This window comes from Callithrix jacchus, chromosome 7 (assembly GCF_049354715.1).
Source record: "Callithrix jacchus isolate 240 chromosome 7, calJac240_pri, whole genome shotgun sequence".
Taxonomy (NCBI): domain Eukaryota; kingdom Metazoa; phylum Chordata; class Mammalia; order Primates; family Cebidae; genus Callithrix; species Callithrix jacchus.
In genome coordinates, this window is record NC_133508.1 from 129,954,025 (window position 1) to 130,197,817 (window position 243,793).

At 39.2% G+C, this 243,793-nt stretch overlaps 2 protein-coding genes, 3 long non-coding RNA genes, 1 other non-coding gene and 1 pseudogene across 16 annotated transcripts; 1 reads left to right on the forward strand and 6 right to left on the reverse strand.

Moving 5' to 3' along the window:
• Positions 1-2,465: 2,465 nt before the first annotated feature.
• On the reverse strand, positions 2,466-74,790 carry GLMN (glomulin, FKBP associated protein). 4 transcript variants are annotated; one of them, XM_078332432.1, is made up of 20 exons: positions 74,708-74,790; positions 73,789-73,857; positions 73,245-73,370; positions 65,665-66,092; positions 64,820-64,942; positions 63,246-63,354; positions 61,992-62,229; positions 59,606-59,708; positions 45,802-45,989; positions 43,843-43,896; positions 42,090-42,120; positions 41,898-41,987; positions 40,993-41,034; positions 38,481-38,554; positions 37,036-37,120; positions 35,825-35,934; positions 34,750-34,813; positions 4,242-4,353; positions 3,407-3,489; positions 2,466-2,698 (listed from the first exon to the last, which is right to left on the reverse strand). In XM_078332432.1, the coding sequence occupies exons 5-20, from the start codon at positions 64,925-64,927 to the stop codon at positions 2,582-2,584; spliced, it is 1,608 nt and encodes a 535-aa protein (XP_078188558.1). In that variant the 5' UTR covers positions 64,928-64,942; positions 65,665-66,092; positions 73,245-73,370; positions 73,789-73,857; positions 74,708-74,790; the 3' UTR covers positions 2,466-2,581. The 4 variants fall into 4 exon arrangements, with proteins under 4 accessions (XP_078188558.1, XP_002751127.1, XP_008999944.1 ...); XM_002751081.6 differs by lacking the exon at positions 65,665-66,092; XM_009001696.5 differs by lacking the exon at positions 65,665-66,092 and having other exon boundaries at positions 74,339-74,790.
• A 48-nt stretch (positions 74,791-74,838) lies between these two features.
• Positions 74,839-227,632, forward strand: RPAP2 (RNA polymerase II associated protein 2). Of its 7 annotated transcripts, none has more exons than XR_013520264.1 (14): positions 74,839-74,948; positions 76,004-76,049; positions 77,923-78,037; positions 80,660-80,758; positions 80,968-81,033; positions 84,181-84,269; positions 95,920-95,955; positions 98,616-99,540; positions 106,367-106,443; positions 108,281-108,363; positions 111,222-111,302; positions 121,495-121,563; positions 160,907-161,056; positions 164,706-167,003. XR_013520264.1 is itself a non-coding variant. In XM_002751083.7 (13 exons), coding segments are annotated over exons 1-13 (1,833 nt in total). In that variant the 5' UTR covers positions 74,839-74,875; the 3' UTR covers positions 164,707-167,003. The 7 variants fall into 7 exon arrangements, 4 of the variants coding, with proteins under 4 accessions (XP_002751129.1, XP_008999943.1, XP_078188557.1 ...); XR_013520263.1 differs by lacking the exon at positions 106,367-106,443 and adding an exon at positions 144,569-144,821; XR_013520265.1 differs by lacking the exon at positions 164,706-167,003 and adding an exon at positions 144,569-144,821.
• LOC118143028 (uncharacterized) lies at positions 110,043-119,489 on the reverse strand. The gene is made up of 3 exons (XR_004727071.3): positions 119,352-119,489; positions 117,520-117,611; positions 110,043-110,148 (listed from the first exon to the last, which is right to left on the reverse strand). It is a non-coding gene; the product is annotated as an uncharacterized LOC118143028 (long non-coding RNA).
• Positions 121,786-121,907, reverse strand: LOC118143454 (small nucleolar RNA SNORA72). The gene has a single exon (XR_004727666.1). It is a non-coding gene; the product is annotated as a small nucleolar RNA SNORA72 (small nucleolar RNA).
• On the reverse strand, positions 132,321-199,131 carry LOC144577048 (uncharacterized). Its single transcript, XR_013520267.1, has 3 exons — positions 199,016-199,131; positions 181,193-181,265; positions 132,321-132,447 (listed from the first exon to the last, which is right to left on the reverse strand). It is a non-coding gene; the product is annotated as an uncharacterized LOC144577048 (long non-coding RNA).
• On the reverse strand, positions 193,529-198,716 carry LOC100386759 (protein arginine N-methyltransferase 5 pseudogene; annotated as a pseudogene). Its single transcript, XR_013520266.1, has one exon. The product of XR_013520266.1 is annotated as a protein arginine N-methyltransferase 5 pseudogene (transcript).
• LOC118143029 (uncharacterized) lies at positions 226,226-231,192 on the reverse strand. Its single transcript, XR_004727072.3, has 3 exons — positions 231,087-231,192; positions 227,629-227,676; positions 226,226-226,332 (listed from the first exon to the last, which is right to left on the reverse strand). It is a non-coding gene; the product is annotated as an uncharacterized LOC118143029 (long non-coding RNA).
• Between the last annotated feature and the right edge of the window lie 12,601 nt (positions 231,193-243,793).

Genomic DNA, 243,793 nt, shown 5'->3' on the forward strand with positions numbered 1-243,793 from the left:
TTATTTCTGAGGACTTTGTTCTGTTCCATTGGTCTATATCTCTGTTTTGGTACCAGTACCATGCTATTTTGGTGACTGTAGCATTGTAGTATGGTTTGAAGTCAGCATGATGCCTCCAGCTTTTTTTTTTTTTTTTTTTGGCTTGGCTAAGCAGGTTCTTTTTTGGTTCCATATTAAGTTTAAGATGGGGTTTTCCAGTTCTGCGAAGAAAGTCAATGGTAGCTTGATGGGGATAGAATTGAATCTATAAATTACTTTGGGCAGTATAGATTTGTGTATGTTGAACCAGCCTTGCATCCTGGGGATGAAGCTGACTTGATCATGATGGATAGGCTTTTTGATGTGCTGTTGTATTCAGTCTGCCAGTATTTTCTTGAGGATTTTCACATCAATGTTCATCATGCATATTGGCTTGAAATTTTCTTTTTTAGTTGTGTCTCTGCCAGGTTTTGGTATCAGGATGATAGTCTCATAAAATGAGTTAGGGAGGATTCCCTCTTTTTCTATTGTTTAGAATAGTTTCAGAAGGAATGGTACCAGCTCCTCTTTGTACCTCTGGTAGAATTTGGCTGTGAACCCATCTGGTCCTGGACTTTTTTTGGTTGGTAGACTATTAATTGCTGTCTCAATTTCAGATCTTGTTATTGGTCTATTTAGGGATTTGACTTCTTCCTGCTTTAGCCTTGGGAGGGTGTAAGTGTTCAGGAATTTATCCATATCTTTTAGATTTACTGGTTTATTTGCATAGAGTTGTTTATAGTATTCTCTGATGGTAGTTTGTTTTTCTGTGGGATTCCCTTTATCATTTTTTATTGCATCTATATGATTCTTCTTTTTTTTTATTAGTCTGGCTAGCAGTCTATTTTGGTTATCTTTTCAAAAAACCAGCTCCTGGATTCATTGATTTTTTTTTTTTGAAGGGGTTTTCTTTGTCCCTATCTCCTTCAGTTCTGCTCTGATGTTATTTCTTGCTTCTAGTAGCTTTTGAATTTGTTTGTTCTTGCTCCTCTAGTTTTTAATTGTGATATTGGGGTGTTTTAGATCTTTCCTCACTTCTCCTGTGGGCACTTAGTGCTATAAATTTCCATCTACACACTGCTTTAAATGTGTCCAAGAGATTCTGGTATGTTGTGTCTTCGATCTCACTGGTTTCAAATAAAATCTTTATTTCTGCCTTCATTTCATTATTTATCCAGTAGGTATTCAGGAGCAGGTTGTTCAATTTCCATGTAGTTGTCCGGTTTTGGGTGAGTTTCTTAATGCTGAGTTATAATTTTATTGCACTGTAGTCTGAGACACTGCTTGTTATGACTTTTATTCTTTTGCATTTGCTGAGGAATGTTTTCCTTCCAATTATATGGTCAATTTTAGAATAACTGCAATGTGGTGCTGAGAATATATATTCTGTTGATTTGGAGTGGAAGTTCTGTAGATGTCCATTAGGTTCACTTGGTCCAGAGCCGAGTTCGAGTCCTGAATATCTTTGTTAATTTTCTGTCTTGTTAATCTAATATTGGCAGTGGGGTGTTATAGTCTCCCACTATTGCTGTGTGGGAGTCTAAGTCTCTTTGTATGTCATTAAGAACTTGCTTTATGTATTTCGGTGCTCCTGTATTGGGTGCATATGTATTTATGTTAGCTCTTGTTGCATAGATCCCTTTACCATCATATAATGCCCTTGTATCTTTTGATCTTTGTTGGTTTAAAGTCTATTTTATCAGAGACTAGGATTACAAACCGCCCCCCCCACACACTTTTTTTTTTTTTTTGCCCTCCATTGGCTTGGTAAATCTTCCTCCATCCCTTTAATTTGAGCCTATGTGTGTCTTAGGACATGAGATGGGTCTCCTGAATACAGCACAGCAATGGGTCTTGACTATCGAATTTGCCAGTCTAACACTGTTTAGCAAAGGATTGGTATGTACATGTATCATAAACCAAGGTGTAGCTTCTTATTGAGTTGGACACATCTTAATTTCCTAATCAGCTTCTTAAAGTCATATATATATTTTTTAGGTTTCTCTATAAGGTAGCAAGTATTTCTAAAATTCATCTTTGTAAATGTTTTCCTATTATAACTTCTGCTGGAGAGGCGGTGATGGGACTCTGCTCCCAAAGACTCCACCTGAGCCAGGAAAAGAGAGAGAAGCTAAGAAGTCAACTTGACTGAATTCTAAACTTCTTTCTACTCATTTACACTTGTGTGATATCCAGGCTGACATTAAGAATTCCAATATGTTACACGGCCTATAAAGGCAGCAAAAAAGTGTATCAGTACTTTTAAGGCTCATTAAAACTGTAGTAATGAATATAGACAATTCAACTATATTTTATGAAGGTATAAAGTTAGTTTATATTGGATTTTCAAAAGTAGTATTTAGGACATATGTGGATATTATTTACCATTAAATGACTTTAAAACCAAAAAATACTATTATTCTATAATGTATCATTATAGAAATTGATAAATGAGAAAAACTGCATTTATTTTTTGAGCAGTAAATTTTTACAAAAAAAAATTTTTTAAAGGTATTAAATCATAATGGAAAATTATGTTATTTTTATTTAGGAAGTAGAACTTTCACTTTATGTCAATATTTTCTTCAGAGGTAGACTTTGTTTTCATTTCAATGAGTTCTTCCACTCGAGCTAGAACACTTTCAATCAAATCAAATGTGAAAAGAGCTGAATGTAGGACCTGCAAAGCCAAGAAAAAATGTTATTAATGCTACTTGCAAAACAAAACATAGAAAATATTACAGCTGGAAGTAGCTTAGGAATACTTAAAGCTAGGTGCAGCGATTCACACCTGTAATTCCTATGCTTTGGGAGGCCAAGGTGGGAGGATTACTAGAGGCCACGAGTTTGAGATCAGCCTTAGCAACACAGTGAGACCCTATCTCTACTAAAAATTAGCCAGGTGGCCAGGCACGGTGGCTCATGCCTGTAATCCCAGCACTTTGGGAGGCCAAGGTGGACGGATCACAAAGTCAAGAAATCGAGACCATCCTGGCCAAAATGGTAAAACCCTGTCTCTACCAAAAATACAAAAATTAGCCAGGACTAGTGGCATATGCCTGTAGTCCCAGCTACTCAGGAGGCTGAGGCAGAAGGATCACTTGAACCCAGGAGGCGGAGGTTGCAGTGAGCTGAGACTGCGCTACTGCGCTCCAGCCTGGCAACAGAGCAAGACTTGGTCTCAAAAAAAAAAAAAAAAAAAAGCCAGGCATGGTGGTGTGCACCTGTAGTCCTGGCTAATTGGGAGTCTGAAGTGGGAGAATCACTTGAGCCCAGAGAATTGAGGCTGCAGTGAGCCACAATCATGCCACTGCACTCCAGCTTGGGCAAGACAGCAAGATCCCGTCTCTAAAGAATAAAAAGGAAAGGAAAGAAAATTTCAGATCACCTTAAGCTGCATTTCAGGAGGCATATTAGGGATCTCTTCTCCACCTACAGCTATAGAACAAAGATCTTTAGATTTCTGGGCCTCTGTAAGACAAAAAAAAAAATCATGTGTTACACTTAAAAACAACTCTCAGATTTCAATAACAAATATATAAGCTATTTTCATCACTCACTAACTTAAAATGTGTCAGTTATTTTGTGTAAATTATTCAGTCCATTGTTTAACAGCTCAGGGTATATTGAGGCTGTAAGCAAATAGAATGAAATATCAAAATTCTGCAACATGTAAATTAATGCCTCTTTAGATAAATAGCATTATTTTGGCATGTATAGGATTCATGAAACTATTTTCTTCGGTATATAATCAGGATTATAGCCATTATACTAAAAGAATTTCTGGTAATGCCTATAAAAGCAATACCACAGATATATGGAAGAGATCATATGATTATTATGGAATTGTTGACTTAAATAATTCTGGATCTAAGATTCTTTTCATAATTTGTATGGATTTACTTGAGAGTGAGATGGAGAGTGGACCCAGCAATACCAAAGGAATGGTACCCAAACAGAAATAGCTGTAATACAGATTCTTAATCAGAACTTGAAGCTTTAAAATGGAATATGCTTCAATTTGGTTTCAGTCTTCAGTAACCCAATTTTAGGTAAATTAGCTTATAGATTTGCTAAGAATTTTAACTATAAATAAAACGGCTTAGCTTTTATGATCTCTAACCAAATATAAGATTTTTTAAAAGGTTTAAATTTGAATATGACAGTTCTGAAATTGGACTACTTTTTAGACCTAACTGAAAACAAAATTGCACATTACCAACCTTGGCTATTTTTAATTTCTGCTTCATAATGTGCTTTTGACATATTAAGTCCTATATGGAGTGGCTTTAAGAAATTATTTTCAATATTTCCAAGTTCTGTCCATAATCCAGTCTGTTAAGAATAAAAGAATGTATTTAGTTCAAAACTGATTGATTGCCTACTGCTACTAAATGTGTTAAAAGCTGGAAAAACAAAATGAATGAAACATGGCACTTGCTTTTCACAATGGACTTTACTATTAATATATTTATTACTAAATTTAGGTTATGTGAATACCAATTAAAAGAAAAATGTACTTGGGGCACTATGCTTATTACTGCACCATTTGGATAGCTCTTGGTTTTGAGATCTGTTAACTTGTTAAGTTTTATTTACGAGAAAATCATCTGAGGATAAATCCACAGTCAGACATCTCTTCCTCTATAAGCCATCCCCACAATGAATCTACCTTATTTATGCCTTCATCCCATGAATGACCTTTCAATTGACACCCTTGCCATGGATCTAGTTCTAGAGGATGCTTTCCTTTTCCTACACCCATTTAATTTGAATCTCCTTGGTGACCAATGTAGATGATGATTTTATCTGTTAAGGACAGCTTAGGGTTATTTTTGTCATGTATTCTAGAGGTTTTTATTCCAAGAGCATTTTCTCCTACCATACTAAAGGAGAGAAATAATGAAATCTTAGCTTTATTTTTAAAAAGAGAGAAAAGAAAATCCATTGGTACTACTAAATTTCCAGGTACTCTTTACAAAGGAAAATGTCTTAGGTAAAAAGGGAAACTTAGGGACCCAAGTATCCTTAACTAGAATAATGAACTACTTGATAACCTATTTTGTAATGAGCTTATTTTGACCCAAGTAGTATATAATGTGTTACTTGTAGCCCTCCAAATACAATCTATACATATCTATGTTGAATAATTGATAATATTAATGTCTCACCCATACCCTTTTCATTTCAGTCATCTTTTCTCATTTCTCCTATACTAATAGGAAAAACAAAATTCTACGGAGGATCTAAAACCTTAAAAAATATGCATACCTTTTCACTTGAACTTATCGGGGAAATAAAGATGTATGTTATAATGATTCTATGGCAGATGTTTAAAAAAATATCTAAGTAGTGAAACAGAATTAAAATAATTGACAACAGGAGATTGATATTAAATTGTGACACATTAACATAATGGAAAAACTATACAGCCATTAAAATACTGTTTTTCAGTACATTGATGAATGGGGAGAAAAGGTTACAAAACAGTTTGACTCTTTTAGTATGATCTCATTTTCTTTTTAAAAAAGAAAAGTACAGATATATTCGCACAGAAGCTAGGAGGAAATATAGTATATCAACAATGGTGTAATTTTAATTATTATACTTTTCCTTCTTTATCCTGATTTTTAAATAATGGATGTTTCAGCTATGTAATTTTTATGTGAAAAGTTTTCTTAACCTCTCATGGTAAATTTGGGTTATATGCAGCAGGAATTTCCTTAACCAGTATAGTCACACAGAATAACAAGCATATTACTCTTTTGTGCACTGATGTCTCTATTTCACCTCTCTCTATCCAGCCTTTTTTTCTTTTACTGATACATGACATTTTACATATTTATGGGGTACATGTGAGTATTTGTTACATGCATAAAATGTATAATAATCAAGTCAGAGTATTTAGGGTATCCATTACCTTGAGTGTTCATCATTTCTATGGGTTGGTAACATTTCATATCCTCTCTTCTAGCTACATTGAAATATACAATATATTGCTGCTAATTATAGTTACTCTGTACTATAAAGCAATACAGCTTGTCTTTTATCTAACTCTATGCTTGTGCCCATTTACCAGCTTCTCTATATTTCCCCCTCCCATGCTCACAAGCCTCTGGTATCAGTCCTTCTATGTTCTGTCTTCATGAGATCAAGTTTGTCAGCTCACACCTGTTAAGTGACAATATATGATACGGTCTTTCTGGGCCTGGCATATTTCAACATAATGACATATAGGTCCATCTATTTTGGTGTAAATAACAGGCTTTCATTCCTTTTTAACATCCAGCCTTTTCTTTACCATTCTTTATTTCTTACCCCCCAACTTTTTTTATTTTTTACTTTTTCCTTTGCATTCACCTCTGGCTTTATAGGCAGAACCCACTACAACTGATGGCTTTCAGGAGTAGGTTATGGATGAATCTCTTTTACCCACTAAAATACATTCAAACAAAGAGTACAGAGAAAACACCTAGCTTTAACAAAAGATTTTATCATATTTACTTAAAAAAAATATAAAGTACTAGAGATGGCTGAAATCCACTTTATTCAAGAGGCAGCCATTATCTAAAACTGCAATGTTTTGCATTCCTAATGTATCACATAAACAATATAATTTTTCGAAGATAGCCGATTAGGAGCAGCTCAGGATTGCAGCTCCCAGTGAACGCATGATGGGTGAGTGGACGCCACATTTCCAGACGGATTTTTATTACCCACAAACCAGGAGATTCCCAGGCGGAGGAGCCCCATCGGTCACCAGCGCGGCGTGGCTATTTTGCCAGCACCCCAGTGTGGGGGTTCTCCGTACAAAATACATGGGTCTGGGTGCCATTTTAGCTGGCAATTGGAGCTCTGGTAAGGCAGATGATTAAATAGGGGACTGAAACAGGGAGACAGGCCAGGAGATTCCCAGGCAAAAAAGCACCAAGAATCTCAGCGCCGCTGTTTCAGCCAGCACAGTGGGTCACCGCACAGGAACTCACACAGATCTGGGCACCTTTTCAACAGGCGACTGGAAACCTGGGAGACAGTCGACCTTTCAAGTAAAAAAAAAAAAAAAGGCTCTGAGGCAGGGAGCTAGGTGATCAGGCTTGGCTGGTCCCATCCCCACAAAAAAATAGCAATCAGAAATGCTCTGGATTGAGTTTCAGAGCAAGCACAGCTGAACCCAGGATGGTGCAGCTCTGTGGGAGAGGGGCGTCCACCATTACCGAGGCAGTCCACCACTACGGAGGTAGTCTGCCATTGCTGAGGCACCCTGCCATTGCCGAGACAGCTCGCCATTAAAAAGAGTCCGCCATTATAAAGGTGGGCCACCATTATGGAGGCAGTTCTAACTACACCCGTATAAACAGGACTGCAGCAAAGTTCACGTGGCAGCTGGGCGGAGCCCACACTACCTCAGTAAAGCCTCTGCAGGCAGACAGTAACTATGCTGCCTCCTCGCAGGGCAGGGCAGCCCTGAAAAAATGCAGCAGCACAACAGAAACTCATAAATAAAGCTCTCACTCCCCAGGACACAGCACCTGGTAAAAAAAAAAAAAGGGGGGGGTGGTTTATGAGTTCTGCTGCAGCAAAATTAAATGTACCTGCCCAGCAGCTCTGAATGAACAACGAGCTCACAGCTCAGCACTTGAGCTCCTATTAAAGGACAGACTGTCTCCTCAAGCAGCTCCCTGACACCCATATATGCAAAGAGTCACCTCAGAAAGGAGAGCTCAGACTGACATCTGGCGGGTATCCTTCTGGAACAAAGACAGCAGAAGAAGAAACTGGCAGCAACCCTTACTGTTCTGCAGCCGCTGCAGGTGATCCCCAGTCAAGCAGGGCCTGGAATGGACCTCAGCAGTCCTAGAGCAGAAGGGCCCGACTGTTAGAAGGAAAACTAAGAAACAACAGAAATAACTTCATAATCAACAAACTGGATGTCCACTCAGAGACCCAATCTGAAAGTCAATAACTGCAGAGACGACAAGTAGATAAATCCACAAATATGGGAAGAAACTAGTGCAAAAAGGATGAAGACAACCAAAACCAGAATGCTTCTCCTCCGACAAGGGATCACAACTCCTAACCAGCAAGGGAACAAGGCTGGATGGGGTATGAGTGTGATGAAGTGACAGAATCAGGCTTCAGAAGGTGGGCAATTAGAAACTTCTCGGAGCTAAAAGAACATGTACTAACCCAATGCGAAGAAACTAAGAACCTTGAAAAAAGATTTGACAAAATACTAACAAGAATAGACAACTTAGAGAGGAATATAAGTGAATTGATAGAGCCGAAAAACACAACATAAGAACTTCGTGAACCATACACAAGTTTCAACAGCTGAATTGACCAAGCAGAAGAAAGGATATCAGAGGTTGAAGATCAACTCAATGAAATAAAACAAGAAGGCAAGATTAGAGAAAAAAGGGTAAAAAGGAATGAACAAAGTCTCCAAGAAATATGTGACTATGTGAAAAGACCGAATCTACGTTTGATAGGTGTACCTGAATGTGATGAAGAGAATGAATCCAAGCTGGAAAACACTCTTCAGGATATTATCCAGGAAAACTTCCCTAACCTGTCAAGGCAGGCCAATATTCAAGTCCAGGAAATACAGAGAACACCACAAAGATATTCCTCAAGAAGAGCAACCCCAAGGCACATAATTGTCAGACTCACCAGCGTTGAAATGAAGGAAAAAATGCTAAGGGCAGCGAGAGAGAAAGGTCAGGTTACCCACAAAGGGAAGTCCATCAGACTCACAGCAGATCTCTCAGCAGAAACCCTACAAGCCAGAAGAGAGTGGAGGCCAGTATTCAACATCCTTAAAAGAAAAGAACTTTCAACCCAGAATTCCATATCCAGCCAAACTGAGCTTCATAAATGAAGGAAAAAATAAAATCCTTTGTGAACAAGCAAGTCCTCAGAGATTTCATCACCACCAGGCCTGCTTTACAAGAGCTCCTGAAAGAGGCACTAAACAGAGAAAGGAACAACCAGTACCAGCCACTCGAAAAACATACCAAATAGTAAAGAGCATCAACACAATGAAGAAAGTACATCAACTAACGGGCAAAACAGCCAGCTAACATCAAAATGGCAGTATCAAATTCACACATAACAATATTAACCCTAAATGTAACTGGACTAAATGCCCCAATCAAAAAACACAGACAGGCAAATTGGATAAAAAGCCAAAACCATCGGTGCGCTGTATCCAGGAAACCCATCTCACATGCAAGGATAAACAAAGGCTCAAAGGGATGGAGGAAGATTTACCAAACAAATGGACAGCAAAAAAAAGCAGGAGTTGCAATTCTAGTCTCTGATAAAATAGACTTTAAACCAACAAAGATCAAAAGAGACAAAGAAGGACATTACATAATGGTAAAAGGATCAATGCAACAAGAAGAGCTAATGATCCTAAATATATACGCACCCAATACAGGAACACCCAGATACATAAAGCAAGTTCTTAATGACTTACAAAGATTTACACTTTAACATCCCATTGTCAATATTAGACAGATCAACAAGACAGAAAATTAACAAGGATATCCAGGACTTGAACTCAGACCTGGAACAAGAAAACCTAATAAACATTTACAGAACCCTCTACCCCAAATCCAAAGAATATACATTCTTCTCAGCACCACATCGCACCTACTCTAAAATTGACCACATAATTGGAAGTAAATCACTCCTCAGAAAATGCAAAAGAACAGAAATCATAACAGTCTCTCAGACCACAGTGCAATCAAGTTAGATCTCAGAATTCAGAAACTAACTCAGAACTGCACAGCTTCATGGAAACTGAACAACTGGCACTTGAATGTTGACTTGATAAACAATGAAATGAAGGCAGAAATAAAGAAGTTCTTCAAAACCAGCGAGAATGAAGACACAACATAGCAGAATCTCTGGGATGCATTTAAAGCAGTCTCTAGAGGAAAATATATAACAATAAATGCCCACATGAGAAGCAAGGAGAGATCTAAAATTGACTCCCTATGGTCAAAATTGAAAGAGCTAAAGGAGCAAGGTAAAAAAAACTCAAAACCTAGCAGAAGACAAGAAATAACTAAGATCAGAGCAGAACTGAAGGAGATAGAGACACAAAAAATCAATAAATCCAAGAGCTGGTTTTTTGAAAAGATCAACAAAATAGACCAGTAGCCAGATTAATAAAAAAGAAGAGAGAGAATAATCAAATAAGTGCAAAAAAAAAATGATAAAGGGGATATCACCACAGATTCTACAGAAATTCAAACCATCATCAGAAATTATTACAAACAACTCTAGGCAAATAACCTAGTAAACCCGGAAGAAATGGATAAGTTCCTGGAAAATTGCATCCTCCCAAGCCTAAACCAGGAAGAAGTCAAAACCCTGAATAAACCAATAACAAGGTCTGAAGTTGAGGCAGCAATTAAGAGCCTACCACCCAAAAAAAGCCCAGGTCCAGATGGGTTCACAGCTGAATTGTACCAGACATACAAAGAGGAGCTGGTACCATTCCTTCTGAAACTATTCCAAACAATACAAAAAGAGGGAATCCTTCCCAAATCATTTTATGAGACCAACATCATCCTGATACCAAAACCCGGCAGAGACTCAACAAGAAAAGAAAACTTCAGGCCAGTATCCATGATGAACATAGATGCAAAAATCTTCAATAAAATACAGGCAAACCCACTGCAACAGCACATCAAAAAGCTTATCCACCATGATCAAGTAGGATTCATCCCGGGGATGCAAGGCTGGTTCAACATACACAAGTCTATAAACATAATTCACCACATAAACAGAACCAAAGACAAAAACCACATGATTATCCCAATTGATTCAGAAAAGGCCTTTGACAAAATTCAACAGCCCTTTATGCTAAAATCCCTCAATAAACTAGGTATTGAAAGAACGTATCTCAAAAGAATAAAAACTATTTACAACAAACCAAGAGCCAATATCATACTGAATGGGCAAAAACTGGAAGCATTCCCTTTGAAATCTGGCACTAGAAGAGTATGCCCTCTCTCACCACTCCTATTCAGTATAGTATTGGAAGTTCTAGCCAGAGCAATCAGGCAAGAAAAAGAAATAAAGGGTATTCAAATAGAAAATGAGGAAGTCAAATTGTCTCTATTTGCAGACAACAGGATTTTATACCTAGAGGACCCCATCATCTCAGCCCAAAATCTCCTGAAACTGATAAGCAACTTCAGCAAGTCTCAGGATACAAAATCAATGCACAAAAATCACAAGGATTCCTATACACCAATAACAGACTTAAAGAGAGCCAAATCAAGAACGAACTGCCATTCACAATTGCTACAAAGAGAATAAAATACCCAGGAATACAACGAACGAGGAACATAAAGGACCTCTTCAAGGAGAACTAGAAACCACTGCCCAAGGAAGTAAGAGAGGACACAAACAGATGGAGAAACATTCCATGTTCATGGTTAGGAAGAATCAATATCGTGAAAATGGTCATACTGCCCAAAGTAATTTACAGATTGAATGCTATCCCCATCAAGCTACCAATGACCTTCTTCACAAAACTGGAAAAACCCACCTTAAACTTCATATGGAACCAAAAGAGAACCCGCATAGCCAAGTCAATTCTAAGCAAAAAGAACAAACCGGGAGGCATCACACTACTGGACTTGAAACTATACTACAAGCCTACAGTAATCAAAACAGCATGGTACTGGTATCAAAACAGAGACATAGACCAACACATCTACAACCATCTGACCTTTGAGAAACCTGACAAAAACAAGCAATGGGGAAAAGATTCCCTGTTTAATAAACAGTGTTGGGAAAACTGACTATCCATGTGCAGAAAGCAGAAGCTGGACCCCTTCCTGACACCTTACACTAAAATTAACTCCAGATGGATTAAAGACTTAAACATAAGACCTAACACTATAAAAACCCTAGAAGAAAATCTAGGCAAGACCATTCAGGACATAGGAGTAGGCAAGGACTTCATGACCAAAACACCAAAAGCATTGGCAACAAAAGCCAAAATAGACAAATGGGACCTAATCAAACTCCATGACTTCTGCACAGCAAAATAATCAGTCATTAGAGTGAACCGGCAACCAACAGAATGGGAAAAATTTTTGCAGTCTACCCATCTGAGAAAGGGCTGATATCTAGCATCTACAAAGAACTAAAACAGATTTACAAGAAAAAAACAGATAAGCCCATTCAAAAGTGGGCGAAGGATATGAACAGACACTTTACAAAAGAAGACATACATGAGGCCAACAAACATGAAAAAATGCTCATCATCACTGGTCATTGGAGAAATGCAAATCAAAACTACATTGAGATACCATCTCATGCCAGTTAGAATGGTGATCATTAAAAAATCTGGAGACAACAGGTGCTGGAGAGGATGTGGAGAAATAGGAACACTTTTACACTGTTGGTGGGAGTGTAAATCAGTTCAACCATTGTGGAAAACAGTGTGGCGATTCCTCAAGGACCTAGAAACAGAAATTCCATTTGACCCAGCAATCCCATTACTGGGTATGTATCCAAAGGATTATAAATCATTCTACTATAAAAACACATGCACACGAATGTTCACTGCAGCACTGTTTACAATAGCAAAGACCTGGAACCAACCCAAATGCCCATCAATGATAGACTTGTCAGGGAAAATGTGGCACATATACACCATGGAGTATTATGCAGCAATCAAAAACGATGAAGTCATGTCCTTTATAGGGACATGGATGAACCTGGAAACCATCATTTTCAGCAAACTGACACAGAAACAAAATCAAACTGAGCATGTTCTCAGTCATAGGCGGGTGTTGAACAATGAGAACACATGGACACGGCGGGGGGAGCATCACACACTGGGGTCTGTCAAGGGGAAATAGGGGAGAGACAGCAGGGGTGGGGAGTTGGGGAGAAATAGCATGGGGAGAAATGCCAGATATAGGTGATGGGGAGGAAGGCAGCAAATCACACTGCCGTGTGTGTACTTATGCAACAATCTTGCATGTTCTTCACATGCACCCCAAAACCTAAAATGCAATAAAAAATATAATTTTTCATAATTTAAAGCACATAAATGGTATCATACTATATATAACCTTCTTCAGCCTCCTTTTTATCAATCTTATGTGGAATTTATCCTCCTAGTAAGTTTTTAGTACTTCAAAAGAATGCAGCATTTACATTGCTGTAAGTTTTCCTATTTACACACGTTTCCTTGGATACTGTTTTTCAAATTATTTTTGTCATGACTCTCAGTAAAAACTACATTTTACATCAGAACTCAACACACATTTATACAGTTGAAATAAAAGTCGTCCCTCAAATCCTTTCCACATAACACATTTAATCTTATTAATACTTAAATAAAATGTAGAAAAATGGAGAATAAGCAATTCAAAAATAAACATTAGAAAGAATTTTTATATAATAAATGAGTGTGCTTTCTATTCATGAGATAATTCCAGTCTAATTTACTATTGAGCCTAGTCCTTTACTTTTTGTTATTTTTTGAAGTCAGGTTTATTGAGGTTTTGTTTACATACAGTAAAATATAACCTAGCTATACAGTTCTGAGTTTTGACAGATATATAATGATATAAAGTCATGCAACCACTGCCACCGTGAAGATATTACCATGACCCAGAAGCTTCTTTGTGTCCCTTTGCAGTCACTTTCCTCCCACCTCCAGCAACCAGCAATCTGATTTTTGTTCATGTAATTTTTGCCTTTTCCAGAATGCTATATGTGGAATTAAAACCCTTTGTGGTAGAAACTGACAAAATTGTAAAATTTGTATGGAAAAGGATTTTAAAATAGCCAACACAATTTTAAAGAAGAACAAAGTTGGTAGACTCACATTACTTGAGTTACTTTGTATAAAGGAATAAAACAACAATTTCTTCCTACAAAGGAATCAAGACAGTGTAGTATTGGTAAAAGAAAAGATATAGGTCAATGTAACAGAGTCCAAAAATAGATCCATACTTATGATTATTGACAAAGTTGCCAAGATAATTCAGTAAATTAAAGATAACCTTTTCTACAAATAGTATTGAGGTCAAATAACACTCTCAACCCATATCTCACATCACATAAAGAGTTTACTTGAGGGAGAAGTGACAAGATGTCCGAACAGAGACAACTCCAGTGTACAACACGCAGTGAGAAGAGACAGAAAGCGAGAGATCTCCTAGCTCCAACCGAGGTACCAGGCTCATTTCAACAGGTCTGGTTGGACAGTGAGCAAAGCCCAGGCAGGGCAGACTGAGGCAGAGAGGGGTGCTGCTTCACCCAGAACGTGCATCTGACCAAATCGGGGGCTCCCCTCCGGCACCCTGGTCCAGATATGGTGCTTCCCCCAAAGCCTCAGCAATCCACAGAACAGAGGATCTTCACCAGTCAAGCACCAGCAATTACAAGTGCAGAGTTGAATAATAATCCAGGCCAGTGCCGTGGATTGTTGCACAGATTTAAGCAAACACATAAGCCTGCCAGGAAAGCCTGTGGACTGAGCTATCATCCCCTCCCCAACAACTCAAGAGAGGGAGATGAAAGCCAGGAGACAGATGGTGCAGCTGGGTGGGTCCCTCCCCTCCCCCACAAACCATGGCAGGCTGAAGCACTAACACTAGTGGGTTTTGCAGCCAGTGCCTCAGTCTGAGCTGAACCCTGAATGATCTAGCTCCATGGAGGAAAGGGGCAACCTGCCATTAAAGAGGTGGGCCTAGTCTTCATGTTTTAACAGAAAACACAGGACGCCTACATAGAATGATGGTGTCCTTGACAACCCAGCAGAACCTCCAGGTCAGCAGAAGGAGGGGCACCCACCAGACGCAGGCCTAACTTCCCAGTGCAAACAAAGAGACACAGGAAGCCTACATAGCAACCTGAAGAGTCCCTGGAAACCCAGCAGCACCTAGACAGGCAGACAAGTGATCTCATGAAGCAGCTCCCCGAGATCAAAGCTAGATAAATTCACGAAGATGGGTAGAAACCAGCACAAAAAGGATGAAACCATCAAAGACCAGAACACCTCTTTTCCGTCAAGGGATTAAAACTCCTCACCAGCATGGGAACAAAACACAAGGAGAATGAGCTTGACAAATTGACAGAAACAGGCTTCAGAAGGTGGGTAATAACAAACTTCTCTGAGCTAAAGGAACACCTAAAGGAATTCAATGCAAAGAAACTAAAAATGTTGAAAAAAAGACGAAATGCTAACTAGAATAACCAGCTTGGAGAAGAACATAAATGACTTGATGGAGCTGAAAAACAGCATGAGAACTAAGCAAAGCAAACAGAAGTTTCAATAGCCAAATCGATCAAGCAGAAGAAAGGGTATCAGAGATTGAAAATCAACTCAATGAAATAAAAAGAAAAGGCAAGACAAGAGAAAAAAGCGTGAAAAGAAATGAACAAAGCCTCCAAGAAATATGGGATTGTGTGAAAAGACCTAATCTCCACTTCATCAGTGTACCTGAATGTGACAGGGAGAATGAATCCAAGCTGGAAAACACTCTCCAGGATATTATCCAGGAGAATTTCCCCAGACTAGAAAAGCAGGCCAACATTCAAATCCAAGAAATACACAGAACTCCACAGAAATATTCCTCAAGAAGAGCAACCCCAAGGGACATACTCGTCAGATTCACCAGGGTTGAAATGAAGGAAAAAACGCTAAGGGCAGCCAGAGAGAAAGGTCGGGTCACCCACAAAGGGAAGCCCATCAGACTCACAGCAGATCTCTCAGCAGAAACCCTACAAGCCAGAAGAGAATGGGGGCCAATATTTAACATCCTTAAAGAAAAGAACTTTCAACCCAGAATCTCATATCCCACCAAACTAAGCTTCATAAGTGAAGGAGAAATAAAATTCTTTATGGACAACAATTACTGAGAGATCTGTCACCACCAGAGCTGCCTTACAAGAGCTCCTGAAAGAAACACTAAACACGGAAAGGAACAAGTACCAGCCACTGAAAAAGCATACCAAATGGTCAAGACCAATAACTCAAGGAAGAAACTGAGTCAACTAACGGGCAAAAAACCAGCCAGTAACAAAATGGAGGGATCAGATTCACACATTAACAATATTAACGTTGAAAGTAAATGGCCTAAATGCCCCAATCAAAAGATACAGACTGGCAAACTGGATAAGAAAACAAGACCCACCAGTGTGCTGAATTCAGGAAACCCATCTCACACGCACTCATAGAGTCAAAGGGATGGAAGAAGATTTACCAACCAAATGGAGAACAAAAAAAGCAGGGGTTGCAATCCTAGTCTCTGATAAAGCGGACTTCAAACCAACAAAGATCAAAAGAGACAAAGAAGGGCATTACATAATAGTAAAAGGATCAATCCAACAAGAATAACTAACTATCCTAAATATATATGCACCCAACACAGGAGCACCCAGATATATAAAGTAAGTTCTTAACGTCCTAAAAGGAGATTTCGACTCCCACACAATAATAGTGGGAGGCTTCAACACTCCACTGTTAATATTAGACAGATCAACAAGACAGAAAATTGACAAGGACATCCAGGACTTGAACGCAGAGGTGGACCAAGCAGACCTAATAGACATCTACAGAACACTCCACCCAAAATCCACAGAATATACATTCTTCTTAGCACACGTTGCACTTACTTTAAAATTGACCACATAATTGCAAGCAAATCACTCCAGAGCAAATGAAAAAGAATGAAAATCATAACGAACAGCCTATCAGACCACAGTGCAATCAAATTAGAGCTCAGGATTAAGAAACTCACTCAAATCCGCACAACTATTTGGAAACCGAACAACTTGCTTCTGAGTGTCGACTGGATAAACAATAAAATGAAAGCAGAAAAGAAGATCTTCAAAACCAACAGGAAAGAAGACACAATGTACCAGAATCTTCTGGGACACATTTAAAGCAGTGTCTAGAGGGAAATTTATAGCAATAAATGTCCACATGAGAAAGAAGGAAAGATCTAAAATCAACACCCTATTGTCAAAATTGAAAGAGCTAGAGGAGCAAGATCAAAAAAACTCAAAAGCTAGCAGAAGACAAGAAATAACTAAGATCAGAGCAGAACTGAAGGAGACAGACACAAAAAAACCCTTCAAAAAAAAATCAATAAATCCAGGAGCTGGTTTTTTTGAAAAGATCAACAAAATAGACCACTAGCCAGACTAATAAAGAAAAGAAAGAAGAATCAAATAGATGCAATAGAAATTGATAAAGGGGATATCATTAACGATTCCACAGAAATATAAACTACCATCAGAGATTACTACAAACAACTCTATGTATACAAACCAGTAAATCTGGAGGAAATGGATGCCTTCCTGGATATTTGCACTTTCCCAAGACTAAACCAGGAAGAATTTGAAACCCTGAATAGACCAATAACAAGGGTGAAAGTTGAGGCAGCAATCAATAGCCTACCAACCAAAAAAAGTCCAGGTCCAGATGGATTTACAGCTGAATTCTACGACATACAAAGAGGAGCTGGTTCCATTCCTTCTGAAACTATTCCAAATAATACAAAAAGAGGGAATCTTCCCTAACTCATTTTATGAGAACAACATCATGTTCATACCAAAACCTTGCAGAGACTCAACTAAAAAAGAAAACTTCAGGCCAATATCCATGATGAACATCAATGTGAAAATCTTAAATAAAACAATGGCAAACCAACTGCAACAGCACATCAAAAAGCTTATCCGCCATGATCAAGTAGGATTCATCCTGGGGATGCAAGGCTGGTTCAACATATGCAAGTCCATAAACATAATCCATCACATAAACAGAACCAAAGACAAAAACCACATGATTATCTCAACAGATGCAGAGAAGGCCTTCGACAAAATTCAACAGACTTTCATGCTAAAAACTCTCAATAAACTAGGTATTGATGGACTTGATGGAACATATCACAAAATAATAAAAGCTATTTATGACAAACCCACAGCCAATATCATACTAAATGGGCAAAAGCTGGAAGTACTCCCTTTGAAATCAGGCACTAGACAAAGATGCCCTCTGTCACTATTCCTATTCAATATAGTATTGGAAGTTCTAGCCAGAGCAATCAGGCAAGAAAAAGAAATAAAGAGTATTCAAATAGGAAAAGAGGAAGTCAAATTGTCTCTATTTGCAGATGACATGATTGTATATTCAGAAGACTCCATCGTTTCAGCCCAGAATCTCCTGAAACTGATTAGCAACTTCAGCAAAGTCTCAGGATACAAAATCAATGGGCAAAAATCACAAGCATTCCTATATACCAAAAACAGAGAGCCAAATCAAGAATGAACTCCCATTCACAATTGCTACAAAGAGAATAAAATACCTAGGAATACAACTTACAAGGGATGTGAAGGACTTCTTCAAGGAGAACTACAAGCTATTGCTCAACGAAATAAGAGAGGACACAAACAGATCAATAAACATTCCATGCTGATGGTTAGGAAAGATCAATATCATGAAAATGGCCATACCGCCCAAAGTAATTTATAGATTCAACACTATCCCCATCAAGCTACCAATGACCTTCTTCACAGAACTGGAAAAAAACCACTTTAAACTTAATGTGGAACCAAAAGAGAGACCACATAGCCAAGACAATCCTAAGCAAAAAGAACAAAGCTCGAGGCATGATGGTGCCTGACTTCAAACTATACTACAAGGCTATAGTAATCAAAACAGCATGGTATTGGTACCAAAACAGAGACACAGACCAATGGAAGAGAACAGAGGCCTCGGAAGCAACACCACACATCTACAACCATCTGATCTTTGACAAACCTGTCAAAAACAAGCAATGGGGAAAGGATTCCCTATTTAATAAATGGTGTTGGGAAAACTGGCTAGCCATGTGCAGAGAGCAGAAGCTGGACCCCTTCCTGTCACCTTACACTAAAATTAACTCCAGATGGATAAAATATTTAAACATAAGACCTAACACCATAAAAACCCTAGAAGAAAACCTAGGCAAAACCATCCAGGACATAGGCATAGGCAAGGACTTCATGACTGAAACACCGAAAGCAATGGCAACAAAAGCCAAGATAGACAAATGGGATCTAATTAAACTTAAGAGTTTCTGTAGAGCAAAAGAAACAACGATTAGCATGAACAGGCAACCAACAGAATGGGGAAAAAAATTTTGCAATCTACCCATCTGACAAAGGGCTAATATCCAGAATCTACAAAGAACTAAAACAGATAAACAAGAAAAAAACAAACCCATTCAAAAGTGGGTAAAGGATATGAACAGACACTTTTCAAAAGACATATATGAGGCCAACAAACATAAGAAAAAAAAATGCTTATCATCACTGGTCATCAGAGAAATGCAAATCAAAACCACATTGAGATACCATCTCATGCCAGTTAGAATGAAAATCATTAAAAAATCAGGAGACAACAGATGCTGGAGAGGATGTGGAGAAATAGGAACACTTTTACACTGTTGGTGGGAGTGTAAATTAGTTCAACCATTGTGGAAGACAGTGTGGCAATTCCTCAAGGATATAGAAACAGAAATTCCATTTGACCCAGCAATCCCATTACTATAATCCTTTGGGTATATACCACCAGACCTGCCAAAGGATTATAAGTCACTATACCCAAAGGATTGTAAATCATTCTATTATAAAGACACATGCACATGTATGTTCATCACAGCACTGTGTATAATAGCAAAGATCTGGAACCAACCCAAATGACAGACTGGGCAAAGAAAATGTGGCACATATACACCATGGACTATGCAGCCATAAAAAATGATGAGTTCATGTCCTTTGTAGGGACTTGGATGAATCTGGAAACCATCATTCTCAGCAAAGTGACAGAACAGAAAACCAAACACCACATGTTCTCACTCATAGGCAAGTGTTGAACAATGAGACCATGTGGATACAGGGAGAGGAGCATCACATACTGGGGTCAGTTTGCGGGGGGCTAGAAGAGGGACAGTGGGGGGTGGGGAGGGATAACATGGGAAGAAATGCCAGTATAGATGAAGGGGGAATGGAGGCAGCAAAATACCTTGTTATGTATGTTCCTATCCAATAACCCTGCATGATCTGCACATGTACCCAGAACCTAAAGTACAATTAAAAAGTAGAAAAAAAGTTTTCTTGAAATGAATCATTGACCTAACTGTAAAACTGAAAACTATACAATTTGTACAAGAAAATCTAGGCGATTATCTTTGTGATCTGATTTCTTAGAACACATAAAGCATGAATCATAAGATAATAAAATTGATAAGTTGGACTCCATAAATATTAAAATTTCTACAAAGGATTTGTATCCATGAAAAACTTTCCTTTCATAAAAGTTGTTCTAAGTTGAAAATTTTTTCTTTCGCCCTTTCAGTTTTACTTAGCAATGGAAATTCTTTTAAATCTGATTCTAAAAATGATTTTTTTTTTAGATGGTATCTTGCTTGTTTGCCCAGGCTGGAGTGCAGTGGCATGATCTCTGCTCACTGCAACCTCTGCCTCCTGGGTTGAAGCAATTCTCTTGCCTCAGCCTCCCAAGTAGCCTGGCCCACTGGCTTATGGCAATGATCAAGCAGATCTGCAAGTTATTATGTCACTGCTGGACCAAGCCACCCAATTGCATCAATTTTTCCACCAAAATTGGAGAAACTTAACAATTTCAACCTATCTAAAAACTAGCCAAACAAATCATTCTTCAGTGTCCAGATTGTGAGCTCACTCACTAGCACATCCCCTCCTTCTAGAGGTGTTAACCCTAGAGGACCAGAATCTAATCAGTTATGGCAAACAGATGTTACACACATCACTGAATTTTGAAAACTAAGGTATGTCCATGTATCTATTGATACCAACACTCATCTAATTACTGCATATGCTCTTCCTGGAGAGTCCATTCAATATGTCATTAAACATCTTCTTTTAACTTTTGTGTTTATGGGGCAGCACACACACACACACACACACACACACACACAGACAAGCCATAATGGTCTGGCTTATGCCAGCTCAAAATTTCAACCATTTTGTCACATATGGAACATCCAACATTCCACAGGCATCCCATATAACCTCCAAGGACAGGCCACAGTAGAACATACCCATTCCACCCTTAAAAATATGCTCAGACAACAAAAATGGGAATATGAGTAAAGACCCTGGAACACTACTAGCACAAGCCTTATTTACTGTTAATTTCTTAAATTTAGATGATAAATTTCAATCAATCAGCTATAGAAAAGCACTTCACTAAAGTCTCTCGAAACATAAAACCTGTAGTTTTATGGAAAGATGTAAATAGTAATGAATGGTGTGGTCCAAATGATGTGCTAACATGGGGAAAAGGATATGCTTATGTTCACACCCCCTTAGGTCCTACTTGTATTCCAGCATGATGCATCAAACCATACCATGTAGTGATGTGGCTAAAACCCAACCTGGTACCAGAAATAAACCTACAGAACCCACAGCCCAGAACAATGCAGCTTCCTCGGACAACACAGGCACCAAACAGAATGCTGAAGACAACTCAGAAGGCTGAGTGAATCCTGCTCCAAACACAAACACCATTTGCTTCACATAATTTGTTCTTTTTTATGCTCTCACATTGCCTACAACCTGTACCTGCTACACTCTATTGAGCCCATTTTCTAAACCTGCTTTTTTTCCCATCTGTTACTTACGCAGACACTCCCTTCCCAGTCTCTAACAATGCGATTGCTTGGCTAGGAGGAATTAACATACCCCTGGTAGGATCCCTAAGTAATGTCATACATTGGACTGAGGTGCCAACTAACACTACAATTCACTTCTTGATTGGAAAATAATGCTACTGATTATACTCATGTTTGTCTTATGTTATTTAATAATACTAGGATGGAAAGTCGGAGCATGCCTTCTAACTTCTGTGCCTGACAAAACTGCTGCTGCACACATCTGTACTCTCTTCAATCAAAAAAAACCTGATGCAAAAAACAGAAAAGGGGAGATGTAGGAGATCAATCAGGGTGGTGGAAAAATTATAGAAAGACACAAACCTTCTTGGAAGGCCTGAAGGTTTTGCAAAAACCTTGGGAAACGGTTTATGGCTGAAGGCAGCCTAATTCTCTTACTCTGAGCCAACAGCATAGAGCACATAACAGGAGAATGTAGAGGGGTTTATCTAAATAGCTTGTTTACTCACATGGTCCTAAGACCAACCGTAGATCATCCACGCATGCAAACTGCTCTCTACTTGTGAGGCTAGCAATGTTAATTATCCTCTAATAGTATTTACTTGAGACCTTTGTCATTTAATCTGTACTAAATAAATGCAAACATCACTGGTTTTTTGGGGCTGCTGCTGACTCTGGCAGAGGTTCCCTGGCCATGCTGACTGGCAAACCTGTGTCAGTGTATGTTTTTCATCCATCGTTCGGTAAAGTATGCCAGTCAGACTCTACAATAAGAGATGTTGGTTAGCAACACAGTAAATATTATTCCTAGCCAATGTCATAACTCCTCCAGTTTTTCTCATATCATTCTTTGTACTTGGCCACAGAATTTGCTGAGGCAAATTAAGAATCTGAAAAAATTGTTGGTCTGACCCACTAAATTGATTTCATGACTCACTAATAGATTTCATTATGACCAGTAGCTTGAAGAATGATCCTGTGATGTACATTCCAAGGGGAGGAGTTGTTGAGCCAGAGAGTACTTGTATCTTTAACTTTACTAGATAATGCCATATTGCTCTCCAAAAGTAATTATACCCATCTGTTTCATTACAGTTCCACATTCTCATATACACTACCCAACTTTTTAAACATCTGCCATTCTGAAGGGTGCAAAATGGTATGTCACTGCAGTTTTAAGTTACATTTCTGCAAACTCTAGTGAGATTGGGAATCTTTTGTTGCAGTTATTGGCCATTTGGGTTTCTTCTGTAAGCTGCCTATAGATGTCCTTTGCCTATTTTTCTGATTTGTAGTCTTTTTTTTCTTGCTTTGTGGTTACTTAATTTCGGTTAATTATTAGATGAATATATTTTATATATATACTTTTTTCTCTTTGTGGCTAGTTTTTTCAGTTTGTAAATTTTTTCTTTGCTTGAATAGGTTATAAAGTCAGTAGGCTTATCAATCTTTTTTTTTTTTTTGTGGTTAGTGCTTTTATACTTAAGAAACCCTTCCCTGCCCTTAACTCAGTGAGAATTCTCCTATAATGTGTTCTAAAAATTTCTAAATTTCCTTTTCCATTTTAAGTCTTTTAATCTGTTTGGAATTTTGCTTAGTGTAGTATGTGAGATAGGTATCTACTCCTCACCCCCATATATATGACAAATTACTCAGCATCATTTATTAAACACTGCCATCTTTCCCTTCTAATTTGTGATGGCACTTCCATTTCAGAGAGGGAGTATATGCAATGATGCAGTTAAGACTGTGCGCTCTGGTGACTGCCCAAGTTCAATAACTGGATGCTCAACTAAGTAACTATGACTTTGTGTGAATTATACTTACCGTCACGATTCCTCTATTCCCTTACCTGTAAAATTAGGACAATAATACCTACCTTGTAGTAAGGTTAAATGAGTTAATACATACTTAAAGCACAGCATGGCAGATGGCTGTCAACAAGTATAAGCTACCATTAGCAGCAACATCATCATCATCATTATATATTAAATTTCTACATAATCTGCTTTTAGGCCCTATTGTATTCTATTGGCCAATCTATCCAAACCTCGGGTAATACTACACTAAATTACTGTGGATTTATAATTAATTACACTATCTAACAAGGCAAATTCTCCCTGCCAGTCACCTTGTTCCTCAAAACTCATGGTTATATTTGGCCATTAACTGCTCCACAAGAAACTTATAACCAACCCATCAAATTCCATTTTAAGAAACTTAACTGGTGCTTTGATTTGAATTACACTTAATTCACAGACTAATTTGGGAAGAACTAACAATTTAAGATATCGAGTCTTACTATTTATAAAAATGTTAAGCAGTTCTCCAATTATTTTTCTTCTTTTATATCTTTTCTATAAAGTGTTATAATTTTCTCTGTAACGTTTTACACATCTTTTGATACATGTATTCCTAGTTTCTTATATTTCTGTTGCAACTGTAAATAGTAAATTATACTTTCTAGTTTGCTAAGAATTTTTCTCATTATTATGTGTTGAATGTGTCAAATGTTTTTTTCTGTAGCTATTTACATAAACAAATACTGTCTCTACTCTCTGAATTACAATAAGCTTGCATTACTGGAATAAACCCCACTTGATCTTATGGCTTAACTTTTTTGTTGTTATTTTTAGCTTGGTAATATTAGTATCTATATTCATAAGAAAAATTAACATACAACTTTCCTCTTGCATATTATTCTTGTCTGTTTTGGTATTACAGCCTTATCTTGCTAAACAGAGCCACAGGATTAGTTATAAATACTCTTTCTACTCTTTTTTTTTTTTTTTTTGCCAATCAGTTTGAGCTTATATGGTTGCTCAGGTTAGCCTTGAACTCATGACCTCGCCTTCGCAAGCGCCACGACCTCCGGCCGGAGCCCTTTTGGACCCCTCTTTCTACTCTTTACTACATCTTATTTAAGATTTATCTGTTTCTTGAAACTATGGTAAAATTATCTGACCATGGGTTTTCTCTGATTGTTTGTGACAGTTATGTTAAGCTATATTTTCTAAGAAATTCCATTTTATTAAAGTTTTCAGATTCATTGATATTTTCAAGTAATTTTACTATTTTTCTGCATTTGTACTCATGCTCCTTTTTTATTTTTAAAGACATGCTTTTGTTCATGTTGCCCAAGCTGGAGTGCAATGGCGCAATCTCACTCACTGAACCTCCGCCTCCCAGGTTCAAGCAATATTCCTGCCTCAGCCTCCCGAGTAGCTGGGATTACAGGTGCATGCCACCATGCCTGGCTAATTTTTTGTATGTTTAGTAGAAATGGGGTTTCACCACATCAACCAGCTGGTCTTGAACTCCTGACCTCAGGTGATCCCCTTGCCTTGGCCTCCCAAGGTGCTGGGATTACAGGTGTGAACCACCATGCCTGGCCTAATACTCCTTTTAAAATTAACATATTGTGTCTTCATTCATTAAGTCAATCTTGCCAGAAATTCACTCAGTAATTTCCAATCTCGTAATAGAAGAATTTAAAGTTACTTAAAGAATCTAAGTACCAGTGTAGGTGTATCCCTCAAGTTTTAATGTATACCATTCAATTTTTCAGTTTTAAATAGCTAACTGATATTATTCTTTATCATAGAAAATGATACTTCATAAAATAGATTTTACTCAGAATTCACGATATATGAAGGTTCTCAAACTTCTTTGTTAGTTAAAAATATAGATTTCCATGCTTTACTCAGAGGTTTCGATTGAGTAAATCTGGAGCTGAACCCAGTAATTTGCATTTATTTAAAACAAAAAATGTTCCGGTGATTTTGATTAGAAGCATAGTTTGAGAAACAATGACCTACAACAGCACTGTCCAATGCCACTGAGGAACTGAATTTGTTATTAAAAATTACAGGCTAGGAGCAGTGGCTCATGCCTGTAATCCTAACACTTTGGGAAGCTGAGGTGGGAGAATCACTTGAGCCCAGGAGTTTGAGGCTGCAGTGAGCCATGACTGCATGATGGCATTGCAGCCTGGGGAAGAGTGAAATCCTGTCTCTACAAAAAACAAAAAACTAGCCAGGCATGGTGGCTTGCATGTGTAGTCCCAGCTACTAGGGAGGCTAAAGTGGGAGGATCACCTGAACACAGGAGGTTGATATTGCAGTGTGCTGTGATTGTACCACTGCACTCTAGCCTGGGCTATAGAGTAAGACCCAGTCTCAAAAGGAAAAAAAAAAAAAAAAGATTAATCAGCATAAATTGAACTAAACACAAGTATCTACTGTCTACTGTATTGGACAATGTAAATCTAGATCTTTAAATATTAAAACCTTAGCTGTTTTCAATGGCAATAGCCCATAATCATAAAACTTCAGGTAATAAAAACACATGCCAAAACTAGGCTAAAGAAATTTTTACTATTCTGTTCTGCATAATTCCAGAAATTTTTCATATGATAAACTGTAATATTTTTAGAAGCACGTAGGAGTGAAGAAACTGTGAGAATATTTTTTCTCTCTCTCTCATTAATGTTAGATCTTTTTTAAAGAAGTAAATACTAAAAAGAAAATCACATTTTAAGATTTCTTAGACTTTCTCAATGTCTAGAAAAAGGAAATTAAGATTTTAAATATAGTTCTAATAATTAAAAATTTGAAATGTTCAAAAATACGTGCTTTTAATTTCATACCCAAGGACACACTGATGTTAACAGTTCTGAAATCTTTCCTGTTCTAAGGCTTAAAACTACACATTTCAAAATTCACTGCAGCATATCTCACAAAAGGAAGACTAGGCAGTTCTACACTACAATGAAATTTACTGCCAGAACAGACAGGAACCCTGCAAAGAACACAGTCAATCATAGTAATGAAGAAAGAAAAAGAAAGACATGAACAAGACCCAGGTTTCCCCTTTCTCAGAATTTGTATAGAAGTCATCCAGCTCTGCAAATATTTCATGGATATGTTTTATCTTAGAGAAAGAAACAACATGCAGTATGCCCTTGTAACATACCTGCACATATACCCCCTAAATCTTAAACAGAAAGGGAAATTTAAAAAAACAACTTAACTCCTCTCTGGGCAGGGAATCTCTGAAAGAAAGACAGCAGCCCCAGTCAGGGCCTTATAGGTAAAACTCACATCTCACTGGGATAGAGCACGTGGGGGAAGAGGCGGCTGTGGGCGCAGCTTAAGCAGACTTAAATGTTCCTGCCTGCCGGCTCTGAAGAGAGAAGTGGTTCTCCCAGCACAGCATTTGAGCTCTGATAAGGAACAGACTGCCTCCTCAAGTGGGTCCTTGACCCCTGTGCCTCCTGAAGGGGAGACACCTCCCAGCAGGGGTCGACAGATACCTCACACAGGAGAGCTCTAGCTGGCATCTGGCAGGTCCCTCTCTGGGACAAAGCTTCCAGAGGAAAAAGCAGGCAACAATCTTTGCTGTTCTGCAGCCTCCGCTGGTGATACCCAGGCAAAAAGGGTCTGGAGTGGACCTCCAGCAAACTTCAGCAGACCTGCAGCAGAGGGGCCTGACTGCTAGAAGGAAAACTAACAAACAGAAAGGAATAGCATCAACATCAACAAAAAGGACGTCCACTCAGAAATCCTATCCAAAAGTCACCAATATCAAAGACCAAAGGTAGACAAATCCATGAAGATGGGGAGAAATCAGTGAAAAAAGGCTGAGAATTCCAAAAACCAGGATGCCTCTCCTCCAAAGGATCACAACTCCTTGTCAGCAAGGAAACAAAACTGGGAGGAGAATGAGTTTGATGAACTGACAGAAGTAGGCTTCAGAGGTGGGTAATAGCAAACTCCTTGGAGCTAAAGGAGCACATTCTAACCCAATACAAGGAAGCTAAGAACCTTGAAAAAAGGTTAGAGAAATTGCTGTCTAGAATAACCAGTGTAGAGAAGAACATAAATGACGTGACGGATCTGAAAAACACAACATGAGAACTTCATGAAGTGTATATAAGTACCAATAGCCAAATTGATCAAGCAGAAGAAAGGATATCAGAGATGGAAGATCAACTTACTGAAATAAAGCATGAAGAGAAGATTAGAGAAAAAACAATGAAAAGAAATCAACGCAGCCTCCAAGAAATACAGGACTATGTGAAAAGACCAAACCTATATTTGATTGGTGTAGCTGAAGGTGACAGGGAGAATGGAACCAAGTTGGAAAACACTCTGCGGCATATTATCCAGGAGAACTCCCCCAATCTAGAGAGATAGGCCAACATTCAAATTCAGGAAATACAGAGAACACCACAAAGATACTCCTCAAGAAGAGCAACCCCAAGACACATAATCATCAGATTAATCAAGGTTGAAGTGAAGGAAAAATTGTTAAGGGCAGCCAGAGGGAAAGGTCGGTTTACCCATAAAGGGAAGGCAATCAGACTAACAATGGAGATCTCTGCAGAAATCCTACAAACCAGAAGAGAGTGGGGACCAATATTCAACATCCTTAAAGAAAAGAATTTTCAACCCAGGATTTCATATCCAGCTAGGCTTCATAAGCAAAGGAGAAATAAAATCCTTTACAGACAAGCAAATACTGAGAGATTTTGTCACCACCAGGCCTGCCTTACAAGAGCTCTTGAATGAAGGACTAAATATGGGAAGGAAAAACCGGTATCAGCCACAGCAAAAACATACCAAATTGTAAAGACCATCAACACTATGAAGAAACTGCATCAACTAACAGGCAAAATAAGCAGCTAACATCATGACAAGATCAAATTCACACATAACAATATTAACCTTAAATATAAATGGACTAAATACCCCAATGAAAAGACACAGACTGGCAAATTGGATAGAGTCAAGATCCATCAGTGTGCTGTATTCAGGAGACCCATCTCACATGCAAAGATACTAAAAGGCTCAAAGTAAAGGGATGGAGAAATATTTACCAAGCAAATGGAAAGCAAAAAAAAATAATAAGAAAATTAAAAAGCAGTGGTTGCAATCCTAGTCTCAGATAAAACAGACTTTAAACCAATAAAGATCAAAAGAGACAAAAAACGGCATTACATAATGGTGAAGGGGTCCGTGCAACGAGAAGAGCTAACTCTCCTAAATATGTATGCACCCAACACTGGAGCACCCAGATTCATAAACCAAGTTCTCAGAGACCTACAAAGAGACATAGACTCCTATACAATAATAGTAGGAGACTTTAACATCCCACTATCAATATTAGATAAACAAGGCAGAAAATTAACAAGGATATTTGGGACTTGAACTCAGCTCAGGACCAAGTAGACATGAGACATCTACAGAACACTCTACCCCAAATCAACAGAATATACATTCTTCTCAGTGCCACATTTCACTTATTCTAAAATTGACCATATAATTGGAAGTTAACACTCCTCAGCAAATGCAAAAGAACAGAAATCCTAACAGTCTCTCAGACCACAGTGCAATCAAATTAGAACTCAAGATTAAGAGACTCACTCAACACTGCACAACTACACGGAAACTGAACAACCTGCTCCCCGGCTAAATAACAAAATGAAGGCTAAAATAAATAAATAATTTGAAATCAATAAGAACAAAGACACAATGTATCAGAATCTCCAGGATTCTGGAGCTAAAGAAAAATGTATAGCCCTAAAATGCCCACAGGAGAAAGCAGGAAAGATCTAAAATTGACACCCTAATGTAACAAAAGAACTAGAGAAGCAAGTGCAAACAAATTCAAAAGCTAGCAGAAGACAAGAAATAACTAAGATCAGAGCAGAACTCAAGGAGATAGAGACACAAAAAAAACCCTTCAAAAAAATAAATCAATGAATCCAGGAGCTGGTTTTTTGAAAAGATTAACAGAATAGACTGTTAGCCAGACTAATAAAGAAGAAAGCAGAAGAATCAAATAGACACAATAAAAACTGATAATGGGGATATCACCACTGATCCCACAGAAACACAAACTACAATCAGAGAATACTATAAACAGCTCTACGCAGATAAACTAGAAAATCTAGAAGAAATGGGTAAATTCCTGGACACATACACCCTCCCAAGACTAAACCAAGAAGAAGTCAAATTCCTGTGACTAATAGCAAGTTCTGAAATTGAGGCAGTAATTAATAGCCTATCAACCAAAAAAGCCCAGGACCAGATGGATTCACAGCCGAATTCTACCAGAGGTACAAAGAGGAGCTAGTACCATTCCTTGTGAAACAATTCCAAATAATAGAAAAGAGGGACTCCCACCAACTCATTTTATGAGGCCAGCATCATCCTGATACCAAAACCTGGCAGAGACACAACTAAAAAAGAAAATCTCAGTCCAATATCCCTAATGAACATCAATGTGAAAATCCTCAATAAAATACTGGCAAACTGAATCCAGCAGCACACCCAAAAGCTTATCCACCATGATCAAGTTGGCTTCACCCCTGGGATGCAAGGCTGGTTAAACATATGGAAATCAATAAACATAATCCACCACATAAACAGAACCAATGACAAAAACCACATAATTATCTCAACAGATGCAGAAGAGGCCTTTGACAAAATTCAGCAGTCCTTCATGTTAAAAACTCTCAATAAACTAGTTGTTAATGGAACATGGAACGTATCTCAAAATAATAAGAGCTGTTTATGACAAACCTACAGCCAATATCACACTGAATAGGCAAAAATGAAGCATTCCCTTTGAAAACCAGCACAAGACAAGGATGCCCTCCCTCACTGCTCCTATTCAACATAGTATTGGAAGTTCTGGCCAGGGCAATCAGGCAAGAAAAAGAAATAAAGGGTATTCAAATAGGAAGAGAGGAATTCATATTGTCTCTATTTGCAGAAGACATGATTGTATATTTAGAAAACCCATCAACTCAGTCCAAAATCTCCTTAAGCTGATAAGCAACTTCAGAAAAGTCTCAGGATACAAAATCAATGGGCAAAAATCCAAAAATCACAAGCATTCCTATACACCAATAACAGACAAACAGACAAATCATGAGTGAACTCCCATTCACAATTGCTACAAAGAGAATAAAAGACCTAGGAATACAACTTACAAGAGATGTGAAGGACCTCTTCAACAAGAACTACAAACCACTGCTCAAGGAAATAAGAGAGGATACAAACAAATGGAAAAACATTTCATGATCATAGATAAGAATAATCAATATTGTGAAAATGGCTATAGTGCCCAAAGTAATTTATAGATTCAATGCTATCCCTATCAAGCTACCATTTACTTTCTTCACAGAATTAGAAAAAACTACTTTAAGTTTCATATAAAACCAAAAAAGAGCCCATATAGCCACAAAATCCTAAGCTAAAAAGAACAAAGCTGGAGGCATTATGCTACCTGACTTCAAACTATACTACAAGGCTACAGTCACCAAAATGGCATGGTACTAGCACCAAAACAGATACAGACCAATGGAACAGAACAAAGGCCTCAGAAATAACTCCACACATCTACAACCATCTGATCTTTCACAAATCTGACAAAAACAAGCCATGAGGAAAGGATTCCTATTTAATAAATGGTGTTGGGAAAACTGGCTAGCCATATGCAGAAAACTGAAACTGGACCCCTTCCTTACACCTCATACAAAAATTATCTCCAATGGATTAAAGACTTAAATGTAAAACCATAAAAACTCTAAAAGAAAACCTAGTCAATACCATTCAGCACACAGGCATGTGCAAAGACGAAAACACCAAAAGCAATGACAACAAAAGCCAAAATCGACAAATGGGATCTAATTAAACTAAAGAGCTTCTGTGCAGTAAAAGAAATTATCATCAGAGTGAACAGGCAACCTACAGAATGGGAGAAAATTTTTGTAATCTATCCATCAGACAAAGGGCTAATATCCAGAATCTACAAATAAATTTACAGTAAAAAAATCCCATCAAAAAATGGGCAAAGGATATGAACAGACACTTCTCAAAAGAAGACATTTATGTGGCCAATAAACATATGCAAAAAAGCTCATCATCACTGACCATTAGAGAAAAGCAAGTCAAAACCACACACCTGTAGGGTGAGGAAGGATGGCTTATGAAAGAATACATCAGTTGATTAACCCAAAGTAGCAAAAAAAAGCAATGGATTATTCGATCATGAATCACTTTGTTGTCTTTGTATTTGAATATGATTCTGTTCTTATTTAATCTTCCTGTTCACATTTCTGACTGTGTTTCAGCTTTTCATCTGACTAATTACCTTCTTAGCACACTTAAGTGCTCAAAAATAGGTAGTGGTAGGAGTCCTTTTGAATAAAATGTCCCATATTTCAGCATCACCAGAGCATCATTTTGTTTTTTCTTTAACCAAAACTTCCAAAAACTCAAACTATAATTCATTTTTGATTAACCACAGTGGTCATATTAGCCTCTCAGTTATACACAAGACCTATTGTCATTGCACTTACAAGAAATGTTTCCAAGATGGACAGGCTCTCAAGCATCTAAAAGAGGTCAGGTTGCCAGCTTGGACTGAGTTTTTGCTAATTTCCCTGGTATAATTCTTATGGTAACTTATAAAGCAATAATTTGGAATATTTGACCCCTTAGAAAAATTGTTAAAAATCATTATATAAGAAATGCCTGTCGGCTGGGCACAGTAGCTAACATCTGTAATCCCAGCACTTTGGGAGGCTGAGGCGGGAGGATCACTTGATGTCAGAAGTTTAAGACCAGCTGGGCAATATGATGAAAACCCATCTCTACTAAAAATATAAAAATTAGCTGGTGTGGTAGTGCCTGCCTGTAGTCCTAGCTACTCAGGAGGCTGAGGTAGGAGAATTGCTTGAAGCCAGGAAGTGAACACTGCAGTGACCTGAGATCGTGCCATTGCACTCCAGACAGAGTGAGACTCTGTCTCAAAAAAAAAAAAAAAAAAAAAATGCCTGTAATCGCAGCCCTTTGGGAGGCTGACATGGTAGGATTATTTGAACTGGGGAGTTTGAGGCTGCAGTGAGCTATGACTGTGTCACTGCACTCCAGCTTGGGTGATACAGTGAGAAACTGTTTCTTTGGGGAAAAAAAAAAAAAAAAAGTCCTATGGATTGGTTGTATCCTTTTTTTCACCATAAAATGTACATGCCAAACAAAAGTGAAAAATTATCTGTGGATAGTATAGCGGACACTACACAATGCTAAACTGCTCTTAAGTCTTCCCTCTCTAGGCAGAGACCAATCTGCTGCATTTGTATTACTCTATGCTCCATAACTAACATATCTATCAATCCCAATCAACAAGATTCCTTTTCTTTTTGTCAGGCAAGTCAGATAATCTCTCAAGTAGGTATAGCCTTTCTTGATTTCTAAAAAAGTAAAAACTCATACCCTATCCTAAGGCTACCTTCCTGAAGTCTCAGGGCCTCAACTGCTGAATTTTATATTACAGCTTTTTTATTTTTATCACAACATCCTTCAGGAATCGGGATTTAGTTTGTGATTTAGAAACTTCTGGCCACTGCGGGGTCATAGCTATTTCTACCACTTTCTAGATGTTTGCCCTTGTGCAAGTTAATGATCTTTTTTTCACTTACATTATCTAAGAAAAGTGAAAAATAAGGAGTCCTTTTCTTGGCTGGCCATGGTGGCTCGTGCCTGGAAGTTACCCCAGCACTTTAGGAGTGTGAAGTAGGAGGATCTCTTGAGCCCAGGAGGTCAAGTCTGCAGTAAGCCATGACCATACCACTTTAATCCAGCCTGGGCAAGAGAACGAGATTCTCTCTGATATACAGCACTTGGGCAGAACAGTGGTTGTCCCTAGCAGGGGTGAGTGGAGCAATGAGGTCAGAATTAACTGGGAAGGGGCACGAGGAATGACTTGTGATGATGGAAATGTTCTATATTCCTATGGGTTTAGATAATATAGATCTATGAATTAGTCAAAATTCAGTGAATACACACTTAAAATCTCAACATTTCATTATGTAAAGTTTACCTCAGAAAAACTACAGACAAATATTTAATCAATTAAATGAAATACATGCTGAAATATTTAGGAGAAAGTATGCTGATGTCTACAGTTTACTTTGAAATACATTTAAAAAAAAAGACTGGAAAAAGTGATGGACAGAGGGCGGAGTAGCAGATACATGATGAAGTAAGTACGGCAGAATCATAGACTCTAGGTGGTAGGTAAACTATGATCACTATAAAATTCTTTCAACTTTGCTGTACATTTGAAAATTTTCACAAGAATGTGTTAAAAAAAATAGTACCTGATATAGAGTAAGCACTAGTCAATGATGTCAAATTAATTATTTTCAGCTGAAGAGGGATGAACAGGGGGGTTAAATCACTGAATCTACTATGGATCTGTCAGGAAGAAAAGAAACTGCTACTTTTCCCATAAACTTTCATCCCAAATCATGATTTACCTAATTAAAAAAATTTCTTTGGCATCTTTATATAAAAATCAATCACTTTTACTACCGTCTTAAAAAAAAAACCCAATTAACAACATGATTCAGGTAGTTCTAGCTAATAGAGGTGATATATATAGGGAATGCAATTATCAGAAAAGGGTTGAAAAAGAAGATAAAAAGCAAATATAACTTTACTGTATGACAAATCTCTAGTTTTCTATTTATAAAATACTTCTAATAATGTTATTTCTAAAAATATCTAACTTTCTAAACATTATTTAAAAGGTGCTATTAACAAATTGTTTTAGTACTGAAAATGTTTCAATTTGTCATGTCTGATGAGGCAATATTAAAATATCAGATGATTTTATATAGCTCATGAGCTACAGGTGGAGGAAACTGAACAAGACACTCATATGTACGGTGAGCTCCACAAGGTTAGTTGACCTAGAACCTGTGACTTACCTACCCAACAGTACTAAGTGGTTTTGGCAAGGAAGCAGAGGTACAATAGGAAATGGAAAGGGAAAGGAAAGCTGGATGTGGGGTGGTAAATGTACCTGGGAATTAACTTCAGGTTTCAGAATAATTGTTGGCAACTCTTCCCAGCCTTTATAGCTAGGTAAGATTAAATATTGGCTTTAGGTACTGATCAAGAATATCTGGAACATTCTTTATGCCTTTTGAATATACTCACAGTTTCTTTTCAAATACTTCACTTACTTGATTGTCATTTTCATTATCTTTGATAACCAAATACCTCAATAAATTTAATGAAGCCATAATCCTGTTAATTAAAAATATATGTTACTTTACAGTATGGTTTTACATAGTCAACAGCAATCTCAATTAATAAGCTAAAACTTTGGGCATATTTTTATAATTAGTTGCCATTAGAAACTATTTCCAGGTGGCTCACGCCTATAATCCCAGCACTTTGGGAGGCTGAAGCGGGTGGATCACGAGGTCAAGAGATCAAGACCATCCTGGTCAACATGGTGAAACCCCGTCTCTACTAAAAATACAAAAATTAGCTGGGCCTGGTGGCGCACACCTGTAGTCCCAGCTACTTGGAAGGCTGAGGCAGGAGAATTGCTTGAACCCAGGAGGCAGAGGTTGCGGTGAGCCGAGATTATGCCATTGCACTCCAGCCTGGGTAACAAGAGCAAAACTCCGTCTCAAAAAAAAAAAAAAAAAAAAGAAACTATTTCCATTAATATATCTTTTTATATAGTAATAACTTATCACTCTTGTTTTCTATTTAAGTTCACAGCATACAATTGTGAAAATTATTATCCTTGTTTAAAGAAACCCTTGTTATTGTTCATATTTGAGAGCATGGTATCACCTCTTGCTTTCTGAATTTTAAGATTCCTTTTTACATGATTATAACCATTTCTCAATATCCATTCCAATATACTGAAACTGAAATTATATGTTCTATATTTTTAAAATGACCTGGAAAACAATAAAACAACAAAACCTAAACACATAAATTATATACACAGATTTTTAGTTTTAAGCACAAATGCTGTTTTTGCAGATTTCTATGGAATGCTGGGTACATAAAAACTATCAAATGATAGTGTTGGTCATTCATCTAGAAAGAGGAGCTTTTAATTTTGTTTCTACATATTAACAAATCACTTAAATTAAAAAAATCTTTATGTAATATAATGAATTAGCCATGGATCAAAAAATCACAGGAAAAAACATTTTATTACTTTAGGTTCCCTAAGCAGATGTTTCACATTTTATTCTGAATTGACTACATGGATTTTAGTAATGGTCACCTCACCTATCTGAGTTTTGCAGTAAATCTGTTTCTGCACCCTCTGGGAGAAAGAGTACCAGATCAAGAAGGGAAATCAACTGTGGTCCTGTAAACCATTTTTTGTTATGTGTTCTCTGAAAAGCAAATGAAAAATTGAGAAAGGCTTTAAATAACAGCTTGATAATTCATGTGCTTTTCTAATACCATGACACTACAAAATTAAACAATTACACATTTAAATATATATATATATTCTTTTTTGAGATGGAGTTTTGCTCTTGTCGCCCAGGCTGGAGTGCAATGGCGCGATCTTGACTCACTGCAACCTCTGCCTCCTGGGTTCAAGAGATTCTTCTGCCTCAACAGCTGGGATTACAGGCAAGGCACCCGCCACCACGCCCAACTATTTTTGTATTTTTAATAGAGACAGGTTTTGACATGTAGGCCAGGCTGGTCTCAAACTCCTGACCTCGTGATCCGCCTGCCTCAGCCTCTCAAAGTATTGGGATTATAGGTGAGAACCACCATGCCCGGCCACGTTTTTAAACTCTAATTTCCATACTTTCATTCACTTTCTAGATACCAGGAACAAACCCTACCCGTTTGAGAACACTGGTGCACTGTTTTCCATTTAGAATTACTGAGCACTCACAAACAGAAGAGACTTAAGTTTTCATTCATTTTTCAGCAGCATATAACAAAACAAAAAGAAACTATAATATCAGCTCAAAGAGGCCCAGTGTGGTGACTCTCACCTATAATCCCAGCATTTTGGGAGGCCAAGGTGGATAGATCACTTGAGATCAGGAGTTCGTGACAAGCCAGGCAACATGGTGAAACCCCATCTCTACAAAAACAAAATGTAGCTGGACGCAGTGGTGGGTGCTTGTAGTCCCAGCTACTTGGGAGGCTGAGGTGGGAGGATAGCTTGAGCCCAGGAGGTGGAGGCTACAGTCAGCCAAGATTGTGACACTGCACTCCAACCTGGGTAACAGGAATAAAACTTCGTCTCAAAAAAAAGAAAGATCAAAGAATACAATTTAAACTTATAGTTAACAAAATTTCCAAATTCAGAATTTTTAAAACACAGTAGAAATAGGGAAAAAAAAGTCTTATTAGTATTAAAGTAATAATAATACTAGAGATAGAGCAAAAACTCACATTAACGTATTCTACATGAATAAAATATACACTATGAAATAAAATAATAATTGACACTTTGGCTATGTTCTTACCTTTAATGACATGTCAATTTGATTTTTGATGTTTTGAATAATAAAAGCCTCCACACCTGAGTGACGACTTGTATTCAATAAGCACCTTGAAAGTAAATTTACAATAGATGTGAAATTATCCTGGACAGCATTAGAATTAAATGGTGATAAAAGTCTTACAAATTCAAATACCTGTAATAGTTTCTACTCTCACTACCTGGTAAATTCTTATTTATAACTGGATCTTCCAAGAAGCCATGTCTATCAAACCAAATTTGAATATTTTTATGCACATAGTTATAATAATTAAACATGGCAAGAAAGAGCACTAATATAATAGTCTTAAAAATCCCCAAATTATTTCCTGTGAAGTAGTCTAGTGCTAGAGTAGCTCAATTTCAAAAAACTAAATATGACTAGCTTAAGAAAAAAAGGGGATTTATTGGTAGATACTGACAGAACAGAATAGGAAAGCTGTTATAATACCTAAGAATGGAGATTTCATAAACTTGCTCTTACTAGCAATAGAAAAGAAGAAAAGATAGGATCAAGAGTGTTGGCTGGGCATGGTGGCTCATGCATGTCATCTCAACACTTTGGGAGGCTGAGATGCGTGAATCGTTTGAGCCCAGGAGTGTGAGACCAGCCTGGGCAACATGACACAACCCCTTCTCCACAAAAAAAGTAGCTGGGCATGATGGCATGCACTTGGGAAGCTGAGGTGGGAGGATCAACTGAACCTGGGAGGTCAAGGGTCAAGGCTGCAGTGAGCCATGATCACACTGCTGCACCCCACCAAAAAAGAAGAGTGCTAATATTGGCCAATCCCAAATGAGACGTTTTAGCAAATCCAGCCTGCTGCCCAATTTTATCAATAAAGTCTTATTGGCACACACCCATCCCCAATAGAAAGACAAAGTTGAGCAGCTGCAACAAAGACTGTATAGCCCATAAACCCTATATTTACTATTTGGCTCTTCATAGAAACTTAGAAAGTTTACCAATTTTTAACTTAGAGAATTGCTAGAATCTTTTCAACCTCAAAGAGCACTATTAGTAAGCGCTATTATTAACACGGTGCATAGCCTATCACAGTTGTAATTCCAGAGCCATCAATTTCAACTATGAGTAATGGAGATTAGTGACATATGTGAAGTTCTACTAGGAGCATTATCATTATCAATCTTAGTTTAATTATTGTTAAGTCTATTTCAAATTTAGAGTATTCCAATTAAACTGAAATATATACTATTATTCATATAAAATATAAACATATACATGTATATATCTGAAATATCTGATTAACCCTTTTTCTAGCCATCACTAAGAATGTATAATATGGCTTCCAATCAGAGTTGAATTACATGTAAAACATACCAACATACTACACCCTAGAACAATTATATAGCATGAACTTGATTTTTAATCTCCTACACACTTAGCAATTAACCATGCTTGATACATACCTAAATAATGTATATTTGCCTTGTGAATCCAACTTGCTAATATATAGCTGAAGCATAGCTAAACTCTTTTTCCTCTAAAATGGAACAAACAATATCATTATGTAAAATGAATAAAGAATGCCCAGATTTCATCACTATCCATTTTATGCATGTAAAAAATCCATACTTGTGCCTCCTAAATATATAAAAATTTTACAAATTACTGGCACAATACAAGGATGCCCTCTCTCACCACTCCTATTCAACACAGTATTGGAAGTTCTGGCCAGGGCAATCTGGCAAGAAAAAGAGATAAAGGGTATTCAATTAGGAAAGGAGGAAGTCAAATTGTCTCTATTTGCAGATAACGTGATTGTATATTTAGAAGACCCCATCGTCTCAGCCGAAAGTCTCCTTAAGCTGATAAGCAACTTCAGCAAAGTCTCAGGATACAAAATCAATGTGCAAAAAATCACAAGCATTCCTACACACCAATGACAGACAGACAGAGAGCCAAATCATGAGTGAACTCCCATTCACAATTGCTACAAAGAGAATAAAAGACCTAGGAATACAACTAACAAGGGATGTGAGGGACCTCTTCGAGAAGAACTACAGATTACTGCTCAAGGAAATAACAGAGGACACAAACAGATGAAAAAACATTCCATGCTCATGGTTAGGAAGAATCAATATCATGAAAATGGCCTTAGTGCCCAAAGTAATTTATAGAGTCAGTGCTATCCCCATCAAGCTACCATTGACTTTCTTCACAGAATTGAGGAAAAAAACCACCTTAAACTTCATATGGAACCAAAAGAGAGCCCACATAGCCAAGAAATCCTAAGCAAAAAAAAACAAAGCTGGAGGCATCATGCTACCTGACTTCAAACTATACTACAAGGCCACGGTCATCAAAAGAGCATGGTAGTGGTACCAAAACAGAGATATGGAACAATGGAACAAAACAGAGGCCTCAGAAGTAATGCCACATATCTACAACCATCTGATCTTTCACAAACCTGACAAAACAAGCCATGGGAAAAGGATTCCCTATTTAATAAATGGTGTTGGGAAAACTGGCTAGCCATAAGCAGAAAGCTGAAACTGGATCCCTTCTTAACACTTAATACAAAAATTAACTCCAGATGGATTAAAGATTTAAACATAAGACCTAATACCATAAAAACCCTAGAAGAAAACTTAGACAATACCATCAGGACATAGGCATGGGCAAGTACTTCATGACTAACACACCAAAAGCATTGACAACAAAAGCCAAACTTGACAAATGGGATCCAAGTATAGTAAAGAGCTTCTGCACAGCAAAAGAAACTATCATTAGAGTAAAATGGCAACCAACAGAATGGGAAAAAAATTTGCAGTCTACCCATCTGACAAAGGGCTAATATCCAGAATCTACAAAGAACTTAAACAAATTTACAAGAAAAAACAACCCACCCCATCAAAAAGTGGGCAAAGGATATGAAGAGAGACTTTTCAAAAGAAGACATTTATGCAGCCAACAAACACATGAAAAAAAGCTCATCATCACTGGTCATTAGAGAAATGCAAATCAAAACCACACTGAGATACCATCTCATGCCAGTTGGAACGGCGATTATTAAAAAATCAGGAGACAACAGATGCTGGAGAGGATGTGGAGAAATAGGAACCCTTTTACATTGTTGGTGGGAGCACATATACAACGTGGAATAGTATGCAGCCATAAAAAAGGATGAATTCTCATTCTCAGCAAACTGACACAAGAACAGAAAACCAAGCACCACATGTTCTCACTCATAGGTGGGTGTTGAACAATGAGAACACATGGGCACAGGGAGGGCAAAATCACACACTAGGGTCTGTTGCGGGGTGTGGAACTAGGGAAAGGATAGTGGGGTGTGGGGAGGCTGGGGAGGGATAACACTGGGAGAAATGCCTGATGTAGGTGACAGGGGGATGAAGGCAGCAAACCACCATGGCATGTGTGTACCTATGCAACAATCTTGCAAGATCTGCACATGTACTTCAGAACTTAAAGTAGAATTAAAAAAACAAAAAAGGATGAGTTCATGTCCTTTGCAGGGACATGGATGAAGCTGGAAACCATTCTCAGTGGACAGACAGAGGAACAGAAAACCAAACACCACATGTTCTCACGCACAAGTGGGTGTTGAACAATGAGATTACATGGACACAGGGAGGGGAACATCACACACTGGGGCCTGTCATGGGGTTGGGTGGCCTAGGAGAGAGACAGCAGAGGATGAGGGGTTTGGGGAGGGATAACATTAGGAAAAATAACCTAATGCAGATGACAGGGTGATGGATGCAGCAAACCACCAAGGCATGTGTGTACCTATGTAACCTGCATTGTTCTGCACATGTACCCCAAAACTTAAAGTATAATTAATAAATAAATAAAAGGGAAAAAAATTCACAAATAAAAATTTTTTAAAAGAAGATTAAATTATTTGTCAAATTTTCTCACTGTAACTCATTACTCGTTAGTCACCAAACATTTACATACCAGTGTCTCAATCGGGCAAAGTGTCATTACTTTCACTAAACCCTGGAAATAAAAAAATATAAAATTCAGATGTAAACAGATTATACTGACTGCAAATAAACAACTATGACATATCAATAGGATACTAAAAATTCAGAGAAGTGAGGGTAGGAGATTTAAAAGTGAAGTAAATTAATTTTTCCCTAAGCCTTCCATTCCAGAAAGTTAACTACAACTGATTTTTTAAATGATAGTGAATAGGAGTGTCACAAAGTGTACTTTTGAAAGCGAATGGTAATTTTCAATTACATCTATAGTAGCAAGAAAATGAAATTAAATGTGCAGGAACATTTATTAATTAAAAACAATCAAACAATATATTAACAAAAACCATGTTTTTCTATTTAAATATTAGGAAAACCAGTTCTCACATTGAAATCTAAGGATTTCCTTGCGTATCATAACTAACAAAGAGTACTAGGCAAAATAAACCATAGAAGGGGAAAACAAAATGTATATTAGTCTTTCTGGTAACGAGTCAGTGAATGCCTTAGATGGAGTCCTGAGAACTTGAGTTATGAGAAACATAAAGGAACTTCATTCCCTACAGAAATAAAGTATTAAAAGAAAGTTATGCTTTTCTACTGGATGCTGTGTTATCAATAATGGGGGCCTCTAATAGCTACTTATGTTTAAATAAATTAAAAGTTAAATGTAAAACTTAGTTCCTTAGTCACATTAGCCACATTTCAAGTGTTCAGTTTGGCTAGTGGCTTTCATACTGTCAAAGTTCTACTGGACAGCATTACACCAGAGTTTTCAAAGGTTGCAGAGAAGAGAGTGGGAAAGGAATCAAAAAAGACCTTATTTTAAGTTCAGAACAGGCAAAGGGCTATTTTCAATATTAGAATACATATTTTATTTACCTGAGGTACAGTAAGAAAACTCTTGATTTCTAAGTACTGGTAAAGTAGACTGTTGTCTTCTATTCTCAATAAACTATTTTCCAGCAGCTCCTACAGATTAAAATACATGCAGACACACATACAGTGATGTCAATAGCTGTTATTTGTTGACCTAACTATGTATTTAAGTTATAATGGGAACAAACATCTTACCAATCCTTTGGAGATAACAGATTCTTCTGTTCTGAAAAATGTATTAAAATTTATCATGAATTTGTAAACTATTTTAGAATGATACTTCATCTTAGGAAAAATATAGCAAAAATTGAAATTTTAACATTTGAAAAATGCGTTATCATTAAGGAGAAATTCTGTTGAAGAACTTGACCAAAAGTTCTTTGATCTGTCTTTTGGTTTGGCTAAGACTTCTAAATCTGACTAAAATAAACCCACTCAGGGATTATTTCCTGACTTTAGAACAACAGCTCTTCAACAGCAAGTGCTAACAAATTAACTACACCTGATATAACCAATGCTATGTATTCCAGTTGATTGTTCCATAATATCTTTCCAATTATTTTTATTCAAAAAGGAATTATATGCTCTCTACTTGTGATTATACTTTTTTTAAAAAAAGGATTATAATCACTTAATTAACATGTAATCACTATTAACTAAATACTTAAGATCTGTGGCAAAAAAATATCTCGGGCTCTAGGGAATTATTCTAACCATGCAAGGAGTTTAAAACTATTGTCTTTGGCTCAATGACTATGCAATTTGGAAATATCAAAAATATAAAACTTAGATTCAAAACAATACATATTATCACTCTATGAATAACAAACTAAATGTAATGAATATAAAATCATTAAAACATACATAATACAGCAAATTCACAGAGTTAGTAACTACTTGTGCCAGGAGACCCTTGGAAATGCCTGCCTTGTATGCTGAGGCTTTGGACATTGCCATGTTACAAATATTCCTTCGCCTGGGAAGAGATGGGATTTATAAGCTGTCACTAGTGTTCCTAGAGGGTAACTGCAAAGTCCTAACAGATCTCAGGGGATAATTTAAACATGTTATAGTGTAAGAAAACAAAGCATAAAGAGTTTTGCAAAATTCTTTAACTTCTGTCTAGAAATTATACTTGTTACTCTGTAATTTCTGTTTTTGTTTTCTGGGTTTTTTGGTTTTTTTTTTTGAGATGGTTTTACTCTGCTGTCCAGGTTGGACTGCAGTGGTTCAATCTCTGCTCACTGCAGCCTAAACTTCCCACGGCCAGGTGATTCCTTCACCTCAGCCTTCCAAGTAGCTGGGACAATGGGCATGCACCACCATGCCTGGCTGATATTTTTTGTAGAGAAAGAGACTGGTCTCAAACTCCTGGGCTCAAGCAATCCTCTCACCTTGGTCTCCCAAAGTACTAGGATTACAGGTGTGAGCCACCGCCCCCTATTTTTTTTTTTTAAATAAAGTCCTGCTGCTTAGCACCTCAAATGAGAAAAGTTGGAACGATATCACTGTCAATAATCTAAAATATAAAGGTGGGAGTCAAGACAACTCCTTTCTTTTGATGCAATTCACAGATTGTGTCCACAAAGGAAAAATATGGATGTACTTCTTTTATTGACTGCCCTTCCTTAAGCTGAAGGAGGATACAGTGGGGTACAGGTGTTTTAACTTACCAACTTTTAGAATAAGGGAAGAAACCTTAGAAATAGATGACTGGAAAAGGCCTTAAGACAAACCTTTAATTTTGTCTTAGGTTTAAAATAAAAGAGTCTTTGATGTAAAACCTCTTTGACTCATTTCTGTCTCTCTTGTGAATGATTTGCCTCAATGTTTTATAAAATAACCAATTAATTAATTAGGGCCTAGCAAAGAGAAGGCAGTCTCCTCTGATCTTAAGACTATTTTAACACTACTATTTCATTTTGAGATACCATCTAAATGATCTTACCTTTGCAAAAATACTTCAATATGCCCCATATTAAGCTGCAAAAGGTACAGTGGGCTAAAATAGAAACAAAACAAACATTATGTTATATACACATACAGAGATACATGTACACCCACACATACTGTTATGGGTTTAATTGTATCTCCTCCAAAAAAGATATGTTAGAATCCTAACCTCTAACACCTCAGAATATGACCTTATTTGGAGACAGGGGTTTTTATAGAGATAATCAATTTAAAGTGAGATCGTTAGGGTGGGCTCTAATCCAATATGACTGGTGTCCTTATATAAGGAAATTTGGAGACAGACACAAGCACACAGGGAGAACAGCATATGAACATGAAGGCAGAGAACAGGTAATGCATCTACAAGCCAAAGACCATCGAAGATTGCAAGCAAATCAAGAGAAGCCAGGGGAGAGGCATGAAAAAGATTCTCCTTCATAACCCTCAGAAGAAGGCTTCAGAACTATGAGACAATCTATTTCTGTTATTTTAACCATCCAGTTTGCAGCACGTTTTACAGAAGCCCTAGCAAACTAATACACATATGCTGTGTAAGTTATTTTGGTGATAGAATCTGATGCTTAGGAGTATAGGCTCTGAGGTCAGACAGCTGTCTGAATTCCATCTATGCCACAAAGTAGCTAGATCTACAGAGGTATGTTAACTTGTCTAAGTTTGTTATTTTCATCTGTAAAACGAGAGAATGCTCTATTTCACAAGCTTACGATAAGGATGAGATAATGCATATAAAGTTATTAGCATAATGTTTCACACATGGCGAACATGCAAATAGTAGCCATTATTGCAACATTTACATATAACTACACTCCTAGGTATATTAACATATTTATAAAATATACTCATTTACATAATATATGAATATATAAATATATAATATATTCCTAGGTATATTAATATATAAAAACATGTACATACAAATATACTCCTAAGTATATTAATAAATAAATATATAATATAGTTGTATATTCATATATTGGTTGTATATTAACAAATATATATTTAGTTGTATATTAATATATATTAATATACAAACTCATACAAAGACACAAATACCCAATGCCTATAAGACAAATATACAATCCTTGTTATCACAGAACTCAAGTCCAGAAGGTACTACATTATAAAATTATATATTTTAAAATAATTTTAATAAATATTTTGTGCAAAAAGAAGACAAGGTCAAGGTAATTATAATGGAAGGATTCAATCTAAATTGGGTGGTGAGTGAAGGCTTTCTTCAGAAAGTGACATTTAAGGATAATTTTAAGCATATACAAAGGCCGAATAGCAGGAAAATTCATAACATATTTAAAGAAGAACATATTTAAAGAAGCAAAAGAAGCTCTGTGTTACTGGAGCATGGTAAACAAGAGGAAAGCAGGTAGGAGATGAATCAGGTCAATCAAGCAGGGACCAGACCAGGTATAAGTGTGTCTCAGAAATTATGTAAAGGCATTAAGACTTTATTCTTAGAGCAATAAAAAGCCACTGGAGGGTTTTCAGTAAGGGACTTCTTTTAAGGTTTCACTTTCTGGTGTGTTCAGAATGTGTTAAATTAAAAGGGAATAAAAGTAGACACATAAATATCCACTCAGGATTTTACAGCAGTAATCCAGTGAAAAGATGATGATATCTCTGGGTACCTGGCTAGTTCCAGGGTGGGCTCAAAGGCTTCAAAACTAAGCCCAGTTTATCATCTTCCAATTCTTGTCCCCACCACTCCCTCACACCTATGTCAACACCCCCCATTTTCATTACTTGTCTACTGCTATCTTTAACAGATTACAGCTGGGATCATTCTTAATAAAAATAGCCTTTATTATTTATTTAAAATATATTAGTTTGTTAATATGCATATACTGGACATTAGATAAGTGAGAATTGTCTGAAATTACTTTCAGAATACATGAATAAACCAAACACTAACTCTTACCTTAAGACCATTGGAAGCTGATCAATACAGATGCCCTGTACAAATATTAGATATGCCAGAGAAGCCATTGAATCTGCTAATTGTTTATCTTCTTCTTCTTCAAATTCAAGGTAATTCCAAGTTCTCTTTTTCCTTCCATGATTAAAAATCATTTTGGGGAAAGGGTGTTCAATTGCTGATAAAAAACCCTATGAAACAGACATAAAAGGAAACTATAGCACACAGACTCTAAGATGCCCCTAACTGCATGTTCAGACCCCACATTCTCACCAAGGGGAGTGTCATCACTCCCTCTGAGTGTGACTGGGACCTATGAGACTTGCTTTTAACCAACAGAATATGCCAAGATGTCTCTCCCATGATAAGATTATATGACAAAAGTGAAGGGGTTTCTGCAGATATAATTAAGGTCTGCCTAGAGAAAGTGGGCTGCAGAAATGCTGGGCAGGGCAGCAGGGCCTGAGGGAACACTGCTGATCTCTCAGGTCGTCTGGGTTCTCATGTCATAGGAGAAAGAGAAGCATCCTTGCATAAGTGGGTGGGACCACAGGGCTAAACAAAGCTTTATGCTCAGGAAACAGGATCACCCCTGTAGCTTTTACACTGGTACTAATCCTAGCATACCAGAAAGCATCTGGCCTTCAGAATCCACTGGAATTGATTTTGAGTTTTGGCTCTACCACTTACTAGCTGTGTGACACTGGGTGAGCTACAAAATGGTATTAATACCTATGTCAAATATTTACTGAGCAGCTCCACAAAAAAAGCATAAGAAAGTTAAGGTCACAACAAACTACCATATAGGAGTTAAAAAGGAATGAATGACAAAAATAGCTAAATCAGAACAAACACTGACCTTCCACATAAATCACTCTTTTATTCAATAAGCACTTAAGTGCAAGGCACTGGGCCTGACGTTGTGGGGAATTATAAAGCCAAGTAAATCTTTTCCAGGCTTCAGGGAGTTAAAATCTGCTGATCCCAGATGGTTCCATTAGTCATTTCAGAATACAAAAAGGAACCATGGAAAATCATCCTCAGTCACAAGAAGCTGCTATTCAGCTACCAGACACTAAATATATACTGCTGCAGTGATTTTCAAGGCCATGCATTCTTGTTATAGCTACAAGACAAAAAGTGTATTGCACTCTGATTGCAAATGTTCTTAATCATGAAGCTCCATTTTGTTATTGAGCCAATGCTACATGTGTTTTTCCAGAGTAAGGTAGCCCTGTTTTTTGTTGTTGTTGTTGTTTTTGAGATGGGGTCTCGCTCTGTCACTCAGGCTGGAGTGCAGTGGCATGATCATGGCTCACTGCAGCCTTGACTTCCCCAGGCTCAAGCAATCCACCCACTTCAATCTCCTGAGTAGCTGGGACTGACTACAGGCCCATGCCACCAGGTATTTTTTTATTATTTTTTATTTTTTATAGAGATAGGGTTTCACCATGTAGCCCAGGCTGGTCTCAAACTCCTGGGCTTAAGAATTTGGGCAGCTCCTCTGGCCACCTTGACCTCCCAAAGGCCTGGGCCTACAAGTGTAAGCTACCACATCCATCCTAAGATAGTCTTTTTGAAACATCATTACATGCAACTAGATTCTACAGTGCTGCTCTGGGTATCTGAGGTCCAATCTGTTCCCAAATCTGGTCCTTCACTACCTAACCACACACCATCCAGCAGTCTTGTTCAGACCCAGGCTGTACTGCCACCATACCATTTCATAATTCAAGGCAGCCTCGGTCCTTTCAGGAATGTTCCTATTCCACAACCTTTGGGACATTCTAGTAGTTCTGTACCAAAATAAAGATGGCTAAGGCCAGTGAATCCCAACCACACCATACTTACCAGTACTTCTCCAGCATAGAAGACATCTCCTCACTTCATCTCCTAGCTGATCTCACCTCTACTTCTAGACTGCTATGTGCATCCTTACTGCTGGCTCTTTCTACTTGTAATGTTCCTTCTACTGAGATCTTAGGACCAGTTGTCTATCCTCAGTCCCTTCATAGGATGCTTGTTCTACCTCACTACTTTAACTAAACCTGTCTGATTTCTGGTGGGAGATGCTCATTCTCACACCTTTTACACCCCAGGGCCTGGAAGGCAGCTGTTGGGTAGGCCAGTTACAGGCAGGGGCTAAGCATAGTATTATAGTATTGGCTCTTTCTGTACTTTTAACAAAAGCACATTTTCCTTTGATGCAGGTAACATACTGTCCTTTTCTCTGTCATATGCTGATGTCCTGGTAACTTCCTGACATTCACTGAAGACTCTGGCACCTGCTCACAATCTTTTTCTCTACCCAACTCCTGCTATGATCTTGGAAAAGTTGAATGTTCATGCAGATAACCCCTATAACAGGATAGTCTCATGGTCCTTTATTATTATTATTTGTTTTTTAATCAAGCAGCAAGTCACTGCATCCACTCTCATGGTTCTCAATTTCTAAATTCTAGTGACCTTTAGTTCTAATCCATTTCAGTACCTGATCCCATGCCAGATCTCTGAACATCTGGAACTATTCTGTATTTAATACTTATACTCCAATATCCCGTTTTCTGACCAAAATCTCTCATCCTCTCTCACCTAGCAATTTGCTTTTCTACTTCTGACTTCTCCAGGCCTGTGATTCCTTCATTTACACCTATGTAGGCATTCCTTCCTAACCCCTATTCTTTCCCTATCCAACCTGAATCATGGAGTATTGACCAGGTGAACTACCTGCACCCTGTATTTCCTTCAGCAGCCTCTACCCAGTTTAAAATGCCAGCCTTGAAAAAATAACTACAATCCACCTTCTCTACTTCTACACACAGGGAGCTGAGTACAGCTGAAGAAAAAAATATAGACTGTTACCACTACAGTTGCGGTCTCCAACCACAGCTGAGCGCCCAGGACTACTGACTAATGTTGCCATGGTCTTCCACCATCTCTTTCCATTTCCCTCAGTACTCCAAACCTTTACCAGTTTCCTTAAGCCCTTTTACTCAATGCCCATTTCTACCTCCTCATTATTAAGGGATAATCTCTCCTTCACCTAGAATTCTAAGGCCAGTGGGTTTGATTCCCCTCAATTGTAATATCTCATTCCTGCTACAAATTTCTAAACATGTATTCTTACCTTGATATCCATTATTTCCTCCTTTCTAGGACCCTCCTTATGTCTTTGATCCCATGTCAATCTATCTGCTCATAAGCCACATTGTTCCCTCAACAGTTTGTACCCTAACAGTTATAAACATGCTCAAGCCTTCCTATCTCCATTACCTTCCTACCCTTACCTCATGTCTTCTAGCTATTACCTCTCCTTCCTTACTCATCTAAATTCTTTTAAAGCATAGCTTACACTAGTCCTCTCCTTTTTCACATTGGTCATTCATTCTTTAATCTACTCCACTCTGATTAATCTCCAGCACTATACTTAAACTGCTTTTGCTAAGATTACCAATGTCATCTTACTTCCTAAATCCAATGGACGCTTTCCAATGTACTTCTATGTTGTGTTTAAGAGTCCGGATCACCTCTATCCTTCTGAAACCCTACTACACCAGTTTCTATGTATTTCTACCACTTCTGACTTCTTTCTTGGGCTCCTTTTAAGTGCTAGTATTCTCTAGAGTTCACTCCTGAGCACTTTTCTCTTCTCACCTCTTTAGGTAATCTCATCCACTCTTATTCAAAAATATCCCTGGTCAGGTACAGTGGCTCACACCTGTAATTCCAGCACCTTGAGAAGCCAAGGTGGGAGTATCCCTGGAGACGAAGAGTTCAAGACCAGCCTGTACAACATAGTGAGACTTCACCTCTACAAAAGTAAAAAATTTAATTAGCTACGCATGCTTGGGCATGCCTGTAAGTCCAGCTACTCAGGAGGCTGTGGTGGAAGGATCACTTGAGCCTAAGAGGCTGAGGCTGCAGCAAGCCATGATTGTGCCATTGCACTCCAGCCTGGGCCGCAGAATGAGACCCTGTCTCAAAATATATATATATACATTTACATATAATTATATGTTAAATATACATATATTTTACATATTAAAATATATTTTAAATTCCTTAAAAACCTGCTTTCTCTCTGGTTATTAGATATATATTAAAAAATTTTTATTAATCTTGTTAGGTGTTAGGCCAGGAATGGTGGCTCCTGCCTGTAATCCCAGTGCTTTGGGAGGCTAAGGCAGCCAGATTGCTTGAGCCTAGGAGTTTGAGACCGGCCTGGGTAACATGAAACCCCGTCTCTACCAAAAATACAAAAATTGACTAGGTGGGGCGATGTGTGCCTACAGCCCCAGCTGCTTGGGAGGCTGAGGCAGGAGAACTGCTTAAGGCTGGGAGGCAGAGGTTTCAGTGAGCCAAGACCACGCCACTGTACTCCAGCTTGGGCAATGCGAGTTAAACCCTGTCTCAAAAACATTTTTAAAAAAGATAATAAAATCTTGTTAGGTGTCATAACAGCATTGTGGTTATTTGTTTCTTAAGAAAAGCCCTTATTATTAGGGAAGCATCCTTAAAGATTTACAGATGAATTATGTGTAGGACTTGCTATAACATACTACAGCAAGAAAAGGAGGAGGATAGATAAAACAAAATCGGCAAAATGTTGCTAATTACTGAAGCACAGTGATGGGTACATAGGCATGTGCTATATAGTTTTTAGTACTTTTTGGAACGTTTTAAAATTTCTATGTTTTTTTAAAAGCACAAGACCCCTCCCCCCCCCGCCAAATCATTGCTCTATATTCTCTATCTCAAGTATCTACGGCACCTTCATCTGCCCAGTTATCTAAGCAAAAACCTAGTTATCTAAACAAAAATCCATGTTTTATTCTAAATCCAAGCAATGACCAAATTTTGCCAAGTTTACCTACTATAAAGTTCTCAAATCTGCCCTTTCTTCATCTTTAAAACTATATCCCTCCCACCAGAATGTGCCGCAAATTCAGTAAATAAAAGGAAACAAACAAACAAAAACTATATCCATACATCTATACTTACTGTCCCATCATTTCTCACTTAACTCCCAAGGCTTCCCTACTTCCAATTTTATCCCAGTTAGTCATCTTCCTTTTAAGTGACGAATCCTAAACTCAGTTTGATTACATCACTGCTAGGTTTAACATCTGTGATACTGTGAAATATGTATTTGCTCATTGTTCCCACTTCCTGGGATACAACTCCTAAAATCCTTGGAATCTCCAAGGTGATGCATCTTTATGCTATTGAGTTACTGATGGCTGGATCTCCTGGACAGTCTCAGGATGGGAGCTGGTTGCCAAGGGAACCAACCCTGTGATGAGAGGGTTGGACCTCTCAGTCCTACAACTCTACCCCCATCTGACCCCAGTAAGGCAGAGGGGCTGAAGATTAAGTTGATTACCAATGGTCAATGATGTAATCAGTCATTCCTATGTAATGAAGCCTCCATAAAAACCCAGTATGATTGGATTCAGAAAGCTTCTGGAAGCTGAACACACAAAGGTTCCAGGAGGGTGGTGCACCCAGGCAGGGTATGGAAACTCAGTGCCCCTTCCCCTATACCTAGCCCTATGCATCTCTTCATCTGTATCCTTTGTAATATTCTTTATAGTAAACCACTAAATATAAGTAAGCAGTTCCCTGAGTTCTGGAAGCCAATCTAGCAAATTAATTAAACCCAAGGAGGGGATCCTGGGAACCCTGATTCAGAGCACAGGTAAAACATCCTGGGGCTTGAGACGGGCACTGGAAATGGGGGCAGTCTTGAGGGATTCAGCCCTCAACCTGTGAGATCTGACAATATCTCCAGGTAGGTCATGTTGGAATTGAATTAGAGGACACCCAATTGGTGTCCACTGTAGAACTCTTTGCTTGCTTGCTTGCTTGCTATGAAGGTCAGGGGGCAGGGTAGGGAACTCCATACCTCTGGTGTCAGAAGCTTCTTATGACTATAGTAGGAGAAACTGAGTTTGGTTTTTCCTAGATCACCAGATTTCCTTTAATAGTTTCCAACTTTCATAGTCATCTTCTCAAAATACATATCATATGTGATGGTGCTTATACTATATCCAGGAGATGATACAGTACTCTAACACTGGCAACGATGAAGAGGCTCCAGACTTTTCTGTGCTCCAGAGAAAAACTTTCACCTCCCCTTCTTCATCCCTCACAACCTCTTCACTATTATCGTGGCCATCAGCATTAACCTTATTAAATTATGGATTCCTAATTGTATCAGTCACCAAGTCATCTCTCATCTTCAGAATTTATTCCCATAAACTTATAGCATCCCTTCATCTGACCCCTTTTTCCATCTCTCCTACATGGAAACTGGCTCTCACCTGAAAATAACTGCTTTCTTTGCTACTTTCTCAAAAGACTGCTATATTATTCATCTATACCCATTGTGCCACTGAGTGTGGGAGTACACCTGTTCTCCTTGCTGCTTCTACACCATTCTCTTCCCATCCTCTTTAAAAATCCCTCAACTCCGAAACACTTTTTTTTAATGACTTCACCATTTCTACCCCTCCTTGTTGCAGTTAGTAGACCCCAAGGTCATCCCATCACATGGCTTTCCAACATTATAATTCTGTGTGATTTAAATGTACAACCAAAGATCTTCTAATACTCTGTAATCTCATGTACTTCATTTTCTCTAGTCCAATGATCTTGGCCTCCACCCTCTCCTTTAGAACACCCTCTTGTGTTCATACCCCAAACATTGTTACTAGCAACTATAATCTTTCCATAGTACTATTTTCAAGCACCTTATTCTTTACACCTCCTATTTTTTCAGCTCACCACTCTTAGTAACCTAACTCCAAAAATTCGTCATCCACACCAGGTCCTACAACTTAACAATCCAATCACCTTTTCACTGTCTCTTGCATTTGTTATGTCCTAACTTCACTCCTTACCCAGCTTAAATTCTGTCCATCATTAGTTACTTTGTACATTAAAATCATCTTGTGGCCAGGCGTGGTGGCTCACTCCTATAACTCCAACACTTTGGGAGGCTGAGGCAGGTGGATCACCTGAGGTCAGGAGATCGAGACCAGCCTGGTCAATATGGCAAAAACCCATTTTTACTAAAAATACAAAAAATTAGCCAGGCGTGGGGGCAGTGCCTGTAATCCCAGCTATTTGGGAGGATGAGGCAGAAGAACTGCTTGAACCCAGCAGGCAAAGGTAGTGAGCTGAGATCACACCACTGCACTCCAGCCCGAGAGACAGAGCAAGACTCTGTCTCAAAAACAAAGAAATCATCTTGCATACATGCTCAATCCCTTGCCCCTCTCTTGGTCTCTCAACTTACCCAGTTCTCAAAATCCCAACCCAATTAAACCAAATTTTACTCCTATGCTGCATCTGCACTCATGCAGCTGAACATGGCTACATGTTCACGCAGACTGCTCTCTTTTGAAATTCATAAACATCAACTTCAAATACATTTTTTAATATTTCAGATTAGTTCTCTGATAAAGAATCTGAGCACATTTAAAAATACTATTGATGTATAAAGTCAAATTGCTTTTAAAATAAAATTTACTTATTTATGGAGCCATTTTGAAACTATTTATTATAGGGCATGGAACTTCCACTCTAGGAGTTTTAAGGAAATAATTTGAAAAACATGCGAAGATTTAGTTACAAGGTTACTTATCGTAAACTTAACAGTTAAAAAGTAAAGTTGGTTATTTCCACCAAGATGACCAAATAGGAACAGCTCGGGTGTGCAGCTCCCAGCAAGAGTGACGCAGAAGGCGGGTGATCTCCGCATTTCCAACTGAGGTACCTGGTTCATCTCACTGGGACTGGTTAGACAGTGAGTGCAGCCCAAGGAGGGCGAGCCAAAGCAGAGTGGGGTGTTGCCTCACCAGTGAAGCACAAGGGGCCGGCAAATTCTCTTTCCTAGCCAAGGGAAGCCATTAGGGACTTTTCCCAGCACTCTGGCACTTTGGCTCAGATACACTTTTCCCATGGTCTTCACAACCCTCAGATCGGGAGATTCCCTCCAGTACCTACAACACTAGCAACCTGGGCTTCCAGCACAAAACTGGGCAGCCATTTAAAAAGACACTGAGCTAGCTGCAGCTGTTTTTGTTTTTGTTTTCGTACTCCAGTGGCACCTGGAATGCCAGTGAAACAGAACCGCTCATTCCCCTGAAAAAGGGGGCTGAAGCCAGGGAGCCAAGTGTGGCTCGCGGGTCCCATTCCCACAAAGACCAGCAAGATAAGATCCACTGACTTAAAATTCTGGCAGCCTGCCCAGCAGTCTGAGCTCGACCTGGGACATTTGAGCTCAGCACGGGGAGAGACATCTGCCATTGCAGAGGTTCGGATAGGTGGTTTTAACTTCTCCTGTGTAAACAAAGTTGCTGGGAAGTTTACAAAGTGACTGTCACTAGACTCCTTTCTTGCTGGGCAGAGTATCTCTGAAAAAAGGCAGCAGCCCAACAGGGACTTATAAACAAAGTTCTCAACTTCATGGGACAGAGCACCAGGGAAAAGGGGCAATTGTGGGTACATCATCAGCAGAATAAAACATCCCTGCCCCGCAGCTTTGAAGGGAGCAATGGATCTCCCAGCACAGCACTTGAGCTCTGATAAGGGACAGACTGCCCCTTCAAGTGGCTCCTTGACCTCCATGTATCCTGACTGAGAGACATCTCCCAGCAGGAGCTGACAGACACCTTGTACAGGAGAGCTCTGGCTGTCATCTGGTAGGTACCCTTCTGGGACGAAGCTACCAGAGGAAGAAACAGGCAGCAATCTTTGCTGTTCTATAGCCCCGGCTGGTGATTCACAGGCAAGCAAGGTCTGGAGTGAACTTCTAGCAAACTCCAGCACACCTGAAGCAAAGGCACCTGACTGTTAGAAGTTAAACTAACAAATAAATAGTTTCAACATCAACAGAAAGGACATCCACTCAGAGACCCCATCCAAAGGTCACCAGCTTCAAAGATCAAAGGTAGATAAATCCATGAAGGGAAGAAACCAGGACAAAAAGGTTGAAATCTCCAAAAATCAGAACATCTCTTCTCCTCCAAGGGATCACAGCTCCTCTCTGGCAAGGGAACAAAACTGGATGGAGAATGAGTTTGATGAATTGACAGAAGCAGAATTCAGAAAGTGGGTAATAACAATAACAATAACAATAACAGACTTCAGAAGGTGGGTAACAACTTCTCCAAGCTAAAGGAGGATGCAAGGAAGCTAAGAACCTTGAAAAAAGATTAGAGGAATTACTGTCTAGAATAACCAGGGACTGCGATCCTAGTCTCTGATAAAACAGACTTTAACCCAACAAAGATCAAAAGAGACAAGGGCATTAATATAATGGTAAAGGGATCAATGAAACAATAAGAGCTAACTATCCTAAATATAAATGCACCCAATACAGGAGCATCCAGATTCATAAAGCAAGTTCTTAAGGACATACAAAGAGACTTAGACTCCCACACAATAATAGTGGGAGACTGTAACACCCCACTGTCGATATTAGACGGATCAATGAGACAGAAAATTAACAAAGATATTAAGGACTTGAACTCAGATCTGGACCAACCAGACCTAATAGACATCTACAGAACTCTCTACCCAAAATCCACAGAATATACATTCTTCTCAGTATCACAATGCACTTATTCTAAAATTGACCAAATAATTGGAAGTAAAACACTCCTCAGCAAATGCAAAAGAATGGAAGTCATAACATACAGTCTCTCAGACCACAGTGCAATAATATTAGAACTCGGAAATAAAGAAACTCACTCAAAACTGCACAACTACATGGAAATTGAACAACCTGCTCCTCAATGACTACTGGATAAATAATGAAATGAAGGCAGAAATAAAGATGTTATTTGAAACCAATGAGAACGAAGACATAATGTACCAGAATCTCTTGGACACATTTAAAGCAGTGTGTAGATGGAAATGTATAGCACTAAGTGCCCACAAGAGAAATGAGGAAAGATCTAAAATCAAAACCCCAACATCATGATTAAAAGGACTAAGGGAGCAAAAACAAACAAATTCAAAAGTTATTGGAAGACAAGAAATAACTAAGATCAGAGCAGAACTGAAGGAGACAGGGACAAAGAAAAACCCTTAAAAAAAAAAAAAATCAATGAATCCAGGAGCTGGTTTTTTAAAAAGATCAACAAAATAGATAGACCACTAGCCAGATTAATAAAGAAAAAAAAAAGAGAAGAATCAAATAGACGCAATAAAAAATGATAAAAGGGATCAATGAAACAAGAAGAGCTAACTATCCTAAATATAAATGCACCTAATACAGGAGCATCCAGATTCATGATATACCACCAGTCCCTCAGAAATACAAACTACCATCAGAGAATACTATCAACACCTCTATGCAAATAAACCAGTAAATCTAGAAGAAATGGATAAATTCCTGAACACTTACACCTTTCCAAGACTAAACCAGGAAGAAGTCAAATCCCTAAATAGACCAATAACAAGGTCTGAAATTGAGGCAGCAATCAATAGCCTACCAACCAAAAAAGTCCAGGACCAGATGGGTTTATAGCTGAATTCTACCAGAGTTACAAAGAGGAGCTGGTACCATTCCTTCTGAAACTATTCCAAACAATAGAAAAAGCGGGAATCCTCCCTAATTCATGAGATCAACATCATCCTGATACTAAAACCTGGCAGAGACACTATTAAAAAGAAAAATTTAAGGCCAATGTCCATGATGAACATTGATGCAAAAATCCTTAATAAAATACTGGCAAACCGAATCCAATAGCACATGAAAAAGTTTATCCATCATGATCAACTTGGCTTCATCCCCAGGATGCAAGGCTGGTTCAGCATACAAAAATCTATAAATGTAATCCATCAGATAAACAGAACCAAAGACAAAAACCACATGATTATCTCAATAGATGCAGAGAAGGCCTTTGACAAAATTCAACAGCCTTTATGCTAAAAACTCTCAATAAACTAGGCATTGATGGAATGTATCTCAAAACAATAAGAGCTATTTATGATAAACCCACAACCAATATCATACTGAATAGGGAAAAACTGGAAGCACTCCCTTTGAAAACTGGCATAAGACAAGGATGCCCTCTCTCACCTCTCGTATTCAACATAATATTGGAAGTTCTGGCCAGGGCAATCAGGCAAGAAAAAGAAACAAAGTGTATTCAATTAGGAAAGGAGGAAATCAAATTGTTTCTGTTGGCAGATTACATGATTGTATATTTAGAAGAACCCATCGTCTCAGTCCCAAATCTCCTTAAGCTGATGAGCAACTTCAGCAAAGTCTCAGGATACAAAATCAATGTGCAAAAATCACAAGCATTCCTATACACCAATAACAGACTTAAAGAGAACCAAATGATGAATGAACTCCCATTCAAAACTGCTGCTAAAAAAATTAAATCCCCCGCCAGGCATGGTGGCTCACGCCTGTAATCCAAGCCCTTTGAAGGCCAAGGCAGGTGGATCACCTGAGGTTGGGAGTTCGAGACCAGCCTGACCAACATGGTGAAACCCCATCTTTATTTAAAAATATATATATATTTTATTAAAAAAAAAAGAAAGAAAGAAAATAAAATCCCCAGGAATCCAACTAACAAGGGATGTGAGGGACCTCTTCAAGGAGAACTACAAACCACTGCTCAACGAAATAAGGACACAAACAGATGGAAAAACATTCCATGCTCATGGTTAGGAAGAATCAATATCGTGAAAATGGCCACAGTGCCCAAAGTAATTTATAGAGTCAGTGCTATCCCCATCAAGCTACCATTGACTTTCTTCACAGAATTGGAAAAAAACCACCTTAAACTTCATATGGAACCAAAAGAGAGCCTGCATAGTGAAGACAATTCTAAGCAAAAAAAAAAATAAAAATTTAAAAATTTTAAGAAGCTGCAGGCATCACACTACCTGACTTCAAACTATACTACAAAGCATCAAAACAGCATGGTACTGGTACCGAAACAGAGATATAGACCAATGAACAAAACAGAGGCCTCAGAAGTAATGCCACATATCTAAAACCATCTGATCTTTCACAAACCTGACAAAAACAAGTCATGGGAAAAGGATTCCCTATTTAATAAACGGTGTTGTAAAAACTGGCTAGCCATAAGCAGAAAGTTGAAACTGGATCCCTTCCTTACACCTTATACAAAAATTAACTCCAGATAGATTAAAGATTTAAACATAAGACCTAACACCATAAAAATCCTAGAAGAAAACCTAGGCAACACCATTCAGGACATAGGAATAGGCAAGGACTTCATGAGTAAAACACCAAAAGCAATGGCAACGAAAGCCAAAATAAGATAAATGGGACCTAATTAAACTAAAGAACTTCTGCACAGCAAATAAACTATCATCAGAGTGAACCAGCAACCAACAGAATGGGAAAAAATTTTTGCAACCTACCCAACCTAACAAAGGACTAATATCCAGAATCTACAAAGAACTTAAACAAAATTTACAAGAAAAAAAGAAACAACCCCATCAAAAAGTGGCAAAGGATATGAAAAGACACTTTTCAAAAGAAGACATTTATGCAGTTAACAAACATATGAAAAGAAGCTCATCATCACTGATGATTAGAGAAATGCAAACTAAAACCACATTGAGATACCATCGCATGCCAGTTATAATGGCTATTATTAAAAAATCAGGAGACAACAGATGCTGGAGAGGATGTGGAAAAATAGGAACACTTTTACACTGTTGGTGGGAGAGTAAATTAGTTCAACCACTGTGGAACACTGTGTGGCAATTCCTCAAGGATCTAATACCAGAAATATTATTTGATCCTGCAATCCATTATTTGGTACATACCCAAAAGATTATAAATCATTCTACTATAAAGACACATGCACACATATGTTTTCTGCAGCACTGTTCACAACAGCAAAGACTTGGAACCAACCCAAATGCCCATCAATGATAGACTGGATAAAGAAAATGTGGCACATATACACCATACTATGCAGCCATAAAAAAGGATGAGTTCATGTCCTTTGCAGGCACATGGATAAAGCTGGAAACCATCACTCTTGGCAAACTGACACAAGAACAGAAAACCAAACACTGCATGTTCTCACTCATAAGTGGGTGTTGAGCAATGAGAACACATGGACACAGGGAGGGGAACATCACACACTGGGGGCTGTTGGGGGGTCAGAGGGCTAGGGGAGGAATAGAAGCGGGTGGGGAGATAGGGGAGGGATAGCATTAGGAGAAATACCTAATGTAAATGACAGGGTGATGGATGCAGGAAACCACCACAGCACATGTATACCTATGTAACAAACCTGCACGTTCTGCACATGTACCCCAGAACTTAAAAGTATAATTAAAATAAAAGAAAGTTGGAGTTGTCCAATAATAATGAAAAGTTGTTGACAATCTAAATGTTGAACTATATGGCACGGTTAAATACATTATACTAAGTCCACACCATGGAACACTATTAAGCCCATGGAAAAATATTCATAATATACTGTTGAAGAGAAAAAAGGTAGATTACAAGAGTGTATATATATATATATATATATATATATATATATATATATATAAAGTCTTTAAAAAATTTATATGGATGTATTCTTGTAAGTATATATGAAAAAAGCATGAAGGATGTTAATATTTATCTTTGGATAATTATTGCTGTTTTATTTTCCATCTTTTGTTTATGGGTGCTCTATAAGAAAATACATGTTTATTTATTAATGAATATATCAATTTACATGGGCAGTACTGAGAATATAGTGGGATAACATTTGCGATAACAGCAGATTAAATTAGCTGTACTTACTATTATTTCTGATGCAAAATATCTGAAAGGATCATTTCCATCTTCTTCAGACTGTTCAAGGAATTGTGCTGTCAGCAAAGGGCATTTCAAGCTTTTGAAACAACTAAGGCATAAGAAATAGGTAACTATGAAATCAACATTTCCAAGTATAAAATCCCTAGTTCTTCACATCTAATTTAATTTTACTTGAAAAAAATAACATAAGCATGGTTATGGTTTGAATGTTCTCCAAAAGTCATGTTGAAATTTAACTGCCATAAAGAGGTAGGAATTAGCTCACGGGGGCTCCACTCTCATTTATAATGCTGTTATAAAAGGGCAAATTCAGCCCACTTTTGCCTTTTGCCCTGTTACCTTCAGCCACATTATGACACATCTAGAAAGTCCTTGCCAGATGCCAGCACCTTAATTGTAGACTTCCCAGCCTCCAGAACTGTGAACCATAAATTTCTGTTCATTATAAATCACCCAGTCTTAGGTATTCTGTTATATCAGCACAAATGGACTAAGACAAGCAACAATAACTCAATGGTCTATAAAACTTGGTGATGTAACATCCTTCCTATGAGTAATGGGGAGAACATGAAAACACTTACTAAACTCAGGATGGTAAGACTGACTTCTACATCTGAACTATTCCATTGAATTCTGAATGTCTGAGGGCCAGATGTAGTTTTCATTAGTTCAAGGAAAAAAAATCATATGAAATATGGTCATTTTTTCATAAAGCTCTGTAGGTTTTATTTAGAAAATCAAACTTTATTCTGTGATTAAGTCTTTCCTATTTCTTTAGCTAAAATACCTTTTCTTTTACAAAATAATGGGTCTTATCAATGGTAAAAATCTCTTTTGAGAGAGTGTCCCTGTTACCCAGGCTAGTATGCAATGGCACAAAAACAGCACACTGTAACCTCAAACTCCTCGGCTCAAGGGATCCTCCTCCCTCAGCCTCCCAAGTAGCTGGGACTATAGGCACACACCACTGTGCTCAGCTAATTTGTTTTTTGTAGAGACAGGGTCTCCTTATGTTGCCCAGACTGGTCTCAAACTCCTGAGCTCAAGCACTCCTCCTACCTTGGCCTCCCAAAGTGTTAGGATTACAGGCATGAGATACCATGTATGGCTGTAAATTTTTTCTAAATGTCCTAACCTCACAAGTAGAAAGCTAAAAACAATTTTGGTCTCCAAAATTAAAAAATTATTTTATATTTTATTTTTCAAGGTTTTGCTATGTTGCCCAGGCTGTTCTTGAACTCCTGGCCTCAAATGACCCTCCTGCGTCAGCCTCCCAAGTAGCCAAAATTTAAAAATTACTGGTCCATGTAATTCAATAATCTAGTCCAGCACTGTCCAATAGAAATACAACATTAGCCCCATGTATAATTTAAGATTTTTTAGTGGACACATGAAAAAAGTAGTAAGAATGGGAGAGATTATTTTAATAATTTATCTTAACCCAATGTATCTGAAATACTGTCATTTCAACATATTATCAATATAAAAATTATTGAGGTTTTTTTTTGTTTTTTTAAATAACAAGTCTCCAAAATCCAGGGGACATTTTATACTTAAAGTACATCTGAATTTGGACCAGCCGTATGTCAAGTGCTACAGCCATATCAAACAGTACATGTTTAGTCTATAGTACCCATGGAGGAAATGCTGTTGGGTGGATATGTTATTACTATTTTTGTGGTCAAGTTGGATGTTCTGTCTGGTGGTCCTTCTGCTGCTTTCTTTGAAAGTGTACAAAACACCTTCTCCACAGAGCTACATATATGTATTTCCCACACTTACCCTAAGCTATATGTATCTATTTCCTTTGCTTTCATTATTCACTTACTATAATGAATAAAGGCAATACATAGAAGAATATCAAGTAAATGAATGGATTTTGGTTTTATAACTATTGTATTAATTAATTAATGTTTTAGAGACAGGATCTTACTCTGCTGCTCAGGCTGGAGTGCAGTGGCACGATCATCATTCATTGCAGCCTCATCTCCTGGACTCAACCCATCCTCTAGCCTCAGCTTCCCAAGTAGTAGGACTACAGGCATATGCCGCTACATCTAGCTAATTTAGAGATGGGGGTTTCACTATGCTGCCAAGGCTGGTCTCAAATTCCTGGTCCCAAGCAATCCTCTCACCTCAGTCTCCCATATTGATGGAATTACATGTGTGAGCCACTATACCTGGCCTATACTTTTTTTAAATATAAATGTCTCAAGTTACCATGCTGTATCAGTTGAACCCCATATGCTTCTAAAATTCAAAATCTGAAACTAGATTTCTATTTATATGTCAAACAAGGTGAAGAAACATAAAACAACTGAACTATCAATTATTTAAGTCCATTATGAGATGTTCTTAAAAATATACTTACAATTTCAGTAATTCATCCTTTAACTTTTCATTTTCCAGTGAGTTTTCTTTGTTATCAATGACTTCTTCCACAAAAGGCTTAATAAACTCTATTAAGGCCTTGCAACACTGACAAAGGCCATAGTCATCCATTTGTATTTGTTCTTTTGAGTATGGAACAGGAAGAAGAGATAGCTGATTCCAAAGGGTAGACAATGCTAATCCAATTGAATATGCTTTGTTATGAAGTTTCTGAATCACTAAAACAGAGATCAAGTTGTCACTCTTCAAGTATGCTAAACATGAGACAAGAAATTCAGCAAATGTGGAATTATAAGACACTTCCTCCTCCCACGTTTGAACAAGTCTTGAAATCAAGATGGCACATCACAGTTTAACTGGCAGTGTTTTTTCTTCTCCGTTGTGCATAAAATAATAGAGCACCTTGCCATGAAATGTTTAGGTTATAACAGACTATTTACTTAAGACAGAAACATGTTCTTACCATGTTTTTTGGTTGCTGTAAACACAAGATATGAGTGTACTGTAAACTACAGAGCACTACACAAATAGGAGGTGGTGTTATTCAATTTTTTTTTTTCTAGTAGACTGAATATTACAGGTGGTATGAAGCTGGTAGGCATTCATATTTAAAGCAAATTTAATTTCTGATTCACAATCTGATAGGTCCCTCTAACAGATTGTGAGATTCACATATTTCCTGAAAAATAACCTCTTCCCATGGATACTCTCTGTCTTGGTTGCCAAGACCTATTACTTACCAATATTATTACTATACTCAGCCATGGAGTCTTCTCCTACATCTTCTAATTTCATTCTTCAGCATTACCTTTGCTATGTCCAATCCAACCTCCCAATGCAGAGGCTGAGCAATGCCCTGCCTGATACTCTTCTGGACTACCATAATGCTATCAGATTTAGTACTGTAGACACCACAGAGGTATCCTTTAAATATGTTTAAAGGGAAAATTCTAGATTTAAGCAGCAGATAGGAAGGTTAGGCAAAAAGGTGTAGGTTTCAATGTAGCACACAAAAAATACAATGACATTCAACAGAGTATTTATAGGGTACTCACTCCGGCCAGATACTGTAATTTTTCTATGAGCAGCAGGATTCACATTGGCCTTGCTAATGTGAATTAGCAAGAGTACTAATTAGCTGTAAACTTTACTTTGGTGTAGTATTGATATTTTCGTGTAACCATCAAGGCACTTAGAGATACAAGAAGTACTCTGATATCAAAATTCTCATTACCTGTCTGTAATGGCTGAAGCAAAAGAAGAATACTTTGGGATATCTGCTTTCCAGAGGGCTCTTCAATCAGTTCAAGCAAACCCAACAATAATTCCTTTGGACTGCATAACTATAAAAATATTCACAATTGAACCTGTTTAATACAAGTTGTATTTAAAGCCACATTATTACTATTTTTAAGAAGGCACATATTGGCAAAATGTTATACAATTATTTTTTTGCTTAACAGTAAAATTATTTATACAATTGTTTAAAAATATGCACTAGCAAAACACAGAATCTATGATGGTCAAAACTATAAAAGTAAAAAGAAATAAGAAGTCAACGGATCTTTAAGCTCCTGTTTCCTTTGAGCTTCACCTGTCTACTCTGGAAGTTGCCTTAATAGAGTCCCAGGGACTCCACCAGGTGGTACCTTTCAATCCCATGCTGTAAGTCCTTTGAGCTTCACCTGTCTACTCTGGAAGTTGCCTTAATAGAGTCCCAGGGACTCCACCACGTGGTACCTTTCAATCCCATGCTGTAAGTCCTTTGAGCTTCACCTATCTACTCTGGAGGTTGCCTTAATAGATTCCCAGGGACTCCACCAGGTGGTACCTTTCAAACCCATGCTGTAAGTCCTTGGAGTTTCACCTGTCTACTCTGGAGGTTGCCTTAATTGATTCCCAGGGACTCCACCAGGTGGTACCTTTCAATCCCATGCTGTAAGTCCTTTGAGTTTCACCTGTATACTCTGGAAGTTGCCTTAATAGATTCCCAGGGACTCCACCAGGCGGGACCTCCCAAACCCATGCTGTAAGCACAGACTAGTCCAGAATCTCTTTTGTATTTCTTGAACAGGTAAAACTCTGCATTGCTTTCTAACTGGCCATATCTTAACATCTCATTTACCTGGTTTTTTAAAAGCTCCCAGCTCCCGCAGTCAATAATTCATACAGATGGAGCTCTTTCCAAATATATATTTGGGTATATTTGCACTGATCACTAAGCAGTTTCTTATAATATCCTTTTTCTCAGAATTAATCTTTCTTAGCCATCGATATTGACTTTAAACTCTACTAGACTTTTACCAAGGGTCTCTAAGGTTGTTAGTCACAACTGCTCTGTGTACTACCCCCTATTCCTACTTCCATTTTAATCATTTGCATTTTAGGCTTTCCATTTTCTTTTAGGGAACATACCACAAAGGCAAGAGGACTGAGATTTTATTCTAGATCCAATGTTGCCGAAAGATAAATGTAGCCTTGAACTACCTCTAAACCTTGTGTTCCACATCTATACAATAAGGCTACTTGTTAAAATACAGCTTCCCAGGTCTCTCCCTGGAGATGCTGAATCAATGGGTCTGATATGAGGTTAATATGAGGTTAGACAATTTTTATATCCAGAAAATTTGGGAAATCTTGAAATGGAATTGCCTATCCAATCAATAAGACAGAGTCTTTTCTCCAATGAGTTCCTTTCTGCATGTACTTCCATAAACCAAAAGCTTTTTACCAAACAATAAACATTAAAGGGAATTATACAACATTGCTGTGTGTTATGACAAAGAGAACCTGGTTTTGTTAACCTACCTTTACCAATATATCAAGGATCAAAAAATAAACTTTTCTTTTATCATCATCCTCTCTTTCTTTCCACAAAAGGCATCGAACGACAGGCCCAACAAGATTCCAGCCCATATTCTTGATGATGACCTGTAAAAACATTTTCAAAATAGAGCAAACACTGCCATCTATAGGACTCTAACAGTGTGCTTTCCTATCTTGGAAGAGCTCAGAATAGTCTCTTAAATAGGAAGATGAGACAAGTGAAGCCTATGACATTTCACAGACTTTCCAGGGTTGACTGCTAACAGATATCAACATTTTAAAATAGTGTTTAATATGTTCACTGAAGAAAGGCAAAAGGGTCTTTACTTTTTATCAGGCAAGTTAGTGTTTCCCAAAATTTAAATAGTTCCTCTATTTCCAATAAGAGAGTTAATCTGCTTAAGGCAAATACTTAACATCCACATAGAATTCTGCTCCCCTTATTCATAAAGAAATCCAGCCAATGCTCGTATACCTTTTAAAGTTCCTTGGAGTCTCTAATCAATGTAATTTATATAAAAAGAAGGGATGAAACTTCATTAATTTTCTCTCCTCCATACAAGTGGCTTCTACGTTCAAAGATATTTCAGAATGCCTACTACACAAGTAAAAGTTTATCTTTATAATTAATAATTTATATTCATTATCAAAATCACTGATTTTCAAAAGTATCAACAATGTATTCCACTTCTCTGGGCTGCTTTGTACTTTTACTCATCAGTATTTACCAAGCAAACAATATCATTTTCTAGGTGTTAGAAAAAAAAGTGAGGAACGCACTGGATAAGATCACTATCTTCCTAGAATTTACAGTCTAAAGAAAAAACCTTTGAAAGAGAGAGATCCAAGATGGCCGATCACTAGCAGCTCAGGCTTGTAGCTCCCAGTGAAAGCACAGAGAACGGGAGGATGCCACACTTTCAGATGAATTTTTGTTGCTCACGGACCAGGAGATTCCCAGTGGAGGAGCCCCACGGGTCACCAGTGCGACTCTTGTGGCCGGCGCGGCGGTTCTCAGTGCAGAGTAAACAGGACTGAGTCCCCTTTTGGTCGACGTTTGGGGCTCTGGGAAGGCAGAGTTGCCCATTCAGCTGATTAAAGAAGGGATTCTGGAGGGAAGCCAGACTGGAGACTCACGGGCAGAAAAGCACCAAGAATCTTGATGCCGCTGTTTTAGCTGGCACAGTGGGTTGCTCAGATTTCAGCGCTGGGAATTAACAAGTTGGACGTCCACTCAGAAACCTAATTTGAAAGTCTGTAATTACAAAGACGACAGGTGGATAAATTTACGACAGGAAGAAACCAGCATAAAAAGGTTGAGAATACTCAAAATCAGAATGCCTCTTCCTCTACAGAGGATCACAGTTCCTCATCAACAAGGGAACAAGGCCTGATGGAGAATGAGTGCATTCCAATAACAGAATGAGGCTTCAGAAGGTGGATAATAAGAAACTTCTGTAAGTTAAAAGAACATGTTCTAGCCCAATGTAAAGAAACTAAGAACCTTGAAAAAAGGTTTGACGAAATCTTAACAAGAATAGACAATTTAGAGAGGAATATAAGTGAATTAATGGAACTGAGGAATACAACACAAGAACTACGCGAAGTATGCACAGGTTTTAACATTCTAATTGATCAAGCAGAAGAAAGGATATCAGAGGTCGAAGACCAACTTAATGAAATGAAACGAGAAGACAAGATTAGAGAAGAAAAAGTAAAAAGGAATGAGCAAAGTCTCCAAGAAATATGGGACTATGTGAAAAGACCTAATTTACGTTTGATAGGTGTACCTGAATGTGAGGAAGAGAATGAATCCAGGTTGGAAAATGTTCTTCAGGATATTGTTCGGGAGGACTTTCCTAGCCTAGTGAGGTGGGACAGTGCTTGGCTCAGGGTGGTGCAGAGACCACCACAGGGATGTTCCTCGGGTGGAGCAACCCCAGGACACACGGTTGTTGGATTCGCCAGGGTTGAAATGAGGGAGAGTGTTCTGGGGGCGGCTGGTGAGGGGGGTCAGGTTGCCCATAAAGGGAAGCCTATCAGACTTACAGCAGATCTCTCAGCAGAAACTCTACAAACTAGAAGAGAGTGGGGGTCAATATTCAATATCCTCAAAGAAAAGAATTTTCAACCCAGAATCTCATATCCAGTCAAACTAAGCTTTATAAATGAAGGAAAAATAAAATTTTTCAAGAACAAGCAAGCACTCAGAGATTTCATCACCACCAGGCCTGCTTTACAAGAGCTTCTGAAAGAAGCACTACACACAGAAAGGAACAACCAGTATCAATCATCCCAAAAACTTACCAAAAGGTAAACAGTATCTCCATAATGAAGAATCTATGTCAACTAATGGACAAAATAGCCAGCTAGCATTAAATGACAATTATTAAACTCACAAATATCAAAATTAATCCTAAATTTAAATGGATTAAACGCCCCAATCAAGACACAGACCCGCAAACTGAATAAAAAGTCAAAACACATCAGCACTCTGTATCCAGATCCATCTCATAAGCAAGGACACACAAAGACTCAAAACAAAATGTTGGAGGAAGACTCACCAATCAAATGGAGAGAAAAAAAAATAACAGGATTTGTAACTTTCATTGCTGACAAAATAGACTTTAATGGTAACAAAGACTAAAAGAAACAAAGAAGGACATTACATAATGGTAAAAGGATCAATGCAACAATAGGAGTCAATGATCATAAATATATATGCACCCAATATAGGAGCACCCAGATACATAAGACAACTTTTCAATGACTTATAAAGAGACTTGGACTCCTGCACAATAATAGCGGGAGATTTTGACACCACATTGTTAATATTCGACGGATCAACGAGATAGGAAATTAACAGGGACATTTATGATTTGAACTCACACCTGGAACAAGTAAACTCAGTGAATATTTATAGAATTCTTCACCCCAGGTCCACAGAACATACATTTTTTTTAGTATCACATTACACCTATTTTGAAAGTGACCACATAAATGGAAGCAAATCACTCTTCAGCATTTGCATAGCATTTCACAGATTTAAATGAAATATTGGTTGGCTGTTTGTTATTTTCTTTCCTTATTCCTTCCTGTCTCCGCTGTTAAAAAAAAAAAAAAGAAAAGAAAAAAAGAATTTACATTCTAAAGTCCTTCTCTAAAAGCACGGTGGCTGGCTGGGCAAAGTGGCTCACGCCTCTAATCCTGGTAATTTGGGAAGCTGAGGCAGGAGGATCACTGGAGCCCATGAATTCGAGACCAGCCTGGGCAACCCAGTGAGACCCTATCTCTATTTTTTAAAGTTAAATAAAATGTTTTTAAGCATGGTGGCTCATTCCTGTAATCCTAACACTTTGGGAGGCTGAGGTGGGTGGATCACTTGACCTCAGGAGTTTGAGACCAGCCTGGACATGGCCAAACCCTATGTCTACAAAATACAAAAATCAGCGGAGTGTGGTGGCACATGCTTGTAGTCCGTGCTACTTGTAGGGCTAACTGGGAGGATGGCTTGAGCCTGGGAAGCAGAGGTGGCAGTTAGTCATGATCACACTGCTGCAAACCAGCCTAGGTGACAGAGACAGACCCTATCTCAAAAAAATATATAAATAAAGAAAAAGCAGATCTAACCCATCTGACAAGGAAATAATAACCAGAATAAAAAAGAAGCTCAAACAAGACTAAAGAAAAAAAATAATCTGATCAAAAAATTGGCAAAAGATTTGAATAGGTATTTCCCAAAAGAAGACATACAAATGGCAAACAAGCTTATGAAAAGGTGTGCATCACTGACCATCAGAGGAATGCAATTCAAAACTGCAATGAGGGTTGGGTGTGGTGGCTCACGTCTGTAATCCCAGGACTTTGGAAGGCCACGGCGGGTGGATGATGAGGTCAGAAGTTCAAGACCAGCCTGCCCAACATGGTGAAACCCCGTCTCTATTAAAAATACAAAAATTAGCCAGGCATGATGGCACGTGCCTGTAATCCCAGCTACTCAGGAGGCTAAGATAGGAGAACCACTTGAACCCGGGAGGTAGAAGTTGCCATGAGCCAAGATCACACCACCGAACTCCAGCCTGGGCCACAGAGTGAGACTCTGTCTCAAAACAAACAAAACAAAACAAAAACAAAAACTACAATGGGATATTATTTCACCCCAGTTAAAATGGCTTATATCCAAACGACAGGCAATAACAAATGCTGGCAAGGATGTGGAGAAAAGGAAACCCTCATACATTGTTGGTGGGAATGTAAATAAGTATAACCATTATAGAGAGTTTAGCAGTTCCTCAAAAAAACAAAAATAGAGCTACCGTATGACCCAGCAATCCCACTGCTGGGATACACTCAAAAGAAAGGAAATTAGTATATTGAAGAGATATCTGCACTCCCATGTTCATTGCAGCACTGTCCACAATACCTCAGATTTGGAAGCAACCTAAGTGTCCATCAACAGATGAATGGATAAAGAAAATGTGGTACATATAAACAGTGGAGTACTATTTGACCATAAAAAAAGAATGACATCCTGTCATTTGCAATAACATGAATGAAACTATAGACCATGATGTTAAGTGAAATAAGTCAGGCACAGAAAAACATTGAATGCTCTCACTTATTTGTGGGATCTGAAAATCAGAACAACTGAACTCATGGACATGGAGAGTAGAAGGATGGTTACCAGAGGCTGGGAATAGTGGTGGGAGGCAGAGGAGATGGCTAATGGGTACCAAAAAAAAAATAGTTACAAGTAATGAATAAGATCTACTATTTGATAGTACAACAGGGTGACTATAGTCAATAACTAATTGTACATTTAAAAATAACTAAGTATAATTGGATTGTTTGTAACACAAAGGATTAATGCTTGAGGGGATAGATATCCCATTCTCCATGATATTATTATTACACATCGCATGTCTATATCAAAACATCTCACGTACCCATCAATATAAATGCCTATGATGTACTCATTAGAATTTTTTTTTTAAGCTAATCTAGCAAGAAGACAAAATGATACCTATAATACCGCATCTTGACTCCAGTCTTTTTTTTATTTTTTTTGAGACGGAGTTTCACTCTTGTTATCCAGACTGGAGTGCAATGGCGTGATCTCAGCTCACCGCAACCTCCGCCTCCTGGGATCAGGCAATTCTCCTGCCTCAGCCTCCTGAGTAGCTGGGATTACAGGCACGCACCACCATGCCCAGCTAATTTTTGTATTTTTAGTAGAGACGGGGTTTCACCTTGTTGACCAGGATGGTCTCGATCTCTTGACCTCGTGATCCACCTGCCTTGGCCTCCCAAAGCGCTGGGATTATAGGCATGAGCCACCGCGTCCGGCGACTCCAGTCTTATAAGACAATAGTGTATAGGATATTGTAGTCTCCCCACTTATCTGTAGGGGGTACATTCCAAGACCCCCAGTGGATGCCTGAAACCATGAATACTACCAAATGCTATATATAAATACTATACATGCATATCTGTGACAAAGTTTGACTTATAAATTAAGAGATTAACAGTAACTACAACAATTATAATAATATACTGTAACAAAAGGTATGTGAATGGTCTCTTGCAAAGCAGTTAATAGTAAATCTTTTTATCACTTTTCTTTAATTCACTTTTACAGTTGATGATAATAGTAAATCTTGATCATCTTGATAGTGTCATCTGGCAAAAAAATTAAATTGTAGTCAGCTTTTTGTTGTCGTTGTTATTGAGCTGAGGTCTCACTCTGTCTCCCAGGCTGGAGTGCAGTGTTGCGATCTTGGCTAACTGCAGCCTCTGCCTCCCAGGTTCAAGCAATTCTCCCATCTCATCTCCTGAGTAGCTGGGGTTACAGGGATGTGCCATCACGCCCAGCTAACTGTTGCATTTTTTGGTAGAGACGGGATTTCACCATGTTGGCTAAGCTGGTATAGAACTCCTGACCTCAGGTGATCCACCCTCCTTGGTCTCCCAAAGTGCTGGGATTATAGGTGTGAACCGCTGTGCCTGACCTGTAGTTAGTTTTGAACATTGTCCTATCAATATCTAAACCTCTGCATTTAGCTGACCAGACATTAAAGAAGTGATTCTCAAATTAAGACTAAGCCTCACATTATTTAAATCTATCCTGTTAGCTATTCAAAAGCATGCTAAAGATAAAACACTGAGGCATGCAATGTCTGAAAAATAATTTGTTTATACTTCCCTTTTCCTTCTGCCTCACTGACGTGGTGCTGATCCTCATCTTCTTGCCAGGCCTCTTCTCTCTACCTCTTTCTTAAATTTCTCAAGGTGGGATCTTGGGGCTCTTCTCTTATGCCCCTTTTCTGTGAACTCAGGTAAATTCTTGTTTTCTTCCCCCTCAATTACCTAATCTTTAGGTAATTAAAGTCTCAGAGATACGTGTCTCAGAGATCTACGTCTTAATTCCTGTATCTCTGCTGAGCTCAAAAACCTTATTTTCCAATTGCCTGCTGTATTTAAACTGAAAATTTCTAAAAGTCAACTACTTGTGTTCCTTCAGGAAACTTCTCCCTCTACTTAGGTTGGCTTTTTCTATTCACATTATCATATATTATCCTTTCAGAGGTTAGAAACCCAGTCATTTTTGACCCCTTACGCTCTCAATCAACGAATTTCCTGTATTCTACCCTCAAACCATATGCTGTACAGCACTAACCAGAGGTAGAGCAGAGTGGTTAGGAGCTCCAAAACCATGCTACACAGGTCTGAATCTTGGATGTCACATAAAAGCTGACTTACTTTTGGGAAAGTCATTTAACCTTTCAGTCAAAATGAACACCTACCTTCTGAGATTTTGGAGAGACTAAGTTAATAAATGTAAAGGGCTAAAGACAGCATCTGGTACATGTAAATACTCAATAAATATTAGTAGTTATTAATTTTTTTATAAGCTAAAAGCTAATTACTTTCAAAGGTTATCCTCTAAGAATGAAATCAGAAAAAAATCAAGAAGAGTTTAAAAAACATAAAATTTATTATATGAGGGGGTTACAAAGTTATCATAAACATATATCAAAAACAAAATTAAATAGAATGTCCTAGTTATTTTAATAAAAAATAAACAGGGGAGAAGCCATTTGAACTACTAAGAGATTATATAACAATGTACGATTAACAAGTTTTAGGAATCCCCCATATCCAATCAAGATTCCCTGGACAGAAACACAGGTCAACATGACTACACCGTGATAGTAAGAAAGAAAACTTTCAATAAATAAATAGCACTGCAAATGAAGAAAGAGAATGTATCTAGAACGAAGATGGTCTTTATATTGGTCTGCTCTCATGCTGCTATGTAGAAATACCCAAGACTGGGTAATTTTTAAAGAAAAGAGGTTTAACTGACATGCAGTTCCACATGCCTAGGGAGGCCTCAGGAAGGAAACTTAGAATCACGGTGGAAGGCACCTCTTCACAGGGCAGCAGGACAGACTGAGTGTCGGCAGGGGAAATGCCAGATGCTTCAGATCTTGTGAGAACTCACTCACTATTATGAGATGCATGGGGGAAATCACCCCCATGATTCAATTACCTCCACCTGGTCCTACCTTTGACACATAAGGATTACTACAATTCAAGGTGAGATTTAGGTGAGGACACAGAGTCAAACAATAGCAGTCTTCCTTATAATGTGTCCAAAGACACAAAATTTGGCAGGGTATTGCCAACATAGTGTCCCAGGAAAAAGTTACTCCTGATCCACAAACAAGATCCTTTTCTACAGTGGAGAATGATTTCTCAAACTATTGTACCTGGATGATACTGGCTAGTATGACATACAGTTCTTCTCCTGTTCCAATTCTATGCACACAAAATACTGTTTTAATTAAAATTTGGTTTTCCATACACTTTTGGCTGGAGGAGAATGGGCTGATCACCCAAAATGAATATTTAGCCTGCTTGATATGTATATTTCTCAATGTAAATTAATGACTCAAACACCAGTTTTGGACTCCCTAAACCAGAAGTAATTCTATTCCTTCTAAAATCTCTTTACTTCAACTATAGCACTTATTTATTTTGCCTCATTATTGTTAGTTGTTTACACATTTATCTGTTTGACCAGACTGTAAGCACCTTCAAGTATATGAATATTTCTTCTTTTTTTTTTTTTCCCCCTGAAACAGGTCTTACTCTGTTGTCCAAGCTGGTCTCAAACTCCTGGGTTCAAGTGATCTGCCTGCCTTGGCCTCCCACAGTGCTGGGATTACAACCGTGAGCCACCGTGCCCAGCATAAATATTTCTAATTCTTTTTTTGTTTTCAGTTCCCTATTGTGAAAATATAAGCAGATTCTTAAATGTTTGATGAATAAATGACTGGATGAATAGCATCATGTAATTATTCTCTTCCCAAGACTGAAAAGTAAACACCAAGATTGTACGTACCTTATTCTTTTCATTTTGAATAATTTCTAATAGCTGGTCTATGTGCCCTTCTTCTATACATTTTTGCCCAGCTAACTGAAATAGGCCAAAATCCTCTTCTTTAAAGTCTTGCTCTTCTAGGATTTGCTGGCAAAAACAAAATAAACAAACAAAAAAATGTGTATGCAAGTAAAAATTAAACACAGTAACTTCTTGATTTATCTATTAAAAAAGAACTGTTTAAATTCTAGATAAATGTAACATAAATAACACATTATCAAAATTAGGATTACCCAAATAAATACTTTAATAAATAACCTTGAAATCTACTGTACCAATGAAATCTATGGATCAGGATTAAAATGTAAAAGGTTATTTAAATAAGTATGTCACCTGGAGAAATAATCCAATCTGCCTCCCCCACTCATGCTCTTTACAGGTCAAAAAAAGCAAGGATTAAAGAAGATAAACAATTTGAGTGACCACAAATATAATTAAAAACAATGTGTGCCCTTCCCATATTTTGAAAGGTATTTAATTTTACAAAAATAAAAAACATACTTACACATCTCTTTATTATGGACTGAAGTTCCTCTACAGCCATTACTATTTTTCCTAGTTTCGATGCTAAAATCTACAAATACAAAACACAGCTATCTGTGATATTACAGTAAAGTATTCAAAAGTTATGTTTCAGTGTGATAAATTATTACTAAATCCAATAAAGAAAATTATAGAGTTTTTGTTGTTCTGTGTTTTTGGTCCGATAGCATGGTAGGAGAAAATGTAAAGTTTTAAAGTTGAAATGTTATTACCGAATCTTTGTATCTTAGCCTAAGAAAATAAAGTGTTTTTTTCAGAAGCCTTTATTGCATCTTTCAAGTTTTCTAGGAGCTTAGTTTTGAAAGCTACTTGGAAGGGAAAAAAAAACCCTCTCAAGCACTCCCAAGAGACGAGGCAAATAACGGACTAAAGGGCTTTTAAAAGGCAAAGTATTTATTTTCTGAAAAAAAAATTTTCCAAAAGGACCTGAAATCAAATTCTAATCATTAAGGGATTTTTTATTGTTTAATGTCTCACCTTACAAAAATTGGGGTCCAACACAAGTTACTCACAGGGGGTAAAGGTTCAGATGCCCTCCATCCCGTTTCTCTCTAGAAATTGCAGTCCCCAAAGTAATCAATCCATCTAGTGAAATCACTATATCTGTCACACGGAGACAAGGTAATCAGCGGCCTTCAGGAAGAGACCATCGCTTCTCCCGGCAGAAAAAGCCGTCATTAAGGGCGCAGGTCAGCGTGGTCCTCAGGGCAACGCGCTTGCGGGCGGCATCAGAGGAAGCCATGTCTTCCGATTCCTGCTTGCCTAGGCGGGCAGGCTCCACCACCTCACGTGGCCTAGTCGGCCCGCGGCACCAAGTCCGCCGCAGTTCACGGCCAACCGCGAGCCCTGGCCACCCTGAAACCCTCCAAGACTCCACTTACCGGCCAGGTACCTGACCTCTCCCAGCCGCCGCCACTTCCTCCGGCCGCAAGAGCTGCTCTTCAGGCCCCGCCCCACGCCAGCCGGGTCCGCCCCGCGCTTTGCGTAGGGAGGCGGAGCCTCAGGGCGAGACGCCGGATCTGATCCCCGTCCCGCAGGCTATCTCACGCATGGCGGACTGCCCAGGGTCGGGCTCCGCCGGCCGCAAGGCCGGGACTCGCCGCCGCTCTCGAAACGCCGCAGGTAGGAGCAAGGATCTCTTCCCACTTTTGGACCCTGAAAGCTCGGTCCTGGTCGAGTTTCAAACCAGCGCGCCGGAGTTTCTGAAAGGCTGCTTCAGGGGAGGGGTTCTCCCAGGCAGAGAAGGCCGAAAGCTTCCCACCGCCGTGCTTGTACCTCCTGGAAAAGATCTCCCGGCCGGCCCTCACTCCTTTACACCAGTGTTCTAAGATTTCCCTTGCGAGGGCTGTGGCCCCAGCCTCTGAGAGAAAGGACAGTGGAGGTGCCGGGAACCCAGGCCTGGGGTCCCCGGGGTTCTGGGCAAGTGACTAGGGCAGCATTGACAGCTGGCCTTGAATCTAGGACCGGTCCTCCTTTCCAGTCTGCTTGGTGCCCAGTTCTTTGAGGTGTCGGACTCTCCTTTTACCCGAGAGAGGATGTTTGGCGGACAGAGAGAAGTTCCCCCTTAACAGTACCCAGATCTCAGATTTTTCAGGAGTGGTTAATGAAGCAGCTATGATAGAGGAGAAAATTAAATCCCCAAATAGAAACATTTTAACCAAGAAAAATTAGACAGTAATCAATTTGCAAAAACAGATTGCATTCCATCCTATTTCATTTTGATTTAAACACGATTGGACATAAAATATGTGGAAAAGAAAAAAAGTTTGTCTACGGTTTGTTATTTAGGTAGGAATCTATCTTGCACCTTATGTGTTTGTGTACACTTGACCTACTGCCTCCATGTGTGGCTTAACTGCGGGAATGCATTTTAAGAAATGCGTTGTTAGGTGATTTCATCCCTGTGTGACCATCATAGAGTGCACTTACACAAACCTGGATGGTATGGCCTACTACACACTAGGTTATGTGGTACAGCCTATTGCTCCCAGGCTACAAACCTGCACAGGATGTTACTATACTAAGTACTGTAAGCAATTGTAACACAATAGTATTTGTATATCTAAACATAGAAAAGATACAGTAAAAATACAGTATTAGCTTAGACCGCCGTCTGCATGCAGTCCATCATTTATGGCAATGTCATTATGTGGCATTTGACTGTATTTTCATTGTAGGTACTAAACAGACAAGTACTTTGAAACAAGAAGATGCTTCTAAAAGGTATGGCAGCCACGTGGACAACTACATTGACATATCTAATTATCTCATATTACTTGAACCAGTTTTAAAACAATAATGGTTACTTTTTTTAGAGAGAGAAAATTATGGGAAGGAAGAGAAAGATCTGGAAAGGCCTATAAATTCTCACATAGACTGTTACATACATCTACTCTAGGCTTTAAGAAAACCAGACTGAGGCTGGGCGTAGTGGCTCAAGCCTATAATCCCAGCACTTTGGGGGGCCGAGGCGGGTGGATCACGAGGTCAAGAGATCGAGACTATTCTGGTCAACATGGTGAAACCCCGTCTCTACTAAAAATACGAAAAATTAGCTGGGCATAGTGGCACGTGCCTGTAATCCCAGCTACTCAGGAGGCCGAGGCAGGAGAACTGCCTGAACCCAGGAGGCGGAGGTTGCGGTGAGCCGAGATCGAGCCATCGCACTCCAGCCTGGGTAACAAGAGCGAAACTCCGTCTCAAAAAAAAAAGAAAGAAAAAGAAAACCAGACTGAGCACTCAGACTGCTAGTGAAGGCATGAGTGCCTGCAGAAGGTGTCTGTGACTGGGCACTGTGGCTCACACCTGTAATCCTAGCACTTTGGGAGGCTGAGGCGGGCGGATTGCCTGAGCTCACGATTTCTAGACAGCCTGGGTAACACCCCCTCTACTAATCTACAAAAGAAATTAGCCGGGTGTGTCAGCGTGTGCCTGTAGTCCCAGCCACTTGGGAGACTGAGGCAGGAGAATTGCTTGAACCCCGAAGAGGCAGGAGAATTGCTTCAACCCCGAAAGGGGAGGTTGCAGTGAGCCAAGATTGCACTACTGCACTCCACCTTGGGCAACAGAGCAAGACTCCGTCTCTGAAAAAAAAAAAGAAGGTGTTTGTTTGTTTTTCACCTCTTCAGGTATACTCTCCTTTTATTGCTTTATATGCCAGCGACTCACTCTACAAGTTTCTCTATCACTCCAAGAAACATTTTCTGTTCTTTGTTAGATCAAGTCCAGATTTTCATCAAAAAGTTGTTGTGTACTAGTTCTGGTTCTAAAAAGGCAAGATATTACCACTTAACACACAAAAGTTTTCCGGAAGAGGAGTAGAAGAATCTGAAGGGGATTAGTATATAGCTATGATTTTCATTTTGTGAAGACTCACTAATTTTATATTGGCTTTTGTCTAATTTACTCATTATTTCAAAAATTATTTACTAAGTACAAGATATGCCAGAACTGTATTAGGCCCTGAAGATATGGTGAACAGAATAGACACAGTTCTAATCTAGTGGAACAGAGGAATAAATAGGAATAAATTAATTAGTTAATTAACATAAACAAATACATAATTACAAATTGTGATAAGAACTATGAAGGAAAAGACTGTGATGTTATGAGAAGGAACAACAAAAGTCTAATTTAGATGGAGGTGGGTGGCAGGGAGGTTGGCTGTGAGTTTTCAGGGAAAGCCTTAAGCTGAGATCTGCATGCCAAGTAGACATTAAACAGACAACCAGTAGTGAGGCGAGACCTCCAGCCAGAGGTGACCCTGTGTATGAAGACTTCTGTATGTGCAGTGCAAAAAGTAACTTGTTTCCTTTTTGAAAAAATATTGGATCAAAAGTAACAGCATTAAAAACTAGAAAATTGGCTGGATATGGTGGCTCATGCCTGTAATCCCAGTGCTTTGGGAGGCTGAGGTGGGAGTATCACTTGATATTTTTATTCGAAAAATAAATATTTTTTGAATATTTTTATTCAAAAAAATTTTTTTAATATATATAAATTTAAGTGGCAAAATAGGTTAGTGTTGTATTTTAAAACATGGAATATTGGACATGATGAAGCTTATAAGTAGGTTAACTTCGTTTTCAAATTTTAGGAGAGCAGAACTAGAAGCAGCTGTGAGAAAGAAGATTGAATTTGAGAGAAAAGCTCTACATATCGTTGAACAGCTTTTAGAAGAGAATATTACAGAAGAATTCCTAATGGAGTGTGTATGTGTTAAGTTGACAAATTATTAGTTTGGTAGTATAACAACTTTAAATCTGTGCAACATAAAACTTCTTTGCATTATTAAAATCTTTGAATTTGTTCTTAGTCATTAGATGCAGATAACAATCTATATAATTCATGCATTTTAAAATAAACAGCTATCATGCATTCCTTATATAATGACTTTAAAATACACTAATGAAAAGTAATTGGCCGGGCACGGTAGCTCAAGCCTGTAATCCCAACACTTTGGGAGGCCGAGGCGGTGGAACACAAGGTCAAGAGATCGAGACCGTCCTGGTCAACACGGTGAAACCCCGTCTCTACTAAAAATACAAAAAACTAGCTGGGCATGGTGGCGTGTGCCTGTAATCCCAGCTACTCAGGAGGCTGAGGCAGGAGAATTGCCTGATCCCAGGAGGCAGAGGTTGCGGTGAGCTGAGATCGCGCCATTGCACTCCAGCCTGGGTAAGAAGAGTGAAACTCTGTCTCAAAAAGAAAAGTAACAAGTACGTAATAAGGTGATGATAGGTAATGTATATTTCAGAATTAATAAGTGGATTTTAAATGTTCTCACCACAAAGTAATGATAAAGATGTGAGGTGATGGATATGTTAATTAGCCTGATATGCTCAAGATATACATGTGTTAAAACATCACATATTACCCTACAAATATAAAGAATTAAATATAAATACAATTAAAAAGAAGAGGTCGGGCACAATGGCTCATGTCTGTAACTTTGGGAGGCCAAGATGGATGGATCACTTGAGGTCAGGAGTTTGAGACCAGCCTGGCCAACATATTGAGACCCCCCCCCCATCTTTACTAAAAATACAAAATTAACCAGGTGTAGTGGCTCACACCTATAATCCCAGCTATTCAGGAGGCTAGGTATGAGAATTGCTTGAACTCAGGAGGCAAGAGGTGCAATGAGCTGAGATCACACTACTGCACTCCAGCCTGGGCAACAAGAGTGAGACTCTAATAAAGAGAAAAAAAGAAAAATGAGGATGGGGAGGAAAAAAAAAAGAAAAAGCAAGTATATTTTACTCTTAGTTGTAGTTCATTTAACCAGTCTACTAATATCACTTGATTTTCTTCAGTTCTGTGATTGCAATGCCAGTTTTCTATATTCTGTGTTGTGCTATTTTAAGTAACACAAGAATATTATTCTTGTCAATATAATTTCATCAATTTTGATATTTTAAAAACCTGAAATATACATTATTTATGATTTAACATAAAATAGGAGAATTATAATCTGCATTAAATTCTTTTATGCTGGGCATAGTGGCTCATGCCTATAATCCCAGCACTGTGGGAAGCCAAGGTGATAGGATTGCTTGAGCGCAGGAGTTTGAGACCAGCCTGGACAACATAGCAAGACCTTGTCTAAAACTTTGAGAATAAAAAAAATTTTAAACAGCTTTACTACATTAAAATTTTGAATGGAAAATTTCTTTTATATTCTCTTAATCCTTAAGAGGACAAATAAAAACTCAGAGCTTCTATTTCAAAAACACTTCTAGTATGGTTCATAGATCTTTTTCTAAATAGAAATATGAACATGACAATTCTTTTTTTTTTTTTTTTTGAGATGGAATCTCCCTCTGTTGCCAGGCTGGAGTGCAGTGGTGCAATCTTGGCTCACTGCAAATCTCCAACTCCCTGGTTTAAGAGATTCTCCTGCCTCAGCCTCCTGAGTAGATGGGATTACCGGCACATACCACCACACCCAGCCAATTTTTATATTTTTAGTAGAGATGGTTTCACCATGTTGGCCAGGCTGGTCTTAATCTCCTGACCTCGTGATTCACCTGCCTCGGCCTCCCAAAGTGCTGGGATTACAGGCATGAGCTACCACGCTTGGCCGACAATTCTTATTTTAATCGACACAGCTAACTGCATCAGAATCTATGATGACACCAAAAAAGACGAAGGCAAATATGCTTCATTTGAAACATAAAAGTTATATCACTCTCAAAAAGTATTTTAGTCCCTGTGAAAACATAAAAACTTGTTAAAAGATCTCAAAGTTATGAAACAAGAATTGAGATTATTTGATCATGAAGATGTAAAAGGAAAGTATTTGCTGTTAGCTTAAAACCATCTCCTCACCACTCTGTACAGATTTTTCAGAAGTAGGAAGATTTTGCACAAAATGTGTTCAGGAGTCACAATGCCACCTTTGAAATACTTTCTTTTTAAAGATTATGCTTTTAAAAATAGGTAACATATTTTATTACTTTGTGATTTAGTAAAAAATTTTTTAATTTTTTAAAAATAAAAGATAACTGTTGTCATTTAGCTTTGGTATAGCTATAGCACCATTTCTTCCTCCTGCCTCAGAATTATTTCATTTAACTATATAACCTACAACGATGCAGAGACTACCATGGCAGAAATTTTTTAAATAATAACATTTTTTAAATGCTTACTGTATGTTGAGCACTTCTCTAAGTGATTTTGCTTTATTTTCTCTTCTAATTCTAACCTCTAACTTATGAGGAGGGTACTATTGTGATTCCTGTATTTTCAGATAAGATGGCTGAGGCTTAGAGAGCTGATAAATGAACTTTTCTATTAATCCAGGAAGAAATAACCCTCTCATTTCATTATAGGGGAAGTTCATTACACCTGCTCACTACAGTGATGTCGTGGATGAACGTTCTATTGTCAAACTCTGTGGTTATCCTTTATGTCAGAAGAAGCTGGGAACTGTAAGTAACTCATTTTCTTTTTAAATATAGGCTTTTATTATTTCCATTTAGCAAAGTACTTTGTTGTAAGAACAAGAAATGCAACCTAAAGTCATGAACTAATGGCATGGATTAGCCAATGATACGATATGTAGATGACTTAATCTTGTAACATAAGGTTCATGTGTATTATTTGGATTCTTGCGTAAGTTGTACTTTCTTTTCTTTAGGTACCAAAACAGAAATATAAAATTTCTACCAAAACCAATAAAGTCTATGATATTACTGAAAGAAAGGTGAGTTTAAAGGGTTTCATTATGGCAAGTCATATTTTTCTTTACTAACCACTACCCTAACAAGGAATGGCAATTAATTTTTAATGAAACTAAACAGGATTCTAAAAGTAATTGTTTAAAATCTTACTGGTTAGAAAATCATGATGTTAAAAGTTTGGTTTTATTTGTAAAAATCTCAGTCAAGGTATTAAAAAATTCATTCTCAGCAAACTGACACAAGAACAGAAAATGAAATATCGCATATTCTCACTCATAGGTGGGTGATGAACAATGAGAACACATGGACACAGGGAGGGGAGCACTACACACTGGGGTCTAGTGGGGGAAATAGGGGAGGGACAGCGTGGGGGGGAGCTGGGGAGGGATAGCATGGGGAGAAATGCCAGATGTGGGTGAAGGGGAGGAAGACAGCAAATCACACTGCCACGTGTGTACCTATGCAACTGTCCTGCATGTTCTGCACATGTACCCCAAAACCTAAAATGCAATAAAAAAAATAATAATTAAAAAAAAAATTTTTTTTGCTTAAGTTTTCGATAAGACTTGAACATTTAAAAGTTAAAAGTGCCTATTGGTTCAAATCTAAGCAAATAAATCATGGAACAGAATAGAGAGTCAGTAACAGACTAAACACATATGTAGACAGCTGATATTTGTCAGTGGGAGTACTGGAGATCAGTAAAGAAAGGATGGATTTTTCAATAAATTATACTGGCACAATTAGTTATACAAATGGAAAAAATGAAAATTGATGCCTATCCTAGGCTGTATGCACAGATCATTTTTAGGTAGATTAAAGACATAAATGTAAAAGGAGATTCTTTTTGAAGATAGTATGGGAGAGGCTGAATGCAGTGGCTCATCCCTGTAATCCTAGCATTTGGAAGGCCAAGGTGGGCAGATTACCTGACCTCAAGGAGTTCGAGGCCAGCCTAGGCAATGGCGAAACCCTGTTTCTACAAAAAGTACAAAAGCCAGATGTGGTGATATGCACCTGTAGTCCCAGCTCAGGAGGCTGAGGCACGTGAATCACTTGAATCTGGGTGGCAGAAGTTGCAGTGAGCCAAAATCCTGCCACTGCATGTCATCTGCAGCCTGGGCCTCAGAGTGGGACATTGTCTCCAGAAAAAAAAATATGGGAGATATAAACTTGTAGTACAGAGACTCTATAAAATAAGAGGGAAAATTATTGACCAAAGAGGAGAAACTGATAAATATTTCTGTATTAAAATATAAAACTTTTGTTCATCAGAAGTTTCAAAAAAAAGGATGAAAAGAGAAGCCACAAATCAGAATGTTATTATTTCCCACGTATAACTGACCATAGAATCATATCTAGAATATATAATCTATAAGAAAAAGACCAACAAACTAATAGAAAAATTTACACAAGGAACTTGAATGGGTAATAAACATATGAAAAGATGCTCAATCTTATCAGTAATCAGAGAAATAGCAGCAACACATTGAGTTATGTTTTCACAGCCCCCACAAGATTGCAAATATTAGGAAATCTTTTTGCAACTAGTGGGAATGAAAATTGGTACAGCCTTTTTGAGAAATGGTTTGCATTTGTCTGGCAAAGTCAACTTTGCACATTCTCTATAATTAAAACTTTCTATTCCTTGGTATATACCCTAAAGAAATTCTTACACATGTATACCAGTATATATGTATAAAAATGTTCAGAGCTGGATAAACAATGTGATATATACACACAATGGAATATTTGCCTTAAAAAAGGAAGGAAATTCTTACACATGCTAACAGGTGGATGAACCTTGAAGATAATATGCTAAGTGAAATAAGCCAGCACAAAAGGACAAATACTGTATACTTTCACTTACATGAGGTACCTACAGATGTCAAATTAATAGAGACAGAAAGTAGAATGATCATCAGCAAAAGTGGGAATGGGAAGTTAATGTATAGGGTTTCAGTTTTGTAAGATAAAAAGAGTTCTAGGCCAGGTGCGGTGGCTCACACCTGTGATCCCAGCACTTTGAGAGGCCGAGGCAGGTGGATCATGAGGTCAAGAGGTCGAGACCATCCTGGCCAACATGGTGAAACACCATCTCTACTAAAAATACAAAAATTAGCTGGGCGTGGTGGCACACGTCTGTAGTCCCACCTACTCGGGAGGCTAAGGCAAGAGAATTGCTTGAACCCGGGAGGCAGAGGTTGCAGTGAGCCAAGATCACACCACTGCACTCCAGCCTGGCGCCTGGCAACACTGTGCTATACCCTTAAAAATGGTTACGATGATAATTTTCATATTATTTATATTTTACCACTATTTAAGACGTTTTAATTGTAAAAACAGTTTATAGTAACATTGTAGTGATAGCAAAAAAATTAGAAACAACTCAGTTTTAAATGGTAAAGTGTAATATACTAACACAATGGAATGTAATACACAGTGAAAATGAATAAGATATATCTACCTGAATGAATCTTAAAAACAATTTTAAACAAAAGAAGTGGCTGGGTATGGTGGCTCACACCTATTAATTCCTACACTTTGGAAGGCCAGAGGGAAGATCACTTGAGGCCAGGAATTCAAGACCAGCCTGGACAACAAATCGAGACCCCATCTCTACAAAAAAATAAAATAGCCAGGTGTGGTGGCATGCCTATAGTCTCAGCTACTCAGGAAGCTGAGGCCAGAGGATTGCTTGAGCCCAGGAGATAGAGGCTACAGTGAGCTATGATTGTGTCACTGCACTGAAGCCTGGACAACAGAGTGAGACCCTGTCTCTAAAACAATAAAATTTAATAAATGAACAAAGGAAGATAAAAATGTATAACAATATTATTCCATTAAAAAAGTTTAAAAATAGGCAAAACTGAATATTTTTTAATAGGGATATGTACACAGGTGCTAAAACTGAAGGGAAATAAGAGAATGATTAATACCAAATGTATGATAGTGGTTACTTCTGGGGAATGTGGAGTGTGGTGCAGTTGGGAAGGGGCACATAGAAGCCTTCAAAGGTTCTGTCTGTCCCTTATTTCTTACCTCGGGTGGTAGACTTGTAGGTTTCCATTTTATTCTTTGAACTATACGTTTGTGTTTTATACTGTGAACTGTATGTAGGTAATGTTTCACAATAAGAAAAAAAACGAGATTTATAATGTTCTTTTCAGTCTTTTTGCAGCAATTTTTGTTATCAAGCATCTAAGTTTTTTGAAGCACAAATTCCCAAAACTCCAGTGTGGGTTCGAGAAGAAGAGAGGTAATTTAAGTCATTGCCTATACACATTTGTTCATATATTCTATTCTAATAATTTGTTTCTGCTTTTTGAGATTAACTGAGAGTAGCTCCAGTTTTCTGTAAAAAGTTACCCTTTTGTACACTTTAATTATGGGGAAATGTTATATTTTAAGCTAGCTATTTAAATATTTTATACTTAAAATTAGAAAATGCATAAATACAAACGTTGTTTGTTGTTTTAGCTTTAATTACAAAATCAGAACTTTAATTCCAGTGCCCTGCGATGCTAGTAATGTCTGTGAAGCCTGATAATAAAAAATCCTGGAGGAAGAATATTAAATTTTTTCAGAAGTTACTGGGTCTCAGGATCTAAGTGAACTCTGCTGTGAGGAAGGTTAGAAAGTTCAGGTTCCTAATTCATTTAATCTTTATAAAAATCAATACAGTATTTTATCAATTTAAAGACAGACAAAAATTAATTTTTTTCTTTTTGTAAAAAGTTTATGGGCAATGCTGGAGTTTAGCCTCTTGGGAAATGATTTAAATACTTGCAGTGATTTACTAGATGCTAAAGTCAACAAACTTTTATTATTGAGGGTGAAATAGCTTAATAATAGAAAGATAACAAAAATTATTGTTATGGTAATTAAACTGCATTGCCTAGAAATTCCAATAAAAGGCTTAATGAGATAATTCCCAAAATAAATTCATGTTTGAAAGAATAGATTATAACAACACAAGGCGGTATTAACTTGTGGTAAGATAGGAACTATGCTAAATAAACTAATGACCTAAACATAATGAGATGCAAGGTAACTAAAAAGCTCTGCCTCAAAAAAAAAAAAAAAAAGCCAAAAACCTTCAAGTCTTTCCTGATGCATGAGGCAATATGATACCACTCTCAATTCAAATAACACCAATAAGACTGACAGCAACACCTGTTATGGCAGACGCCTCTGCCTGCCAATCCAATCCTGTGTGGTTTAGGATATTGAAAACATAACACTGTGTGGCCTTTGATAATTGTGTTAAACGTAACAAAGACTAAATTGTTCATTTCACCACCAGCCTGTCAGCATTCTTGTCGGGAAAATAAAAGACTATGGCATTGTTCTAAGAGTACTTTTCGACTTACTCTCCTTCTCTTTTCTTAACATTTCTGTCATTAGAGCTGCCCATTACTTTACCAGTCCTCTGAGAGAAACATTTTATTCCCCACTGAAGCCAGTGTTTCCTCAAGTTATCCTTAACTTTGCTTCAAAAGATATATTCTCTACATTTTTAATTTAACCCTCTGTGCCATCCTCATATCTACCTCAACTGCTTCAAAACTATTTACCAAACCACCTTTCCTGCCATCTCTGTTTTCTTCAAGCGTAGGTATTGGTACTTCCTTCAGCTAATTTAAAACAAGTTTTCCAGTCTGGTGCAATGGCTAATGCCATTAATCCCCACACTTTGGGAGGCCAAGGTGGGTGGATCACTTGATCTTACGAGTTTGAGACCAGCCTGGCCAATATGGTGTTACCCTGTCTCTACTAAAAATATAAAAATTAGTTGGGTGTGGTAGCGGGCACCTGTACTCCAGCTATTCAGGAGGCTGAGGCAGGAGAATCACTTGAATCTGGGAGACAGAGGTTGCAGTGAGCCAAGATCGTGCTGCTGAACTCCAGCCTGGGCCACAGAGTGAGACTCTGTCTCAAAAATGAAATAAATAAATAAAACAAAGTAAAACAGGTCTTCCTCGTTTTCCTAAAATCTTACCATCCTGTATTCAGAACACTCACTTTTTCCCAAAACTTGAGCCCTTTTACTTTATACTTGCAGTTCTTGAAATTCTACCTTAGCTGTATACCCTTCCCTACCTCACTTAAAAAAAATAATGAAAATGGCCTTTGTGCCAGGCACAGTGGCTCACTCACACCTGTAATCCCAGTACTTTGGGAGGCTAAGGTGGGCAGATCACAAGGTCCAGAAATCGAGAACATCCTGGCCAACATGGTGAAACCCTGTCTCCATTAAAAACACAACAATTAGCTGGGCGTGGTGGCACCCACCTCTAGTCCCAGCTACTTGGGAGGCTGAGGAGGACAATTGCTTGAACCTGGGAGTCAGAGGTGGCAGTGAGCCAAGGTCGAGGTCCTGTCACTACACTCTAGCCTAGTGACACAGCAAGACTCCATCTCAAAATAAAAAAGGGTCTTTATTTCCCTAATCTAAATAAATCAACTTAATTTACATTCAAATATGCTGTAAGTGCTTAGTACGTGGCAGGCTACACACATACACATATGCAAATATAAAATCCAACATGTGAATTTAACAGTCACTGGATGGTAGAGCATGAATTAAACACATTTGCTTTGATTTTAATAGGGATCTGTCCTATAAATTAGCAAGGTTAGGATATTGCATAATGAGAAACTGTGAGCAAAAGTGAGAAAATAATCTTGTTGGAATGGGTTGGGATATTGAACCTTGGCCTACTTGAAATAAGGGTATATTCTGGGAAACAATATAAGATAACAATAGGTAAATAACAAAGGGCCAGGCTGACTGGTAAACCCTCAAGTCCTGGGGAGCCATCAAATGTTTTTGAGCAGAATTTGATATTGGCATACAAAATGAATTAAAGAAGAAAGGATTATAATTAAAAGGTAAAAGGGTCCTTAGATTTAATCCAACCCCTTCATTAAATGTATTTCTTAAACTAGTGAGAATCCTAGATCTGTATGAGACTAGGATTCTATTCATTATATTCCACTTGATTAGAAGAAACCAGTGAATATATATATATGCATTTGCCTCATTGTATAGCTTAACCATAGCCTTTAATTATATATAACACTTGTCAGTTTATAACCATATCAGTATCTTATATCTGGATGCATTTGTGTTACCTTAATTTCCAAATTCTTAGGGGCAGGGATTATGTCCGTACTACTTAATGAATCCACTAGAGGTCACTGTTTTTTCAGAGACATCTTTTTACCTGTGCTCAGGATCAGAATTCTAGAATTTGATATTTTAAAAAGCTTGTCTAGCTATTGCATATTTAAATGCTACAGAAATGTGATAGTTTAAAGAAAGTCTGTTCACATATGATATGGGATACAATGTCCTGAGCCAGTCTTCTTTTAGGTAGGAAAAAATTGCTTCTTCTAGATAGTGGCATGTAGTATTTAATGCAGAGATATTTTATTAGCTTACAATGAGTCATGATAAATAAATTGTATCATAATAGTCATTTTAATTATCATAATTTTAAAATAAGAATACATTTTTATGGCCAGGCATGGTGGCTCACACCTGTAATCCCAGCACTTCAGGAGGCCAAGACTGGTGGATCACCTGAGGTCAGGAGTTCAAGATCAGCCTAGCCAACATGCCAAAACCTCATCTCTACTAAAAATACAAAAATTAGCCAGGCAAGGTGGTACACACCTTTAACCCCAACTACTCCAGAGGCTGATTCAGAAGAATCACTTGAACCCGGGAAGCGGAGGTTGCAGTGAGCTGAGATCACACCACTGCACTCCAGCCTGGGCAAGAGAGTGAGACTAAGAATAAATTGCTAAATCTACTCAAAATATTAGATATTTTATTGCAATGACTTCCAAACTTTTGACCACTATAATAATTGCATTTTACATTATGAGCTCATATATGCATATAACTAAAAAGTTCTACAAGAAATGCCTCTGATATTTTCTACTCTGTTGCTTTTTTAAAATGCTGATAGCAACCTACCTAATTGATTGGTCCTGATCTGCAGTTTGAAGAGAACTGTTTTGTTGGATAATTTAGCTCAGGTTTTTGGTTGTTTTACTGTAGGAAAGCCACTACTCAACACTAAGTCTCAGTTTCCTCATTTGTAAAAGGAAAAAGTTGCATTTAACTTCTGAGTTCCCTTTGGTTCTAATGACATGCAGTTCTAAGCCAATTGTGTCTTTAGTCATTGCTACCATAGAGAAAATTTTCTACACAAGGAAATATTTATTAAAATGATGAAAATTAAAGTTACCAGCTTAAGACTAGAAAAATTTATACTACCTGTAGAAAGGTCTGTTTTAAGAATTTTGAATAAATTTCCTAACTTTAATAATTTGATTTCTTTAGTCTGTAAAAATGAAGGCTGATAAAGGATAGACAAAGCTTTTAAATTGTGAAGAAAAACCAGGGATGTTTTAGAGCATGTCCAGAACAATTTGAATGTAGCATCATTGAGGGTACCATGACCTTACACATGATTTGGAAACAGAATATTGAATTTTACCTAATTTGGTCTTTCTTACATTATTGTGAAAGCCAGTAAGTACAGGCATATCTTGGAGATATTGCAGGTTTGGTTCCAGATCACCACTATACTAAAGCAATCATGGATTTTTTTGTTTGTTTCCCAGTATGTACAAAAGCTTTGTTTCCACTATACTGTAGTCTTTTAAATGTGCAGTTGCATTATATCTTTAAAAAATAATGTACATACCTTAATTTTAAAATATTTTATTGCTTAAAAATGCTACTGATCGTCTGAGCCGTCAGCCAGAATTTATCTTTTTGCTGGTGAAAAGGTTGCGTTTTGATGTGGATGGCTGCTAACTTATCGGGGTCGGGGTGTCCTAAGGTTGGGGTGGCTGTGGCAATTTACTGAAATAAGACAACAATGAAATTTGCTGCACTGATCGACTTCCTTTCACTAAAGATTTCTCTGTAGCATTAGATGCTATTTGATAGCATTTTACCCACAGTAGAACATCTTTCAAAATTGGAGTCAGGCCAAGAGCAGTGACTCATACCTGTAATCCCAACATTGTTGGTGGGGGCGAGGCAGGAGGATTACTTGAAGCAAGACATATGAGAACAGCCTGGGCAATATAGCAAGACCCATCTCTACAAAAATTTAAAAAGTAGAAAATTAGCCGGGTGTGGTGGCACACAACTATAGTCCTTGTAGCTACTTGGGATGCTGAGACCAGGAGATAACTCCAGCATAGGAGTTCATGGTTGCAGTGAGTTAGATCACATGACTGCACCCCAGCCTTGGCAACAGAGCAAGACCCTGTCTCAAAAAAAAAAAAATTGAAGTCAGTCTTCTTAACTAAGTTGATGGAATATTCTGAATCTTGTATTACCATTTCAATGATGTTGACAGCATCTTCATCAGGAGTAGATTCCATCTTAAGAAACCACTTTCTTTGCCTATCCATAAGAAGCAACTTCATATCCATTCAAGTTGGATTATGAGATTAACGCAATTCAGTTACATCTTCAGGCTCCACCTCTAATTCTTATCTTGCTATTTCCACCATATCCATAGTGACTGCCTCTACTGAAGTCTTGAACCCCTCAAAGTCATCCATTAGAGTTAGAATCAACTTCTTCAGTATTCTGCTAATGTTGATATTTTGACCTCCTCCCATGAATCCCAAATGCTCTTTTTATTTTTTATTTTTTCAGAGTCTCACTCTGTCACCCAGGCTGGAGTACAGTGGCTCATCTCGGCTCACTGCACCCTCCACCTCCCCAGTTCAGTGGCTCGATCTCAACTCACTGCAGCCTCTGCCTCCCAGGTTCAAGCGATTCTTGTGTCTCAGCCTTCCGAGTAGCTGGGACCACAGGCACGCACAACCACACCCAGCTAATTTTTGTATTTTTAGTAGAGATGGGGTTTCACCATGTTGGCCAGGCTGGTCTCGAACTCCTGACCTCAAGTAATCTGCCAACCTCAGCCTCCCAAAGTTGAGCTTATGGGATTACCAGCATAAGCTCTGCGCCTGGCTGTGATCTAATATTCTTATGAGATCCATTTCAGTTGCACAGATGTTAAAAATGTATGAAACATAGAATAAATGCATTACTAAATGCAGAAAACAAAAACAGCAACAAAAAAACCCTTACAATGGCCTCTGAGTGTTCAAGTAAAAGGAAGAGTCACACATCTCTCACTTTAAATCAAAAGCTAGAAATTATTAAGCTCAGTGAGGAAGCCTTGTCAAAAGCTGAGAGTCACCAAAAGCTAGGCGTATTTTGCCAGTTAGCAAGTTGTGAATGCAAAAGAAAAGTTCTTAAAGGAAATTTAAAATGCTAATCCAGTGAACATAAAAAAAGCAAAACAGCCTTGTTGCTGGTATAGAGAAAGTTTTAGTGGTCTGGATAGGTTAAATTAGCTATTACATTCCCTTAAGCAAAAGCATAATCCAGAGCAAGGTCCTAACTCTTGGCACATGCCTGTAATCCCAACTACTTGGGAGGCTGAGGCAGGAGAATCACTTGAACTCAGGAGGCGGAAGTTGCAGTGAGCCAAGATGAGGCCACTGCACTCCAGTCTGGACAACAGAGTGAGACTTCATCTCAATAAATTTAAAAAAAAAGGGGGCCAGGTGCAGTGGCTTACACCTATAATCCCAGCATTTTGGGAGGCCAAGGTGTGTGGATCATCTGAGGTCAGGAGTTTGAGACCAGCTTGGCCAACATGGTAAAACCCCATCTCTACTAAAAATAAAAAAATTAGCCAGGTGTGATTGTTAACGCCTGTAATCCCAGCTACTTGGAAGGCTGGGGTGTGAGAATTGCTTGAACCTGGGAGGCGAAGGTTGCAGTGAATCGAGATGCCACTGCACTCCAGCCTGAGTGACACAGCGAGACTCTATCTCAAAAAAAAAAAAAAATTAGCTTTTCAGAAAGATAGAGGTCTTGTCATGTTGCACTCTCAAAAAAAAATAATAATCTTAAAGGAAAAGCACTATTCAATGTCAGTGAGTCTTCCATTGTAAAGTTACTAATTGGCCTAATTTCAATAGTGTTGTGCCTTGAGGAATAGGGAGTCCTAGAAGAGGGAGAGAGGTGGGTGAACAGCTGGTTGGTGTATCAGTCAGAACACACACATTTATCAATTAAGTTTTACATCTTATGTGGGCTTGGTTAATGATATCCCAAAACAATTACACCAGTAACATCAAAAATTACCACATACTACTATAACAGATAATGAAGAAATTTGAAATATAAGAATTACCAAACTGTGACACAGAGAACACATTTTGTTGGAAAAATCATGCTGACAGACTGGCAGACACAGTTACTACAAACATTCAGTTTGTAAAAAAAATGTAATATCTGCAAAGCACAATACAGGAAAGCACAGTTAAAGAAGGTATGCTTATATAAATTTATTTACCAGATTTTATAATACCAAAACCTAGTAGTACCCTTAAAATTTATAAGAGTAATATCTTTATCACAGTAAGCTCACTACCTCATTGGTACAGATGTTTCAATAAATTTAAGATTTAGAAAAATTCATAAATTCCACCTCCATACTTTTATCAAGGTTTTGGAGTCAGAAAGGGCCTTGGAGGTTTTCTACCTCCTGATGTTTAAGGTATGAAAAAACATCTGGAGTATATCTGTAATGTCATGGAGGGTAACAGTCGTTCTCACGAAATGTCTCCTGACACCTTGTTTGAGACAAAACATTGACCTAGAATGGTCTGGGTCATGATGCACTATGATGCTTCTCATCTTGTGAGTTTAAATTTTTCACCCACTTCGTGGCCAGAAACAGACCACATAGAGTTTTGATGCTCTGAGACAGTGTGGCCATATAGGTAATTGTATAGTTGCAGTTATAAATCCTGTTTGGCTAAATGTAGGCTCTGACAAATCTTTGAAGGTGGGAAGTCTCATGAATTGTAACCTAAAATCTTTAAGAAAGAGGGACAAATGTTGATAATCAAATTATTATTTTAAAAATAAAATTGGGGTGAATGGTTAATGCTGACAGAGCTAAAAGCGCCATCATCTGGTCCAGAGTAGGGGATTTCACACATTGCTTCTTGGCAGTAAACAGTAGAATCTCAGATGTGCGGAAGCCAAAAACCTCTGCAGAACAACTATAACCTCTTCCTGAACAGCCACCTCTGTTGCTTGGTATACAGAATAAAAGCTTTTTGAAATAGGGTTTAACATGTCTCAAATTATATTTGAAAATTTCTCGCCATAGGGGAATTGTAGCCTGCTGCTTCAGTTGGTTTATATATAACATATATATTCCAAGTGATATATATGCACATATATATAAATATGTACACATATCCACTAAGTTCTTTGGCATAAGTTATTTCTAGTTTTAGATTTATTTTGCTAAAATGAAAACCAGCCATCTAATTTATACCTTAGTGAAAATAAAATATTTATGAAGAAACAGCTTAAAAGCATTCTTTAACTAGGATGGTTACATATCTTTGTTTTTTAATTGAGCTTTCAGAACTATCTCTAGGACAACAAAAATTGTGGGAAGAGAATAGAAAATACTTAGCTGGAAGAGAAATGGCACTTTTCAAACAAAAAGAATTCGAATTTCATCTAAGAAAGGATAGAAAAGAAAGAACAATGTAACTTGGTGCTTCATGCTTTCTAAAACAGCACAAAGCAAAAACAAACTGGAATTTCATATTGAATTTTTCATCTAGTGCCTCAGTAAACTCCAGACTAGTTTATTTCAGTGTCATGTGCTGTTCTTTATATATTGGGGATCAGGGAAGGTATTTAATGTTTCTTTAAAATAGTTAACATTGGGAAGGTGGGTGGATCAGGAGGTCAGGAATTCAAGACCAGCCTGACTAACATGGTGAAACCCCATCTTTATTAAAATTACAAAAATTATCTGGGCGTGGTGGTGCATGCCTAAAATCCCAGCTACTCGGGAGGCTGAGGCAGGGGAATTGCTTGAACCTGGGAGTCTCAGGTTGTAGTGAGCCAGGATCGTATCACTGCATTCCAGCCTGGGTGACACAGCAAGACTCCATCTCAAAAAAAACAGATAGTTAACATCTAGAAACAATGTTGAGTCTAGTTCTCAGAAAAATTACACCAAGGAGAGGAAAATTGTTTGTAAAGTAATTGAGTTCCTGTGAAAAGGATTAAGCAAAGGTGGTGTCCTTACAACATTTTTGGGTCTTTTTCTAACACTAATTAGAGGCAACAGGATATGGAAACAGCTTGGCCTAATTTGAATCCTAGATTTACTACTTGTTAACTATGTGATTTTAGGAAGTCATTTAACCTCTCAAAACTTCGGTTTCCTCATCTGTAAAAATAGAGTTGTAAATTGTATGAGGATTAAATGAAAAAAAGTGTAGAACCAAAACCACCTAGCAGACAGCTTGGGAAGATGAAAAAGTGCTGGAGATGCATGGTGGTGATAGTTGCACAACAGTGTAAATGTACTTCATGCTACCGAACTACATACCTAAAAATGTATTAAATGGTAAATTTTATGTGGTGTATATTTTACCACAATTTTAACAATCCACCTAGCATATGGTAGTTAATGCTGATTTTTCCCTTGCTTTTTTGAAAGATAGATTTTTCTTTTAATTCTCAAAAAATAAGTTGCATAGCAGGAGAAGTTTCATAAAGCTGTTTTAAATTGCATTCATAGTTCACAGTAATGTTTATATATTTTGATTACTATTTGATTCAGCCACACTTGGACCTCATTCTTGTTTGGAACTATTCTGCCTCCAAGATCTTGAAGTAAGAGCTTCCCGTCTCTGACCACAACCTCTATCTCAGTCTGCAGCTGTCACTCCTGAATCTGCTTTGTGACCTCATTTTGACCTCCTATCTCTAGCCTAGCTTTATTCTTCTGAGTTGGCAAACCCTGTTACATTTGCTTTCTTGAGCTCTACAGTCAGCGATTACAGTGTCGTATTAAACCATTGTAGATTCTTTCTCCTTTAACCTTCTGCCATGTTCACCTTCCCAAGCTCCAGTCATACTTTTTTCCTGTGTTTAGCTTGCTGAACGTTTTGGAGAAAGTTCTCAAATAAGACCATTAGCACTTTAGATAAGCTATCTCATTTAATTCTGTCCTCATAGCATCTCTGGGGAAATACTATGTTACTCACTTTATGGATGATGGAACTGAGGCTCGGAGTGGTATAGTGACTCACCCATGGACACTTAGTTTTATATATAGTTTTGGATTTGAACCCAGGTCTGTCTGATATCCAAGTCTACATTCTTTGTATTCTTTTGGCCCCATTCTCTACTATGTTTTTCCCACCTTTTTTTTTTTTTTTAGTAACTATAGGATAGACCTTTTCTACTCTCAGACTTTAAACCAACCACCAATCATAGTAGATAGCTTAACCCACTTTACTGAAACAATTGAGGGCATCCAGCAAAATCTCCTTCAACATTATTTTCTTCATATGGGCTCTCATTTCTCTGCCTCATTGCTGATCAAGTATCTTCCTTTGTCTTACTGATTCCACTTTCTCTCCTGGACCTTGCTTTATGATTTATTTGTATTCTGCCTCCTTTGAGATATCCTTTCGTGTTGATTATTTTCCCTCTACCTTAAAAAAGAACTGAAAAATATCTATTAACAGTCTTATAATAATTGGTGATCTCAGTGAGAGCCATTTCAGAGGAGTAATGAGTACAGATTCCAGAAGACAGAGAGTTGATAAATGAATAGGAGATAGGGAAGTTGAAAATGATGAGGGCAGACTTCTTTAATGAAGGCTTATGATGAAATGAGGAGGGGCTGTATGATCAAAGGACTGTTTCGGTTTTTTTTTCCTAAGAAATTGAGTAGATTTAAACATGATTACATACTTTAAAAAAAGAAAGGAAAAAAAAAGGGAGAGGTTTGTAGAGTAACACCCCAGACTGAGATTCATGGGATTAGCCTCAAATGCCGCTATATACAGACTATATCCATCTTTATAAGCCCAGCTGAAATGACACCTCTGCAACTCTTTTTTATTGGTTCAGGAGGAAGTTTTTCTTCTCTGATTTTCTGTAGCAGCTTATACATCTCTCATGGCATTTAACACATACTGTCTTGAATGACAGTGTAGTTATTATGAGCTTTACTGTCTGGGTGGGATTCCTGGCTCCACCACTTATCAGCTGTGCGATTTTGGGCAAATTGCTTATTCTCTCTGTACTCAGTTTCCTTATCTATAACATAGGGATAATATTAGTAACTACATCATTGTTATGAAGATCAATACCTGTAAAGCTCTTAGAACATACATTTTTCTTCTACTAAATTGTAAGGGTTGGCTTGGCACGGTGGTAATCCCAGCACTGTAGGAGGCTGAGGTGGAGGCAGTGGGGAGCAGGGGGTTGCTACTACTCCAATGTAATTGCTTTCTCAGAAATTAAGGCAAAAAATCTTAATGACCATATAAAGGAAATCCAACAGAATTATAAACAATCTCTGCCTTTAAGAAGCTTATAGTCTAGTTAAGGAACCAGACTAAAACATGAAAAGTTAAACATTTAGTTAATGGTTCTAGTAGTAGGCCATAAAGGAGTACATGATTAAATATGTTACATTGTTCAGACAACTTAGAGAAGGGATTTACTTTAGTCCACATTAGTCAAGGAAGCCTTTATAGGGCTGGTGGAATTTGAACTTAGCCCTGAAAAGTGAGTGAAGTTCAAATAAGAGTGAGACTAATCCAGATTTCTTGTTGATGAGTTTCACAGTACTTTGTCATCCTTTAACTTTTTTCTTAAAGAAAAAAAAAATTTAATGAACTACTTCCTTTTAATTACATTTTCTACTATACATATTGAAGTTTAATAAAAACTTGAAAATATTTGACATGTCACTTGCCTTCAGTTTTCTATTTCTGTATTCTTGTTACAGCCATCCCGATTTTCAACTGCTAAAGGAAGGACAAAGGTATGGTTGAATCAGTATCATTTACCATCTATTTATTTATGTTAATAGAAACATTAGGAGTGAACCAGGTGGTATGAGCTCTTGGACTTCCTGTGCTGATGCATTATGTAAGTGTCCCATTCTAGCCCACAGAAAGAAATATTTGACCTGTTCAGCTTTTTCTTTTGTGATGGTAAAATGATGTGTTTGACCCGTATGATTTATTGTACAGCTGTTCCTACCGAGGAAATCTAATTTAACCTGTTGAAATATGACACAAATACAGCCTCCATCTCAGATACTGTGCTTCTTTGTCAACTAGATTGTGCCTATTACATTTGTTGAAAGGTTTTTATAGTCATATAGGATTTCAAAACCAGTAATGTATCAGTTACTTAATAATTTAAAGAGTGTCTAAAGCATTAATATAAATTCCACGTTGTGATTTTTTTTCTTAACTTTCCTCATGGTATTGTTTGTCTGACCATGGCCATCTCTCAAAACACATCCCTTAACTCTCAGAATAAATGTTCCTAGTTAGTAGTCACTACCTTAGTCAGAGGGCATTGGGCACAAATAAGAGATTGCTATTTATTGATGTATATCTTTAATTTATACCTTCAGATTAGTATAAAAACATAATTGCCTTATTCCAAGAGGAAGTATGAAATACATGAAAGTTAAATTGTTCTAATTTTGTTGAAGTTACACCTGTTTTTACTTTTCTTCTGATGCAAGAGATAGCACCATGGCTATATAGGCTAGATTCTGACTAAAAGATGGTATCTAATTCTGAACTAAGTTTTCATCTTTTTTCTTCATTCCCATCCATGACCTTGCTTTCACCTTTTTTTAAATATATTTTTTTCCTTTACATTTCCCCACAGCATACTTCTTGACCTAGAGTCTTTTTCATCCCAATCTTTTAAAGTTTTGCTATATGTCTATGCTTGAGGACATCCTTGTTTGTTTCAAGTTTGTATTGATGAAGCTACTCTTGCCTTCATTCTTTCATAATTCTTCATCTTATTCAAACTAAATCTGAAAATTGAAGAACATAGTCGGAGACAACTTTTGTTTTTTTATTGTTAGCATGCTGTTGTAATTCTGGATTTTCAAATTTAAATATCTTTTATTGAAAATTGTTGATTTGCTAACTTTTTCTGCTATCAGTTTCCTGTGATTTTCATTCTATAGAATTTTCTGTATGACAACCAGAATTAGAGAATTTACCCATTTATTTTTATCTCTTTATCTTTTCAAACCTAAACACAATTCCTGTAATTTTTTTATTTAAGAAACCAGTAATAAACTTTTCTTTTTTTTTTTTTTCTTTTTTTGAGATGGAGTCTCACTGCATCACCCAGGCTGGAATACAGTGGTGCAATCTCGGCTCACTGCAGCCTCCGCCTCCTGGGTTCAAGTGATTCTCCTACCTCAGCCTCCCGAATAGCTGGGACTACAGGCATACATGAGTCACTATACCCAGCCACAATTTTCAAAAGAAAAGCTTTTTTTAAAAAGGTCAGCTGGTAATCCCAGGACTTTGGGAGGCCAAGACAGTGAGTCACTTGAGGTCAGGAGTTCAAGACCAGCCTGGCCAACATGGTGAAATCCCATCTCTATTAAAATACAAAAACTAGCTGGGCATGGTGGTGCATGCCTGTAATCCCAGCTACCTGGAAGGCTGAGGCAGGAGAATCACTTGAACCTGGAAGGTGGAGGTTGCAGTGAGCCAAGATGGCACCACTGCACTCCAGCCTGGGCAACACAGCAAGACTCCATCTCGAATAAATTTTTAAAAAGTAAAATACAAAAATAAAAAATAAAAAGGTCAGTCAAGCACAGTGGCTCATGCCTATAATCTCAGCACTTTTGGGAGGCCAAGGTGGATGGATCACTTGAGGTCAGGAGTTCAAGACCAGCCTGCCCAACATGGCAAAACCCCATCTCTGCTAAAAAAAAAAATACAAAAACTAGCCAGGCATGTTGTCACCCACCTGTAATCCCAGCTACTTGGGAGGCTGAGGTGAGGGAATCGCTTGAACCCAAGAGGCAGAGGTTGCAGTGAGCTGAGATTGCACTACCGCAATCCAGCCTGGACAACATACTGAGACTCTATCTCGAAAATATGTATATTTTTATATTATTTTTCATACTATATTATATATATATTTTAAATACATATATTATATAAAATAAGCATATATTAGATATAAATTTACATATTATATATACATATTCTATTATATATTTATATGAATATAAATATAAATATATGTATATATTATAAATATAAATATATATATATACTTCATATATATTGATATATATATTTTTGCAACAACAGGCAAATCCAACTACTGCAGTAGGATAGCATTATCAAGTTTTTAAAAAAATTTTTGTTGTACTCTTGTAACAATTTTTAAATAATTGGGGGAAAAAGATGAACGAAGAAGAACTATATCAAAAAATATATTATTAATAGATATAGTGAAATTATAGGCTTTTTCTGAAATTTGTATATCAGAAGCTTATAAACAAGGTTTTACCAAGGGAATTAAAATTTTTACCTTGAAAGTTACAATGTATAAATACTATGGGGTACTTTACTTTCCTATTGTTTTGGTTTTTATTTGCCATTTATTATTTAATTATTTTATTTCTCTTTCATTTTACAGTGGCCATTCTGGAGTAGAAGTAGAGTTATGCAGTAAAGCCATTAAAACATCAGATATAGACAATACTAGCCACTTTGAAAAGCAATATGAATCTAGTTCTTCCAGCACTCATAGTGATAGTAGCAGTGATAATGAGCAAGACTTTGTTTCCTCCATTCTACCAGGAAACAGACCAAATTCAACAAGTATTAGACCACAGCTGCACCAGAAAAGCATAATGAAAAAGAAGGCTGGTCACAAAGCTAACTCCATACACAAAGAACAGACAGTAGTAGATGTCACTGAGCAGTTAGGCAATTGCAAATTAGATAGTCAGGAGAAAGCTGCTACAGGTGAACTTCCCTTACAGAAAGTAAATACTGAGAATTCTCCAAATAGTACTTTGCCTGAAAGATTAAAAGCTTCAGAAAATTCTGAAAGTAAATACAGTAGGTCAGAAATAACTCTAGTAGGCATAAGTAAGAAAAGTGTGGAGCATTTTAAGAGAAAATTTGCCAAATCAAACCAAGTGTCTAGGTCAGTATCTGGTTCAGTGCAGGTGTGTCCTGAAGTTGGAAAGAGAAACTTACTTAAAATTTTGAAGGAGACTTTGATTGAGTGGAAGACAGAAGAAACTTTGAGGTTTTTGTATGGCCAGAATTATGCTTCTGTGTGTCTGAAACCCGAAGCCTCTCTGGTTAAAGAAGAACTTGATGAAGATGACATAATCTCAGATCCACATAGTCATTCGCTTGCCTGGAGGGAATCTCAGAACAGCTTGGATGAGTCTTTACCTTTTATGGGCTCAGATACAGCCATTAAACCACTGCCAAGTTACGAGAACTTGAAAAAAGAAACTGAAAAGTTAAATCTGAGGATCAGGGAGTTTTATAGAGGACGGTATGTTTTGGATGAAGAAACCACCAAATCACAAGACTCAGAAGAGGTATGTCTTACAGGCATTGAGTTTTTCCAGGTCATTAACATTTGGAAAACTCACCACAGCAAATCCTGGATAAGGAGGGATATTGAAGAGATAATTGTTAAATTTTCAAATAGTTTCTTTAGTCATTCTGCCTTTTGGTTTACAGTGCCATCTCCATTGTTGGCATTACTATTTTATAGATAATGTGCAATTTTTTTCTAATGTAAAAATATCCTAAAATGGTGGGACAAAGTTTTCCCTAATTCTACAAATAAGAAATGAAGCCTCTGAAGAGGCTTGTTTTTTCTTCTTCGGTATGTATTCTTTCAGATTTATACATGGGTGTGTGTGTGTATGTTTAATGGAAGTATATGCTATGGAATAGACTTGCTAGTTACATTGGAAAATATTTAGCAAGCATGCCCATTTAAAATATTATAGATGAAAATAATTTGTAAAAGAGACTTATTGGGAAAGAATGGACAAAGAGAATGGAAAGCACATTCAGATAGACCTAGATTTGAACATCTGTTTTGTCATTTACTAGCTGTTGAAAAATTAGTTTCTTGCTTTGTTTGCTCATCTGTAAATGGGACTATTAATAGCTTCTCTTGCTCAATTGTTATTCATTTTAAAGATAATGTTTGTAAAGCGTTTATCATAGTACATGACATATAACTGACACTCAATAAATAGTACCCATATGTAGAGATTGAAAATGTGCCACAGAGATTTAGTATTTCTACTACCCATTTTTGACTGATGTGTACTCCCTGGAAAATGAAGTCATTTAACATGAAGTGAAATGGGCAGTAACCTTGTTTTTACCACAAAACTTTATTCTCAAAAATTGCTAAGTAATTATGGCTCTCAATTTAAACGCACATTGGAGATTTGGAAAGAGGGTAGAAGAAGAAATATAGCAAAAGATTTAAAAATGTCTTGTATTTCTATAGAGTGTTGCTTGGCCCAGCACCTTACTTCAAATCGTTTCAAGTATATTATTAGACATCATCCGAAACTTGTATTAAGCTGGGAGAAGCATTGATCATTGTCACTGAGGTGCATAAACCCACCATAGAATATCACTTATTTTATCATTTTGTGCATTTTAGCCTTAAAAGGGAAAAAATAATCCCTGAAATTTTTTTTGTAAATTTATAACATTTTCCAAAAATATTATGTAACACTTTAAAACATTTTCACTGAGGTATAACACAAATAGTAAGTATATGATTTCTTGAATTTTCACATATGAATATACTGATGTAATCACTACCCAAGCCAAGAAATAGATCATTACAAGTAAACTAGAATCCCCATATATATCCCCTCCTAATCAGTACCTCTTTTCAAAATTAATATTATATTAGCACAGATTAGTTCTGTCAGTTTTTTTGACAGTATATATTCTTGGCGTCCAATTTATTTCATGCAATATTATACCTTCAAGTCATATGTGTTGTTGCATAGAGCTGTAGTTCATTCTCTTATTGCTGCATAGTATTCCATTATATAAATACACCATTTATTTATGCTAATGGACATTTAGACTATTTCGAATTTGGGGCTATTATGAACAATATTCTTATGAACTTTCTTGTATTTATCTCTGCTAATATGCATATGTATTTCTGAAGTATCTAGGACTGGGAATGGTAGGTTATTATATTTGCATGTATGCAGCTATACTAGATAATGCCAAACAGTTTTCCAAAGTGGTTGTACCAGTTTACAGTTCTGCTACTACTATATGGGAGTTTTCTTGACTCCACGTCCTCCCTAGTACTTGATATTGTTAGTTTTAGCCATCCCAGTAATATTGCTTTGTGATTATAATACATTTCTGTGATGACTAATGAATTCAGCACTATTTTATTTGCTTATTGACTACTTGGATAGTCTCTTTTTTGAAGTACCTATTCAAGTCTTTTTTCTATTTATCTGTTGGAATATCTGGGAGGTTTAAAAAATGATTTGTAGGGCTTCTTTATATATTCAGGATTAAAGTCCTTTTTCAGTTATATGTGTTGCAAATATTATCTTCTACTCTAAGACTTGACCTTTCAATCTTTTTAATAGTGTCTTGAGTCCAGTTTATTAATTGTTCCCTTCAGTACTTCTATAGTAAATCTTTACTTAGTCCAGATTATTTTATCTTCTAAAAGCTTTGTGGTTTTTCCCTTCACATTTAGATCTGTAACTCATCTGGGATTGATTTTTGATTATGGCAAGGAGTATGGGTCAGATTTCATGTTTTCCCATATAGATATCCAATTTACCCAGCACCATGTATTAAAAAGATTCTCTTATCCCTGTTCTGTAGTGTGGCCCTTGTCATAAATCATATTTTTATAAATGTGTGGGTTAATTTGTCTATGTATCTATCTCTGGGCTAATACCATGCTGCCTAATTATAGTAGCTATATATAGTCACATACTGCATAACAACATTTCAGTCAACAATGGTCCATATATACAATGATGATCCCATAAGACTGTTATAATACATTTTTACTATTGCCTTTTCTGTGTTTAGATACAAATAATTGCCATTGTGTTACAGTTGCCTACAGTATTCAATACAGCAACATACCACCCAAGTTTGTACTTAACAGCAATGGGCTATACCATATAGCCTAGGTGTGTAGTACCATCTCAGTTTGTGTAAGTACACTCTATATTTGCACAATGACAAAATCGCCTAACAACACATTTCTTAGAATGCATCCTTGTTGCTAAGTGACACATGACTATAAAATTTTAATATCTAGTAGAATAGCTATGTTTAAAGTCTGCTCAATAACATTTCATAGTTCTCTGTGTAGAGGTCTTAAACATATTTCATTGCATTTATTCCTAGGTATTTGGGTTTTTATATGCTTTAGAAAGTGATGTCATTTAAAAAATTTTTTTCTAACTGATATTTATGTAGAAAATCAATTAATTTTTGTCTGCATTAACCTTGTAGCCAGTAACCTTGCTAAACTTACCTAGATTATGAATTATAATAATTTACAATAATTAAATTATCAATTCTAATAATTTATAGATTCATTTGGATATTTTACATATGTGGCCATGTCTTATGTGAATAACAGTTTTGGTTTTTTACATTCCAATTGTTATTCCCACTATTTCTTTTCCTTGTCTTGTTCCACTGCTTTGGACCTTCAGGACAATGGGCTTCATTGTCTCATTCCCTATCTGAGAAGAAAAGCTTTAAATCCCACTAAGTATGATGTTTGTTGTGGAGGTTTTTTGTATAGCCCCTTTATCTGATTATAAAAGTTTTTTTTTTATTTCTAATTGACTAATAGTCATTATCATAAGTGCATATTGAATTTTAAAATTTTTCATGGGTATAAAGATGATTATATATGTTTTATTTTAACATTTATTTTTTAATAGTTTATTTATTTTATACACAAATAAATTCATGCCTTAGCCTCCTGACCATCTGGGATTACAGTGTGCACCAACATGCCTCGCTAATTTTTTTGTAATTTTTAGTAGATATGGGGTTTCAACATGTTGGCCAGACTGGTTTCAAACTACTAGCCTCAAGTGATTCACCTACCTTGGCCTCCCAAAGTGCTGGGATTACAGGCATGAGCCACAACACCCGACCCCAATGTGTAGTGTTTTATCCCTCACCACCCCCCGTTCCCCACTTGTCCCCAAAGTCCATGCACAGGAATTGTTTGGACCTGGGAAATAGAGGTTGCAGTGGGCTGAGATCACACCACTGCATTCCAGCATGGGCAACAGAGCAAGATTCCATCTCAAAAAAAAAACAAAAGAAAAAAAGAGATTACACACTGGGTACAGTGTACAGTGCTTGGGAGATGGGTGGCACCAGAATCTCAAAAATCACCACTAAAGAACTTATACTTAGCAGGGGAGTGAAGTGGACTCTGTGAGGGTCCTTGGTTATATATTTTTTAAGTGCACTGATTTTGTGTTGGTTGGTCTCCAGCCAGGAGGTGGTGCTTTGAAGAGTGCCTCAGCTGCAGTAGTATAGGGAGGATACAAGCTTGCCCTTGGGTCAGGCAGTGGGCGGGGCCATAAAGCTCCCAGGAGATTAAGTCCTTTGTCTTCAGCTGCCAGGGCCAGTAAAGAAAGACCATCAGGTGGGGGCATCATTTGGTGAGTCTGAGCTCAGACTCTCCTTGGGCAGGGCTTGCTGCAGCTGCTGTGAGGGATGTAGTTATGTTCCCAGGGGGATTATGGCTGACTCTGCTGTGTCAAACAGGTCACTACGAAGTGGGGGAAAGCCTGTAGCCACAGGCCTCACCCAGCTCCCACACAGCCTGCAGCCCAAAGGACCAATCTCATTCCCTCTGTGCCCCCACAACAGCACCAAGTTTATTTCCAGGCAGCTGATGAGCAGGGCTAAGAACTTGTCCCAGGCTACAGTCCTCGTAGCTGAGAAAGCAAGCTGACTCACATTTCCTCGGCTTTTTAACGTTTTTGCAGTAGTAAGTTCTTGGAGCAAAAATTCATCATGTGAGTCTCCACATACGCCACACCAAGTAGGAGTTGCAAGTTAGTCCTGCCTCCTATCTGCCATTTTTCCCCAGACCAAACATTTATTTTTAATACTAAACCAGCTTTGCATTCTTGTAATAAACTAAATTTGATTGAGCTATAATAGCCTTTTAATATAATACTGGATTTGGTCTCCTAATATTTGCCTTAGAATTTTTGCACATATTTTCAGAATGAGTGAGATTAGCATATGAATTGGCCATGGTCTCATCATAAATCATATGATGCAAATTAAGTAATTTGAGGAAAGTTTAATTATGAGACTGTTTTCCAAAGTGTGAAAATGTGGTCAGAGTGAAAGAAACCAAAGGAATAATATACTAATCATAGTTTGACAGCCCTCACCACCCCTAGACCTCAAGGAAAAAGAGAGGAGTGGACTATGGGGTTTTGTACCAAGGAAGTGCTGCAGGTAGTAGACCAAGCAGGAATTGACTCCTCTGCACCATCCAGTTTGTTATTCTTCATTGGCAAAACTCAGATAAAATCCAGAGAGCAAAGAAGCCCACTGATGCAGCCCATGCAGATCAGCCTTCTGAAGTACGACAGGTGGAAAAGGGTGAAAATTTTTCAGAATGAAGATACCTGGCACTGCCTATAATTTTCCTTTCTTATAATTTCTTTATTAGGTTTTGGTTGTAATCGTTTGGTAAAACAAGCTGGGAAATGTTCTCTCCTTTTCTGGAAAAATGTGTCTAAAATTAATGTTGTTTCTAATTTAGAATGGGTGATATTCTAAACATTTATTTGAACTATATTTTCCTCTGATTTTCTTTGTAGGTTTTCAATTTTTTTATTTTTATTTTTTTGATATGGAGTCTCACTCTTTCACCCTGTTTGGAGTGCAATGGCACCATCTTGGCTCACTGCAATCTTCACCTCCTAGGTTCAAGTGATTCTCCTGCCTCAGTCTCCCAAGTAGCTGGGATTACAGGTGCCCACTGCCATGCCTGGCTAATTTTTGTATTTTGAGTAGAAACAGGGTTGCACCATGTTGGCCAGGCCAGGTTGGTCTTGAACTCTTGACCTCAAGTGATCCGCCCACCTCAGCCTCCCAAAGTGCTGGGTTTATAGGTGTTAGCCACCACGCCTGACCGGTGGGTAGTCAATTTTTAAAACTTTTTGTTATGGAAATTTTCAGAAACACACAAAGATAGACTAATACAGCGCCTTACTATACAATGTGTGGTCCATGGAACCACCAGCATTAGCATCACCTAGAAACTTGTTAGAAATGCAGACTCTCATCCCCACCCCAGATCTACTGAATGAGAATTACTTTTTAACAAGATCCCCAGAAAATGTGCATGCACATTAACGTTTGAGAAACACTGTTGCGGGGTGTAGTTTGGGTTTTGGTTTTGGTCTGCTCATTCCATCAGTCATTGAGAAAGATGAGTTAAAATCTCTCACCTTAATTGTGGATTGATTTTTCCTCCTTTTAGTTCTGCAAATTTTACTTTTTGACACCATGTTATTGGATAGAAATGTAAAATTGTTATGTCTTCTTGGTAAATTGAAACCCATATCACTATGGAGTAGCCTTTCTATTCGTTTTCTTTCTTTACATTCTACTTTGCTGACAACATTCTTGTATTAATGTTGTCAAGAACAATCTGTCTAGATAGGTAACCTTTGTTCTTTATGTGGAGAATTTAATCCATTTGCATTTCATATCATAATTGGTATACAGTATTTGGGATTAAATCTACCATCTCACTCCTCTTTCTATGTGTCCCACTGATTATGTCTTCCTTTTTCTGTCTTGCTTTTTTTTGTATTGGATCATTATTCCATTTTTTAGCCTCTGTTAACTTGTTTTTATATACTCTTTTCCTGATCATTAAATGGTTAACCTAAAGGTTAAAACCTGAATCTGTGTCTTATTAAAGTCTAATATAAGTTAATACTTTTATTGCTTCCTGGACAATTAGTACCTTAGAATGATTTAACTCTGTCTATCCCCTCTTGATTTCTATTATTTGATACTTTTATTGTCTCTATATTTCAAATACTACAAGATTATTTATAGCCAATACTCAGCTAGATTATCAAATTAATTACTATTTCACTGTTTCTCATTCCTTCTTCTATCCCCATTCTTCCATCTGGGATCATTTGCCTTGTGCCTGAAGAATATCCTTTACTTCTCTTAGTGCCAGTTGATAATGAATTTTCTCAGTTTTTCTTTGTCAGCAAATTCATTATTTTACTTTCAGTTTTGAAAGATATTTTTCTATATTGAATTTTAGATTAGCAGTTATTTTCTTTTTCTTTTTTTTTTTTTTTGAGACAGAGTTTCGCTGTTGTTACCCAGGCTGGAATGCAATGGCGCAATCTCGGCTCACCGCAACTTCCGCCTCCTGGATTCAGGTAATTCTCCTGCCTCAGCCTCCTGAGTAGCCAGGTTTACAGGCACATGCCACCATGCCCAGCTAATTTTTTGTATTTAGTAGAGACGGGGTTTCAACATGTTGACCAGGATGGTCATCTCGATCTCTTGACCTCGTGATCCACCTACCTTGGCCTCCCAAAGTGCTGGGATTACAGGCTTGAGCCACTGTGCCTGGCCTCTTTTTTTTTTTTTTTTAATTGCATTTTAGGTTTTAGGGTACAGGTGAAGAACATGCAAGATTGTTGCATAGGTACACACATGGCAGTGTGATTTACTGCCTTCCTCCCCTTTACCAATATCGGGCATATATCCCCATGCTATCTCTCCCCAACTCCCCACCCCTCGCTGTCCCTAATAACTGCTAATTTTAGATTAGCAGTTATTGTCTTTCAGCCCACTGAAAATATCATTCCCTTGTCATTCCATTTGTATCTCTTATTGCTACTCTTTTGAAAGTATTGTTTTCTTCCTCTAGCTTCATTTAAGATTTTTAAGTAAGTTTTGGAATGTTCTTAGTTATCTCTTAGATATTGCTTCTATTCCATTCTCCCTCTTCTCTTTAGTCTTTTTTACTGTATCTTGTAGGTCTCTTAATCTCCTTTTGTGCTTTATGTGTTTGAGGAGTGGTGACTGCTTCATTCTGGATATTTTCCTATTCAGCATTCTCTCTTCAGTCACTTCTACTGTGCTCTAAAGTCTACCCATTAGTTCTTTCTTTTAAATACTGTATTTTTCTGTTCTAGGATTTTCATTTTGTTATTTTATATAGTTTCCAGTCTCTATCAAAAATTTTCAACCTTGTCATTTTTCTTCAAATATATTAAACATTTTAAATAATGCTGATAACTTCATTATCTAGATTCCCTGAAGATTGATCGCTGTAGGCTGTTTTAGATTTTGATCATATTGTCTTATTACATGCCAAACATTGTATATTAAAAATTACAGAGACAACTGTAAAATCAGGATGATGTTATCTTCCTCTAGAATAAGATTTATTCTATAAGCAAATATAAATGATTTGTAGCAGTTCCATATCACTGTAATCTAATTGGAAATTAAGATGATTTCAAGGTGGGATTCACTTCCTGAAAGTGAAGTCTTTCCAAGTCCTGGTCTCATATTTGGGGAGAGTCTTTCAAAGTCCTGGTCTCATATTTGGGGAGGGTTGCCACTACCCCTCCCTTCTTGAAGGATACCCTGAACCCTTTTTATTAGAAGAACTGCTCAGTTTCTCAGTATCTAAATTGAAAATTAATACCCTATCTGGAATTGCCTTCTCCAGGATCTCAGCCTGTACTTCTTTACAGCCTCATTAGCTCTCGGATGCTAACAAATGTGTTTCAAACAAATGTGGGTTTTTCCCCCCAACTTTTTTCAGTTCTCAGAGAGAGAGTTGGTTTGAATTACCTTGTCTGCCATTTCTAGAATGGTTAGAGGTCAAATGACATGATGACAGAACCCTCATATTTATAGCATTTGCTAATTTTAATATTTTAATCCCCTACATTTGTACAGCATTTAGCAGTTTACAAAATCTTTTTTTATACATTTTATCATTTAATAAAGGAGGTATTAATATCCCAGTTATACAGATGAGAAAACTAACTCTCCAAAGAGGGCAAATGACTCAAGCAAGTTTACAGCAGCCTAAAGACTGAGATGATACTCAAATTTAAATCTAATTCTCAAGTCTAGTTATTTGACTACTGTGCCACAGATAAAAACTTTTGTGTTTTAACATTTATTGTTCTACTTATCAAAAAAAGAATGTAAACTTACGATTGTTTTGCTTTGTTTAAAAATATTATTCAGCATCATTCCACCTTTCCACTGATAGACTCAAGTTCCCAGAACCAGATTAGAAAACGCATCGTACTTGAAAAGCTGAGTAAAGTGTAAGTATGTAATTGCCATTCCAGCTTTGTAGTATTTTTAAATTAACTTAACATTTATGAGCTCATAATGTATAAGTATTATCCTCAAATTTCAAACATTTTGAAAAATAATGTGAAAATTTTACGTGGATTTCTTCACTTGAGAAATTTGAATTTTTAAGATATCCTATCCAAGAAATAGAAATTTTTGTGTAGAAGACAGGCACATCATAAAGAGGAAGGTTGAGATTGTGGGTATAGAAGACCAAACTACCTTACTCCCGCTTAATCAGTGAAGTCAGGGGAAAAATATCAAAGCTAGACCCATTTAAATACTGATTTGCAGTAAATGTGTCACAGCAGTTTCACATATGAATGTTATTACAAAGTTTTAAGGGTATGTTAACTCACTCTGCATGTATATTCTTGGAACAATTTCACACTCAGCAACTTGAGTTTTTGTTCAACTCAATGTTGCACTTTAGCTTTGAACTTCACATGGTGGAAATTATTGTTCTTGTAATTAGCCCAGTCCTAAATGACATTTAAAAATTGCTATCTTGGTTTTTCTTTCTAAAGGAAATTGAAGATTTTTTTTCCAGAGGTATAAGGGCTGTATTGAATTTTTCAATCTGCATTTTCTTATTTTAGCAGAAAACATGGAAAAGTGTATCAGTTGTTGTTTAAGGGTTGTGAATATGAAGTTTTATTTTGTAGCAGTTTGAAAATAAGGAAAACATTTCACATTAACCAAGGCACAAAGAAGAGTGAAGACAAAACCAATTATGGTATAGGAGTTTTTTGTTGTTTATGAAAGGTGTTGGGTTTTTTTCTCATTATCAAAGTTAGACCTTTTTGGATTTTATATTTGAACCAACCAGTTGTAAAAAGTCTTTATTTTAGAATATCAGAGGAAATTATATCTGTACTGGATATTAGATGACATTAAGGAATTGTTAATTTGGTTGGGTATGATGATTTTATTGTGATTATATAAGAAAGTACCTTTGTATTTAGAGATAAAAATGGAAATGGTTAGTGGTCAAATGACATGATGACAGAGATTTACTTTAAAATATTACTACAAAATTAAAAAAAAAAATGGCCAGATGTGGTGGCTCATACCTGCTATCCAAGAACTTTGGGAGGCTGAGGCAGGGGGATCACTTGAAGCCAGAAGTTCAAGACCAGCCTAGGAAACATGGTATGACCCCATCTCTAAAAAAAATAATTATAATTAATCAGGTGTTGTGGGGCTACTACTCAGGAGGCTGAGATGGAGGATCGCTTGAGCCCAAGAGTTTGAGTCTGCAGTAAGCTATGATTATGCTCATGATTAAACTGTTTTCCATAGTGGTTTTTCTAATTTATATTCCTACCAACACTGTATTAGGGCTCCCTTTTCTCCACATTTCTCACCAGCATTTGTTATTGCCTGACATTTGGATTATGCCACTGCACTCCAGCCTGGGTGCTGGAGGGAATGAAAAATGAAGCAAATGTAGCAAAAATTAATAAATTGAATCTAGAAATATATATGGGATAATTACTATTCTTTCTATTTTGGAACATGTGTGAAACTTCCATAATAAGAAGCTTTTTATACTGTCACACTGATCTTAAAAAGAAGTTTAAAAAAAAACACATACTTTAGAAGATGAGGCAATACAAAATGGTTTAAAGAAGGAAGTAAAATTTACCTGTAATCCCACCACTCAACAATGACTATTAATATTTTGATGTATATCCCAGACATATATATGGCATATGTATATTCATTCTATTTGGTTCTCTCTGTGGATACACCTAGAAGGAATGAAATATGTTTGATATGTAATGTATATGAAGTACAATAGTATTATATAATATATGTTTTTATAAAAATAGGACAATATTATGTACACATTTTTCACTTCACATCGATCATGAATATCTTTTTATATTAAAAAACATAGAGGCCGGGCACGGTGGCTCACGCCTATAATCCCAGCACTTTGGAAGGCCGAGGCGGGTAGATCACAAGGTCAAGAGATCGAGACCATCCTGGTCAACATGGTGAAACCCCATCTCTACTAAAAATACAAAAATTAGCTGGGCATGGTGGCGCACACCTGTAGTCCCAGCTACTTGGGAGGCTGAGGCAGGAGAATTGCTTGAACCCAGGAGGTGGAGGTTGCGGTGAGCCAAGATTGCGCCATTGCACTCCAGCCTGGGTAACAAGAGCAAAATTCTGTCTCAAAAAAATATATAGATTCACATTATTTTAAATGTCTTATTATATTAAGTGAGTATATCATAATTTATCTAACCAATCACCTATTGATAAATATTTGTTTCCAATTTTTCACTCTAAAACTTTCTGCACCAAGCATATTTTTTATGTTTATCTGATTATTTCCTTAGATTAAATTTTTTTATAGTAAAACTATTGAGTCAAACACAGTTAAACTGTTAATATATACTGTCAAATTGCTCCCTAAAAAGGTACTAATTTTCACTCCCACCATGAGGATTTAGTAAGGAAAAATAAACTCTCAGATTAGACCATTTTAGGGAGAGTTGTGTTTTTTCCATCTTGGTCTAATATTTGAAAATAAACAGGTAAGTAAAACTAGGGACAGGAATTTAAATAGCTGCCAAAATGATTTTGTATTTCAGTGCTTCACACTCAGTAACAGACTACAAAGTGGAATGTGGGGTTACTATGAATGTTTCCTTATGAGTTCTCACCAGTCATGACCTAGGTTAACTTTTAAATATGACTGCTTCCACATAAGTGCCATTATTACCTATGGAAAATCCAGATCTAGGCATAACCCAAAAAGTGTTTCCATATAATTAAGTTTGTTTAAAAATAAACGTAATATTTTTATTTTCAGATTGCCTGGACTTCTGGGTCCTCTTGAGATTACGTTGGGAGATATTTACACACAACTTAAAAATCTTGTTCGAACTTTCAGGTTAGTGTTAATATTACAGTTTTCCTTCTTAATTATTTTGACTTTATTTATTGCCTTGCAGAATCCATAGGTAGACTAAGACACAAAGAACATAAGTGACCTACTTTCAGTGTCACAGATCTAAATACAGTATTCTATTTTCTCCTCCACTAAACAACATTATTTCTCTCTTCTATTGAATACAGCCTTTACTTGCTCAACCCATTATATATTTCACTTTGGATAGTTTATTTATGAAAAAGCCTAAATTGAGAAGGAAACTTCCATCTTTGACACAAAGCCATGGGGTTTAAGTGAAATAGTAAATATATATTGGATGACCCACACTGTGCTAGGCACTATGGGCAATGTAAAAGAAGCATAATGCCACCCTAAGGAAGAACTCTCCTGTGTGAAGATCACATGAGTACAGTGAACAGTACAAGACAGTGGATAATTTAATATTGAATAACACAGAACAGACTTAAAGTGCTAAGAACTGTAAAGGAAGGGAGAACAGAGAATTGATATCAATTGTGAGTGAAACTGTTATGATTTTTCCTAAAACTATCAAGATAAAAATACTGAATCAGGCTAAGACTAGGTTCTCTCTACCAAGAAGTATAGCAATAAGCCTTTAAATGCCTTATTAGTAGAAGTGTACCAAATATACATTTTGGCCAAATGCCAGTGACCAGATATTAAAATCAACATTTGCCTGTGGCTAATGTTGCACTGACGCAGAATAAACTTATAGGGTAGATGAACTATTTCATCTAATAAATTTATCATATATATTTATTATTATAGTTTATTGCTGTCAACAGTAGCAGTCAGATTTTAAAAGTGTAAAATTACAGTACCGGAACAGTTTCTTGACACTGTCAGCTGTGAGATTTCTCTTGCAGTCACATACTCTACATTGGTAACACCTAATAGACAATCATTTTAAACTGGCACATTTAAAAACACTACTAACCTTTCTGTACACCAAAAGTAATTCAGGAAAAAGGTTTTCAATAAGATTTTTACTAGAAAGAGCTTTGTACACAGAATTCATAGTTTAAGGCAAACCTCAAAAATTCTGTCTTCAAAGAACTGTCTTTATTTGCTAAAAAGGATAATTTGTAATAATTTACATTAAACTATCAAATCTTCATAGAATCAAAACTATAGATGTTGTAAAACATTCTTTTAGAGACTTCTATAGTGAACTTTGACTAAACAAAATGTACTTGGGATACTAGTTCAGTTTTTTCTAAGTTTTAACACTTTTTAATATCTTGATTAGATATTATATTTGGATTATTACATATCTGTTGTTTATAAAATTTAGTAATTTTTCCAACTCATGATAGTTTGAGGGGACATTGATTTTCATTCATCATCACAGATGTGAAGAATTCCCCAACAGAAATTTACATATAGGTCTTTAAGGTTATTTTCTTTAATGTTGTGACTACTAGTAGGTAATATGTTTCACGAAGTTTGAGTTATAATAAAATCTAATGTCTATTTTTCTGTTTTAGATTATTTAAAATTTTTTTAACCTATTCCCAAGACATGTTCTTGAGAAAGTAGTCTATTTAGTATTCAATATTTGTACTATCAATCTATTTTCCTAAATAATTGAAAGTTATTACTGATTGTTTTACACTTAAAATTAGGCTTTCACAAGCATCATTAATTATTGTGGTATTTTATTCTTTAGTTGGCTGATAAAACAAACACATACAGACCTTTTCACTTCATTTTATCTAGGATGTTTATATTTGAAAGTGAATGTTTAGGTAATGATAAACTGAATGGCATGATGGTTGTAATTACTAAGATTTTTACTCCCATTAGGTATCATGGAAACTATGCAATTGGAAGATTATTGATCACACACAAGTTCAGGGATGTCAATCCTCAGATTGGCCTTGGCCTTTGTCAAAAGAGGGTTTGAGCAAAATAACAAATCCAAAGCTGAACTTGTCTGTATGCAGTGTGCCCTGTTAGTAATGACCAGAGACATTTTTTAGGTACCCTATTCTATACCTATCACAGAATCATGCATCCAGAAAGAGTTAAAAAGTGTTTAACAACTGTCTACACTGATGATAAAGTTTAAATAGATACACACGATATGGAAACACTGAAGTTTAGGATTTGTTCAGGATTTATCAGGGAGTAAATATCATCATACTAACATAAAGTTGAGTGAGGGAAGATGAAGGTCGGATCAGGCAGAGACTGATCTTTTTTTTTTTTTTTTTTTTTTAAGAGACAGGGTCTTGTTCAGTTGTCCAGGCTAAAGTACAGTAATGTGATTGTGGTTCACTGCCTCCTTAACTTCTGGGCTCAAGCAGCAGCCTAGCTAATTTTTTTGTTAAGTTTTCTGTTGAGTTAGGGGGCAGTCTCACTATTTTGCCCAGGTTGGTCTTGAACTCCTGGCCTCAGGGGATCCTGCTGTCTCTCAAAGTGCTGGGATTACCGGCACAGGCAAGAGCCACAGCTTCTGACCATTTCATTGATTTTCTTTTATTATTATTATTATACTTTAAGTTTTGGGGTACATGTGCAGAAGGTACAGGTTACATAGGATACACTTGCCTTGGTGGTTTGCTGCATCCCTCCCCCTGTCATCTACATTAGGTATTTCTCCTAATGTTATACCTCCCTAATCTACCCACCCCCTGCTATCTCCCTCCCTTAGCCCCACCCTTGACCCGCAGACAGGCCCCAGTGTGTGATGTTACCCTCCCTGTGTCCATGTGTACTCATTGTTCAACACCCACTTATGAGTGAGAACATGTGGTGTTTGGTCAACTTCCTGCAGACAACACTTAATCACCATTCTGAGCAAACTGATAAAGTTACTCTGTACATATCAGAAAAGATTAGAATAAGCCCTCTGGTCTTCAACTACACTTTTTTTACCTAGCTTATGTAGAATAGATCAACTAGCAATTTAGTTTACTTGTCTGTATTTTGTAGAAGAATTTTTTTCTATAGATCTAATTTGATGTCTATTTTAAAAACTATTCTGAGGTTCTCAAAACTTACTAGAAACTTTAGGAAAAAAATGTTGGGCTACCCCAGATACTTCTGATTAGTGAGATTTGATCAAATTTAGATGCTGACTGGAATCCCCTGGGAAGCCTTAAAAATTGCCACCTGGGTCCTACTCTCCCCACCTTCCCATCCCCCAAGGGTTCTGATTTAATTGGTCTGGCATATGGCATTCAAGGGACAAGATTTTAATGCTCTCCAAGTGATTTTAATGGGTAGTCAAAGCTGAAAATCTACTGCTCTAGGGCATAATGTAAAATAATAATAATAATTTAGGGACTGATACCTCACTGACCTTCCCAGTCCTTTGGTTTTCCTGCTTGCTCCCTTCTGGCAGCCAGTCAATAATTTTAGAACTTTTACTGAATGGAGACAGATAATTGTGACATTTTTCTATTGTAGTGAATCTTCACAGTTGGTTTTTTTCTCCTACATCTAAGGACCTCTTTATTTTTTCACCATAGAATTGTTAAGCAGTGGCTGGGCACGGTGGCTCATGCCTGTAATCCCAGCACTTTAGAAGGCCAAGGAAGGCAGATCACAAGGTCAGGAGATCGAGACCATCCTAGCTAACATGATGAAACCCCATCTCTACTAAAAAATACAAAAAATTAGCCAGGCGTGGTGGCACACACCTGTAGTCCCAGCTACTCAGGAGGCTGAGGCAGGAGAATGGCTTGAACCTGGGAGGCAGAGGTTGCAGTGAGCCGAGATCACACCACTGCACTCGAGCCTGGGCAACAGAATGAGGCTCTGACTCAAAAAAAAAAAAAAAAAGAATTGTTAAGTAGTGACTAATTCGTGTTTCTTAAAATATTATTATTAATAATGAAAAATACAGCCAGGCACATTGGCCCATGCCTGTAATCCCAGCACTGCAGATATAAGGAGACAATTCAAATGTCCTTTTCCTCTTATATTTATAAACTATTATCACTTTTTTCTGTCATTCCTGTGTTGTGACTTTAAGTTCCTTCCAGTTACTTTGTGCATTATTTAAAGACTTGATTATATGACATCTGAGATTTGCTTCAAAATTATCTAGATTAGCAGTGGTGTTGAATATGGGGTTGTATAGATGAAACATGGTTAACCAGGAGTTGGTAATTGTAAAAGTTGTGATATGTACATAGGAATTTATTTTATATTCTCTCTACTTTTATATGTTTGAAATTTAATAAAAAGTTTTGGGAAAGTAAGCCCAAAAAGTATGCATTATTTTGGTAGGCAGTGTTATAAAATTCTGTTCCGAAAACCTTGGTGTTGATTATTTTTGAAAATCTATATTCTTTAGTACCTGTAAGTCAAAGTTTATAGCTTTGACAAAAATTGCTTAAATTGGCTTCACTGTCCTTCAGAAAAATGTCAGTTGCTTAGAATACAGAATGTCTCTGATAAGATAGCTGATTTGGATGGAGTCTTCAGATTCCAGATTCTGGACAATGTTGGCAGGTCTGTGACCGTTTGTAGGCTAGGGCTGCCAGGTGAAGCCTCTGGGAGAATGCCATATTGATGACAGTAACTACTGCTGAGAAATCTTTTCAGTCAATACTGATAGTGGGAAAGAGTTGACTTTACCATATCTTTCTCTCTGAAATGACAGTCAATAATAGGAACTTGTAGAACAGTGATTCTCAAGCCAGTTGTGCATCAGAATTACCTGGGGAGATTTTAACAACTATAGATGTCTGGCTCCACCCTAGAGATTGAGTTTCATTTGGCTAGGGTTGGGCTCAGATATTAGTATTTTCTAAAAACCCCCTAGATGATTCCAATGTGTAGCCAGAGTTGAGAGCCTATTTTGGGACCTAAACATAAAGCAGCTTTTTTTGGCTCTCTGTAGAATTTCCCCAGTGAATAGAGCTGTCCTTTCCACTGAATTGCATTACAAATCTGCTATCTAGAATGTTACATTGGTTTACCTGTCATAGTGTAAAGCAGGTTCCATCAGAATCTGCTTGATAATGATTCACTGTTGAATCAACATATTTTTCTAAATTAGATTTGAATTAAAATTATATTTTGACGGAAAATCTATTTTAAATTTCATCAGTGATGAATCAAGGTATTTCAATCTATATGAATTTCAAACTACGTTTTGAAAATATCTGCTTTTTATTTATGTTTATTTTGAGACAGAGTCTCTTACTCTGTCACCCAAGCTGGACTGCAGTGTTGTGATCTCAACTCACTGAAACCTCTGCCTCCCAGGCTCAAGCAATCCTCCTACCTTAGCTTCCTGAGTAGCTGAGACTACAGGTGCATACCATCATGCCCAGCCAATTTTTGTATTTTTTGTAGAGATGAGGTTTCACCATGTTGCCCAGGCTGGTCTCGAACTCCTGAGCTCAAGCGATCCACCTCCCAAAGTGCTGGGATTACAGGCATGAGCCACCATGACTGGTCTGAAAAATCTCTGCTTTTTAAATGTTTTCTATCAAATATTACTGTTTCCCTTTTGAATTGTCACTCAAACAATAGTAAATATATTCAGCTAGCATCTGTACTGGAAATTATTTTGGCTCAGCAATAGGAAGAATATGAAAACAGGTAAAATTTTGCTAGTCTGCTACTAGAAGTACTTTGAAGTGAAAGCAAAACCTTACTTGTGTTCTCTCCAGTGCCTGGAACAGTGATAATACAGCAGGCACTCTAAATAACATTTTTGGTGAATATATAAGTGAATTATGAAATCTTAAATCTGTCTTAACTCTAAATTTGAGTGTAATAAAAAGGAAATACTTTTTTTTTGAGATGGAGTCTTGCTCTGTCACCCAGGCAGGAGTGCAGTGGCGGGATCTCACCTTACTGCAACCTCCATCTCCTGGGTTCCAACGATTCTCCTGCCTCAGGCTCCTGAGTAGCTGGGATTACAGGCATGTGCTACCACACCCAGCTATTTTTTTATATTTTTAGTAAAGACGGGATTTCACCATTTTGACCAAGCTGGTCTTGAACTCCTGACCTTGTGATCCGCCCACCTCAACCTCCCAAAGTGCTAGGATTACACATGTGAGCCACTGTGCCCGGCCAGAAAAGGGAATTCTATATTTTTGACACTTTATTTTTATATACTTATCCTTCTTTGAGCTAGCTCCTTTGGCTATATGCTAGATACTGTTTTATTTGCTAGAGGTACATCAGTGAACAAAACAAGACACATCCCTACACTCATGGAACTTACATTCTGATAGAGGGAATACATAAATATGCCCTTCTCCTTTTCTCTGTCCATTCTTCTTCTTCTCACCCCAGAGGCAGGGAAATTGGATGGTACTAAGGAGGAAAAAAGTTGCACTTTTAAATAGGCTGGTTAGGGAAGACCTCATTGAGAAGACACCATTTGTGTAAAAACCTAAAAGGAGGTGAGGGAGCAAGCTGTGTTGCTGTCCATGAAACTATAGCAGACAGGGAATAGCAGGTGCAAAGACTCTAAAGCAGGAGCAGGCCTGGTATATTCACAGAAGTTTAGGTTGCTGGTGAGACTAGAGAAATGAATGAGCAGAAGCAAAAGTGGAGACAGATGTGGTCAGAAAAGGATGGGATTGGGGTTGGGTATAGTACAGACTGTATGGGCCTTATATCTGTGATCATTCATTGACCTTTACTCTGAGTGAGATGGAGGGCAATTGGTAGGTTCTGAACAGAGGAATGACATGGTCTAACACACATTTTTAACAGCATCATTTTGGCTGCCCAGTTGATAATTACAACAGATGGTCAGAGGCAGAGAGACCAATACAGCTATTAATTGCCAGGGCTATTTTCATAATCTAGGTAAGAAATGGTATGGCTGAAGAGAAAGTAGTGGAGGTAATAAGAAGTGATCAGATCCAATTTCAAAGGTAGAATCAGATTTGGTGACTGGCTGGACATAGGATGTTAGAGAGTCAAGTTTAATCACAAGATTTGTGGCCTGAGCAAATGGATTCTAGAAGGATAAGGTAAGCCATTTACTGAGATGGGAATGTCCACAGGTCCTGCCTAGTTTTGGGGGAAAGATGAAAAGCCCAATTTTGCCTCTACAAAATTTTGAGATGCCTGTTAGACATCCAAGTAGAAGTGTCAAGTGGACCAGTAGATAAAGAAATCTGGAATTCAAGGAGGAGGTCTAGGCTAGAGGTAATAAATTTGAAGTTGTCAGTCATAGTTCCTAATTTTAAAGTCATAAGATTGGATAAGAGTGTTTGTTTATACAGGAGAGAAGAGACCTAAGGCCAGAGGCCTTAATATTAAAAGGTCTAAGGAGAGTGCTCATGTAAGATGAGGGAACCAGGCAAGTAAAAACCAGGTGAAGAAAATGTTTCCTGGAGAAGGGAGTGATTGTCAAATGATGGACAGATTAAGATGAGGGTTGAGAAATGGAAATGTCCGTTGGATTTGGCAGTATGGCTGTCTTTTATGCAGTTAATCCTCACAAGAACTTTATGAGGTGATATTATTATACTTATTTTACAAAATTAAGTTTCATAATCATCAAACATCATGTCTAAAATAAAACACTACTGAGAACAGATCTGGGTATTAAACCCCTGTCTCTCAGACTGTAACCATCATACACTGTACTTCATTTTTATATTATCTAGGCTTTTTTTAATTTTGGAGAATAGGAAAAATTCAGATTAATGTAACAATATTCATTCTTCACTCAGAATTAATAGACTTTAATATTTTCTAAAATTTGATTCCAATATATATTTTTAAATAAAATAAAACATTATAGATTTATTTATTCAAAAAGTATTATTTGAATGCCTACTGACTGCCAGCCACTTGTTCTGGAAACTTGGAATAAATAGTTAAGTACACAAAGACTCTTGGCCTCTGTCAAGAGAAAACAGAAAATAAACAGTAATTATATTTTAGAAGGCAATAAGTGGTATGAAAAAAAAAGAAAAACATATAGCAGAATAAGGAGGTCACAAGTATTGGGTTTGGGAGGTAGAGGGCAAGTTGTACTTTTTAATACTGTTGTCCAGACAGGCCTTATTGCAAAGATGACATAAGGAAACTTACCTGGCAGAAGATTGTTTCAGATGGACAGAATAGCTGATGCAAAGGAGAAGGAGGAGGGCGTGAAGTCAGTCCCCTTTGTTCCCTTTCCCAGTCCATTTTCCGTTCCTCCCCAGAAGCATTGGTACTATGAAGTAGATGTATATCCTTCTAGTCTTTGTTTTTATACATTTACTGCCATAAACAATATTTAGTATTTAGTTGTTCTTGATTTATATAAATAATGCCATACCGACTGGGCATGGTGGTTCATGCCTGTAATCCCAGCACTTTGGGAGGGTGGATTACTTAAGGCCAGGAATTAGAGACTGACGTGGGCAACATAGTGAAACCCCACCTCTACAAAAATACAAAAATTAGGCATGGTGGCAGCTACTTGGGTTTACAAGGGAGGCTGAGGCAGAATTGCTTGAACCTGGAAGGTGGAGGTTGCAGTGAGCCAAGAGTATGCCACTGCACTCCAGCCTGGGCGATAGAGCAAGACTCTGTTAAAAAAAAAAAAAAAAAGTCATACCATGTTTGCTTTCATTCAAAATTATAAGCAAAATGTGTACATCTAGTTTATTCATTTGAACAGCTATTTAATATTTTATAAATATGCCACAGTTTCTTTTTCTATTACAAGCAGAGTTGCATTAACAACCTTCATACACATTTATTTATGTATAAGTGAAAGTATTTTTTAGGCTTTGTATCTAGAAGCATATAAATAGCTAGGCTGTTTATATGCATTTTCGACTTTCTTAGATATTGCCAAATGGTCATTCAATTGCTCACATCAACAGTCCTCGCCAACCTTTGGTATTGTCAGTCTTTCATTTTTCCAAGTGGATGGAGTGAATTATTGTCTTTATATTAATTTCTCAAATTATTAGTGAGAATGAGTTCCTTTTCAAATGTTTATTGGCCATTTCAAATTTCCTCCCATATAAATTCCCTGTTCATATCCTTTGCCCAATTTATTTATTTGGCTGACATTTTCTTATTGATTTACATCATTTTTAAATTTAGTGATCTTTCTAAATGCTTTCTGAGAAACCAAGATGACTATAGAGTTTTTTGTTGCCATTTATGACTAAGTGATAAAATTTTTTTTTTAAACTTTTCTTTAATAAAGACCTATTCTTTTTTTTTTTTTTTTTGAGACAGAGTTTCACTCTTGTTACCCAGGCTGGAGTGCAATGGCGCCATCTCGGCTCACGGCAACCTCTGCCTCCTGGGTTCGGGCAATTCTCCTGCCTCAGCCTCCCGAGTAGCTGGGACTACAGGCACGCACCACCATGCCCAGCTAACTTTTTTTGTATTTTTAGTAGAGACAGGGTTTCACCATGTTGACCAGGATGGTCTCGATCTCTTGACTTTGTGATCCACCCGCCTCAGCCTCCCAAAGTGCTGGGATTACAGGCATGAGCCACCGTGCCCGGCACTAATAAAGACCTATTCTTAAGCCGACTCTATTTTCTGTAAATTACGGATTACAGCATCCCTTAATTGCCTGCTACCAACCTAGCACCAGATGGAAGGGTACAGAAGATGAAGTAAAATTAAAATCAGAAATTGCTTACCTTAAGCCAAACGCAGCAGTACGTATCTGTAATCCAGCTACTCAAGAGGCTGAGTCAGGAGGATCTCTTGAGCCCAGGAGTTCAAGGCTACAGTGCACTGATTGTGCCTGTGAAGAGCCACTGCATCCCAGCCCAGGCAACATAGCAAGACCCTGTTTCTTTAAAAAAAAAAAAAAAAAGAGCGAGAGGGAGGAAAAAAAATGAAAGGAAAAGAAAAGAGAAGAGAAATTGCTTGGTTAGGGAAAAGCATAGAGAATATTATATGTGTTGGGGGTGTATGTGTTTTAAGCAATATAGTTTCCCATGTTGTTCCGATATTCTCATCTTGTCTAGTAGTAATATTACCAAAATCATATAAAAGTGGGGCTGGAACACTTGCTCTTGAGATGGCCATTATCAGATAGTGACTATTGAGCCACATTATTATACTATTGACCTTTCCTATCAAATATAACAAGTATTTTTTTTTTAAATAGTGCTTCTTTAGTACATTATTATAAATCTGATGTTATCTAGAAAGAAACAGAACGTTTATTTATTTAAAGGTAACACTCCTTGGATACATTTTATCTATATTTCAGGTTAACAAACAGAAATATTATACACAAACCTGCGGAATGGACTTTAATTGCTATGGTGTTGCTGTCATTGTAAGTACTCTCAGATTTTAACTCTAAATACTGAATGTGAAGAATACTGATTAGGGAAAAACAAAGTGATCCACTGATTTTTGTAAACTGCCTTGGAAAACATCATTTCTCTATTTTGTGCCTTATTTTCCTTTCCTATGTAATAAAACAATTTTTATATAAAGTGATAGGTAATTTCTTTCTCTCTCTCTCTCTCTCTCTCTCTCTCTCTCTCTCTCTCTTTTTTATCACCAGCCCAAACCTAGGGAAAGAACTAGGTTTGGGGACACACACATGGTCTTAATATAGCGAATGTTTAGCCTGTCCTGACTATTACAAAATCAGGACAGCAAGAATATTCGCAGTATTCTCTTTATATTTTTTACCATCTTTTTTTCTGAATACCTTATTCTTTACAAATACTATTTGTTTTCATCTTTTTTTTTTTTTTTTTTGAGGCAGGATCTCACTCTGTTGACCATGCTGGAGTGGAGTGGCGTGATCTTGGCTCACTGCGACTTCTGCATCCCAGGCTCAAGCTATTCTCCCATCTCAGCCTCTCAAGTGGCTGGGACTACAGGCACTTGCCCCCAAGGCCTGGCTAATTTTTGTGTTTTTTTATAGAGACAGTGACTCGCTGTATTGCCCAGGCTTGTCTCGAACTTCTGGACTCAGAGATCCGCCTGCCTCTACTTTTTAGATTATAGGCGTGAGCCACCACACCCAGCCTGTTATTATCTTTGAAAGAGACAAACATCCCCATTTGGGGTATATACAGAATAGTCTTTTAGTTTCATTTTTAGTAGTCCATTTTATTAACATTGAATGAGCTTCCTTATTTTACATCTGTATTTTTACAAATCTAATACTATTTTGTTTTTCAACATATACCTTATTAGCATCAAAAAGATTTTCAAATTAATGTATATTTTTAAAATCTGACAGATTTAAAGGAACTAAACTAGATGCTTACTACGAAACCATACATAAAACATTTAATACTCATTCAGCTTTTAAGAAACCATTAGTGGTTTCTAAGTCTATTTATCAATAAGGTTAAAACAATTTAATAAGTGTAGTGTTTATCAGCTTGAATTATAAAATTCTTCTTTTGAGGATCATTCATTATTGCATTACTCTTGCTGCTTGGTGCCTGTTAGAGGTCATTGAAGCCCATATGACATTGAAAACTTACCAGACACTCACAAGTCAAAAAGTGTTATGAATCAATCGCATAGCTTCTCCAGCTCTGCTTTCTCTTTCTTTGATATTACTTCATCCTGACATGTTATTCTGGCTTTACTGTCCCAAGGAAGGCTGTGCTGAGAAGCATTAGAGTAGGCTTCAGTGAGCCAGAATCTGTGTCACCCAACCAGTTACAACTCACATGATTCATTAAATCAGAACACAGAAAATAACTTTACTTGAATGCCCTAATATAAATTTTTTATTAACCATAAGAACAAATCTTTTGTCATTTCTACTATTCAGTGTTCCAGCTGAATTGGTAATTTGTAAAACAGATCTTATTAATTTTTTAGAAAGTTCTTTCCATTTTATGAAATTTGTAAATATTTTGGTCATTGGCAAAGAAAATATCAGTATCTCTGCTTACCCACCATATCATATGCCTGCTAATAAATCCTTATAAACAACTTGCTGTACTTCTGCAATTCATTATACTGAAGAGAGAAGTAACTTTTTGGGGTTGACAAGTCAGAGGCCTAGGCTCAGCAGTAATCTCAGAATCTTGCTTTCTAAGATATTATCTTGCTTACTGAAGATATTATCATCATGAGCACTGCTTACTGAGGACACATTAAGTCCTGTTTTTAGATTAAATTTTTGCCACATCTTATCTAAAATATATATCAAAGAACTGAAAACGTATGGAAAATGAAATAATAAAGTCTACCATTAAAATTTAATATGATTATTCCATACGAAAATAAACCTCTCCAGTGTTTGATTTTAATAGAGGCATCCATGTGCCACAAAATACTGAAAGGTTTGCTAGTCCTTTTACGCAGTTTAACTTCTTTAACTTTGGATCTGATGTAGGGAACCTTTTATTTCAAGACTCAGTGACCCATGAAAATAGTGCTTTAATTGAATTCATTAAACAAAATGCACACATTTTAGTGTAGCATATTGCATGTTTCATATTGGGCAATCAATCTGGAAGTTGTAGCAGTAAACATTATTTGCTTTTGTCATTCACCTTGCATCCCTCCTCTCTTTTATTATGCCCTATTCCCTACAACTAGATCTAACCTTCCTTATAGTCATTGGTCAACTGGACAACTAAAATCTTCCTCAGTTAGGGCCCTTTTGGCTTCTTTAAAAATCTTTGGTTACTATAGACACCAAGACAAGTGGTTTTTGCCTTTGAAATCTTGTTTTCTCATAATTCTGACTTCTGCTCTAGGCCTTCCTTGCAGATGCTTTTCATTCTGTATTTGCACATTCTGTATCTTCACTAGCTGAATCTCCCTATTCTTTTGATCATCAGCTTCTAAGACTTCTGTCTTTGCCCTGTATTATTTTCCTATTTCCTCTTTTTTCAGAAATTCCCCTTTAGCTTTTCATATTTCTGCCCCCACTGGAAATCTGTGGCTCAACTGATAGACTTTTTTATCTCCAGCTTTGTCTGTTTGTCACCTTTTACAGCACATACTACTGTACAAGTTAGGGATAAAATTAAAATACATATTCATCATGCCAAACCTCCATTGGCTTCTACAAAGTATAATTATACTCTGTGTATTTCCACCCCTTTCTCCCCCTTACCACAGTTACTTTTTAAGAGAAGGCATTTTGTCACTGGGGGAAGAAAAAGCAGGCATAAGGGCCAGCATTGGATAAAGAGCCTTACAGTGAAAAATACAGAGATTTTAGACACCCAGAGACATGCACATATAAAGAGAAAGGAGGAAATACACAAATGTATTTGTGGAGAAGTAACCTCACTGTTCAGCCTTTTAGCCTGTTCCCACTAACAATGACTATAGGCATACATGGGAATATGTCTTTTTTAAAAAAATAATTATCCTATAATTCAGAAAACCTTCACATCTACTCTCAAATTTCCAATGGAAATTTTAAGTAACAACTTGTAGAAATTTCTGGAATTCATGTTTAAAAACAAACTGCTTATAAGTCTCTGTAGCTAGGCTAAAGATTCTAAATGGCAGTTGTAGTCACTGAAGATGAATATAAGATAATATGTTCAGTAGTAGCATTCTTTATGTATATTGCTAAGTTTTATTATTACTATAATAGCATTTTTTTAATCCATGAAAGCTGTTTTCAGAATTTCTCATGTGAATTCTTAGAAGAGAATACATACATACACCTATGTATTATATGTTAGTATGTTGCTAAACTGCCTCAAGTCTAACTGTTGTTAAAGGGGGAAGAAAATCAACATTTTGACCAAAACATGATAGTCCAGAACAACATAAATAAAACAGTCTTGAATTTTCACACCAAAAGTAAATAAGCTGTTTTGGTAGCAAGTCATCTTCTCCTGGTGGCTTTCATTGTACTTTCACAGATGTATTAACATTTTCTACATCTGTGTCAGGTGCAGTGGCTCATGCCTATAATCCTGGCATTTTGGGAGGCCAAGGCAGGAGGATTGCTTAAGTCCATGTGTTCAAGACCAGCCTGAACAACATAGTGAGACCCTGTCTCTACAAAAAATAACAACATTAGGTAGGCATGATGGCACATATCTGTAGTCCTAGCTACTAGGGAAGCTGAGGTGGGAGGATTGCTTGAGCCGAGGAGATCAAGGCTGTAGTGAGCCATAATCATGCCACTACACTCAAGCCTGGGTGACAGAGCAACACCCTATCTCGAATAATAATAATTTGGACCATAACATGTAATATATCAATGTATACTGATGGAAATTGTATTTGCATATCTCAGAAAAAATCTGATCAAATAGAGTTGGTACAGTTGATCATTGCACACTCAGTGAAATGCATCCCATGTGAAAATACATCATGACCCATTTCCGCTTTATTTACATTTCTCACTGATTCCATGGGACTTGAATTACTATTGTGATTGCAACATTTTTTGATACTTATACTATTAATTCAGACCCCAAGTGGTTACCCAAGAGCACATGGAAGAAAGACCTTTGTTTTGAGACGGAGTCTCACTCTGTCACCCAGGCTGGAGTACAGGAGTGCAATCTCAGCTCACTGCAGCCTCTGCCTTCCAGGTTCAAGCAATTCTCCTTCCTTAACCTCCCGAGTAGCTGGGACTATAGGCACGCACCGCCATGCCCGGCTAATTTTTTGTATTTTTAGTAGAGACAGGGTTTCACCATGTTTGCCAGGATGGTCTTGATCTCCTGACCTTGTAATCCACCTACGTTGCCCTCCCAAAGTGCTGGGATACTGGCATGAGCCACTGTGCCCATTTGGAAAGACCTTTTAAAGCAGAGCTTAAGCACTATACATTTATGAAGGAATTAATGTTCCTTTAATTCCTTTTAAAATGTCCTCTCATTCTTATTTAATAAATGTTATAATTAAACTCTTAAGCACTCCTTACACATAGAAGAGCATCTATAATGGTGATAACTGATTGATCTTTTTTTTTCAAAGAACTCATTAGAAATGCAGTAAAACAACCTGATAATTGCTCAGATTTATTGCTTCAGTACTTGGTTGTAATTTTGCATCTTAGTTGAAGTTTACCAGACTTTATTCTTACATCTGATTTTTTTTCCTTGAAAAGGTACCATATAGTGAAATAATATAGAGTTGAACCTGATTTTCTCAACTAAATATGCTGTAGTGAGATATTAGACTCTCTCCACAATCTTTGATGCATGACTTTACTAAAAATGTGTATAAATATATGTAGATAAGTCTTCTATAGGCCAGTGCAGTGGCTCATGCCTGTAATCCCAACACTTTGGGAGGCTGAGGCAGGTAGATGAGGTCACAACTTCGTGACCAGCCTAGCCAACATGGTGAAACCTCATCTCTACTAAAAATACAAAAGTTAGCCGGGCATGGTGGCACATGCCAGTAGTTCCAGCTACTCTGGAGGCTGAGGCAGGAAAATCACTTGAACCTAGGAGGCGAAGGTTGCATTGAGCTGAGATGGTGCCACTGTACTCCAGCCTGGGCAACAGAGTGAGACTGTGTCTCAAAATGAAAGATAGTCTTCTATAAATATTTTAGTACCTATGTACTCTACTGTGTAAAGCTTATTAATGTATTTATATATTTTGAAGTTAGAAAGGACAGACGTCTGGGCGCAGTGGCTCACGCATGTAATCCCAGCACTTTGGGAGGCCAAGGTGGGTGTATCACGAGGTCAGGAGATTGAGATCATCCTGGCCAACATTGTAAAACCCTGTCTCTACTAAAAATACAAAAATTAGCTGGGCATGGTGTTGCGTGCCCATAATCCCAGCTACTCGGAAGGCTGGGATGGGAGAACCAGGGAGTCAGAAGTTGCAGTGAACCGAGATCACGCCACTGCACCCCAGCCTGGAGACAGAGCGAGACTCCATCTCAAAAAAAAAAGGACAATAATGAATTGCGTAAAATTAGATTTTATGATGTGGTATCAAAGTATATCTTATTTGTTTTTATATTCCTCATAATTCCATGTTATCCACAATATAGGAAACCAGAAAGTAAATAATCACTTTTCATCATGGTCACTGTATTCAGAATAGCTTCTTTGAGAAGATTTAACTGGTATTTTGAGATTTTCTTGCCCTAGAACACACTGCTCAGCTTCTGTCCCATTTATTCCTTCCCTCTTCCCTTTGCTCTTAGTCTTCCTCAGTCTTCTGTGACCTCTGTCCGTATATTTGAGTCTGTAACACAAGAGCGGACTGTGCCAATGGTAACTTAAAACTGAGAAATATAGGGAAACGTCCAGACCAAAACTGGAAGCCAAAGAGAAGACATACAGAAGGCTATATAGAGAAGCAGCTTAACTGGCCTAATTTCCTTCATGTGCGGCCCATATGCCAGAAATGGGAATGAAGTTTCCTCGAGAGTGCTTATACTTAAAATGTAACTTTTCCACCCAAGTTGAATATAAAAGCTTTGTAAATAGGCCACTACTTTGAATTCTGATGGTCTATGGTTCATTGCAGCATAGGAATCCGATGTCTCTTGGTGGCCAGGGAGAGAGGTATGTGTTGTGTTCTGTGTGAATTATTTGGTCATCCAATGAAGGAGATAAATACTTTGTATTACTCAGAAAGGATAGAGGATAAAGTGACTTGTAGTAGTCTAACATGGATATGTGCTATTCCTAGTTCTATGCCCTTGATGTTCTTTAATGGAAAGCTTTCAAGACCATCTCCAAAAATGTCTGCTTTCATTTTATTTATCTGAACTGGCTGTTTCCAGTGAACTGTGGCCTCCTTCCTAGGCAGAGACCATACAGTAGTTTATTCCCTCTAAAAGCTTTGAGTATTCCTGTCGTTCAGGGAGTAGCATGTAAGTCCTGGGAAATGGTATTTAAACAAGCTCAACTTGACCATGATCACTAAACAAAAGCCATCACTGGACATGGGCAGCCACTTTAGGTAACCATCATACAGATAGATACTCCAGAGAGTCACTTCCCTAGGGCTACTGGACCTGAATGGAAAGATGTGGCTAAGGCTTTTTGCCTCAGCAGGCTATTTTTTTAAAGCCTGCCTATCACTAATTTCCTCAGAAAAAATTGTGAACACACCATGAAAAACAAAGAGATGGTTCCTTAGAAATTTATTGGTTACAAGTATTCCCAACTCTTTCCCTTAACAGTCCAAATTTAATTTTAGGTATCTGAGACCATATTAGAAGATCATTGAAATTGCTTTTTTATATTTTCTTATAATTATGGAATTTTTATATTTAATTGAACTGTTTAAAGTTGAGATAAAATTCATATACAATTCACCATTTTAAAATACACAAAATATACAATTCACTGGTTTTTAGTATATTCAGTATGTTATACAACCATCACCACTATCTAATTCCGGAACATTTCTGTTACCCCAAAAAGAAACCTCCTATCTATTAATTTAGTCCCAATCTCTGTCTTGACAGATTTATCTATTTCTGAATTTTTCATATAAATGGAATCATATATGACCTTTTGTATCTGGCTTCTTTCACTTAAAATGTTTTCAAGATTGATCCATTTTGTAGCATGTAACAGTACTTCATTCCTTTTTATGACCAAATAATATTCCATTGTATGGATATACCACATTTGTTTATTCATCAGTTGACAAACATTTGGGTTATTTCCAGTTTTGGGTATTTAATGGATAATAGTTCTATAAACATTAATGTACAGATTTTTTGTGTGAGCGTATGTTTTATGTTCTCTTAGGCATATACCTAGGAGTAGAGTTGCTGGGTCATATAATAACTCTTTTTAACCTTTTATTAAAGAACTGCCAAAGTGTTTTCCACAGTGGTTGTATCGTTTAACATTTCCGCTAGCAACGTATGAGGGCTCCAAAGATTGAATTTTACAAGTTATCTCATCTTGCTTCACACTCAGTAGTCATTTTAAAGGCTTATATATGTGGTTTCCCTAAAACTTAAATATGCCTATTCTAATTGATTTTAGACTTTCATGGACTTGTAACATCAATTTCTTATGTTTTAGGAATTTCTGCTACACAAGCAAAATGCATACTTATGAGCTAAAAACAAAGGTCATGGTGTTCATAGTGTTCAATTTGAAAACTATGAAATGTCTGAACAGTAGCTAGTGGTATTCTTTTGGATTCCTCAGTATCCATAAAATTCATTTTTTGTTTCTTGCTTATATAAATCTTGAATTTGTTTATCTTATGATATTTACTATCCTATCACCTTTGTTATTGTGAAGCTTAAGTACCTGTTTACTGAGGTTTAAACAATAATTAGATTACTTCTATATGTTCCCATACCTATTGCTGAGAGTTTATATAAAAAAAAAATATTCTTACATTGAAATAACTTTACTCTCAGCCAACAGAGCTATATGGGAGTCTAGATACCTTTCTAAAGAAATAATACTTGTTTAAATTTTTAATCAAAGCTGAATATCTATAATAATTTTCCCCACAGAATTTCCTATATCTTTGGCAGTTTTATATTCCTACTCTTTTTTTTATTCATAATTAGTTGAGTGTCCCCACCTTCAGGCCATACTCACATTAAAAGTTGCCAAGGATCCTGAACAAAAAGATAGGGACTCCAGCTTCCCCATCCCAAGCAGCAGCAGTGGTGGTGATGACAGCAGTTAGCAGCAGCTGGCCCTTGGCCACTCACAGCCCTGATTTTAGGAGCCAGTCCCTAGATCTGCCAGTGCCGTCATCACATCCTAACTGAGCTCTCTGAGAGCTAGGAAGCATGAAGCTTAAGGGCACTGTTACCCCAGCATCAGGGTTCTGCACTACAAGGGTGTGATAAACATTGTGTGTGGACATAGTTGATTACAATTCAATCTTAAGAGTATTGAAAAAAAGCTGGAGACACCATTTTGATTGAATTGTTACATAGCAACAATGATGAAGAAAAACTTTTCCAACATTCATCTGCTAAGCAGTTCTATAGATGTGTCACAAACAGGAATTAGATATAAAGTTGTAAAGTCTCTATAGCCCAGCCCTTTAAGCAAATCTATGTGTAATATATCACCACAAAGTGAATTACAAAGAACTTTTTTCTTTTGAATTAGAAATATCAGTGGAAAGCATCTCTGCTTCCTTATTAATGGGTAAACCTAAAGCACTAAATGCAAACATTAACAAGACATAAACCATCTGTTATAAGAAAAACATTTTATTTTATTTGACTGTCATAGTCTCTTATAATCAAAGTTTTTATCTCAGTTTTCTAGATAGTAGTTCTGAAATGGAAAGTTAATAATGACATACTTCTTAATAGTATATTCTTCTTGTCTACTTTTTTCTCTTAGAAGTACTTTAATAGACTAGCCTCACATCCTCTTGGTTTTTCAAATTTGGGGACATTCACTTTGTGCCTAAGATAAAATTAAATGCAATTTTAATTTATGTAATTTTTTTTTTTAGACAGGTTATCTGTCACCCAGGCTGGAGTACAGTGGCACAATCTCAGCTCACTGCAACCTCTGTCTCCCAGGCTCAAGCAATCCTCCCACCTCAACCTTCCAAGTAGCTGGGACTATAGGCATGTGCCACCATGCTCAGCTAATTTTTGTTTTGTTTTGTTTTTTGTAGAGATAGATAGGGTTTCACCATGTTGCCCAGGCTGGTCTTGAACTCCTGAGCTCAAGCAATCCTCCCATCTTGTCCTTACATAGGACACTCAACCTATTTTCCTTTTTTATTTTCTATTTTTTTTCCTCTCATTAAAAATGATCCTGGCACAGTGGCTCACGCCTGTAATCTCAGCACTTTGGGAGGCTGAGGCGGGCAGATCACCTGAGGTTAGGAGTTTAAGACCAACCTGGCCAACATGGTGAAACCCCGTCTCTACTAAAGATATACAAATTAGCCAGTTGTGGTGGTGTGCACCTGTAATCCCAGCTATTTGGGAGAATTGTTTGATCTGGGAGGCGGAGGTTGCAGTGAGCCGAGATTGCGCCACTGCACTCCAGCCTGGGTGACAGAGTGAGAAAAAAGAGAAAGAAAAGAAAGCAAGATAACTAGAAGGAAAGGTTGGGTCTATTGGTGATAGATATTGGAGAGATAGATTTTTTGTTTGTTTGTTTTGAGACAGAGTCGCACTCTGTTGCCCAGGCTGGAGTGCAGTAGCATGATCTTGGCTCACTGCAACCTCCGCCTCCCATGTTCAAGCAATTCTTGTGCCTCAGCCTCACAAGTAGCTGGGACTACAGGCGTGTGCTACCACATCCACTTAATTTTTGTATTTTTAGTAGAGGCAGGGTTTCACCATGTTGGCCAGGCTGGTCTACATACACCTGTGGTCTATCCCTTCTTTCTTATCCTGCCTCATTTCATACGATCCTACCTTGTTCTTTACATTCCTGTCACTCTGACCTTCTTTCATATCTTTCTCATCATAATCTTTACCACCACAGGACACAGGTCTAGAATGTTATCTTCTCTCTTCCCTTGGTTAATTCCTCTTCATCTTTCAGAACTTGAGGAAGTGTTTACTCCTCAAGAAACTTTCCCTGACTTCCCTGACTAGATCAAGTATTTCTATATATAGGCCCTCACAACACTATATACTTTTTTTCTTAGCACTTATCCTGTTTTCAGTTTTATATTTAATTGTATGATTACTTGATTAATGTCTGTCTGTCTGTCTTACTATACTTTAAATTTTTAGGGACTGGCTCATCTTTATTTTATTTTTTCCTTTTGAGACAGGGTCTCATTCTGTCACCCAGGTCTTTTGAGACAGGGTCTCATTCTGTCACCCAGGTTAAAGTGCAGTGGCACAGTCACAGCTCACTGCAGCCTTAACCTCCTGAGTTCAAGTGGTCTTCCTGCCTCAGCCTCCTGTGTAGCTGGGACCATAGGTGTGCATCACCATGCTCAGCTTTTTAAAAAAAAATTGTGTAGAGATTGGGGGAGTCTCACTTTGTTGCCCAGGCTGGTCTCGAACTCCTGAACTCAAGCAATTCTCCCGCCTTGGCCTCCCAAAGTGCTGGGATTATAGGCATGAGCCACCATGCCCAGCCTATTCATCTTTAAATTAAAAAAAAAAACAGTTAAAACAAATATACTATCCTTTGTTCTTTACCTCAGGCTATCATCCACTTACCTTGAAGTGGCTTGTCTACTCTCTTCTTGAAGAGCTTGTCTACTCTCAGTGATTCCAGTGCTTCTCATTAATCCTTTGCATTCTGGGTCTTGCTCCCATCTTTTATGGAATTGATTTTCTCAAAGCCTCTACTAGTAGTAACAGCCTAGTTAAACAAAGAGCAATGAGGCAATGAAATGAAAAGGGAGAGACAAATGATGAGAAACACTACAGCTCTAGAATCTACAAGGTTTAGCAGAGTTGGAGAAAGTCAAACATAATTTTAAGATGGCTGCAAAAATACTGGTGCCTTCTGGGAAGTCAGTAGGAATAACTAATTGAAAGAGATGATGCATTTGGTTTTGTTTCTTTGTTTAAGACGGAGTTTTGCTCTTGTTGCCCAGGCTAGGGTGCAATGGCACAATCTCAGCTCACTGCAACCCCTGCCTCTCAGGTTCAAGCAATTTTCCTGCCTCAGCCTCCTGAGTAGCTGGGTAGAGACAGGGTTTCAAAATGTTGGCCAGGTTGGTCTCAAACTCCCGACCTTAGGTGATCTGTCCGCCTCAGCCTCCCAAAGTGCTGGGATTACAAGTGTGAGCCACCGCAGCGGGCAGTGCATTTTGTTTTATACCTGTTTTGCAAGTGCTGGGACTTCCTGTTCTATTTAAGATTTAGGCAGATTATCAGTTCTGTGGCTCCCTGACAGGAGCTGAAAATGTGGACCTGGAGCTGAAGAATGGGTAGAGACAGGTAGAAGAATGGTGTTGAAAATCAGAGGCCTAGATTTTGGTGTCAGCACTGGGATGGATGAGATGGCACATGTAGAGGATGTTAAGTGCAGAGTTATGATGGGACAGCACTTTGTGGGACAGCTGGATCAAGGCCAAGGATGCCTGAAGAATACTGAGAAAGCAGAAAAGTGGGAGGGAGGGGAAACAGACACTTTGAGCACCAACTGTATGCAAACACTGTCTTAGACACTTAACATTATTTCATTTGATCCTCACAATTCAGTCTGGTCTGTAGTGGTGTTCCAGTCACCAACAGAAGAAATATATTCTGAAAAGACATGAACTTTGCCCAAAGTCAGAGCTGGGATTCAGACTCAGATCCTATCAGACTTCAAAACGTGCCCTATGCACTGCAGTCTGCCTCAGACAGGTATGTAATCAACCAGAACACTGTTCAATAGTCCAAAGTAAGTTTAAGGTTCAAGAAAAAGGTAGTTAACTACCTTTCTGGATATGAAGTAGTTGCCCTCTGCTGAACAAGAATGAGAATAGGGACTAAGGGCTGTGGTTCTGTCAATTAGGTGGTGTGGGTAACCTTCAAGAAAGCAGTTTCCACAGAATGACAGGAGTAGAAACCAGATTGCAAAAGCTGCTATAGTAGATGGTGTTGGGGCACTAGATGGAGCAAATGCCGACTATTTTCATATGGTTGGCAAAAGCAGAAAGGAGAGGGGGTTTATAATCCAATATGATATGAAAAATTGTCAGAAGATTCTCAGGATAGTGGAAGTTTGAGCATTTTGGTAGCAGAGAGGAAGGAGACATTAGACAGGCAAGGCTGGAAGAACTAGAGGGTAACTGGTGAAATGTCGCCCATGAAGAGACTGGGAATGACATCAAAGGTGTATTTGCCTCTTTTTCTTTCCTAACTCCTTTTACACACTTTCCTTTCCTATGTATCTACCACATATTTCTCTCTCCTTGCCTTAAATGTCAGTGTTATTTGGTAACATTTTGCCTCCTGCTCTTAATTTCAAAAGTGAATGAACCAAAGCTTGTGTATTTCAGCTCCCATATTATTAATTTTCATTATTGTTACATTCATTACTGTATTATTAGTTTCATTCTAGCTCTGACTGATTCTTATCCCTCTTTCTCCGCAGATCAATGATTCCTCTAGGAGAATTAATTTAGGCATTTCTGAGCTTGAGTTATACAGCCACTATGTTTAATTATGGTGGCTAACCTTTATTTTCTCATATTCATGATTTTTTACCTTCCCCCCGCCTTCTCACCTTCCATGACCCATGTACCAGTTTTAGGAACATAAATGTAATTTACCAAAAATATATATATATGTATGTGTGTATGTGTGTATGTGTGTGTGTGTGTGTGTGTGTGTGTGTATGCACACACATGTAAGTTTCTACTGAGAATAAGAGAATTTCTATTTATCCAATATTGTGTTTGGACAATATATAAACAGTGCCAAACCAGGAAAGATGTCTTTAGTAAGGGAGGTGAATCTGAAGCAGTTTTCTTACCAAAACATAATCTCCATGCAGTTAAAGGCATTGTCTGGATTACTTTGGTCTTCCTAGTGCCAAGCACTTAGTCTAGCACTTAGTACTATCATTCAATGAATATTTGTTGAGTACATCAAAATAATGAATGAATGAGAAAAACTTGGATAAATTATTGTTGGTATTATGAACTTTGGCATAGATTTGGTAACACTGGTAAAATTGCATTGCACATTAAAAAAAAAAAATAGAGGCTGGGCTCAGTGACTTACACCTGTAATTCCAGCACTTTGGGAGGCCGAGGTGGGCAGATCACAAGGTCAAGAGATCGAGACCATCCTGGCCAACATGGGTGAAACTCTGTCTCTACTAAAAATACAAAAATTAGCTGGGCGTGGTGGTGCGCACCTGTAGTCCCAGCTACTTGGGAGGCTGAGGCAAGAGAATTGCTTGAGCCCGGGAGGCAGAGGTTGCAGTGAGCTGAGATCACGCCACTGCACTCCAGTCTGGCAATGGAGTGAGACTCTGTCTCAAAGAAAAAGCAAAAATAGTTGCTTACTATTGTGACTGAAGAAAACAGTTTCATTATAGAGACATAAACTCTATAATGATTCACATTTTCCAGTGTGGGTACAGTCTGATAAAGATGTGACTATTTAGCCTTAAAAGAATTGCTACTTTTTTTTTTTTTTTTTAAGACGGGGTTTCTCCATGTTGGTCAGGCTGGTCTTGAACTCCCAACCTCAGGTGATCCGCCCACCTCAGCCTGCCAAAGTGCTGGGATTACAGGTGTGAGCCACTGTACCCGGCTAAGAATTGCTACTTTTAACCAAACCCAGCATAGCCTTTTTTCGAATGTAATTTTTTAAAAAATCTTTAATAAAATTAACAAAAAAAATTATATCATATTTAGATGTATATATGAGATTATCTTTTAATTCATTAGTTATAAAATTAGTGAACACTTTAACTTTTTAAGTGTTTCTTTGATTCAAACTTTACTCCAAATATTGATTTTATCTTCCATGGACTTAACTCTTTCTCTTCTGTTGCCTGATAAAATAGAAGATTGGTTATAGAGCAGTTAATCACCAGACAGATATCATCTCAATAGAGGTGGCACTAAGTCTTTTAGTTATTTATCTGATGCATCACAGACACAATTCTGGACAATTCTTTAAATGTTTTACATGTTGATACTTGTTCGTTGAATTGGAAGCATTTATCAAATATTAATGGGTCCTAATGGAAATTTTTTACTCAAGAGGCAAACTCTTCCTTTAACTAGTTTTATGGAATGTACTTTAAAAAAATAGCCTTGCAAACTTGAATGAAAGTTATAAGGAGAAAAAAATTATTCCCAGATGTATTAAGAGTGCTTGTTAAATTCAAGATCCTGATCACCGACTGTGTGTTTTTCTCTGTTGTCTTTAAACATTTCCAATCAGATTGTGTATTACAGAGACTCAGCAGCTTTTAAATATTCTTCTTGCCTCTGGCTTTTCTCATTCTGATAATTCCAGGTAACAAATAAAGTCATGTAGTTTTTGGAAACCAAATTCAAATGCTTCCATTTTATTACTTAACTATTTTTACAAAGTTTTAAAGCAAATTATAAAAGCCAAAATGGTGAAAAAGAGCCTGGAATTTTCTGGTTCTCACTATTGGCAGTTTGCCTTGTCCCACCATTCACTTTGAATGAGTTTGGGATTTGGCTGTTTGTTATTTTAATACAGCTCAAGTATACTCTCCTTTAAAAGACAGAGGAATGTATCAAAATGCACAAGGCTTAATATTGAAAATTCCATGAGCAGCAAAAGCACTTTAGAAACTGCTCCAAACTGCTTGAATACCTGCAATTTCTGTGGTGGTGAAAAGACATTACAGTAATTGAATCTCCTGAACTATTTCAATTTTACTTATTTACTGATTTTCTTTTCAGTGAGTTTTGAGGCCCCACACTAATTATAGGTTTCTTATCACCTAGAGGTTTTTCATTACAATGAGTAACAAATCAGCTGAATGTTCCGTGAGAATAAAGCAACTGTCAGGTTATAACTAGTATTATTCTGGTTTCAGTGCAGAGAAAAATGTTGCTCTAAAACACTGAGACTTACACAACTTTTACATGCTCCAAAATCAAGTTCCCAAACATATAAAATTAAGTGCCACTAGCTAATTCTTTGCAGCCAAGGTTATACATTGAGATAAAAGGTTATACGCTGAAAGTAGAAATAAAATCTATACTCCTTCCCCAGGAAAAGAAAAAAAAAATACACATTTGAAAAAATAGAAGCCCTTTTTATAATTTGAAAGAGTATATGAACCCCTGCATCCCAAGTTAAGATAAGGAAGTGGAGTTTGTAAATGTAGGCTTCTCTTTTGAGGAACCTGATGATAAGGGTAGGAAAGAGATTGAACAGTAACCATTTGTTTTGGATAGAAGCAGACTTAATCATAGGGCATGGAGAAGGAGCAAATAAAGAAAAATAATTTGAAGCTGCATGCAAGGTAGATATACATGATGGAACAGGGCAGGTCTCAGAGGAGGCACAAGTAAATGTGATCATGGCACAGGCAGATGGAATAGTGTGAATGGGAGAGAAATGTTCTATCTTCTGAAACAGGAAGAAAATAAATGAAGAAAAACACAGCTGCAGATATGTTCATAGGTAGAAGGGAGAGATTTTTACATCATGCCTAATGACTTCATTTTTTAATGAAATAGGGTATGAGGTTCTAAGAGTAAAGAAGTTATGGTTGTATAAAGAATGAAAACACAATTGACCCTTGAACAACTTGGGTTTATGGGTTTGAACTGTGCAAGTCCACCTATATGTGGATATTTTTCCACCTCTGCCACACCACTTCTCTTCCTCCTCCTTCTCAGCCTAATCAATGTGAAGAAGACAAGGTTAAAGACCTTTATGATGATCTACTTCCACTTAATGTGGAGTAAATATATTTTCTCTTGGTTGTGATTTTCTTAATAACATTTTCTTTCCTATAGCTTACTTTATTGTAAGGATCTAACACATATCCTTACATATGTATTATGTAATATGGTAAGCATAAAACATAAAATATGTGTTAATTGGCTGTTTATGTTGTCTGTAAGGCTTCTGGTCAACAGTAGGCTATTTGTAGACATTTCGAGGGTCAAAAGCTATACACAGATTTTCAACTGCATGGGGGAGCGGGTCAGTGTCCCTAATGCCTGTGTTGCTCGGGGGTCAACTGTAATGATAATGGAGTAGTCATTGAGAGGATCCAGAAAAGGAGCTAATTCAGGGTGAGAGAAAATTGACAAGTGACATTAAGTATCCAGATGAGGCTACATATCATGGATTTGTATTGGTATCGACGACCTTCAGGGTTCCCTTCTTCCCCATGTCCCCATACCACCAGTAGTTTTCAGCCGTCTATTGTACGTGTGGAGAAAGCAGATTGCAACATTTATCTCAGGGTGTACATTTTGCTAGGCAGAAAAGCCAAGGCAAGAATGCAAGAGGTTTGGAAGAATACTCGTGAGATATTCGTTCCAAAAATCAATACAAATAAGGAAGGAAAGTAGAGAGTTACCTTAGAGAGAAAATTGGTCATCCTATTTTTGTGTTTCTCCCCCCAAAATGGTATCTTCAACTCTGACATCTCTGCTAAGTTGTAGACCCAAATTTTTTTATTTTTTGCTGCGCACCTTCATTTCTTTTTTTTTTTTTTTTTTGAGACAGAGTTTCGCTCTTGTTACCCAGGCTGGAGTGCAATGGCGCAATCTCAGCTCACCGCAACCTCCGCCTCCTGGGATCAGGCAATTCTCCTGCCTCAGCCTCCTGAGTAGCTGGGATTACAGGCACGCGCCACCGTGCCCAGCTAATTTTTTGTATTTTCAGTAGAGACGGGGTTTCACCATGTTGACCAGGATGGTCTTGATCTGTTGACCTCGTGATCCACCTGCCTCGGCCTCCGAAAGTGCTGGGATTACAGGCGTGAGCCACCGCGCCCGGCCGCGCACCTTCATTTCTATATGCCTTAAATATTTCAAACTCTCAAATTTGAAATTAAGTCATTTTGCCTTTCTTTCCTTTTTAAAAAAATTATACTAAGTTCTGGAGTACATGTGCAGAATGTGCAGGTTTGTTACATTGGTATACAGGTGCCAAAGTGATTTGCTGCACTCATCAACCTATCATCTACATTAGGTATTTCTCCTAATGCTTTCCCTCCCCTATTCCCCCACCCCCTGACAGGCCTTGATGTGTGATGTTCCCCACCCTGCGTCCATGTGTTCTCATTGTTCAGCGCCCACTTATGAGTGAGATCATTTGGTGCTTGTTTTTCTGTTCCTGTGTCAGTTTCCTGAGAATAATGGTTTCCAGCTTCATCCATGTCCCTGCAGAGGACATGAACTCATCCTTTTTCATGGCTGCTTAGTATTTCATGATGTATATGAGCTACCTTTTCTTTATCCAGTCTATCATTGATGGGCATTTGGATTGGTTCCAAGTCTTTGCTATTGTGAACAGTGCTGCGATAAACATACATGTGCATGTGTCTTTATAAAAGAATGATTTATACTCCTTTGGGTAAATACCCAGTAATGGGATTGCTGGGTCAAATGATATTTCTAGTTCTAGATCCTTGAGGAATTGCCACACTGTATTCCGTGATGGTTGAACTAATTACACTCTAATAGAAAAGTATTTCTATTTCTCCACATCCTCTCCGGCATCTGTTTCCTGACTTTTTAATGATTGCCATTCTAACTGGCATGAGATGGTATCTCCTTGTAGTTTTGATTTGCATTTCTCTAATGACCAGTGATGATGAGCTTTTTTTCCTGTTTGTTGGCTGCATAAATGTCTTCTTTTGAGAACTGTCTGTTCATATCTTTTGCCCAATTTTTGATGGTTTTATTTTTTCCTTGTAAATTTAAGTTCTTTGTCAATTCTGGATATTAGCACTTTGTCAGCTAGATAGATTGCAAAAATTTTCTTCCATTCTGTAGGTTGCCTGTTCACTCTGATGATAGTTTCTTTTGCTGTGCAGAAGCTCTTTAGTTTAATTAGATTCCATTTGTCAATTTTGTCTTTTCTTGCCATTGCTTTTGGTGTTTTAGTCATGAAGTCTTTGCCAATGCCTATTTCCTGAATGGTATTGCCTAGGTTTTCTTCTAGGATTGTTATGGTGCTAGGTCTTTTGGTTAAATCTTTAGTTTGTCTGGAGTTAATTTTTGTGTAAGATATAAGGAGGGGATCCAGTTTCAGCTTTCTGCATATGGCTAGCCAGTTTTCCCAACACCATTTATTAAATAGGGAATCCTTTCCCCATTGTTTGTTTTTGTCAGGTTTCTCAAAGATCAGATGGTTGTAGATGTGTGGTGTTATTTCTGAGGCCTCTGTTCTGTTCCATTGCTCTATATATCTGTTTTGGTACCAGTACCATGCTGTTTTTGTTGCTGTAATCTTATAGTATAGTTTGAAGTCAGGTAGCATGAGGCCTCCAGCTTTGTTCTTTTTGCTAGGATTGTCTAGGCTATGTGGGCCTTATTTTTTTTTTTTTTTTTTTGGTTCCATATTAAATTTAAATTAGTTTTTTCCAATTCTGTGAAGAAAGTCAATGGTAGCTTGACGGGGATAGCATTGAATCTATAAATTATTTTGGGCACTATGGCCATTTTCATGATATTGATTCTTCCTATCCATGAGCACGTCCTCTCTTATTTCCTTGAGCAGTAATTTGTAGTTCTCCTTGAAGAGGTCATTCACATCCCTTGTTTGTTGTATTACTAGGTATTTTATTTTCTTAGTAGTAATTGTGAACGGGAGTTCACTCCTGATTTGGCTGTTTGTTATTGGTGTATAGGAATGCTTGTGATATCTGCACATTGATTTTGTACCCTGAGACTTTGCTGAAGTTGCTTATCAGCTTAAGGAGATTTTGGGCTGAGATGATGGGGTCTTCTAAATACACAATCATGTCATCTGCGAACAGAGACAATTTGACATCTTCTTTTCCTAATTGAATACCCTTTATTTCTTTTTCTTGCCTGATTGCCCTAGCCAAAACTTCCAATACCATGTTGAATAGGAGTGGTGAGAGAGGGCATCCTTGTCTTGTGCTGGTTTTCAAAGGGAATGCTTTCAGTTTTTGCCCATTCCGTATGATATTGGCTGTGGGTTTGTCATAAATAGCTCTTATTATTTTGAGATATGTTCCATGAATACCTAGTTTTATTGAGAGTTTTTAGCATGAAGGGCTGTTGAATTTTGTCAAAGGCCTTCTCTGCATCCATTGAGATAATCATGTGGTTTTTGTTATTGGTTCTGTTTATGTGATGGATTATGTTTATTGATCTGTGTATGTTGACCAGCCTTGCATCCTGGAGATGAAGCTGATTTGATCATGGCGGAGAAGCTTTCTGATGTCCTGCTGGATTCTGTTTGCCAAATTTTATTTTGAGGATTTTCACATCCATGTTCATCAGGGATATTGGCCTGAAATTTTCTTTTTTAGTTGTGTCTCTGCCAGGTTTTGATATCAGGATGATGGTGGCCTCATAAAATGAGTTAGGGAGGATTCCCTCTTTTTCTATTGTTTGGAATAGTTTCACAAGGAATGGTAACAGCTCTTCTTTGTACCTCTGGTAGAATTAGACTGTAAATCCATCTGGCCCTGGACTTTCTTTGATTGGTAGGCTATTAATTACTGCCTCAATTGCAGAACATATTATTGGTCTAGTCAAGCATTCGACTTCTTCCTGGTTTAGTCTTGAGAGGGTCTATGTATCCAGTAATTTATCCATTTCTTCTAGATTTACTGGTTTATTTGCATAGAGGTATTTATAGTATGCTCTGACGATAGTTTGCATTTCTGTGGGATTGATGGTGATATCTCCATTAAAATTTTTTATTGCATCTATTTGATTTTTCTCTCTTTTCTTCTTTGTTAGTCTGGCTAGCAGTCTATCTATTTTGTTGATCTTTTCAAAAAACCAGCTCCTGGATTGATTTTTTTGAAGGGTTTTTCATGTCTCTGTCTCCTTCTGTTCTGCTCTGATCTTAGTCATTTCTTGTCTTCTGCTAGCTTTTGAATTTGTTCATTTTTGCTTCTCTAGTTCTTTTATTTATGTTAGGGTGTTGATTTTAGATCTTTCCTGCTTTCTTTTGTGGGCATTTAGTGCTATAAATTTCCCTCTACACACTGCTTTAAATGTGTCTCAGAGATTCTGGTACATTGTGTCTTTGTTCTCATTGGTTTCAAAGAATATATTTATTTCTGCCTTAATTTCATTATTTACCTAGTAGTCATTCAAGAGCAGGTTGTTCAGTTTCCATATAGTTGTGCAGTTTTCAGTGAGTTTCTTAATCCTGAGTTCTAGTTTGTTTGCATTGTGGTCTGACAGATTATTTGTTATGATTTCCATTCTTTTGCATTTGCTGAAGAGTGTTTTACTTCCAATTATGTGGTCAATTTTAGAGTAAGTGCAATGTGGTACTGAGAAAAATCTATATTCTGTGGATTTGGTGTGGAGAGTTCTGTAGATGTCTCTTAGGTCAGCTTGGTCCAGAGCTGAGTTCAAGTCCAGAATATCTTTGTTAATTTTCTGTCTCATTCTGTCTCATATTGACAGTGGGGTGTTACAGTCTCCCAATATTATTGTGTGGGTGTCTAAGTCTCTTTGTAGGTCTCTAAGAACTTGCTTTGTGAATGTGAGTGTTCTTGTATGGGGTACATATATATTTAGGTTAGCTCTTGTTACATTGATCCCTTTACCATTATGTAATGCCCTTCTTTGTTGGTTTAAAATCTGTTTTATCAGAGACTAGGATTGCAACCCCAGCTTTTTTTTGCTTTCCATTTGCTTGGTAAATCTTCCTCCATCCCTTCATTATGAGCCTATGTATGTCTTTGCATGGGTCTCCTGAATACAGAACATCAGTGGGTCTTGACTCTTTATCCAATTTGCCAGTCTGTGTCTTTTATTTGGGGCATTTAGCCCATTTACATTTAAGGTTAATATTGTTATGTGTGAATTTGATCCATCTTTATGATGCTAGCTGGTTATTTTGCCTGTTAGTCAATACAGTTTCTTCATAGTGTCAACAGTCTTTACAATTTGGTATGTTTTTGCAGTGGCTGGTACTGGTTGTCCCTTTCCATGTTTAGTGTTTCATTCAGGAGCTCTTGTAAGGCAGGCCTGGTGGTGACAGAATCTCTCAGCATTTGCTTTTCTGTAAAGGATTTTATTTCTCCTTCACTTATGAAGCTTAGTTTGGCTGGATATGAAATTCTAGGTTGAAAATTCTTTGCTTTAAGGATGTTGAATATTGGCCCCCACTCTATTCTGGTTTGTAGGGTTTCTGCCAAGAGATCTGCTCTGGGGTCTGATGGCCTTCCCTTTGTGGGTAATCTGACTTTTCTCTCTGGCTGCACTTAACATTTTTTCCTTCATTTCAACCTTGGCATATCTGACAATTACATGTCCTGGGGTTCTTCTCAAGGCGTATCTTTGTGGTGTTCTCTGTATTTCCTGAATTTGAATGTTGGCCTGACTTGCTAGGTGGAGGAACTTCCCCTGGATAATATCCTCAAGAGTGTTTTCCAACTTGGTTCCATTCTCCCCGTCACTTTCTGGTATACCAATCAAACATAGACTTGGTCTTTTCACATAGTCCCATATTTCTTGGAGGCTTGGTTCATTCCTTTTCATTTTTTTTTTTTTTTCTCTAATCTTGTCTTCACATTTTATTTCATTAAGTTGATCTTCTGTCTCTGATATCTTTTCTTCTGCTTGATCAGTTTGGCTATTGATACTTGGGTATGCTTCACAAAGTTCTCATGCTGTTATTCAGCTCCATCTAGTCATTTATGTTCTTCTCTAAACTGTTTATTCAAGTTAGCAATTCGTCTAACCTTTTTTCAAGGTTCTTGGCTTCCCTGCATTGGGTTGGAACATGCTCCTTTAGCTCAGAGGAGTTTATTACCCACCTTCTGAAGCCTGCTTCTGTCATTTCATCAAACTTAGGCTCCACCAGTTTTGTTCCCTTGCTGGCAAGCAGTTGTGACCCTTTGGAAGAGGTGTTCTGGTTTTTGGAATTTTTAGCCTTTTTGCACTGGTTTCTCCCCATCTTTGTGGATTCATCTATGTTTGGTCTTTGATGTTGGTGACCTTCCAGTGGGGTCTCTGAGTGGACATCGTTTTTATTGATGTTGATACTATTCCTTTCTGTCTGTTAGTTTTCCTCCTAATAGGCCCCTCTGCTGCAGGTCTGCTGGAGTTTGCTGGAGGTCCACTACAGACCCTGTTTGCCTGGGTATCACCAGCAGAGGCTGCAGAACAGCCACGATTGCTGCCTATTCTTTCCTCTGGAAGCTTCTTCCCAGAGGGGCACCTGTCAGATACCAGCCAGAGCTCTCCTGTATGAGGTGTTGTTGGCACCTACTGGGAGGTGTCTCCCAATCAGGACACACAGGTGTCAGGGACCCATTTGAGGAGGCAGTATGTCCCTTATCAGAGCTCAAACACTGTGCTGGGAGATCTGCTACTCTCTTCAGAGTTGTCAGGCAAGGACGTTTAAGTCTGCTGAAGCTGTACCCACAGCCTCCTCTTCCCCCAGGTGCTCTGTCCCAGGGAGATAGGGGTTTTATCTATAAGTCCCTGAAGGGGGCTGCTGCCTTTTTTTCAGGGATACCCTGCCCAAAGAGGAGGAATCTTGAGAGGCAGTCTGGCTGCAGCAGCCTTACTGAGCTGCAGTGGGGGCTCCACCCAGTTCGAACTTCCCGGTGGCTTTGTTTACACTGAGTGTAAAACTGCCTACTCATGCCTCAGCAATGGTGGACGCCCCTCCCTCCACCAAGCTCAAGCATCCCAGGTCAACTTCAGACTGCTGTACTGGCAATGAGAGTTTCAAGCCATTGGATCTTAGCTTGCTTGGCTCTGTGGGGGTGGGACCTGCCAAGCCAGACAACATGGCTCCCTGGCTTCAGCCCCGTTTCCTGGGGAGCGAATGATTCTGTCTCTCTTGTGTTCCAGGCACCCCTGGAGTATGAAAAATAAAAATCTCCTGCAGCTAGCTTGGTGTCTGCCCAAATGGCCACCCAGTTTTGTGCTTGAAACGCAGGGCCCTGGTGGCATAGGCACCAGAAGGAATCTCCTGGTCTGCAGGTTGTGAAGACAATGGGAAAAGTGCAGTATCCGGGCCAGAGTGCACCATTCCTCACGATACAGTCCCAAATGGCTTCCCTTGACTAGGAAAGGGGGTTCCCTGACCCCTTGCACTTCCCAGGTAAGGCGATGCCCCACCCTGCTTTGGCTTGCCCTCTGTGGACTGCACCCACTGTCCAGCCAGTCCCAATGAGACAAACCCATCTTCTGCATGGATCTCACTGGGAACTGCAGACCAGAGTTGTTCCTATTTGGCCATCTTGCCAGCCAATTACCCATTTTGCCTTTCAAATGCCTTTCTTTTGGCATTTGTATTCTCCTAATTACCCAGATTTTGCTTCTCTTTAATCCCTCATATCTAATCAATTGCATAGTCCTTTTAGTTGTCTTTCTCCATTCCCACTGCTACTAACCCACATCAGACCTTCATTACTTGCCTAGACTGCTGCAATTATAGCCCTCCCAAGGGCTTAATTGTCCTCCCATGTCCATCCTTCCTCTAGCTTTAAAAATTATCTCACTGGAGCTTAACTTTAATCAAAACAGACATTTGTTCAGAAACTTAGTGACTTCCCAGCTCCTACCACATAATTTTACATGAAATTCAAGGCCCTTCTTAAGTGGCCCCAACTTAACTATTCACCTTATTTCTCATTTATGTCTTTACATTATGTCCACTGACTGTTTCCACCTATAAGCATCTTTAATAGCACTTGACCTATGCTTGAAATTATTTTCTTTTCATATCTGCCTTCAAGGTCCAGTTCAAATGTTACCTCCTCCTTAGAAGCCTTCCTTAAAATCCCACAAGTAGAAATAATAATACCTTTCTTGTATAAGCTCCCTTAAGAAAGACCTCTCATTGGGACCTTCTGCTTTGCTACACATTCATATAAAAATCTTTTTCTTTATTATCCAATCTCTTCCAAAAATGTAGTTAACAAATATAACAGAACTGCACAGATTTATTCAACAGAGCTCCGCATCAGTTGTTTTCAACACTGGCTATATCATTGGGACCTTCTGGTTTGTTACACATTCACACAAAAATCTCATTTTATTATCCAATTTCTTCCAAACTAACAAATATAACAAACAGAACTGTACAAATTTATTCAATTCAGAAATTTAACAGAGCTTTGTTTCAGTTGTTTTCAACACTGGCTATACATTAGAAATACATGGGGAGATTTTTTTTAATACTAATGGCTGAATCAAAGATTTTGATTCATTGGTCTTGGGTGGGGCATGGGCATAAGTATTTTTTTAAGTTCCCCAAGTGATTGTAATTTGTGCAGGCAGAATTGAGAATCACTGTCTTAATTCTAGTGCTCATTGGTGTATACTAAGTAGAGAAGGCTAAATCAGTTGACTTGGCTATATATACCAGGATTTGCTTGGTTAGAGGTACTTAGTTTTAGCTTTCTTCTAAAATTGTTAGTTAATAGTGTTGAAAAGTACCTCTTGACTATCACAAAGGAAGGATGAATTAGAAACAGAAGAATTGTTGGTTTTCATTTGTGTTTGGTTATGGCAGATTTCAAACATTATTTGAAGAGCATATCCAAGTGGGTCTTTTAAAATTGTAAGATCTACTCAGTTCTTAAAATGAATCAGACATGTGAACTTGTGTGGTCTAGCGGTTAGACGTGTAGACTAGTGGGAGTACTTCTGGGGTTATTTGTTCATCTTTTACTGACTTACATGACCTTAAGAAAGTCACTTGAGCCTCAGCATTTCCTGCAATTTCACAGAAAGGTTGAAGACCAACCAGTTGGTCTCATAAAAAAATTTCTTAACAAACTTGGAAATCACTGTAGCTTCTTAGGTTAGACTGAGTTGTTGAGATCCTTCCTGCCGCAAAGGGAACAACTAGGAAAGAACTGGCATTCAGGCGGGGTCCAAAATGGCTCCCGCCGGAGGTCATGGCGCTTGCGAAGCGAGGTCATCAGTTCAAGGCTAACCTGAGCAACCTCATAAGCTCAAACTGATTGGCAAAAAAAAAAAGAACTGGCATTCAGGAAAAAATAACTCTTTTTCTCCAATTTAGTAAGTTTCCCACTATCCATTTTAAGGTATCTGAATTTTTTAGCTGGATGTGGTGGTGCTTGCCTGTAGTTCCAGCTATTTGGGAGGCTGAGGCAGGAAGATTACTTGAGCCCAGGAGTTGAAGGCTGCAGTGAGCTGTGATCACACCACTGCACCTCAGAGTGGATGACAGAGTCAGACTATATCTCTTAAAAAAAAAGTGTCTGAATTTTAAATTTAGCTCTGACCTCTTGGCATTTGTTTTCTTTTCAGTTATAAAACCATGTTTACTGAAAAACAGTATCAATAACAACAGTTTAGGAAGGTACCACAAAGTAGTTACCTATGCATGTGGCCCAGTCCATGTTATTTTATGGAAAAAGAAAAACTCTTCAACAGGTGACAAGTTCTTTCTCTATGCCCAGGTGGCTATTGTGTTACTTTGGGGAGGAAGCTAAGGGCCACAGATGAGACAGATGTTTTCAGAGTCTCACTGATGGAGTTGAATCTTCTTTTTCCTCAGTAAGAAACAAGCAAGGTAGAGAATATTAAACATGAAATTGTAATTACTTGCATGCTAAGGAACATGCAGTATATATTGTATATTTTATCTAACATACAGATAAAATTCCTTTTGAAATTATATATATAAATTTTTTGTCAATATCTGAGCAAGGCATTTTGTAAAATGTCTTGGGTTTGTATGCAGCCCTGCAATTTCTGAAAATAGATGACATTTTGACCCTTGTGTTACTGGTCACAACTCTTCTTTGTTTCAGTTTTGATTGTATGGGTGTGCAAACAGAGGTATTTTGGTTTAATTATCATTTAGCACTTGTTTATTTAGAAAAGGGAAAAATCTCAACTCAGGTTTTAGAAGAAGATAAAATATGGGTGACAGTTGTTACTGTTGTGCAGGAAGAAAGTATTGGGGCTTTATAGATAAGCAAATAAACAAGATACCTTTGGGATAAAGGTCTCCACTTTTAGCACTGTTCTTAGCCAGTATGACCGTGGATAAATCCTTTACCCTCTGCAAAGCCTCAGGTATTTCACCTCTCAAAAGGAAACTGAATGGATAGGTTGCAACTAAATCACATTTTGGGAAATTAAGTGTGATTTCCTTAAATATAACTGTATAGCCTGCTAAAATAAGACTATGCTGTTAAACCTCATCTTTTAGACTCTTCACTTACCCAAGCCATCATTAATTAGTGCCTCATCTATCCCAAAAGAATTTGCTTTTGTTTGATTGTAAGCCTTCAAAGTATCAGGTTTAGTATCCATTTGTTTTCATTGCTAAAGTGATAAACACAATGCCTGTGCATGTAAACATTGAAAGTATGCCTGTTTGACAGAAATAGTCTTCTTACCTTCTCCTTCCTAGCCCTAACTTCTGAAGGGTGAGAGAGTGTTAAAAAAAAAAAATTCTTTTAACCCAATGTTATCTTTTAGCAGTCTTTGCATCTTCATCACTTTTATGCATGGTAATCAGCAGAACAGGTTTCCCTACTGCAGCAGAACTCTGCATGAACCCAGTAATTTCTCAAATCTGATGGGTACAGAAAAGAGTGTGGCCTTTCACTTCCTGTCCCTTCCTCCAACCCCAAACCATAGAGAACCATGCTTTCTGGTGACATTTTATTTCATAGGCATTCTCACAACTCTCTTCTGTAAGATTATGTTGAGTATGAGGAGTGTTCCATGTCATTTTACAACAGCCTACTCATTTGATTTTGCAAATTTGGAAATAAATTATAAACACTCAGAAAAATCTCTATGAGATAATTATTGGTTCTGCTCAGTTTTGAAGGTCAGGTTTGGGAATATCTGTGGTATATCATTTTAGGCCAGTGCCTGATGTGATCTTCACACATATCACCTAGGATTATTCAGGAAAGGATAATTCAGACTGTGGAGTTACAGTATGGAGTTTCCAATGGTTCAGTATGAGTGCAGTGAGCAAGACAATAGGGACCAGAATGGGGAAGGCCACTTAAAAATCCAAGTTCATTACTGAGTTTTATTGTACCACAGGAGATAAATAACAGAGAATTATCAGTTTAGCTCCACTTGCTTAAGTAACCACAACTTTAACTCTTTAAATATCTTTCTCTGTTGACAGGATACAAACTGGTGACTTCCAAAATTATAGGTAACTTACTTCTGAGGCTTAGTTAAGAGTGTGTACTGCTTTAAATCCTTGGATAGAAAGTTTTAATAAAAATGCCAACTTTTAATTAAAAATCTCTCTATTGATTCAGTTATCTCACCCAAACTTTGAAACTCTTCTTACTACTGTGTAATAATTCCTGTTAACCAGATGTTGTTTGATAGCTCAGTTATAACAAATGGAAGGTACTTGTCCTAACCTGACTTATGTTCTCTCCTTTTGATGTGTAGCATATGTGGAACAGTCAGCTAAATAAAGGTCTTATCAATAAGATGCAGTTTGACACTTGGCTTTTTGTTTTTGTTATTGTGCAACTTACCATATGGTAAAGAATTAGTTATAGAAGGATATCCGTCTTTTCAGAATCGAGGTTTGAATCACTGGAGGTTTCATGAGCAGTTTCCTCTTATTTGTGATTTATACATTGCAAGTTTTTATTATGTAGGTTGCTTTCCAATTATATTCACCAGCAGATAGCCTGTGTTAAGCCATCTTAAGTGTCACCTTTTAAGGTTTTATCCATACTTAAAGCACTTGAAAGAAATAACTTTAAACAGAAATCTTTTGTTTTTACTTATAGCCAATCACATTCTCTGCTGGTTATTTTTAAAGTATTTCCTGCATAAAACATTAAATATCAGCTGTAGTATAAATTACTGTTTTTTTATTTAAATAGAAGTTATTTGGACCCGCCAAGTTATTATAGGGTTACAGGCTTTTATTTGTTTTGTTTTAGACAAGGTCTGTCTTGCTGTGTTACCCAGGTTGGTGTACAGTGACATAATCATAGCTTACTGTAAACTTGAACTCATGGGGTCAAGTTTACAAGTTGCAGGAAGTGATCCTCCCACCTCAGCCTCCTGAGTAGCTGGGTCTACAGGGGTATACTTCCATACCCATCTAATTTTTTTATTTTTAGTAGAGATTGGATCTTGCTGTGTTACCCAGACTGGTCTTGGGTTCCAGGATTCAAACAATCTTCCCACCTCAGTCTACCAAAGCACTGAGATTACAGGTATGAGCCACCACTCCCATCCTGGTTTTATTTATATTCTCTATTAGAAGCTGCAGGATTGGAATAGAGGCTTGAATACTTTTCACTGAATGAGGTAGAAGTTGTTTATTAATGGAAAAAAATTAAACAGGTAAGTAATTAGACTATCATAATTTATACTGCACAGATAAAGGATTAAGGAGAAAAGAGGAGCCTGGGGAGTCAGTTTAACTAACTGGTATTTGGTAAGATCTTGCAATTTGTACTTCAAAGATAACCTGAAAGTGAGCATTTTTATTTTACGATATATTTCTCTTTTTGTGAGACAGAGTATCACTCTGTTGCCCAGGCTAGAGTGCTGTGGTGCGACCTCGGCTCACTGCAACCTCCACCTCCAGGGTTCAAGTGATTCTTGTGCCTCAGCCTTCTCAGTAGCGGGGACTACAGGCACACACCACCATGCCCAGCTAATTTTTGTATTTTTAGTAGAGACAGAGTTTTGCCATGTTGGCCAGGCTTGTCTTGAACTCCTGGCTGCAAGTGATCTGCCTGCCTCGGCCTCCCAAAGTGCTGGGATTACAGGCATGAGCCACTGTACCCAGCCTATTTTATATTTCTATGGGGTTGGACATGTTTTATTTTATATTTTGAAGTACTGAATGTGGACAATATTTATATTATGGGCAGTCCATTTTAGGAAAATGATAAGCTAGAAAAGAGTATAGGAAAGAACACCACTGCGAACACCACTTCAAACACCAATCCCAATAAGAAGTAGTCAGATGACATCTATAAGGAAAGATTACAAGGACTTGGAATTAACTCAGAACTATTTTCAAGAATATGAAGGAATAACTTTAAGAGCTTGTGCACCGCCCCACCAAACACACCCACAAAAATTCCATGAAGAAGAAAATAAAATTCTGCAAGAGACATTTAGATTATACATGAGGAACAATGTCTAGAATTTAAGGTTTATTAACCATTGCAGCATGCTACACACACACACAAAGTGTAGAATCTCCATCTTTCGAGATCATGAAGGTAGTTAGTTTATTAGCAGTTTTGTAAGAAGAGACCAAATCACTATATTAAGAAAGGGTCTATTCTGCTTACTTTGGCAAGACTTTAAAAAAAATATGGGGGACGCAGGGGCTTTGCGTTTCATTTAATTCTTAATAGAAGGAGATTGAAAGGTAGTATAAATCCCCAAAACAGTTGAGTCTTCATTTGGCTGATACTTTCTGCTACTATCATTTACTAAAAATTAATAAATATACCTCATGCAAGAGAGTGATAACCAGAATTACACAGAAATAAAGACCTATAGATAACAAGCACTGGTGAAGGTATCTGGAAAAGGGAACCCTTGCACATTGTCAGTGGGAATGTAACTTAGTACAGCCATTATGCAGAACAATGTGGAGGTTCCTCAAGAAATTAAAAACAGTCTGGGCGTGTGGCTCATGCCTATAATCCCAGCACTTTGGGAGGCTGAGGCAGGTGGATCACAAGGTCAGGAGTTTGAGACCAGCCTGACCAATCTGGTGAAACCCCATCTCTACTAAAAATACAAAAATTAGCCAGGTATGGTAGTGCACATCTGTAATCCCAGCTACTTGGGAGGCTGAGGCAGGAGAATCACTTGTACCTGGGAGGCAGAGGTTGCAGTGAGACAAGATCATGCCATTGCACTCCAGCCTGGGTAATAGAGTGCGATTCTGTCTCAAAAAGAAAAAACAGATCTACGATATAATCTAGCAATCCCACTAAAGAATGGGTGGGTAGATAGGTAGGTAGATAAATAAAATAGATGGATAGATAGATAAGATAAATCCACAGGAAATGAAATCAGTATGTTAAAGAGACATCTGCACTCCCATTTTCATTGCAGCATTATTCACAACAGCCAAGATACAGATTCAGCCTAAGAGTCCATCAATAGATAAGTGAATAAATATTGTGTGTGTGTGTGTGTGTGTGTGTATATATACATGTTATATACACACACACACACACACACACACACATAAACAATGGAGTATATTGAGCTTTACAAAGAAGGAAATCCTGTTATCTGTGACAACATGGGTGAATCTGGAGGACGTTACATTAAGTGAAATAAGCCAGGCACAAATACAAACACTGCACAATCTCACTTACATATGGAATCTTAAAAAAAACTTCGGCCAGGCGCAATGTCTCATGCCTGTAATCCCAGCACTTTGGGAGGCTGAGATAGGAGGATCACTTGAGGCCAGGAGATTGAGGCTGCAGTGAGCTCTGATTGCACCACTGCACTCCAGCCTGGGTAACAGATTGAGACCCTGTCCAAAAAGAAAAACCAGAAAACAAAAAGAAGTATCTGATTGTGTGCTAACATTATGGCTGGTATAAACAAAAACAAAAAAAGAAAGCAGTAAATATTAGCCATTATTATCATCATCATCAAAACAGTTAAGTGTTCTCGCCATATAAAAATAAGTATGTGAAGTAATGCATATGTTAATTAGCTTGATGTAGTCATTCCACAGTGTACACGTATTTCAAAACATCATGTTGTATACCATAAATATATGCAATTTTTATTTGTCAATTTAAAAAAAATAACTTTATTAGTTGGATTGTAGATATCCTAAATTGCTTCTTCCCTTGGCCAAATAAATACATATCATTTAGAATGAAAAGAATTTCCTCTCCTTTCATATTTCACCTATAAGGCTTAATTAAGTACTTTTGTTCCTAAGGAAGGGACCAAGCAACCATTCCAGGCCCAGCCTCTTGCTCCACAGTTTCCTTTGCAGTTCTGCAAGTGAATTAAAGCTAATGCCTAAGCCTGCTCAGTGATTAGCCAGTCTGAGTGCTTCCCAGACAACACTGAATTCCAAGACAAATGGAAGTGAGGAAGAAAATTTCAGTAACAAGTGGTAGGTCATGATTTAATGCCTGATGAATTTAAAGCTCATCTCACACCTCACTGATTGGTGTTCTGAAATATTCTGGCAGGAAAATGTGGAATGTGACCAGGAGTGGGGCGGGGGTGAAGAAAATATTTCATCCATTCTTTCTTCTAAAAATAAAAGGAGGGGAGCCCAGCACAGTGGCTTATACCTGTAATCCCAGTCACTCAGGAGGATGAGGTAGGAGGACTGCTTGAGGCCAGGAGTTCAAGACCAGCCTAGGCAACACAGCAAGACACTAAAAGGTTTTTTTTAAGTAGTTGGGTATGGTGGCACATGCCTGTAGTCCCAGCTATTAATACTTTGAAGGCTGAGGCAGGAGGATTGCTTGAGCCCAGGAGTTCAAGGCTGCAGTGAGCTATGATCATACCACTGCACTACAGCTTGAGTGACAAACAAGGTCTCATCTCAATCAATCAAATGAGAGGAGGAAAATTTTATGAAGGAGAAAAACATTTCAGTAATCACAATAAATAAGTGTCCTCTTAAACTAGTTCTTTGTTCAACAAGTAATTATTGATGATCTACAGTGTAACAGGTACGAAGGATACAGTGAACAAGATAGATGAAGTCATTGCCCTCATGACATTTACATTATTTTGGATGGAGATAAACAAGCAAACAAATAATAGATGATTATTAAGGATAAAGGAGAAAAATAAAGCGAAGAAAGGAAGTAAAGAGATGAGACTGAGGATGGATTTCAGAGGGAAAGCTGACATTAAACAAAACTGAAACATGAAGGATCCTACCATGCAGAGAACTGAGGCAGGGGAATATCCCCAACAAGCCTCTAAAGTGGGGACAAATTTAACCTCAGCACAAAGTTGAGACATGGGTGGCCAGTATGGTTGGAATGGAGTGAGCCAGGGAAAATACTCTCTCTAGCTAGAAACTTTTATGAGATAGTTTTGGTTTCTAAGCATCCTCCATCCATAAGGGGTCCAATATTTGAGAGATCATTCATAGACTAGCCCCTGAATATCCTAGAGCTAAATGGTTCCTTTAGATTTCTCATCTCCTGTTGTACTTGCTCTAATCATCAGAGCTATAGTGTATAAAGCATTTTATTAACAACTGAGTTATTCATTTTAAATTAAAACGGTACATAATTAGTGCAGGGGTTGGCAAACTTTTGTAAAGGACTAGATCGTAAATATGTTTGTCTTTGCTGGCACTACAGTTGCAGTTACTTGATTCTGCTGTTGTAGCATGAAAGTGACCATGGAATGTGTAAATAAATGAGTATGGCTGTAGTTGAAATCAGTGGCAAGCCCAGTTTGGCCTGTGGACCATAGGTTGTCCATCGACCTGTTCTAGTACATTGAGAAGCCAACAAGAGATATTAAAGAATCAGGGGTAGGAGGAGAACCATGACTAAGAGGAGAATTCTAGGAAGGGAGGAAGTGATCAGGGACATCTAATACTGCAATCAACTAGGAAGAGAACACAGAAGAGTCTTTCAAAAGCAGATGTTAGGAGGCCACTATTGCTCATGAAAAGAACAGTTCCAGTATTAAGTCTGTTCATTTTTCTTTGGGTCTGGTTCTGTGCACATATAGGGACTGCATTGCTTGGTGATTTGTGGTTTACAAAGTCCTCTTCCATGGTCAATACTAACAAAAGCACACTCTGAATAGAACCTTATCTCCAAGCTCAGTGGTTGGACCTCTACATCAGATAGGTATTCCAACTCCACTTAGTCCAATGATACCTATCATTAGGGCAGTATGTGTCCTAAAAAGAATCCCAATAGTTAGTAGCATCTTTGGCAATAGCTACAGCCAACACTTACAGTTGATCAAAACTGTAGTAGGCAGATAAAATGTTATGATGTTGCTTCTGATTCATCTGTGCAAGGAGACACAGAGCCTCTTGCTACAGAGATAACAAGGAATTCAGAAAATGCCCAGTAAGCAGCCAGACTGGAAAAGTGTGCAGATAGTTAATTGCTATTAAGTAATAAAACATATTAAAGTTGATGGGTGAGAGGGGGTGAGGGACAAAAAACCACACATTGAATACAGTGTATACTGCTTGGGTGACAGGTGCACCAGAATCTCAGAAATCACGTCTAAAGATCTTATCTATGTAACCAAAAACCACCTGCTCTCCCCACAAAAAATAAAATTTAATAAATAAATAAAAATGGCCGGGCACAGTGGCTCACACCTGTAATCCCAGCACTTTGGGAGACCAAGGCGGGCAGATCACGAGGTCAGGAGTTCAAGACTAGCCTGGCTAATATGGTGAAACCCCGTCTGTACTAAAAATGCAAAAATTAGCTGGGCATGGTGGCAGGTGGCAGGTGCCTGTAGTCCCAGCTACTCGGGAGGCTAAGGTAGGAGAATCGCTTGAACCTGGGAGGTGGAGATTGCAGTGTGTTGAGATCATGCTACTGCACTCTAACCTGGATGACAGAGTGAGACTCCATCTCAAAATAAATTAAATAAATAAAAAGTAGATGGGTCAAGGAATCTGTGCTATTAAGTAATAAAACATGTTAAAGTAGATGGGGCAAGGAATCTGGAAAACAAACATTACATATAGACCTTATTCAGTTTTGAATGTGAATTACTTTGGAAATAAAAGCAAATCAATACTCTTGAATGAATCATTTATAAAATTATACATCAGATTTTCAGGATTGAGCATCTTAATACAAGTTTTATATGACTCCAGAAGTAATCCACTGGATTAATATTTAGAGATGCACAGAAACTGTTACAGTATTTATTCATTTATACGTCACCTAATTCCAAAAAGAATTTGTCAACATATAACTCTGAGAAAGCTAATACAGTTGGTTCTTTGTATACATGGGTTCTGCAACTGTGGATTCAACAAACAACAGATCAAAAATATTCCAGGAAAGGGCCAGGTGCAGTGGCTTATGCCTGTAATCCTAGAACTTTGGAAGACTAAGGCAGGCAGATTGCTTGAGCTTAGGAGTTCAAGACCAGCCTGGGCAACATGGTGAAACCCTGTCTCTACTAAAAAGACTTTTAAAATTGGCTCATGCCTGTAATCCCAGCACTTTGGGAGGTCGAGGCGGGCAGATCACCTGAAGTCGGGAGTTCAAGACTAGCCTGACCAACATGGTGAAACCCTGTCTCTACTAAAAATACAAAAATTAGCCAGGCATCATGGCAGCTGCCTGAAATCCCAGCTACTCTTGAGGCTGAGGCAGGAGAATCGCTTGAACCCAGGAGGCGGAGGTTGCAGTGAGCTGAGACTGAGCCACTGCACTCCAGCCTGGGTGACAGAGTGAGACTCTGTCTCAAAAAAAAAAAAATTAACATATTAAGGGAAAGAAAAAATTATATCCACTTTGAACACTTATGGACTTTTTTTCTTGTCATTTTCCCCTTAAAAATACAGTATAACAATGGTTTACATAACACATTGTATTAGATGTTATAAATAATGTAGAGATAATTTAAAGTATACAAGAGGATGTCCATAATTTATATGCAGATACTATGCCATTTATATCAAGGACCTGAACATCCTCAGAATTTGATTTCCATGGGAGATTCTGGAGCCAATCCCCCACAGATAGTGAGAGACAACTATATTATACAGATCTGTATCATTTATATTCTGTTAGGGACTGGTGGGGGAGAAGTTTTTTCAGTTAAAGATTAAAAGGGAAATACAAGGGAACAAATAAGATTAAAGGAAACCTTATTTTCTTATTGGCTAAACTTTCCAAGAGTATAATTATGCAGCAACAGTTAGGCTCATGTGTTAAGAACAGTCAGGAAGACTGGGAGTGGTGGCTCACACCTGTAATCCCAGTACCTTTGGAGGCTGAGGCAGGCGGCTCACCTGAGGTCAAGAGCTCAAGACCAGCCTGACCAGCATGGAGAAATCCCATCTCTACTAAAAGTACAAAATTAGCTGGGCATGGTGGCACATGCCTGTAATCCCATCTACTCGGAGGCTGAGGCAGGAGAATTGCTTGAACCCAGGAGGCAGAGGTTGTGATGAGCTGAGATGGCGCCATTGCACTCCAGCCTGGGCAACAAGAGTGAAACTCCATCTCAAAAAAAAAAAAAAATAGTCAGGATATCCTGGCTCCAGATGCCTGAAGATTGCTATCTGTTTGATGACTTACTGTAGAAATTTCTAGGCCCCAAGTTGATATTCTTGTCTCCACCAGACACCAGACTTTGTGTGATTTCTCTATCAGCACTTCCTTCTGCCTCACACCTACTTGCATTTTTATATTTGTAGTCTTCTAGTTCTCTAAAGCAACTTTAAATCATTCTTTTCCTCCTGCATGTTCATTGAGGGCTCAGTATGCATAAGTCAGGCAAGTAAAGATTAAATTTATAGTGCTCTATTGCCTACAAAGAATGAAAGCCAGCATATTAGCTAAGAGTTTGGGCTTTTTGAGATAAATTGTTTAGGTTCAAAGCCCCAACCTGCTACTATCTTTGTGACCCTGGGGAAGATACTTCTGTTTTTATGCTTTTATTTCCCTGTCTGTTAAATGGAGGTGATAACTATATCCCTTACGATATCTGTATAGTTAAAGGAGATAATTTATGTTTAGAACATAGTACATGGTAAATACTCATAGGTAACACATGGTAAATGTTAGTTAATATAACTAATATTATAATAGATAAAAAGAGCTCTTCCTCTACAGTATTCCATTTGAATTTTATAATAATCTTTTAAGCTACTTTAGTATTATTAGCCCTATTTTACAGATAGAAGCTAAGGCTTTGAGGTGCAACTTGCCCCAAGTCATACAAGCATTCCTGGCAGGGCTAGTATTACAATTCAGTTGTGTACATAGTTCCTCTAGGTCTTGTGGTTAGACTGGGGAGGGGGAATAGGTTTCATCTCAAGAGCCAGCCCTACCCAGTTGAAATGGTTGTTCAGAGTCCTGTTTTGAGAATTGTCAAAGCAGATCCAAGCTCATTAAGAAAAGAATGCCTGATTGATGAGCAGTATTTGCCATGAGCTCAGGAACATGTAGTGAGATTATGTCATTGCTTTCCTTTTTTGTTTGTTTCCTCCTAAAGTTTCTTGTTAATCCAGGGTTTTCTTTATAAACAAAAATTTTAGTAACCTTTGGTTTTAGTAATTTATAGAATCTTTTTAGCCTTATAAGTTTTCTAGAGAAGTGTTATTATTCCTAAAATAATTTGTAACTAAGGCAGCTGATAGAAGGGCAGCTCTTACAAGCTATTTCTCTGTAATAACTCCTCACATTTGCTATTTTCTTATGGGCACACAGATTGAGAAATCTAGTAGTCACCATTTATTTCTAATTTTAGAAATTAAGTTTGGACATTTGGGTTAAGTACTAATGAAACTTTGAGAAGGAATTGAGAAAATCTTATTTTCACATATGAGCCAAATAGTAATTTCCTTGAAAGTCAGAGAAGTTTTTTTGGATTTGTCAAATAAGTACCACTGTATTTATTTATTTACGAGACAGAGTCTCATTCTGTCTCCCAGGCTGGAGTGCAGCAGCATGATCTCTGCTCACTGTAGCCTCCTCTCCTGGGTTCAAGCAGTTCTCCTGCCTCAGCCTCCCAAGTAACTGGGATTACAGGTGCCCACCTCCATGCTGGGCTAATTTATTTTTTATTTTTTATTTTTTTTAGTAGAGATGAGGTTTCACCATGTTGGCCAGGCTGGTTTTGAACTCCTTATCTCAAATAATCTGCCCTCCTCAGCCTCCCAAAGTTGGTATGAGCCATCCTGCCTGGCCAGTACCACTTTAAATATACACAAAAGCTAGGTTTCTATGGAGTTGGCATATTTGATCTACCTGACTTGGACTTCCTGGTTTTATTTTAGCCAGTGTTATCCCATTCCTTATTCTTGGTGTTATTATGGGGAAGTAGCAACTTATATTTTAAATGTTGACATCCCTTAAGTATGGGAAAAACTAGAGTTAGCTTCTGGGTTCCACCTTCTCTGCAGGAAAATGCCTTAGAAAAAAGCTGGCCACAACTCTAAGTTTACCTGTATACCTAGCTTGTCATTGTAATAAAGGGTGGTCCTATTTTCTGGTATGAACTACCTTTTGGGAATATGTGCAGAGAGAGCTCATGAAGTCTAAGAACTTGGTACTCCATCCCCTAGCTGTAAAGAAATACAGGAGAGATGAAAAAAAAAAAAGCACAACAGCAGCTTTCCCAGTTAGAATTCTATGGATTTCATTGGACTATTGGAGTCATCTCATCTCCAGTTCTTGCTAATATACTTTACGGATATAGAGAATTTTCCACCTCCTCTGGAAGTCCTGGCCATCTTTGGACAATTCTGACAAATTTTCCCTTTTACTTCTACTTTCCGTATAGGATGGCTAAGCAAGGAAGAAAATCTGCCTCTCAGAAAACACCTATAATTCCACACTGACTACTGTGGAACTGATCTGCTCTGATTTCTTGAGCTTTATTGATTTAAATTGGAGAATTATTTTATTTTGATTTAATATGCCCAGGCAAATAACCAAGATTAAATAAATATCTGAAAGAGTATTGTGAGAAGTGAAAACTACTTGGGGAGAAAAGAATTTTCTCCCAAAAAGCTTTCTAGGAATGTAACTTGTGAGAACTCTGAGACACATACTCTCTAGAGAAAAAAAGTATTTATGAGAAGTCAGGGTCTTTAATCTTTGTAGTTAGAGTAGATATTGCTCAGTTTTTAAAAGTCAGGTACTGATCACATTTCAGTGTAAATGACTTTTAAAATTCCATTATGCAGTCAGTCTTTAGGATTATTTACTACAAATGGTTAGAGAAAAAAAGCATATTGTTTCTTTCTTTTTTTTTTTTTTTAAAGACGGGGTTTCACCATGTTGGCCAGGATGGTCTCGGATCTCTTGACCTTGTGATCCGCCTGCCTCGGCCTCCCAAAGTGCTGGGATTACAGGCGTGAGCCACTGCACCCGGTTATTGTTTCTTAAAAAATTGGTATGTAGTGCCTTATGAGATGTAGTTCATTATTTAGTGTTTTAAAAAGAAAAATGTTGGCCGGGCTTGGTGGCTCACACCTGTAATCCCAGCACTTTGGGAGGCCAAGACAGATATATTGCTTGAGGTCAGGAGTTCAAGACCAGCCTGGCCAACATGGTAAAACCCTGTCTCTACTAAAAATACAAAAATTAGCCAGGCATGGTGGCACGCACCTGTAGTCCCAGCTACTCAGACTCAGAAGGCTGAGGCAGGAGAATTGCTTGAACCTAGGAGGTTGCAGTGAGGCGAGATTGCATAACTGCGTTCCAGCATGGGAGACAGAGCAAGACTCCATCTCTAATAAGTAAAATGAAAATAAATAATTTAAAAATACAAAAAAAAAAATGTTAGCTGGGCATAGTGACTCACACCTTGTAATCCTAGCACTTTGAAAGGCTGAGTCAGGTAGATCTCTTGAGGCCAGGTGTTCGAGACCAGCCTGGCCAACATGGTGAAACCCCATCTCTACCAAAAAAAACAAAAATTAGCCGGACGTGGTGGTAAGCACTTATAATCCCAACTACTCAGAAGGCTGAGGCAGGAGAATTGCTTGAACCTAAGAGGCAAGAGGTCACTGCACTCCAGCATGGACAACAGAATCGAGACTCTGCCTCAAAAAAAAAAAAATAATAATAATAAGTAAGATTTAATTCAAAAGGTAATCTTGTTTGTTTATTATCTTTTTAGGTGATGTAATCCAAACATCTAATATAAGTATGTTTTTAAAGCAATTCTCAACTCTAAACTCCTCTCCATAACCTTCCTTTCCCAAATGGAAAGAGTTCATTTTCTGAGCAGAATTTTAGTTGTTTTTGCTCACATGAAGAAAAACAAACATGGTATAGATTTAGGCTTTTATACTTCTTTCATACTTAATGTTTGATCTTTCAGTCTTTTCCCAAGACTTCTCCTCTGCCTTTGTTAGTAAAGCCTTCTCTCTGGGAGTTTTGTTAAATCAGAGAGACTTTATTATCCTCATAAAATCTTCTCTGCCATGTTGAAGATGGGAGTCCCTTTGCCTTTATCATTTCATGGATATGCATTTAGTGTTTTCGGTTGTTTCAGACTGACCCCAATTCTTGGCATTCAGAAACATTCTCATGAAGGTATAGTGTTTACACGGTTTCTAGACACCCTGCTTGAAGAGTTACAGCTAAAGAATGAAGACCTTGAAAGTTTAACCATCATATTTAGAACCAGCTGTTTGCCAAAGTGGTAAGTTGGATTTTGTTTTACTTTGGTTTTTAGTCTTCATTTGTTGCCTATGTGGATTTTTTTTTTAATTGGAAATTGTAAAAACTAACTATGCCCTCAGTTTGCTAAGGAAATACATGATATTCCTTAGTTTTCAGCTGCCTCAGTCACTTCCTATTCTTCTTATTTTGTGTCCCATATTTGTTGCTATTCCTCTCTTGTAGGCTACTGTTTTTTGCAGTCAAGGAAACACCACATTATCAGTTTCATACTCAAGTGTAGGCCATCCCACATGTCCCATCTGATAAGTTTCTTCCCAGGAAGTAGCAGTTTACTTCAACCCAGCTACTGCAGCGATCCATTGTGAACATCCTCATCTTACTGCCCCCTTCAGTGAAATCACCCCCTACCCAGCCAATACCTTAGTCATTTCATGTACAGATAAGCAGGTGAATTTACAAGTCTGACTTTGTTGAATCCTAACCCTTTTCCCAGATACACAGCCCTCTCCTGCTATCCCAAGCCTTTTCCTCTTTCAGAACTGCCCATCAGAATATTCCCTTCCTTGTCCTGCCTTAATCATAACTTTCCATCTATTCCTTCCTTCCTTCTCATTTCACACAATCCCAAAGTGCTCAGATAGATCCTGATTTAATGTTATAATTGAAGAAATTCATCCTAAACTACAAATGAGATTCTCTCAGGGAGCATTTTCTTTTTTTTCTTTGTTTAACCTTTTTTAAATGATAAAAATACAAAATGTTATAAAATAAAAATTAAGCAATACATATTGCATAATTAATATAAAAGGAAAATTCTCTGTTCACCTCTACCTCTAATCCCATCTCTTTCCTAGAAGCACACTTGATGTCTGTCATCTAATATTTATTTTTATTATTTGAATTTTTATAAAACAATCTTTAATCAAATCTCTAAATATACAGGAAGGATATTTGAAAGGGGTGATTTTGGTGATTAAGAAAGAATACAGGGCTGGGCGCACAGTGGCTCACGCCTGTAATCCCAGCACTTTGGGAGGCTGAGGTGGGTGGATCACTTGAGGTCAGGATTTCAAGACCAGCCTGGCCAACATGGTGAAACCTTGTCTCTACTAAAAATACAAAAATAAGCTGGGCATGGTGGCAGGCACCTGGAATCCCAGCTACTTGGGAGGCTGAGGCAGGAGAATCACTTGAACTCAGGAGGTAGAGGTTACAGTGATCTGAGATCGTGCCACTGCACTCCAGCCTGGGTGACAGAGCAAAACTCAGTCTCAAAAAAAAAAAAAAAGAAAGAAAGAAATTAGCAGTGTAACTGCCCCCCAATTTATACCCAATGGTCTTTTCATATGATCCTGCTACTCTGAGAACACTGTATATCAAAGGCTTTTACTGAAGGAGTGAGCTTAGGTTGGTTTGTATAAGCATAGCATTCAAAGGCCCTTAAAGAATATGGCTTCCACATAAAGGACCAAGTTAAAAAAAAAATGAAAAAGAATATGGCGAGGTTGGAGTGTAAACCAATCATAATCCTCAGTTCATGACATCCTGTGTACATGGGTTGAAAGGTTTCTTGCTTATATAAATTTAATTAAAATAAAAAATAAAAAGAAAGGTTTCTTGGCCAGGTAGAGTAGCTCACACCTGAAATTCTAGCACTTTGGGAGGCCAGGTTGGGAGGATCACTTGAGCCCAAGAGTTCAAGACTAGTCTGGGCAACAAAGTTGCTGTGTTTTGTAGAGAGACCCTGTTTCTACAAAAAATTTTAAAAAATAGTCAGATATGGTTGTCTACACAGGTGGCACCTGCCTGTAGTCCCAGCTACTTGGGAGACTGAGGCAGGAGGATTGCTTTAACCCAGGAGGTCAAGGTTTCAGTGAGCCATAATCACACCACTGCATTCCAGCCTGGGCACTGGAGCAAGACCCTGTCTCAAAAAAAAACAGAGGTTTCTCTTTCAGACTGAGAGCAAACAGTGTCTAGTCAGAAGTTCTTCTAAACCTGCTGTAATGAATAGATACCAATTAAAAATCATTTTAACTAGCATATTTAAACTTGCACATAAACAGATGGTGTTAAAGTAGTTTTAAGGACTTTCAACAGTAGATGTTTTAAGTGGACTTCACAGTTCCCATAAGATCATTATTTATTTACATTGCTCATTTGCTTAAGTAATTAAAGGTAAATCTTGGCCCAGATTACTTAGTATTATAAAAGATTATGAATGAATAGCCCTTATGACTTAATTTTCCATATAAGAAATGAAGATCGTTGTAAGTAGGATAGAGGGTTTTTTTGTTTGCCTGATTTTGGTATGCCATGGTAAATTTCTTTGACTCTAAAGATTTTAATATCTAGTAACCTTTTCAAAATTACTACCTAGTATATTAATATGTTTTCAGTTGTGAATAACAAATCCATTTCCAACTACCTTTTGTTATTGTGGCATATTAGTTATCTTTTGCTACTAGAAAATTTCCCCAAAACAAACAAAAAGATATTTGTGGCTTAAAGACAAACATTTTTTATGTCACAGTTAGAGTCAGGAATCTAGGTGCAGTTGAACTGGGAGCCTCTGGCTGAAGGTCTCTCCTGATATTACAGTTAAGCTATCTGCCAGTGCTATGATGTCACCTGAAGGCTAAAATGGAAGATCTCCTGTCAAGCTCACTCATGTGGTTGTTGGCAGGATCAAGCTTCTTATTGACTGTTGAACTCAGGGTGTCAGTTTCTCACTATTGTCTAGAGGCCTCCCCTAATCCCTTGCCCATAGGCCTCTCGAGAGTGCATCTCACAACATGGCATGTGGCATCCCTCAGAGTGAACCCGCGAGAGAGGATACCCATGATGGAAGCCACAGTCTTTTTGTATTAGCAACTAATCTCAGAAGTGACATCCCATCACTTTTGCTATATTCCATTAGATAGAAACTAGTTACTAGATCCAGCCCATACTCAAGGTGAGAGGATTATACAAGGACATGAATACAGGCAACAACAGCCATTGAGGGTTATCTTAGAAGCTGTCTATCAAAGGGGCAAAATTTTTATTCAGTAGGCTCCAGTTTTATATATAGCAGACCATACTGTCTTGGTGAGACTCTTGAAATCCATGTTGATTGAGGACACTGAATCAATTCATGTGGCCATGGGAAAGCTGTGAGCTAAGGAAATCATTCTGGTAAAGGATGAGGGAAAGAGAAGAGCTTTTCCAGTTGACCTCAATCAGTCAAAACTTAGCCCTCAAGTTCAGGGCTGGGTCTATTCCAACCAAACTACTGTTGGGTAGAATATACATAATGGGGAAGAAATGAAATGAATATTGACAATACACACAGTGTCTCAAACAGCTAGTAAAATACTTTACATGTTTTTTGGTTTTGTTTTTTGAGACAAGAGTCTCGCTCTGTTGCCCAGACTGGAGTCCAGTGGGACAATTTTGGCTCACTGCAACCTCCACCTCCCAGTTCAAGCAAGTCTCCTGCCTCAGTCTCCCAAGTAGCTGGGACTACAGGCATGTGCCACCATACCTGCCTAATTTTGTGTGTATTTTTAGTAGAGACAGGGTTTTACCATGCTGGCCAGGTTGGTCTTGAACTCCTGACCTCATGAACCACCTGACTCAGCCTCCCAATACATGTTTTATTAAAAGTATCCTTTTTGGCTTCACAGATATATTTGAAGACGAAATAGAAGATGAACTTCTATTCACCGTTTCTGGAATTCTAGCCATCATGACGGTCTGGTGATGACTGATAACTAGCTTTATTCCAAGTCAGATCTTTATGTCTTTAAGTTTCAACCTCCCATCTCCCAGTCCCTCAGTCTCCAACTGCAGAGGATGACCTCCCCAGATAGAGGAGAATCATTACTCCAACAGGGATAACCAAGTCTTTGCATCCCTAGCTGTAAGACATAGTATTTTTATTTGAAAATGAATGTTTAAGTGTTAAATTGAAACTTCAATGAATATTCAAGAAAATATAATGATCTTTAATTTTTCTGGATGATTCCAGCCATCATATCACTTTATCAAAAAAGTGAGAAAAATTACCATTTTGGCCTCCCCATCTAAACTCTAAATTCTAAAGATTAGCAAACAGTGAGGTCAATAAATGCAATTTAAGATGAAGCCCTTTGGAAGTCTAGTTTAAAATAGGAGAATCTCAGAACTTTCTGGACTCAGGGAAATGTTTTAAATGGAATCTGTAGTTTGTTTTCAGGAGAGACAATTTCTAGAATTTAGACTGCTTTTCAAAATATGTATCAAGTAGGGAGTTTCTTTAAAAGAAAGTTAGGCAAGTTAGCAGTTGAGGGGGACTTTACTGGAAGGCCAGTAAACTTTAGGGAACTTTACTGGAAGGCCAAGAAAATACTCTGGGACACTGGAAAAAATGACAGCTGCTGATGCCCAATCACAAAAAAGGACCAGAAAGCAGCCTTCTGCAATGGGGAGCTTAGTGGGCAAGGAGATATGGATATGATTTTTCGTGGCTCCACCAATAATTACTCTGTGGCCCAGTCTAAACTTTCTGGACTTCAGTTCAGGTTGTATGACAGTAAGCCATAGAATTGGCTACGGCCATACAATCTCTACGGGAAAGAACTGCAAAAACTAAACTTTGTCTCTGTATGGACAAAGGCTACTGTCACCCTGTTGTTGGTCTGGGGCCATTTTGACTTTTTTTTTTTTTTTTTTTAACCTTGTTTGACTGTAAGAGTCTAATCACAACAAAAAATCATAGTGTACTGGAATTAAGTTCAGCAAGGTAAATTGTGTTTTTCGATCCTGAAAACTCCAAAATAAAGTTAAGAAAATTTTATCACAGTGGCACCAAAGAGAATTAAATACTTAGGAATAAAATTTAACAAAAGTAGTATAAGACTTGTATAATGAAAATTATAAAACATTCGAGAGGACTGGCCATAGTGGCTCATGCCTGTAGTTCCAGCACTTTGGGAGGCTGGGGCAGGAGGATTGCTTGAGCCCAGGCGTTCAAGACCAGCCTAGGCAACAAAGTAAGACCCTGTCTCCACTAAAAATAAAAATAATTAGCCAGACATGGTGCTGTATGCCTGTAGTCCCAGCTACTTGAGAGGCTAAGTTGAGAGGACTGCTTGCAGCCTGGGCAACAGAGCAAGACCCTGTCTCAAAAAAAAAAATTCAGAGAGCTTAAAGATGGTATCAAGAAATGTAGACACAATCCATGTTCATGAATTGGAAGATTAAATGTTGTTGAGGTAGCAGTTCTCCCCAAATTAATCTATAATGCAGTCCCTATCAAAATCACAGCAGGCTTTTTTGAAAAACTGACAAGGCAATCCTAAAATTTGTATGAAAACATAAAAGATTCAGAATAGCCAAAGTAATTCTGAAAATGAGGAAATAATTCTGATCCAGAACTTATTACCAAAGCTACATTAATCAAGACAGTGTGGTACTCATATAAAGATAGGCATACAGATCAGTGGAACAGAGTCCAGGAATAAACCTTCACATTTATGATCAATTGAGTTTGACAAAAATGCCAGTGGAATTTAATGGAGAAAAGATGGTCTTTTCAACAAATGGTACGAGGACATTTGTATAGCAAATGCAAAATAGATTAATTTAGATTCTTACCTCCTAGCATATGCAAAAATAAATTCAAAACTGATTGCAGACCTACATGTGAGCTAAAACTATAAAACATGTAGACAAAAACATGGGAGAAAAGCTAGATGACCTTGGTTTAGGAGGAGTTATTAAGACCCTAACAGCACAATTCATAAAAGAAAACATCAATAAGTTGAACTTCATCAAAATATAAAACTTTTCTTTTAAAAAAATGCTGTTAAGAAAATTAATTGGCCCAGGGAGTTAGTTCACATCTGTAATCCCCACACTTTGGGAGGCCAAGGCAGGTGGACCAATTGAGCTCAGGAGTTTGAGACCAGCATGGACATAGCAAAATCCCATCTTTACAAAAAGTAACCGGGCATGGTGGCATGCTCATGTAGTCCTGGCTACTCAGAAGGCTGAGGTGGGAGGATCTGGGAGGCAGAGGTTGCAGTGAGCTGAGATCACACCACTACACGCCAGCCTGGGTGACAGAGTGAAACCATCTCAAAAAAAAAAAAATTGAAAACCACAGACTGGGAGAAAATATTTTTCAAATAATATATGGTATCTGATAAAGTACTTGTATCTAGACTATGTAAAGAATTTTTAAAACTCAAATATAAGGCAGACAACTTTAAAATGGACAAAATGAATAGATATTTCAGCAAAGAAGATATACAAATGGCTTAGCATATGAAGAGATGTGTACTATCACTTTAGACCCACTAAAATGACTGTAATAAAAAAGACAGACAAAGATAAGTGTTGGTGAGGATGTGGAGAAACTGGAACCCTAATGCATTGCTGGTAGGAATACAAAATGGTGTTTCCACCTTGAAAAATAGTTTGGCAGTTTCTTTCAAACTCCTGGGCTCAAACAATCCTCCTGCTTCAGCTTCCTCCGTAACTGGGACTGCAGATGGGCACCAACACACCCAGCTTTTTTAAAAATTTTTATTTTCAATATTTTTTATTAAAAAATAATTTTACATATTTGTGGGGTACATATTTCGATATGTACAAAGTATAGTGATCAGATAAGGGTAATTAGCATGTCCATCATCTCAAACATTTAGTTCATGTCCTTTGCAGGGACATGGATGAAACTGGAAACCATCATTCTCAGCTTCGTTTTTTGTTTTTTTTTTAAACTGATGGATTTCTTTAAATGATATATCTATACAATGGAGTAGTGATATATGCTACAATATGGATGCATCTCAAAAATGTTATGCTTAGTGAAAGAAGTCTGATGCAATACTCCACATATGGTATGATTCCATTTACAGTCCAGAAGAGGCATATGTCTAAAGCAGATACTAAATTAATGGTTGCATGGGTCTGATGTAAAAACATGGATTGCCTGAAGATGGGCACAAGGGATCTTTCTGGGGTGACAAAAATGTTCCAAAACTAAGTTGTAATTTTTGCACAACTTTTTTTTTTTGACTCAGTTTCACTCTTTATGCCCAGGCTTAAGTGCGGTGATCTCGGCTCTAGGTGGTTCAAGCAATTCTCCTGCCTCAGCCTCCCAAGTAGCTACAATTGCAGGCATATGCCACCATACCTGCTAATTTTGTATTTTTAATAGAGACAGGGTTTCTCCATATTGGTCAGGCTGGGCTTGAACTCCCGACCTGTACACTTAAAACAGGTGAAGTTTATGTGTATAAATTATACCTTAAACTATTAAAAATCATAGATGATGACAGGGCCTCTCTCTCTGACCTAGTGACACCTATCAGGATAAACAGAAAGAGAAGCTGGCCAGACACAGAGGCTCACACCTGTAATCCCAACACTTGGAGAGGCCAAGATGGGCTGATTGCTTGAGTCCAGGAGTTTAAGACCAACCTGGGCAACATAGCAAAACTCTGTCTCTACTAAAAAATAAAAAAATTAGCCAGATACAGTGGCATTCGCCTGTAGTCCCAGCTACTCAGGTCAGAGGTGGGAAGATCACTTGAGCCCAGGAGGCAGAGGGTGCAGGGAGCCAGGATTGCACCACTACACTTCAGCCTGGGTGACAGAGCAAGACCCTGTCTCAAAAATTAAAAAAATGAGAGCAGCTGGTGTATCTTTACTTTTTCCCTTTCTGTGCCCAGAGATACCTCTTCAGTTATTTCCCATACCTTACAGGTCTAGAGGCCTCAGGTGAGCAGCCAGTAACTTAGTATAAAAAGTAGGGATCCAAGTGGACCACTGCCACCAGGTCACCTCAGGGCCAGCTTCTTTGGGAGGTTACTGCATCTGCCTACCACATATTCCTGCCAAGTTTATGTTAGTTTGGGAGGACTGAGGCAGAATTTAGTTCAAAGTACTTTGTGAGATTTTTGTTTCTAAATATTGTCCAATAAAAAAGAACCCAGGCTCCTTTTAATACCAGAAAGTAAGCAAGTGCTCAAAAACAAGATGATAGAAGCATGTCAGAGAGACACAGGAGCCAATCTGAAAGAGCTCCTTGGCCAAGCATGGTGGCTCATGCTTGTAATCCACAAAATAATATAGTATTGAATTATAATGTTATACCTAAAGTATAAAATATATATGAATCCATACTGATACAAACAATTGAATAAATACATGAAAGACAAGAGACAATCTGTACAGAATAATTCCCAATATATGAAGAGCCTTTCTGCACTACCCCAAAAGGGGTCCAAAATATGGTTCTGGGCTCCTGTCATAAATAAAGGGAAACTTTCACAATGTCTAGAGCCCTTGATGTCCTACAGATAAAGGAGGAGGAGATCCTCAAATTCCTTGTAGCAGAAGCTCAGGTAGCATCAACCTTGACTTCCAGATGGAATAGTACACCTACCAAAAGGTAGACTGATGTTATCTATATCATAAATCTGAAAAGGACCTGGGAGAAATTTCTGCTAACAGTTCATACCATTGTTGCCACTGAAAACTCATCTGATGATGTGTACAAAAAAATAGTAAGAAAAAATGAATAAGACCTAGTATTTGCTAGCACAACAGTGTGACTGCAATTAAAATGATTGTAAATTTTAAGGCTGGGCATGGTGGCTCATGCCTGTAATACTGGGAGACTGAGATGAGAGGATGAGTTGAATTCAAGAGTTAGAGACCAGCCATTAGAGACCAGCCTGGGCAACACAGACCCCATCTCTACAAAAAAAGTAAACAATTAGCTGGGCATGGTGACACCCATCTATAGTCCAAGCTACTTAGGAGGCTAAGGATTGCTTGAGCCCAGGAGGTCAAGACTTCAGGGAGCCATGATTGTGGCACTGCACTCCAGCCTAGACAACAGAGTGAGACTGTCTCAAAAAAAAATGAATAAAATTTTAAAGTAACTGAAGAGTATAACAGGATTGTTTGTAACACAAAGGATAAATGCTTGAGGTGACAGAAACCCCATTTACCCTGATGTGATTATTATACAGTGCATGCGTGCACCAAAATATTTCATGTAACCCATAAATATATACATCTACTATGTACCCACAAAAATTAAAAAAAAATTTTAAAAAGAAAACCCCATTGATGTCAGTGCCATATTCTTCAGGAATACTGGCCAGCAGCAGGCTGTGCTGAAATTTGCTGCTGCACTGGAGCCATTCTTATTGCTGGACACTTCACTCCTGGACCTTCACTAACTAGATCCAGGCAGCCTGCTGGGAGCTCCATCTTCTGGAGGTTACTGATAACAGGGCTGATCTCCAGCCTCTCAGAGGCATCTTATATTAACATACCTACTAGTACTCTGTGTAACAGATTATTCACTGTGCTATGTGATCACTGCCATCCATGCAGCAATAAGGGAGATCACTCAATGAGTCTGATATGGATGCTGGCTCAAGAAGTTCTGCATAGTCTATGATCACCTATGGGAAGTCTTGCCTCATCTCTACTTCTGTAGAAATCCTGAAGAGACTGAAAAGGAAGAGCAGGCTGATGCTGAAATGGCTGTGACCAGGAGCACTTGTAGGGTGAATAGTCTGCTCTGGCTCCTGAGTTGACTCATTTTCAACCCAAGGTTGCAGGCTGGTCTAAAATAACCAGTCTGTTGTTCAGTCTCGGATTCTGCTGACTCAGCCTGCACTGTCTCCTCTCCAAAACACGACTCCCTAATCCCCATGTGGCATTCTTCATCATTGAAGTAAAGTGTTGCCTTCAATAAAGCACAGCCCTGGGGTTTTCTCATGAACTCTCAAGTTTCAAAGAATAGGAAGAAATGTTTTATGAACACACTATTGCTCTTTCAGGGAAGAAGCCTTAAATTCTATGTAGCTTTTACTATGGAAAGTATAGACAGTGTGACAGTTTCACTTTTCACTTAAATACTTGAGGAACAAGTACATATCCTATTATAACTAAGAGGATGATGACTTAAAAACTTGTCCTTGGGATATTTCCATTCCCATGAGATTCTCAAACACTTAAAACTCCCACTAGGTGACACGGTGGGTGGATCACTTGAGGTCAGGCGTTCGAGACCAGCCTAGCCAACATGAAATGCCATCTCTACTAAAAATACAAAAAATTAGCTGGGCATGGTGGTGTGTGTCTATAATCCCAGCTACTAAGGAGGCTGCGGCAGGAGAATTGCTGGAACGTGGGAGGCAGAGGTTACAGTGAGCTGCGATTACACCACTGCACTCCAGCCTGGGCAGCAAGAGCAAAACTCCATCTCAAAAAAACAAGGCGGGGTGTGGTGGCTCACGCCTATAATCCCAGCCCTTTGGGAGCCCGAGGCAGGTGGATCACGAGGTCAAGCAATCGAGACCATCCTGGTCAACATGATGAAACCCCGTCTCTACTAAAAATATACAAAAATTAGCTGGGCATGATGGCACATGCCTGTAGTCCCAGCTACTCGGGAGGCTAAGGCAGGAGAATTGCTTGAACCCAGGAGGTGGAGGTTGTGGTGAGCCGAGATCGCACCATTGCACTCCAGCCTGGGTAACAAGAGCGAAACTGCATCTCAAAAAAAAAGGAAAAAACAAAAACACTAGACTTACCATACTTAGTGGAGTCTTTTTTTTTCTTTTTTTCTTGTTTTTTGAGACAGAATTCCGTTCTTATTGCCCAGGCTGGAATGCAATGGCACAGTCTCCACTCACTGCAACTTCCACCTCCTGGGTTCAAGCAATTCTCCTGCATCAGCCTCTCAAAGAGCTGGGATTACAGGCATGCACCCCCATGCCTGGCTCATATTTTTGTATTTTTAGTAGAGACAGGGTTTCACTATGTTGGCCAGGCTGATCTCAAACTCCTGACCTCAGGCGATCACCCTCTATGGCCTCCCAAAGTGCTGGGATTACAGGCGTGAACCACTGCGCCTGGCCAATGGAGTCTTTTTAAGGTGTTATTTAGTATCTTCTGCTTATAATCATGTCAAAAAACGATCTTCCTACTCATTAGGGGACAAGATCAATTCTCCTAGCCCAAGGTAAGTGGTACTATTCTGAAATTTGAAAATCTTTAATAGCTTCACATTATAAGCCCTGGTAGAAAAAGAAAAGTATGCATTTCTAGAAGTCCATTTTTGCTGGACTGAGGATGGGGCAGAGAGCAGGGGTGACATTCATCTGAAATATACCTAGAGAGGCCAGAGTCTGAGATTGGGACTTCACCACCCAGGCCAAGAAGCACACTCCAGTGTGCATGCACTATCAGCAAATTCCTCTTCTGTGCAGCACAAGCTGGAGGATAAGTATGGGGCAGGGACTGCATGGGGCTGCCTGTGTGATTCCTGATGAAGAAATGCCTTGATGAAATTTATCGTTCCCCAATAAAGCTCATTTTCTGTGAGAATTCATTTGTCCTTTTCCAAATTAAACTAGCAAAATATGAACTTATAAAATGTCCTCAGCCAGCCAGTTTTCTACCCTAAATTTTCAGGCTGCTGCCTGTCCTTCCCTCAGCAAAAATACTGTGTTTTGGAAGAAAGGAACTGTGAAGTGGAATTGGATCAAAATACCTTTAAATGAAAGCAGCAGCACAAGCCATTCCCTCTAAATGAGCTAGCTTCACCTCTGGGGCCTATGGAGAAAAACCTGCTCCAAGGTGATAGTTTTTGTTGTTTCCCAGCACCTCTGCAGTCATAACCAAAGTGAAGAACAATATTGCATGACTTCAGAAGAAAGCCAGCCAGCCGACTTGCAACATGTTCAGGAAATTCTGCACTCCCCTTGGGGCTTGCAAAACTCCCTGTGTCTTGCAGACCAAAAGCAAGTTCTCAGTCACCTATCTCTAGTTTGCATAATAAAAGAAATTAGAAGCTGGTTGTTTTCTGGGTGACCCTTGACCCCAACCAAGCTCATAAGGACTTGTGACAGAAATAGGATAGCAATAAAATGAAGTGTTAACAGCAGTGAACATTTTTTTATCATTTAGATGAGCAAGAAAGGCCAGCCCTCTGGATACCCACCCTGACCCCTACCTACTAGGGTCATACATCCAAAGCAGTATCCACTTCAGGTATTGTAGTGTTTTGAAGTTGACACACATAGTCTAATGTAATTTCATATCATAATTTATAAGACTTTTCAGAGAAACAGTTTATTAATATCTTCTGTAATACCTATCTTCATTTTTTATATGAAAAAGCATAGCCTATGATCTGTCACCTTGCTCACTCCCACATTCTTACATCATATCCTTCTCACATTGTCCCATTAAGACATTATCTATCTTTGGGGGAAAAAATAAAGACACTAAATTTTAGACAGAGTTACTTTCACTATGGCCATATGGGAGAAAAGACAGTCCACCTTCAAAGTCAACCAGAATGGCTCTAACCTCTCTTGTCTTGGTTGGGCATCCAGATAAGATTTTCTTTGTACAGAGTCTTGCTACTAGGAAAAAGTTTGAAAATCACTAGTCTAACTAAATCTCTCACTTTAAAAAAAGCACAAACTAAGACCCAGAGAGATTTATCTTCCACAAAATTCAGCAAGTTTTAGCAGAGCAACTGCTAAAACCCAGGTCTCAAACTCCTTGTCTATGGCTCATCTAACTAAGCAACAAAAAGCCCAATGAGCTTTGGGGAGAGAGAGGGAGCTAAAACGACTCAATCAAAACCCACTTGGGATTAGGGAGCCCACCCTGCGTTGAGTGAGCTCAATTGAGATTCCCTCCCATTCACCCTGGCTTCCTTTGCAGAACAAGGATCACTGCCACAGGAAGAGCTTAGTTTGTGGAGGGTTCCTTGTTGGAGTCAGAGTACACCTTGGTTTTGTTTTGTGGGGTTTTTTGAGACAGGGTCTCATTGTCACTCAGGCTGGAGCACAGTGGCAATCATAGCTCACTATATCCTCAAACTTCTTGCCTCAAGCAATCTTCCCACCTCAGCCTCCAGAGAAGCTGGGACTATAGGCACACACCACCATGCCCAGCTAATTTGTATTTTATTTTTGTAGCAACAGGGTCTCACTATGTTACCCAGGCCTCAAGCACTATGTTACTCCTGGCCTCAAGCATTCCTCCCACCTTGGCCTCCCAAAATGCTGAGCTTATAAGTGTCAGCCACTGTGGCGAGTCACACTTTGGTTTTAAGGTCCAGAATTTTTTTATATGGAGCCTTCACACTTGGTGTCAGATTGAGAGACCATGAACCCACCAAGCAGCCCTTTGGCTCAGAGTTTGGAAAAACAACTCTGTTGCTTTAGGAATTTCTCTTGGAAATCCTCTAAGTCAGAGAAGGAAAATTTACCAAATGGGAGAGTGTATTTGTCTGTTCTCACACTGATATAAGGAAATACCCCAGACTGGGTAATTTATAAAAGAAAGAGGTTTAATTGACTCACAGTTCCACATGGTTGCAAAAGCCTCAGGAAACAATCATAGCAGAAGGTGAAGGGGTAGAAAGGCACCTTCTTCATTGGGCAGCAGAAAGAAGTGGCGCAGAGCAAAGTGGGGAAAAGCCCCTTTAAAGCTATCAGATCTCGTGAGAACTCACTATCACGAGAACAGCACTGGGGAACCACCCCCATGATCTAATCACCTCTCACGAGGTCCTGCCCCCAACACATGGGGATCACAATTCAGATTACAATTCAACATGAGACTTAGGTGGGGACACAGAGCCAGACCATATCAGAGAAAAAGCTATTAATGAAAACCTTTCTAACTCACTTCTGTAAAGATCAGTTCAGTAAAACCAGCAAACACACGTACTTTGCTCTCCTTGTGATTCAAGCCTTGAATTTTTTGTGGAAAGTAACACACCATGAAAGCAAGCTATTCATATTGGCAATAAAGGTAAAAATCTCTGTGGAATAAGGGCCATTTTTAGAAAAACAATACTTTACTACTTCTAGTAGCTTTTTTGTAGAATTCTTAGGACTTTCTACATACATAATCATGTCATCAGCAAATAAAGATTATTGTACTTGTTCTTTGTAAACCCACATGTCTTGCCTTATTGCCCTGGTTAGGACCTTCAGAAAAATGTTGGATATAAGTGGTGAAAACACACATCTTCCCCTTGTTCCTAATCTTAAAGGGAAAGTACTCAGTCTTTTGCCATTAAGTAGTACAATGTAAGCCGTAAATTTTCCTAGGGACCTTTTCTCAGGTTGAAGTTCCCTGGTATTCATAGTTTGCTAAAAGGTTTTTGTCTTTTTAAATCAGATATGGGTGTTGAATTTTGCCAAAGGCTTTTAATATATCTATAAAGACGACCCATGTTTTTTTCCTCCTTATTTCTGGTAAGGTAAATTATACTCATTGGTATTTTAAATGTTAAATTAACCTTGCATTCCTAGGATAAGACACACTGGACCATGATGCATTTTCCTCTTTGTAAATTGCTTTATTCATTTTATTATTAGTTTGTTCATTTTATTATTAGTTTGCCTATGTTTGTGAAGGATATTGGTTTGTAATTTTTCTTATACTGTCTTTGTCTGGTTTTCAAATCAGAGTAATACTGGCCTAATAAAATGAGTTGTAAAGTGTACTGCCCAATTCTATTTTCTGAAACTTCTGCACAGGTGAAGGATTCTATTATTTCTTCCTTACATGTTTGATAGAATTCACCAGTGACATCATCTCAGCCTGTGAATTTCCCTTATGAGACAATTTGTAATTATGACTTTAAATACTTTCATTGAAATATGTTTATTTAGGAATTTTTTTCTTGAGTCATTTTTGGAAACATGTTTCTTCCAATGAATTCTTCTACTGCATATATCTTTTCAAATGTTTTTGCATAGTCATTCATAATATCCACTTAATTAATGTAGAATCTTAGTAGTGTTTTCTCTCTCTCTCTCTCTCTCTCTCCTCTCTCTCTCTCTCTCTCTCTCTCTCTCTCTCTCTCTCTCTCTCTCTCTTTTTAAGAGACAGGGTCTCACTGTGTTGCCCAGGCTGGAGTGCAGTGGCTATTCACAGGCAGAATCCCACTGCTGATCAGCATGGGAGTTTTTACCTCTTCGTTTCCAACCTGGGACATTTCACCCCTTCTTAGGCAACCTGGTGGTCCCATGCTCCCAGGAGGTCACCACATTGGTGCCAAACATAGTTCAGACACCTAACTAGCATGCATATTACAGCAAAAATTCCTTGGCTAAACAGTCCTCCCATCTCAGCCTCCTGAATAGGTGGGACTATAGGCATGCACCATCACACCTGGCAGTGTTAACTCTTTTCCCATATACAGGTAATTTGAGTCTTCTTTTCTCTTGATTAGTCTCAAAAAAAAAAAAAAAAGCCAGGTGCAGTGACTCACGCCTGTAATCTCAGCACTTTGGGAGGCCAAGGTGAGCAGATCACTTGAAGTTGAATTCAAGACCAGCCTGGCCAACATGGTAAAACCCCATCTCTACTAAAAATACAAAAATTAGCCAGGCATGATGGTGGGTGCCTGTGATCCCAGCTACTCAGGAAGGTAAGGCAGGAGAATTGCTTGAAACTGGGAGGCAGAGGTTGTGGTGAGCTAAGATCATGCCACTGCACTCTAGCCTGGGCAACAGAGTAAGACTGTCTGGCAGGGGGCGGGGTGGGAAACAACTTTATTTTGCCTTCATTTTTGAAGGATATTTTCACTTGTTTTCAAAGTATCCTTATTTTCTTTCTTTTCTTTTTTTTTTTTTTAAGACGGAGTTTCGCTCTTGTTACCCAGGCTGGAGTGCAATGGCGCGATCTCGGCTCACCGCAACCTCCGCCTCCTGGGTTCAGGCAATTCTGCCTCAGCCTCCCAAGTAGCTGGGATTACAGGCACGTGCCACCATGTGCAGCTTCCTTTTTATTTTCTTTTGGCACTTCAAAGATACCATTCCATTGTCTTCTGGCTTACATAGCTTTAGACAGTGAGTATGCAGTAATTCTTATCTTGGTTTCTCTGTATATACTATGTCTTTTTTTCCTATGGATGCTTTTAATTTTTTTCTTTTTATCAGTTGTTTCTCAGCAAATTGATTATATGCTTTGGTGTGAGTTTGTATGCGTGTAGGTTTATCCTGCATGGGGTTGAGTTTCTTGAATCTTTGCCTTAGCATTCTCATCAAATTTAGAATTTTCACTTGGGCAACATAGTAAATTTTAGAATTTAGAATTTTCACTTGACCAACATAGTGAAATGCCACATCATGTCTTGGTATTATTTCTTTTTCATTTTTTTTTTTTTTTGAGGCAGGGTCTCACTCTGTTGCCCAGGCTACAGTGCAGTGACATGATCTTGGCTTACTGCAACATCTGCTTCCTGGGTTCTCAGGTGATCCTCCCACTTCAGCCTCCCAAGTAGCTGGGACTACAGGTCCCATCATGCCTGAGTAATTCTTTATATTTTTTTGTAGAGGCAGTGTCTCGCTATGTTGTCCAGGCTGGTCTTGGACTCCTGGCTTGGCCTCCCAAAGTGCTGGGATTACAGGCACGCATTATCGTGCCCAGCCAGTATTATTTCTTAGCATTCAGAAAAGGCTTAATGAGGCTGGGCATGGTGGCTCACACCTGCAACCCCAGCACTTTGGGAGGCCGAGGCTGGCAGATCACGAGGTCAGGAGTTCCAGACCAGCCTGGCCAACATAGTGAAATCCCATCTCTATTAAAAATATAAAAATTAGTTGGGCATGGTGACGCATGCCTGTAGTCCTAGTTTCTTGGGAGCCTGAGGCAGGAGAATCGCTTGAACCCAGGAGGTGGAAGTTGCAGTGCGCCAAGATCACACCACTGCACTCCAGCTTGGGCAACAGAGTGAGACTTCATCTCAAAAAAAAAAAAAGAAAGAAAGAAAGAAAGAAACACAATTTTAGCTAGGCACAGTGGCTCATGCCTGTAATCCCAGCTCTTTGGGATGCTAAGGCAGGTGGATCACGAGGTCAGAAGTTCCATACCAGCCTGACCAACATGGTGAAACCTCATCTCTACTAAAAATACAAAAATTAGCTGGGTGTGGTGGTACACTCCTGTAATCCCAGCTACTCAGGAGGCCAAGGCAGGAGAATCACTTGAACCCAGGAGGCAGAGGTTGCAGTGAGCTGAGATGGCACCACTGCACTCCAGCCTGGGCGACAGAGCAAGACTCTCAAAAAAAAAAAAAAGAAAGAAAAGGCTTAGGAAAAGAAAAGGCTTAAAGGCTTGCATGGTGGCTCATGACTGTAATCCCAGTACTTTGGGAGGCTGAGGTGGGCAGATCATGGGAGTTCTAGACCAGCTTGATCAACACAGTAAAATGCCACCTCTTCTAAAAATACAGAAGTTAGCTGGGCATGGTGGCACATGCCTGTAATCCCAGCTACTTGGGAAGGTGAGGCAAGATATTTGTTTGAATCCAGGAGGTGGAGGTTCCAGTGAGCTGAGATCACACCACCACACTCCAGCCTGGGTGACAGAGTGAGACTCCATCTCAAAAAAAAAAAAAAAACTTCTAGCTGCCTCAGCCTACCTGAACTACTGAACTACTCCAATACCCCTCTCTCTCTCTCTCTCTCTCTCTCTCTCTCTACTACTCCAATACCCCCCTCTCTCTCTCTCTCTCTCTCCCCTCCTCTCTCTCTCTCTCTCTCTACTACTCCAATACCCCTCTCTCTCTCTCTCTCTCTCTCTCTCTCTACTACTCCAATACCCCTCTCTCTCTCTCTCTCTCTCTCTCTCTCCCCTCCTCTCTCTCTCTCTCTCTCTCTCTCTACTACTCCAATACACCTCTCTCTCTCTCTCTCTCTCTCTCTACTACTCCAATACACCTCTCTCTCTCTCTCTCTCTCCCCCCTCCTCTCTCTCTCTCTCTCCTCTCTCGCTTGCTCGCTTTCTCTCTCTCTCTCCCTCTCTCTTTTTCAACTCAGTGAGAGGATTGTACTCTGCTAGAATCTCTCTCCTTGCTCCATGGTCTGAAATGTGCCTCCAGGTAGAAACCTAACTGATAACAGAGCTCACTTCATTTGTTTTGCCTTTCTCAAGAATCACAGTTCGGTGCTACTTCTAACAAAATATCAGAAAACAGCTGTTTCATACATCTTGTCCAGCTTCTTCTTCTTTACATTGGCAGAATAAATGTTGTCCCTATTACTTCATAATGAATTAAAGCCAAAGGTCATTTATGCTTTCTAAAAAATTATTGGCCAGGCACAGTGGCTCACACCTGTAATCCTAGCACTTTGGGAGGCTGAGGTGGGAGGATTGCCTGAGCTCAGGAGTTCAAGACCAGCCTGGGCAACTCAGTGAAACCCTGTCTCTATTAAAAATACAAAAAATTAGACAGGCAGGGCAGTGTGTGCCTGTAATTCCAGCTACTTGGGAGGCTGAGGGAGGAGAATTGCTTGAACCCGGGAGGTGAAGGTTGCAGTGAGCCAAGATTGTTGCAGTGAGCCAAGATTGTTCTACTGCACTTCAACCTGGGCAACAGAGCGAGACTCCGTCTCCAAAGGAAAAAAAATTATTTACTTTGGGAGGCTGAGGTGGGTGGATCACTTGAATCACTTGAACCCAAGAGGCAGAGGTTACAGTAAGCCGAAATAGCCCCACTGCACTCCAGCCTAGGTGACAGAACAAGACTCCATCTCAAAAAAAAAAAAACTGACAAATTTTGGGAGGTTGTATGGAGCAAACATATGTTCAGTCTACCACATTTAAGTGGAAATCCGCTTCATTTTTTTTGTTGTTGGGGGACCGGGTCTTATTCCGTCACCCAAATTGGAGCGCAGTGGTACAATCACAGCTCACTGTAGCCTCAACTTCCCAGGGCTCAAGCCGTCCTCCGAGCTCATCCTCAGTAGCTGGGACTACAGGTGTGCACCACCATGCCTGGCTAATTTTTTGTATTTCTTGTAAAGAAAGGGTCTCACTTTGTTGCCCAGGCTAGTCTTGAACTCCTGGGCTCAAGTGATCTTCCCACCTCAGCCTCCCCAAGTGCTGAGATTACAGATGTCAGCCACTGCACCCAGCCTATTTCAATTTTTAAAATTATAAGACACAATAGGGCTGGTCACAGTGGCTCATGCCTATAATCCCAGCACTTTGGGAAGCCAAGGCAGGCAGATCACCTGAGGTCAGGAGATCAAGACCATCCTGGCTAACACAGTGAAAACCCATCTCTATTAAAAACACAAAAAATTAGCCAGGTGTGGTGGCATCTGCCTCTAATCCCAGCTACCTAGGAGCTGAGGCAGGAGAATTGCTGGAACCTGGGAGGCGGAGGTTGAGTGAGCCAAGATCATGCCATTGCACTCCAGCGTGGGCAATGAGAGTGAAACTCTATCTCAAAAAAAAAAAAAAAAAAAAGACACCCACAAAAACAAAACCACATAATAGTTTTCAAATTAGTAATTATTCCAAAACAGAGGAATAAAATTGTTTTCAACTTTTTGCCAAGGTGTCTATGTTCATCTCGGTAAGGATTGGCTTGAACCATAAGTCAGTTCCATGCCCAATTGTTTCCTTGACTTGCTTTCAACAGAATCTTTTGAAAAAAGAACTATGCCAAGTTTGTTCTGCCTTCTCTTCAAGCCCTATGCTTGTCATTGGTTTAACTTAAGCTGACTGTTCAGGCATTCTTACAGTAGTATGATTTGTATATGTTTTTTCTCTAAGTATAACTTTAAGTAACACCTCTGCCATTTTGGTCTCTGCTCTAATTTTATTAATAAAATGAATCCATATCCTACACATACTCTGGAAAATGTCCATTGATTTACCAGATAAGTAACCATATATTTTTTAACTTAGATGGCCTTTGCCACTATTGGACAAAGTGTCACAAGAAACAATGTTCTTAGGGACCATTCACAACCCAATAAAGTCCAATTATTTTCAGATATTCAGCACTGTATTTCCTATTTGAACTCCTTCTTCAGCTGCTGTGCCAAATCAATACTCTTGCTGACTATATTGTCCTAGCTCATACAGATTCATGAGGTATATTCTTACTGTAACTATTATGTATTAACACTTAATAGTATTACACTATTAAGTATTTACACTTACAACATTATTCTCTGTTGCACTATTGACAATATTATTCATCATTAATTTTACTCTTTGATGAACTACTTTGGAATCATGAGACATAATGCAACACAATAGTAACAACAAAAATGTAGATTTTTGTCAGGGCGCAAAGGCTTATGCTTATAATCCCAACACTTACGGAGGCTGAGGCAGGAGGATCGCTTGAGTCCAGGAGTTTGAGACCAGCCTAGGCAACATAGCAAGACCCATCTCTACAAAAAAAAAATTTTTTTTAATTAGCCATCATACCTGTAGTCCCAGCTATTCAGGATGCTGAGATGGGAGGATTAATTGAGCCTGGGAGGTTGAGGATACAGTGAGCCATGATTACACCACTGCACACTTACCTGGGTGACAGAGACACTGTCCCAAAAAAAAAAAAATAGATTTTTATGACTAAGATTTTAACACTCATAATGTGAAACATATTCAAAATAAATTATAATTGATAACTGAAATTAGCTATGATGAACTAGCCAATACAGTCCTTAGAGTAAATGTCATAAAACAATTATTAATAAAATAAAAGAATTTCTATGACAGCCTTATTCTTTTTTTTCTTTTTATCTTTTTTTAAATGAGACAGAGCCTTGCTGTGTCACCTAGGCTGGAGTACAATGGCATAATCTCGGCTCACTGTCACTGCTGCCTCCTGGGTTCAAGCAATTCTCCTGCCTCAGCCTCCTAAGTACCTGGGACTACAGGCATGCACCACCATGACTGGCTAATTTTTGTATTTTAGTAGAAACAGGGTTTCACCATGTTGGCCAGGCTGGTCTTCAACTTCTGACATTAGGTGATCCACCCACCTTGGCCTCTCAAAGTGCCGAGATTACAGGCATGAGCCACTATACCTAGCCCTTAATCTTACATTTTAAATAGTTAAGTATATGTGAACAAAACTGTTTCATTGGTCTGTCCTCTGAAACTATCAAACCAATTGCAAACTCCTTGACAGACCACCAGGGTTCTGTGGACTATCTGAAAAACCATGTTCCAGGATAGGCATTTGTATCTCTAATCAGTGGTAGTAATTACTGATTTTCAAGCCTCCAGATATAAAAGGCATTTAATGCCCATTTAATAAATGATTAGTATTGGTTTTATTCATATGTTAAGCACTATTCTAAACTCTGAGGCTATATCAGTGAAAAGACATTGTTTCTACCTGAAGGTATTTCCTATCTACTGGTGAAAAGCATACAATACAAGGAAACACAAGTTAAAAAAATGTTAGTAATATAAAGTACTATGTTTGAATGTCCCCTCAAAACTTATGTTTTCGAGGTGGGTGGATCACTTGAGCTCAGGCATTTGAGACCACCCTGGCCACCATGGTGAAACCCGGTCTCTACTAAAAATATAAAAATTAGCAGGGTGTGATGGCAGACACCTATAGTCCCAGCTACTCAGGAGGCTGAGGCAGGGGAATCACTCAAGCCCAGGAGGTTGCTGCGAGCCAAGATTGAGCCACTGCACTCCAGCCTGAGTGACAAAGCAAGACTGTCTTAAAAAAAAAAAACAAAGAAACACCCAAATCTCATATTGAAACTTAACTGCCATTGTAATGGCATTAAGAGGTGAGACCTTTAAGAAATGATAACATTATGAGGGCTCTGCCCTCATTAATAGATTGATGCCATTATCACAAAAGAAGTTATCATGGGAGCTTGGCCCCCCTTTTTCTCTCTGTCTCAAACACTGGTTTGCCCTTCCATCTTCCATGGAATAATATAACATGAATGCCCTCACCAGATGCCAGCACCTTGATACTGAATTTCCCAGGTTCCAGAATGGTGAGAAATAAATTTCTTTTTTTATAAATCATAGTCTTTGGTATTTTCTTATAGCAACACAAAACAGACTAAGACATAAAAGGAAATAGCATAATGATATGTGACTTGAAGAGGGCAAGAGGTATTTTAGATGGTTGCTCAAGGAAAACCTTCTGATAAGGTGACATTTGAGAGTAGAGAGCAGAGTGATGAGAAGTAGGCAAACATTGAGGAGCTAAGACCATTCTAGGTAGAAGGCCAGTATATGCAGAAGCCTTGAGGCAATAGTAATGATTTGGCCTTTTGGAAGAACTGAGAGAAAGCTAAGGTACCTAAAAGCAGAATGAGCAAGAGGAATGATGGAATGAAAAGAGGCTGGGAGTACAGCCAAAGGCTAGATTAGCAGAGACTTGTGGGCTGTGGTGAGGACTTTGGGAAGCTACTAGAAGACTTATAAGCAGGGGAGTGATGGGGGCTAATTTACCTTCATAAAAGCCCACTGGGGCCAGGCACGGTGGCTCATGCCTGTAATCCCAGAACTTTGGGAGGCTGAGGCAGGTGGATCACAAGGTCAGGAGATGGAGACCATCCTGGCCAACATGGTGATACACTGTCTCTACTAAAATACAAAAAAATTAGCTGGGTGTGGTAGAGCATGCCTGTAGTCCCAGCTACTTGGGAGACTGAGGCAGGAGAATTGCTTGAACCCAGGAGGTGGAGATTGCAGTGAGCTGAGATCGTGCCACTGTACTACAGGCTGGGTGACAGTGTGAGACTCCATCTCAAAAAAAAAAAAAGGAGGGAGGACTCAAGATGGCGCTGTGAGAACAACCCAGGATTGGAGCTCTTCTCGTTGAATCCGCAAATGGTGAGTCAGAGCGGCATTTCCAGACTGATCTTTGTTGCCCACAGAACGGGGAAACTCCCAAGTATAAAAAAGACACAGGACGCCAGGCAGTAGGTCTGCCTGGCGAAGCCGGCAGCCGGGGCGGCAGCGGCCGGCCCTACCCAGCAATCCCCACAGGGCGCGCTTGTCCGGGTGCCATGTTGAACCAGCAACCTGAGACTTGAGAGGGCTGGACTTGAGACTGAGCGAGACTTGGACAGTAGGCCAGCCCAGGGGATTGCAGGGATTGGGATACCCAGTGGGACGAACAAGACCGCGATTTCAAACTATCCCAAGCAGACGGTCCGAGAAGCTCTGTGGGGGAGGGGCGTCCACCACTACTGAGGCAACCCGCCCCAACTGAGATACACGCCCACTGCTGACCCAGCCAGCCGTTGCCGAGGCAACCCGCCCCAACTGAGATACACGCCCATTGCTGATGCAGCCAGCCGTTGCCGAGGCAACCCGTCCCTACTGAGATACACGCCCACTGCTGACGCAGCCTGCCATTGCTGAGGCAACACGCTACAATGAAGACACTCCGCCGCAGGGCGTGGCAGAGACCACAGCAGAGCCGGCAGGAACAGCGCGAATCACACAACAGCAGGGCGGAGCCTCGGCAGCCAAACAGTGGCTAGTCTGCCTTCTAGCTGGGCAGGACACCTGATCGGACATCCAAAAATAAAGCCCAAACCCCTCAACACAGAGCATTTGAGAAAAAAAAAAAAAAAAAAAAAAAGGGGTTTTTAATGAGCTCTGTTGCAGCAGAATAAAACATAGCAGCCTAACAGCCCTGAATGAACAACAGAGTGCACAGCTCAGCAATTAAACCCCTATAAAGTACAAACTGTCTCCTCAAGCAGCTCCCTGACCCCTCTATATCCAAAAGACTGACATTAGGCAGGCATCATCCTGGGACAAAGAGAGCAGAAAAAGAAACTGGTAGCATCCCTCGCTGTGCCACAGCTACTAGAGGTGCACCCCAGACAAGCAGGGTCTGGAGCGGACCTCAGCAGTCGTACAGCGAAGGGGCTAGACTGGTAGAAGGAAAACCAAGCAACAGAAATACTTCATCATCAACATTCTGGGTGTCCACTCAGAGACCCAAACGAAAAGTCAGCAACTACGCAGACGACCAGCGGACAAATCCACAAAGATGGGAAGAAACCAGCGCAAAAAGGAGGAAAACACCCGAAACCAGAACACCTCGCCTCCTAGAAAGGACCAAAACTCCTCACCAGCAAGGGAGCAAAGCTGGACGGAGAATGACTGTGACGAAATGACGGAATTAGACTTCAGAAGATGGATAATGAGAAACTTTTGTGAGCTAAAAGATCATGTATTAAATCAATGCAAAGAAACTAAGAACCTTGAAAAAAGATTTGAAAAAAGATTCGAGGAAATGATAACAAGAATGGATACCTTAGAGAGGAATATGAATGAACTAAAGGAGCTGAAAAACACAATACGAGAACTTCGCGAAGCAAACACAAGTTTCAATAGCCGAATTGACCAAGCAGAAGAAAGAATATCTGAAGTCGAAGACCAACTCAATGAAATAAAACGAGAAACCAAGATCAGAGAAAAAAGCGCAAAAAGGAATGAACAAAGTCTCCAAGAAATGTGGGACTATGTGAAAAGACCTAACCTACGTTTGATAGGTGTACCAGAAGGGGACGAAGAGAATGAATCCAAGCTGGAAAATACTCTTCAGGACATCATCCAGGAAAATTTCCCCCACCTAGCAAGACAAGCCAACACTCAATTGCAGGAAATACAGAGAACACCACAAAGATATTCCTCAAGAAGAGCAACCCCAAGGCACATAATCGTCAGATTCAACAGGGTTGAAATAAAGGAGAGAATACTAAGGGCAGCCAGAGAGAAAGGTCGGGTCACCCACAAAGGGAAGCCCATCAGACTCCCAGCAGATCTCTCGGCAGAAACACTACAAGCCAGAAGAGAGTGGGGGCCAATATTCAACATTCTTAAAGAAAAGAACTTTCAACCCAGAATTTCATATCCAGCCAAACTGAGCTTCAGAAGTGAAGGAAGAATAAAATCCTTTGCGAACAAGCAAGTACTCAGAGATTTTGTCACCACCAGGCCTGCTTTACAAGAGCTCCTAAAAGAGGCACTACACATAGAAAGGATCAATCAGTACCAGCCATTCCAAAATCACACTGAATGCTAAAGAGCTTCAACATAATGAAGAATCTACAACAACTAACAGGCAAAACAGCCACTTAGCATCAAAATGGCAGTATCAAATTCACACATAACAATATTAACCCTAAATGTAAATGGACTAAATGCACCAATCAAAAGACACAGACTGGCAAATTGGATAAAAATCCAAAACCCATCAGTGTGCTGTATCCAGGAAACCCATCTCACAGGCAAGGATACACAAAGGCTCAAAATAAAGGGATGGAGGAAGATTTACCAAGCTAATGGAAAGCAAAAAAAAAGCAGGAGTTGCAATTCTCATCTCTGATAAAATAGACTTTAAAGCAACAAAGATCAAAAGAGACAAAGAAGGCCATTACATAATGGTAAAAGGATCGATACAACAAGAAGAGCTAACGATCCTAAACATATATGGACCCAACACAGGAGCACCCAGATACATAAGGCAAGTTCTTAATGACTTACAAAAGGACTTAGACTCCCACACAATAATAGTGGGAGACTTTAACACTCCACTGTCAATACTAGACAGATCAACCAGACAGAAAATCAACAAGGATATCCAGGGCTTGAACTCAGACCTGGAGCAAGCAAACCTGGTGGACATTTACAGAACTCTCCACCCCAAATCCACAGAATACACATTCTTCTCAGCACCACATCACACCTACTCTAAAATTGACCACATAATTGGAAGTAAAGCACTGCTCAACAAATGCAAAACAACTGAAATCATAACAAACAGCCTCTCAGACCATAGTGCAATCAAGTTAGAACTCAGAATTCAGAAACCGACCCAGAACCGCACAGCTTCATGGAAACTGAACAACTGGCTCTTGAATGTTGACTGGGTAAACAACGAAATGAAGGCAGAAATAAAGAAGTTCTTCGAAACCAATGAGAACGAAGACACAACGTGCCAGAACCTCTGGGACACATTTAAAGCAGTCTCTAGAGGAAAGTATATAGCAATAAGTGCCCATATGAGGAGAATGGAGAGATCCAAAATTGACACCCTATCGTCAAAATTGAAAGAGCTAGAGGAGCAAGATCAAAAAAACTCAAAACCCAGCAGAAGACAAGAAATTACTAAGATCAGAGCTGAGCTGAAGGAGATTGAGACACGAAAAACCCTTCAAAAAATCAATAAATCCAAGAGCTGGTTTTTTTAAAAGATAAACAAAATAGACAGACCGCTAGCCAGATTGATTAAAAATAAAAGAGAGAACAACCAAATAGATGCAATAAAAAATGATAAAGGGGAAATCACCACAGATTCCACAGAAATTCAAACCATCATCAGAGAATATTACAAACAACTATATGCGCATAAACTAGTAAACCTGGAAGAAATGGATGAATTCCTGGACTCCTGTGTCCTCCCAAGCCTAAACCAGGAGGAAGCTGAAACTATGAATAGACCAATAACAAGGTCTGAAATCGAGGCAGCAATTAAGAGCCTACCTCACAAAAAAAAGCCCAGGTCCAGACGGGTTCACAGCCGAATTCTACCAGACACACAAGGAGGAGCTGGTACCATTCCTTCTAAAACTATTTCAAACAATCCAAAAAGAGGGAATCCTTCCCAAATCATTTTATGAGACCAACATCATCCTGATACCAAAACCCGGCAGAGACCCAACGAGAAAAGAAAACTTCAGGCCAATATCCATGATGAACATAGATGCAAAAATCTTCAATAAAATATTGGCAAGCCGATTGCAACAGCAAATCAAAAAACTTATTCATCATGATCAAGTAGGATTCATCCCGGGGATGCAAGGCTGGTTCAACATACGCAAGTCTATCAACGTAATTCACCACATAAACAGAACCAAAAACAAAAACCACATGATTATCTCAATTGACGCAGAGAAGGCATTTGACAAAATTCAACAGCCCTTTATGCTAAAAACCCTCAATAAACTCGGTATCGATGGAACGTATCTCAAAGTAATAAAAGCTATTTATGACAAACCAACAGCCAATATCATACTGAATGGGCAAAAACTGGAAGCATTCCCTTTGAAATCTGGCACTAGACAAGGATGCCCTCTCTCACCACTCCTATTCAATATAGTACTGGAAGTTCTAGCCAGAGCAATCAGGCAAGGAAAAGAAATAAAGGGTATTCAAATAGGAAAGGTGGAAGCCAAATTGTCTCTATTTGCAGACGACATGATAGTATACCTAGAAGACCCCACTGCCTCAGCCCAAAAACTCCTGAAACTGATAAACAACTTCAGCAAAGTCTCAGGATATAAAATCAATGTGCAAAAATCACAAGCATTCGTCTACACCAATAACAGACTTAAAGAAAGCCAAATCAAGAGCGAACTGCCATTCGCAATTGCTACAAAAAGAATAAAATACCTTGGAATACAACTCACAAGGAACGTAAGGGACCTCTTCAAGGAGAACTACAAACCACTGCTCAACGAAATCAGAGAGGACACAAACAGATGGAGAAACATTCCATGTTCATGGTTAGGAAGAATTAATATCATGAAAATGGCTATACTGCCCAAAGTAATTTACAGAATCAACGCTATCCCCATCAAGCTACCATTGACTTTCTTCACAGAACTGGAAAAAACCACCATGAACTTCATATGGAACCAAAAGAGAGCCCGCATAGCCAAGTCAATTCTAAGCAAAAAGAACACAGCGGGGGGCATCACACTACCGGATTTCAAACTATACTACAAGGCTACAGTAATCAAAACAGCATGGTACTGGTACCAAAACAGAGATATAGACCAATGGAACAAAACAGAGGCACCGGAGGCAACACAACATACATACAACTATACAATCTTTGATAAACCTGACAAAAACAAGCAATGGGGCAAGGATTCCATGTTTAACAAATGGTGTTGGGAAAACTGGCTAGCCATGTGCAGAAAGCAGAAACTGGACCCCTTCCTGACACCTTACACTAAAATTAACTCCAGATGGATTAAAGACTTAAACATAAGATCTGGCACCATAAAAACCCTAGAAGGAAATCTAGGCAAAACTATCCAGGACATAGGAGTAGGCAAGGACTTCATGAACAAAACACCAAAAGCATTGGCAACAAAAGCCAAAATAGACAAATGGGACCTAATCAAACTCCACAGCTTCTGCACGGCAAAAGAAACAGTCACTAGAGTGGATTGGCAACCAACAGAATGGGAAAAAATTTTCGCAGTCTACCCATCTGACAAAGGGCTGATATCCAGAATTTACAAAGAACTCAAGCAGATTTACAGGAAAAAAACAAACAAGCCCATCCAAAAGTGGGCAAAGGATATGAACAGATACTTTACGAAAGAAGACATATATGAGGCCAACAATCATATGAAAAAATGCTCATCGTCACTGGTCATCAGAGAGATGCAAATCAAAACCACATTGAGATACCATCTCACGCCAGTTAGAATGGCGATCATTAAAAAATCTGGAGACAACAGATGCTGGAGAGGATGTGGAGAAAAAGGAACACTTTTACACTGTTGGTGGGAGTGTAAATTAGTTCAACCATTGTGGAAGACAGTGTGGCGATTCCTCAAGGCCTTAGAAATAGAAATTCCATTTGACCCAGCAATCCCATTACTGGGTATATATCCAAAAGACTATAAATCGTTCTACTATAAGGACACATGTACACGAATGTTCATTGCAGCACTGTTTACAATAGCAAAGACCTGGAATCAACCCAAATGCCCATTGATAATAGACTGGATTGGAAAAATGTGGCACATATACACCATGGAATATTATGCAGCAATCAGAAATGATGAGTTCGTGTCGTTTGTAGGGACATGGATGAATCTGGAGAACATCATCCTCAGCAAACTGACACAAGAACAGAAAATGAAACACCGCATATTCTCACTCATAGGTGGGTGATGAAAAATGAGAACACATGGACACAGAAAGGGGAGTACTAAACACTGGGGTCTATTGGGGGGAAAAGGGGAGGGCCAGTGGGAGGGGGAGGTGGGGAGGGATAGCCTGGGGAGAAATGCCAAATGTGGGTGAAGGGGAGAAGAAAAGAAAAGCACACTGTCATGTGAGTACCTACGCAACTGTCTTGCATGCTCTGCTCATGTACCCCAAAACCTATAATCCAATAAAAAATTAAAAAAAAAAAAAAGCCTGATTGCATCAGTGGAAGGAAAGGAACTAATATTTATAAAGGATGTTCATCTTTAGCACTTTGCATATATATACATATATATATATTTGTGTGTGTGTGTGTGTGTGTGTATATATATATATATACATTTTTTTTTTGAGATGGAGTCTCTTTCTGTTGCCTGGGCTCAGTGGACCATGATCTTGGCTCACTGAAACCTCTGCTTCCTGGGTTCAAGCAATTCTTCTGCCTCAGTCTCCCAAGTAGTTGGGATTACAGACACATGCCACCATACCTGGCTAATTTTTATATTTTTAGTAGAGATGAGGTTTCATCATGTTGGGCAGGCTGGTCTTGAACTCCTGACCTCAAGTGATCCACCTGGCTTTGCCTCCCAAAGTGCAAGGATTACAGTCATGGACCACCCCACCTGGCCACACTTCACATATTTTTTCTTATTTAACTCTCAGCATTGCCATCTCCATTTTACAGATGAGAAAATTGAGGATGAGGATGTAAAGTACCTTGCCCAAGGTCACACATGGAGTAGCAGAGCTGAGGTTCAAGCCCAGTTCTGTGAGAGTTCCTTTTTTTTTTTTTTTTGAGACAGAGTCTCTGCTGCCCAGGCTGGAGTACAGTGGTGTGATCTTGGCTCACTGCAACCTCCACCTCCCAGATTCGAGTAATCCTCCCACCTCAGCCTCCTGAGTAGCTGAGATCACAGGTATGCACCATCACACCCAGCTAATTTTTGTATTTTTAGTAAAGATGGGGTTTTGCCATGTTGGCCAAGCTGGTTTCAAACTCCTGACCTCAAGTGATCTTCCCACCTTGGCCTCCCAAACTGCTGGGATTACAGGCATGAGCCACCATGCCTGGCCTCCATGTACAAGTTCTTATGCACTGTGTACACTGATGATCAGGCAGATATAATGTGGTCAATACCTACCAATTCCCTAGATCCTTTAGGAGCACCTGAAAAAGATCTGTGTCCAGCAGCTTCTGAATAGAGACACCTAAAGGCCTTCAGCCCCTGGGGAGATAGTGAGTGACAGATTTGATGTACAGACCTTCAGATATGGTGACCCTTTTCACTTCCAAATGCCCTCAAAGGGGTGCTGAAGTCCCAGAATATATGCCAGCAAGAGTTAGTCTCCTGGGTTCTGGAGGAGCCAACAAAAACCACTTTTTGGATGTCTGACTCAGCCAAGCTTTCCTCTAATCTTCCTCAGGCAGCTGTGTCCTTCTTTTTCTCTTGGTCCCTCCTGAGCAGTGGTTGCTGTGTCATTTCAGGACCTGCCAGCCAGAGTCCACTATGGAATAGAGTCAAATCATCTCTGCAGGCCCAACAGCCTGATGTCCCAGTCTTTTGATATATGCTTTGGGTGCTTCTTGGCTGTTGTGAGCACTATGAGATTGAGGAAGACACTGCAGAACAGGGGCCAGGGATTAAGGGGTTGCTGGAATATGGAGCTAGGTACAGGGGCAAGACTGATTCACAGGGGATGCCAGTCCTTCAGTCTATAAATGTTTACTGACACTACTTAGGTTGTTTGGTTTCTGAGGGCAGGGATGGCAGGCCTGAAAGAAGCACTGATATAAATAATAATAACAGCTATTTTTTATCCAGACTATCTATATGTCAGAGGCCATACATATAACCTGTTGTATAACCCTCCAACAACTCTGAAAAAGAGCTATTAATAGCTGTATTTTATAGGTTATAAAATTAGACATAAAAAAACTAAAGCTCAGAGAGGCTGTCCAAAATCATTGATGGACAGAGTTGGGATTTGAACTCGATCCCAGGTCTGTTTATCTGAAGCCTGTGTTAAACTGCCTAGGAGATATAAATTCCATCCCAACACCAAAGAGCTCACAATCCTTGTCTGCTCTTTGTTTACTCAACTCAGCATGTTCTCTTGTCACCTCTAGGCATACTGAAATACTAGCAGTTCTTGCATGCATTATATTATCTGTTACCTCCAAGCTTTGTACCTTTGTTTCCTATGCCCAGAATGTCTTCTACTCCTCTTTTCCTGTTAACTCCTTTCTCTCTTTCAGGTCTCAGCTTGACTGTGACCTGGTTCTCCAGTTCTGGGTGCTTCACACCCCTGCTGTGTAGGGGGCATTTGCTGGTTACCTCCCCACTTCTATTTCCCTTCTTCTCTCTTTCTCTTTTTTTTTGAGATGGAGTTTTGCTCCTCTCACCCAGGCTGGAATGCAGTGGCGTGATCTTATCTCACTGCAACCTCTGCCTCCTGGGTTCAAACGATTCTCCTGTCTCAGCCTCCTGAGTAGCTGAGATTACAGGTGCCTGCCACCAAGCCCAGCTAATTTTTGTATTTTTAGTAGAGACGGGATTTCACCATGTTGGCCAGGCTAGTCTCGAGCTCTGATCTTAGGTGATCTGCCCGCCTTGGCCTACCAAAATGCTGGGATTACAGGTGTGAGCCACCGTGCCTGGCTATAAGTGTCTTTTTTTAAATTTAAATTTTAACTAGAGACAGGGTCTTGCTGAGTTGCCCAGGCTGGTCTCTAACTCCTTGACTCAAGCAATCCTCGTGGCTCGGCCTCCCAAAGTGCTGGGATTACAGGTGTGAGCCACCACATCTAGCCATGGCCTGTATTCTTGAAAATGACTAAGTGTGGCGGTTTTAAATATTCTCATTACAAAAACAAATGATAAGTATGTGAGGTAATAAGTATGCTAATTAGCTCGATTTTGCCATTTCACAATGTATATCAAAAGATCACACTGTACATCATAAAAAAAGTCAACTTTCTTTCCTAATAAATTGGACTTTCATGTGCATCATGGTAACTTTTATTGTTTTACTCTATTGATTGTGGATTTTCTATTTTATTTTACTGATCTATTTCTCTCTCTCTCTCTCTTTTTTTTAAGAATGAAAGAAAGAAAGAGGAAGAGAAAGAGGGAGAGAGAACAGAAATCTTGCTCTATTGCCCAGGCTAGAATGCAGTCTAAAAATGGATATTAAAAACCTCTTTTATGCCAATAAGTGTGCTTAACAGTGAAGACAGGAAGGAATAAGGGAGGAAGATAACAAACAAGCCAACCAATATTTCATTTAAACCTGTGAAATGCTATGCAATTGCTGAGGAGTGATTTACTTCCAATTTTGTGGTTACTTTTAGAATAGGTGTGATGTGATACTGAGAAAAATGTATGTTTCATGGATTTGGGGTGGACAGTTCTGTAAATGTTTATTAAGTTTACTTGTTCCAGGTCTGAGTTCAAGTCTTGGATATCCTTATTAATTTTCTGTCCCATTGATCTGTCTAATATTGACAATATAGTGTTAAAGTCTCCCACTATTATTGTGTGGGAGTCTAAGTCTCTTTGTAAGTCATTAAGAACTTGCCTTATGTATCTGGGTGCTCCTGTATTGGGTACATATATATTTAAGATCGTTAAGTCTTCTTGTTGCATTGATTCTTTTACCGTTATGTAATGTTCTTTGTCTCTTTTGGTCTTTGTTGCTTTTTTTTTTTTTAAGTGCAGGAAAGGGCTATAACTTTATTTCTATTTCCTCTTACACAAAACCATCAAAACAAGAACAGAGAAGGGCTGAAATTCTGTTCAAATCCCATGTTCTCAGGGATATTCCAGGGAGCTCTTGAGGCTGTGCATAGCTTCAAATCCAATACTAATTCCTCACCCCCTGGCCTGAAGTCTTCAGATTGGTGGCTTGAGTCCTGCAATTAATTATAATCCCTTGCCCACCTTGATGTAAGGCAGGAAAGCAGATTGAAACACTTCTCTCTAATGGGCAAGGGGAATCACAGCCCATAGATGTACTGCACCTTCTGTGCTACAGGAGCAGAACCTGAAGCTGCTTCCAAGGCTCTGGGCACTTGCATGCAGGGCTAGAGGCCAATGGTATATGAGCAGCCTGTGGGGTTGTGAATAGCAGAACAAATGGGTGTTGTCACAGCCCACTCATACCACACCTTCTTGGAATTGGTGCATTGCCAGAAACGCACACAGATGGTCTGGCCTTCATGCACCGTTATGGGCTGCTTAATAGGGAAGAGAATGGGAAACCATGAGAACATTCCAGGAGAGTGAGTCTCTGGATGGATACTCAGAGTGATGTCCTGATAAAGCACAGTTTCAAAGTAGCCAGCAAAGCCATGCAGTACTGTGTTCACTTCCACAGGAAACTCCAAGGTACAATAGCGGTTGTTGTCAATCATAGGATCTCTGTTGGGATGGCTGAAGGTGAAACAGGGCTGGGGTGCAGATAGCTGGTGAAAGTTGTGCAGCCATACCACATAAGGCATCTCAAACTGTGCCTCAGGGTCATGATCCTTCTCCCTATAGGCTCGGACCTCATTGTACAGTTTGGAGGAGGAGATGGGAGCCAGGAAGGAAGTATACTCCCCAGGGATGCTCACACCATCATCTTTTAGGAAGTGCTGGGCTCCATCCAGGCATTCAGGTGACAACTCACTGTCAGCAAATGAGCCCAGAAGTTCACTGACAATGATGTCTGCTTTTTCTGGAGCCACCCATTCCCTCATGTCTGATGAGACTACAGTCACCTGGCTTCCCCATTCTTCAAACTGCCAGTTCTCTAGCGTCACCACAGCATTTGGGTTTTTCTCCACGGCATACAGCTTTATCCGCTGGTCAGCCTGCTTGGCTGCCCACAGGGAAGCGTTCACCAGGGGACCCTGTCCTGCTCCCAGCACCATCAATACCTGGACATTGGTATCCTTCTCCTCTTCTGGTACTTGGTCTAGCAGACATTTATAGATGGCCTTCCGGTACTGAGAGTATTTGATGGGGTCCTTTTCAAACACTTCACATGTCTGAGATTCCAGATTGCCCATCAGTGGCTGAAGCAGAGACTGCAGATAGTCTTCATAGCCCTTAGCAAAGAGTTCATAGGCAGTAGGTGGAGGACGGTTTTGGCTTAAGTATTCCAAGTATTGGAGGTAGGAGCAGAACTCCTTCTCTGAGTGGTGGTTGGTGCCTGTGATAATGAACTGCACCTCCAACTTAAGGAGCCGGAAGATGAGCCTCTGGTGCATCTTAGAAAGAATAGGAAATCCCTTCTTATTGGTCAGGAAAATGCTGGTGGGGAGAATGGCTGCTTTGATGGGCTCCCCAAGCCAGCGATCAATGACATGATTAGATGGGAGGTCAGCCCCAATTTCAAGAGCCACTGCAATCCTCTTGCTGTAGTCACACAAAGTCTGGAAGTTGTGCCACCACATCCATGTCTTCTCCTCCCCACTGTACTCCTGTGTGTGTGTAATTGGTGCATTCTCAATTATATCATCTCTCAGGTCTTCTGGTGCCACCAATGGTACCCGCATCCAGAACATGGAAGAGTGGGGGCCAGTGTGGATGTGGTTGGTCAAAACTCTGGCCAGATTGGTGTTATCTTCCTGATTAAGGGGCAGCAGGAAAGCTGGAAGACCCAAATATGCACCAAAATTCAGCTCCTGTAACATGGGTGCCTCGGAGTTTCTGCAAATCTTCTCCACTTTTGAGTCTGGAAAAATCCATGGAGAAAGCTTTCCCACAATTAGTGTATTCCAGTCCCTTCCTGACAGCAGTAGGTCTGATCGTGTCTGGGGGCCCGGTTGATTCTTAGCAGGTTCCTGAATGAATTCCCTCTTGAAACGTGGATGGAAGACAGGCATTCAGAGGAAATCAAACCCCTGCTTGGCCACAGCCCCTAGTGTGTCAGCTATTTCAGGGACGCAATTCAGGTCCATCCCGCTGGACACGCAGCTCCCACCAGCACTCCCAACCGCCACTGCCGCCATCTTTTTCCTCGCTCTCTGGTCTTTGTTGCTTTAAAGTCTATTTTATCAGAGACGAGAATTGCAACTCCTACTTTTTTTTTTTCTCTCTCCATTTGGTTAGTAAATCTTCATCCTTTTTTTGTTTTGAGTCTTTGTGTATCCTTGCATGTGAGATGGGTCTGGATGCAGCATACCAATGGGTTTTGGCTTTTTATCCAATTTGCCTGTCTGTGTCTTTTGATTGGGGCATTTAGTCCATTTAAATTTAGGATTGATATTGATATATGTGAGTTTAATACTGCCTTTTAATGCCAGCTGGTTGTTTTGCCCATTAGTTGATGTAGATTCTTCATCATGGTGATACTCTTTACCTTTAGGTATGTTTTTGGAATGGTTGATACTGGTTCCTTTCTATGTGTAATGCTTCTTTCAAAAGCTCTTGTAAAGCAGGCCTGGTGATGATGAAATCTCTGAGTACTCGCTTTTTCACAAAAAATTTTATTTTTCCTTCCCTTATGAAGCTTAGTTTGGCTGGATATGAAATTCTGGGTTGAAAGTTCTTTTCTTTGAGGTTGTTGAATATTGGCCCCCACTCTCTTCTGGCTTGTAGGGTTTCTGCTGAGAGATCTGCTGTAAGTCTGATAGGCTTCCCTTTGTGGGTAACCTGACCTTTCTTTCTAGCTGCCCTTAGTTATTTTCTCCTTCATTTCAACCCTGGTGAATCTAACAATTATGTACCTTAGGGTTGCTTTTCTTGAGGAATATCTTCGTGGTGTTCTCTGTATTACCTGGAGTTGAGTATTATCCTGCCGTGCTAGGTTGGGAAAGTTTTCCTGGATAATATCCTGAAGAATATTTTCCAGCTTGGATTCATTCTCTTTGTCACATTCAGGTACACCTATCAAATGTAGATTAGGTCTTTTCACATAGTCCCATATTTCTTGGAGACTTTGCTCATTCCTTTTTACCCTTTTTTCTCTAAACTTGTCTTCTCATTTTATTTCATTAAGTTGGTCTTCGACCTCTGATATCCTTTCTTCTGCTTGATCAATTTGACTGCTAAAACTTGTGCATACTTTGCGAAGTTTTCGTATTGTGTTTTTCAGCTCCATTAATTCACTTATTTTCCTCTCTAAATTGTTTATCCTGGTTAGCATTTTGTCAATCCATTTTTCAAGGTTCTTAGTTTCTTTACATTGGGTTATAACATGTTCTTTTAGCTCACAGAAGTTTCTTATTATCCACCTTCTGAAGCCTGATTCTGTCAATTCATCACACTTATTCTCCATCAGGCCTTGTTCTGTTGCTGATGAGTAGCTGTGATCCCCTGTAGAAGGAGAGACATTCTGATTTCGGGTGTTTTCAGCCTTTTTGCACTAGTTTCTTCCCATCTTTGTGAATTTATCCACTTGTCATCTTTGTAATTGCTAACTTTCAGATTAGGTCTCTGAGTGGACGTCCAGCTTGTTGGTGGTGAAGTTTTTTTCTGTTTCTTAGTTTTCCTTCAGTGGATGCCCTCCCCCACAGAGCTGGACCTTCCCGGGTTCAGCTGTGCTTGCTGTGAAACTCTCAATCCTCGGTGCTTCCAATTGCTGTTTTTTTGTGGGGGTGGGACCAACTGAGCTTGATCACCTGGCTCCCTGTCTAAGAGCCTCTACTTCTTCTTTTTTTTTTTTTAGTTGAACAGTTGACTCTCTCCCAGTCGCCTGCTAAAAAGCTGCCGGAATCTGTGTAATTTCCCCTGCGGTGACCCACTGCGCTGGCTGAAACAGCAGTGTTGAGATTCGTGGTGCTTTTCTGCCCAGGAATCTCCCGGTCTGGCTCCCTGCTACCAGTGCAGAAAGGAGAAGGCAAATGGAACATGGTGCAGGAGGTTGGGGAGCAGCAGAATATTGGTACCAGGCATGGAGGGTATGGGTGAGATAATAGTTTAAGCTAGGTTGGAAAGGAGAGAATCCTGTTTGGGGGATGATAGGCTGGGAGAAGGAGGAGGGATCAACTGACTAGTGATCTCAGAGGGATTAAAAACCCGATAATGTGGCTGTGGCTGTGGCAGTGGGTGATGGATATGGAAGGGAGATGAGGGTCATTCAATATAAGGAGGGCAAGGCGTGGCCTGGGAGAGTCCTCCTCCTGCACACTGGACTCCAGGAATATGGCAGGAGACACAAAATACAGGGAAGCTGGTGTAGCCAGATGGTGTGATCCCTAAGGCGATTCCCTGGGGGAGGAAAGTAATGATCTAGAGGAGCACAGGAGTGTGTGAGAACACTGACCCTACCTGCAGGCCTAATCTGCTGACTCAGGTAGATACACAGGTGTAAGAGAATAAAAAGTCATCACTACAGATAGCTGATAGTCACACCTGTGACTGGGGGATGACCAGGACTTAGGGAGGCCAAGATGAGAAGAGAGCATTCTGTAGGAAGATGAAGGACAAAGGGGATTGATTTGCCATGGAATGAGGACAGCAGAAAGCCTTGCAGGGAAAGAGAGCAGCTGGTATTTGGGAGAGGGCACATAATAGTGTGGCATTGAGAATGTGAGAAAGAACAAATGAGAAGGGTTATATTTTGGATATTGACTGAAGATTACAGAATGTAATGTCTAGGCTGGGTGCAGTGACTCACGCCTGTAAACCCTGAACTTTGGGAGGCTGAGGCAGGAGGATCCCTTGAGACCAGGACTTCGAGACTAGCCTGGGAAACATGGTAAAACCCTGTCTACAAAAAAATTGGAAATGAGCTGGGCAGGGTGGTGCATGGCTGTAGTTCCCGCTAATTGAGAGGCTGAGGCAGAGGATTGCTTGAGCCCAGGAGTTCAAGGTTGCAGTGAGCTGTGATCATGCTAGTGCACCCCAGCCTGAGTGACAAAAAAAAATTTTTTTAAGAAAAAAGAAAAAAAGAAAGTAACAATATCTGGATGTGAGGGGTCCAAGATCCAGAGCTCTGGGTTCAAGTTGTCTTAGAGAACACCCAAGCTGTGGCCCCAGAACAACAGACAGGTTGAAGCAGGGCTACTGCCTTGTAGGCCAACTCAGGGATGGGCTCTCAGTGGTCAGTGGCCACACTAGGGATTTCCAAAGGCTTGAATGTCAAGCAGTTGCAGGCTATAAAGAGATGCTTTCCTTCCTTGGAAGCTTTCATTGCCTTGCTCCTAAGGTATCCAGGATGAAGTCTGAGCCTCAAAACAACTACTACTTACTCTGTCAGCTGTTGAAGACAACTCCGGCTGTTTGACAATGACAAGAATCATGCTCTTCTAATATCCATTTTGATTTGAAATCTTTTATGTTTGAGATGTACTTTTCTCTGTTGACAATGGGCTGGGTTTGGCCTACTCTTTAGGTGTGGAACTCCCAGCTTGTGGTAAAACCTGATTGGAAAACAATATAAACACATTTCCTGGTAAATGTATAAATATATATAGATGTTGGTTGTTCCTCTCCCCACAACCAGAACACAGTGAAGACGAAGCAATTCTAAGCAATTCAGACATGCTCAGCATCTGGCCCTCATAAAAGGCCTGGGGTGAGTCATGACTGCACCAACAGGGAGGGCTTGTCTTGCTTGTGGAGAGGACTATATTTACCTCCCATTCTGCCCATGCCCCTTTCTATTGCTTTATGATGATCAGTCTGAGTTGTGAGCAAAGAGACTGGCAAAATAAGAATATGGGGGAGGGGAGCAAGGAGAAAGAAAGAAGACCACTACATATTCAAGGCAAAGTCAGCAGTTTTGGGGAGAACAACCTGTTTTTGCTTTTGAGGAGCCAAATAAAAAGTAGCAGAAAGAGCTTTGGCTTGTGAGTTAGGGGATGGCATCCTTCTCCTAGCTGTAGGCCACTCAATCTATTGGTACTTCAGTTTGTGCATCTGAGAAGCGGGACCAATAATGGTTGCCCTATTTATTTGAGAGGAAAGGAAAACTTGTTTGAAAGCACTGCTAGGTGCCAGTTGTGGAGTGAGCTGCTTAAACATGCCATCTCATTTATTGCTGAAGGTAACCCCCAAGATGTCATGAAACCATTCTTCAGCTGAAGGAACTGAGACTTGAGAGGCTATGCTGCTTGCCCAAGGGCAGAAAGCCTGTCAGGACTCAAACTCATGTCTGTCTGTCTCCATATTCTATGTAGCTCCTATTCTTTCATATTGACATTGATGTTGAAGGATACATTAGGATCTCCTGCTGGGAAGGGGGAGATCCTTGTGTGTCCTTGACCCCCACAGAAGGCTGAGCCCAGCCCAATTCTGTTTCCTCAGAGCCCTGGTTGCTGCTGTGGGGAGCAGGCCGGTTGTTAATCTGATAAACGGCTTCCTGCCAAGGTGGGAGGGGGAGCTAAAGGGTTGCTGTATTGCCATCCCAGTGGCAGGTGGAAGACTCCAGTGACTTTGCCCACAGAAGCACTCTATGGCTTTGGGGTCAGTGAGCCTTGAATGGGAGTCCTGGCTCTGCTTCTTGCTAGCAGTGCGACCTTAACTTGTCTTACCTTCAGTTTCCTCATCAGTAAAATGCAGATAAGAATGCTCCCCATAAAAGGTGGATGTTGTGAATATTAAAAGAGCTAATGTGGGAAATGTGCCTACCACTGTTACACACAACTGAGTAAAAGGCAACTGTTGTTTCCATGGAGGTGGTGAGCAGACTTCCAGAGAAGCTACGTAGGCACTGAGCAGTTTTTGTGTCCAATCCCTAAGTTCATATCATGTTCAATCATTTGTTAATTTGTTCAATAAATATATTCTAAACACTCACTATGTCAGCTGCTGGGGACAAGCAGGTATGAGATAGCATCATACCTGCCTTTGTAGAGCTCACAGTTGAGCTAGAAGCACATGGCAGGATGTACCTGTTATACTCACAGAGGTGACAGGGCCTGGAAATGTAAGCTTGACCACCTCAATGGGGTCTCTTAAAGAGTCTGGCATTTTAAAATCCAGGTCTCCTCTCCAGGCATAGAGGGGTCCTTTCGTGGAGTTGTGGAATACACACCTTCCTTGGTGGAGACAAGAAAGGCTGGGCTGCCAGCCTGCTGGGCAAGGGGTGGGGTGGGAGGAAGGAGGAGGAGGAGGAGGAGGAGGAGGAAGAGGAAGAGGAGTTGCTGTTGCTGCTTTGGGGGTGGTTGGTTGGACAGGCAGCCCTGGAGGTGCTTCCCATTTGGTTCTGGCAAAAACTCACCACCTTTGGCAGAGATGGACTGATGCGTCCATAGCTCAGAGTTTATGGGATACTTTACTTGTTATCTGAGGCATTTATAGTTAGGTGTTGCCATATCTTCCAGGGATGGTGAATGTGACAAGGACCTGTTCCAGTTCCCAGCCCACTGACCCACCAGTCATTGAGCAGTCAGTGATCACACTGGACCTCTCTTGGGAGGTAATAAGGTGAATGTCTGGGTACAAACATAAACTTGGAGAAAGGGCTCAATGTCAGTCAGCTTGATAGGAAGCCTATGGTACAGCTTTCTGGGGATTAAGTAGAGGGGAGGTACAATGTTCACTCTTCTGGGCTTTCCAAATCTACTACATCTAGGCTCTCCCCGTCTCACCCTATTCTGTCATCCTGCTTGTTCCTCAACAACCAATACCCACACCAAATTGGCAGGCAGGTTCCTCAAGATCCCCCAAACACATGGGAGCTCATTCCTATCTCATTGATTTTAAGATCAGATCCCTACTGTTTCACTTTTTTCCAGCCGTAGTTAGCTCATCTCTCAAGCCCAGCTCTCATTCTGCCTCGCCCAGAAAGCCTTCCTTAACTTCCACAGCACACACTGACCTTTCTCCTCTGGATTACCCCATTTTAGTAATGATGCATTGTGGACTCATTCATTAATTAAGTCAAGGCATGGCAAGCCTGACTGTTCTATAAGAAAAAATACCTCCAAAATCAATCCACTTCTCTCCATCCTCACTGCTTCCACTCGAGACATCTCTTGCTTGGATTATTAAAAACCCTTGTAGCTGATCCTTCTACTCTCACTTTGCCTGTCTCCAACCCCTGCATACTCCATGCACTATCTAGTGGTCTTTTTTTTTTTTAATTTTTTATTGGATTATAGGTTTTGGGGTACATGAGCAGAGCATGCAAGACAGTTGCGTAGGTACTCACATGACAGTGTGCTTTTCTTTTCTTCTCCCCTTCACCCACATTTGGCATTTCTCCCCAGGCTATCCCTCCCCACCTCCCCCTCCCACTGGCCCTCCCCTTTTCCCCCCAATAGACCCCAGTGTTTAGTACTCCCCTTTCTGTGTCCATGTGTTCTCATTTTTCATCACCCACCTATGAGTGAGAATATGCGGTGTTTCATTTTCTGTTCTTGTGTCAGTTTGCTGAGGATGATGTTCTCCAGATTCATCCATGTCCCTACAAACGACACGAACTCATCATTTCTGATTGCTGCATAATATTCCATGGTGTATATGTGCCACATTTTTCCAATCCAGTCTATTATCAATGGGCATTTGGGTTGATTCCAGGTCTTTGCTATTGTAAACAGTGCTGCAATGAACATTCGTGTACATGTGTCCTTATAGTAGAACGATTTATAGTCTTTTGGATATATACCCAGTAATGGGATTGCTGGGTCAAATGGAATTTCTATTTCTAAGGCCTTGAGGAATCGCCACACTGTCTTCCACAATGGTTGAACTAATTTACACTCCCACCAACAGTGTAAAAGTGTTCCTTTTTCTCCACATCCTCTCCAGCATCTGTTGTCTCCAGATTTTTTAATGATCGCCATTCTAACTGGCGTGAGATGGTATCTCAATGTGGTTTTGATTTGCATCTCTCTGATGACCAGTGACGATGAGCATTTTTTCATATGATTGTTGGCCTCATATATGTCTTCTTTCGTAAAGTATCTGTTCATATCCTTTGCCCACTTTTGGATGGGCTTGTTTGTTTTTTTCCTGTAAATCTGCTTGAGTTCTTTGTAAATTCTGGATATCAGCCCTTTGTCAGATGGGTAGACTGCGAAAATTTTTTCCCATTCTGTTGGTTGCCAATCCACTCTAGTGACTGTTTCTTTTGCCGTGCAGAAGCTGTGGAGTTTGATTAGGTCCCATTTGTCTATTTTGGCTTTTGTTGCCAATGCTTTTGGTGTTTTGTTCATGAAGTCCTTGCCTACTCCTATGTCCTGGATAGTTTTGCCTAGATTTCCTTCTAGGGTTTTTATGGTGCCAGATCTTATGTTTAAGTCTTTAATCCATCTGGAGTTAATTTTAGTGTAAGGTGTCAGGAAGGGGTCCAGTTTCTGCTTTCTGCACATGGCTAGCCAGTTTTCCCAACACCATTTGTTAAACATGGAATCCTTGCCCCATTGCTTGTTTTTGTCAGGTTTATCAAAGATTGTATAGTTGTATGTATGTTGTGTTGCCTCCGGTGCCTCTGTTTTGTTCCATTGGTCTATATCTCTGTTTTGGTACCAGTACCATGCTGTTTTGATTACTGTAGCCTTGTAGTATAGTTTGAAATCCGGTAGTGTGATGCCCCCCGCTGTGTTCTTTTTGCTTAGAATTGACTTGGCTATGCGGGCTCTCTTTTGGTTCCATATGAAGTTCATGGTGGTTTTTTCCAGTTCTGTGAAGAAAGTCAATGGTAGCTTGATGGGGATAGCGTTGATTCTGTAAATTACTTTGGGCAGTATAGCCATTTTCATATTAATTCTTCCTAACCATGAACATGGAATGTTTCTCCATCTGTTTGTGTCCTCTCTGATTTCGTTGAGCAGTGGTTTGTAGTTCTCCTTGAAGAGGTCCCTTACGTTCCTTGTGAGTTGTATTCCAAGGTATTTTATTCTTTTTGTAGCAATTGCGAATGGCAGTTCGCTCTTGATTTGGCTTTCTTTAAGTCTGTTATTGGTGTAGACGAATGCTTGTGATTTTTGCACATTGATTTTATATCCTGAGACTTTGCTGAAGTTGTTTATCAGTTTCAGGAGTTTTTGGGCTGAGGCAGTGGGGTCTTCTAGGTATACTATCATGTCGTCTGCAAATAGAGACAATTTGGCTTCCACCTTTCCTATTTGAATACCCTTTATTTCTTTTCCTTGCCTGATTGCTCTGGCTAGAACTTCCAGTACTATATTGAATAGGAGTGGTGAGAGAGGGCATCCTTGTCTAGTGCCAGATTTCAAAGGGAATGCTTCCAGTTTTTGCCCATTCAGTATGATATTGGCTGTTGGTTTGTCATAAATAGCTTTTATTACTTTGAGATACGTTCCATCGATACCGAGTTTATTGAGGGTTTTTAGCATAAAGGGCTGTTGAATTTTGTCAAATGCCTTCTCTGCGTCAATTGAGATAATCATGTGGTTTTTGTTTTTGGTTCTGTTTATGTGGTGAATTACGTTGATAGACTTGCGTATGTTGAACCAGCCTTGCATCCCCGGGATGAATCCTACTTGATCATGATGAATAAGTTTTTTGATTTGCTGTTGCAATCGGCTTGCCAATATTTTATTGAAGATTTTTGCATCTATGTTCATCATGGATATTGGCCTGAAGTTTTCTTTTCTCGTTGGGTCTCTGCCGGGTTTTGGTATCAGGATGATGTTGGTCTCATAAAATGATTTGGGAAGGATTCCCTCTTTTTGGATTGTTTGAAATAGTTTTAGAAGGAATGGTACCAGCTCCTCCTTGTGTGTCTGGTAGAATTCGGCTGTGAACCCGTCTGGACCTGGGCTTTTTTTTGTGAGGTAGGCTCTTAATTGCTGCCTCGATTTCAGACCTTGTTATTGGTCTATTCATAGTTTCAGCTTCCTCCTGGTTTAGGCTTGGGAGGACACAGGAGTCCAGGAATTCATCCATTTCTTCCAGGTTTACTAGTTTATGCGCATATAGTTGTTTGTAATATTCTCTGATGATGGTTTGAATTTCTGTGGAATCTGTGGTGATTTCCCCTTTATCATTTTTTATTGCATCTATTTGGTTGTTCTCTCTTTTATTTTTAATCAATCTGGCTAGCGGTCTGTCTATTTTGTTTATCTTTTAAAAAAACCAGCTCTTGGATTTATTGATTTTTTGAAGGGTTTTTCGTGTCTCAATCTCCTTCAGCTCAGCTCTGATCTTAGTAATTTCTTGTCTTCTGCTGGGTTTTGAGTTTTTTTGATCTTGCTCCTCTAGCTCTTTCAATTTTGACGATAGGGTGTCAATTTTGGATCTCTCCATTCTCCTCATATGGGCACTTATTGCTATATACTTTCCTCTAGAGACTGCTTTAAATGTGTCCCAGAGGTTCTGGCACGTTGTGTCTTCGTTCTCATTGGTTTCGAAGAACTTCTTTATTTCTGCCTTCATTTCGTTGTTTACCCAGTCAACATTCAAGAGCCAGTTGTTCAGTTTCCATGAAGCTGTGCGGTTCTGGGTCGGTTTCTGAATTCTGAGTTCTAACTTGATTGCACTATGGTCTGAGAGGCTGTTTGTTATGATTTCAGTTGTTTTGCATTTGTTGAGCAGTGCTTTACTTCCAATTATGTGGTCAATTTTAGAGTAGGTGTGATGTGGTGCTGAGAAGAATGTGTATTCTGTGGATTTGGGGTGGAGAGTTCTGTAAATGTCCACCAGGTTTGCTTGCTCCAGGTCTGAGTTCAAGCCCTGGATATCCTTGTTGATTTTCTGTCTGGTTGATCTGTCTAGTATTGACAGTGGAGTGTTAAAGTCTCCCACTATTATTGTGTGGGAGTCTAAGTCCTTTTGTAAGTCATTAAGAACTTGCCTTATGTATCTGGGTGCTCCTGTGTTGGGTCCATATATGTTTAGGATCGTTAGCTCTTCTTGTTGTATCGATCCTTTTACCATTATGTAATGGCCTTCTTTGTCTCTTTTGATCTTTGTTGCTTTAAAGTCTATTTTATCAGAGATGAGAATTGCAACTCCTGCTTTTTTTTTGCTTTCCATTAGCTTGGTAAATCTTCCTCCATCCCTTTATTTTGAGCCTTTGTGTATCCTTGCCTGTGAGATGGGTTTCCTGGATACAGCACACTGATGGGTTTTGGATTTTTATCCAATTTGCCAGTCTGTGTCTTTTGATTGGTGCATTTAGTCCATTTACATTTAGGGTTAATATTGTTATGTGTGAATTTGATACTGCCATTTTGATGCTAAGTGGCTGTTTTGCCTGTTAGTTGTTGTAGATTCTTCATTATGTTGAAGCTCTTTAGCATTCAGTGTGATTTTGGAATGGCTGGTACTGATTGATCCTTTCTATGTGTAGTGCCTCTTTTAGGAGCTCTTGTAAAGCAGGCCTGGTGGTGACAAAATCTCTGAGTACTTGCTTGTTCGCAAAGGATTTTATTCTTCCTTCACTTCTGAAGCTCAGTTTGGCTGGATATGAAATTCTGGGTTGAAAGTTCTTTTCTTTAAGAATGTTGAATATTGGCCCCCACTCTCTTCTGGCTTGTAGTGTTTCTGCCGAGAGATCTGCTGGGAGTCTGATGGGCTTCCCTTTGTGGGTGACCCGACCTTTCTCTCTGGCTGCCCTTAGTATTCTCTCCTTTATTTCAACCCTGTTGAATCTGACGATTATGTGCCTTGGGGTTGCTCTTCTTGAGGAATATCTTTGTGGTGTTCTCTGTATTTCCTGCAATTGAGTGTTGGCTTGTCTTGCTAGGTGGGGGAAATTTTCCTGGATGATGTCCTGAAGAGTATTTTCCAGCTTGGATTCATTCTCTTCGTCCCCTTCTGGTACACCTATCAAACGTAGGTTAGGTCTTTTCACATAGTCCCACATTTCTTGGAGACTTTGTTCATTCCTTTTTGCGCTTTTTTCTCTGATCTTGGTTTCTCGTTTTATTTCATTGAGTTGGTCTTCGACTTCAGATATTCTTTCTTCTGCTTGGTCAATTCGGCTATTGAAACTTGTGTTTGCTTCGCGAAGTTCTCGTATTGTGTTTTTCAGCTCCTTTAGTTCATTCATATTCCTCTCTAAGGTATCCATTCTTGTTATCATTTCCTCGAATCTTTTTTCAAATCTTTTTTCAAGGTTCTTAGTTTCTTTGCATTGATTTAATACATGATCTTTTAGCTCACAAAAGTTTCTCATTATCCATCTTCTGAAGTCTAATTCCGTCATTTCGTCACAGTCATTCTCCGTCCAGCTTTGCTCCCTTGCTGGTGAGGAGTTTTGGTCCTTTCTAGGAGGCGAGGTGTTCTGGTTTCGGGTGTTTTCCTCCTTTTTGCGCTGGTTTCTTCCCATCTTTGTGGATTTGTCCGCTGGTCGTCTGCGTAGTTGCTGACTTTTCGTTTGGGTCTCTGAGTGGACACCCAGAATGTTGATGATGAAGTATTTCTGTTGCTTGGTTTTCCTTCTACCAGTCTAGCCCCTTCGCTGTACGACTGCTGAGGTCCGCTCCAGACCCTGCTTGTCTGGGGTGCACCTCTAGTAGCTGTGGCACAGCGAGGGATGCTACCAGTTTCTTTTTCTGCTCTCTTTGTCCCAGGATGATGCCTGCCTAATGTCAGTCTTTTGGATATAGAGGGGTCAGGGAGCTGCTTGAGGAGACAGTTTGTACTTTATAGGGGTTTAATTGCTGAGCTGTGCACTCTGTTGTTCATTCAGGGCTGTTAGGCTGCTATGTTTTATTCTGCTGCAACAGAGCTCATTAAAAACCCCTTTTTTTTTTTTTTTTTTTTTTCTCAAATGCTCTGTGTTGAGGGGTTTGGGCTTTATTTTTGGATGTCCGATCAGGTGTCCTGCCCAGCTAGAAGGCAGACTAGCCACTGTTTGGCTGTCGAGGCTCCGCCCTGCTGTTGTGTGGCAATCAGGCTTTTTTCCTTACTCTCGGGTCCTTTCTCCTATTCTTCAGCACTCATCCATCTTGTTTCTTACTTTTGCTTTGTACTGACTGTCAGGAAGCTTCATAGTGCTGTCCTCTTAGATCAACTTCCTCCCAGTCCAAGGCACTTGCATTTTGGAAGAAGACTCTCCACAGTAAAAAAGAGCCACAATTATTCAGTCACCCAGATTGAGCACGCTATGCTAGGACTTATGCTAAGTGAAGGAAATACCAAGGAGAATAAAGCAGTCTGTTCCTCATGAAGCTCTACCACAGTGAGAGACACCAGCATAAAAGAGCTCATAATAATGCTGTATAAGAATGCAGTGACTTTGGTGAAGGAGGACCTACCTATTGGGTCTGGGAGCCTCTATGAGGAAGCAACACATGAGATGAGTCTTAAATGACAGACAGATATTGGCTAGAGGAGGGAAGGTGAGGGGGAAAGCATGAGCAAAATCAAGGAGGAGACCTAGAGCCTGGCATGTGCAAAGAAACATGGGCACTTCTGCATTGCTGGAAAATAAAGTGGCACATTGCCTATAGTAGATGCCCAATTAATATTTGTTTGGGTAAGCATAGAAAGAGACTGATGGACAATAGATCAAACTGTTCACTACAATTAAGTTGAGAACAGGAGGCAAGGGAATCCTTCAATTTTCACATTATACATTACCACATTGTTTGAAATTGTTACAAGCATGTATCAATTTTATAATTTAAAAATATTGGCCTGGCACAGTGGTTCACACCTGTAATCCCAGCACTTTGGGTGGTGAGGCAGGCAGATCACTTGAGGTCAGGAGTTCAAGACCAGCCTTGCCAACATGGTAAAACCCCGTCTCTACTAAAAATACAAAAGATAGCCAGGTGTGGTGGCAGGTGCCTGTAGTCCCAGCTACCCAGGAGGCTGAGGCAGAAGAATTGCTTAAATCTGGGAGGTGGAGGTTGCAGTGAGCCAAGATTGCACCATTGCCTTCCAGCCTGGGTGACAGAGTGAGACTCCACCTCAAAAAAAAAAATCGACTTTTTAAAAAATAATAAAAAGTTAATTTTGGATGCAATGTGTAGAAAAAGTTGGAGTGGGGGTAAGTCTGAAAGAGGGAGATCCAGTTATAAGGCTATGGCAGATGATGAAGGAGTCTTTTTTTTTTTTTTTTTTTTCGTATTTTTAGTAGAGACAGGGTTTCACCATGTTGGCCAGGCTGGCCTCAAACTCTTGATCTCGTGATCCACTGACCTCAGCCTCCCAAAGTGCTAGGATTACAGGTGTGAGCCACCATGCCCAGCAGATGAAGGTGTCTTAAACCAGAGAGCTGGCTATGGGGGTCAGGAGAAGGAAAAGTCAAGAGCTTCAAGATTGTACAGCTGTGTAGGTGGTGGTACCTTTACTGAGACACAGACCATGAGAGAAAACAGGTCCGAGTTAGGAAGGGTAGAAATAATGAGAGCAGTTTTGCCCCTGTGGGAGCTGAGATGCTCATGAGATACCCAGCTGGTAACTTGGAGCTCTGAGAAGGCAGAGTCGCCCATTCATCTGATTAAACAGAGGACTCAAACACGGAGCCGGGCCAGGAGATTCCAGGGCAAAAAAGTGCCACAAATCTCAGCACCGTTGTTTCAGCCAGTGAAGTGGGTCACCGCATGGGAAATCACACAGATCCCAGCACCTTTTCAGCAGGCGACTAGAACACCTGGGAGAGAGTCAACCATTCAACTTTAAAAAAAGGCTCTGAGGCAGGGAGCCAGGTGATCAGGCTCGGTGGGCCCCAACCCACAAAAACAAAAAACAAACAAACAAACAAAAAACAGCAATTGGAAATGCTCTGAGTTGAGAGTTTCATGGCAAGCACAGCTGAACCCGGGACAGTGCAGCTCTGTGGGGGAGGGGCGTCTGCCATTACCAAAGCACTCCACCCCTATGGAGGTAGTCCGCCATTGCTGAGGCAGCCCGTTGTTTCTGAGGCAACCTGCCAAAACAGACAGAGTCTGCCATTACAGAGGTGGGCCACCATTGCCGAGGCAATTCTAACCACACCCATATAAACAGGACTGCAGGGAAGTTCACACAGCAGCAGGGCGGAGCCCACAGCAGCTCAGCAGAGCCTCTGCAGGCAGACAGTGACTAGGCTGCCTCCTTGCTAGGCAGGGCAGCCTTGAAAAAAAAGGCAGCAGCACAACGGAAACTCATAAATAAAGCCCTAATTCCCTGGGACAGAGCACCTGAGGGAAAAAAGGGGTTTATGAGTTCTGCTGCAACAGACTTAAATGTTCCTGCCCAGCAGCTCTAAACAAACAATGGAGCTCACAGCTCAGCACTTGAGCTCCTATAAAAGCCAGACTGTATCCTCAAGCAGCTCCCTGACCCCTGTATATCCAAAGAGTCACCTCACAAAGGACTGATCAGACTGACATTTGGAGGGCACCATTCTGGGACAAAGATAGCAGAAGAAGAAACTGGTAGCAACCCTTACTGTTCTGCAGCTGCTGCAGGTGATCCCCAGGCAAGCAGGGCCTGGAGTGGACCTCAGCAGTCCTGCAGCAGAGGGGCCAGACTGTTAGAAGGAAAACTAAGAAACAGAAATAACTTCATCATCAACAAACTGGACGTCCACTCAGAGACCCAATCTGAAAATCAGCAACTACAAAGACGACAGGTGGATAAATCCACAAAGATGGGAAGAAACCAGCACAAAAAGGAGAAAAACACCCAAAACTAGAACACCTCTCCTCCTACAAGGGATCACAACTCCTCACCAGCAAGGGAACAAGGCTGGATGGAGAATGAGTACAATGAAATGACAGTATCAGACTTCAGAAGGTGGGTAATGAGAAACTCTTGTAAGCTAAAAGAATGTATTCAAACCCAATGCAAAGAAACTAAGAACCTTGAAAAAAGATTTGATGAAATGCTAACGAGAATAGACAACTTAGAGGAATATGAGTGAATTGATGTAGCTGAAAAACACAATACGAGAACTTCGTGAAGCATGCACAAGTTTCAACAGCCAAATTGACCAAACAGAAGAAAGGATATCAGAGGTCGAAGATCAACTTAATAAAATAAAACAAGAAGGCAAGATTAGAGAAAAAAGCATAAAAAGGCATGAACAAAGTCTCCAAGAAATATGAGACTATGTGAAAAGACCTAATCTACGTTTGATAGGTGTACCTGAAAGTGATGAAGAGAATGAATGCAAGCTGGAAAATACTCTTCAGGATATTATCCAAGAAAACTTCCCCAACCTAGCAAGGCAGACCAATATTCAAGTCCAGGAAATACAGAGAACACCACAAAGATATTCCTCAAGAAGAGGAACCCCAAGGCACATAATCATCAGATTCACCAGGGTTGAAATGAAGGAGAAAAAGGGCAGCCAGAGAGAAAGGTCAGGTTACCCACAAAGGGAAGCCCATCAGACTCACAGCAGATCTCTCAGCAGAAATCCTACAAGCCAGAAGAGAGTGGGGGCCAGTATTCAACATCCTTAAAGAAAAGAACTTTCAACCCAGAATTTCATATTCAGCCAAAGTAAGCTTCATAAGTGAAGGAAAAATAAAATCCTTTGTGAACAAGTAAGTACTCAGAGATTTTGTCACCACCAGGCCTGCTTTACAAGAGCTCCTGAAAGAGGCACTACACATAGAAAGGAACAACTAGTACCAGCCACTCCAAAAACATACCAAACGGTAAAGAGCATAAACAAAATGAAGAATCTGCATCAATTAACGGGCAAAACAGCCAACTAGCATCAAAAGGGCAGTAGCAAATTCACACATAACAATATTAACCCGAAATGTAAATGGACTAAATGCCCCAATCAAAAGACACAGACAGGCAAATTGGATAAAAATCCAAAACCCATCCATGTGCTGTATCCAGGAAACCCATCTCACATGCAAGGATACACAAAGGCTCAAAATAAAGGGATGGAGGAAGATTTACCAAGCAAATGGAGAGCAAAAAAAAGCAGGAGTTGCAATTCTCATTTTTGATAAAATAGACTTTAAAGCAACAAAGATCAAAAGAGACAAAGAAGGACATTACATAATGGTAAAAGGATTGATGAAACAAGAAGAGCTAATGATCCTAAATATATATGCACCCAATACAGCAGCACCCAGATATATAAGGCAAGTTCTTAATGACTTACAAAGAGACTTAGACAATAATAGTGGGAGACCTTAACACCCCACTGTCAATATTAGACAAATCAACCAGATAGAAAATTAACAAGGATATCCAGGACTTGAACTCAGACCTGGAGCAAGCAAACCTAATAGACATTTACAGAACTCTCCATCCCAAATCCACAGAATATATATTCTTCTCAGCACCACATCACACCTACTCTAAAATTGACCACATAATTGGAAGTAAATCACTCCTCAGCAAATGCAAAAAAATGGAAATCATAACAAACAGTCTCTCAGACCACAGTGCAATCAAGTTAGATCTCAGAATTGAGAAACTAACTCAGAACCACACAGCTTCATGGAAACTAAACAACTGGCTCTTGAATGTTGACTAGATAAACAATGAAATGAAGGAAGAAATAAAGAAGTTCTTCGAAACCAACAAAAATGAAGACACAACATACCAGAATCTCTGGGACACATTTAAAGCAGTCTCTAGAGGAAAATATATAGCAATAAGTGCCCATATGAGGAGAATGGAGAGATCCAAAATTGACACCCTATCGTCAAAATTGAAAGAGCTAGAGGAGCAAGATCAAAAAAACTTAAAACCTAGCAGAAGACAAGAAATAACTAAGATCAGAGCTGAACTGAAGGAGATGGAGACACAAAAACCCTTCAAAAAAATCAATAAATCCAAGAGCTGGTTTTTTGAAAAGATCAACAAAATAGACAAACCACTAGCTAGACTGATTAAAAAAAAAAGAGAAAAACTAAATAGATGCAATAAAAAATGATAAAGGGGAAATCACCACAGATTCCACAGAAATTCAAACCATCATCAGAGAATATTACAAACAACTCTATGCACATAAACTAGTAAACCTGGAAGAAACGGATGAATTCCTGGACACTTGAATCCTCCCAAGCCTAAACCAGGAAAAAGTCAAAACCCTGAATAGACCAATAACAAGATCTGAAGTCGAGGCAGCAATTAAGAGCCTACCACACAAAAAAAGCCCAGGTCCAGACGGGTTCACAGCCAAATTCTACCAGACACACAAAGAGGAGCTGGTACCATTCCTTCTGAAATTATTCCAAATAAACCAAAAAGAGGGAATCATTCCCAAATCATTTTATAAGACCAACATCATCCTGATACCAAAACCCGGCAGAGACTCAACAAGAAAAGAAAACTTCAGGCCAATATCCATGATGAACATAGATGCAAAAATCTTCAATAAAATACTGGCAAGCCGATTGCAACAGCACATCAAAAAGCTTATCCACCATGATCAAGTAGGCTTCATCACGGGGATGCAAGTTTGGTTCAACTTACGCAAGCCTATAAATGTAATTCACCACATAAACAGAACCAAAGACAAAAACCATATGATTATCTCAATTGATGCAGAGAAGGCCGTTAACAAAATTCAACAGCCCTTTATGCTCAAAACCTTCAATAAACTAGGTATTGATGGAATATATCCCAAAATAGTAAAAGCTATTTACAACAAACCAACGGCCAATATCATACTGAATGGGCAAAACCTGGAAGCATTCCCTTTGAAATCTGGCACTGGACAAGGATGCCTTCTCTCACCACTCCTATTCAATATAGTACTGGAAGTTCTAGCCAGAGCAATCAGGCAAGAAAAAGAAATAAAATGTATTCAAATAGAAAAGAAGGAAGCCAAATTTGTCTCTATTTGCAGACGACATGATTGTATATCTAGAAGACCCCATCATCTCAGCTCAAAATCTCCTGAAACTGATAAGTAACTTCAGCAAAGTCTCAGGATACAAAATCAATGTGCAAAAATCACAAGCATTCCTATACACCAATAACAGACTTAAAGAGAGGCAAATCAAGAATGAACTGCCATTCACAATTGCTACAAAGAGAATAAAATACCTAGGAATACAACTAACAAGGAATGTAAAGGACCTCTACAAGGAGAACTACAAACCACTGCTCAATGAAATAAGAGAGGACATAAACAGATGGAGAAACATTCCATGTTCATGGTTAGGAAGAATCAATATTGTGAAAATGGCCATACTGCCCAAAGTAACTTACAGATTCAATGCTATCCCCATCAAACTACCAATGACCTTCTTCACAGAACTGGAAAAAACCACCTTAAACTTCATATGGAACCAAAAGAGAATAGCCCCGCATAGCCAAGTCAATTCTAAGCAAAAAGAACAAAGCGGGAGGCATCACACTACTGGACTTCAAACTATACTACAAGGCTACAGTAATCAAAACAGCATGGTACTGGTACCAAAACAGAGATATAGACCAATGGAACAGAACAGAGGCCTCAGAGGCAACACAAAACATCTACAACCATCTGATCTTTGACAAACCTGACAAAAACAAGCAATGGGGAAAGGATTCCCTGTTAAATAAATGGTGTTGGGAAAACCGGCTAGCCATGTGCAGAAAGTAGAAACTGGACTCCTTCCTGACACCTTACACTAAAATTAACTCCAGATGGAGTAAAGACTTAAACATAAGACCTAACACCATAAAAACCCTAGAAGAAAATCTAGGCAAAACCATTCAGGACATAGGAGTAGGCAAGGACTTCATGACCAAAACACCAAAAGCATTGGCAACAAAAGCCAAAATAGACAAATGGGACCTAATCAAATTCCACAGCTTCTGCATGGCAAAAGAAACAGTCATTAGAGTGAATCGGCAACCAACAGAATGGGAAAAAATTTTTGCAGTTTACCCATCTGACAAAGGGCTGATATCCAGAATTTACAAAGAACTAAAACAGATTGACAAGAAAAAAAAACTAGCCTATTTAAAAGTGGGCAAAGGATATGAACTTTACAAAAGAAGACATACATGAGGCCAACAAACATGAAAAAATGCTCATCACTGGTGATTAGAGAAATGCAAATCAAAACTACATTGAGATACCATCTCACGCCAGTTAGAATGGTGATCATTAAAAAATCTGGAGACAACAGATGCTGGAGAGGATGTGGAGAAATAGGAACACTTTTACACTGTTGGTGGGAGTGTAAATCAGTTCAACCATTGTGGAAGACAGTGTGGCAATTCCTCAAGGACCTAGAAATAGAAGTTCCATTTGACCCAGCAATGCCATTACTGGGCATATATCCAAAGGATTATAAATCGTTCTACTATAAGGACACATGCACACGAATGTTCATTGCAGCACTGTTTACAATAGCAAAGACCTGGACCCAACCCAAATGCCCATCGATGATAGACTGGACAGGGAAAATGTGGCACATGTACACCATGGATTATTATGCAACCATCAAAAACGAGTTTGTGTCCTTTGTAGGCACATGGATGAACCTGGAAACCATCATTCTCAGCAAACTGACACAAGAACAGAAAATCAAACACCGCATGTTCTCACTCATAGGCGGGTGTTGAACAATGAGAACACTTGGACACAGGGAGGGGAGCATCACACTGGGGTCTGTTGGGGGGAAATGGAGGAGGGACAGCGGAGGGTGGGGAGTTGGGGAGAGATAGCATGGGGAGAAATGCCAGATATAGGTGAAGGGGAGGAAGGCAGCAAATCACACTGCCAAGTGTCTACCTATGCAACTATCTTGCATGTTCTTCACATGTACCCCAAAACCTAAAATGCAATTTAAAAAAATGCAAAAAATTTAAAAAAAAACAGGCAATAAGGGCCAGGTATGGTGGCTCACACCTGTAATTCCAACATTTTGGAGGCCGAGGCAGGCAGATCACAAAGTCAGGAGACAGAGACCATCCTGGCTAACACGGTGAAATTCTGTCTCTACTAAAAATACAAAAATCAGCTGGGCATGGTGTCACGTGCCTGTAGTTCCAGCTACTCAGGAGGCTTAGGCAGGAGAATCTCTTGAACCCAGGAGGCAGAGGTTGCAGTGAGCCAAGATCGTGACACTGCACTCCAGCCTGGGTAACAGAGGGAGACTCAGTTAAAAAAAAAAAGAGAGACAAGAAGGAAATATAAATTTGGGACATACCAGCATATAAATCATTAAAACCAAGAGAATAGATATCATACAGGAAAAATATGGCAAAGAAAAATAGAGTGTTTGGGATGGACACCAGCCATTAAAATCAGGCAGAAGAATCCATGGTGACAGAGGAAGAACAGCCAGAGGAGTAGGAAAAAATCAAGAGGTTATGCTCCTCAGAGTAAAAATGGTTTGGAAGAGGTGATAGATACCAGTGTCAAATACTTCTGAGAAGTCAAGGAAGATGAGGCCTCAAAGTGATCATGACATACCTATCAAGACCTCTGGGTTTCCTGGGAGTGTCACTCAGAATAATCCTAGGTAGGAAGGTCAGATACTGGAGCTTCCATACTGCTAATGGCTATATGTGTGAGCTGACTTATGCCTTTTCCTTTCTTGTTCCAATACTGCAGGACCCAAACCTTACCACTACACTCAGCCTGGCCTTATACATTCTGACTTCTAGAAAGTCTCAAATGGAAAGGGCTACAAACCACAGTTGGACATCCTGGAAAGGGTGCCAATCCTGGCACATCCCTAACTTTCTCTTTGACCCTAAGGAAGCCATAGTTCTCCTGTTGGCCTCAGTTTTCCCATTAGTAACTAAGAGGGTTAGAGGGAATAATCTGTAAGGGCCCCCTCCCAATCCTCATATTCCATGATCCAATAAACCCCATGAAGAGAGAGTCTAGCTTTTTCTGAGCAGGGAGCATTTTAAAATCTGGCTTTTTGGCTGATGCCTATAATCCCAACACTTCGGGAGGCTGAGGCAGGAGGATCGCTTGAGCCCAGGAGTTCAAGATCAGCCTGGACAACACAGTGAGACCCTGTCTCTAAAAACAAAAACAAAAAAAAGCTGTGCATGGTGGCACATGCTTGTAGTCCCAGCTACTTGGGAGACTGAGGCAGGAGAATTGCTTGAGCCCAGGAGACTGAGGCTGCAGTGAGCCATAATGGCACCACTGTACTCAAGCCTAGGCGACACAGTGAGAACCTGTCTCAAAAAAATAAATAAAAATAAAAATTAGGTCAGGTGCAGTGGCTTATGCCTATAATCCCAGCACTTTGGGAGGCTGGGGCGGATGGATCACCTGAGGTTTGGAGTTTAAGACCAGCCCGACCAACATGGAGAAACCCCATCTCTACTAGAAATACAAAATCAGCCAGGCACGGTGGCACATGCCTGTAATCCCAGCTACTCAGGAGGCTAAGGCAGGAGAATTGCTCGAACCTGGGAGGTGGAGGTTGCAGTGAGCTGAGATAACGCCATTGTACTCCAGCCTGGACAACAAGAGTGAAATTCCATCTCAAAAAAAAAATTTAAAAATTAAAAATTAAAATTAACTAATTTAATTTCAAAAATCCCGCTCTGATGTAAAAGCTTGCTCAGAAATCACAGGCTATGGTTTTCTTTTCTTTTTTTTTTTTGAGACAGAGTTTCACTCTTGTTGCCCAGGCTAGAGTGCAATGGCTCAATCTTGGCTCACCACAACTTCCACCTCCAAGGTTCAAGTGATTCTCCTGCCTCAACCTCCTGAGTAGCTGGGATTACAGGCATGCACCACCATGCCCAGCTAATTTTGTATTTTTATTATAGATGAGGTTTCACCATGTTGGTCAGGCTGGTCTCAAACTCCTGACCTCAGGTGATCCACCTGCCTCAGCCTCCCAAAGTGCTGGGATTACAGCATAAGCCACCATGCCCAGCCACAGGTTGTGTGTTACTTAACCATGGGCAACAAATCACAGGGCTTTGAGTGGTTCCCTAACTCTGCAGCCAGGTACAGAGCAGTCAGAAGTCATCAAACACAATGATGAAAGGATTCACCCGAATAGGTATTTGACTTCAGAGAAAGCTCTGCGCTTTAAGTCTCTTTTTGGTGCCCTTGTACAATGAGAGGTAGCATAGGATTGGTGGTTAAGTACAGCTTCAAATCCCCATTTATGAGCTGTGTGACTTCAAGCAAGTTACCTCAGCCTTCCTGTGCACTACTTTTCTCTATCAAAAAATTAAGAAAATAATACCTACTTTGTAAGATTATGACTAAATGAATTAATATTTATAAAGCACTTAGAACAGCAGTTGGCATGTAACACATGATTGTTAAATTAAATAATGCACACATACAAGCATGCACATGCTGTTTCACCTGTGTCTCTGCCCTGTCTTCTGGAGTATCAGCTTCATTTTTACGCATAGCCCTCAGGCAGCTCCATGTACCCTCCTCATGCTAGCAAAATAGACAAACACTATCTTTATACTACATCATGTAGGGAAAGAGAGACACATCCCACATCCCCCCCCCCCACTTTTTTTTTGAGATGGAGTCTCGCTCTGTCCTTCAGGCTGGAGTACAGTGGTGGGATCTAGGTTCACTGTAACCTCTGTCTCTCGGGTTCAGATGATTCTCCTGCTTCAGCCTCCCAAGTAGCTGGGATTACAGGTGCATGCCACCACACCTGGCTAATTTTTGTATTTTTAGTAGAGACAGGGTTCACCATGTTGGCCAGGCTGGTCTTGAACTCCTGACCTCAAGTGATCTGCCTACCTCAGCCTCCCAAAGTGCTGAGATTACAGGCATGAGCTACCATGCCCTGCTAAAAGCACATCTCTTTTAATTGCTGCCACAGAACAGAAAGAAAGCTTTTCTTTCCAAAAAATGTTTATTCTCTGGTTGCCTCAGGAGAAACAGCAGGTCAAAACAGAGCAAGTCAAAACGGAGCAGGTCAAAACTCCCATGCTAATCAGTAGTGGGATTTCGCCTGTGAATTGGCACTGTACTCCAGCCTTGGCTATATAACAAGTACCTGTTTAGAAAATTTTTTTTTCATTACAAAAATTTAGTATGTTTTCTTCTCTCTTGCTGTAATTGGCTAATGTGGCTATAGGAAGTTATTCCTGAAGGTAGGATGAGGTCAGTCCCATCCAAACCTACCACTCAACAGAAGACATGACTCAACGTGGACAGGTCCCCAGAGGAAGATCAGGGTATGATTTGACCAAAGGATTGAAGATGTTTACTACAGTCTCTGCTAGACACCAAGCACCATGCTACATTCTGTAGACATAATGCTCAAAGACACAATTCCTGCCCTCTGGGAGTTCACAGGAGAACAGTGATGAGGAAACATTTATAACAGCACAAGGAGAAAATCATGAACTTGAGAACACAGAGGAGCTCACACTGCTCAGCCACCTCAAGGAGTGAAGGGGTATAAAACAGTGAAAGTGGGGGGTTGTCATGGAGCTTCCCAAAAGAGGTAAATTAAAAAACAAATTTTTTTACATTAGGTTTTACACACAGGCTCCTATATGAGAAAGGAGTGCATCTTGAAGGATAAGTAAAGCTTTATCAAGTATAGATGGAAGAAAGGATTTCTAAGCACAGAGCACCACAACAGCAAAAGCATAAAAAACACAAGAAAATGGGAGTAGCTGGGAATGACTGGAGCATAAAGTACATTCAAGAGCAAAGAGAAGAGGAAGCAGTCAGGGCAGAGTGGTGAGGCATGGGGCTGGAAAGGTTGTAGGACCGCAACATCAGGCTGTGCTGACATTTATGCCAAGATTTACATGGCATTGACATAAACTCAACAGTTGATCTGGGTAAGTGTAAAGAATGAGGAAAAGATCAGGTAAAAAAAAAAAAAAAAACAACCTGAAAAGGTGTTACCACGGAGGTGGAAGGACCCAAGCAAAACAGAAGGAAAAACATTTTTTTTTTTTTTTTTGAGACAGGGTCTTGCTCTGTCACCCAGGCTAGAGTGCAGAGGTGTGATCTTGGCTCACTACAACCTCCACCTCCCAGGTTCAAGCAATTCTCCTGCCTCAGCCTCCCAAGTAGCTGGGACTACAGGTGCACGCTGCCGCCCCCGGCTAATTTTTGTATTTCTAGTAGAGACAGGGTTTCACCATCTTGGCCAGGATGGTCTCGAACTTCTGCCCTCATGATCCACCTGCCTCAGCCTCCCAAAGTGCTAGGATTACAGGTGTGAGCCACTGCGCCCAGCCAGAAAAACATTTAAAAGGGAAGGATAAGAAGGGGCAGTTGCTGCAAAGAGATTAGGGAGGCTAATTCCTGAGAAGATTTGTGATTAGTAATTAATATTGACTTTAACCTCTGATAGAACGGTTTCAGTGATAGTAAAAGGGCCAGGTTTGCTTGGAATTTAGTGAATGGGATTTAAAGTTGAAGTGATGATGGTAGGCTACTCTTTTGTTTGTTTGTTTGAGATGAATGCTTTATTGCCCAGGCTGGAGTGCAGTGGCACTGTCTCGGCTCACTACAACCTCTAACTCCCAGCTTCAAGCAATTCTCCTGCCTCAGCCTCCCTAGTAGCAGGGACTACAGATGCGTGCCGCCACACTCAGCTAATTTTTGTATTTTTAGTAGAGACAGGGTTTCACCATGTTGGCCAGGCTAGTCTTGTGATCCACCTGACCTCATGATCCACTCTGACCTCATGATCCACCTGCCTCGGCCTCCCAAAGTGCTGTGGATTATTGGCATGAGCCACTGCATCTGGCCAGCTCTCTTTGAAAATATTTATGTTTTGCAAAAGACATGTATCCAAAATAAAATATGCACTCAGTAATTCCCCTTCAGAAATTTACATTAAAGAATCAGAAATATGTGCAAAGATGTATCACAAAGATTGTACTATTATTAATTATAGAAAGTAATAGAGAATAACTTTGTGGTTATGGTTTAAAATGGCTAAAATTACAATGCATTCATATAATGAAAAGTTTAATGAAGTGATTAAAAAATAATTTTGCAGAAGAATATTTACTGGTAAAGTAAAAGTGTCAGATTACAAAATACAACATCCAGAATGCTCTCAATGTTGAAATAAATGAATATTATGTATGCATAGAAATAAGATTGGAAGGATATAAGCCAGAATGTGAACCTCGGTGGCTACCTCCAGAAGTGTGATTACAAGTATTTGAAACATGTTTGGTTATTTGTACTTTCCATTTTCTACTATAAATATATATTACTTTTGCAATGAAAAATATTAAGAGCTTGACAATAGTGAAAGGAGAAAGGGATTAGCTTCAAGGGAAATATGAATGAGGCTTCTATAGTTTGAGGAAGACTTGAGCTTATTTATGGGTCAAGGGAAAAGGATAGGAGAAATTAAAGTTATATGAGAGGAAATAATGGGAGGAGCCTGCCCTGGGGAGAGAAAAGGGGAACTGGGGACGGAGGCTCTGGGGAGATGAGTTGAGGATGGCAAAGAACCCAAAGGCAGCAGGAAAAAGAATTGTTCACGGATGCATGATCACCTGCCACTGTGTTGAGAGCAAAGAGGGGATTAAGGAGATGGAGGAGAGTGGAAAAGGTTTATAACAACTGCTATGGGGAATTAGGAAGTCAATTAGCAACAAAAAAAGGGGGGGACTGCAGAAAGCCTCCAAAGGAGGGCCCAGCTGCCTCTGAGGAGCAGGACTTGATTCCATTGCCAATTAATTTAGTAGCTGCAGCTAAAGAGGAAGTATGTGGCGTGATCCATCCAATGAATGTCCAAATATCCAGAAAGTGGACCCAGAATAACTAAAACCACTAAGGACTATATTAACCTATTAACTAATTGAAGCACTGCTTCCTTCTTCTAGTTTGGCCCCAGGGAGTTGTACATCTTCACTATAACTATTATTTTTAAAAATAAATAAGGGAGGTGAACAAAGTAAAATGAAAAAGGGTTTACAAAAATGACATTTTATCAGCCCAAATGAAGAAGTGTCAAAATACCACTAACACATTCAACCAAAAGATAAAGCTGTTCTCAAGGGTTGCTGGTGCTCATTCACATCTAGATGAATGTCTGTAGAAGCCTTCCTAGTGTCTCACTATAAACACTGTTGTTTTGCTTTGGCCTTACAGGTAGGTGATTACAAAGGATTCTAGTCACATAAATAAATGATACCAGATTTTTCCAATCTGGCCAGTCTAATCATTATAATTCACCTGGAAGGAAAAGTATAAGAAATTCAGGATTGCTAACAATCAAGCAGAATCCTCTTATAATGTAGTTTGTGCTTAAGGAAATTATTTCCTGGACTGAAGGAAAAGAGCTACCATCTGTTAAGCACCTATTATGTGCATGTTCTTTGTTAAGCCCTTTATGTTCACTATTTGTATGTAATCGTCACAACCATTCTGCAAGGTAGATGTAATTTTCCTCATTTTACAGATGACGAAGCAGCTCAGAGGTGGTAAATGGTAAAGATGATAGTACCTGCCTCATAAAACTGTTTGTGTATTAAACAAGGTAACATCTGTAAAGCATTTAACACATAGCACTTAGTATGTAGTATACTCCCCATAAGCATTAGTTATTCTAATGATGTAACCATAATAATATACCAGCATTTATGCTATTGTTTGAAAAAATAAGATGGATCTTCTTATCATCATCCATACTTCACAACAAACAAAACTGGTTTACCCAAGGTTCCAGTGAGCTCTCTATAGCCAATATTTCAGTAATCACTTTCACCAGGCTCTACTGGGTCATCATCCTTCCACACTAGATTTGAATTTATGTTTTCTCTGTGTTCCCAAATAACTTGGCAATCCCTTAGGCACACATTGCTGAGGCTGAGGCCAGCCCAGAGAAGCAGCTTAGGTTCCAGCCAGAATAAATTTGGCATCAAAAAAGTGCTGCACATAGGGAAAGGAAAATCTTTTTATCAAATGGTGTCAGGGAAACTATATGTTCCCAGACACAAGAATTAAGTTGGACTCCACATTATATCATATACAAAAGTTAACTCAAAATGGATCAAAGACATAAATATGAGACATAAAACCATAAAACTCTTAGAAGAACACAGAGGGAAAGAGCTTCATAACAATGGATTTGGCAGAGAATTATTAGATACCAAAGGCACAGACAATGAAAGAAAAAATGGACTGCATCAAAATTAAACACTTTTGTGCATCAAAGGACACTATCAAGAGAGAAAAGGCAACCCACAAAATGGGAAAAATAATTGTAAATCATATATCTGATAAGAGATTAATATCTAGAATATATAAAGAACTCCTATAACTTAAGAACATAAAAACCAAATATTCCAATTAAAAATAAGCCAAAGACTTGAATAGCGATTTCTCCAAGGAAGATATACAGTTAACATTCACATGAAAAAATGCTCATCACTAAACACTAGGAAAATGCAAATCAAAATCTCAATGAGGGCTGGGCACGGTGGTTCCTGCCTGTAATCTCAGCACTTTGGGAGGCCAAAGCAGGCGGATCACGAAATCAGAAGTTCAAGACCAGCCTGACTAACATAGTGAAAATTCGCCTCTACTAAAAATACAAAAATTAGCCAGGCATGGTAGCGCATGCCTATAGTCCCAGCTACTCAGGAGGCTGAGGCGGAAGAATCGCTTGAACCTGGGAGGCAGAGGTAGCAGTGAGTTGAGACTGCACCATTGCACTCCAGACAGAGTGAGACTCTGTCTCAAAAAAAAAAAAAAAAACACCACCAGAATGAGATACCACTTCACATCCATTAGGGCAGCAATTATCAAAAATTGGGAATAGGCGGGGTGCAGTGGCTAACGTCTGTAATCACAGCACTTTGGGAGGCTGAGGCGGGCAGAACACGGAGGTCAGGAGTTCGAGACCAGCCTAGGCAATATAGTGAGGCCCCCGTTTCTATTCTTTAAAAGAAAAATGGAAATAACAAGTAGATGTGGAGAAATTGGAACCCTGTGCACTGCTGACAAAATGTAAAATGGTGCATTTGCTATGGAAACAGTATGGTGGTTCCTCAAAACATTAAACATTGAATTACTACATGATTCAGCTATTCCACTCTGGGTATTTTCAAAAAATAATCGAAATTAAGGACACAAACAGATATTTGTACAGCAATCTTCATGGCAGCATTATTCACAACAGCCAAAAGGTAGGGATAACCCAAATGTCTACTGACAGATGAATGAATAAACAAAATGTAGTATATACAGACAATGAAATATTATTCAATCTTAAAAAGGAAGGAGATTCTGGAACATGTTACAACATGGATGAACCTTAAAAACATAATGCTAAGTAAAATAAGCAAGACATGGCCAGACTGGGTGGCTGGCTCACACCTGTAATCCCAGCACTTTGAGAGGCCGAGGTGGGCAATCACCTGAGGTCAGGAGTTCAAGACTAGCCTGGCCAATATAGTGAAACCCTGTCTCTACTGAAAAATACCAAAAATTAGCTGGGTGTGGTGGCAGACACCTGTAATCCCAGCTACTTGGGAGGCTGAGGCAGGAGAATTGCTTGAACCCAGGAGGCAGAGGTTGCAGTGAGCTGAGATCACGCCATTGCACTCTGGCCTGGGCAACAAGAGCAAAACTCTGTCTCAAAATAATAATAATAATTAGCAAAACACAAAAGGACAAATATTATATAATTCCACTTATATGAGGTGCTTAGAAATATGAGGTCCAATTCTTAGAGACAGAAAGTAGAAGAGTGGTTGCCAGGGGCTGGGGGAGGGACTAATGGGCAGTTATTGTTTATGGACATAGAGTTTCAGTTTGGGATGTTGAAAAGTTCTGGAGGTGGATAGCCAGGCCAGTTGCACCACAGTGTGAATGCACTTAATGCCACTGAATTGTATGCTTAGAAACAATAGTAAAATTTACATTGTGTGTGTGTTTGTGTATACATGTATATGTATATATACATAATTTTTTTTTTGAGACAGAGTCTTGCTCTGTCACGTAGGTTGGAGTGCAGTGGCATGATCTCAGCTCACTGCAACCTCCCCCTCCCTAGTTCAAGCTATTCTCCTGCCTCAGTCTCCCAAGTAGCTGTGACTACAGGCATGTGCCACCACACCCAGCTAATTTTTGTACTAATATTTTTAGTGGAGACAAAGTTTTGCCATGTTGGCCAGGCTGGTCTTGAACTTCTGGCCTCAAGCAATCCACCTGCCTTGGCCTTCCAAAGTGTTGGAATTACAGGCATGAGCCACTGTGCCTGGCTGGTACATTGTGTATATTTTATCACAATTAAAAAATGTAGTAAAAAAAGTGCTGCAGATAGAAAAACAAAGACAAGAAATAAGTACATTTAAAGCCTCACAACAGTTACCTTTGGAGTGTGCATTACAAGCAATTTTGTTTTCTTCTTTATACGTTTTCTTATTTTCTACAGTTTCTTTGATGAGCTTTTAAAATGAGGGAAAAAAAGTTTGGGTCTTTTTTTAACTGCCGTCTCTCCACTGGGATGACAATGAAAATGATGTCATCAAGCACCAATTTTTAAAATGCCCAATTATTTTCTCCAGAAGAAATATGGAGTTTATCTTAATATTACACATTAAAACAGTTAAAAAATATTCTGGCCGGGCGCGGTGGCTCAAGCCTGTAATCCCAGCACTTTGGGAGGCCAAGGCAGGTGGATCACAAAGTCAAGAGATTGAGACCATCCTGGTCAACGTGGTGAAACCCCGTCTCTACTAAAAATACAAAAAATTAGCTGGGCATGGTGGCGCGTGCCTGTAATCCCAGCTACTCAGGAGGCTGAGGCAGAAGAATTGCCTGAACCCAGGAGGAGGAGGTTGCAGTGAGCCGAGACCATGCCATTGCACTCCAGCCTGGGTAACAAGAGCGAAACCCCATCTAAAAAAAAAATATATATATATATTTTTTTTTTTTCAGAATATATATATATATATATTCTGAAAAGCAGACAGGCAATTTTGATACTTTGAGGAAGATGTGGAATTTTTTTAAAGATGAGTGATCGTTCACTGTATCAGCAAAAAACTTTAAATTACCCAATACATACCGAAGACATGGTCCATTTAATCATGTCTTAATCAGTTTAACAGACATTAGTTGAGCACCCAGGATGTGTCAGACCTGAGCCATGTTGCCCAGAAAACCCTTTTCCTTTGAGCCTAAAATGTAATGGTGTGGCTCTTGACTGCTGAAAGTTCTCCCACTTCTATCACCACTTCCACCCCAGGTGTAACCATTGTTTAAAAACTGGAGTATATGCTTCCAAATCTTTTTGCAATGCACACCATATAAAAATATTCTTTTTACAAATATAGTTACAAAAATTACTTTTTATGTTTCTAAATTTTTATTTATGTTTTAGAAATACGATCTTACTCTGTCACCCAGGCTGGAGTGCAGTAGCCTGATAATAGCTTGCTGCATCCTCAAACTCCTGTGTTCAAGGAATCCTCTTGCCTCAACTTCCCCAGTGGCTAGGACTACAGGCAAGCACCATGCCAGGATGATTGAAAAAAAAAATTTTGTAGAGACAGGGTCTTGTTATGTTGCTCAGGCTGGTCTCAAACTCCTGGCCTCAATCAATACCCCCCACTTCAGCCTCCCAAAGCTCTGGGATTATGGGCATGAACAACTATACCTGGCTCAAAAATGATTTTTTAAATTCTACACTATGTTACTGACATCTTTCTATGTTACTACATAAATACCTACCTTTTTAACAGTTACAGAGCATTTCAAAGTGAAGGTATTCCATTATTATTTCTTTTTTTTCCCATTATTATTTCTTATTTAGTTAGGCATGTCCTTATTGATGAACATTTAAATTGCCTATAATATACAATAAAAACGCTTTAATATTTACCTTTGTAAGCACCCATGACTTTTTTTTTTTTTTTAAGAGACAGGGTCTTTCTCTGTCACCCAGGCTAATGTGCAGTGGCATGATCGTGGCTCACTGTAGCCTCAATCTCTCAGGCTCAAGCCATCTCCCTCCTCAGCCTTCTGAGTAGCTGGGACTATAGCCATGCACCACCACATCTTGATAATTTTTTTATTTTTTATAGAGATTAGGTCTCACTATGTTGCCCAGGTTGGTCTCAAGTGCTTGACCTCAAGTGACTCTCCCATCTTGGCCTCTTGAAGTGCTGGGATTATAGGTGTGAGCCACTGCAGATGGCCTCCTGTAACTGTTTCCGGAGGACAAATATCTAGATGTGAAGTTGCTGGATCATGTCATACACTTTTAATTTATACTATTTAATTGAATTTTAATAATCTATGTAGACCACCTTAAATCTATCTTGTAATATGGTATAAACACACGGAGTAAGAACTTTACTTTCAAAAGACACAAGACCAAGAGGGACCTTTTGTCTTCTCAGGAAGCCCACAGAACTGGAGGTGGGTCAGGAGTGTTTGGTGAAGGCAGAGCAGATGAAGGGATTTTATTCACTGTGGTCATCACTCTTCTTTGTAACTCTCTCTTGTTTAGACAACAGGAAACCATTTTGGACAACTGTCTATGGTTTGAACCAATATATAAAAGGAAGACATTCTAACGGATGAAGCTGCTCAACAACAGAACCAGAAATCTTCTGAGACAGTGAGCTTCCCATCACTAGAATGATTCGAGCTGAAGCCAAATGGCTTACAAGAGAGGTCACACAGTGTGCTGGTTAAAAGCACAGACCCTGGAGCCAGGATGCCTGGATTTGAATCCTGATTCTGATACATAGCTGGGAACCTTCGGCAAGTTACTTGACATTTTTGTGCCTCAGTTTCTTTCTCACCCACCCCCAGATGAAGTCTTGCTCTGTCATCCAGAAATGCAGTGCAATGGCGCGATCTTAGCTGACTGCAACCTCCACCTCCCAGGCTCAAGCAATTCTCCTGCCTCAGCCTCCTGAGTAGCTGGGATTATAGGCACGAGCCACCACACCTGGCTAATTTTTGTATTTTTAGTAGAGAGGGGGTTTCACCATGTTGGCCATGCTGATCTCAACCTCCTGACCTCATGATCTGCCTGCCTCTGCCTCCCAAAGTGCTGGGATTACAGGCGTGAGCCACCAAGTCTAGTTGTGCCTCAGTTTCTTCATCAGAAAATAGAAATAATAAAGTACCTACCTCATAGAGTTGTTATGCATCATTTTTTCTCTCCATGTTTAAATATACCTTTCAAAAGAAACAAACAAAGAAGAAATTGGTTTTCTAAGATTATATACCTTGTAACAGTTTTTTTGGTTTGTTTTGTTTTTTAATCCCCATAGAAGTTAAATCACTCAAAATAAGGTTGGGAGAGGGAAGGCCCTGAGAATAAAAAACTGATCAAGAACTTGGCTCTGAATACCTCAGGCCTAGGTCCATTCCAGAGTTAGGGGAGCAGCATCATAAATAGAGAAACTAACAAAACAAAATATATTTAAATACCTCTAGGAAATTCTCTACAGGGAAGTTGGAGGTCAAGCATCATATCTCATCATGGTGATGTGAAAAGAACACTGGATGGGAGTCAGAGACTAGGGTTTTAGTTACAAATCTGTCACTGTGCCACCATGGTCAAGTGACTTCACCTGCCTGAGCCTCATTTTCCTTAAAATAAAATCATCTCTATGCACTTACACCCATCCACTCCCCAAATCTGTGGTTCTAACAATCAGTACTCAAGTTCAGAAGACAGCAGCTGGGAAAGCCCCCTCACACTAAGACAAATGAAGGGCTGTGGTATGCAAAGCCCCTCCACCAAGGAAGCAAATCAAGGGAATCCTAGAGGGCTGAAATGTGGAATTGGGTGCTTTTTAAGGATTCCGTTCTCTAGGGAATAGCTTGACGTAGATGCTTTTTTCTAACCATAGATTGCCAAAACTGTAAAGTACCCACTCTTACCCTCTCATTCTGCAGGTTCACAAAGATTAACTAACCTGGCTGAGGTCATCCAGCCAGGAAGTGGCAGAGATGGGACTAGACCTCATGTCTGACAGGTCAGTTTTGCTACTACCCTTCTTATCTGGAAGTGTGGGGCTCAGGGCCTAGCACACAGCAAATGATCAGTTACATTTGGCTTTTAGTTAAATAGCATCCTGGACACAAGCTGGGCTGGGACTAAATTGAGGCAATAAGGCACTTGTGTCAAGGACAACATTTTAAAAGGGCAGGGAGCAAAATACTCAGTATTCTAAACAAATAATATTTTACAGGTTGAATATCTCTGATCTGAAATGCTTGGGACCAGGAATATTTTGGATTTCAGTATGGCCATTTGTTTTTGCATATACATAATGAGGTACTTGGGGATGGGACCCAAGTGTAAACACAAAATTGATTTATGTTTTCATATATACCTTATACACATAGTCTGAAGGTAATTTTATACAATTTTTTTGTTTTTGAGACGGAGTCTCACTCTGTCGCCCAAGCTGGAATGCAGTGGCACAATCTCAGCTCACTGCAACCTCTGCCTCCCAAGTTCAATCAAATCTTCCCCTCAGCCTCCTGAGTAGCCGGAATTATGCCTGCCACAATGCCAGGCTAATTTTTTGTATTTTCAGTACAGGGGGTTTCACCATGTTGGCCGGGCTGGTCTCAAACTCCTGACTTCTGGTGATCCACCCGCCTCAGCCTCCCAAAGTGTTGGGATTACAGGCCTGAGCCTCTGCACCTGGCCTACAATATTTTTTTAAATGTGCATAAAACCTAGTTTGTGTACATTGAACAATCAGAAAGCAAAGGTGTCACTTTCTCAGCACTCATATAGACAATCTGTGGTTGTTTGGCATCACCATCACTCCATTGGGGATACTGAATAAACTGTGTGCTGTGCGCCTGAGTTTTGACTGTGACCTGTCACATGAAGATTGATTGTGGAATTTTTCACTTGTGGGGTCATGTCACCACCCAAAAAGTTTTGGAGCATTTTGGATTTTGAATTTTCCAATTAGGGATACTCAACCTACAATGCACTATTGAAATGTTTTTTTAATCCATGATGAACAAAATACAAAATATAAAATTTTAATCAAAGACTGGATCTGACCCTGCACTTGCACAATCCTGTGTCACCCATCTCACCCTATTTCCTAGTTCAAATAAAATGTTGTTTACAAAAAAAGGCAACAGTCACAGTTTGCAAATATGATTGTTTAAAATGCTACATTCAAATATTATCCATCCTGTTCCAGTGGAGTGGCTCATGCCAGCACTTTGGGAGGCTGAAACAGACAGATCACTTGAGGTCAGGAGTTTGAGACCAGCCTGCCTAATGTGGTGAAACCCTGTCTCTACTAAAAATACAAAAATTAGCCAGGCATGGTGATGCATGTCTGTTAACCCAGCTACTCAGGAGCCTGAGGCAGGAGAATTACTTGAACCTGAGAAGTGAGATTGCAGTGAGCTGAGAGCTCATCACTGCACTCCAGCCTGGGGAACAGAGGGAGACTCTATCTCAAAAGAGAAAGAGAGGAAGGAGGGAAGGAAGGAAAAGAGAGAGTGAGGGAAAGAAAAGAAAGAGAAGGAAGGAAGAAGAGAGAAGGGGAAGGGGAAAAAGAAAGGGAAAGGAAAGAGAAAGGAAAGGAAGAAAAGAAGAAAAGGCCAGGTAGAGTGGCTCAAACCTGTAATCTCAGCACTTTGGGAAGCAGAGGCAGGATGATCACGAGGTCAAGACATCCAGACTATCCTGGCCAACATGGTGAAACCCCATCTCTACTAAAAATACAAAAATTAGCTGGACAAGGTGGTGAGAGCCTGTAGTGCCAGCTACTCAGGAGGCTGAGGCAGGAGAATCGCTTGAACCTGGGAGGCGGAGGTTGCAGTGAGCCTAGATAGTGCCATTGCACTCCAGCCTGTTAACAGGACGAGACTCCATCTCAAAAATAAACAATCTTGATTTCCATCCACTTTTGGATGGTTCCTTAAGTCATGTGTCCAATGCGTAATTTGGACTCTCCTAGTCAAGAAACTGGGTCCTCAGGCCCAGGTCATCAGGACATGTTGTACTTAGAATCCAAGGTTTCCTAACCTGGGGTCCATTCTCCACCCCGAGGTGGGAGTCTGTAGATGGGTTCCTCTGATTATAGGCAAAATACTGTGTTGACATTCTCTTCCCAGAGAAATGGCTCTTAGTTTTCGTCTAAATCTCAAAAAGACCCCAAAAAGGTTAAGAAATGCTGCCACAGAATGAGGCACTAAGTTTGCTTCTAATACTCTGAACCTACGCCCTCCGCCGCCCCATTTTCCTATGTCCCTCTTCCCAGACTAAAACGTGCCTCCTTAAAACATACCGCTCTGCACATTTTTTAGTTCGGGAATGGGGAGGCATTCCCACAGAAGTGCAAATGGCTTTATAGGACACGAAGCTCAAAGCACTGTTCAAAGCACTGTTCGTTCACTGAAGCTCAAAAGCCTTAGGCCAATGTAAAGTCTCCTACGGTAGCACTTAAACCAGCGAACACAGGCCTTTCCCCTCAAATCACACCTGTCACCATGCCTAACGGAGGCCTCCTAACCCTTCCCTGGTGTGTCACGACACCACCAGATGGCCACAATCAACACCCTTCCGACATGACGTGGGGCGTGAGCAAAGACAACACCTGCTTGAAAAAGTTATTAGCTCCATGAACCGAGAAACTCCGCAAGAGAGCTGCCTGCCTTCTCAGGTATTTGCCTCTGAAAAGCGCAGTCCTCAAGGCCGGAAGCGTGGGGGCGGTGCCCACGCGGGGGCTCACGGGAAAGGGGTGGGGCCGGGACACTTGAGCAGCTGCTCGGGTCAGGATTGAAAGTTGATAAGTGGTTCCCTGTTTCACTCTACCAACGTTACTGCAATCGAACTGGCAAATATTTGCCTTGGGATTAGAGTGACTGAAAATATTTGGTTGAAGCCAGATGCGTCGCGTGTCTGTCCCTGAAATATTAGCTAAAGGAGTGATTTAGCAAAATAAAATGGTGGGTGGGGCCCCTGCCTGGCGGAGCTGTTTACTTTACTCAGAGTGGAGCTTCTTACAATCCCGGAGGGAAGTTGAACAGCTGGGAAGCAGGCCAGACCCAGAGGGAGAAAGGGTCTGTTTTGGTTTGGGGCGGATAGTTTTACATAAATCAGAGATGTGAAAATAAACATATCTTCCTTAAAAGTTCATTGTAATATTCTCAAAACAAATGACTCTGGAGGTAAACTGTGAAGTGGTTTTGTTATATATAATTGTAGAGCTCATCTGAAATAAAGGCGCTTGCTGCTGTTCTCTGACAGGCTTGTCTGTTTCTGAGGTGTGGGGGAGCCATTTCATACAGCTCAGCGTTGTCCAACATGCCTACCGCTTCGTAGCTAGCAATGTGGTCACCTCTGTTGGCTCATTGTCTAGCAGTCTCACAGCCAGCACAAACCCAGGATGAGTTATCATTAGCTCTATTTTGTAGAGGAGGATCCGTTTCTGAGCCACAGCAAGACATGCCCAAGATCTCACAACTCGTGAGTGGCAGAGCTACGATTGGAACCCAGACTTTCTCTGGACCCCTTGAAAGTCCAGGTGATTGTGACAAGTCTTATAATTCTACATATGAGGGCAGTGCTGCTGATTGGGACACTGTGTGGCCAAAGGTAAACTCTTTTGCTGATCTTTTTTGCCATCTATGCAGTGCTGGGAGATACTGCTTATGAGGAAAATAAAACTAAAAATAAAACAAATGCAACTACAATAAGCTACTAGTAAAGAACTCAGAAGAAGTGGGCCGGGTGCGTTTGCTCATGCCTGTAATCCTAGCAGTTTGGGAGGGCGAAGCTGGCGGATCACTTGAGGTCAGGAGTTCGAGACCAGCCTGGCCAACATGGTGAAACCCCAAGTCTACTAAAAATACAAAAATTAGCTGGGTGCTGTGGCGGGCATCTGTAATCCCAGCTACTTAGGAGGCTGAGGTGGGACAATCACTCAAACCCAAGAGGCAGAGGTTGCAGTGAGCTGAGATCACACCACTGCACTCCAGCCTGGGTGACAGAGCGAGATTCGGCAACACCCCCCTCCAAAAAAAGTGAATATTTTATTTCTCTTTTTTTGTTTCCAAATGTAAAGAGAAAACAAGATTTGTAGGGGCATGGACTTGATAGTTTTTATTTCCTAAGGGCAGACACAAAGATTGAGAGGAGGCAGGCGGAGCGTGGTGGTTTATGCCTTTAATCCCAACAGGGAGGCTGAGTCGGGTGGATCGCTTGAGGTCAGGAGTTCAAGACCAGCCTGGACAACATGGCGAAACCCAATCTCTACTAACAATACAAAAATTAGTCAGGCATGGTGGCAGGCGCCTGTAGTCTCAGCTTTTCAGGAGGCTGAGGCAGGAACCCAGGAGGCAGAGGTTGCAGTGAGCTGAAATCACACCACTGCACTCCAGTCTGGGTGACAGATCAAGACCCTGTCTCAAAAACAAACAAACAAACCAGAGGAGGTAATTCAAACACCTGATACCTGTAACAGACTGTGTCCACTTTCTCCAACCCTAGCTTGCTTTTAAAACTATAATCTGTGTCTAAAGACATGACTTTTATTTTAAAAGGTTACTTTCCAATCAGTTACTTTGTAATAACTGATTGTCTTTCATTAAACTAATAATTTTTCTAGAACTGACTCTGTTTATACAAGCCATGTAATATGTAATTACAGTTATCAAAATGCAATTTCCAACTTCCCAGTCACTTGGCCTAGAAACCTTGAAATTAACTTCTGCCCCACCTTTACCACTCACATCCTGCTCAAAACTTTTAGTGGCTTCCCTCTGCGATGAGACAACTGCCTAACTCTAGCATGGCATTCAAGACACTCCTTGGTCTGTCCCAACCTAACTGAAAGGGGAGCCAGGAGTCCTTGAGGTCTAATTCCAGCTCCACCACTGAATAACTGAGAGGACTCCCCTGTCTCTGTGAGCCTTAGTGCCTTCATCTGTCAAATAAGTGTATTGGGATAAATGATTCACTGGCCTTTGTAACTGGAACATTCCTGGAATCTGCTCTTCTAGCCTTCTTTCCTGTGTCTTCCCTTCACGTATCACATGCTGTGGCCCCTAAGCACCCAGACACTTCAAATGCTTTGAACATTCCCACTCCTAACTTCCTGCCTTTATTTAGAATGCCCTTTCCCTCTTCTCCAGATGACCAAATCCTTCACTTAAAGACTCAAAGATACTGCCAACCCTCCCAGGAAGTTTCCTCAGTTTCCTTGATAGGAAGTCATTTATTTAGCTGAGGAACTGCATAGCCTCGTATCTGACACCACCACTACCCCCTTATATGTAAATAAGCCATATCTAGATTATTTACATACCATCAGGGTCTAGGTCATCTTTGTGTCTTCTCCAATGCCAGGTTAAAAGAAGGCATTTAACCAAATAACAGCAGGTAATAAATGGTTATTAAATGTTAATCAATATTAACTATCGGCAAGTGGTAAATACATATTAAATTATGAACTACTATTTTTAATACTAATGATGATAATAACAGATGTTTGTTGAATAAGTAAATGAATGAAATAAATTGCAAGCCAAAAAGCCTATAAAAATATGCCAAGGCATCCCTAGAAACAAAGCCAAAGGACATACATTCCCTGGAAACATCCAGGAAACAGAGCCAGTTTTGAGGCCAAGGTTTCCAGCTGCACATGTGTAGATATGTTTAAATTTAAAGTAGAACCATAGGAATCTTAAAGTTTTGAATGGGTAGTTTACATCAGATTTTATTTATTTTTTTATTTTTTATTTGTTTTTTTTATTTTTTTTATTTTTTAATTTTTTATTGGATTATAGGTTTTGGGGTACATGAGCAGAGCATGCAAGACAGTTGCGTAGGTACACACATGGCAGTGTGCTTTGCTTTTCTTCTCCCCTTCACCCGCATTTGGCATTTCTCCCCAGGCTATCCCTCCCCACCTCCCCCTCCCACTGGCCCTCCCCTTTTCCCCCCAATAGACCCCAGTGTTTAGTACTCCCCTTTCTGTGTCCATGTGTTCTCATTTTTCATCACCCACCTATGAGTGAGAATATGCGGTGTTTCATTTTCTGTTCTTGTGTCAGTTTGCTGAGGATGATGTTTTCCAGATTCATCCATGTCCCTACAAACGACACGGACTCATCATTTCTGATTGCTGCATAATATTCCATGGTGTATATGTGCCACATTTTTCCAATCCAGTCTATTATCAGTGGGCATTTGGGTTGATTCCAGGTCTTTGCTATTGTAAACAGTGCTGCAATGAACATTTGTGTACATGTGTCCTTATAGTAGAACGATTTATAGTCTTTTGGATATATACCCAGTAATGGGATTGCTGGGTCAAATGGAATTTCTATTTCTAAGGCCTTGAGGAATCGCCACACTGTCTTCCACAATGGTTGAACTAATTTACACTCCCACCAACAGTGTAAAAGTGTTCCTTTTTCTCCACATCCTCTCCAGCATCTGTTGTCTCCAGATTTTTTAATGATCGCCATTCTAACTGGTGTGAGATGGTATCTCAATGTGGTTTTGATTTGCATCTCTCTGATGACCAGTGACGATGAGCATTTTTTCATATGATTGTTGGCCTCATATATGTCTTCTTTCGTAAAGTATCTGTTCATATCCTTTGCCCACTTTTGAATGGGCTTGTTTGTTTTTTTCCTGTAAATCTGCTTGAGTTGTTTGTAAATTCTTACATCAGATTTTAATCTCATCACCATGAAATTCTACATTCTTCCTATTTGAATAAATATCCTCACATACTGAATACTTAAAAAAAAAATGAATCCTTAAAATTTCAGAAACAGGATGGCTCCTTTATTAGTTTACCTGAAAATGATATATAAATGAATTTCAAATTCAGTGATCAAATATGACACCAAGCTACCTCAAGTATTTTAATATATAAATGTCTACAGGAATATGCCTGGTTGGAAACAGTCATTGCAAATGAATGAAGGCAAGAAGCTGCTGTTGAGCACTGTGGAGCAAGACCTGCAGTTATGAAAAGAAAATGTCTCTGGGTCTCCAGGAAACTTTTTTATTGTATTGTTGCTTTTTGAGATGGAGTCGTGCTCTGTCACCCAGGCTGGAGTACAGTGGCCAAATCTTGACTCACTGCAGCCTCCACCTCCTGGGCTCAAGCAATTTTCCTGCCTCAGCCTCCTGAGTAGCTGAGACTACAGGCGCTCACCACCATGCCTGGCTAATTTTTGTATTTGTATTTATTATTATTATTATTATTATTTTGAGATGGAGTCTTTCTCTGTCTCCCAGGCTGGAGTGCAGTGGCATGATCTCTGCTCACTGCATCCTCCACCTCCCAGGTTCAAGCAATTCTTCTGCCTCAGTCCCTTGAGTAGCTGGGACTACAGGCACCCACCACCATGCCCAGCTAATTTTTGTATTTTTAATGGAGATGGGGTTTCAACATGTTGGCCAGGCTGGTCTTGAATTCCTGACCTCAGATGATCCATCTGCCTAGGCCTCCCAAAGTGCTGGGATTACAGGTGTGAGCCACCATGCCTGGTTCAAGAAAACATTTGACCATGAATTCGATTCAGCACCAAATCCTTACCTTGGCTAGTGAGAGGGTACAGCAAGCATTAGTGAGGATAGGAATGGAGAAATGTTTCTAATACTGCTTTTCTTTCTTTCTTTCTTTCTCTCTCTCTTTCTTTTATCTTGCTTTTTTGCTTTCTTCTTTCGTTTCCCCGTCCCTCCCGTTCTCCCTCCCTCCCTCCCTCCCTCCCTCCCTCCCTCCCTCCCTCCCTCACTTCCTTCCTTCCGATTCAAAATTAATACAAAATTAATTCAAAATTCACACAAAATTCCTTCAAAATTAATACAAAATTAATTCAAAATTAATACAAAATTCAAACATTGCAGAGTACGTAACACATATATCGTAATCTCCCCAAGTTCCATCCCACTTCATCCTATCCCCAAGTAATCAGTACATTTTGGTGTACTTGTATGTTACTATGATTTTTTTCCTTGTGTATTCTAACATTATTATCACTGATTTTTACCATTATGCAATCATACTTTAGATACCACTCAGGAACTTGTTTTGCTTCATGTCAAATCCCTAGCATTATGATATGTGGACATACCTCTGTCTTTGCTGAGCAGATATTACCGATGTTTCAGTGTTTTAAATAATGCTTTGGTGAACATCTTTGTGTGTTATATGTTATGACATTACTTTCAGACAGGGCAGACTCCGTCTTCAAAAGCTGTGGAGGAGGGGATTCAGCGGATTTCTCAGTGATAAAGCAGTTAGTCAGCAGATTAGTTTCAAGGAAGATTAGATAAACCATACTTGAGAACAGCAGAGGGAATCGCACCACACCCAAATTCAAGGAAACTTTCCTTGAGGTTTGGATAAACCCCAGCTCTCTGCCTTCCTCCCTCAGCAGCCACTAAACAAGATCAAATTTATGTTTGGAAACCAAGCCAGTTATCTTCCATACCCAGTTCTCTTTGCAACACCTAGATCTGGATGGCATTATCATATCATAATGTATGCAAAATCCATAAAGGGCAGGCTATTGTACCTGTGAATTAGAAGGATGATTGGTATTAGGAGTCAACAAGTTCAACATTGAAGACTTTCAGTGGTGGTGGTGGCAGCGAGGTGGGGTTCAAAAAGTCTTTGTATAATTAGAAGAAAGAGTGGCAGCTTCACATGCATCTATCAGCCCAGACCCAGTGCTTTCATGCAGAGCTCTGAGCCTGCAGGCTTCTCGGAGAGCCTCTGGAATTCCTTCCAACCTGGCTGGGAGGGTCCCTTCCCAAGCAAGTCTCCTGTGAATGGGGGTTTGCTTTGTCCCTTCTCAGACAGCCTCCAAACCGGTCAGATTCTGGTATAAGAGAGAAGAGAAGAGCCCCTGCTTCCTACTTGGTGAACACTGAACTTCTGAACTTGTGAGTGCTTATGGTGTTGTGAGGGCTGCTCACACAATTTCTGATCTTTTTTTTTTTTTTTTTTTTGGCTTGTGTCAAATTTCCTCTTTCTCTGGGTTCATGAGGATTTAAAAATACAGCATCATCCAATTTGAACTTCTCCAACCCTCTTTACATTTTACAGACAAGGAAACTGGGGCCAAATCATGAAATGACTACCCTCAGGTTACACCTAGTAAGTCACAGAGCTCTTCAGTTCCTCTGGATTCCGTCCTTTGAATTAGTATCATCAACTTGTTCACAATGGCGCTATCAAAACAAGTAGGACTTGCCTATTAAAGGGTCCCTGTCTTGAATGCCACAGAGAGAGATTTATCAAAATAGAAGCAACAGTAATAATAATAAATTATTATATATGCAATAAATATATTTGTACTGTTTAATATAATAACAATTATTATTATGATAATATGTCAGGCCCTGGTCTAAGTGCTCTAGACCCTGTTAGTGTCTGTTGCTTTTTTCTCTCTTTCTTGCTTTGCTTTCTCATGAATTGATTTTTTTCCCCCAATTTTATTTCCCTCAACTTGTTTGAAAAGTATATGCATTGTGTTTCTTATTTCAGGAGTTACACTAGCTAGTTTAGCATTCTGACTTAACGTAAAGGCTGAAGTTGATATCTTTACCTTACTCCTAAATAATCAAGAAACTTGGACAACTTTAATTCTAGTATAAGCCCAGTATGTTAATTTTCTATTTTTCCCTCCAGAAGTTGAACATTGTTACAGTTTGTTGTTCCATAGTCAATGTTTGCTGATATATGCCCTCATATTCCATATTCACCGCTCTTATTTATTTATTTATTTTTGAGACGGGGTCTCACTGTGTTATCTAAGCTGGAATTCAGTGGTGCAAACAGGCTCACTGCAGCCTGGACTTCCTGGACTCAAGTGATCCTACCTCCTCAGCCACCCGAGTAGCTGGGACTACAGGTGCATGCCACCATACCATTTTTTTTTTTTAAGAGATTAAGTCTCACTATGTTCACCTGTCTGGTCTTCAAACTTCTGGTCTCAAATGATTCTCCAGCCTTTGGCCTCTCAAAGCATTGGATTACAGGTGGTAAATTTTCAAGTTATTGGGGAGGGAGATGTTTTTATTGTTTTTCTCTGTTTTGTTTGCCTGAAAATATTCTTCATATAATCTGTTTTCTTGAAATATAACCTCACTGGGTATGAAATTCTAGGTTGATAGCTATTTTCTCTCAACTCATCAAAGAAATTATTACATTGTATTCTCTTTCTTAGTTGCTCTTAAAAAGTGAAGTGTAGGAAAGGCGGGGTGTGTCAAAAAAAGTGAATTGTCAGCAGAATTGCCTATTATAGGTGATTTGTCTTTTCTCTCTGGCTGCTTTTAAGATACTTTCTCTCTCTCTCTCTCTTTCTCTCTCTCTCTCTCTCTCTGTCTCTCTTGTGTATGAATATTCCGCATTTTCACTATGATGTCTCTAGGCGAAAAGTTTCTTTAATATGTCTTCCTTGAGATTCACTGGGTTCCCTGGTTCTGAGAAATACTGTTCTTTCCCATTCTTCTTATTATTTTCTTCTGCAACTGTTTGTGGACCTTCATACTCTAGTCTTAGTCTCCTTATAACATATCCCTCTTTCTAGCTTTCTCTAATACATGTGGATAAAATCTTCAGATACAGCTTTTTAAATTCTTTCTTCAGCTATGTTTAGTGTCTTTTTAGTGCATTGAGATTTTTAAAAGCAGCTTTATTGCTGGGCATGTTGGCTGACGCCTATAATCCCAGTACTTTGAGAGGCTGAGGCAGGTGGATCATGAGGTCAGGAGTTCGAGACCAGCCTGGCCAACATAGTGAAACCCCATCTCTACTAAAAATACAAAAATTAGCCCGGTGTGGTGGCATGTGCCGGTAATCCCAGCTACTCAGGAGGTGAGGCAGGAGAATTGCTTGAACCTGGGAGGTGTAGGTTGCAGTTAGCCATTGCACTCCAGCCTGGGCAACAGAGCAAAACACTGTCTCAAAAATTTTTTTTTTTCTCTATTGGTACATAATAATTGTGCATATTTATGGGATACATGTGATATTTTAATAAAATGTGTGATGATAATTTAGGGTATTTAGAGTATCCATCACCTCAAACAGTTAACATTTCTTTCTGTTGGGAACATTTCAGATCTTCTCTTCTAGCTATTTTGAAATACATAATAAACTATTGTTAACTATAGTCACCCTACTATGCTATTGAACACTAGAATTTATTTCTTCTATCTAATTGTATGTTCATATCAATTAACCAACCTCTCTTAATTCCACCCACCTTCACCCCCATGCAGACACCCTTCCCAGTCTCTGATATCTATCATCTTACTTTCTACCTCCATGAGATCCATTTTTTTTTTTTAATGAGACGGAGTTTCACTCCTGTTACCCAGGCTGGAGTGTGATGGTGCCATCTCGGCTCACTGCAACCTCCGCCTCCTGGGTTCAGGCAATTCTCCTGCCTCAGCCTCCTGAGTAGCTGGGATTACAGGCACACGCCACCATGCCCAGCTAATTTTTGTTTTTGTATTTTTTTAGTGGAGGCGGGGTTTCACCATGTTGACCAGGATGGTCTCGATCTCTTGGCCTTGTGATCCACCTGCCTCGGCCTCCCAAAGTGCTGGGATTACAGGCGTGAGCCACTGCATCCAGCGAGATCCACTTTTTTAGCTCCCACATATGAATGAGAACATACAATATCTGTCTTTCAGTGCCTGGTTTATCTCATCTAACATAGTGATCTCCAGTTCCTTCCATGTTGCTGCAAATGATGGGATTTCATTCTTTTTTATGGCTGAATAGTATTCCTTTGTGTATATGTACCCACATTTTATTTATCCATTCATCTGTTGATAGACACTTAGGTTGAATCCATATCTTTGCTATTGTGAGTAGTGCTGCAATAAACACAAGGGTGCAGGTACCCCTTTAATATACTGATCTCTTTTCCTTTGGATAAATACCAAATAGTGAAATTATTGGATCATATGGGAGCTCTATTTTTAGTTTTTTGAGAAACCTCCATACTGTTTGCATAATGGCTGTACTAGTTTACATTTCCACCAACAGTGTGTAAGAGTTCCTTTATATCCACAACCTTGCCAATATTTATTATTTTTTGTCTTTTTGGTAATAGTCATTCCAACTGGGGTAAGATGATACCTTGTTTTGGTTTTGATTTTCTCTGTTGATTAGTGATGCTGAGCTTTCTTTCATATGCCTATTGGCCATTTATATGTCTTCTTTTGAGAAATGTCTATTCAAATCATTTGCCCACTTTTTAATGGTTTTTGTTTTCTGTTGCGTTGTTTGAATTCATTATATATTCTGGATATTAGTCCCTTTTTAGATAAATAAGTTTGCAAATATTTTCTTTTATTCTACAGGTTATCTCCTCATTCTACTGATTGTTTCTTTTACTGTACAGAAGATTTTTAGATGTATATATCTTTTTATAGACATGTGCTTTCATTTTTCTTTGGGTAGATACATAGGAATGAAATGTCTGAATTATATAGGAGGTGTCTGTTTAACTATTTTGATAGGGGGATGGAGTCTCGCTCTGTTGCCCAGGCTGGAGTGCAGTGGTGTGATCTCAGCTCACTGCAACCTCTGCCTCCTGGGTTCAAGTGATTCTCCTACCTCAGCCTGCTGAGTAGCTGGGATTACAGCATGTGCCACCACGCCCAGCTAATTTTTGATATTTTAGTAGAGACAGGGTTTCACCATGTTGGCCAGATGGTCTCAAACTCCTGACTTCATGATCTGCCCGCCTTGGCCTCCCAAAGTTCTGGGATTACAGGCATGAGCCACCACCAAAGCACACCCCCTTTTCATTTTTTCATGGTGTTCTTTGAAAAGTAAAAGTTTTCAATCTTGTTGAAGTCCAGTTTACTGTTGGACTATAGTAGGAAACATGGATGAAGCCCATGATATTTGTGTCACATTATTAAAAATCTTTGACAAATTCAAGGTAATATTTTCTTGTACATTTGCATCAGAAATTTCCTAGTTTTGATTCTATATGTTTAGGTGAGTGATATGTTTTGAGTTATTTTTTAAATATAGTAGAATGTAGTGTCAAAGTTGGTATCTTTCCTTATGGCTACTCAATTGTTTCAATACTATTTGTTGAAAAGATTATTTTCCCCATTGAATTATTTTGGTACTTTGTTGAAAAGCAACTGACCATATGTGCCTGGCTCTATTTCTTTACTTTCTATTCTTTTACACTGATTGATTTGTCTATCTTTACACCACGTCTATACTGTTTTACTTACTGTAGCTTTATAATAAGTTCTGAAATCTCATAGTGTAAGTACTTAAATTTTGTTTTTTTTTTTTTCTTTTTGAGATGGAATTTTACTTCTGTTGCTCAGGCTGGAGTGCAGTGGCATGATCTCAGCTCACTGCAACCTCTGCCTCCCAGTTCAAGCAATTCTCCTGCCTTAGCTTCCCAAGTAGCTGGGATTACAGGTGTCCACCACCACATCTGGCTAATTTTTGCATTTTTAGTAGAGATGGGGTTTCATCACGTTGGCCAGGCTGGTCTCGAACTCCTGACCTCAGGCGTGTTTTGTTTTTTTTAAATGTTGTTTTAGTTATTCTAGGTTTATAGAAACTCTATTTCTATATAAACTTCAGAATGAGTTGGTTAATTTATACCCCCACCCCAAAAAGAAGCCTGTTGGGGCCAGGCACAATGGTTCACGCCTATAATCCCAGTACCTTGGCAGTCCCTTGGGAGGCTGAGGCGGGTGGATTACAAGGTCAAGAGATCGAGACCATCCTGGCCCACATGGTGAAACCCTGTCTCTACTAAAAATACAAAAACCAGTTGGGAGTGGTGGTGCACGCCTGTAGTCACAGCCACTCAGGAGGCTGAGTTAGGAGACTTGCTTGAACCCAGGAGGCAGAGGTTGCAGTGAGATTGTACCACTGCACTCCAGCCTGGAAACAGCGCGAGACTCCATCTCAAAAAAAAAAAGCCTGTTGGGATTTTTATTGGGATATAATTGAATCTATAAATCAGTTTGGGGAGAACTTATATTTTAATGATACTGAGTCTTCTCATCCATGAGCATATAGTTTTTCTGTTCTTTAATCTGTCAACATGGCTAATTATATCAGAAGCTTGCATTCCTGGAATAAAATTCTCCTGGTTACAATGTATAATTCTTTTTATATATTGTTGAATCTGATTGACTAAAACTGTTACAAACTTTGCATCTTGTGTTTATGAAAGATATTGGTAGACTGAAGCAGGTGGATTGCTTGAGCACAGGAGATGGTCACCAGCCTGGACAACATAGTGAGACACTGTCTCCATAAAAAACATATTTTAAAAACTAGTCAGGTGTGGCAGCATGAGCCTGTAGTCCCAGCTACTCAGGAGGCTGAGGTTGGAGGATTGCTTGAGCCCAGGAGTTTAAGGTTGCAGTGAGCTGTGATTACATCATTGTACTTTAGCATTGTACAGCAGGGAAAGCCCTGTTTCAAAAACAAGAGAGAGAGAGGAGAGAGAGAGAGGAGAGAGAGAGAGAGAGAGAGAGGGAGGGAGGGAGGGAGGGAGAGAGAGAGAGAGAGAGAGAGAGAGAGAGAGAGAGAGAGAGAGAGAGAGAGAAAGGTTTCCTTGTAATGCCTTTCTCTGGTTTTGGTATCAGGGTAATGCTGGTTTCATAGATTGTGATGAGAAGTATTTCCTTCTCTTCACTTGTCTGGAAGAGTTTTTATAGTTTGTATTATTTCTTCTGTAAATGTTTGGTAGAACAAGAAAAAATTGGTCAAAGGGTACAAAGTGGCTGGGCGCGGTGGCTCATGCCGATAATCCCATCACTTTGGGAGGCTGAGGCAGGCAGATCATGAGGTCAAGAGAGTGAGACCATCTTGGCCAACATGGTAAAACCCTGTCTCTACTAAAAATACAAAAATTAGCTGGACGTGGTGGCGTGTGCCTGTAGTCCCAGCTACTCGGAAGGCTGAGGCAGGAGAATTGCTTGAACCTGGGAGGCGGAGGTTGCAGTGAACCGAGATCATGCCCCTGCACTCCAGCTTGGTGCCTGGCAACAGAGAGAGATTCTGTCTCAAAAAGAAAAAAAAAAAAAAATTAGCCAGGTGTGGTGGTATGTGCCTGTAGCCCCAGCTACTTGGGAGGCTGAGGCAGGAGAATTGCTTGAACCTGGGAGGCGGAGGTTGCAGTGAGCCAAGATCGGGCCACAGCCTCCAGCCTGGGCAACAGAACAAGATTCTGCCTCAAAAAAAAAAAAAAGTTACAAAGTTTCAGTTATACAAGATAAGTCCTAGAGATCTACTGTATAGCATAGTGCCTATGTTAACAGTACTGTATT

What these genes read in the sequence shown, in the direction of transcription:
- GLMN (XM_002751081.6), bottom strand. Translation starts at nt 73,827, where the DNA reads ATGGCTGTAGAGGAACTTCAGTCCATAATAAAGAGATGT. An exon ending in ATTTTGCATCAGAAATAATA is followed by an intron (nt 45,990 to 59,605) that starts GTAAGTACAGCT and finishes TCTGTTTCATAG; the next exon opens with GGTTTTTTATCAGCAATTGA. An exon ending in ATTGAAGTATTTTTGCAAAG is followed by an intron (nt 42,121 to 43,842) that starts GTAAGATCATTT and finishes TACATTTTTCAG; the next exon opens with AACAGAAGAATCTGTTATCT.
- RPAP2 (XM_002751083.7), top strand. Translation starts at nt 74,876, where the DNA reads ATGGCGGACTGCCCAGGGTCGGGCTCCGCCGGCCGCAAGGCCGGGACT. An exon ending in CCGCTCTCGAAACGCCGCAG is followed by an intron (nt 74,949 to 76,003) that starts GTAGGAGCAAGG and finishes TTTTCATTGTAG; the next exon opens with GTACTAAACAGACAAGTACT. An exon ending in ATGATATTACTGAAAGAAAG is followed by an intron (nt 81,034 to 84,180) that starts GTGAGTTTAAAG and finishes TGTTCTTTTCAG; the next exon opens with TCTTTTTGCAGCAATTTTTG.